The sequence below is a fragment of the Euleptes europaea genome, chromosome 2, assembly GCF_029931775.1.
Source record: "Euleptes europaea isolate rEulEur1 chromosome 2, rEulEur1.hap1, whole genome shotgun sequence".
In the NCBI taxonomy this organism is placed as follows: Eukaryota; Metazoa; Chordata; class Lepidosauria; order Squamata; family Sphaerodactylidae; genus Euleptes; species Euleptes europaea.
Window position 1 is genome coordinate 133,372,601 of NC_079313.1, and position 288,358 is coordinate 133,660,958.

At 47.0% G+C, this 288,358-nt stretch overlaps 1 protein-coding gene and 1 non-coding gene across 2 annotated transcripts; both read right to left on the reverse strand.

Moving 5' to 3' along the window:
• Window positions 1–35,637: 35,637 nt before the first annotated feature.
• MYT1 (myelin transcription factor 1) lies at window positions 35,638–145,769 on the reverse strand. The gene is made up of 22 exons (XM_056845151.1): window positions 145,671–145,769; window positions 131,991–132,045; window positions 126,524–126,554; window positions 121,336–121,398; window positions 119,387–119,637; window positions 112,187–113,053; window positions 108,818–108,952; window positions 104,740–104,830; window positions 100,352–100,465; window positions 96,946–97,160; window positions 93,274–93,398; window positions 91,268–91,537; window positions 88,810–88,964; window positions 77,464–77,526; window positions 77,209–77,277; window positions 70,366–70,428; window positions 62,582–62,665; window positions 51,538–51,759; window positions 43,578–43,669; window positions 42,836–42,939; window positions 41,722–41,865; window positions 35,638–35,789 (listed from the first exon to the last, which is right to left on the reverse strand). The coding sequence occupies exons 2-22, from the start codon at window positions 132,043–132,045 to the stop codon at window positions 35,649–35,651; spliced, it is 3,354 nt and encodes a 1,117-aa protein (XP_056701129.1). The 5' UTR covers window positions 145,671–145,769; the 3' UTR covers window positions 35,638–35,648.
• Window positions 145,770–192,448: 46,679 nt separating this feature from the next.
• On the reverse strand, window positions 192,449–192,520 carry TRNAV-GAC (transfer RNA valine (anticodon GAC)). The gene has a single exon. It is a non-coding gene; the product is annotated as a tRNA-Val (tRNA).
• Window positions 192,521–288,358: the final 95,838 nt, after the last annotated feature.

Genomic DNA, 288,358 nt, shown 5'->3' on the forward strand with positions numbered 1-288,358 from the left:
CTGGGTCACTTCCGGGTGTTCCACAGAAATGATGTAGCAACTTCAATGACATACTTTTAAATTTTTCAGAGCAGCAGCAGGCAAAGACAGCCGTGAGCAGGAGACCTCCCACCGTAGTGGGAGGCCTTGGCAGAGCTAATCCATCCTGCTGTGGACAGGACGGCACTCCCCTTGAACAAGCAAGCTCGCAATCTGGGAGCGAATCAAGAATTTTCTCTTACCTAAGGTTAATTATACAAAACAATGTACCTAAAACACCTGAGATGATGTTACTAAGTATGATACCAGATTCTATTTTAACTCAAAGAACATTTTTGATCTTTGCCACCACTGCTGCAAGATTAATATATGCAGCTAAATGGAAGACAACGGAAATTCCAGACAAAAAAGACTGGATACAAAAACTGTTAGAATTGATGGAAATGGCAAAACTTACTGCATTGATAAACCAAAAAGATAATGTACAATTTATGGGTGAATGGGAGGCATGGAGGGTTTACTGTGAAAATGAATTTCAAATGGGGACGTTTAAAGGTTATTCATTGATCTAATCCAGTTTTTACTATTATAAATGATGCTTAATAATTAATAGTTATAATTACTATATTATGGTTAATCTGTAACAATGAAATCTATGCTTTGAAAACGTATACAATCACAATTGAACTGATGACAAATGAGAAATTATATTTAATTATATAAAATAATATTAGGATTAGAATTTTTATACAAAAGAGTATATCAATTTATAATAAGATGGAGAGGGTGAAGGGGAAGTTTTAATTTTGATTTGAAGATAAAGTGTATTTTCAACAATATTACATTTTCGTTTTTTTTCTTTGTTGATGATTTTTATTAATTGTTGAAATGTTTGAATATGAACATGATATTATGGGAAATAATAAAATTGGGTGTTTTTTTTAAAAAGAATTTTCTCTTACCATCGATATTCGGTTGGGAGAGGGGACTAGGAGCGCTTTCTACCAACAGAAGCTGGTTGGCCAGCTGCGGGCGTTGTTAGAGGAAGCAGACCGGGTCACAGCTACACATGCTTTAGTAACATCCAGGCTGGACTACTGTACCATGTTTTACGTGGGGCTGCCCTTGAAGATGGTGTGGAAGCTTCAGCTGGTTCAGAACGTGGCAAGCAGAACACTAACAGAGGCTTGCTGCAGTCAGAACATCAACCTGTTCTATATCAGCTATGCTGCCCCCCGGTTTGTTCCCTGACCCAATACAAAGTGCTAGTTCTGTCCCAGTCCTGACTAGTATTCATTTTGACTAGTAGCCATGGATAGCCCTCTCCTCCAGGAACATGTCCACTCCTCTCTTAAAGCCTTCCAAGTTGGCAGCCATCACCACCTCCTGGGGCAGGGAGTTCCACCATTTAACTGGGTTGGTTATATATTACTGTCGCAGGCTGCTTGGGGCATAACCTTTCATGTGGAAAAGTAGAATATTAGCGCTTTGCAACAAATACAATAGTACTGTCAGATAGGGTTTCTGACAGCTCCGTCCCCAAACAAGATGGTTTCCCCGCGAACAAGATGGAGTTCTCCGTGCACTCCTTCCCCCCCCCCACCGTTTTGCACACGAGCTCCGGCCAGGAATTTACAATTGTATTGGGACCCTTCCGTGTAAATCTCCGATCTGATATTGGGTCCCGCGCACAAAGCCAAGAGCCCGGCCATCTCCTCCACTGATTGCTCACAATTGTTTCTGTTTCAGTTTTACTTAAGTCGTTACCGGCAGGAAACGACTACATTGTCTCTTTGTTCTTGTAACCCTATTGTATAAGCCCTATATATGTGTCCATACTCCCCCAGTCATGTATTCCAGCCTTGCTCGTCTCTCTACTGAAATCTCTTGACTTTCGGAATAAATCCTTGAATCGCTGCTCTGTCTGGATTTGAGTTCTATTGCCTGAAACGCCGTGCATTTGCTGAAGCCTGACAAGTACGTAATCCTGATTTTGCAAATAGGCCCACAACATCTGAAAATATCTACGAGGCAGACGGTGACGGAAAGAGAAGCCAAATGCACATTTCACAAAGGAAACCCAAAGGGATATATCCCATAGATTTGATCTTCTAATAGTGTAGTTCCCCCCACCCAGTACAAGGGTTATAGATCAAATCACGCCTGAACAATCCCTAGAAGCTAAAATGACTCAACTGAGGCTGTCATACTTTGGTCACATTATGAGAAGACAAGAGTCACTGGAAAAGACAATCATGCTAGGAAAAGCGGAAGGTAGCAGGAAAAGAGGAAGACCCAACAAAGATGGATTGACTCATTAAAGGAAGCCACGGCCCTCAGTTTGCAAGATCTAAGCAAGGCTGTTAAGGATAGGACGTTTTGGAGGACATTGATTCATAGGGTCGCCATGAGTCAGAAGAGGCTTGACGGCACTTAACACACACACACAGAGCGATGCCCTCTGAACAATTAAAGAACAGATTAATTTGGCCCTCAGACTGACAGTAAAAAAAACAACAAACTTATTGAGTATACACAAACCTTAGCTGTCATTGAAGTAGCTCCGGAGAATCTAGGCCTAAAATCAACTGAAGTTTGCAGTTCTGACTACAGAAAACAATCTTGGGGGGTCAGGACCCCCAAAGCGGGTTGCTACTGTCCTGCAGGTGGCTCACAAGGCCAGGAGGGAGAAGGAACCTGGTGAACTTGGAGAGAACCCTCGCTGGCAAATTTGGGATTGCCTTTGCATAGCAGCCATGAAATACAGATTTGCTCTGTAATGATAGAAGAAGAGTTGGTTTTTATATGCCAACTTTCTCTCCCACTTAAGGAAGAATCAAACCGGCTTTCAATCACCTTCCCTTCCCCTCCCCACAACAGGCACCTTGTGAGGTAGGTGGGGCTGAGAGAGTGTGACTGGCCCAAGGTCACCCAGCTGGCTTTGTGTGTAGGAGTGGGGAATCAAACCGAGTTCTCCATATCAGAGTCCACTGCTCCAAATCATCTCTCTCAACCACCACAACATGCTGATAGAAGTTAATAATCATGAAAAATGGAAAATAGTACAGGTACTTGTTCAGTGTTAACTGATGTGTTTCCTGCCTCCTTATGGAGAAAACAATATAGCACAGAATAACTTTGCAAGTGAGTTCTAAAAACGACAAAAAGCATTTAGAAGAGGGACCCATTTCAAAAAGGTTGAGAACCGCAGACTGATCTAACACAAGAGCGCCAAAGGGTCAGTGTGTGTATGCGCACGGTTTCGTCTGGAGTTCACTGTCACTCACAGGGTCACCAATCTGACATGTGAACTAACCTTGGGCAATGCCAGAACTTTTAAAGACTCATTTACAAATGGCAAGAATTTAATCTGTAATGTCAAAGCTCTTCTACACAGACTATTTGCATACCATTCAAGGGTGTGTGTGTGGGGGAATAGCACAATGTGATTTTTCATTTACATTTGCTCTGCTCTTCTGGCAAGAGGTGCAAAAAGCCGCCGATTTGGCATTTGCTGCAAGCATGGAATGTTCTGCCGCAGCGTTATTGCATGTGTTCAGCAGAAAAAAAGAGAGACTCTCCCTCTCTCATAATACCAGAATGCGGGGTCATCTGCTGAAGCTGAAGGGTGAGAGATTCAAAACAGATAAAAGGAAGTATTTCTTCACACAACACATTGTCAAATTGTGGAGTACCCTGCCCCAGGATGTGGTGACGGCTGCCAACTTGGAAGGCTTTAAGAGGGGAGTGGACATGATCATGGAGGAGTAGGTGTATTCATGGCTACTAGTCAAAATGAATACTTGTCATGATGCATCCCTATTCTCTCTTGGATCAGAGGAGCAGGCCTACAATATGAGGTGCTGTGGAACACAGCAGGATAATGCTGCTGCAGTCGTGTTGCTTGTGGGCTTCCTGGAGGCACCCGGTTGGCCACTGTGTGAACAGACTGTTGGACTTGATGGGCCTGGGTCTGATCCAGCAGGGCGTTTATTATGTTCTTATCGACTAGCAAGGGGATAATGACTTCGGGCTCTCCCTTCTACCCTAGATTGGCCTTCTCACAAATCAAATTGTTGATTAACCGGCTCTCTCAGCAGACAGCTGCAGAGACAGACAAGAAGACACCCAAGCCTGCAATTCATAAGCCTTGTAGATCTTCACAGACATGTTTGTGGCAGACCGGATGCCACCGCTTTCTACCCTCTCCCCCAAACACATCTTTTCCATGAAGCCTTGGGTCAAATCCTTAGTCCTCTTTCCCTCCAAAAGCAACAGGGGCCAGTAAAGATATAAGAGCCAAATGAGACGTCAAAATTCAGAGCAGAGAGCCCATTCGCACAACTGAAAGTATGCAGCTTTACATTCCTGACTGTTGAAATGCTGATTGTGTATGTGTGTGTGTGTGTGTGTTAAGTGCCGTCAAGTCGCCTCCGACTCATGGCAACCCTATGAATCCGAAGTGTCCTCCAAAATGTCCTATCTTTGACATGCTTGCTCAGATCTTTCCAACTGAGGGCTATGGCTTCCTTTATTAAGTCCATCCATCTCTTGTTGGGTCTTCCTCTTTTCCTGCTGCCTTCAACTTTTCCTAGCATGACTTTCTTTTCCAGTGACTCTTGCTTTCTCATAATATGACCAAAGTAAGACAACCTCAGTTTAGCCATTTTCGCTTCTAGGGACAGTTCAGGCTTGATTTAATCTAGAACCCACCGATTTGTTTTTTTTGGCAGTCCACGGTATCCGTTAACACTCTCCTCCAATACCACATTTCAAAGGAATCTCGAACATACGAGGCCTCACAATAAGTAATAAATACACACAGGAATACCCTGCATGGTTGTTTTAGTGCACTGGCATAAATCTGTACATGGCTTACCCCCAGTACTGGCTCACCTCTATCATTTCCTTTCCCAAGAAGCCCCTTTAGTTCCGTAAAAATCTTTGGCTGCCATTCCTGTCAACATCCTGGTTATGCCCTTGAAGACAACCCGGAAACTAAAACTGGTCCAGAATGTAGCGACCCAACTATGTCATGGACTAGCTGCCGGGAACATATGCTACCCATTTGGAAATAGCTACACTGGCTGCCAGACTGTTTCTGAGTTCAATTCAAGAAGAAGAAGAATTGTTTTTTATATCCCGACTTTCTCTACCACTTAAGAAAGAATCAAACCGGCTTACAATCATCTTCCCTTCCGCTCCCCACAAGAGACACCCTGTGAGGTAGGTGGGGCTGAGAGAGAGTGACTAGGCCAAGGTCACCCAGCCGGCTTCATGTGTTGGAGTGGGGAAACCAATCCAGTTCACCAGATTAGCCTCTGCTGCTCATGTGGGGGAGTGGGGAATCTAAGGGTGAAAACGCACGGTCGCTTTATCCTCCTTTAATCCCTGTTTTAGCCAGGATCGAACGCACATTAGGAGAAACGCATGCGTTGGATCCTGGCTGAATCCTGGCTGAAACAGGGATTAAAGGAGGATAAAACGACCATGCGTTTTCGCCCAAACTCAGTTCTCCAGATCAGAGTCCACCACTCCAAACCACCGTTCTTAACCACTACGCCACGCTGGTTTAAAGCCCTTCACGACCTCGGAGCCACATATTTGAAGGACCATCTCCTTCCATATGTCCCTTGTGCATCAACCATGGTCGTGAGGCAGCCATCTGTTGGCTAGCTCACCAATTCGGGTGGCCCATCAGGCATCAACCAGACCAGGGATGTCGAACTCAACTGTTAACGCGGGCCGGATATGACATAAGTGCCATTTGTTCAGGCCGGGCCATGCCTTCGCCAGGCCAGATAGAGAGTGGGGTGTGTGTGGCTGCATCGGCTAACCAGATAAGAGGGGCTGGATCCGGCTCTGTGGAACGTGCTCCCACTTCCTGGAGATCTTTCAGAGGCGCTTCAAGGCCTGCCCGTTTGACCTTTGAGGAAGTCAGAATTGGCTTGCATCTTTTTAAGGGAGGGAAGGGGAGAGATTTGGGGTTTGCTATTTTATTTTGGGTTTTAACTGGAAGGCCATTTATGCTTCATAATTAGCAGCGCATTCCAGGCTGAATTGCCCCGCATATTTTTTTTTGAGTTTTTCACGCTGAACCGTCATTCAGGAAGTGACTGTGAAGCCGGCACATACCTTCTTCGCATTTCTTAAGAGCCCCTTTAACGTGACCTTTTGTGTTTGCTCTGCCCCGCCACGAAGCATCCCCTCAAGAAACCATGCAAAATCACAGCCGCGCGTTAGCTATGCAAACAGCGGTGCTAATGGCTACGCAAAAAGGAACGAAGCAGCAGGCGAGTGGGTGGTGGTGGTGGAATTTCTCCTTTTGCATCGGGACCGTGAATAGGCATTTTAAAGGTCGCATTTAAAAAAAAGAGCTTTGAGCGAGCATCAAAACTGACCCTGCATAAATGGCCGATGTTTTTTAGCTATTATAAGCCACCTTGAACCACAAGCAAGGGCGAGGGATAAATGTTTTAATAAATAAATAAAATAAATATTCTAGCATCCCAGCTACCCCTCCGGTAGACCTTAAATGTGTCAATTTTTTTGGAGCCCTATTTGATGCCATGCTGAGCCACATTTGGCTCTGGAGCCATAGACTGCACATCCTGCTTTAACCAAATTTGCTGACATTCATTTGTTTCCCTTCCCTCGCCCTCTCCTCCTTCAGTTCTCTCCCTTTTGCTATTATAATTTAAACTGTTCGCTCTTTGGGCCAGAAACCTCCCTGGTTTCTGGTTCCCATCTTGCTTATAATTTGAGAGGGCTAACAATGCAAGACATCATTCTGGCATCAGCTTTCGAGGATGGAGGTCCGGTGTTGCTCCTGTTATTCTAAAAAGCGCCAAGTACGCTGACGGGGCAGCGAAAATTAACCTAAAGCCCTTCCATTCCCTAGTATGGCCTGGAGAAATCGCTTTGAAACAACAATGGAAACAGATTCTGGCAATTCATGCATAAACTACCAGATTCCAGAAAATATTCTGGGCACGGAGAACTGAAAACAAACAAAGCCCCTAACTATCCTGAACTGGTATCTGAAGAAGAGAGCTGTGACTCACGACAGCTCGCACCCTGCCAGAAATGTTGTTAGCCTTTAAGGTGCTACTGGACCCTTGCTCTTTTCTACTACCTTGAGCACCACTGAAACATAAATGTATCCACATAAACACATGACACTGCCTTATACTGAATCCGACTCTTGTTCCATCAAAATCAATATCTCTCCAGGGTCTCAGGCAGGGGTCTTTCACATCATCTACTTGCCTAATCCCTTTAACTGGAGATGCCAGGGATTGAACCTGGGAATTTCTGCATGTCAAGTAGAGGCTCTACCACTGAGCCACAGCCCCTCTCCATGGCTCTCCAGGGTCTCAGGCAGGGGTCTTTCACATCACCAACCTGCCTAGTCCCTTAACTGGAGATGCCGGGGATTGAACCTGGGACCTTCTGCATGCCAAGCAGATGCTCTACCACTGAGCCAAAGCCCCTCTCCGTGGCTCTCCAGGGTCTCAGGCAGAGGTCTTTCACATCACCTACCTTCCTAGTCCCTTTAACTGGAGATGCCGGGGACTGAACCTGGGACCTTCTGCATGCCAAGCAGATGCTCTACCACTGAGCCACGGCCCCTCCTTTCCAGATTTCTTCTATACCTCCTTAATACGACTTAAACCATATTCTTTTTTGTAAAAATAGCACCAGCTTCAACCACTACAATTTGTCGTGTTTCTGTCCCTACCCCATTCTGTACAACGTGTCAGGAGCCGAAGCTCTCGCGTCAAAGAGCTCTGGATGCAAAGCCGGCTGCCCTCCGACCTGGCCTGGCCGCAATCCAGTTACAGGGTTATTAACATGCCTCTCGCGTGTTCTGTCCAGCCGCTACAAGAGGTAATTGGTTTGCGGCCAGTTCGGGGCACGCTTCCTGAAAACAGGGTCTCCTGCCTGACAGCGCCCGAACACAGAAGGCGGTGTGGCACAAGGGAAGAGAGAGAAAGCGGTGGCGGGAATGAAAAGTTCTCTCCCGCCGCACGGAGAAGTTCTCGTTTTGCAGCCAAGGCCTGCTGCATCCACCCTCGTTCAAAGCAGCGTTACAGAAAACGGCCAAAGATTTGTGCGGCCCGTTTCTGTTTTCCACCCCAGCTACTACAATGGAAGCCTCTGGCATCTTTCCTGTGCCTCGCGCAGACGCACGGAGCCAAAAACGGCGCTGGAAGGACCGCAAGCCAAGATGCTCAGTGGTCCCATAATGAACTAGGGTTGCTGAGTTTAACATGCGCTGCCAGATGCCCGCAGGAGGAGATCGGAAACAAGGAAACACTCCTTGGGCTTAAAGACTGGGTCAAGATGGAGAAAAAATGCTCAGATTAAAGAAAACAGCACTGTTCCGCAAGATGCGAAAGGAAAGAGAGAAGGTTGGCAAGAGAAGAGGAGAACGGGCCAAATCTCCATAAGAAGAAGAGTTGGTTTTTATATGCCGACTTTCTCTGCCACTTAAGGCAGAATCAAACCGGCTTATAATCTCCTTCCCTTCCCCACAACAGGCACCCTGTGAGGTAGGTGGGGCTAAGAATGCTCTTAATAGAACTGTGACTTGGCCAAGGTCACCCAGCTGGCTTCATGTGTAGGAGTGGGGAAACCAACCTGGTTCACCAGATTAGCCTCCCCACTCATGTGGAGGAGTGGGGAATGAAACCCGGTTCTCCAGAACAGACTCTACCGCTCCAAACCGTCACTCTTAACCACATAAGCTGTTCTAGGGACGGCTAACAAACCGGCGCTAGGCCTTCTGAAACAATTTCACCTGGCCTTCCACGGTCCGCTAAATTATAATCAAGAAATGCCAAAAGGTTTTACCTACAGACTAATTTGTTAACAAAAAGGAAAAATGCTTTCGAGTTTTTGTTGAGGTTCTCATAGGAGCCTATGAAGCTACCGTTCGCTGAATCAAACCACCTGTCTGTCTAACTCAGCATTATCTACCCCGGTGGGAAGCAGCTCTCCCGTTTCTCAAGGAGAAAAAAAAGGACTTTGTCACCATCTGCCACTTGAGATCCTTAAACTGCGGACTGCATCTGATTGCACGGAAAGCCACTGAACCACCGGCCCTCCCAACATTACACCTCTCTTTCAGATGATGAAGAAGAGTTGGTTTTTATACGCCGACCTTCTCTACCACTTAAGGAAGAATTAGACAGGCTTACAATCACCATCCCCTCCCCACAACAGACACTCTTTGAGGTAGGTGGGGCAGAGAGAGCTGTGACTAGCCCAAGGTCACCCAGCTGGCTTCATGCGGAGGAGTGGGGAAACCAACCCAGTTCACCAGATTAGCCTCCGCCGCTCATGTGGAGGAGTGGGGAATCTAACCCGGTTCTCCAGATCAGAGTCCACCGCTCTTAACCACCACACCATGCAAACAAAACTTTCTTATAACAGACAGAAGGAAGGAAGGAACAGAGAGGATTGCCATGGACAAACAAAGAGCCCACTGCTCCAAACCACCGCTCTAAACCACTACACCGTGCTGGCTCTCTAAGTGTGTGTATGGCACCACCTCTCTTATGAAGTCTGATCATTTGGGAAGTGGTCTGCTAGGTAACAATACACACTTCTGGCTCCAGTTTGCTGTCTAGAGAATACAGAAGTTGGTAGTCCCCGATCTATATTATATACAGTATGGGCGGGGGAGTCCCTACTGTAAGAACAATGGGAGTTATTACCAACATGGGGAACTTCCCAAAAAAACAGGGGAAGGCCATACAGGGCTTTTTGTGTGGTAGCACCTGCTAAAATTACTAAGCTGAGGCTATCATACTTCAGTCAAATCAAGAGAACACAAGACTCACTGGAAAAGACAATCATGCTAGGGAAATGTGGAAGGCAGCAGGAAAAGAGGAAGACCCAACATGAGGTGGATTGACTCCATCAAGGAAGCCACGGCCCTCAGTTTGCAAGACCCAAATAAGGCTATGAAGGATTTGGAGGCACAAACACCTTACTTATAGCAATCCCTCCCTACATTCGTTCACCCAGTCTAATTCCAAGAGCCAAATTAAGATGTTTTTCATTTCCCCCAGGATTTTAGTCATGCTTAATTTTTTACTATCATGCGTATTTTATCTGCTGGAATTTCAAACTATGGATTTGTGTTTTAAAGAAATTGTTTTAGTGTATTTTTTTACAATATTGTAAACCACCCTGCAAATAAGGGTAGGATATACATATTTTAAAATTCAAAAATACAGGTGGGGCACTCAGCCAGAGAGGCTTTATTCCTTTATAATGGATGTGAAGAAGAGTTGACTTTTATACGCCGACTTTCTCTGCCACTTAAAGAAGAATCAAACCAGCTTCCAATCACCTTCCCTTCCCCACAACAGTCACCCCTGTGAGGTAGGTGGGGCTGAGAGAGCTCTAAGAGAGGTCACCCAGCTGGCTTCATGTGTAGGAGTGGGGAAACCAACCCGGTTCACCAGATTAGCCTCCGCCGCTCATGTGGAGGAGTGGGGGATCAAACCCGGTTCTCCAGATCAGAGTCCACCACTCCAAACCACCACACCATGCAAACAAAACTTTCTTATAACAGACAGAAGGAAGGAAGGAGCAGAGAGGATTGCCATGGCCAAACAGAGAAAGGGGGAAAGGCTATAGAACGGGGGTCCCCAACCTTTTTGAGTCTCCAGGCACATTTGGAATTCAGGCAGGGCGTTGTGGTTAAATAAATAATAAACTAAAACCTTGTTTCGCAGAACAGCCAACAGGATGCCTCAGAAAACCAATAAGAAGGGCACGGAGGCTCAAGCTTACTGCTACCTCCTCCCGCTCTCCAGTACAGGCATTCTAAGGTATACTACCTCAGAACATGGAGGCTCCATTTCCTCACAGTGGCTACTAGCCACTGATGGGCCTTTCTTCATTAATCTGTTTAATTCCCTCTTAAAGATAGCTAAAAAAGTTGTGGCTGTCGCTACATCCGGTGGCAGGAAATCCCACAAGTTATTTACTCAGAGTGAAAAAGAACTTCATTTTGTCTATCCTGTGATTAAAAATAATATATTCAATGTTAAGGATCTTCCTTATGGGCAGGAGAAAATATTCGGTATGGAAGGAAGGAGTCCAGTACATGCAACAATTGAAAGTGTGTGTGTGTGTTTAGTAAATTATTACTGTTGAAATCAACAGAGCAGAAAGGAGAGTTGGGGGACCCCATTACCCACAAAAAGCAGGGAGGTCACTGCCCCCCCCGGGGTGTGTGATCTTAATAGGGATGCCAGCCTCCAGGTAGGGCCTGGGTAGGGTTGCCAACCTCCCTAAAATGCCCTGTCTCTTGTTGCCACCCAACTCACCTCTGAAGGTGGGGGCAGAGAGCAGGGCTTCAGAGGCAGATGTTAACTGGCAGGCTGAATAGTACGGAAGGAGATGGTCCACCAGTAGGGTTGCCAACCTCCAGGTACTAAGCAAAACAAAAATGAAGGCACCTCCGTGCCTATACCAAATAGGTTTGGAAATTAGCACGGGAAAGTGGTACACAAATGCATATAAACAGGTTGCAAAAAACACATATGTAATGAAGATGGAAAGAACAGACTGGTGTACAACATGAAAGCTTAGCAACTAAGTGGTTGGTTATATACAAATATACAGATAAGTATGAAACAATCTATTGGTATATATCTGGAGGCAGAAAAGTCCTCTTCTGAGTTTCAAAAATAATTCAGCAAGATTGATATCTTGCTGAATTATTTTTGAAACTCAGAAGAGGACTTTTCTGCCTCCAGATATACACCAATAGATTGGTTATATACAAATATACAGGTAAGTATGAAACAATCACTTAGTTGCTAAGCTTTCATGTTGTACACCAGTCTGTTCTTTCCATCTTCATTACATATGTGTTTTTTGCAACCTGTTTATATGCATTTGTGTACCACTTTCCCGTGCTAATTTCCAAACCTCCAGGTACTAGCTGGAGATCTCCTGCTATTACAACTGGTCTCCAGCTGATAAAGATCAGTCCCCCTGGAGAAAAATGGCTGCTTTGGCAGTCGGACTCTATGGCATTGAAGTCCCTCCCTCCTCAGCCCCTGCCCTCCTCAGGCTCCATCCCCAAAAACCTCCCACCGGTGGCGAAGAGGGACCTGGCAACCCTCGGCCTGGGGATCTCCTGGTATTGCAGCTCGTCTCCAGACTACAGAGACCAGTTTTCCTGGAGAAAATGGATGCTTTGGAGGGTGAACTCCCTGGCATTGTACCCCACTGAGGTCCCTGTCCTCCCCAGGCTCCATCCCCAAATCTCCAGGAGTTTCCCAACCTAGAGCTGGCAATTCTATGCCCCCCACCCCCCACCAGTGGCCACAGAGAACCTGGCAACCCTAGATCATAGAGTTGGAAGGGACCACCAGGGTCATCTAGTCTAACCCCCAGCACAATGCAGGAAATTCACAACTACCTCCCCCCCCGACACCCCCAGTGACCCCTGCTCCATGCCCAAAAGATGGCCAAGATCATGATCATAGAATCAGCAATGCTGACAAATGGCCATCTAGCCTCTGCTTAAAAACCTCCAGGGAAGGAGAGCTCACCACCTCCCGAGGAAGCCTGTCCCACTGAGGAACAGCTCTAACTGTTAGAAAGTTCTTCCTAATGTCTAGACGGAAACTCTTGATTTAATTTTGATTTAAGTATATGGACAAGGACCAAGAATGTAATGTAAGTATGTCATGTATTTTCCCCTATGTATTTCCCCTTTTCTTTGTGCTTCTGTACCCCTTATAACAAAAACCAATTAAAAATTATTATTTTTTTATTTAAGATCCCAGAGATCTTAACTGGTTTAAAAAACAACACCGTTTTTGTGATCACAGAAAAAGAGTGCCAGTGTTTCAACCTGCCGGGGGTGGGACCATTGCATCATTCTGAGTGGGTTGTTAAGGGGGTGCAAAAAGTAGATCTGATATTTGCAAGGGGCCAGGAGGGATTCCATGGCTGGGAGGGGGAAGAGTGAAGTTTTGCACTCGTTGCTTTGTGTGTGTGTGTTTGTGTGTGAAAGTCTGGTCTCATGGCAGGAGAGGTGAGAAATGTTGCAGGTTGCCAACCTCCAGGCGACGGCTGGAGACCTTCTAGGGTTACAACTGATCTCCGAATGGCAGAGATCAGCTCCCCCTGGAGAAAATGGCTGCTTTGCAAGGGGGGGGGCCTCTATGGCTTTATGCCCTGCCCCAAATCCTGCCCTTCCCCAGGCTCCACCCCCCCCACAAATCTCCAGGAATTTCCCAACCCAGAGTTGGCAACCCTCTTCATTGCCTGGAGACTGGAAAATGGGAGAGCAATTGCACGGGGGGGGGCCTATTATCATTGATGGGGCAGAGGAGAAGCGAATGAAGTTTTGCACCCACCTTCCCAAAATGCACACAGGCATTGGGGGGGGGGGATTGCCCCCCTTTCTGGTGACTCCCCCCTCCCACTGCCAAAATAACTGGCAACGAGGAAGGCAGTGAAGGAGACTTGGGGGTCCCCTTTCCAGAGGGGAGGCTCCCCTGAATGGGTTATCAGCCCCCCCGGGGCAAAAAGGCAGGGGGGGGGGAAAGCAAAATACAGCTATGCTTATGGAGGGGCTATTATGACGCGGGGGGCGGGGCTTGGAGAGGCGGGGATTCCCCTCCAGAATTGACAGGGGAGACTGGAAGGGGGGGGGTCGAGAGGGGCAGCCCCTTGCAACTCTACCTGTCCTCCTCCTCCTCTTCTTCCTCCTTCTTCTTCCTCCTCCTCCTCTTCTTCCTCCTTCTTCCTCCTCCTCCTTCCCCCCCCCTCCGCGACCCACAGCTGTAAACACTCACCCAGCTGGAGAAACACCCCCCTTCCGGGCAGCGCCACTGCGCACGCGCGGCGCAGGCCAAGCGCACGACGCGCAGGGGACGTGTGTGCGCGTGCGCGAGGCACGGAGAGGGGCGTACCATCACGGCAGAAGGGAGGGGGGAGCCGACAGAGGCCGGCGGGGGCGGAAGGTACCATTGGCAGGGGGAGAGGGAAGGAAGGAAAGACCGGAGAGGTCACGGCAAAGGAAAATAGGGCTTTGTTGAAATTATCGTTCTATAACCAATAAGGTTCATCCCCCCTTTTTTTGTTTGTTGTTATTTATTCTACAAAGTTCATTACTTTTTTTTTGGGGGGGGGAGGGCTAGTCCTTATGGAGACCCACATTGAAATTGATTGCGGTCCCTCTTGAGACGTTACCCATCAGGGTATTTTGGTGTCATCCTCATTTGATCCTTCTGGTCATATTTTTTTTGCTGGATTGGTTATTGTAATATTTACTTGTATCTTGTTCAAGGTGCAACAAGATACAAAGTAAATCTTTGTAGATATTATATGTCACTTACCTGCACTCATTTCACTTTTATAAATTTTGCATGATTGCTAATTGCTATTTCGTGCTGTTTTGGGTTGCTCCAATTATCCTTGCAGCACTGGGCCTTTGTTTGTCTCCGAACCTCCAGGTGGTGGCTGGGGATCTCCTGCTGTTACAACGGATCTCCACCCGATAGAGATCAGTTCCCCTGGAGAAAACGGCCGCTTTGGCAATTGGGCTCTATGGCATTGAAATCCCTCCCCCTCCCCAAACCACGCCCTCATCAGCCTCTGCCCCCCCCCCAATCTCCGGGTATTTCCCAACCTGGAGGTGGCAACCCTATTCATAGTGCCATGGAAATTTGCAGGGTGACCTAAGCCCTGTTGCACTCTCTCAGCCTAACCTACCTCGCAGGGTTGTTGAGGAGATAAAACGGAGGAGAGGAGAATAATGTAAGCTGCCTTGGGTCCCCACTGGGGAGAAAGGGAGGGTAGAAATAAATAAATATCAAGTATTTCACCTTCGGTCCCGATGGCAATTTGCACAGATTCGGGGTGTGTGTGTGTGTGTGTGTAGGTGGGTGGCATAACAGACAGGCCTCTGCTCTCGAGGAGCTTACAATCTTCGTCTAGACAGTGGGGCACAAAACAATAAAATAACTCTGCTGGAAAAGCCCCACATTAGTTCTGGTGTCTGCCCATTTTCTTCAGCACCTCTAACTCCTGAAGCACAGCCCTATGAGAAGTGGGATGCATATATGGCATCTTTCAATAGCTTCCCCCCCCCCCTCCCAGGTAGCTTTCTTTCTTTCTTTCTTTCTTTCTTTCTTTCTTTCTTTCTTTCTTTCTTTCTTTCTTTCTTTCTTTCTTTCTTTCTTTCTTTCTTTCTTTCTTTCTTTCTTTCTTTCTTTCTTTCTTTCTTTCTTTCTTTCTTTCTTTCTTTCTTCCTTCCTTCCTTCCTTCCTTCCTTCCTTCCCTTTCCTTTCCTTTCCTTTCCTTTCCTTTCCTTTCCTTTCCTTTCCTTTCCTTTCCTTTCCTTTCCTTTCCTTTCCTTTCCTTTCCTTTCCTTCTTTCCAAAGCTGCAGACAGAAACAGCATCTGACAGGCAGGAAATGCGGAAGCCCCCCCCCATTCCGAGCTTCAAGCACACCTGTTGCATTTCTGCCTGGCATGCAGCCGTCCAGCACAGAGGCTCTTCCACTCCCAGACCGCTTCATTCCCAGCAATGCAGTCGCTCGACCTGCGGCCAGGCGAGAAGCAACCTGTTCCGTGGCCAAGGAACCGTTCCGTTTGTGGTTCCTGTCGAGGCCTGACTTTCTCAGGCCACCAGGGGTCGCTCTTGCCCAGGTGATTGTGTGTTAAGTTTCCCATTTGCTGTTGCTGATGGTTTTGGTCCAGGGGAGGAGAAAAGGCAACAGGTGATTTTTCGTTGGTTCTTGTAGGTTATCCGGGCTGTGTAACCGTGGTCTTGGAATTTTCTTTCCTGACGTTTCACCAGCAACGTCAGGAAAGGTGATTTTTCGTTTGGTGGGAAAGCAGCTGAGCGAGCCTGTGTTGCCAGTTGTGGATTGGGAAATTCCTCGAGAACAGGGCAGGATTTGCGGGGGGGGGGGGAAGAGCAGGGTCTAAAATGATGCATGCTATAGAGAGAGTGGACAGGGAGAAGCTTTTCTTCCTCATAATACTACAGCGCGGGGTCATCTGCTGAAGCTGCAGGGTGAGAGATTCAGAACAGATAAAAGGAAGTATTTCTTCACACAACCCCAGGTTCAATTGTGGAACTCCCTGCCCCAGGATGTGGTGACGGCTGCCAACTTGGAAGGCTTTAAGAGGGGAGTGGACATGTTCATGGAGGAGAGGGCTATCCTTGGCTACTAGCCAAAATGGATACTCGTCATGGTGCATACCTATTCTCTCCAGGATCAGAGGAGCATGCCTGTTATGTTAGGCACTGTGGAGCACAGGCAGGACGCTGCTGCTGCAGTTGTCTTGTTTGTGGGCTTCCTGGAGGCACCTGGTTGGCCACTGTGTGAACAGACTGCTGGACTTGATGGACCTTGGTCTGATGCATGGCATTTCTTATGTTCACATGTTCAAGGTAAGGTTCCCAAACCTCCAGCAGGGACAAAGGATCCCCTGATTTGGGGGCCCTCCCCCTGGCGCTGTTCAGCCAGTGGAGGGACTTAACAGCAGCACACGAGGCCTAGGCCTCCGTCACGGGCGATGCGGCGACATCCCTTCTGGTGCGCCCAAGAAGTGACATCAGCATGTCACTGGCACCCATATTGATGCTCTGATATTTGAACAAAACTCTATGGTAAAAAGGGCTTTTACCATAAAGTTTTTGCCTGAATACCAGAATGTCCCCACGGCGCTGGTGACATGATGACATTACGCACGGTGTGTGACAGAAGTGTTGGTGCCTCTCTGCCGATGTCATTGTGCTGCTGGTAAGCTTCCTTTCTACCCTTAGGGTTGCCAGGCCCCTCTTTGCCACCGGAGGGAGGTTTTTGGGGCGGAGCCTGAGGAGGGCGGGGTTTGGGGAGGGGAGGGACTTCAATGTCATAGAGTCCAATTGCCAGTGGAGAAAATGGCTACTTTGGAAGTTGGCCTCTATGGCACTATACCCTGCCTCCCCTCTCCAATCCCACCCTTCCCAGGCTTCACCCCCAGATCTCCAGGAACTTCCCAACCCAGAACTGGCAACCTTAAATGGTACAGTCCCACAGAGAAAGGGCCGTACCATATGCTCTGTCTCAGCCATCAGACCTGAGAGGAAAATTCATCATCCTGCTCCATTTTGGCAGCTGTTTCAGTAAGCAGCGATTAGTTTAAAATTATAATGCCTGGTGTTTGTCTTAGCAATTACAGGTTTATGCTGATGGGAGCGGGTTTATGGCGAATTTCATCACTGTGCGTTTTGGAGCACAAGAGGCTCTCTTAGAGCCTGTTTTCCATGAAATGATATTGGAAGGAGCCTCACAGCTCTTCCAAGCATATACTGTGCCATCTTAGACCGATTCAATTCCCTCCCCTGTGATAAAGGAAGCCGGTTCCATTGTGAAATTACGGCACCCCGATCTGCTGTTTGACATACACAACCTAAGCGTTCAATTATTCAGGGCGTACAGCCAGTCGGTTAAGGAAGGACAAGTTACATCTTGCACCTCCAGGGCTAGAGCTCAACACTGTAAACACGAGTAAACAAGGTCCTTATTGGTAATGCAAAATCTCTTACCAACATGAATGCAATTAGATTAGGGCTATGCCCACAGATGAGAGGAGAACTGAAAGGTTTCCCTCCAGGAGGGAAAGCCCTTTCTTGTGCCTTTCGTGGACACTTTTTGCAGCCGCTATTTCCCTGTAGTCCTGCTTGGGCACCACTTGTTTTTAAAGGTGAATTTCCTTCCAAGAGGGATTCCAGCCAATCAGGAACCACACAGTGACCCTAGCCAACCAGAGATCCTATTGCCTTTTAAAGGTGAATTTTCTTCCAGGGGGGATTGCAGCCAATCATTAATCACACAATGACCGTAGCCGACCAGGGATCCTATTGCATTTTAAAGGTGAATTTCCTTCCAGGAGGGATTCCATCCAATCAGGAAACACACGGTGACCCTAGCCAACCAGGGATCCTGTTGCAGAGATCCTATTGCTTCATTTAATGCATTTACAGACCTTCTTTCTGCCCGGGGCACTTAAACTATTTTACAATTTGAAATATCCCCTCCCCCCAAAAGCCCCAGCAGATACAAAACACACAACAATAAAACAACATAGCAGCTCAGTTCTCCAGAGCCATTGGTGGTCTCTTTGGCGGCAGAGGTCACATGAACACATGAAACTGCCTTATACTGAATCAGACCATTGGTCCATCAAATAAAGAATTGTCTACTCAGACTGGCAGCAGCTGTCCAGGGTCTCAGGCAGAGGTCTTTCACATCACCTACTTTCCTGGTCCCTTTAACTGGAGATGCTGGGGATTGAACGTGGGACCTTCTGCACACCAAGCAGATGCTCTACCACTGAGCCACAGCCCCTCCCCTTGGGCTCATAGACCTGGATTTCTCCTCGGGGCATCTGCTGGTGGTTTCTTTACAAGTTGATCACTGTGTGATCCGGGGATGCCAGATTTGGCTCCCTGACATCTCTGAGGACAAAGGGAAAACCCAGCACCCTATTGGTGCCCTCATTCTGCATGCCCTGTTGTTATTAGGGTTGCCAACTTCCAGGTGGGATCTGGAGATCTGCCAGAATTACAACTCATCTCCAGGCCACAAAGATCAGTTCCCCTGTAGGAAGTGTCTGAGTTTGAAAGTAGACTCAATGGCAAGGGTGTCACACATAAGGCCCGCAGGTCGGATCTGGCCTTTCGAGAACTCTTATCTGGCCTGTGAGCCAGCCGAGGCAGCCAACCCCTCCAGTCCCAATCTGGGCTGCCGAGGCATGGTCCGGCCCGACCAAATGACATTTATGTCATATCCGGCCCTCGTAACAAATGAGTTTGACACCCCTGCTCTATGGCATTATATAGTGTTGGGGTAGGGTTGCCAACCTCCAGGTACTAGATTTCCTGCTGTTACAACTGATCTCCAGCTGATAGAGATCAGTTCCCCTGGAGAAATTGGCTGCTTTGGCAATTGGGCTATGGCATTGAAGTCTATCCCCTCCCCAAACCCCCCCTCCTCAGACTCCACCCCAAAAACCAGTGGCAAAGAGGGACCTGGCAACCCTATGTAGAGGTCCCTCCCCTTTCTCAAACCCCACCCTGCTACTTTTGGTTCGGCCCTAAACGAGAGGGCTCTTTAAATAAAACCATTCAAAACAAAGGAAAAAAGAAAGGGGACACGAAGAAAATAATCACGCTCATAAATGTGTTGAGGCTTTTATTGATGCCCATAAAAACCAACAGGAAGCCCCCCCCCCAGCCTTAATTCCATCAAAATCTTTCGCAGAAGAGCATGAAAGAGAGTCTCTCTCAGGAATTGCCGCGATTGAATGAATCGCTCCACGCGGGCCGAGGTGGGGTTCGTCGAAGGGCTAAGGACATTTAAAAATTCCTAATGAGCAAACGGCGCTGAGCTTTGGGAACAATCGGCTCTGTTTTATATTTGTGCAACGCGCTCGGTAGAAAGATTTTTTTTTAAAACAACAACAACCAGAAAGACAGAAATGCAACACTTCGTACTTGACATCGGTGGTTTTGACTGTCAAAAACCCACAGATAAATATTCTAAAGCACTTGAGTAGTAAGAGTCCAGGATGCTGCAGAGTCCAGGATGCTGCATTGATAGTCAAGAGGCCTTTGGAAAATTGAATTCTTTGTCAAGGGCAACTTTAAAAAAAATATATATCCTTTTTTCACTTGACATTCATGAGATGTGGAGATAAGTAAAAAGAGGGGAATGGTAGGGGGAAGGGAGAATGGGTAGCATTTTCCAGCAATCACAGAGGCTGTTGCTATGGAGTATGAATGTGTTATTAGGGCACAGCTAAGGTTGCCAACTCTGGGTGGAGCAATTCCTGGAAATTTGGGGGTGGAGCCTAGAAAGTGTGCAGTTGAGGAGGGATCGCAGTGGGGTATAATGCCATAGAATCCACCCTCCAAAGTGGCCATTTTCTTCAGGGGAATTGATCTGGAGATCAGTTGTAATTCCAGGAGATCTCCAGGTTGGGAAATATCTGGAGACTTTGGGGGTAAACATAAGAACAGCCATGCTGGATCAGACCAAGGCCCATCAAGTCCAGCAGTCTGTTCACACAGCGGCCAACTAGGTGCCTCTAGGAAGCCCACAAGCAAGACGACTGCAGCAGCATTATCCTGCCTTGGTCTGGTAGAGTCTGAAGAGGGTGGGGTTTGGGGAGGGGAGGGACTTCAATGCTATAGAGTCCAATTGCCAAAGCAGTCATTTTCTCCAATGGAACTGATCTCTATCGCCTGGAGATCAGTTGTAATAGCAGGAGATCTCCAGCCACCACCTGGAGATTGGCAACCCTCTCTCCAGGGCCCACCTGTGGTAGCGAATGAGTTTGCCCTTAAGAAAGCTGAAGGTGTTTGAGGAAAGTGCATCTTCTCGTAGTGTAAGAACCTCTCCTTTGTATCCTGCCAATATATATATTTTGCCGTCAAGTCACATCTGACTTATGGCAACCCTGTAAGCCAGCGGGTGTCATCTCCCAGACTAGTTACATGGCAGCCCCAAGAGACACGTGCCGCCACCGTTCCAGATGTGTGCCAAGCCCAAAACGCAATGGGGAAGGCTCCTGCACCATCCAGTGAAACTGACAAGGAGGGACCACAGGCAGAGAAGCCTCTCAGGGAGTACCAGAGGGAATCCATTTTCTCTGACCCAGTCTCCAGCAAATTATCATTTCGCAAGAGATGACCAGGCACACACACAGTCCTTCCCCCCCACATATGCATGATTAATGGCCCATAGGAAGCCTCTGAGATATCAGCTCCAGAAGATCGCTCCTCCGGCATTGCGAAAGTGACTCGCCCGGACGCAACTGTTCGTGTCTTTGTATCCAGCCAGATAATCCCATCAGCGATCATCTCCAGACCCTCCCGGAATTGCACCAGCCAAAGGTTTTAGCTTACTTGTCTCAATTGCCCCCCTGACACACCTTAGCAACTGACCATTAAGGTTTCATTCACCTTTTGTGAATGAATGGGAACCACCCCCTGAGAGGGTATCGCTGGGGTCTCCTTAGTCCATACGCTACTTTAGGTCTTCCCCTTGCATACTTTCTGTCACTCTGTTGATCTGGGTAGCAAAGCCAGACCACCCAGCTCTCCAGCCTCGCTGGTTAAGCCACCGGAATCCTTCCCCCTTCCCCCTCCTTTAGCCGCATGGAACCTCGGAAATCCACTTCTGGACCAGGTGCAGAATTACCTGTCTTCAGAGGGCCTGCCACATTGGCAAATGTCTCTACTCTAACACCTTTGATTCCTAGACTCTGTGTGTCGTGTGATGTGTATGTGTAATTTTGTATGATGTGTCAACATATAATTTGAGTAAAATTCTTTTAAACCTAATTCCATTGCTTCTGCCTCATTTTCTGGTCATGGTACGGACTCTGGTATACAAAGGTTGCATCCCTCCTTAAGTTATGTCCAGTGCCGGTTATTGAATGCTAATTCCCCCATAAAATAATTCTTAACCGAGCATTTTGGCTAACAATCCCTGGTAGGGTTTTCAAGGCAAGAGACATTTCGAGGTGATTTTGCCATTGCTTGCCTCTGCCTGGACTTCCATGGTGGTCTCCCATCCAAATACTAACCAGGGCTGACTCTGCTTAGCTTCCGAGATCTGATGAGATCGGGCTAGCCTGAGCTATCCAGGCCAGGGCTCTAGTCAAATAGGTTTGGCAAGTTTTTGTAACCATACAGAAACCTGCCAAAACATTTTTACCAGAGGTAAGAATCAAGTGTACACTATATGAGCAGTGAGCTTCTCTTACAAACTCTGTGGAAATTAAAGGTTAAAATAAATCTTTACAGACAAAGTGTTGTTTCAGAGAGGGAAATAGAGGTGTATTTAAAACAATTTGAATGGGATGGAATTTTACAGGAACATAGAGAATTATTGGATTCTAATATAACTATGGAGGAATTAAAACAGTTATAGCTAAAAGTAAATTAAATAAATCTGCAGACGAAGATGGATTTACAGCATTTTATTATAAAACTTTTATAGATCAATTATCTCCACATTTATTAAGAGTTATGAATCATTGCTTGCAGAATGGATCCATCCCACATACCTGGAAACAAGCAAATATTAATACCAAAACCAAACTCGGATTTATTGGATGTCAAAAATTATAGACCAATCTCATTATTGAATAACGATTATAAACTTTTTGTAGCTATTTTAGCGAACAGACTGAAAATTGTATTGAACCAGGTTATAGACGAGGATCAGGCTGGTTTTCTTCCAGGTAGACTGATAAGTCAAAATGTCAGAGTAGTATTAGATCTTATAGAATATGCAGAATCTGTTACTACACCTATCGCAATGATATTTTTAGATGCAGAAAAAGCGTTTGATAATGTAAATTGGAGATTTATTAAAAAAGTATTAGAATATATGGGTTTTGGAAAAAAATTTCAATCTGCTATTGGAAATATTTATACTTATCAAATGGCTAGATTGTTGATTAACGGTAGTTTGACATCACAATTTGAAATTCAAAAGGTAACAAGACAAGGTTGTCCTCTCTCACCTTTATTGTTTATTCTAACGCTAGAAATCTTATTGAGGAAAATTAGAAATAATACAGATATGATAGGTTGTCAAATTGGGAGAAATCATTTTAAGGTTAAAGCTTATGCTGATGATTTAGTATGTTTTTTAACTAATCCGATTAGTCAAATAGGAGAATGTAACAAAACGGTTGAGGTTTATGGAAAACTTGCAGATTTTAAAATAAATAAAAATAAAACTAAAATATTGGTTAAGAATATGACATTATTGCAGCAGCAAGAACTATCACAATGTTCAGGCTTCTCTATTGAACATAAAATAAAATATTTGGGTATTTGGTTAACCTCAAATAATCTAAATTTATTTAAAAATAACTATATCAAGATTTGGCAGCAAATTATTACAGACTTGAAAAATTGGGGGAAAATTCCTCTATCGTTATGGGGTAGAATTTCGGTAATTAAAATGATGGTTTTACCCAAAATGCTTTTTTTATTTCAAAATCTACCAATTATAAAAGGGGTCAAAATATTTAAAACATGGAAAAGAGATATTTTAAATTTCCTATGGGGAAAGGAACGACACAGAATAGCATATAATAATTTAATTGAATTAAAGGAAACAGGAGGTTTAGGATTACCAGATTTAAGAATGTATTATGAGGCATCCTGTTTCGCTTGGTTAAAGACCTGGATTTTGTTAGAGAATATTAAATTATTAGAATTAGAAGGTTTTAACCTGCGTTTTGGATGGCATGCATACTTATGGTATGATAAGGAGAAAGTAAACAAAGATTTTAATATTCATATTATTAGAGTTGGATTACTCCAAGTTTGGAAAAAATATAGAAGGATTTTGGAAAATAAGATCCCGGGATGGATTAATCCAGTAGAAGCTTATATGAAGAGAGGGATACATTTAAATTTAGAAATGGATATAAATAGAGAAATTATTGAATATAAAGAGGGAGATTGGGCTTTAAGAAGTAGGGAAGAACTTAATATTAAGGATTGTTTTTTATATTATAAATTAAAATATATATTTAATAAAGATAATCATCTTGGATTTAATAAAAATAAATCCAAAGTGGAAAAAAGTATTAACAAAGGGAAATAAAGGATTGATAGGAAGAATGTATAAATTATTAATTGAAACTAATTTAGAACAAGAAAGAATTAAACCAGTAATGGTGAAATGGATGAGGGAGTTAGGATTTAATATTGATTTGGATATATGGGAAAATTTATGGAAGAGAGAATTTAAATTTACAATAACTAATTAAATCAGAGAAAATTTATATAAAATGTTTTATGGATGGTACATAACACCTGTGATGATATCCAAAATGAAAAAAAGGAGATATGGATTTATGTTGGAAATGTGGAATGGAAAGAGGTACTTTTATGCATGTATGGTGGATTTGTAAAAAAATTAAAAGTTTTTGGAAAAAAGTAATTAGGGAAACTAATAATTTGATTAATGGTAGAGTAAAAAGAAAACCTGCATTTTGTCTATTGGGAATTCCAATAAAAATATGTCTAGTAATGATAGGGTTATTTGTCAATATAGTTTTGCTGCTGCAAGAATTGTAATAGCTAAAGTTTGGAAGCAAGTGAATAAATCTTCAATTCGTGACTGGAGAGAGAAATTATGGATGTATATGAGGATGGCCAAACTAACCGAATTCCTACATGGAAAAGATATGGATGAATATAAAAAAACCTGGGCAAAGGCCGCCACATATTGGGATAAACTGGCAAAAATGGATTTTACTACTTTAATTAGTGAGTTATAGAAACTAGTTTTAATATTTTAATATTTTACTTTTAATAGATGTTTTTAAAACTGTTAAGACACTTCTTCGGAAGTCGGGTGATGGGTCCCTTTTGTAAGGTGGGTGGAGGGGTGAAGGGGTATCTTTCTGGTTTTTATAATTTTGTAATTACGACTATTAATTAACATATATAGGTACTCTTTTGTATTTTTATGTTAATTTTCTTTATTATTATTATTATTATTATTATATTATTTTTATTGTATTTGTTTTTGTTTTATGTGTTATGTTATAAAAATTAATAAAAAATTATTTAAAAAAAGAAATTAAAGGTTAAAGATTTCCCCCCCCCTCCCTGGATCCTTGGAGAAAGGGAAATAAACAGAAGATATGTATTTCAGGGGGGAAAAAATAGACACGTATTCACAACTAGGCTGTCATTCCTTCTCCCCAGGGTCTCTTGGGAACTGTCGTTCTGTAAGAATGATAGTGATTTGTAATGGCAAATTCTTATGCCAAACCACTTAACTGCAACTCCCAAGAGCCTTTGGGGAAAACCTGGTCAGTTAAAACTGGAACTAAACTCAACCCTTCATCTTTGCCAAAAGGCCAAGAAGTTTTCTTGTTAAACTCTGCTGGAAGGTTTGCTTAAGATCTTAGGGAGTTTTTCTGCAGACAAGATTGTTTTTAGAAGGTCTGGGAAGTGTAACAAGGCTCCAAATATCCAGGAATGGATAGAAAAAATGAATTATATGTTAAGAGTAGGGTTGCCAGGTCCCTCTTTGCCATTGGTGGGAGGTTTTTGGGGCGGAGCCTGAGGAGGGTGGGTTTTGGGGATGGGAGGGACTTCAATGCCATAGAGTCCAATTGCCAAAGCGGCCATTTTCTCCAGGGGAACTGATCTCTATTGGCTGGAGATCAGTTGTAATAGCAGGCGATCTCCAGCTAGTACCTGGAGGTTGGCAGCCCTAATGTGCAGTCATCCTAACTGCATAGAAATGAGAGACAAACAGGTTGTCCCCTGGATATATTGAGACCACCTCCTTGAGATTCATACTGCTGATGGATAGGATCACTGAATGGGGCTGACCCTGGCTACTTTCATAGTCTGAGTATTCATGTTCAACACTGGAGCTAGATGCACCCCAGTGCAGAAAAACCTCAAATCTTTGAAATGGGTCAAAGAAGAAGTTCCTAATATTACCAGAATTATGTTCCTTCCTCAGCCAGGGTTATTTAAACAGAATACATTGCATAATTTCCGGAAAGTAGGAAATCTAGGGAGGAAATCTGGATCTCTTCTGCTGCAAATTTTGGGATGTGGGTTGCAGAAAGAGTGCCAATAATTAAGAATGACCCCCAATTAAGAATTTGCTCCTGTGTTGTCTCGTCATGTAACAATTTATCTTACTGTTTAGCTGGGACGATGAGTCTTTCCAGTCGAGTCCTATACACATCTTCACTGTGCTTTTCACACATCTGAACCAAGAAACGTTGCAATGTATGTCTCCGCCCAAGTCCATCGTAAAGAGTCAATCCCTTTCGCGGACTCCCTTTTGTTCCTAATCGCACCTTAAATATGTCTCCGGCATCGGCGTCTGAAATGCTTGCGCCTATAAAGGTTCAACAAGCGTCTTTGAACCTTTCTTCTTCTTCTTTTCAACTGACAAATATAGCTACTCCTCTAGAATAACAGCTAGATTCGAGTCCACTAGCACCTTAGAGCATGATTTTCAGGGTATAAGCTTTCAAGAGTCAATGCTCCCTTTGTCAGATCTGCTGAAGGGAGCATTAAGAACATAAGAAAGAAGTTCTTTCTGCACCCCTTTCTGCTGGAACAGACCAAGGTCCATCAAGCCAAGGTCCATCTTATGCACTTGTCCACTTTGAGACCTACATGAATTTCTTCTGGTCCTATGAGACTGTGTTTTTTCCTTGCACTTTATTGGTAAGCTATAAATATATATTTTTATTCTTTTATATGATGGCTCCATATTTCTATATATATTTTCCTCTCTATAGATATTTCCTTCCTGATCATTTTTAACACTATGATAATAAATAATAAATTTTTATGAGTATTGTATTTTTTGTGAAAATCATGTTTTATTAGTTGGATATTTGATTATTTCAATACACAGATACAGATAGCTGATGAAGCCATGAGCGAAACGTGATTTGGATCTAGACAACACGTCCTGACAGCTTCCCTCCATGGCTCCTGCCTGGGACTCCGCTTTCCAGCAATTTACAACACCTAAAGAAGTCTATATTTGAGTATAAAGATTTTCTTACCTGTTACTCAGGACACTCAGGAATTGACATTGACTTACCTGACTCCCAGGATATTTATACATTGAACTTTTTTTCTGCTGGTCTGCTATTGATATCTATATGTGTATTTGGTTATTACCTTGTTGTATATATTGTTCACTTTTGCACCTTCCTTCACCTTTATAAATTAGTACTTTAATATATATTGTGTGAGTGCTGTCTGGATTCTTTCCATTATCCATACAGCACTGAGCCTTTCTTTCTCCAACCTCCAGATACTAGCTGGAGATCTGCTATTGCAACTTGATCTCCAGCCGATAGTGATCAGTTCACCTGGAGAAAATGGCCACTTTGGCCACTGGACTCTATGGCGTTGAAGTCCCTCCCCTCCCCAAACCCTGTCCTCTTCAGGCTTCGCCCCCTAAACCTCTCGCTGGTGGCGAAGAGGGACCTGGCAACCCTACTCTCAGCCCCACCTACCTCACAAGGTGACTGTTGTGGGGGAGAGGAAGGGATTGTGATTGTAAGTGGCTTTGAGACTCCTTAAGTTGGAGAAAAGCAGGGTATAGATGCCAAGTCTTCTTCTTCTGTTCTGCTACAGACCAAAATAGCTCGCCTCTGAAACCGTCTTCCAAAATAAGAATCCATAAATTCCTACCTCCGTTTGGCAAAGGCTGTTGGGCTGACTAGTGAGCAGAAAACAATGTCACCTATGACAAGGTGTCTGCTACGTTAAGGACTGAATGCCGGAGGCAGATGTCTGTGACCGTTGCCCTCTGCGTGTGTCTTGAATGAGACAGCTCCTGCTCTAAACTGGCAGCAGGTCCCAGCAAGTATTCTGGTTTTCGTGTGATTTGGGGACCGTGTCCACAGCAGGGGTTCTTCCTCTGAAACCATCCCACCCCTGGGAGGAGTGTGCATGCAGAATTCCACTTTGAGGAAAGGTTGAAGGAGCTGGGTATGTTTAGCCTGGAGAGGAGAAGACTGAGAGGGGAGATGATAACCATCTTCAAGTACTTGAAGGGCTGTCACATAGAGGAGGGTGCCAAGCTGTTTTCTGTTGCCCCAGAAGGTCGGACCAGAACCAACGGGTTGAAATTAAATCAAAAGAGTTTCCATCTAGACATTAGGAAGAATTTTCAAACAGTTAGAGCGGTTCCTCAGCTGAACAGGCTTCCTCAGGAGGGGGTGAGCTCTCCTTCCCTGGAGGTTTTTAAGCAGAGGCTAGATGTCCATCTGTCAGCAATGCTGATTCTATGACCTTAGGCAGATCATGAGATGGAGGACATCTTGGCCATCTTCTGGGCATATAGTGAATTCCTGCATTGTGCAGGGGGTTGGACTAGATGACCCTGGCGGTCCCTTCTAACTATGATTCTATGATTCCATAATACACCAATGCTGCAAATCTAATCCTAATATGATAAATCACAGTCTAACAGTCTAAGGACTAGGGTTGCCAGGTCCCTCTTCACCACTGGCAGGAGGTTTTTGGGGCGGAGCCTGAAGAGGGCAGGGTTTAGGGAGGGAAGGGACTTCAATGCCATAGAGTCCAATGGCCAAAGCAGCCATTTTCTCCAGGTGTACTGATCTCTATTGGCTGGAGATCAGTTGTAATAGCAGGAGATCTCCAGCTAGTACGTGGAGGTTGGCAACCCTTTTTTTGACTGCTTTACCAGGTTGATACTAGCATGCACACTCTGAGAGACCAGTACAGCCCAGCGTAGAACAACTTACAGGTATTCTATCTAGAGGGATTTCTAATTTGAAATTTATTATACATCCCTTACGCATGCCTGGGCTGGTATAAAGTTATCTATCTATATATGGTGATACATTTGTATATTACTTGTGTGCGCATTATATGGGTTTTTATTTGACCACTGATGAAGGCCTGTAGGCCAAAATGCGTATGGTGTGTGCTTAACTCTATCAACCTTATGACTTGCCATTGTGTCTTGTTTTATCATTTTTAATGTGTTTAACCATGATATAAAGGTAAAGGTAGTCAGTCCCCAGTGCAAGCACCGGGTCATTCCTGACCCAAGGGGTGACGTCACATCCCAATGTTTACTAGGCAGACAATTATTCTTTGTGTAATAGATGCAAATATGCAATTCATCTTTATGGCATATTTGCATCTATTACACAAAGAATAATTGTACACCTGAATGGTTGACATTGAGTGAATCTTATGTATTTTAGTAGTAGGATAAGTATTTGTTGTATAGCGCTTGTTGTAATTTGTCCTAATCACTAATAATAATTTTGTAATTTTGTACTTTGACTGTGCTGATTTCCAAACCTACTTAGGTACAAGCATAGTGATGCCTTTATTTGTTTAATTTGTTAGTACCTGGAGATTGGCAAGCCTAATAAGGACCTCCATTCTATTGGGGCAAAGAAGTGTCCAGAGGGCCTCTTTTTTGACCAGGGAAAATATGCAAGGGGAGTTAATGCTTCTTCCTTTATGCTACGGCCCTAATCTATATCAGGCACCCTTTAATAAATAATAATTAAGTACCAACAAGTAACAGCTGAGGCATGGCAACACTCATGGGATCACTGAAGGCAAGAGATAGAAATTGGTTTTGCCATCGCCTGCCTCTGCATGGTGAACCTGGACATCCTTGGCGATCTCCCATCCAAGTACGAACCAGGGACAACCCTACTTCGTGTCCAAACTCTGATGAGCTCAGGCAGATCTGGGCTATTCAGGCTGTCACAGGCCCCCTTTAGGGCTGTTCTTTTGGGCCAAATTATATGTCTGAAGTTTAGGGTTGCCAACCTCCAGGTGGTGGCTGGAGATCTCCCACAATTGCAGGCAACAGAGATCAGTTCACCTGAAGAAAGTGGCTGCTTTGGAAAGTGGACTCTATGGCATTATACTCCAGTGAAGTTCCTCCCCTCCCTCAAACCCTCGCCTCTTCTTGATCCACCCACCAAATCTCCAGGTATTTCCCAATACCTAATCATGAAATCCCAATGTCACTTGTAGTTTAAGTGGGGCTGCCAGGTCCCTATTCACCACCGGCGGGAGATTTTTGGGGCAGAGCCTGAGGAGGCTGGGGTTTGGGGAGGGGAGGGACTTCAATGCCATAGAGTCCAATTGCCAAAGCGGCCATTTTCTCCAGGAGAACTGATCTCTATCGGCTGGAAATCAGTTGTAATAGCAGGAGATCTCCAGCTAGTACCTGGAGGTTGGGGAGAAAAACGGCACCTCTGTACTCGTACCAAAAGGTTTAGAAAAACAGTACAGGAAACTGTATATACACAAAGTGCAAATATTTATAAGCTACTGAGGTGAAACATAGACCATATACATGACATATATACAACACAATTATATACAATATGTACAGTTCACACAAAAAATGTAGAGAAATTTCCAAAGGTCTCAACTGAGTACCAAAAATATACAGAGGAAGCTCCAAAGGTCTCAACTGAGTACCAAATGAATGCTAATATTGCAATCCTTGTGTAAAGTTCATATAGAGCCACAATCATCGATGGATACGGCCGTTTCAGATCCACAGCAGTGGAAATCTTTCTTCAGTCCTTCTAAAAATTAATATATTACCATCAGTATATAAATATATAAAGATTATGACTATTAAAAATGAGTCAATACAATATACTTACAATACAAAAGTGCTGTTACATATTCATCATTCCTTCCCACACAGGGTAAGTATAAGCAATTACAATCAGACGTCAGTAAAGTACATCACATAGTGCAGCTAGTAAACTAGAACAGAGTCTTAATCAGATACATAGGAAAACCCAGGTGTTGCTGATGATGCATCCCCGAAGTGGGTTAGAATTCTTAAATATACATTGTCACTTTAAGAATTCTAACCCACTTCGGGGATGCATCATCAGCAACACCTGGGTTTTCCTATGTATCTGATTAAGACTCTGTTCTAGTTTACTAGCTGCACTCTAGTTCTAGTTTACTAGCTGCACTATGTGATGTACTTTACTGACGTCTGATTGTAATTGCTTATACTTACCCTGTGTGGGAAGGAATGATGAATATGTAACAGCACTTTTGTATTGTAAGTATATTGTATTGACTCATTTTTTAATAGTCATAATCTTTATATATTTATATACTGATGGTAATATATTAATTTTTAGAAGGACTGAAGAAAGATTTCCACTGCTGTGGATCTGAAACGGCCGTATCCATCAATGATTGTGGCTCTATATGAACTTTACACAAGGATTACAATATTAGCATTCATTTGGTACTCAGTTGAGACCTTTGGAACTTCCTCTATATATTTTTGGTACTCAGTTGAGACCTTTGGAAATTTCTCTACATTTTTTGTGTGTGAACTGTACATATTGTATATAATTGTGTTGTATATATGTCACGTATATGGTCTTAGTACCTGGAGGTTGGCAACCCTAGATATAGTGGAAAGAGTGGAGGGCTGGGACCCTAAGTGACCCGGGTTCAAATGTCCATTTCTACCAGGGTATCTTACTGGGTGACCTCGGGCCCATCACAAACTCTCAGCCTGGCCTACCTCAAAGGGTTGTTACAGAGCAAATTAGAGGAGGGGAAAACAATTTTCTAAGCCGCCTTGAGTCCCAGTTATGGGTAGAAAAGCAGGGAATACATAAATACCAAATTCAACCGTGGAAAAACATAACATTGAAGCCTTATATGTGGACAGTATCTCCTAAGGAGAAAACCTCTTTTACACAGAAGAACGTGGGATCCTTTTTTTTTGCCAATGTGATTCTTTATTATTTAAATATGAACAGTATTCCTTACATAAACAATTACTCAGTCATCACATAACCGACACACAAACATGACAAAATAAATATACAACAAGAGCACAGATCAATTTTTTTATGTTTAATTTAAATATTAAATAAATAATAAATTACAGGTTTAATTTTTTTAACCGTTATCAGTGCCTGAAACAATAGGAACGCCAAGAAGACAAAAGAAAAAAAGAAAGAAAATAAACTAACAAACAAGGAAAAGGAAACTCTCTCTCTCTCTCTTTCTCCATTATGTCCCCACCCGAAATAAAATCAAAACAAAAAACTTTTTTTTAAAAAAGCGCTTCAGTTATAAAATATCTTTAAAAAAATTCCCACTGTTAAAAGCATAAATAACAAAAATATATAAAAAATAACTTGGTTGCATCAAAATTTCAAGCAAAAGTTAGATTTTTTTAAAACTTTCTTTCTTATTAGAGGGAATATTTTTGCTTTAGTGATCAAAAAGTTGTATTTCCTTCAGGGATTTTTTCCCCTTTAAAAACTGCTTTTCTTTTTCATGATGTGATGTCCAGCTTCAACAGAAGAACAAATTTAATAAATTAAAAGATTAAATAAATAGTCAAAAATTAAGCATAAGATGTTGTGAGTATAAATTACCTCTCTCCCCACCCCCAAAGTAGGGTGTATACAGCTGTACCTTAAAAAGAGGATTCACCATGATTTTTCTCCTCTGGCATAAACCTGCCCTACCCCAATCTTGCAGTGCTTTTGACAGCTATACCAATTAATGAATCAAATTCTAATTATCTGTCTCGCACCTTCCCACATGCTTCAAGTGGGCTTAAAAAAAAACTTTTAAAAACACGGTTTGCAAGTTTGTTCATTGCCTTCTTTTTTTTTAAAGTTTCAAAAAAATTGACAGGATACTCCGGGGAAGGAAGGCGGGATCATGACGTCACAGGCTTCAGCCAATCAGTACTATGCCTAGCTGACTTCTGCTGACCACTGGAAGAACCAGTTTTCTCCTGAGCTCATTCCTGGGGAGGAGATTGTATAGATGAACAACACGCATTTCTACAGTGGTTCCACCACTTAAGGTATATATATTTGGATGCACCCTTAAATAATTTTACAGGATAATTCATCTAACTACTTCTCTCCCGTCCTTTTTTTTTTCTTATAAGGAAGTGCAATTTCTCTACTCTTAAATACTAAATTAGTTGCAGTCATCACCAAATTGGACTCTATTTACACACTGAAAGCAGTACTTCAGATATTTTCCCCCTTTTGCTTTGCTTTCTTTTTGCACTTTCCATGGTTTGTATATATAAGCCAGGTCAAAGAGCTCAAATAGCGAAACAATCTAGAGCACAAGTCAGTTTACTCAGATGAGTAGCTACCATGGGGAGCTACGACAAGGTTTTGCATTTGAGTAAAGTCACTCGTGCTGAACCTACTATCTCCTCAATCTACTCCATTGGTTGGTGGAGCATTCTGGTTGACTTCAAAGGTCTTTAGTTTATAGCCTAAGCATAGGCAGGATTAGGCTCTTAAGGCATTTTCACTCATGAGACTTTAAAGAGGTTCTTTCTTCAGTCAGATGTGATAATGCAAACAGATAACTGACTTTGGGCAGAATGCTCATTTGCATTACAAACAACCCTCTTCCTTTTTTTTTTTGCTGTTCCAACATTCAGATGTGCACAGAAAAAGTGTGAGGGGGGGATCAGGTGTTTAGATGTTTGTGTGTGTTTTTTTGGGGGGGAAGCCTCATATATTCAAATGCTCTCAGAAACCCTACATTTCAGACCAGGCTAAGCCTTGGCCAGGATTAGGGTTGCCAACTTTTGGATGGGAAATCTCTGGATATTTGGGGCCGAGCCTTGAGGAGGGTGGGGTTTGGGGAGAGAAGGGACCGCAGTGGGATACGATGCCAGAGACAGTCCACCCTCTAAAGAAGCTATTTTCTCCAGGAGAACTGATCTCTGTAGTCTGGAGATCAACTGTAATTCTGGCAGATCTCCAGACCCCACCTGGAGGTTGGCAACCCTCGCCATGAACCTGTAGGCCAGGCATACCATTTCGAACATACACAGCAAGCTTTTCTCAATGAAGCTCCTTTGGAGCATACCAGGAGGCCCTCCGGATGCTGTCTCCACAGAACCATTAGGTTTTGCTGTTCCATTTCATTGAAGACAGGATTTCATTTTTAAAAAGAAAATTATTAGTGGAAAAGTCTAACCAGCATCAGTCCGAACTGGCTGGAAAACAGAGTTAGAATCGATTGGGCATTGAATTGTGGAAATCAAATTATTGCCGTAAGGGAGGGAGATTTCAGCACCATCAAAAAAACAACAACTCCCTTTCAGATGAGCGAAGAGGATATTTAATACTTTACTGGGTCAAATTTATCTAATGCATCTTCTGGCTTTTGAAGATGTTGGGACCACTGTTTGTGAGAAGGAAATGCAGGAAGAGACAGGGACGGTTGCTGGGGAGATGAAGATGCCTTCCTGACCTGTCACGGGCATGTTTTCATGTGGCGTGGATTGGGCCATGAGGCAAAATGCGGACTGTGTGAGCTGCTGAGGGAAGTTCCTCATGCACCACCCCCTACCCACAATTACAGCGTGGTGCAGTGGTTAGGAGCAGTGGTTTGGAGCGGTGGACTCTGATCTGGAGATCCAGGTTTGATTCCCCTCTCCTCCACATGAGCGGCGGAGGCTAATCTGGTGAACTGGATTGGTTTCCCCACTCCTACAGACGAAGCCAGCTGGGTGACCTCGGGCTAGTCCCAGCTCTGTTCGAGCTCTCTCAGCCCCACCTATCTCACAGGGTATCTGTTGTGGAGAGGGGAAGGGAAGGTGATTTAAGCCGGTTTGAGCCTCCCTTAAGTGGTAAAGAAAGTCGGCATATAAAAACCAACTCTTCCTCTTCTCCACTCTAGCACAGCGCCACTGCGCCGGAGAAGCTAAAAACAATATTTATTTTCTTTACTCAGGGGAGATTCCTGAGGATGAGGATCCTGTACTCAGCCAATACTTATGTCCTCCCGCTAACTCTTACCTCCTTTCGGCAAAATGACATGTGGGAGAATGCGGTGCTGAAATATTCATTTTACAAGAAACATTCGCTTTACTGTAAGTGCACAGTGGACTACGTGGTACCGACAGGGTAATCAAACCAAACCCCTCCTAGTGGTTCTTTGGAAGATCTGTTCCTTCTATAGAATGAGGATCCACTTCATCTCGTGAAACTTATTTAAAAAAAAAAAAAACCTTGCAGGGGTGGAAAGCTGAGAACCAAGAAACGTTGCAATGTATGTCTCCGCCCAAGTCCATCGTAAAGAGTCAATCCCTTTCGCGGACTCCCTTTTGTTCCTAATCGCACCTTAAATATGTCTCCGGCATCGGCGTCTGAAATGCTTGCGCCGCCACTCAACGAGGACCACAACGACAAAAACAGAACCAGAACAGTCAGCAAAAGGACTTTCCAAAAAACTCGTGTACACTGGACCATGATACACTGAAGAATTCTTCCGTACGAAATGTCCCGACATCGGTCTGTTCATTAATAGCTATTCTCGTGTGTGTGTTTTATTTATTTTTTCAAGACGGACAAAGGAATACTGTAGTTGCAAGCTCCGAAAAAGCTTCCCTGAGAACCTTTTTTGTAGTTTTTTTTTTTGTTTTGTTTTCCATTGCGCTTTCCTCTGGAGATCTAGAGCTGCTCTTTTGGAAAAATAAAGAATTATACTACTCTATAATACTTGGGAGAGTTCTCGTGTCCGGCAGCTGTGGGAATCCTGACCCGATTCAGATGGACGGGGACCATGGCTCCGGCAGCTTCTCATGAACGTAATTCACACAGGATCTGGGGCCACGGCGCCCAGTTTTCGAGTCCGCTGTGGCACAGACACAAGCCCCGTTCCGTCAATACTCTAAACCTTGGACTAACTCTAACATGGAGCTTTCTTTGTTAGCCAAGGCGCCTAGCAGCTCGGGAAGATTCTTTACCTCCACCTGCTGCCAAGGTCATCTTTGACCCCCATCGCCGTGGGGTTAAAAACAACGACGACGACAACTAAAACAGAACAAAGCTCTCATTGGGTGAACAAAAACATTTGAAGTTCAGTTCTGCTTCTTGTGAATGGCCTCTCGGGTTATGTTTTGGTCCTTTTATTCATTCATTCAACAAGTTTCTCAACTTGTAAACCTGAATATGCAGAATGAAGGTCCTCTGTATTTTTCCAGTTATTTTAACATCTTTTCAATGTTTCTTTTTTTTGTTTTGTTTTAAGTTTTGTCCTACTGTAATTAGACCTGAATTCCTTTAATGGCCTGTTTGATGCTTTCCAAGAGGTCCTTGTTCTCTGGATTCTGATAGCACTCCTGATTGGTGTACATGTCAGTAAGGGTGTTGACGTAAGCGTCAAAGTTCTGCTCACTGATTGGCTCCTGCATCCAACGAGAAAGAAAACGAAAATGCAAGAATTAAGCACAAGCATGCATCTTAATTTTAAGCAAAGAGAGAGTTCTGATGTCTAGTCAAGGGGTCCCCCAACCTTTGGGGCACCTTTCGAATTCTGACACTGCATGGTGGGCACGGCCGCAAAATGTCTGTCGCAAAATGTCTGTCGCAGGAGGCGGAGCCAGCCACAAAAATGGCTGCTGCAGGTTACCTTCAAGCACACAGTGAAGGTGCTTGTGCTTTACGTAAGAACATAAGAAAGGCCCTGCTGGATCAGACCAAGGCCCAGCAAGTCCAGCAGTCTGTTCACACAGTGGCCAACCCGGTGCCTCTAGGAAGCCCACAAACAAGATGACAGCAGCAGCATTATCCTGCCTGTGTTTCACGGCACCTCATAAAACAGGCATGCTCCCCTGATCCTGGAGAGAATAGGGATGCATCATGACTAGTATCCATTTTTACTAGTAGCCATGAATAGCCCTCTCCTCCGAGAACATGTTCACTATCCTCTTAAAGCCTTCCATGTTACTGGCCATTACCACATCCTGGGGCAGGGAGTTCCACAGTTTAACTATGCATTGTGTGAAGAAATACTTCCTTTCATCTGCTTTGAATCTCTCACCCTCCAGCTTCAGCAAATGACCCTGCTTTCTGGTATTATGGGAAAGAGAGAAAAGCTTCTCCCTGTCCACTCTCTCCAAACCATGCATGATTTTATAGACCTCTATCATGTCTCCCCTCAATTGCCTTCTTTCCAAGCTAAACAGCTGTAAGCGTTTTAACCGCTCCTCATAGGGCAGTTGCTGTATAAGCGACTGCTTTGGTGGCAGCTGCTGCCAAAACAATGTTTTTAAGAATTAGCATGGCCTATCAAATCTCCAATGGCCAATTAGAAGCCTTGCTGGGCAAAAGGCCCACCCACTTTCTAGAAACATTTGGCAGGTGCCAGGAAATGTGTTGGCGGGCACCATGGCACCCAGGCTCACCTATGCATGAATTGTGATAACCCTACACTCCAACTGAATTGCTGTAATAGCTTTGCAGCTGCGGGCTTGCAGGCTATCTATGACCCAAAGATCCTGTCCACATTGGCCTGGGAGAGCCGACTGAAATGGTCTAATATCAGACCTGAAGACGGGGGAGGGGCCTCTAGTTCATTTACTGTATAAAGGTTGGCAGGGAGGTCGTGGTGGAGTCACAAGACGTCATCTGCAAAAAAGACTTGAAGAAGACTCTCAGCTGTGGGCCAAATTTACAATTAAATTTGGTTGTCCCTTTGATGGGGACATAAGTGACCGAATTATCAACAATTGAGCTGGGCAAGAGCTTGTGGACACAATAGAGGCTGCATAGTAGTCTTTTTTTTTTTTGCAGCCATAAGCTTTCATAAGTGTCATAGAACCACAGAGTTGGAAGGGGCCATAGAGGCCATCTAGTCCAACCCCCTGCTCAATGCAGGACCAGCCTAGAGCATCCCTGGCAAGTGTTTGTCCAGCCTCTGCTTCAAGACTGCCAGTGAGGGGGAGCTCACCACCTCCCTAGGAAGCTGATTCCACTGTCGAACAACTCTTACTGTAAAAAACATTTCCCTAATATCCAGCCGATACCCCTCCGCCTGAAATTTAAACCCATTCTTGCGAGTGCTATCCTCTGCTGTCAACAGGAACAGCTCCCTGCCCTCCTCTAAGTGACAGCCCTTCAAATACTTAAAGAGAGGAATCGTGTCCCCCCTCAACCTCCTCTTCTCCAGACCAAACATTCCCAACTCCCTCAGCCTTTCCTAAAGATGCTCCTATAAGATGCTCTTGGGGCTTCGTTGTGAGTTTGTTGCCAAACTCGCTCTAGCCGTCGAAGCTCCCGTTTCTTGCCCCGGAGCTCCGCAGTGTACCATAGAGCCCAATTCCGATGGGGGCGAAGAGGGCGTCAGGAAGCAATCTCATCGATGGCTTCGGACAGACAGCTTTGCCAGTCCTCCACCAGCGCATCGAGAGAATCGCTAGGGGGTATAGGACCCAAAAGAGCACTCTGGAATCCAATTGGATCCATGAGTCTCCATAGGCAAGCATAAATCAGCTCGTCACCCAAACAGGGCAGAGACAGGAAGTCAATCCGGGCCTTCAGGACATTATCATTATCATTAAAGGTAGTTCCCTGTGCAAGCACCAGGTCATTACGGACCCATGGGGTAACGTCACATCCCGACGTTTACTAGGCAGTCTATGTTTACGGGGTGGTTTGCCAGTGCCTTCCCCAATCATCTTCCCTTTACCCCCAGCAAGCTGGGTACTCGTTTTACCACCCTCGGAAGGATGGAAGGCTGAATCAACCTTGAGCCGGCGACCTGAAACCAACTTCCGTCGAGATCGAACTCAGGTCGTGCGCAGAGCTTGGACTGCAGTACTGCTGCTTACCCCTCTGCGCCACGGGGCTCTTATCATTATCATTTCACAGCAACACTGGCGACACGCTGGTTACTGTCAGATCTTGTTATGTTACATATAATATCCTCCCTTTATGGTTGCGATTGTTCGGCTGACAGCTATTCAGAACAGGATCGAAGCTACCTGCTTTTGAACGGGAGCGGTAAGATCTTCCCGACTTGAAATCCAATCCTGTTCTAATGCTGCCTTTGACTAAAAAGGCAGCCCGTCCCCTTGATAAAGCTTTTCTTCCCCCCTTGCTTGGGCTGTGAGGTGTAATGAAAGACAAAAGGAAACACCAAAGGAGAGATCAGTGGGAAAAGGCAACAAAAAATGAAAGAGGGAGTGTACCGCTTCAGAGCCAGGCAGGATTGCCAGCCTCCAGGGTGAACCTGCTAGATTTTAGTCCAGTAGCACCTCAGAAATAGGGTTGCCAGGTCCCTCCTCTCCTCTGGCGGGAGGTTTTTGGGGAGGAGCTGGGGTGGGGATTGGGCGTGCTCATGGAGAGCCAGCATGATCACATCAATTTTGGTTTACTTACACCCAGAAGCACTGCATCGCAACAAGCCGCTTTACCACTCAAATGGGTTTGAGTGGTAAAGCGGGACGTCATGATGCGGCGCTTCCAGGCGTAAACCAGAAGTGGCGTAACCACGGTGGTGCGGCCGTGGGCGCGATCCCTGCTCCTGAGCCGGTGGATGGATTGGCGGGCAATTGCCCACTGATCCAAGCGACCTGGGAACTCTACTTAAGAGACCACAAAGATTTTCGGGGTATGAGCTTCTGAGAGTCAAAGATTCCTTTAGTAGAAAAGGGCAAGAGTCTAGTAGCACCCTAACGACTAACAAAAATATTTTCTGGTAGCGTATGAGCTTTCGTGAGCTGTGGCTGTGGCTCACGAAAGCTCATACCCTACCAGAAAATTTTTTTGTTAGTCTTTAAGGTGCTACTGGACTCTTGCCCTTTTCTACTACTGCAGACAGACTAACACGGCTACCCACTGTGAAAGGTTCCTTTGTCAGTGAGCCTGGAGAACTCCCGGAATTAAAACTGATCTGTAGACTACAGAGGTCAATTCCCTTGCAGAAAATGGTAGCTTCAGAGGGCAAACGTTATGGTAAGCCGTAGATTCTAAGTGAAACCCTTCTTCAAATTCTCCCTTCCATAGGCACCCCCCCCCAAATCTCCATAAATTTGGTTGCCAACCTCCCGGGGAGGCGGGGCTGGAATTACAACTGATCTCAAGACCACAGAGATCAGTTCCCCGGGAGAAAACGGCAGCCTTGGAGGGTGTTATACCCTGCTGAGCTCCCTCCCCTTCATAAACTTTACCCTCTGCAAGCTCCCCCCCTCAAATCTCCCGGAATTTCCCCATGGTAGACCTGGATGGCCCAGGCTAGCCTGATCTCGTCAGATCTCAGAAGCTAAGCAGGGTCTGCCCTGGTTAATATTTGGATGGGAGACCACCAAGGAATACTAGGGTTGCTGTGCAGAGGAAGGCGCTGGCAAACCACCTCTGTTAGTCTCTTGCCATGAAAACCCCCAAAAAGGGTCGCCATGAGTCGGCTGCGACTTGACGGCACTTTACACACACACAGACAGCTAGAAACAAGACGGCAAGTTTCACTAGGCTTCCTTGTTACATGCAACAATCAATGTAAAGCTGGATGTCTATTTCACAGAATCATAGAGTTGGAAGGGGCCATGCAGGTCATCTAGTCCAACCCCCTGCTCAACGCAGGATCAGCCTAGACCATCCCTGACAAGTGTTTGTCCAGCCTCTACTTGAAGACTGCCAGTGAGGGGGAGCTCACCACCTCCCTAGGAAGCTGATTCCACTGTCGAACAACTCTTACTCTAAATTTCTCCCCTAATATCCAGCTGGTACCTTTCCGCCTGCAATTTCAACCCATTATTGCGAGTCTTATCCTCTGCTGCCAACAGGAACAGCTCCCTGCCCTCCTCTAAGCGACATCCCTCCAGATACTTCAAGAGAGCAATCCTGTCCCCCCTCAACTTCCTCTTCTCCAGACTAAACATTCCCAACTCCCTCAGCCTTTCCTTGTAGGGCTTGATCTCCTCGCATATATATGTTTGATGTGTGTTTCCAACTGGAGGTGGGGGATGTCCTGGCCCCTTAATAGAGAACTTAATGTACAGAAATGGGCAGTTGAAATTTTTTCATGGCCTGAAGGTAAATAACATCCTTACTGCAGATCAAACTGATATTAAAGGGACAGCTAGAAGGATCTGTTTAACAACTGGCAACCTCCTTGCCCCCTCTTCAAATGGTACGTCCCTTAAGGAGTCCCTTCCATCACACATACATGGGGTTTGCATATCCCACTAAATAGAAAAGGCAATCCAGATAGGGTTGCCAGGTTCCTCTTCGCCACCCCCGGGAGGTTTTGGGGACAAGAGCCTGAGGAGGGCGGGGTTTGGGGAGGGGAGACGAAGAAGAAGAAAAAGAAGAAGTGTTGGTTTTTATATGCTGACTTTCTCTACCACTTCAGGAAGAATCAAACCGGCTTACAGTCACCTTCCCTTCCCCTCCCCACAACAGACACCCTGTGAGGTAGGTGGGGCTGAGAGAGGTCGCTACGCAGAGGCAGGCAATGGCAACCCACCTCTGTTCATCTCTTGCCTTGAAAACCCTACGGGGTCACCATAAGTCAGCTGGGGCTTAACAGCACTTTCCACCACCGTGCTGACTTCTGTCCTTTTTAGGACCATACATTGCAGGGCAGAGTTAAGGCTATTTTACTGACCAATGAACACAGGTATGTTTGATTTTGCGCTGCCTTTCTTTTAGAAGAAGAAGAAGAGTTGGTTTTTATATGCCAACTTTCTCTACCACTTAGGGAAGAATCAAACCGGCTTACAATCTCCTTCCCTTCCCCTCCCCACAACAGACACCCTGTGAGGTGGGGCTGAGAGAGCTCTGAGAAAGCTGTGACTAGCCCAAGGTCACCCAGCTGGCTTCCTGTGTAGGAGCGGGGAAACAAATCCAGTTCACCAGATCAGCCTCTGCCGCTCATGTGGAGGAGTGGGGAATCAAACCTGGCTCTCCAGATCAGACTCCACTCCTCCAAACCACCGCTCTTAACCACCACACCATGCTGGCTCTCAAGTGTCCAAATGCCAAGTGTCCAAACTTCAGGCATTGACATAGAAAAGTGCTCCCTCCCCCCATTGAGATGTGATGAAAAGTAGTAAGAATTCATGGAGTCAGATCCATTCCACTGATGGTAGCCCTTTCCTCCAATGTATGAAGTCATCTGCTGACACAAGAGGCTCAAATATCTTCCAGGATGCTTGAAAAGGGGCTCGAAAAGGAGCCTTGGAAAATACTGTAGGTATCTCTTGCAACAGCGAAAGGCTTCGGACATTAGTGGTGGAACAGATCTTCAAAATCCAGCCCAGGGCTCTTTAACTATTTCTCTTCCCTTCCTTAGTTATGTGAAAAATGTCTCATGAAAATGAGATCCTCATTCCTCACCATGTGTGGAAGGCGGATATTGGCGAGACTTTGGATCAGAGTCTGGCTCAGCCCTGAGAGCTCAAGGAAGAGGGCTTCGTTCTGCTCCTCTATCATTTTGTTCTCCTCCTCAATGTTCTTGAGGTTCTTCTCCATGCTTGAGATCTGTAGAGGGAAATAAAGTGGATCAGAAAGGAAATGGTGGGGCACTCCATGAGCCTCCCAAGGCAAAACGAAACAAATCCAGTTCACCAGATTAGCCTCCGCCGCTCATGTGGAGGAGTGGGGAATCAAACCCGGTTCTCCAGGTCAGACTCCACCGCTCCAAACCACTGCTCTTAACCACTACACCACGCGGGCTCAAGTGGATCTGCTCACTGTCTGTGAACCCCGACGGGCAGGAAATGGCGGCTTGTTCGTGTCAGCTTGCAGAGCGCAGAGGAACTGATGTAGCTCAGAATGTAGGAGATGCAACCACACACTGTCCAACTGAGGGAGGGTCCTGATCTATTTCAATGACTTTATTCATTTACCTAGACGTTTATACCCCATTGTTCTGCCCTGTAGCACCATTTGCCCTCTGCGAGAAACATTAGGCTGAGAGAACTTGAATGATCCAAGGTTAGGGTTGCCAACCTCCAGGTACTAGCTGGAAATCTCCTGCTATTACCACTGATCTCCAGCCGATAGAGATCCGTTAACCTGGAGAAAATGGCCCCTGTGGCTATTGAACTCTATGACAAAACCTAAAAACAAGACCTGGCAATCCTATCCAAGGTCATCCAGCAAATGTCCATGACAGCCGTCTCACAGACGTGACTCTAGAGCAGGGGTCCCCAACCTTTTTGAGCCTTCCGACACAGCGTTTTGGGTGCAGCAGCAAAATGGCTGCTACAAAATGGTTGCTGCAAGAGGCGGAGTCAGCCGCAGCTGACCTTCATTTACACATTGAAGATCTTTGTGGTGTGGGGGCAGCTGCTGCCAAAGCAGAATTAAAAATCTGAACAGCAAGTCAATTCTCCCGGAAGCCAGGCTGGGCAAAAGCTCCACCTGGCCCCACCCGCTTTCTAAAAACACTAGGTGGACCCCTGCTCAAGAGCCCAAGAGGGCAGTTCTGCCACCCCATAGCACACACCTGCGACTGTAGCTTCACCATGGCCGCTTCCATCTCGGTGTTGGACTCATTGAGCTCACTGATTTCTTTGTTTAGCTGCTTAATTTCTTCATCGTTCTCTAGAACTGCAAGAGGAAAACCGAGCAGCGTATCAGACACTTCCCTCCTCCGATACACTGTCAGAACCAGAACAGATGGAGCTATTCATCAGACTGGACCGAGCAGCTGGTCTTTAACGTTGCAGGCTTTCACGCTCCAACAGTGTCATGCATAAACTTCTCAGATTAAAGAGAGCCAATTTGAAACGGATCTTGCTACATGTCCAGGCTGAAGCATTTGCAAATGGACCGCCTGTTTATTCGAACAAGGGATGCGGGGAGAATGATGGAGTTAATTGAATCACAGAAATATCAAGATCAAGCTCTTCATGAAAAGGCTGGGTGAACAGAGACGTCTTGGCCTGGCTTCTAAAAGAGAGCAACGAAGGTGCCAGGTGGGCCTCAAGGAGAAGGGCATTTCACAGGCGAGGTGCCGTCACTGAAAAGGCCCTGTCTCACGTTGCCACCCGCCTCACTCTGAAGGCAGGGGAAAAGAGAGGCAGATATTACCTGGCAGGCTGGATCTTAACCAGAATACGGTCTCGGTCCAACGATAATCTTAATAGTGTAGACAATCATGGTAATATGCACATTGTGCTATGTTAGATTGTTTTTTTTAGATCAAAGCTACAAAACTAGCCGAGTGAAAAATCTGATTCTCTTACCATCGCTGGTCTTGAATTTAGTGTTGAGAATTTCATCCCCTGAGATTTTCCCCTTTTTTCCAGCAAAAGTAGCTCTTGGACACCCAGAGAGGCTAAAAACCCAAGAAATATAAGTTTTCAATAGACCTTCTAGAATTAACTTAAACCAGGCACTTACTAGGGCTGAGCAGAAATTGTCCCCCACCCCCGTTTCCCAGAACTTCTCATGTCAACATTCACTTCTTCATTTGCGTACCGTCTCTGTGAAAAAGGTGGACTATAAAGGAAGTAAATAAAGAAAACATAGTCTTCTCTTCCCTCTCCCTCTCAATTGCTTTTATTTGCCCACCAGCAACATCATCACATAGACAAATCTTATCGGTTGAGCTGATCCGCATGATTTATTTTGTAAGCTGTCATTGCGTCAGATATAGGACTGTGTGACACCGTTATATTCACTGTGTAAGTAAGTAAGTTTATTGATATGGTCTGTTTGCCCAGCCAAAAGTTATGCATAAAATTAACTGACTTAATAAAATTGCAAAATTACTATAAATTACAAAATTAGATAAAAGTCTAATGCTATTTAAAATGTAAGATTTTAACACAAATCACAAGAATTAACTTAGCATCTTAATATTTCTAAAAATATAGCAAAGTTAAGTAACTTTTATCATTCTATTTTTCCGAGTTTTGATTGCGATGGCACAGAATTTGCCGGTTGGGAGCGATAAGTGTGGAGTATCACCCATCAGGAGCCTCTTAGTCAGGAATTCTACTGGCTTATCAGGGAATTCACTGTGTGATTCCTGACTGAGTGGGATGATCCATGTGACCAATTCACATAGGACTTGCAGTGTGTGTGTGTGTGTGTGTGTGTGTGTGTGTGTGTGTACACATGCTGTCAAGTCACAGCTGTCTTATGGCAACCCCGTAGGGTTTTCAAGGCAAGACACGTTCAGAGGTGGTTTGCCATTGCCTTCCTCCGCGTGGGCTGAGAGAGTTCTGAGAGAACTGTGACTGGCCCAAGGTCACCCAGGAGGCTTCATGTGGAGGAGTGGGGAATCAAACCTGGTTCTTCAGATTAGAGCCCACCGCTCTTAACCACTACACCATGCTGACATAAATTACGGGTGGAAAAGTACCAGCTGGACATTAGGAAAAAAATTTTTTTACAGTAATAGTGTGGACTCAGTTGCCTGGGGAGGTGGTGAGCTCCCTCTCTCTGGCAGTCTTCAAGCAGCAGCTGGACGAACACTTGTCAGGGATGCTCTAGGCTGATCCTGCATTGAGCAGGGGGTTGGACTAGATGGCATGTAGGGCCCCTTCCAGCTCCATGATTCTATGATGCTATGAATTCAGGATGAAGCAGGAGAAGCAATAGTGCAAAACAAAATCAATATGATGGCCAGAACAGATGGGATCAAGACGACAGATCTCTATTCAACTATAAAAATAAATTATATGCATGCATAAGAACATAAGAACACAAGAAAGGCACTGCTGGATCAGACTAAGGTCCATCAAGTCCAGCAGTGGCCAATCAGGTGCTTCTAGGAAGCCCACAAATAAGACGACTGCGGCAGCATTATCCTGCCTGCGTTCCACAGCACCTAATATAATAGGCCTGCTCCTCTGATCCTGGAGGGAATAGGTATGCATCATGACTGGTATCTATTTTTAATAGTAGCCATGAATACCCCTTCAAATCCCTATCCCGAACCTGAACTCGAATCAGGGTTGTGAGCAAGCGCAATTTACTTTTCACAGCTCGACAGAGAGGCATGATGTTCCATCACATCTGTTTTTACCTGAAGTTTTTGTTCTGGCTGGCTACTTTGCTGAAGAGACACCTTTTAAATTCAAAATGATCAAAACTGGTAGCAAATATTTTTCCACCAGATATTTTTTCCCCCTTAAAATATTTCATAGACCTTTCTCTTCCTCCCTCCATTTTAGTGTTTGAAAGCATTTTTGTAAGTTTTCAAAACAACGAAATGACAGTGCTTTGGAAAATGTTTTCTTTGTTTGGGAGAATAAAGAACAATTTATCTAACTTTTAATTTTATTTCTCTTTTCTTTTCCAGTGGGGGGAAATTACCAAAAGAAAACAGCTATTTTATTTTCATCGTAAACTCATTTCCCAGTGACAGTATTTCCCCCCCAAGCTGACTCTATAAGCAGTATATTTTTAATGCGCCTATCAGGAATTCATTGTCATTTGAACAAGCTTGTGTTTGAATAGTTGTTCTTTTTCTCCTCTTTTTTTTTTAAAAGACAGTTGCATATGAGAGAAGAAATTCCCTTGCAGGTTGGGCCTATAAAAGATTCAACTATAAAATGAGGATTTTAATCAAAGAGCACACTTTATGTCCCATAAACCTGACGAGATCTTGAACCTGAAACCTACATTTCTGGCAGATAACCCATTGTATTCTTCAGAACTATATCAAAGTGTTACACAAGATCCTTCCTGCTCGCTGTTCAACCACAGCTAGGCTGAGTTCAGTCCTTTTTGCAGGTTTTATTCCTGGCTAATATGCAAGCAAGATGCCAAGTCTGGAAGGGCAAGAGGAGAAAAAGGCGGTGCTTTTGACCGGTCTGTGCAGGTGATGCGGGGATTTGGCCACACCCCCTGAAAGAAGGGTACCACTTCATAAAAGAGGAAGCCAGTTGGATGGTTTGCCAACTCCAGGTTGGGAAAGTCCCGGAGATTCGTGGGTAGAGGCTTCCTAGAGGCACCTGGTTGGCCACTGTGTGAACAGATTGCTGGACTAGATGGACCTTGGTCTGATCCGGCAGGGCCTTTCTTATGTTCTTATGTTCCAAACGACAATTTAAAGCAAGTGTTTGTGACCTCCGGCTTTAGAGCCATCTGTGGCCCAGTACAAAACTATAAGTAAAAGGAAGCACCTCTATGCTAAACTGTAATGGCAGGAAAACAAAATAATATAGAAAGACCACAACGTATGGTGAACTAATGATGTATAATAACACCAATTATATGTACATATGGAACATCTCAAAATCTCAAGTAAGTGTTCTCAGTTAAGAACTCACAGGTAAGTATACAAAGTCAAGATACAACAATCACAAAGAGCTGTGAATGAATGTCATAACATAAATAATATCAAGTTCTCTTGTAGTGAACACGTGTTATGAAGACCCAGCAAAGGCAAAAGACGGTCTTCTAGAAGAAATCTTCCATTTGTTGTGTGACTTCATCAGTCTCTTTTGCCTCATAACATGTACGTGCTAAATAATGCCATGTAGGTCACAGCTTACACATATAATGTGTTCTGTTACAGGTCCTTGACAATGTTCCAGAGCCTGATACTCATCAGTCATCAGACTTGATATTATTTATGGTATGACATTCATTCATAGCTCTTTGTGATTGTTGTTTCTTGACTTTGTATACTTACCTGTGAGTTCTTATCTGAGAACACTTATTTGAGATTTTGAGATGTTCCATGTGTACATATAACTGGTGTTATTATACATCATTAGTTCACCATACATTGTGGTCTTTCTATGTTATTTTGTTTTCCTGTCAGTACAAAACTAGTCAAGGAGATCAGGCCTTGGAGAGTACTTGGATGGGAGACCACCAAGGAAGTCCACGGCTGCTACGTAAAAGTAGACAATGGCAAACCACAGCTGCTCATCTTTTGCCATGAAGCCACTTTGGGTTTTCCGTAAGTTGGCAGCACCTTCCACCACCAAGGGTCCATCCTTTACTAAACCTTGAACTGTCTTTCTATGACCTGGATGGCCCAGGCTAGCTTTGTGTTTGAGTGAGGCTGGATAGAACCACTGTGCTCTTGTGCTCCTGACTATGTGAAGCTACCAGATAAGCACCAAATGGTGACGTGTTATGTCTTAGCCTGGAATTAGGATAAAAGTTCATTCCCCAGTACAATTGGGGCTCAGTCTTTTATGCTTGTTAAGGCAGCTGGGCCGCAGCTGTAATAAAACTGTTTTCTTGACTAACGGTCTCGGGTCTCTCTCCTCCATGAACCTCTGTTTTCCCGCAACATTCCTTGGTGCCGTGACTCAGATTCGAGGAGGGGAGATGGGTTTTTGAGCCCCTCTGGCCCACCCGGCTTGGGGTGTGTGGTTAGGGTGCCTTTGAGTCCTTTCTGGCGCCACGACCCGTTTTGGTCGAGAGAGTTACGCACAGACACCCTGGCCTCAGTCTCGGGTGGGGTGCTGTCTGAACCCAACGGGATCGCAAGAATCAGTCCTGCATCTCTGGAGAGAATCACAGAAGTCAGGTGAGAGTCAGAAGGGGCTCTAGTTCAGTTCTGGTACCCTCTGCTAACAGAGGAAGGGGAGATTGATCACCTCCCAGGTCTTGCCCGAGTAGGTCATCAGGTTTGACCGAAACCGCAGGGACCTCAGGTCTGTCAGGGGAAGGAGGGAGGCGAGTGAGTGTGATTGGATTGTTGTGTGATTTTGTGTTTGAGTGAGGGGTGTGCTTGTGTGTGAGACTGTTGGAACACATTTGCACACATCTGTATACATTTGGGAGGCTCATGGGTGGAAGGGTTTCCCGTAGTGACACCACACTCCAGTGGGTGTTACGCAGTTTTCCAAAAGTCTATCAGAATGTGACTCGAAGACCCTCTGTATATTCTGTGGACTGGGTTACATACAGGGTCGGCTGGTCCGAAGGTAGTGGGTTATTTCAATTGATTGTTTATAGTCACAAACTGCTGGGGGAGGGGAATAACAATAACTGTTTTGTGTGTCTTGCATTGTGCAATAGTGGTGTAAATCAATTGGTAAATGTCAGAATCGTTGAGCTTGTTATTTACTGGGGAATGGCTCCTCCGTCCAGACCAGTTCCCGTATATTGATGGGTGGAGTTCCCGTATATTGATGGATGGCCCAGGCTAGCCTGATCTTTTCAAATCTCAGAAACTACGCAGGCTAGTTCTTGGATGGGAGACCCTGGTTAGTTCTTGGATGGGAGACCACCAAGGAAGTTCAGGGTTGCTACACAGAGGCAAGAAATGTCAAGCCACCTCTGTTTCTTGCTTTGAAAACTCTACAGGGTCACCATAAGTCTTGACAGCACCTGTCATACCAACACCAGGAGGGATACTAGAATAATAATAATAATAAGAGTTGGGTTTTATACCCTGCTTTTCTCTACCTTTAAGGAATCTCAAAGCGGCCTACAATCACCTTCCCCTCCCCACAACAGGCACCTTGTGAGGTAGGTGGGGCTTCCTGTGGAGGAGTGGGAAATCGAACCCGGTTCTCCAGGTTAGAATCCACTGCTCTTAACCACTACACCACGCTGTGAAGGGAACGGCAGGCAAAGATTTTATGGGACTGAAGTGCTTCTCTGAGATGCTTCATGGAAAGGGAAAGAACAGAGGGGAACAGCTGCCGATAATCCAAATGCAGACTATGCACACATTTATGCCAGTGCACTACAACAATTGAGCATGGTTCTCCTGTGTGTATTCATGACTTATTGCGAATCCTCGTGGGGCCCGCTTCCTAATAAAAGACTCGCAACAGCCATTGTTTGTGTTGTGGAAACTTTATGGATAATTAATCAGGATGTCAATTATCAGCAATGTTAAGCAGTATAGTTTCAGCCATGTAAATAGACTTTCTTATATTGGTTCTTTGTCGATCTCTTGCTCTGAATTTTGATGGCGTTTTTGGCTCTTGAAGAACTAAAGGACTCTGACCCCTGGTTTAAAGGCGGGGAGGAGCAGAGGTCTGGGTGGGGAAGGGGGCGGTACACAGATGTATGTAGGGACAAGTGGGCACGTGTATGTGCAAACTTTGACCCCCCCTTGCAACTGAGTGCACAGGCCTTACCCGTGTTTATATTCTGTGTGTCTTTATAGTATGTTTTATTTGTTTTAAACATTTTAAAACCGTTTCAAAGATTTTACATATACAGGTTGAGCATCCCTAATCCAAAAATACAGAATCCTCCAAAATCTGAAACTTTTTGAGCGCCGACATGATGCCACAAGTGGAAAATTCCACACCTGACCTCACATAGTGCAATGTACACAAACGTTTTGTTACTACATTCTCCTGTGAATGTAGCGAATCGGTGAAGTTAAAATGCACGTCCTTCTCCCAAGTGCGTGATCAACCCTCCCCTTTTCGCTATATTTTTTGGGTTATCCTGTACCTGTTTTGTTGTGATCTAAATAGGAAGAAAGTAGATTCTTTTGAAATGTGGTGTTGGAGAAGAGTGTTACAGATACCATGGACGGCCAAAAAAACAAATCAGTGGGTTCTAGAGCAAATCAAGCCTGAACTGACCCTAGAAGCTAAAATGACTAAACTGAGGCTGTCGTACTTTATGGTCACATTATGAGAAGACAAGAGTCACTGGAAAAGACAGTCATGCTAGGAAAAGCTGAAGGCAGCAGGAAAAGAGGAAGACCCAACAAGAGATGGATCGACTGTATAAAAGAAGCCACAGCCCTCCTCTGCCTTCCCCCAGCAGCAGCCATTTCAGCCCACCTCACAGCCTGCAGTCCCACAGTCAGAGGAGAAGCAGCTGTGATTCCTTCTGGCACTTCCAACCGCAGCTGCCTCCACCCGCAAAGGTGATCCCCTATGCGTCAGCTGGAAGTGCGAGGCATTGGTGCTGGAAGGAGCCACCGCTTTGCCTCTGATTGTGGGGATCCGGGCTGCGGGCTGCAGGCTGCTGTGAGGTGGGCTGAAACCGCAGCTGGTGCTGGGGGGGGGGGCAGAGGAGGGTGTGGAGAAAGGGGTGAGGGGGAGAGAGAGGTGCAGGGCCTTGCTGACAGATGGCCATCTAGCCTCTGCTTAAAAATCTCCAAAGAAGGAGAGCCCACCACTTCCTGAGGAAGCCTGTGCCATCAAGAAACCGCTGTTTCTGTCAGGAAGTTCTTCCTAATGTTTATCTGGAACCTCTTTTGATTTAATTTCAACCCATTGGATACCATGAACGAGTTCTGTGTGCATTAGATAGCCAGGCTTCCTCTGGAATTAGCACTTCTGTTAGCACAAGGGCTCACTGAAAACCAGTGATCTTACATCAATGTTAGTGCTAGCACAAGAGGAATCTAGTGAGCATGAAATGCATTCATAGGATCCAAGTCAATGGTTATATCCTTGCAGTTGGGGACATTTGTCTGGAATACTCCCAGTCACTGGGATTGAACCCAAAAACTTTATAAGCATAGGGGGTATGTCCATGTTTGGAGAAACACATGTTGTCAAAGGTTGGGCCACCAGACTTGCTCCAGCTCTCCCTCCATGAGAAGTGACTTGTTCCTACCTGTGTCATGTGTACAGAGCATCTGTGAACACAAGGGTGCTATGCTTGGTGAAGCCGAAGTCTACCTAGGTTCAGCTACCCATCAACACATGTTAGATGCACAAGCGGCCCTTCTCGAAGTGCAGATTCAGATACGAAAACCAGCACGGGAAATAAGATCTGAACCGGCCTTTACTGGGTGATCTCCAGAGCATAACTGCTCAGTAACTCTTATGAGGGCAGACAGGCAGGGCATAAATTTTGTAAACAAATAAATGAACAAATTGTATGTGTGTTTGTGTGTGTGTGTCACGTGAGCGTGCTTCCTTGGGATACTTCTGTTACTCTTTTACACAAACCGAGGACTGCGCTAGAAGGTCTAGAACAGAAGTATCAAACATACGGCCCGAGGGCCGGATTCGGCCCCTTGAGAGCTCTTATCCAGCCTGCGGGCCAGCTGAGGCAGCCACCCCCCACCCACTCTCGATCTGGGGTGGCGAGGCATGGCCCTGCCCGACCAAGTGACATTTATGTCATATCTGGCCCTCGTAACAAATGAGTTCGACACCCCTGGTCTAGAATATTTTAGCCTGGTCCCATGGGCTCCAGGTTGTTGGGTAAGCAGCAAGATAGTTTTACTACGTGGCTCTCACCATGGTTGGTGATCTCACCAAGATTACACCTTGGTTGGTGGTGCTGTGGGTTGCGTACCTTCTGTGAGTGAGGAAGCTTCCATTTGCATGACCTGAGCCATCACAACCTGGGGTCGGACAGGTGGGCCCCTCATTCTTTAGCGACTTCCACGAAAAGGATGAGCCGTTAAGAGACCCTTCTTTCTGCCTCCGGGCCGCTAGGGGACATCCCGAGGCACTGCGATGAGAGGCGTATTTGCCGCTGATGTGTCCCAGCCCGACACAACCAGGGACAGGGCACCTAGAGACACACAAAAAGGCGATTAGGAACAAGAGAGTCCCTGAATTCTGAAAGTCCAGAGCTGATTCAAATGCAACTGTGGTAGAACATGGGCAACGCTGGCGCATGATGAAATGGTCGCCCTCAGATCTCACATGAAGCTTTCGGATTAAGCCCAAGCCGAAAGGCAACCTGAAAAATACATGATTGTGCTATATTCATCCCTGGATACCTTCTCCCTCTCCTTCCCCTCCTTCTGTCCTCCCCTTACAATTGTCAAGTTTTAAGTTGGAAGCTACTTAGGAAAGGGACCTGTCTTTTATTTTTGCTCTTCTGGAAAACTGGTATACACATTAATCATGCTATAAGTAAAGAAATGAATAATGTGATGAGTTCATTTTAATTTTTTAAAAAACCGAACACTGCCTTTCTATGCAAAAGCTCAAAGCGGTTTACCATCTCTCTCTGTGTCTCTCTCTTTCTCTCCATCTTAGGGTTGCTGGGACTGTGTGTCTTCTGCTGGTGCTCAATGGAGTGTTGGGGAGAAATGGGGGGAGGCATCGTGATGCTGCAGCATCACTTCCAGCTAGGAACCTGGAAGTGATGTTGCTGCGTTGTGTGACGCTCTAGGAATGACCCCGATCTCTATGATTTTTAGTCCCAGAGATCAGAGGGAAATCCTAAAGCATCATGCAATGTGGTTACCCCATTTCTGCATTCCTAGCTGGAAATGACATCACGGTATCACAAGACACCATTTTGCCAGTTCCCGCCTCCCAAATGCTGCTGCTGATCTTGGAGCTGGCAACCCTAGTCTGTCTGTCTGTCCGTCCACGCATCCATCCATCTTTACGTTCTTATAGATGGCTTTAAAAGGGCCAGGTTAAACAGATTCATGGAGAAGATGTCCATCCAAGGCTACTGTTCAAAGTTGCTAAAGGGAACCCACATCCAGAGTCAGCAAACTTTTCAATACCTGTGCTATGAGTTATCATCAAGAGACCATGGTCACTACGCCCAGTTTGTTGGCCTTCCAGGAACCCTAGTTGCCCACTGCGCAAAATAAGCTGGACTAGATGGACCACTGGTCCAATCCACCTCCCATTCTTATGTTCATCCTGGATATATTACTTTATCTCTAATTTGGATACATTATACAGTGAGGCGGGACACACTTATCTATTTAGAAGAAGAAGAGTTGGTTTTTATATGGCAACTTTCTCGGCCTTTTAAGGAGAATCAAACCAATTTACAATCTCCTTCCCTTTCTCTCCCCACAACAGACACCTTGTGAGGTAGGTGAGGCTGAGAGAGCTCTAAGAGAACTGTGACGAGCCCAAGGTCACCAAACAGGCTTCATGTGAAGGAGTGGGGAATCAAACCCAGTTCTCCAGATCAGAGTCCACTGCTCTTAGCCATTATACCACACTGGCTCTGTACTTGCTACCTATACTTGCTACCTCCACGTATACACACAAGATAAAATTGGCACTGTAAGTAAGTGTGGACTAAAAGAGCAGTATACCATAAAATCAGCTCCAGAGGATGACTCTAATCTGAAGAGCTGAAATGCCTGACATTATAAAAAGTTCTCAAAAGATCCTACTAACCCCAGAAGGGAGGGGGCTCGTTAGAGTGATGCGACTTCATCAGAAAAGATGATTAATATATGAGGCTTCTGAAAGGGAAAAACTGATATTTGAGTCCTCCTCTGCCTGTTCTGAAAACCTAAGGGAGAGAACTGACTCTGTTCCACCAACGGCCCAAACAACCAGAAGTAGCTGGGATACACAAAACACCAATGCTCCAATTAACCGGGGGGGGATTTCATAGGGTTGCCAACCTCCAGGTATTAGCTGGAGGTCTCCTGCTATTACAACTGATCTCCAGTCGATAGAGATCAGTTCCCCTGGAGAAAATGGCCACTTTGGCAATTGAAGTCCCTCCCCTCCCCAAACCCCTCCCTCCTCAGGCTCTGCTCCCAAAACCTCCCGCCGGTGGCAAAGAAGAGGGACCTGGCAAATCTACCATTTCAGGAGAGGGCAGAAATGAAAGGCAAAAGTATGTGTTAAGATTACAGTCCTACTTTATATTGGACAGACACAAATGTATGTTCAGAGTATTTGCTATGAATTTTAGCAACCCTATCGAGAGAGGTGGATGGAAGGCAGCATGGTACAGCCCGATCTCGTCAGATCTTGGAAGCTAAGCAGGGTCATCCCTGGTTAGTATTTGGATGGGAGACCACCAAGGAATACCAGGGTTGCTATGCAGAGGAAACCACCTCTGTTAGTCTCTTGCCATGAAAACCCCGTAAGGGGTCGCCATAAGTCGGCTGCGACTTGACGGCACTTTACACACACACATCAAGAGAGGTAAGACAATAACACCATCCATCCTGCCTTGTCTTTCAGGAGTAAACGGATTAATGACTTTCATATGTGAAAGTGTTTATTCCTTCTAATAAGAGGCACTCCTGGGTGCCGAATCAGTGTGTTGTCCAGAAATCTAGGTATTCCTGAAGAATAAGCAAAGTCAGCAGGAAATCTGGGGATGGTGGGTAGGGAATAGAGCCAGCTTGGCATAGTAGTGCAGTACTAGACTTCCGGGAGACCACTTAGAGCTCAAAGGTACCTCCAGGGTCATCTAGTCCAACCCCCTGCATGATGCAGGAAATTCACAACTACCTCCCACCTACACTCCCAGTGATCCCTACTCCATGCCAAGAAGATGGAAAAAAAACCCACAACCCTCCAGGATCCCTGGACAAACTGGCTTGGGCTTGCTTCCTGACCAGCCTGGTCTGCCTCAAAGGGTTGTTGTTGTGAGAGAATGGAGGAGGGCAGAATGATGTTCTAAGCAGGTTTCAGTCCCAGCCAGGGGAGAAATGTGGGATATAAAGAAATAAAGGCAAAGGCAAAACTCAGTGAGGCCTCTGATTCTTCTTAAATATAGGCTACCCAAACTAACCTGTGTTACAACTAGGTTTGCCAGGTCCTTCTTTGCCACCGGCGGGAGGTTTTTGGGGCAGAGCCTGAGGTGCCCGGGGTTTGGGGAGGGGAGGGACTTCAATGCCGTAGAGTCCAATTGCCAAAGTGGCCATTTTCTCCAGGGGAACTGGTCTCTATTGGCTGGAGATCAGTTGAAATAGCGGGAGATCTCCAGCTATTACCTGGAGGTTGGCAACCCTAGTTACAACTCTGACCTTGAAAGCCGTATTTTGTCAGGGCAATCAATGTTTTCCCCGCTGCTGTTTGCATTTGTTTGAACATACGTCAATTATAAATGCCTGTAGAAGTTTGTTACTAGTTGTAGCTCCGGAAAAAAAAGGAGTAGATATTAAACAGCAGAACCAGCCTTTTATGAAAGGCAGCAATTAGGAATGTCAAACACAACCGGCAAATCACCGCCTGCCTGAAATCCACATCCTATGTTTCATTGTTATCATCATTATTTTTATTTTATCCCATAAAAAAAGAACAACGGAGGAGCTGACAGCCGAGGGCCGCGCTGCCGTTATGTTGTCCCCCCTCCGAGATAATTTGAAAAACGCTGATTCTGTTTTTAATCATTTGCAAATGCGGCACAATTCACTTATTATATCGCTGCCAGCGGGACGCTCGCTAAATTCATAACGGCGTCGCTGTTTATATGATCGCGAGCAAATTACGGAAACCTCAGGAGGAAAAGAGGGAGACCGGGGGAGGAAAGGAAAAAGGAAAGGCGGCGATTAGTATGCAGCATTTATGGCCCAGCCGTTACATATTTTACACTGTTAATTTAACTTTCATTACACTTTTATTGTCAAAAATAAACCAGTGCCTTATTGTGCCGAACAGCTGGCTTGGGACGTGTCATTTGCGTGTGTACGTGAACACGTTTTTTTTTTTTTAAATTTTTTTAGTATTGCTATTTAATCGAAGTGGTAGCAACGGCCGGCCGGTCAATCGAAGAGCCGCCCTCCCAGGCTGTCTTCTTTTTAAAGGTTACAGAGCTTCCCGGAAGGAAGCGATCATTTATTATTGAGATGAACCGGCATGGCTGCAGCAGAAAGCAGGGCCTTCGATGCAGACCGTGTGAGACCAGAACAACAAGGCACCAGGGAGGATATCAGTTCCTTCTCGGTGGTGGCGGCGCACAAATCTCGGACTGCGGCCAAGTGGCTTTCTGGCACACGCAGATGGAGCGGCGGAATTACTATCGAGCCTCTTCAAAGGAAACCTGCGGGGACCTTCCTGAGAGTGTACCTTGTTAGAGAAGACAAAATAGACCGGAGAAATTTGGCAACGGAGGGGAACGCGGGCTTCCTGGATCATTCTTCTGCCGTCTGTCTCAGAGTGTTTCTCCCACCATGAGCGTAGCCTATTTGAAAGGTGGTGGTCTTGTAGGGTTGCCAGCTCTGGGTTGGGAAATACCTGGAGATTTTGGGGGAGGAACCTGAGGTGGGCGGGGTTTGGGGAGGGGAGTAAGGTGGCCGACCTCCAGGTACTAGCTGGAGATCTCCTGCTATTACAACTGATCTCCAGCCGATAGAGATCAGTTCCCCTGGAGAAAATGGCCACTTTGGCAATTGGACTCTATGGCATTGAAGTCCCTTCCCCCCTAAACCCCGGGCTCCTCAGGCTCAGCCCCAAAAATCTCCCACTGGTGGTGAAGAAGGACCTGGCAGCCCTAGAAGGGAGGGACTTCAGTGCCATAGAATCCAATTACCAAAGTGGCCATTTTCTTCAGGTGAACTGATCTCTATTGGCTGGAGATCAGTTGTAATAGCCGGGGATCTCCAGCTACTACCTGGAGGCTGGCAACCCTATTTTGTTGGGGTATTTGTGTGCTTTCTGCTTAGGGTTGCCAGACCCCCACCCGGGGGTGGGGGATCCTTTGCTTTGGACCCCCTCCCCCCCGACGTCGTTCCATCGGCTGGCAAGGGTTTTACCAGGCACAAATTGAGGCCTAGGCCTTGACACCCTTGGCATTTTGCTGTTACTTCTGAAAGTGATCTAATCATGTCACTAAGGACTTGGAAGACACTACAGTATTTGGGCAAAACTCTTATGGTAAAAACATCTTCGACCATAGAGCCTTTGCCCAAATACTACAGTATCTCCCACGTTGTTGATGCTGTGATGACATCACTTCCAGAAGTGACATCAACGTGCTGACTACTCTGAAAATGGAAAGACTTGGTACATAAGAGATGCCCATTAGCCAATATTTTAGCAGTCCAGCAAGGATGCACAAAAGCCACTAAAGTTAAGATTCTGCCAAGATCCACCAATGATATAACAAGTTTTGCTAGATTATTTGTTTAGTATATTTTTTTTAATCTGGCCCTTCCTCTCCTTTTTTCCATTTTATTCTCACAACAACCCTGTGAGGTAGAAGAAAATGTGACTGGCTCAAGGTAAAATCATAAGAACATAAGAAAGGCCATGCTGGATCAGACCAAGGTCCATCAAGTCTAGCGGTCTGTTCACACAATGGCCAATCAGGTGCCTCTAGGAAGCCCACAAACAAGATGACTGGGGCAATATTATCCTGCCTGTGTTCCACAACACCTAACATAACAGGCATGCTCGTCTGATCCTGGAGAGAAGTGTGCGTCATGACTAGTATCCACTTTGACTAGTAGCCATGAATAGCCCTCTCCTCCATAAACATGTCCGCTCCCTTCTTGAAGCCTTCCAAGTTGGCAGAATCACAAGAATCACAGAATCTTAAGAGTTGGAAGGGGCCAGACAGGCCATCTAGTCCAACCCCCTGCTCAATGCAGGATCAGCCTCAAGTATCCCTGTGTTTCTCCAGCTGCTGCTTGAAGACTTCCAGTGAGGGGGAGCTCACCACTTTCCTAGGCAGCCGATTCCACTGCTGAACAACTCTGACTGTAAAATTGTTTTTCCTAATATCCAGCTGGTACCTTTCTGCCCATAATTTAAACCCATGAGGGGTCACCTTAAGTAGGCTTGATGGCATAAGGGAGTTCTATACCCTAACCACTACACTATGCTCATTACAACCCTAACTCTTAGGGTTGCCAACTCTGGGTTGGGAAAATCCTGGGGAGATGGAAGTGGAGTCTGGGATGATGGGATTTTAAAGAGGAGGGACCTCAGTGGGGTAGAATTCCATGGAGTCCACCCTCCAAAGCAGCCATTTTCTCCAGGAGAACTGATCTCTGTAGTCTGGAGATCAGTTGTAAGATCTCCAGTTCCCACCTGGAAGTTGGCAACCCTACTAACTCCCCAGATTCCACCTTAGCTCTACAGCAAGTTACCAGATTCCTTCCTGCCTTTGTCCTTGACCAAGTAGATCCCCCCTCCAGCTCCATCTTGAACCCACCAAGTTCTGCTTTGGTTCTGCTCCCAGCCTCACCCATGACTTTTTTTAAAATAAAAAATGAGCAACTCTAAGAACACGCGCCTGCCCTAGAAGTAGGGTCGCCAACCTCCAGGTGGTGGCTGGAGATCTCCCGCGATTACAAGTGAGCTCCAGGCAACAAAGATCAGTCCCCCTGGAGAAAATGGCTGCAATTGGACTCTTTGGCGTTGAAGTCCATCCCCTCTCCAAACCCTGCCTTCCTCAGGCTCCACCCCCCAAATCTCCAGGTATTTCCCAACCCGCAGCTGGAAACCCTACCTAGAAGCCAAGCAGGGTCGGCCCTGGTTAGCATTTGAATGGGAGACTTCCAAGGAAGCCTAGGGTTGCTACGCAGAGGTGGGCAATGGAAAACCACCTCAGCACGTCTCTCGCCTTGAAAACCCTACAGGGTCGCCATAAATCTGCTGTGACTTGACGGCACAAAAAAAGAAAAGAAAAAAAGAGCATGTGGACACATCTACAAGAAGAAGAAGAGTTGGTTTTTATATGCCGATTTTCTCTACCACTTAAGGGAGATTCAAACCAGCTTACAATGGCCTTCCCTTCCCCTTCCCACAACAGACCCCCTGTGAGGTAGGTGGGGCTGAGAGAGCTCTAACAAAGCTGTGACTAGCCCAAGGTCACCCAGCTGGCTTAGTGTGTAGGAGTGGGGTAACCAACCCAATTCACCAGATTAGCCTCCGCCGCTAATGTGGAGGAGTGGGGAATCAAACCCGGTTCTCCAGATCAGAGTCCACTGCTCCAAACCACTTAACCACTACACCATGCTGGATCAATCCTGCTTTAATTTTCCTGAAACGAAAGGCGAAGGAAGCCAGCCCAGAGGAAGCCAGCCCAGAGAAAGGAATGGCACAGCCCTGGCAGTTGTGCTAATGGGCCATAAACTGCACAACACACCCCTTAACGTTGGCACCATGACAGGTTTCTATTCCCACTTTGTGCCAAGCGCCACCGGACAGCAGCAGGATATTACGGAATGGTGCCGTCCAACTCTCCTCACCCCGCCGAGCAATTGAGAACACTAAAGTCAAAAGCGAAGATTTTTTCTTTTCGTCCTTTTCCCCCTGCAAATTTTTAATCTCGGGTTGCTCAATTTTTAATAAACTCTGCTTACTCCTGCTAATTGCGCTACGGCTCATTTAGCACAAATGCTCTCCTTCCTGTGGATGGGAGACAAAAAAAAAAAACCACGCAGCAGATGGCTCCAAATGTCATCTGGTTCTTACAAAGACCCTTGGATCGCTCACGGCGTCGCTGTTTACAGCAGACGCCAGGGTGTGCAGAATTTTCACACCCTCGCCTGGCTGTTTTCGTCGCTCGAGAGGCAAGGTTGCAAAATCCGGGGAAAAGCAGCATGAAAGGAAGAAGAGGGGAGGGAAAATGATGAGCCAGAGTGAAAAGAACACAAATCTCAGGGAGAAGTGTCATGGCCAGGGGCCATCTGGTCTATACCCTTGCAAGCAAGGCTGGTTCAAGGTTTGCTCTGAGCCTTATTGTGAACCAGACCCTTGGGGAGGGGCCGTGGCTCCCTGGTAGAACATCTGCTTGGCGTGCAGAAGGTCCCAGGTTCAATCTCTGGCATCTCCAGTTAAAGGGACCAGGCAAGTAGATGATGTGAACGACCTCTGCCTGAGACCCTGGAGAGCTGCTGCCGGTCTGAGTAGACAATATTGACTTTGATGGACCAGGAGTCAGATTCAGTATAAGGCTGCTTCATGTGTTCATCAAAGTCAGTATTGTCTACTCGGACTTGAAGTGGCTCCTCAGAGTCTTAGGAGAGAGAGGTCTTCCACATCACCTTTTTAACTTGTTCCTTTTAACTGGAGATGCTGGGGATTGAACCTGGGGCCTTCTGCATGCCAAGCAGAGGCTCTTCCACCGAGCCTCTATATAAATACATAAATATTTCCAACCCTTCCCTACAGCTTATTCTAGGGTTGCCAACCTCCAGGTACTAGCTGGAGATCACCTGCTATTACAACTGTTCTCCAGCCGATAGAGATCAGTTCACCTGGAGAAAATGGCCGCTTTGACAATTGTGTTGCCAGTTTAGAAATCCTCCATCTTCTGACCGAGGGATGTTAAAAGAGGGGACCCTGCTGCTGTCCAGTAGTGTCTGGTTCTGGCCTAATACAGTGAGATGCTGTCAAAAGTTAGGCTGTTTAGAAAATAGAATCATAGAGTTGAAAGGGGGCCTGAGGCTGTCGTACTTTGGTCACATTATGAGAAGACAAGAGTCACTGGAAAAGACAGTCATGCCAGAAAAAGTTGAAGGCAGCAGGAAAAGAGGAAGACCCAACAAGAGATGGATCAACTCTATAAAGGAAGCCATGGCCCTCAGTTTGAAAAACCTGAGCAAGGCTGTTAAAGATAGGGCGGTTTGGAGGGTCGCCATGAGTCAGAAGTGACACTGACTTGACAGCACTTAACACACACACACAGGTGAAAATTAGTGCTCTGAGATGAATTTCTCTCCTGAAAAGTGCTGCATGACTCAAAAGGTTTGGGAAACTCTGGCCTAGAGCATCCCTGACAAGTGCTTGTCCAGCCTCTGCTTAAAGACTGCCAGTGAGGGGGAGCTCACCACCTCCCTAGGTAGCTGATTCCACTGTTGAATTTCCCTCCCTAATATCCAGGAAGAAAGTAGATTTCTTTGAAATGTGGTATTGGAGGAGAGTGTTATGGATACCGTGGACTGCCAAAAAAAAACAAAAAACAAATCAGTGGGTTCTAGTTGAAACCAACCCTGAACTGACCCTAAAATTATTTTGGTCGCATTATGAGAAGACAAGAGTCACTAGAAAAGACAGTCATGCTAGGAAAAGTTGAGGGCAGCAGGAAAAGAGGAAGACCCAACAAGAGATGGATGGACTCAATAAAGGAAGCCACAATTTGCAAGATCAATTTGCAAGATCTGAGCAAGGCTGTCAAAGACAGGACATTTTGGAGGACACTGATTCATAGGGTCGCCATGAGTTGGAAGCGACTTGACAGCACTTAACACACACAATATCCAGTTGACTGCCAGGCCTCTAGGGAAGAGGAAAGGTAGAGTACCCGAGACTGTAGTCGTTTATCATAAAGTATCCGTGGAAATTAAGGCTGTCAATCAAATAAAGATGTTTTAATCAATGTACTGTCTGACATTTAGCTGATTAATTAGTCAATTAAATTTAAGTGCATCTGCATATCGCAAAACCTCAACAAAGGGGCCCTTTGACAATTCTGAAGGAAGGGGGCAGCTTCTTTTGAGCGTGAGACCGTTTAAAATGTAATTCTCCAAAGATACCTATCTTTGGGCCCTGAAAGTAATTTAGTACTGGGGATGTTCTATCGGCCCCCTGACCAAAGGGCTCAGGGTGATCTAGAGATGGAGAATGAAATCAGGGAAGCAAGTAAAGGTGATGAAGTAGTAATGATGGGAGACTTTAACTACCCTCATCTTGACTGGATAAATGCATGCTCCAGTCAAGCTAAAGAGATAAAATTTTTAGACATCCTCAATGACCGTGCCCTCAAACAGTTGGTTACAGACCCAACCAGAAGGGAGGCGACCCTGGACTTAATACTCTATGGTGCTGCTAGCAACTTAGTGCGGGATGTGGATGTAGTTGAGCAAGTTTGCAATAGTGACCACAATGGCATCAAATTTAATTGATATGTATGTGGGAAAGTGCCTGGGAAATCTCACACAATTACCTTTGATTTTAAAAGAGGGAACTTCTCTAAAATGAGAAACCTGGTAAAGAGGAAGTTGAAAAGAACACTTAGGAGGGTTAAATCTCTGGGAAAGGCTTGGGGGTTACTCAAGTCCACATTACTAGAGGCTCAGGTAGAGGCTCAGGTATACCGCCGGTCAGGAAAGGTGGTAATAAGTCCAAGAGGTCACCACCATGGCTAACGGGTAAGGTGAAGGTTAGAGGGGGGGAAAGGCTTCCTTCAGAAACTGGAAGGATTGACCAAACGATGCAAACAAAAGCAAACACAAACTTGCACAAAGGAAATGCAAGCAAGCAATCAGAGATGCAAAAAAGGATTTTAAGGGACATATAGCTAAACACATCAAGACCAACCATAAGAAATTCTTTAAGTACATTAAGAGTAGGAAACCAGCTAGGGAAGTGGTTGGACCATTAAGGGAGGATAAAGTTTCCTCAGAGCTCTTTCTGAACACAAGAAAGGCTTTTCAAAACCGAGGCTTGGATTCCCCCCCCCTTTCAGATTGCTCTGCTTTTTGTTGTTGTTGTTCTTAAAATGCTTTTTAATGCGGCAGTTGGGTTTGGGGGGGATTTTCTCTCACAGTAAAACTCCCATGCATAAATGACCATTAAAATGCTACTGGACTCTTGGTCCTTTCTACTGGAAATTGTTTGTTTGTCTTGTAACTACAGACCAACACAGCTGCCCACATACACGTATGCCATACATTAGTTTAGACAACCTGCTCAGAAATATTTGGCCAACTTACTTCATCAGCTCTGGGTCCTCTTTGTCATCCTTTGTGGGGGTGATCTTGATGCCACTTTTCTTGGCACGAGGGCAGCCTGACAAACTGTGGTCAGAAGAAAAAGAAGGACACAATGGGAATCATCTTATTAGCAGATCTGGCAGCATCTGCTTCTGAACTCCATTTCCTTTCCTGTGAGTTGGTTGCACAGGTTACCCTTAGCCTCAAAAACCTGGAGGTAGGAAACAGTCTTACATGAATGTATAGAAGGATAACATTCCCTTGTCCCAAAGATCATAGAATCATAGAGTTGGAAGAGGCCAAACAGGCCATCTAGTCCAACCCCCTGCTCAATGCAGGATCAGCCTAGAGCATCCCTGATGAGTGCTTGTCCAGCCTCTGCTTGAAGACTGCCAGTGAGGCGGAGCTCACCACCTCCCTAGATAGCTGATTCCACTGTCGAACAACTCTTACTGTAAAAAATGTTTTCCTAATATCCAGCCGGTACCCCTCCGCCTGTAATTTAAACCCATGATTGCGAGTCCTATCCTCTGCTGCCAACAGGAACAGCTCCCCGCCCTCCTCTAAGTGACAGCCCTTCAAATACTTAAAGAGAGCAATCGTGTCCCCACTCAACCTCCTCTTCTCCAGACTAAACATTCCCAACTCCCTCAGCCTTTCCTCACAGGTCTTGGACTCCAGACACTGAGAGAGTTGGGAATGTTTAGTCTGGAGAAGAGGAGGTTGAGTGGGGACACGATTGCTCTCTTTAAGTATTTGAAGGGCTGTCACTTAGAGGAGGAGATGTGTATGTGTGTTAGCATTAAGTGCCGTCAAGTCATTTTCAACTTACGGCGACCCCATGAATTAAGACCTCTAAAACGTCCACCATCTATATTAGTCAAACCACACAGGGTGGAATAAAGTTTGAAGGATGACGCTGAAGGGAAAGGTAAAAGAAATAAAGGCCATTCCAATAATTGTGCCCTGACCTGGATGGCCCAGTCTAGCCTGATCTCGGCAGATCTTGGAAATTAAGCAGGGTCAGCCCTGCTTAGTACTTGGATGGGAGGCCACCAAGGAAGTCCAGGGTTGCTTTGTAGAGGCAGGCAATGGCCCCGGCAAAAATTGTCTGGGGGACTTTCTCCCAAAATACTGGCTTGCGCTTCTTTGGCACCATTATCACAGTATTGGCTACAAATATTGTGTGTGTGTGTGTGTGTGTACCATTTGAGGGGAGGGGCCGTGACTCAGTGGCAGAGCATCTGCTTGGCATGAAGAAGGTCCCAGGTTCAATCCCCGACATCTCCAGTTAAAGGGTCTAGGCAGGTAGGTGATGTGAAAGACCTCTGCCTGAGACCCTGGACAACCGCTGTCAGTCTGAGTAGACAATACTGACTTTGATGGAATGAGGGTCTGATTCAGTATAAGGCAGCTTCCATGTGTTGAAGTCACAGCTGACTTATGGTAATATTGTAGGGTTTTCAAGGCAAGAGATGCTTGGAGGTGGTTTGCCATTGCCTGCCTCTGCGAGGGCAGAGAGAGTTCAGAGAGAACTGCGACTGGCCCAAGGTCACCCAGCAGGCTTCATGCGGAGGAGTGGGGAATCGAACCCAGTTCTCCAGATTAGAGTCCGCTGCTCGTAACCACCACACATTACAAATATTAGACACCAACAGTCCTTACTTTTCTGTCGCCCTGCCCAACACAGTGCTTGCAAGACCTTTCTCCTGTTGTATCCGTGATATGCAGAAATCTAAAAAAAAAAATTCCTTGATGTCCACTAATCTTGGGGTTGCCAGCTCTGGGTTGGGAAATACCTGGAGATTTCGGGGGTGGAGCTTGAGAAGGCAGGGTTTGGAGAGGGGAGGGACTTCAATGTCATAGAGTCCAATTGCCAAAGCAGCCATTTTCTCCAGTTGAACTGATCTCTATCGGAGGGAGATCAGCTGAAATAGCAGGAGATCTCCAGCTACTACCTGGAGGTTGGCAACCCTACTTTTTAGGCCACCTCCCAAGTCCACATCTGAGGGGGAAATTGTCATCCCTGCTTTACACCCTTTACAACTTACACTATGTTCGTCTTCTGCCCAAGGTTCCTCCCCTCAATGGAACACCCGATTTCCCAACAGTTAAAAGGAGCACTTTTGCCCCTCTATTTCCCCATCTGTATTTTGATTTTAATCATATGGTTTCCACACAAAGGCGGAAAGTGGTGGTGAAAACTAAGAAGAAGAAAAAGAATTGTGGGGAGGGGAAGCCAGTTCCTTTTGAGGGAGAGACGGAGAGCAATTAAGAGCGGCTAGATAAGAAGATACTCGCAGGCAGACGGCCGCCGTTAATGGAGCTGTTCAAACGGGAGACCGCGATTTCCCCCATTAATGTTGGGAAAAGATAATAGGAGTCATAAATAGGTGGATGTTATTAACAGGAATTTGGTGTCAGCTAAAATCTGACCCTTTTTGTCTTTCATTCTGCTGAGGAAAGAGCTTCTAATCTGATTCTGGGAACTTTTGGAAAGAAAGAAATCAGATTAAAGGGATGGAAGGAGAGCATACTTGTTGCTCATACTTGCAAACACTTAGCGATTTCTCCATTGTACCATGACGACGAAGTGGAAATCCCTGTGGAGTTTGGAATGAAATTAAACTACAAGACTGAGAAACTTTGTTTCTCTATGTTTTAGCAAATGGCCTCTCCTATCCCAAGGGCCCAAGGCGGGCGGTGTGGAGGAAAGACAGATAATTTTATATTAGCTCTGTTAGGGAATAGTCATAGAATCATAGAGTTGGAAGGGACCATCAGGGCCATCAAGTCCAACCCCCTGCACAATGCAGGAAATTCACAACTACCTCCCCCCCTCCACACCCCTAGTGATCAGAAGATGCCCAAGATGCCCTCCCTCTCATCATCTGCCTAAGGTCACAGAATCAGCATTGCTGACAGATGGCCATCTCTTCTTAAAAACTCCAGGGAAGGAGAGCTTACCACCTCCCGAGGAAGCCTGTTCCACCGAGGAACCGCTCTAACTGTTAGAAAATTCTTCCTAATGTCTAGACGGAAACTCTTTTGATTTAATTTCAACCCGTTGGTTCTGGTCCGACCTTCTTGAGCAACAGAAAACAACTCGGCACCCTCCTCTATATGACAGCCCTTCAAGTACTTGAACATGGTTCTCATATCCCCTCTCAGTCTTCTCTTCAGGTTAAACATACCCAGCTCCTTCAACCTTTCCTCATAGGACTTGGTCTCCAGACCCTTGATTGGGTCTGAGAAGGAGTCTCGGAAATTTCAGTTTCTAGGGTTAAAACTCTGTTATGAATGTATGAACCTGCCTTCTACAGACCATTAGTCCAGCAAAGTCAGTTTTGTCTACTCTGGCTGGCAGCCCCTCTCCTGGGTCTCAGGTGGAGGTCTTCCACATCACAAGTTGCTAAGAGCAGCAGAGTGGGGGAAAGGACTAGTCTGGAGAAGAGGAAGTGGGGACATGATTGCTCTCTTGAAGTATTTGAAGGGCGGTCACTTGGAGGAAAAGACCCTGTGGCGCAGAGTGGTAAGCTGCAGTACTGCAGTCCAAGCTCTGCTCACGACCTGAGTTTGATCCTGATGGGAGTCAGTTGCAGGTAGCCGGCTCAAGGCTGACTCAGCCTTCTATCCTTCCGAGGTTGGTAAAATCAATACCCAGCTTGCTGGGAGTAAAGGGAAGATGACTGGGGAAGGCACTGGCAAACCACCCCGAAAACAAAGTCTGCCTAGTAAACGTCAGGATGTGTCGTCACCCCATGGGTCAGGAATGACCCGGTGCTTGCACAGGGGACCTTTACCTTACACTTAGTGGAGGGAAGGGAGCTGTTCCTGTTGGCAGCAGAGGAGAGGACTCGCAATAATGGGTTTAAATTGCAGGCGGAGAGGTATCAGCTGCATATTAGGGAACATTTTTTTACAGTAAGAGTTGTTTCTTCAGTGGAATCAGCTACATAGGGAGGTGGTGAGCTCCCCCTCACTGGCTCAAGCAGAGGCTGGACAAGCACTTGTCAGGGATGCCCTAGGGCACAGTTTTCTAAACTTTTTGGCCATCTATGCTTGGTAATTAGCAGTACGCTCCAGGCTGAAGTGAGCCGCATTTTTTTTGAGTTTTTCACGCTGAACCGTCATTCAGGAAGTGACTGTGAAGCTGGCGCATACCTGCTTCGCATTTCTTAAGAGCCTTTCTAATGCGACCTTTTGTACTTGGTCCGCCCCCGCACCGCAGCATTTACTGAAGGAACCATGAAAAAATCCCAGCCGCGGCTTAGCTATGCAAATGACCATTGCCAATGGTTATGCAAATGAAGGAGCGAAGGAGCAGGCGAGTGGGGGGGGGATTTCTCCTTTTGCATCAGGACAGTGAATAGACATTTTAAAGGTCGCATTAATAAAAAGAGCTTTGAGGGAGCATCAAAATTGACCCTGCATAAATGGCCTATGAGTCATGGAGCACTTTTCAGGAGAGAAATTCGTCACAGAGCACTAATTTTCACCTTGCACCTATATGCTAAACTGAATGACAGTAGCATTTTTCTTTCCAGTCTCTTCATGGAGCACTAGGAGATGTTTCGCGGAGCACCAAGTGTTCCTTTGAGCACAGTTTGGGAACCTCTGCTCTAGGCTGATCCTGCATTAAGAAGGGGGTTGGATTAGAGGGCCTGTATGGCCCCTTCCAACCTATAGGGGCATTTTCCAACCTATAGGGGCATTTTTCACGGTAGATTTTGCTTCTCTTTAGCCACGGACCAAAAAAAATAACGATTTAAATGTTTTTTTCATGTCCGCGATTTATCCCCGTCAATCTCGATGTAGTTTTGGTTTTTCATGGGAACAAAGCACGCTGTATTTGACAACGGTTTGGTCTGTCCCTTTTGCAGGAGGCCTCCCCTTCCAACAAGCTCATTGTTTATGCCTACCCCCAACTCCGCCCAGCAGATTACCTCGTGCGGTTCACCAGCCCCAGCGCAAAAAACAAGCATCAGTCCCTTTGGTCTCCTCTATTTTTCTTCCACCCTCGCTCTGTTCTGCTTTTGGAACAGTCAGATTCCAAATTGGGGGAAGGGGGCAAGGCAGCGCTTTCCTCAAAGCTTCCCTCTATTTTCTATAGGTGTGAAACCCATTGCCCTTTAGTGACAGACAGGATTGGGGTGGGGGGCAGGAATTGCATCCATGTGCCCAGAGAAGTGTTTAGCTGAAAGTGGGAATGGAGCAGCTCCAACCTGTGCCACTTCAAGAGGTGTGCCTTGGATTTGCCGCTCTCTAGATGCACATTTTCCCCATCCTAATTCTCAAAACTCTTCTTGGGGGCTTATTGTTGAGTTTTGAGAATTTGGATAGGAAAAGGGTGCATCTAGAGAGCGGCAAATCCTTGGAAAAACCTCCCGTGCATAAATGGCCACTGTAAACCTCTTGCATTAAAGCAATTTCCCAGAGTATGTTCCCCCCAGAAGGCCCCTGGCTTGCGCGCTGGCCCTGATCTGACCCCAGTGCATCATGAGAGAGAGGAGAGCTCCTGGCTTGCGCGCCAGCCCCGATCCGGCCCCAGTGCATCGTGAGAGAGAGGAGGGCTCCTGGCTTGTGTGCCGGCCCCAATCCAGCCAGTGTGCATGGCAGGGGGGAGAAGAAAGAAGGCCCCTGGCTTGAGTGCCGGCCCTGATCCGGCCCCAGTGCATTGTGAGAGAGAGGAGGGCTCCTGGCTTGCGCGCCGGCCCCGATCCAGCCAGCATGCATGGCGGGGGGGGGAGAGGAAAGAAGGCCCCTGGCTTGAGCGCCGGCCCTGATCCGGCCCCAGTGCATCATGAGAGAGAGGAGGGTTCCCGGCTTGCGCGCCGGCCCCGATCCAGCCAGTGTGCATGGCGGGGGGGGGGGAGAGGAAAGATGGCCCCTGGCTTGCACGCCGGCCCTGATCCAGCCCCAGTGCATCGAGAGAGAGGAGGAAGACCCAGAGCAGACTGGCTGCCCCTCTTCAGAAGAATGATGGGAGGGAGTTTTGCCTTGGGTTTTCTGCTCTCAGGATGCACATTTTTCCCATCCAAATTCTCAAAAATCCCCCCTCCCTTGAACATCTCCCCCATGGGTCCAGCTGCCCTAGACCGAGCTGCCACCACCACCATCCCCAGCGGTGTGAGGCGCACATGGCATGGCCCCACCGGTCTCTCCCTGGAGCCATCTGTCCGACGTCCCCCTGGGTTTGGAGGTGTGGGTCCAGCTCCAAGGCCCATCCCGGGCGAGGGGCGGGGAAGGAGTGCCGCCTGCCCGCCCGCCAGCCTCCAGGACGGAGGGAGAGAAGTGCCAGGACTCTAGACAGGCAGGCAGGCAGGCAGGCAGCAAAAGGGGCGGTATTCATGTCCAAGCGCGAAACTCCCCCAGCCAATCGCCATTCTTGGGGGAGGAGAAATTAGCCAGCATGGGCAGGGACAATTGTTCCAAACCAAGGAACAAAGGCAGTTTTTTTCATGGAGCTCCAAGCCAAAAAACTGCGCCGCAACAGGAAAGAACGGCGCAAAAGTGGTTTGACTTGCCCCGGTTATAACACGGCTTTTATTGCTCAATCCCAAAAAAATCAGAGCAGCCATGAATAACCAAAAATTTGCAGCGATGCAAACCAGCTGTGAAACCGCTGCAAAGCTCCGTGAAAAATCCCCCTATGACTATATCTGGGGTCTCCGCCCGCTTCGGATGACTCCAAGTTGGATGCTGGCTAGAAACAGGGAGAGCTTTCTGTATGTATCCAATTTTAACCCTATAAATGCATATAAGTGCCATCAGTAAGGTGCTTTAAAGGCAAGTGAGAAGCAGAGATGGTTTATTTATTCAGTTGGCTTGCATGCCGCCCATTCCTGATTTTTGGTTGGGCTCGGAGCGGCTCGCATCATATTAAATGTAATTGAAACCCAATTAAAAACCATAGAAACACTTAAAGATTCCCAAGGCGCCCTAAAACCATATCACAGAACCCTGGTGGAGATCTCCACAGAGGGAAGGAACAAAATTATCAAGAGGGTGGGATGGGTACTACAAAATAAGAAGGAAAAGAAGGGAAGACAAGGGGGGGAGGGAAGGGGGAGGGATGCCAGCAAGATGGTTTCCCATCCAAGTATTGACCCTGCTTTGCTTCTGAAACATGCCAAGATTGGGCTATACCACACCATTCCACATCCCCAATTTTAACCCTTTTTTGCCATCAAGTCACAGCTGACATGGCAACCCCATAGGGTTTTCAAGGCAAGAGATGTTTGGAGGTGATTTGCCATTGCCTACCTCCGCATCATGCCACTGGTGTTCTTTGAAGGTCGCCCATCCAAATACTAACCTGGGCTGACCCTACTTCGCTTCAGAGATCTGATGAGATCAGGCTAGCCTGGGGCTATCGTGGTCAGGGCAATTTTAACCCTAGCAGAAGAGATTTCCCAGGCTCTCCTCTCTGACCCTAGAGGTTTTTCACATTACCTACTACTAAGGTTGCAAGGTCCCTCTTTGCCACTGGCGGGAGGGCGGAGCCTGAGGAGGGCAAGGTTTGGGGAGGAGAGGGACTTCAAGGCCATAGAGTCCAGTTGCCAATGGGCCATTTTCTCCAGGTTAACTGATCTCTATTAAGTTGTATTAGCATGAGATCTCCAGCTACTACCTGGAGGTTGGCAACTCTACCTATTACCTGATGCCAGGGATCGAACCTGGGACTTTTGGCCTGCAAAGCTTTCCATGTTCTCGCTTCAGTTTCTCCCCAAGAAAGCTTCTGCCTGTTTCCTCTTATTCCCCTCCCCACTTGTCCGACTTACCTCCTATGCGATGCATAATTTCCTGTTATGTGGCCGGAGCCATCACAGCCGGGAGTTGGGCACCTGAGACAAAACGAGAGGGAGAGGAGGAGGTGAGGCCCTGGTTTTCAACACGGTTTTAACGTTTACACAAAGCTGCTTCAAGGGAGACCCGACTGACGTCAATGTGGCTTTGCTCCTCTTCCGACTTCAGATTCCTTTCCTCCTAGCAACATGAGGACAAATCAGACTACAATTTCATCATCATTTGCTTCACTGTTGGTTAGGGTTGCCAGGTCCCTCTTCGCCATAGGTGGGAGGTTTTGGGGGTGGAGCCTGAGGAGGGTGGGGTTTGGGGAGGGGAGGGACTTCAATGCCACAGAGTCCAATTGCCAAAGCGGCCATCTTCTCCAGGGGAACTGATCTCTATTGATAGGGTTGCCAGGTCACTCTTTGCCACTGGTGGGAGGTTTTTGGGGTGGACCCTATGAGGGTGGGGTTTGGGGAGGGGAGGGACTTCAATGCCATAGAATCCAATGGCCAAAGTGGCTATTTTCTCCAGGTGATCTGATCTCTATCGGCTGGAGATCAGCTGTAATAGCAGGAGATCTCCAGCTAGTACCTGGAGGTTGGCAACCCTATCTATCGGCTGGAGATCAGTTGTAGTAGCGGGAGATCTCCAGCTAGTACCTGGAGGTTGAGGAATCAAAACTTAGTACTTGTATGAAGGTCAATCAAGCACATAAGCAGCATATGCAAATAATTGTATTCGGAATACAATTATTTGCATATGCTGCTTATGTGCTTGATTGAGCTTCATACAAGTACTAAGTTTTGATTCCTCTACTTCTGTTTGTACTTGTAGCCAAGTTTTGATTACTAAGTACCTGGAGGTTGGCAACCCTACTGTAGGTCTTTGAGGACTATTTCCCCTTGAAGTAATATCATTGTAATTTGTCTCTGAGGATATTTCAGCCCTCACACAAATTTCCCTGTTATAATCAGCGAATCATTCAGGACAGCAGAAGAAAATAACAAGCCAGCCAAAAGAAGGACTATATTGCTATTTATTTCTCCTTGGTTATGTTAGGTTTAGGGTTGCCAGCCTCCAATTCGGTTCTAGAGTTCTCCTGGAATTACAACCGTTTTCTGGAGTACATACATCAGTTCCCCTGGAGAAAATGGCTGCTTTGGGAGGGTGGACCTTACGGGATTATGCCCCGCTGACATCGCTCCTGTCCCCAAATTCCACCCTCCTCAGGCAAAAGCATTTTCTTATTGGAGCCTGGACTCCCGGTGGCATGCTACTGAAAACGAGACGCCGTGCGAGTCCAAAGTCCTAGAGGAAGATGCTTTTGCTTCCATGAGAGTGTACATTTAAACCAAGCCCCGTAGAATGGAAACGAGAGCAGCGATGAATGAAAAATATGGGCCAGAAATGGGCCGCGACGGAAAAGTCAACAGTTTCCTATCGTCAGAATGAATTGAATTCCAGGCCGAATATAAGTGGACGGCTTTTACTGAATTGTACAAAACACGCGGAAGGAAATGCCGACGGGATGCTTCCCTCCTCTTTCGGGCAACAACCAGAAGGTCATGCTTTGAAATGAGAAATACGAAACCTGTTTTCTTTCTAAACGTCTTGCCTGAGTAGCCAAGATTGCCTTTGCCCATTTTCTCCTCTGCGGTAATACATATTTCTTCAGAAAAAGTACACCCTGCCATAAAAATTACGAGTGTTTGCTCGTACATGTTCGTACTGCACAGATGCTAGCAGGACACCTCATGATGAAATTCCATCTTTAGCCTCTCTCCCTTAAGGGTTGACACCAGCTGGGCAGCTGGCGATGCAACCTGGCCTCTCAAAGTAGCTATGGAGGCCTGCTCTCGATCCCTAGATTTGCCAGGTCCCTCTTCACCTCCGGCGGGAGGTTTTTGGGGCAGAGTCTGAGAAGGGCAGGATTTGGGGAGGGGAGAGACTTCAGTGCCAGAGTCCAATGGCTAAAGCGGCCATTTTCTCCAGGTGAACCTATGGCTAGAAATCAGTTGTAATAGCAGGAGAGCTCCAGCTAGTGCCTGGAGATTGGCAACCCTATCGATCCCGCACAGATGTACAAGGACTTCATGGCATCCTGTGTAGATAGATGTCAACCAGGGCCACCATGACCCTGGTCGGGGCGGGGGTCCCCTGTCCCCCAGCTCCTGATGCGGGGGGAATTTTGAAAAACCAACCAACGTCACAAGTGTGATGACGTCACTTTTAGGGGAAACCAGGAAGTGGTGGTGGTAGCTCTAGGAATGACCGGAATTCCTAGAGCTACCACTGTTCCTAGAGCTATCTAGATTCCTAGAGCTACCACTGTTGCTTCCGGGTTTTTTCTGGAAGTGTCCTCGACTGCTTGGGACACTGCTCTCCCACCATATCTCCACCCAAATTTTCCCATTCAGCCCGGCAACCCTAATGTGAACCCACTCTGCAGTCACTGTTGGTTACTGATCAGTCAGCGGGTCAGTTCAAGTTTCTGGTCATCACTAGGGTTGCCAAGTGCCAGCTGATGGTGGGCAAATCCCCGCCAATCCACTTGGCTGCCCATCGACCAGCTGAGGGTCGGCGGGCAACGTGTGCCCGCACACCTGCCCACCGCACCACGTCCCTTCCGGTTTATACCCAGAAGTGCCGCATCGCAAGGGGCCTTTTACCACTCAAACTGGGAGTTTGAATGGTAAAAGTTCCCTTGCGATGCAGCACTTCCGGGTGCAAACCGTAAGGGACGCAATTGCGTCGGTGCGGCCACGTGAGTGCACAATCTTTGCCTCACCTCTGCCTCAAAAACCTCCTGCCGGAGGAGAGGGGGGACCTGGCAACCCTAGTTATCACCTATAAAGTCTTTACTGGCCATGGACTTTACTGGCCATACTTGCAGAGCCGCCTCTCCCACTACGCTCTGTTGTGACAGCTTTGCTCACCTGAGAAAAAAAACTTCTGAAGGCGCCACTCTGCAAATGGGTAAAGCTGGCATCCTGCTCATTTATGGGCATTCTCTGAGGTAGCTCCCACCTTGTGGAACAGCCTGCCTAGGGAGGTCAGGAAAGCCCACACACTCCTATCATTATGTAAAATGTGCAAAACAAATGTTTAGGAGGGATTTTTTTTAAAAAAATAAAGGGAATTGATGTGTAATGGAACAAGCGGCCTGAACAGTCCAGACTAACCAAGCCTGTTAAGAGCTTGGAAGCTAAGCAGGGTCAGCCCTGGTTAGTACTTGGATGGGAGACCACCAAGGAAGTCCAGGTCTCTACACAGAGGCAGGCCATGACAAACCACCTCTGTTCATCTCCTGCCTTGAAAACCCTATGGGGTTGGCATAAGCCAGCTGCAGCTTGACAACATATGATGATGATTGTTGTTGTTCTGCTGCTGTTGTTCCCTTTTACAAGAGAGTAGGATTGTAGACTATTGCAATTCTTATTGCGTGTATCACTTTGATTTTGCTGCATTGTCCTCTATCTTTTGTAACTCACTTTCTGCATTATGGCATGGCATACCTTAGACAGGCTTCTTTTTGTTGGTTTGCATTATTTTCCATACTTTTATAAAGGGAACAGGATGGTAGTCTATGCCACCGTGTATGGCATACATTATCTGCTTACTGTACATATTGTCCTGCTCTTACTGCATTGTTTTCTACTATTGGTAATACAATTTTCCCCCCTGTAATGTTTGACCTATGTCTAACACATCTTTGCATAGTTGCTAAGGCCGTTTATGCTTGGCAAATAGCAGCACGTTCCAGGCTGAAGTGCCCCGCATATGTTTTTGCATTATTATTAAAATATTATTAGATGTCTCATGCTATTTGATTGCTTTGATATGCACCTTGTAATCGACCTTGAGAAAGGTAGGCTATAAATAAATAAATATTTGTTGACTAGATGTCTTGTGCTGGCTGACTGAATTTTTTTTGGGGGTGGCATTTTTGTATATGCAGTGTGCAGACAAAAGGCCTCAAGATCATGGCCTGAAATATCTTTTGCGCACTTCTCCCCTTTCTTGTAACATCTAGCCTGAGGAAGACTTCTGGAGATCTCATGTTTTATGTTGAGTTTTTCTTTGGGTCAACCGCTCTTACCTTGGATCCTCAATATGGTCAGAAAGAAATGGTGCTTGTTTACAAGAACCTGCGGTTAAGATTAGGGCTGCCAACCTCCAGGTGGGCTTCTTAGAATTATCCCTGATCTCCAGACTACAGAGATCAGTTCCCCTACATGGCTAGGGTTGCCAGGTCCCCCTGCTCCTCCGGCGGAAGGTTTTTGGAGTGGGCTGGGGCAACAATCCCGCACGTGTGGCCACTTCCAGGTTTACCTTGGAAGCACCACATTTCGAGAAGATGTTTTAGTGCTTCCGGAGGTAAACCTGGAAGTGCCATAATCGTGTATCTCGCAGCCACGCACGCATGCGATCCCTGCTCCAAGCTGGCCGATGCAACCTGGCAACCCTATCCATGGCATTATGACCCACTGAGAACCCTCCCCAGACTCCATCTTCAGCATGCTTCACCCCCAAATCTCCAGAAATTTCCCAACCCAGAGTTGGCAACCCTAATTAAGTTGGCAATCCTATGAAGATTTGGCACAGTCCTCCTTCACTCTGCTTTGTAGAGAGGAAGAGCTCATTCTCTTTGTGGTAAAAGGCAAATATGCATTTCTTTAGTTCTGTGATCATATTCACCTGAAAGAGCCAGCATGGTGTGGTGGTTAAGAGCAACGGACTCTAATCTGGAGAACCGGGTTCGATTCCCCACTCCTCCACATGAAGCTTGCTGGGTGACCTTGGGCCAGAAACTGTTCTCTCAGAATTCTCTCAGTCCACATGGAGGCAGGCAATGGCAAACCATCTCCGAACATCTCTTGCCTTGAAAACCCTACGGCATGGGTTCTCAGCAAGAGGGGAATTCTCCCCCCTTGGGGGGAAGATTTTAGGATTTGGGGCAGGGGGAATTGGGACCACTATTCAGCAAAGTGTGAAGATTATGTACAATCTGTAAAATTGTAGGGTTTTTCTTTTTTTTTTAGTTAGACTATCTTGGCAAGGGGGGGATTATATTCTGAACAATGGTGAAAGGGGGGGAATGGAGCAAAAAAGGTTGAGAACCACTGCCCTATGGGATCACCATACGTCAGCTGTGAATTGAAGGCACTTTCTCCCACCATTCACCTTAACCTAGGTCTCTGTGCCGATTCACACAACTGCTTTTCAGACTGATTTTCTGTCCATGGTGACTTTCCCCCCTTGGATTGACTAGTCTTTCGCCCGCTCCACTAAAAATCCTGATGCTAATTTAGTATGCCCTAGTAAGGGTTTTTTATGGACTGTTTGTGAAGGCTCAACAGATTATGATGTAGACCTGTGGCCAAAAAAAAAAATGGGATGGTTGCTTCAATCAAGAGACTGTACCAGCCCAGAATAACAACCAAAAAAAGAAGTTATCATGGATGGGAAATAAAACCCAGATAAGTCATGTCCCCCACTGAGAAGAAGAGTTGTGTACTGAAGTTCTGTTAAATGGAATCAATTGTTCATTTGAATGTGAAAATTGGACTGACAGAAGAGTGTAACCAAATTGCTGATGCTGCCGGCTTACTGAGTTACTTCAATTTGTGCTTGGACAAATAATGCATTCTCCCTCTTTTTGTCAAAACCCTCCCCCCTCCCCTATTAAAGTCTTCCTTCTTCCAACTCAGCTCTGCCTCAAAAGATGGCATGCCGCTTGAATGCAGTCAGCTTGAATGCAGTCGGATGGCAACTTGGCATAATACGTAAAGGACGGTTTGAAAGTTCGTTAATTTATGGTTAACGTGAAAAGGGGGTGGGGGAATCCCATGTAGACTGGCCGTCTTTTGGATGGGAGAATCGGAGCACGCTCACACAATGTACTCGCAGCAATGTTCATTTATTACTTATTTAGGATACTTTCTTCAGACAAAAGGAGGAGGCGGGAGCTCCTTCCTTGAGAATGAACACATTCTCCAACCCAGATTCCCCACAGCTGGTTGGTTATCAACCCGTCAAACAGATCTTTATATATATATACTGGCAATGTTGCAATCCAAAATCCTGAAGATCACCAAAAGAGAAGTCAGAGGAGGGGGAGGGGAAAAATAGCACAGTTCTGTGACAGCCAATGAAAATCTGCCTGGGCCAAATGGAATCTATGAGGAAGCTCTAAGGCAATTACAGAAGGTAGTCATCTTGGTCTGCAGTAGAACAGCTAGATTCGAGTCCAGCAGCACCTTAGAAACACAGAATCATAGAGTTGGAAGGGACCACCACGGTCATCTAGTCCAACCCCCCTGCACAATGCAGGAAATTCACTACTACCTCCCTCCAACACCCCCAGTGACTCCCTACTCCATGCCCAGAAGATGGCCAAGATGCCCTCTCTCTCATGATCTGCCTAAGGTCATAGAATCAGCATTGCCGACAGATGGCCATCTAGCCTCTGCTTAAAAACTTCCAAGTTATCTGGAAGATGGTATCTGACAAAGGGAATTTTGACACTCGAACGTTTATACCCCCAAAATCTTGTTGGTCATTAAGATGCTGCTGGACTTGAATCCAGTTGATCCAAAGACAAAGTTTCCTACCGTCAACAAAATTCTCTTCAATCTTTTCCCCCGCTCCAAGACTACCCATTTGGCACACCAGTCGTGCAAGGAATTGACGTTTGGCGCACAGGCAGGTTCCCGGAATGGCTTTTCGAAAAGGAAAAAAAGGGCAGAAGGGGGGAAGTACAGGGAGGCAGAAGCGAGAGCGAGTAGCGAGAAGGAGAGAGGGAGAGAGATTCGAGTGTAGCACAAACATACTTGAGGTCAGCAGAGTGGGCAGCCATGAGATTTCTGAGGCTCTTGTCAGCAAGAGGGCAACCAGAAAGGCTGAAAAAGAAGAGATGGAATATTTGGGTAAGCTGAAAAAAGAAAAAAAAAGAAAAGGTAAGGGAGGTCAAAGAAAGGGGAAGAGGGAGTAGAACCAAAGTATCCACACCATTTTTTTTTTTAAAAATGATTTTTTTAAAAGAGATTGTCAGAGCCTGGAAGAGTAGGGTAGGTAAGGTGACTAACCTGCGGTGAGAAGCATAGTTCCCAGTGATGTGTCCGCTGCCATCACAGCCTGGGGTAGGGCAACTGAACAAAAATAATTACGGGGAAAAAAAGGTGAGTGGCAAAAAAAATAAAGAACCCAGTAAGATTCATGCATATGTGAAAATATTTTGGAAAATATATAAAAAAGGAGAAGAAAGTCCTTCTTCGGTAAAACTGGGGAAAAATTACTAACGAGCTCATTGGGATTTTTGTTTATGTTTGTTTATGTTGTCAGCAAGACCCCTTTTGTGGAGGTGGGATGGTTTCCCCAAGATTAGGCATCTAGTTATATATATGTCTGTCTGTGTCCGTCTATCAATCTGAAGAAGTGAGCTGTGATTCATGAAAGGTCATACCCTGCGCTCATACTATCTATCTATCTATCTATCTATCTATCTATCTATCTATCTATCTATCTATCTATCTATCTATCTATCTATCTATCTACCTACCTACCTACCTACCTACCTACCTACCTACCTACCTACCTACCTGTCTCCCTGGATAGCCCCAGGCTAGCCTGATCTCGTTAGATCTCAGAAGCTAAGCAGGGTTGACCCTGGTTAGTATTTGGATGGGAAACCTCCAAGGAACACCAGGGGCATGACCACCTCCCAATGCCTCTTGCCTAGGAGTGTGCAAGAACAAAATTGGTAAAATTCTGGTTTGGGTTTATTGGGCCCAATTTTGGGGGGGAAACCCGAAATAAGCCGAATTCCCATACCGGTAAATATGGGAATTCGGTTTATTTTTGGGTTTCCTGAAAAAATTCAGCCCTGGGGGATTTTTTTTTTTTTTAGGTAGAGCCCCCAAACTTGCAGGGTAGCTTGCAGGGACTCTCCTTGCAAGAACCCCCATGTTTTGTGAAGATTGGGTTGGGAGGTCCGAAGTTATGGGGTTTGGAAGACGTTGCCCCCTCCTGCCTCCATACAGAAGCACTGGAAGGTAAGATCTCAGTTCGCTAATCAGCTACTGCTTTCGCTACATAGATGCAATCCTGCAGAAGTTGGCTAATGGAAAATTCCCATAATAGAAAACAAAAGGGATTTTTTGCGAAGCTCCTGTGGGAGCATTTTTGGGGGTAGAGGTCCCAAATTTTCAGGGTAGCTTTCAGGGACTCTCCTTGCACGAACCCCAAAGTTTTGTGAAGATTGGGTAAGGGGGTCCAGTGTTATGGGCTCTGGAGAAGCTGTCCCTCCCTCCTCCGTAGACAAGCATTAGCTGATTAGCGAATCTTCACCAAACTTGGGAGTTCTTGCAAGGAGAGTCCCTGCAAGCTACCCTGCAGGTTTGGGGGCTCTACCTCAAAAAATGCCATCCAGGAGTTTCACAAAGTCTGGGGTGAACCTGAAAAAGCTGAATACCCGTTTTTTGGGGGAATAGCCAATTCGGCTTTGGCTTTCCCCTATCACCAAACTTGGGGGTTCTTGCAACGAGAGTCCCTGCAAGCTACCCTGCATTTTTGGGGGCTCTATTTCAAAAAATGCCCCCCAGGAGTTTCACAAAGCCCTGGGGAGAACCCGAAAAAGTGGTTTTTTTTGGGAATGGCCAATTCGGCTTTGGCTTTCATCTATCTGTCTGTCTGTCTGTCTGTCTGTCTGTCTATCTATCTATCTATCTATCTATCTATCTATCTATCATCCCTGAACTGAACGGCCAAGACTACCCCGATCTCGTCAGATCTCGAAAGCTAAGGATGGTCGGCCCTGGTTAGTACTTGGGTGGGAGACCACCAAGGAAGTTCTGCCAGTTGATGGCACATTCCACCACCACCCTCTATCTGTCTGTCTTTTTGGTTGTCTGCATGGACTTGCAACTCTCAATATGGGCTCAGTTCAGACAGAACACGAACCTTTTGGCCCTGTTCAGACATTACAGCCTGTGTGTACCAGGAGGTCGGGAACTCCATACAGATCCTCCCAATTTTGTGTGGTGGCTGTATTGTCTGAAAGGGGCAACATGGAGGCCCTCAGGTTTGGCGCATACGAACCAGACCCCTCAAAAATTAGGGTTTTATGCAGCATGTACAGAGGCCGTGTGCGTGTGCACAAATCAGCACATTGCTACTTTCAGACAACATGGCAACCACATGTATTGGTAGGACTGCACGTAGCATGTATTCCCAATACTCATGGCTGGCAGGCTGATACATGATCACTCATAGCCAGGTTTGCCTTGACAAATGCAGGTTTCTCATTGTTTTGGCTTCGGCCAGACAATTCTGTAGCAAAGGAGCATTGCCAAATAACAAGCCAGGATGAGGCCAGGATGTTTGCATTTTTACATCACATGAAACCACAGTTAAGACTAACCGTGGTTAATAAACCAACTTCAAGCCACAGTTTCCAATCCTGGTATGATAGACCCTAAGTAACCACGTTTAGTGGAATGGTCTGCATTCAGACAATCACACTAACTCTAGGTTGCTTAATTCAACAAGGGTTTGGTAATTAGGTTTGAACCAATCCATAGTGTCATGGTCGGTTCCAGGTTTGGTTCCCCCCAGAAACACCCTCTCCTCCTCTGACCAGCACCTGGACCCCCCACTCATACATTCCTTCCAGCCCACCCACATCCCCACCTGCCTATGTTCCCCCTCCCCCATGTGTGTGAGTCTTCTTACTGACCATATGCCCTTTTCTCTATGGTGCTGGTTGGCACATGCAGATAAGCACACCACCACTGTGCCTACCAGAAGTGCCACCATTCCTTCCATATGGTTGGGGGCTCTGCAGCGGTGGGCCTTGCCAGAAACCCTGGGCCCTGGCAGCTGCCCCATCTCAGGGGATGCTGACGCCGGCCCTGCACAGTATGCCATCTAAGCCAGATGCCAGCATGGTGTACTGGTTAAGAGTGGTGGACTCTAATCTGGAGAACCGGGTTTGATTCCCCACTTCTCCCCATGAGTGGGGGACTCTAATCTGATGAATCTGGTTGGTTTCCCCACTCCTCCACATGAAGCCAGCTGGGTGTTCTTGGGCTAGTCACAGTTCTCTCTGAACTCTCTCAGCCCCACCTACCTCACAAGGTGTCTGTTGTGGGGAGAGGAAGGGAAGGGGATTGTAAGCTGGTTTGATTCTTCTTAAAAAGTAGAGAAAATTGGCATATAAAGACCAACTCTTCTTCTTCTTACTGCCCTGCCCCCTCTAAAATAATTGTGCATTGATGTTACTTCTTTATCTGAAGATGGAAAGTAGGGGCTCGGAGTTGCCAGCCCCTAGATGTCTGATGGGGTTGGAACCCTGCATTTCCCTTCTGAAAATTAGGGTTGCCAGGTCCCCCCTCTCCTCCAGCGGGAGGTTTTTGGGCAGAGGTAGGGAAAGATTGTGCATGGCCAAGCTCGTGTCACTTCTGCTTTATAACCGGAAGTGCTGCATAGCGAAGGGGCCTTTATCACTCAAACTGAGAGTCTGAGTGGTAAAAGTCCCACTGTGATGCAGCACTTCTGGGTGTAAACGCATCACAAATAGCAGTTTGAGTGGTAAACTAGGAGTTTGAGTGGTAAATGGCCCATTGCGATGCTGCGCTTCAGGTTGTAAATTGGAAGTGACGTGGCACAATGGGCAGGCGCACGTGCACATATAGCCCGCCGACCCTCAGGTGGTCGGCGGGCAGCCAGGTTGATTGGCGGGGGTTTGTCCGCCACCACCTGGAACTTGGCAACCCTACTGAAAATGCAGGAGTGTTGCATGGATACTTGCATCAGTGTGTGATTGTGAATCATGGAGGTGGCAGAGAGGTTAGCCCTCCCTAATGGGCTGACTGGATAGCAGCTTGCATTCTCTCTCTCTCTGGTAATTTATGCATGGGTACTTTCACTCACGTTCACCCCCCATCTGTCTCTGTTGTTCCTTGGAGTTGTGCATGAGTTTTCCCTCCATTAGAGATAACCTTGCTGCCAGCCCTCACAAATCCCAGGACTTCCCGTTCCTCTGTTAACACGATTCTTCCCTCTCCTTCCATCTCAGCCCAGGTGAAATCCCCATGCATAAGGCAAAGTCAGGGAAACACAAGCTTGGTTTCTCTCACAGGCAATTACAAAGCATTATGTAAAGAGGCGGGGATTCAAATACTTCCTGCTTCTTCAGATTTCTTTCTGAGCAGAAGAAAGGCTTTTTAAAAACGAGGCATGGATTTCTCCCCCCCTTTCAGATTTCTCCTTTTTTTGTTCCTAAAATTCTTTTTTATGCGGCAATTGGGTTTTTTTTTTTGGAGGGGGGGATTTACCCTCACAGTAAACACTACAATGTAAGCCAAAGGAGCATTTAAAGGGGCTGGGACTTGGTTTATGCTTGGAGGCTGATGGTGCATAGATTCCCAGCAGGAAAGTGTGGGTCCAGCGAGCAACGAACCTTGGGTAATACTCCCATGCATAAATGACCTCTCTCTCTCTCTCTCCACACACACACCATTGTTCTCCTGCTTTATAAATCTGTAGGAGGAGCTGAGAGGACAGTTAGCTGCATTAGGAGAGGCAGTGGGTTAAAAATGGGGAGACAGAGCTGAATGAATGAATGAGAAAAAGGGTCCCTCCCCTTCCTTTCTTCTGAGGAGGATCGTAAGGGAAAACTGGAGTTTGGGGATGAATTTTACAAGGGAGGAGAAGAAGAAAGGAAAATTAGTTTCTGGGATGGAAATGCATTTTAGGGATGTGAAATTATCGGAGGGGGAAATCTGGGAGGGAAATAGATCTGTGAAGAGAGAAGAAAATTTCAACAGGCAGAGAAGGAGAAAAGGGTGCTTGGTGCGCGGTCAGATCTTGGTGCAGGGTAGCCAACTCTTGGCTGGGAAATTCCTGAATATTTGGGTGTGCAGCCAAGAGAGGGTGAGGTTTGGGTAGCAGAGGGACTCCAAAGAGGTATAATGCCATAGAGTCTATCCTCCAGAGGAAACAAGGCTTGCCAACTCTGGACTGGGAAAGTCCCGGAGATTTGGGGGTGGAGCCTGGAGAGGGTTGGTTTTGGGGGAGTGGCGATGGGCCTTATCAGGAGATAATGCCATAGAATCCACCCTCCAAAAGGGCCATTTGTTTTCTCCAGGGGATCTGATCTGTAACACTGGAGATCAGGTGTACTTCCAGGAGATCTCCAGCTTTCACATGGAGGTTGGTAACCCTAAGGGGAACAGATCTTTGTAGTCTAGAGATCAGCTATAATTGTGGGAGATATCCAGGCCCCACCTGGAGGCTGGCAACCCAAACTCAGCATAAAGCTTTTGGAAGCCACCTAGCACCATCTGGCCCAGCATCAGGTTTTCAACAGTGGCCAGCCAAATTCCTTTGAAGAAGCCTTGGTTTCTGTATGCCGATTTCCCCCCTACCCTTTAAGGAGAATCAAACTGGCTTACAATCTCCTTCCTACAAACTACAATTTTGGCCACTGCCCATTAACACGCAGCTGGTTGACAGGCAGAAGCAGACTGGCCAAATGCAGGGGGGAGTGATAATCACTGCCGCGTGATGACATAACTTCTTACACTTTAGGGTCACACCGGAAATGATGTTACTGCATGGTGGCAGCAATTACTGCCCCTTCCAGGATGCACCCTCTTCCTCCCATCTCCTGCTGGTTGCCAGGCTGTGCCTATCAACCCTACTTTAATGGGTAGGGTTGCTAGGTCCCTCTTCGCCACTGGCGGGAGATTTTTGGGGTGGAGCCTGAGGAGAGCGGGGTTTGGGGAGGGGAGGGACTTCAATGCCATAGAGTTCAATTGCCAAAGTGGCCATTTTTCTCCAGGTGATCTGATCTCTATCGGCTGGAGATCAGTTGAATTAGCAGGAGATCTCCTGCTACTACCTGGCAGTTAACAACCCTATAAATGGGAGACTGTCCTTGCAGTGTAGGGTTGCCAGGTCCCTCTTCGCCATCGGTGGGAGGTTTTTGGGGTGGAGCCTGAGGAGGGCAGAGTTTGGGGAGGGGCTTCAATGCCATAGAGTCCAATTGCCAAAGTGGCCATTTGCTCCAGGGGAACTGATCTCCATCAGCTGGCTTCCTAGAGGCACCTGGTTGGCCACTGTGTGAACAGACTGCTGGACTTGATGGGCCTTTGTCTGATCCAGCATGACTTTTCTTATGAACTTATGTTCTTATTTGCCAAAGATGTAGGTGCCTTGAATCTTCTTTATCATTTATGTTTTCAAAAACTGCCAGTGAGCTCCTTGAGAATTGGAATATATAAATGTGCATCCATTCATGGAGCAGGAATCCAAGATGGTGGACCAATTACATAGCCATACAAGGATACAGGCAGAACAACCATGGGGGGGGGGAAGCGTTGTCCTTCTTTCTTCTGCTTTTAGGCCTTCTGGGGCCTTCTGAGTGACCAGTGCGGGAAACAGGATGTTAGACTACATAGATCATTGGTTCGATGTCATGTCCGTTTGAGGGAAGGAATAAGGGATCGAGGGAGGAAGGAGTTGTAGAAGAGTGTAAAAAATGAGGTGCAACAAAACAACCACCCATTTCTAGAGCCTCTTTGAGCGGGTCAGATCATAAGCTCCACCCCCAGTTCATAAAAGAGATAAAGCCAAGGCCAGAACAATAGGGTTGCCAACAATTCCTGGAGATCTGGGAGTGGAGCCTGGGCAGGGCACTGTTCGGGAAGGGAAGGAACCTCAGCGGATTATAATGCCATACAGTCCACCCTCCAAAGCTGCCATTTTTCCAGAGGAATTGATCTCTGTCTTCTGGTGGTCAGCTGCAATTCCGGGAGTTCTCCAGGCCCCACCTGGAGGCTGGCAACCCTATAAAGAGCCAAAGAGCAATGGGAAGAAGCGGCAGGCAGGCGGGAAGAGCCAGAGTGAGGCCGAGAAGCATAGCAGACACAGGATCCCATCGTAGATGCCCCCCCTCCCTATGGATTAAGGATTTGCTCATAATTGAGGATTGCTGCTGATTTCTTTGGATTTGGTAAGGCCTAGCTGCCGCAAGGCCTGTTTAAGAAGCCAACCTGACAACTGACAAGGCTTTCCATGAGGCAAGTTACCTTTTTGTATGCACTTTTGGGTACAGGATATTCATGGCCTTACATGGTCTGGGACCATGGTATCTGCGGGACCGTCTCTCCTGGTACACCCCCCAGAGAGCGTTATGCTCTACCAACAACAACTTAGAATAATAGAATTTAGAGTTGGAAGGCACCACCAGGGTCATCTAGTCCAACCCCCTGCACAATGCCGGAAAGTCACAACTGCCTCCCCCTCCCGCATCCTTAGTAACCCCTACTCCACGCCCAGAAGATGGCCAAGATGCCCTCCCCCTCATCATCTCCTTAAGGTCATAGAATCAGCATTGCTGACAGATGGCCATCTAGCCTCTGCTTAAAAACCTCCAGGGAAGGAGAGCTCACCACCTCCCGAGGAAGCCTGTTCCACTGAGGAACCGCTCTAACTGCTAGAAAGTTTTTCCTACTGTCTAGATCACTGGTTCCCAACCAGGGGTCCGTGGACCCCCAGGGGTCCGCGAGAACTAAATTAAGGTCCACGAAACAAAGTTATAAACCCATAATAAATTAATATTTTCAATTAAAAGTTCTCTATTATAAAAATATATATATTCAAATATTATTCTAAGTTTAATGTTTAACTAACAGTTATGATTAAAGTTTATTTTCAAATTCTCAGAATTTTAATTTTGAACCTTGGGGTCCCTGCACCGAACAAAAAAGTCCTAGTGGTCCCTGGTCAAAAAAAGGTTGGGAACCACTGGTCTAGATGGAAACCCTTTTGATTTAATTTCAACCCGTTGGTTCTGGTCCGACCTTCTGGGGCAACAGAAAACAACTCGGCACCCTCCTCTATATGGCAGCCCTTCAAGTACTTGAAGATGGTTATCATCTCCCCTCTCAGTCTTCCGTTTGCTCACCAGTTTGTTGGAGAAACTTGTACATATCCCACCAGTACACAGAACTTTCCCCAGTGGGGGAAACTGTGGCTCCCTGAGGCTGGTGAAACCACATTGGGGGTAGGCTTAAGCCCCCTGACCCCTTATGCTGCAGTTCCAATCCAAATAGGGCCCCAAACACGCCTGGTAATTACGTCCTGGGTGTGGAACTCCCAGACAACGAAGCCTGCTGAGGAGAAATCAACATGGTGTCCGCAAAGGGAAGTCCTGCCTCACCATCCTTTTAGAGTTCTTTGAAAAGGTTAACACGCATGTGGATAAGGGTGATTTGGTAGGCAGTATATACTTGGTAGGAGTCCCGTGGCGCAGAGTAGTAAGCTGCAGTACTGCAGTCCAACCTCTGCCCACAACCTGAGTTCGATCCCGACGGAAGTTGGTTTCAGGTAGCCGGCTCAAGGTTGACTCAGCCTTCCATCCTTCCGAGGTCGGTAAAATGAGGACCCGGCTTGCTGGGGGTAAAGTGCAGATGACTGGGGAAGGCACTGGTGAACCACCCCGTAAACAAAGTCTGCCTAGTAAATGTCGGGATGTGACGTCACCCCATGGGTCAGGAATGACCCGGTGCCTGCATAGGGGACCTTTACCATTTTTTATACTTGGACTTCCAAAAGATTTTGATAAAGGACCTCACCAAAGACTTCTGAAGAAGCTGAACAATCATATCCTCTTCTTGATCAAAAGTTGGTTACACAACAGGAAGTACAGAACAGGAATAAATGGACAGTTCTTACAATGGAGGGAAGTGAGCAGTGGGGTCATCCAAGGATCGGTATTGGGGCCGGAGCTATTTAATTTGTTCATAAGTTATATGGAACTGGGGGTGAGCACTGTAGTGGCCAAATTGGATGGTGAGAATCCAGGCTGGTTGTGAACAGCTCCATCCCTGCGGGACGTTCTCCTTTCTGGACATCCCCACTCACAAGGATAATGAGAATAAAGGGAAAGAGGGTATTCTGCAGGGGGGGGGGGGTTTGGTTTGTTTTTGTAACAGGAACCACGAAACAATAACAGAGGCTCTTTCATTTCATTTCAGTATAGCAGGACGAGGCAATATCAAGGGAAGGCCTCACCTTCTTTGCCCTGTTCTTATGAAGGCCTCGGCCTCTATGCCCTGCTGTTGGTCCTCTAGGGTAACTGGTTGGCCTCTGTGTGAGGCAGGATGCTGGACTAGATGGACCACTGGTCTGATCCAGCAGGGTTCTTCTGATATTCTTATGAAGGCCTCAGCCTCTATGCCCTGTGTTGGCCCTCCAGAGGAACTGGTTGGCCACTGCAGGACTAGATGGACCACTGGTCTGATCCAGCAGGGTTCTTCTGATATTCTTATGAAGGCCTCAGCCTCTATGCCCTGTGTTGGCCCTCCAGAGGAACTGGTTGGCCTCTGTGTGAGACAGGATGCTGGACTGGATGGACCACTGGTCTGATCCAGCAGGGCTCTTCTGATGTTCTTATGAAGGCCTCGGCCTCTATGCCCTATGTTGGCCCTCCTGAGGAACTGGTTGGCCACTGTGTGAGGCAGGATGCTGGACTGGATGGACCACTGGTCTGATCCAGTAGGGCTCTTCTGATGTTCTTATGAAGGCCTCGGCCTCTATGCCCTGTGTTGGCCCTCCTGAGGAACTGGTTGGCCACTGTGTGGGGCAGGATGCTGGACTGGATGGACCACTGGTCTGATCCAGTAGGGCTCTTCTGATGTTCTTATGAAGGCCTCGGCCTCTATGCCCTATGTTGGCCCTCCTGAGGAACTGGTTGGCCACTGTGTGAGGCAGGATGATGTTATGTTCTTATGTTATTGCTCTTGCTACCATTTGTAGTCTCAGCTGAAGAGGGCATAAGATTCCCAGGTATTTTTCTGATCGATGGGCACAAGTCTCCCTCAGACTGCCTCACAATTACCCCAGAATTATCTGAACAATTTGGACAGTACCCAGTGACTTATGAGGGCAAGTGGGAGGAGCTAAAATTGAGGGGAGTCAGGGGGTGGGGCTTGTGGATTTCATTAAGGGACGTCCTACCTCGGTCGCTTTAATTTGGGAACTGTTCCATTGTATCACAGAATTGAATCTTGTATTACAATTCCTTCAGAGATGGACCCTGAACTTCATGGAGACAGACTCCATATTTTGAAATGTCAGGTTGGATTTCTAGTTTAGATTCTGAGTGACTCCATCAATTTGGGAATGGCTTGCAGTTTACATTGTGTACGCGTGCGCACACGTGCATGTATGAGAAAGACAGAGAGTGCATCAATCTTTTCATGTGGGATTTCACATTTCAATAACAAGTTTGACCAACCGCACTCTCTCCTCCAATACTTTAAAAAGCCACATCTCCAGTTTCTCTCTTATCAAGTGGAAAACGTTATTAGGAAATACACACAGAAATAGGTGGGGGTTTTTTCAAGATTTTTTCAAAGCGTTCCAATATTTTAACTACACAGCTATGGTTAATTTTGGAGACGAAATGCCAATTCCATTTGGAAAACCGATTTCTTGGAATCTGAATGTGAAATTCTGAATCACTCTCGCATGCAAAAAAAACCCTCTTTCTGCTCCCAGCCCATTTATCCAACCCCCACAGCCCCACAGCACTGGAACAAGAGTGATATTGCTGGTTATAGGATGTTTTGAAGAAAGTGGAACATTTCAAAAAGAAAGCTCACAGAAAAACAGCATCAGTCATTGTAAACAAGGAAGCAGTATGCTTGGCAAAAGGTTCTTTCTTTCGACACGGCATTCGAAAGGCTAGCCAGAGTTTGAAAGGAAATAAGTAGAGGAAAATTATGCTTTTAAAATGAATCCTAAGGTTCTGGGGAGTGCTTCTCCCCCCTGCTCTTTTAATCACAGCACAGTTACAGGAGACCATATGGAGTGGCATTTCATCTCGACAATCTGGAAGAGTAGAAGCATGAGGTTTCTCTTGAAAGCATTTGATTTCAAGTGTTTGGCTTCAATAAGACCCTTGCGGTTGAAACATCAATGAACGAGGATTCCCCCCCCCCCCGGCTAAGGAATCCCCCCCGTACCGAGCCCCATGGTGCAGAGTGTTAAGCTGCAGTACTGCAGTCCAAGCTCTGCTCAATACCTGAGTTCGATCCCGACGGAAGTCGGTTTCAGGTAGCCAGCTCAAGGTTGACTCAGCCTTCCATCCTTCCGAGGTTGGTAAAATGAGTACCCAGCTTGCTAGGGGTAAAGTGTAGATGACTGGGGAAGGCAATGGCAAACCACCCCATCAACAAAGTCTGCCTAGTAAACGTCGGGATGTGATGTCACCCCATGGGTCAGGAATGACCCGGTGCTTGCACAGGGGATCTTTACCATTTTTTAAAGGATTCCCCACTTCCCACCTCCACCCTTTGAGCAAAATCCCTCCTCACTTTCTGTCTCGGGCTACAAGGTTGACTCTCTCAAGGTGCAAGACTTACGTTAGCAGCTCTTTCTTGATCTCCTTGGAAAGGAACTTCAGCTTGAAGTTGGTTAAGGTGATTTCCCCAGGGTATTTCCTCTCTTCAAAATTTTCTTCAGGTACTTCCTGGTCGTCTGCTTCCGAAGAAGCGAAAGATCGGACGGCAGGCTCCGACTGCAAGAAACCAGCCAAAGTAGTGTCGGGATGACTCTCTCCTGGGTTCAGTTGGGCCCCGGCACTCTTCAAGGGGTCAGTGCTAGAGAGGAATCAAACTGGCCTTCCTACTAGACACCCAGGGTTGCCAGGTCCCTCTTTGCCAGTGGCAGGAGGTTTTTGGGGCAAAGCCCGTGGAAGGCGGGGTTTGGGGAGGGGAGGAACTTCAATGCCGTAGACTCCAATTGCCAGAGTGGCCATTTTCTCCAGGGGAACTGATCTCTGTCGGTTGGAGATCAGTTGTAGTAGCAGGAGATCTCCAGCTAGTACCTGGAGGTTGGCAACCCAGTAGACACCGGCTCCCCAAGGTGTTCCCATTTGCCCGCTTATGGTGGGAGACCTCCAGCTAGGGTTGCCAGGTTCCTCTTTGCCACTGGTGGGAGGTTTTGGGGGTGGAGCCTGAGGAGGGCTGGGTTTGGGGAAAGGAGGGACTCCAATGCCATAGAGTCCTATTGCCAGAGTGGACATTTTCTCCAGGTGAGCTGATCTCTGTCGGCTGGAGGTCAGCTGTAATAGCAGGAGATTTCCAGCTACTACCAGGAGGCTGGCAACCCTACCTCCAGCCAATTGACGCTCTTGCCCACTGATACTGAGGTGATTGGCGGGTAGCAACTGGGGCCAAAGGGTGAGGAGATATCATATGGGAGTGGGGGATACTGTATCACAGGGGTCCCCCATATGATGCTTGTGGGCACCACAGCACATGCTAACACATTTCTTCAGTGGTTACCGTTTTTTTAAAGTGGTTGGGGCCAGGTGGGGCTTTTGCCCACCAAGGCTTCTGATTGGTCATTGGAGATTTGATTGGCTGTGCAGATTTTTAATTGTGTTGCTTTGGCAGAAGCTGCCACCATAGGGCAAGGATCTTCGCTAGGGTTCCCGGTAATGACAGGCAATCTCTCAGGGATTCCTGCCATTGCCCCCCAACACTCAGCTGTTTGGTGGGGGGAAGAAGCCCGGCTGAAACGGAGGGGAGAGGTCGGTGTCCGCGCATGATGACGTCAGCATGACAACAGGGGGACGTTCTATCACTCTCCCCAAAACTCTATGGAAAGTAGAGTTTTGGGGGCAAGTACTAGAGCATCCCCCTGGTGCAATGCTGACACTTCCCCATTGCACCGGAAGTGACATCACCATGCATGGACGCAGATTGCCGTCCTTTGTACCCACCTCCCAACATCTCCTGCTGGTTGTCAGGAGGAACCCAACAACCCTAATCTTTGTCATGTGATTGAAGGTAAGCTGGGGCAGCCATTTTCTGTCTGGCTTTGCCTCCTGCAGCATCCAATTCGTGGCAGCCATTTTGTGGCTGCACCCACTATGCTGTATCAGAATCTAAAAGGTGCTTGCAGGGTTTAAAATTTGGGGACCCCTGCCGTAACATATGGTTTCCTGCTGGGCACCAAACCACTGGTCTTGTGCCCATCTCTGCTATGTCAGCCTAGAGCACTCTTTGGCTCACCCACATTCAAGGTACCTGCAGACCTAGACAATCAGAATGAAAAGCCCAGAGGATACGGTGCACTTTTGACGCTATGGCTATTTATGCTTGGTTACTTAGCCTCACGATCCCCGTAGGACTGCTTCGGGGCTTCGTTTGGATTATTCACAATTTCCCAAACCTTCAGAAGTCACTTCGCAACTGCTGCGCACTTGTCCAGCGTTATATGGGACCCATTTTTATCATGTATTTAAATTTTTGCCTCGATCCCAAAGCAAAGCTGATCGAAGCAATTTCTGTGAATAGTCTTAACTTTGGGTTTCTCTTTCCCTGGCAATTCTCACTTGTCCCTCATCCAACCCCTCCCAGAGAAGCCATTTTGGTCAGTTTCGGCAGCAACTGTAAAGATTTCCCAAAGGAACCTGCTGTTAATCCCCGCCCTCCTGCCCCCCACAGCCTCAAAGGCTTCCTTTCTGGTCTCTCTGGTCAGTTTCAGCAGCAAGTGTAAAGATCTTGGGAAGGAAGCCAGCTGTCACCCCCCCTTCATTTCTGTTAACTATTTTAGCTATTTTTACTAAAATAGCACTTTAAAGCAAAAAAAAAATCTTAGGAGCAAAAAGCCCCCATGCATACAGTGTTGAGAATGCGGATCAGAAAACTGTGCATCTGCAGAGCAGCAAATCCAGCACAAATTTCCCCTGCATAAATGGCTTCTGCCTACAGTCTATAGACAGATCGACGAAGTGCTGCTATAATCTGAGTTAATAAAACTGAACCTCAGATTTGCACGGGTTGCCTTCGCCCTCCCCCCATAACTGCTCACCTCTTCCGGCTCCTCTTCCCGCTGCCGGTTTGGTTTGGTGTAGTCGATGGGGCCATCCCACTCGTCCTGCCGGGACGCGTGGCTGGACTGGGGTGAGGTCATGGTGCTGCTTGTGGCACTGGTGCTGTTTTGGCGTTGGGAGACATCTGGGGATTTGATGCTGGGGCTACTGCTGCAGCTGCTGCTGCTGGGGAAGGCGCACTCGCGTTTGCGGTGCTTGTTCATGCTTAAGTCCAAAGTCCCATTTTCGTCCACCTCGATGTCCATTGACTGAAATGAACAAAGCAACAGCTTTGACCGCTTGCATGATGTCACAGCGTTCGGTTCCCTGCCTTGATGGAGTGACCAGTTCTCCTGGCAGTGCCAGGGGGCACTCTCATCTCTCTCCCTGTGTGGCGTGCTGGATTGCACAGCTTATTTTATTTTTGCTTTTTTATTTACTTTGTTTAAAGTGCGCCTTTCTCTCTAAGACTCAAAAATATACATTACAAAATATACATTACAAAATATAAAAACTCAATTCAAACAAACAAAAAAGATCTACTAGTAGGGTTGCCTACTATTGGGGTAGCCAGGTTGTCATCGGCCAGCTCGGAGAGGGGATCACATATGTGCATGGCTGCGTGTGACACAATTACGTCATTTCCAGATTTACCCTGGAAGCGCCGCATTGCAATGGGACGCTTTAGCACTCAAACCCCCAAAACACTAGCATTTGGGGGCGGGGGTTGAGTGCTAAAGTGATGCGGAGCTTCCAGGGTTAACCTGGAAGTGATGTAATCGTATTGCGTGCCACCGCAAGCACAGGATTGTCACCCCAGCCCTGCCCCAAAAACCTCCTGCGGGAGGAGTTGGGGGACTTGGCAACCCTACCTACTAGGGATGTTGTTGCCCCTGTCAGGACTGGGCATCCCCTGCCCCAAGCACCCATGGCCCACCGCTGCTCCAAATGGCAGCGGGGGGAAATAGGGAAACAAAAATACCGGTGGTGTGGGTTTGATGATGTCACTTCCGGGGAAAGCCCAGAAGTGATGGTAGGTAGCTCTAGGAATTGCTACAGACTCTATAGTTCTGCCATAGGGTTTCCAGAGATTCCAAAAGCTACTTACAGTCTCTTCTAAGGATGTGTATGGCCATTCTGTCTTTCACACTTGTTGATGTATACACATCCTTAGAAGCCTGACATTATATACAAGGTGTGAGATGTGAGCCATGTTCTAATGTAAATGGAATAAATATTTTTACACAAAGCCACATAAAACAAAAGGGCTTTTATATACTTGTCTCCTTGTATTATGAGATTGAATATGCTAGGATATGTACTATATTATAATTTTATGTATGACCATTGAGGAAGGCCTATATGAGGCCGAAATGCGTCTGGTCCTAGTTTTGTCCTAGATGGTCATTGTATGGATATACATCAACTGTGTATGTGTTATATGTATTTATCTATTGGGAATAGTTAGCCTATACTAAAGGTCCTGTGCTTTTAACTATACTGTGCACCATATTAAAACTTATATCTAGACATTAGGAAGAATTTTCTAACAGCTGGAGCGGTTCCTCAGTGGAACAGGCTTCCTCCGGAGGTGGTGAGCTCTCCTTCCCTGGAGGTTTTTAAGCAGAGGCTAGATGGCCATCTGTCAGCAATGCTGATTCTATAACCTTAAGCAGATGATGAGAGGGAGGGCACCTTGGCCATCTTCTGGGCATGTAGTGGGGGTCACTGGGGTGTGTGGGGGGAGGGCAGTTGTAAATTTCCTGCATTGTGCATGGGGTTGGACTAGATGACCCTGGTGGTCCCTTCCAACTCTATGATTCTGTGATTCTATATATTTGCTGTTATTTTAATTTTATGGGATTGCCATAAGTCAGCTGCGAATTGATGGGACTTTATACACACACCCGATCATTAACTCTCTTTCAGCTTTCATAGGAATCACCAAACTGGGCCACCTCCCTCCCCCGCAAATCTCAAATAGGGTGACGGAGCTCATCCTGACCTTGCTGGGGAGATCTTGTTGCTTGGTGCTGAGATTTTCAGGCATTTCCCAGCAGCGGGTGGAGAGGTTCAAGATGGCGGTGGCCGCCATGTGCGCGGCCTCGGCGTCGTGGGAGTAGTCGAAGCCTGTGGACGAAGACGAAGTGCTCTTCACGTAACTGCTCGAGGGACTGTGGCCGGGGGAAGAGGCCTTTGGAAAAGGTTTGGCTGCAAAAAGGGAGGAACACAGGGGGGGTGACGCATGGTGGCAGCAAAAGGACACTCTTACTAAAGTTAAGCTGTGGCAGCCCTTTTGTGGCAGCCCTTTTGTTGCTGCCCCCACCATGCTGTGTCAGAATCCCAAACGGGCCCACAATCTCAAAAAGGCTGGGGACCCTTGCTTTAATACATGCAAGGCTGAAGTGCAAAGAAAAACCATTGATATTAGGAATGATCCCATTTTTATTCAGCTGTGATTAGGCTTACCAGGTCCCCCCTCTCCTCCGGCTGGAGGTTTTTGGGGTGGAGGTGAGGTGGGATCGCGTGCGCGCACGGCCGCACCAATGTGATTGCGTTACTTCCGGTTTACACCTGGAAGTGCCGCATTGCAAGGGGCCTTTACCACTGGGAGTTTGAGCGGTAAAAGGTTGGCCGCGATGTGGCACTTCCGGGAGTAAAATGCATCGAAAGGGGCCGTTTACCACTCAAACCCCCAGTTTGAGTGGTAAAAGGCCCCTTGCAATGCATTTACACCCGGAAGTGCCTCATTGCAAGGGGCCTTTTACCACTCAAACTGGGGGTTTGAGTGGTCAATGGCCCCTTGTGATGCAGTGCTTCCGGGTGTAAACTGGAAGTGACATGGCACCGCGGGCAGGCGTGCCTGAGCGCATTGCCCGCCGACCCTCAGCTGGTCGGTAGGCAGCCAGGTGGATTGGCGGGGGTTAGCCCGCTACCACCTGGCACTTGCCAACCCTCGTTGTGATCTATGTTCTTCTATAAGCTCTTATTACCCCATTGATTTCACATTCTCCTGATTGTTCTCACAACTATCATTTAATCTATCTGCTGTCTGGTAAAGAGAAGGCTGTTACTCTATCTGTAGTTTATTATTTAACGGCCGCTTTGAAGAAATGATGAAAGTTATAAGCAAGTTATGCCTAAATGCTTATTTGCATACAGGTGCTCCTTTTGCACTGGAATGGGATCTGCGTTTTAGGAATGATCCCTGTGAAATAGTCACTACGCACCACAAACTGGCCACCGACACCTTTATTACTTTGGACCAAAGGAACTGATCCTTTTGGCACACTTGCCCAATACAAAGGCTTGGTTAACCCAAACTAGATATTCCATTTGGCCAGCGTTGGGTCAGGGCAGGGCTGCCAGGCCTCCTGCTAAAGCAGAAGACCACCAGCTGACGACCCCCTGAGCCCCACCGCCGCTTGGTAGGCTGGAGGAGGGGAAAATGTCGGGGGAGGGGGAAATCACCATTGCTCAATGTCAAGACATCATTTCTGAATCCAGAATCGACGACATGGCGTTCAAGATTCCACTGGCGTCCCTTCTGGGAAAGCCCTGGAAATTATGTTGTGTAGTCGAGGGATGGTTCCCTCAAAGCCTTTGTCCTCCCACTCTCCCGCTGGACGCCAGCAACTCTAGCTCTGGGGAACCTCTGATTTTTGCATAGCCAAATATGACATGAGGGGACTGAGTTCCCAGACACACCAGGGCCCAATTTGGCTTGGGACCACCGTGCAGAGAGCCAGCGTGGTGTAGTAGTAAAAATCGGTGGTTTGGAGCAGTGGACTCTGATCTGGAGAACCGGGTTTGATTCCCCACTCCTCCATAGGAGCGGTGGAGGCTAATCTGGCGAACTGGATTTGTTTCCCCTCTCCTCCACATGAAGCTATTTGGGTGACCTTGGGCTAGTCACAGTTCTCTCCAAACTCTCTCAGCCCCACCTGCCTCACAAGGTGTCTGTTGTGGGGAGAGGAAGGCAATTGTAAGCCGGTTTGATTCTTCCTTAAGTGGTAGAGAAAGTTGGCATATAAAGACAAACTTTTCTTCTTCTTCTAAGCTGCTTTGAGACTCCTTAAAGGTAGAGAAAAGGGGGTATAAAAACCTCCTCCTCCTCCTCCTCCTCCTCCTGCTGCACGGCAATTGTTCTGCTGGATCAGTCCTACCAGCCAAGCTTCCTGAGCTGCCAAATGCCTCTGGGAGGTCCCCTAGATGAGCACGAGTCTTCTCCCATTGTTCCCCATGATCTCCCATTAACATGTCTGTCGCGTCCTCTCTGGTGCTGCTGCACCTTCAAGAGGGGCTTCCCCTGTCTGGGCCCCGCCTGTCCTGGCCGACGCCCTCACAGGTAGGATTTCCTCAGCCTCAGACCACTCAGAAGAGGAGGACGAACCTTCCTCCCCTGAGCCGGCCAGCTTGTTAGCTCTCAGGAAGTGATGAGAGTAATAGTCAGCCAGCCCCCTCATCCCTCTGCTTTATACATCCCCCGATGGATGGCTCCACCCTACCCGTGTCCCAATCAGAGGCTACAAAAGCCTCTCCCTGTGTCCCCTCCTCTCCTTGGTTGGAGAGTCTCCCCGGAGGGCGGGGACCTCGTCCTTGCCCCGCCCTCGCTCTTCCCTCCCCTCTGGGTTTGTCCTGTCCGGGGTTAGTCTTCCCCCTCTCGGGTGCCGTCTCCCAGCTTCCGTTCCCTTTCCCGCCTCCCTCACTGCTTCCCCGCGATGGCTGGGGGCTGTAGCCTGATTTGCCCCGCTGCCGCCCTGGGGTCTCAGTGCCTCGGAGGTGTACCTCCGTCCCCCTTTCCCCGCCCCTCAGCTGATGAGTGGGCCTTCCGACGGCTCCATGGGGCCCTGACCCTCCTGTCAGCCTGGGGGTTGTAGGGGCGGAGGGGTGTTGTAGGGGTGTGGGGGTTGTTGGGGTGTGTGGGGCGGAGAATCCGGCTGCCAGTCGCCTGTAGGGACCCCAGGCTTCCTCTCAGGTGAGTGGAGCTCTGGGGGTCGGTCTTCCCCTTCCCGGTGGTTGCCTCTTCTGCTGGGGTTGGGTGGGACGTCCCGGGAGCCCGGACGGGAGGGCGACCCTGGACAATGTCTAATCTTTTTCCAAAGCCAGCCAGATGAGTATTAGAGCTGCCAAGCCTCCTGCTATGGCGGGAGGCCTTCTACCAGTAGCATTAGTTGCCTAGCGTTGCCAGCCTCCAGGTGGTGGCCGGAGATCTCCTGAAATTAGAGCCCAGGTGGGGCTGAGAGAGTGTGACTAGCCCAAGGTCACCCAGCTGACTTTACGTGGAAGAGTGGGGAAACCACCCTGGTTCACCAGATTAGCCTCACGCTGCTCATGTGGAGGAGTGGGGAATCAAACCCAGTTTTCCAGATCAGAGTCCACCGCTCCAAATCACCGTTCTTAACCACTACACCACGCTGGCTTACAATCCCCTTCCCTTCCTCTCCCCACAGCAGACAACTTGTGAGGTAGGTGAGGCTGAGAGAGTTCTGAGAGAACTGTGACTGGCCCCAGATCACCCAGCAGGCTTCATGTGGAGGAGTGGGGAAACCAACCCGGTTCACCAGATTAGACTCTGCAGCTCTGCTTAGACTCTCACTACACCACGCTGGCTCTCAAGAAGCAACACACAACGCAAGACATTCTAAAGCACCATCCACAACCAGCCCCAACTTACATTTAAAGGCTTTAGGTGAGGTTTCGCTAGTCTGAATCTTTGGGGCAAGCATGCGTTTGCCAAAAACCTGAGCATCAAAACTTGCATAATCGAAGGTGACCTTGGAGTACTTCTCCAGCTCCTTGGCCAAGTTGGCCCTTGGCGTGGTGGGAACCATATTCGGCCTGTAGCTCCCGTACTGAGGCACCTCCAGTTGCTTCACAAAGCACATAGGCCTAGGGAGATGGAGGAAATAAGAAAAAACATCAACAACACTTTCCTAAAACATTTCCATTCTAGATTGGTGGTAATTCTGGGAGAACTCTAGGCCCTACCTTGAGGTTAGTAACTCTACTTGAACCCTGGTCTCCTCAGAGGAGTAGGAGACCAAGTCTTATGAGACCAAGGCTTATGAGGGAAGATTGAAGGAGCTGGGTATGTTTAGCCTGAAAGTCGAATGAAATCAAAAGAGTTTCCTTCTAGCCGTTTCGGCAATATTTGGGTTTTGGTTTTACCGAATACCAAAACCTGGGAATAAAGCTGAAGCCGGATAGCTGATCACTCGAATCAGCCAAATAGGTATCTGGCTTTTTTCGGCTTTTGCTTTTCCCCAGGCTTTTCCCTATGGGATTTTTTTTTAAAAATGAGCTCTGTGGGAGGCATTTTTGGAGGTAGAGTTCCCAAATTTTGGGGTAGCTTCAAGGGACTCTCCTTGCATGAACCCCAAAGTTTGGTAAAGTTTGGGATAGGGGTCCAATTTTATGGTGTCACAAAGGGGTCGACCCCCTCCATAGAGAAGCATTGTCAACTTTACCATGCTTCTCTATGGAGGAGGGGTGCAAGCCCAAAATAAAGCCAAAATACCCCTTCACTGGTAGGGGTATTCGGCTTATTCCAGGTTTACTGAAAAAAATTGGGCCCAATAAACCCGAACCTGAAATTTACCGAATTTTTTTTCCCCGCACAACCCTACTCTTTTTCTTCAGGCACGCACATTGTCTAATTCCAGCTCACTTCCAGTATTAGAACCGTGCCGAGAGAAAGTCTGGGCCAATTCAAGGTAGGGAAGGAAGGTGGAAATGGAGGAAGGGTTGCCAAATTTGGATTGGGAATTAGTTGAGCATATCCTTTTGTACTGTCCCTTGTATCATAAACAACGTCTAGAATTAATCAATCCTCACATTACGCCTTTAAAAAATTTAACACATGATGGCATCAAATTTTTATTAGAGGCCAAGAGACCTGCTGTCACCGAACATGTGGCAGAGTTTCTGATGATTGTCATCAAAAATAAAAATAAGAGGGTAAAGAATAAATTAACAGCTTAAAACCAACCGAGGTAATTTGTAGGCACTGGGCAACATCAACTGGAAGGGTGCCGGTGTTCGCTGTAGTTCATATCCGCTGGCTGGATGAGTGTATTGTTATGGTTTTTAGATTGAAGTGTTTTAACTTGATGGCTGAGTTTTGGTCAGTGGTTGTTTGTGAATCCTTGCGGGGGCCTGTATTTATGTTCCCTTGTTGCTATTTTACTATGCCAATAAAGGTGTCTGAATCTGAATTTTCTGGAGATTTGGGGGCAGTAGCTGGGGAAGGTGGCATTTGGGGAGGGGAAGGAACTCAGCAAGGATGAGATGCCACAGAGTCCACACCTCTGAAGCTGATCCATGGATTGATGTAGGGTTATGTAGGGTTGCCTACTCCAGGTTAGGATATTCCTGAAGATCTGAGGGGTGGAGCTTGGGAAGGACCTCCACAGGGTGTAGTGTCCAAGAGTTAGTGCTACTAGATCCCTCTTTGCCACCGGCGGGAGATTTTTGGGGCAGAGCCTGAGGAAGGTGGTGTTTGGGGGTGAGGGGCTTCAATGCCATAGAGTCCAATTGCCAAAGTGGCCATTTTCTCCAGGTGAACTGATCTCTATCAGCTGGAGATCAATTGTAATAGCAGGAGATCTCCAGCTAGTACCTGGAGGTTTTCAATTCTACATAGAGTCCGCCTTCGAAAGCAGCCATTTCCTCCAGGGGAACTGATCTCTATAGTCTGGAGATCAGTTGTAATCCCAGGAGATCTCCAGGCCCAACGTTGAGGTTGGCACCCCTACTGTAATGTCCTTCCAGGTGACATTACCTGGAAGTGATATCACAGCATCAGCACCATAACCCTGCCCACACACACACTATTTCTCCAGGTGCTCACTTGATTGAGCGTGGATGAATGTGGCTATGGGTGGAGCCTCACTGGCAACTAAGCCTCACTGGCTTAGTGTAATTCGAAATCTTTGTACTCCCTGTTGACAGCACATTGTCCTTGCATGTACCGAAGGGGTTTGATTTCATAAATGCACGCCCCCCCCAAATGCATTGGAGGCAGCTTTCTAGTGTGTAAAAAGTAAAGGTAGTCCCCTGTGCAAGCACTGGGTCATTACTGACCCATGGGGGGGACGTCACATCCCGTCGTTTATTAGGCAGACAGCACATTGTCCTTGCATGTACCGAAGGGGTTTGATTTCATGAATGCACCCCCCCCCAAATGCATTGGAGGCAGCTTTCTAGTGTGTAAAAAGTAAAGGTGCAAGCACTGGGTCATTACTGACCCATGGGGGGACGTCACATCCCGACGTTTATTAGGCAGACTGTGTTTACGGGGTGGTTTGCCACTGCCTTCCCCCCGTCATCTACACTTTACCCCCAGCTAGCTGGGTACTCATTTTACTGATCTCGGAAGGATGGAAGGCTGAGTCAACCTCAATCCAGCTACCTGAAACCGACTTCCGTCGGGATCGAATTCAGGTTATGAGCAGAGCTTGGACTGCAGTACTGCAGCTTACCCCTCTGTGCATGGGGCTCCTTTCTAGTGTGTGTGTGGGGGGCAATCTGCTGTCATCTGACACACTGGGGGAATGGAGAGGCAGCATATTAAACCATCTGATCACTAGTAATTTGGTTGCAAAGGCCAAGTCCCGAAAGCCACGCAGCGTGAGACACTGGTGGCCCTAAGGATGTGTTAACGTATTACTGGAAGTGGAAAACTGGATAGCGGCCCTGCCGTCCCTCCCCCTGCCTATAATGTTAATATAATGGCTGTAATTCTCTGGTTGTTTGCACTGCCGCGTAATCAGTATGGAAGCCGCCGGCTGCGCTGTTAAAAACCCTTTTGGCCTGTTGGCTCGGCATTAATTGGTGCTACAAAAGCCAGCCGTCGTCCTGCGTGACCCGCCTGAGAGCATCAATTAAATTCCAACCACCGGGAAAGACATTTGACAGTAAAGGAAAGCATCAGCGGGGGAAAGAGACGCCAGAACCGGCAGTCGCGGTGGCAAAATGCTCCCCCCGCAGAGATGTGAGAATGATTGTTGGGGGATAGGGGAACAACCGGGCGGGGGAGAGGACCGTGCCACTGGGGAGCTGTTTTGGCAGGTCCCAATTACCTGAGTATCCGATCAGAATTTGAGCTATTCTTTGAAGGGTCGCCAGTTGTCGGCGGCTGTTTCTCGTGAGATTTGGCTAGTTTCTCAGCTGCGGCGATGGGGCATCCAGATAAACTGTGGGAGGGTAGGAGCAGCGAATAAAGTGAGAGGAGAAGAAAGGAAAGACAGAAAAATTAGCACACCGATAATCAATATTTATATAACACCTCTGAGTGTTTAAAGTACTGTACAGACATCATTGTGATCCTTACCACACCCCTGCAGTGTGGGTCAGTATTATTATCTTGGTATTGCACTTAGATCCTGACCTAGATGGTCCAGGCTAGCCCAGATCTTGGAAGCTAAGCATGGTTGGACATGGTTAGTACTTGGATGGGAGACCTCCAAGGAAGTCCAGGGTTGCTAAGCAGAGGCAGGCAACAGCAAACCATCTGCCCTACCTGGATGGTCCAGGCTAGACTGATCTCGTCAGATCTCAAAAGCTAAGCAGGGTCATCCCTGGGTGGTAGGTGGATGGGAGACCATCAAAGAAGCCCAGGGTTGCTACGGAGAGGCAGGCAATGGCAAACCACCTCTGTCTCTCTCTTGCCTTGAAATGCCTAGATGGTCCAGGCCAGCCCAGTCTTGTCAGATCTTGGAAGCTAAGTAGGGTTGGACATGGTTAATACTTGGATGGGAGACCATCAAGGAAGTCCAGGGTTGCACTTGGCTGCCTGGTCTGTTCATGGCAGAGGTGAGATGCATCTGGACATATCTCATCGCCACTTCCCTACACCAGCTGTCCTTGAAACCCAGAGCTTCCTGATTGCTGTTGTCCAGCATTTTAATGGTAGCCACAAAACCTTTTATTTTGGGCAGGCAATAAACGCTTCCAGGATCCAGGACAAAAATGGTCAGTTATGACCACAGTATCTATCTATCTACCCATGAACCTTAACACACGAAGCTGCCTTATACTGAAACAGACCCTTGGTCCATCAAAGTCATTATTGTCCACTCAGACTGGCAGCGGCTCTCCAGGGTCTCGGGCGGAGGTCTTTCACGTCACATACTACCTGGTCCTTTAACGGGAGATACCAAGGGCTGAATCTTCTGCATGCCAAGCAGATACTCTACCATTGAGCCATGACTGCTTCCCAAGATCGATCCATCGATCTATCTAATCTATGGACATAAGTCTGACATCAGAAACTACAACATTCAGAAACCAATGGGGGAACATTTTAACCTTCCAGGACACTCAGTTGCTGATTTAAGAGTAGCAGTTCTCTTACAAAGGGATTTAAAAAGGAGATTAGAAAGCGAGACTGCTTAATTATAACTAATAATGAAACTCAAGACTATGCATTCTCCTGGATTGAATAGCGATCTGGCATTCCTGTCTCATTACCAATGCTAATTTCTCCACGCCTTCTACTGAAGGTAAAAACAATCCCCCAGGTTGCATCTGGGAACATCTGGCAGGTCAGCAGACCTTACGGTACAGACATTCAGGCTACTTATGATCAATCTTTATGTTCTGCAGAGACAGTGAGATAATACATAGCAGCTGGAGTTCTGAGAATCTAGATCGGGGGACCCCTGCAGGCATCTTTGGAATGCTGATTCAGTATGGTGGGTGTAGACACAAAATGGCTGTCACAGGAGGCGGAGCCAACCACAAAATGTCTGCCTCAGCTTACCTTCAGTCACCCAGTGAAGATCCTAGTTGCTGTAGTGCCACAGCAACACACAGCCAATCAAGCCTCCAATGCCCAATCAGAAGTGTTTCTAGGCAAAAGCATCACCTGGTCCCGCCCACTTTCTATCAAGACCTGGTAGGTGTCTGGAATGGTGTCCACAGGAGACATGGGCCCATGGGAACCATGCTGGGGACACCTAATCTAGGTTCTTGACATGATCCCAACATAGAGTTTCCAACTTCCAGGTGGTGGCTCAAGATCTGCTATTATAACTGATCTCCAGGTAGAAAAGAGCAGGAGTCCAGTAGCGCCTTAAAGACTAACATAATTCTGGCCAGGAGAACTGAAGGTGAAAACATTCCCCCAGGTGGCATCGAAGTCCCTCCCCTCCCCAAACCCTGCCCTCCTCACACTCCACCCCCAAATTTGGCCCCACCCCCAAACTTCCCAACCTGGAGCTGGCAACCCTATCCCACCATGGTGCTGGTTCTCAAGCCCAGATCTAGTTCAGAAGCACTTTCCAGGGAGGTCCCTGTCTCTTGCATATTTAATCAGCGCCCCACGAAGCTCAAGACTATGCATTCTCTGGGACTTAATAGAGATCTGGGATTCATGTCTCATTACCAATGTTGATTTCTCTATGCCTACTACCCCTCTGCATATCACACACCTAATCCAATCACACCTGCTAATGTCATTGACTTGCTTTTTAGATTTACATTGCCATTGTTTGTCTAATTCACTCTCCAAATGTATGTTCTTCCTTTTTATATGCCAATAAAGGCATATATGCTAGGAAAAGTTGAGGGCAGCAGGAAAAGAGGAAGACCCAACAAGAGATGGATTGACTCAATAAAGGAAGCCACAGCCTTCAATTTGCAAGATCTGAGCAAGGCTGTCAAAGATAGGACATTTTGGAGGACTTTCATTCATAGGGTCGCCATGAGTCGGAAGCAACTTGATGGCACTTAACACACACACACACACACACACACACTTAAGGATAGATGGACTCACATTCTAGCTGTATCTGAAGAAGTGAGCTGTGGCTCACGAAAGCTCATACCCTGCCAGAAATATTGTTAGTTTTTAAGGTGCTACTGGACTCCTAGGAAAAGTTGAGGGCAGCAGGAAAAGAGGAAGACCCAACAAGAGATGGATTGACTCAATAAAGGAAGCCACGGCCTTCAATTTGCAGGATCTGAGCAGGGCTGTCAAAGATAGGACATTTTGGAGGACTTTCATTCATAGGGTCGCCATGAGTCGGAAGCGACTTGATGGCACTTAACACACACACTGGACTCCTACTATTTTCTACTCTTGAATTACACCGGCATGGTGAACAGTGTGGGGCCACCATCAGGTTGCTGACATTGAGAAATCCAGCATGACTGCACATCAGCTGTGGCGGGGAACTTAATTTTTCCCTTTCCGTGACTTGCGAGCTAGCATTTAAAGCCAAATTGGTCTTCTCAATTAACTGAGCAAATCTATCTGATTTTTCTTCCGGCTTCTGGTCTGAGTCTACGAAGGAAGGCCGGATCAATTTCTTTTCATGGTTTCAACACAAACAATGAATAAGAAATTAAGCAAATTTGCTAACCTTGTGCCAGCCAAAGTATTTATAATGTTTATAGCTTGACCTACCTAGATCCAGGAAATTTACTTTGAAATCTGACCCTGTGAGCCTCAATACCCATTTTTTTAAAGCTATTGATATTTCTGGGTTATCGTAATCATTGTTATTTTTATTGTGTAAAAGAAAGTTGCTGTATAGAAAATATGAGAAAATGGAGCCAGCCCCAATGGGCTTTCAGCTTACTAAAGCTCATGGCTCTGTCCACACCCAAGCTTTAGGCATGGAAACAGGAAGGAAATAATAAATAATAATAATGTGATGGTGGTAGCAGCGGAAAATGCCATAGAGTTGCAGCTGACTTATGGAGACCCCATAGGGTTTTCAAGGCAAGAGATGCTCAGAGGTGGTTTGCCATTGCCTGCCTCTGCGTAGCAGAGGTTGAGGGATTCAAACCAGATAAAAGGAAGTATTTCTTCACACAATGCATAGTTAAATTGTGGAACTCCCTGCCATAGGATGTGGTGATGGCTGCCAACTTGGAAGGCTTTAAGAGCGGAGTGGACATGTTCATGGAGGAGAGAACTATCCATGGCTACTAGTCAAAATGGATACTAGTCATGGTGCATACCTACTCTCTCCAGGATCAGAGGAGCAGGCCTACTGTATTAAGTGCTGTAGAACACAGGCAGGACAATGCTGCCTCAGTCATCTTGTTTCTGGGCTTCCTGGAGGCACCTAGTTGGCCACCGCATGAACAGATGGCTGGACTTGATGGACCTTGGTCTGATCCAGCATGGCCTTTCACATGTTCTTATGCTAACCCTGGGACTTCCTCACTGGTCTCCCATGCAAGTGCTAACCAGGGTCAACCCTGCTTAGCTTCCAAGATCTCATGAGACCTGGTAAGCCTGGGCTGCCATTATACAAGCACTATGTATGGACACAGGAATGAACTAATAAGTTACAGCAATTTAAGACTAGGAAATAATAGAGATTGCAGGTAACAATAGAAATTTGATGCAAGGGAAGCCCGAGACCTCAGTCAGTACTTGTTTCCTGAATGGATTTTAAATTGGTCCCCCCAAGTTGAGTCCCTGCAAAACACGAATAGGATGAAAATCACATACCTTCGATGTGTATTGCGGTTGCTGTTCACATGGCCCTGTCCAGTACATCCGGGTGTTGGGCATTTTAATACATTCTCGTGCATGGCCAAGACTTCAGAACAAGAAGAATATGAAGGAGAATGATGAGATTTTTATAAAAAATCACATGGTTCAAAGAACCATCAAATGAGAATAGACAAGGTGAGGTCCCAGAAGGAATCATGGAAGAGGAGAACAATTTGGAAATCCACAAGCTCCCCCTTCAGAATTCTATAAAATAAACAGAAGCCTAGCGGCGCCTTAAAGACTACCAAGAATTCATTCTAGCATAAGGTTTTGTGGATAAGCGTCTGCTTTGTCATGGGCGCTAAATAGGGTTGCCAACCTCCAGGTAGCAGCTGGAGATCTCCCACTATTACAGCTTATCTCCAGCCAATAGAGATCAGTTCCCCTGGAGAAAATGGCCGCTTTGGCCATTGGACTCTATGGCATTGAAGTCCGTCCCCTCCCCAAACCCCGCCCTCCTCAGGCTCCACCCCAGAAACCTCCTGCTTTTCCCAACCTGGGGCTGGCAACCCTAACGCTAGACCATAGAAGCTTATACTTAATTAAAATCTTGCTAGTCTTTAAGGCACCACTGGACTGCTTATTTTTACCACAACAAACTAATCCAGCTACCCCTCCAGAATTCTTTAAGTTCTCAGGGGCTCAAGCTGCCCAATTCCTCTGTTCTCCTCTGTTTTTCCCCTCCTTTAATTGACTCTCAACTGTTCTCAGCGTGGTGTAGTGGTTAAGAGCGGTGGTTTAGAGCGGTGGACTCTGATCTGGAGGACCGGGTTTGATTCCCCACTCCTCCACATGAGCGGTGGAGGCTAATCTGGTGAACGGGGTTGGTTTCCCCACTCCTCCACATGAAGCCAGCTGGATGACCTTGGGCTAGTCACAGCTCTCTTAGAGCTCTCTCAGCCCCACCTACCTCCCAGGGTGTCTGCTGTGGGGAGGGGAAGGGAAGGTGATTGTAAGCCGGTTTGATTCTTCCTTAAGTGGTGGAGAAAGACAGCACATAAAAACGAACTCTTCTTCTTTGCTTATTTTATGTTTTCGCAAGGGAGGGACCCATGGAGACTTATGGGGGGAATTTCCCCTCCCGCACTATTTCCTCCTTCCCTTCCCTGAAAGCTCCCAAGGTCACCCAGTGAATTTCCATGGCAGAGTGGGAAGGTGAACCTGAGTGTCCCAGATCCAAACTCGAATCGCTACACCCAGGTCTGGGTGAGACATGCAAACCAGGTAGTAGCAAGTTGTCCACTTTTTGATGCCATGACTGACCCCCAATGAGTCCTCCTTCAAAGGCCAAAACAGCCCTGGAAGGGCCTCCCCCTACACACACCTGTTACTGACAGAACCTGAGGCTTTAACTGGCAATATTGTTGTAGTTGCCCAGCAACTGACGCAGAGTGCATTTGTTTCTTAAAGTCATAGGAGCCACTTTTATTATTTTGCAGTTTTTCTAATCCCCAGTGTATTGTCTTTTTAGGTTTCTGATTTTTCTGCAAACCTAGGGCTTTTCTCCAATTTGTAGAAAGATTTGTCTTGTCCGTTCATGGCTCTAGTCTCTAGATTTAAGTAACCATGGACTTGGCTACATTGAGAATTAGATATATTGTCAGAATTTGATTTTAAAAAAGAAAGAAAGAAATACAAGGCAGGAATCCCTCACTTCAAATACTGACAGTACAATCCTGAGCAGAGTTACACCCTTCTAAGCCCATTGATTTCATTGAACGGTTTAACTTTGCCTTGTGTTGCACCGTGTGACAAGCTTCTGTATCCATAGCTAGTAAAGGGACAAGATTAATAGATAGTCTCCTTATACCAAGTTGTATGACTTGGTCAATCTAGCTCAATAACATTGTCTATTCATACTGGAAGGAGTTTTCTAAGATTCCAGGCAGAATGAAATCCACTGAGCAGAGTTAGCAGGATTTGAAACAAGAACCTTCAGCTTGGAAAGGACTGAGCCACAGGCCCATTTAGCAGTTGGGTTAATACTTGAAGCTCAGCAGATTTGTCTCTGAGTATTATCGGGATGGAGAACTACCTATGTAAACCATTCAAAGCCCTTTGCGAGAAGAGAATGACTCAGAAGTTAATTAAAAAGGATGTATTTTTTCTTTGCTGTTTCATTACCATTCTCCTGCCTAACTCTTTCAGGTACTTTTAAGTGATTGGTATTTTATTTGCTTTTATCCATAGCCTCTGATTTTATTTTCCTTTTTTAAAAAACCAAACAAACCCGATATTAATCTTCAGGATTACTCCCTCCTGCTGTGATGACCTTATAAGTACAGGAAATAATTTGTTTTGCAATTCTTTGGAAATACATGGATTGCTTTTTTTTTCTTTTCATTTTCATTTTAAAAAAATTTATGCATGCAAAAAAATAACTGATGTTCCCTTGACTCATTTCTCCCCTCTAGGTCTGTAACCTTTGAAATGACCGATAAGGTAGATTTTCTTCCCCAATTATCATAACCAGAAAGAGTGCTTCTTCTGAAGCAATTATAAAGGAACCGTATATTTAAAGTGTCAAAAATAACACATATTTACCCATGGGAAGGAAAGTATGAGCAACTTTTAATGTCATTTTATACTTAATGTTCTGTTTTAGGTATCCATAAAAGGAAGAAGAATGGGCGACTGATAACTCAGACTCCTTTGCGGGGGAGGGGGTTGCTGTACCCCTCCCGCCGCTGAGTCTTTGACTCTTAAGATGAACATCTCTCAATCTCTTTTCAATGAGATAATTCATATTAGGAAAAATAATAACTTCATGGAAATCATTAAGTGATGGATTCATTGATGGTGAGGTTAAATAATTGGCAAGTTAATCTAGAAGTAATTTCTTTTGTGCCTTTTACAAATAAAAATTAACAAGGAACCGGCCAAGTTGATCAGAAAGGCCTTGGGAATGAAGTCTAACAAAAGTTGACCATTCTGAAGTTCCACTGGTCAGAATGGGAGATGGTATGGGCCAACCTAGATGTTAGAGCAGGGGTCCCCAGTAGGGTTGCCAACCAGGTACTAGCTGGAGATCTCCTGCTGTTACAACTGATCTCCAGTCGATAGAGATCAGTTCCCCTGGAGAAAATGGCTGCTTTGACAATTGGACTATATGGCATTGAAGTCCCTCCCCTCCCCAAACCCCGCCCTCCTCAGGCTCCGCCCCAACAACCTCCTACCGAGGGACCTGGCAACCCTAGTCCCTAGCCTTTTTGAGCCTGAGGGCATCTCTGGCATTCTGGCCCAGCATGGTGGGTGCAGCCACAAAATGGCTGCCGGTCACAGAAAGTGGAGCCAGCTAACAAATGGCTGCCAGACCTTACCTTCAGACATACATTAAAGATCTTTTTCCTATGGTGGCAGCTGCTACCAAAGCAACATTTTAAAAAACTGCACAGCCAATCAAAACTCCAGTGCCCAATGAAGAATAAGAGTTGGTTTCTATATCCCGCTTTTCTCTACCTTTAAGGAGTCTCAAAGCGGCATACAATCACCTTCCCTTCCCCTCCCCACAACAGGCACCGGATCCAAGTCAGGTTTGACTCACACCAGGTTTGGCTCACTTTCCTTGCAGTCATACAGCAGCTGCGGGGAAAGACATTTTTAAAACTTGCAGGGGCCTGATTCAGTTCGGGACCATGGCACAGTCGAAGGAGAGACTCCCGCTTCCCTCTCCATTTCCATTTCCCTGAGCCAAAATGGACACAGGCGGGAGTTAGTTCCCCCTTTTAAGAGCTGCACATACACTAAATTGTGCTCATGAAGCTCTGAAGTGACATGAATAATCCCCTCAAGTCTTTTTCAGCTCAGTAAAATGTCACAGGAGAAGGTAGGAAGCCCTCCTCCCCAGCCCCGAGCCGAATTGGCCCCTGCAGGTTTTAAGAATGCCCAAGTAAACAACATCAACAAAAATGGTATCATGCACTTTGGACCCAAATCATCCATTTACACAGGGGACAGTAGCCAGAACAGAATTAGTAGGACCAGTTGTGTTGTGTTGTGTTGTGTTGCGTGGACAGCTCTATGACATACTCACTCTCTGGAGGGATCCTGTCTTTGTGCGGGCAGCCAGACAGACTGCGGTGGTGAGGATACAGCCCCGTGACGTGACCTGTGCCATCGCAGCCGGGAGTTGGGCATTTGATCTCACGTTTCTCGGGTCTCGAAGGATCTGCGAAATTGATGAAGAGAAAGGATGCAAAATTATGAGAATGTTGTATGCGTGACCTCCCAGGGAAATGTCTCCATTCTTTGTGTTTCCCTGGCAATTCCTTGCATGCTGTAAGTAGCAATGTGTGGTGCTGAAATGTAATCCCTGGGTTGTTGCTCCACACTTATGAAATGTGGCACAATTTGCATTGTTTGTACACGTATAATGGCAGATCCAGGCAGCATCACCATCACTTAGTTATTTGCCATTCTTTTCTTATTCTGGTCCTGTTTATTTCTCTAGGAGTTGGTTTACTGTGATTTTCCAATACTTCTGTGCAGAATTGTTGTACGAGATCTGTGTTGCATGAATGGCCTTTGTAATTATTTTACCATGTTCTCCAGGTGATATGTGTTTTGGTACGTGTTGAAAGCATAGAACTGCTTGCGACAGCTGGCTTTTTAAAAAATGTTGGAAATTGATGCTATTACACCATTATGAATAGGTGCATTTCTGTTTGCATCATTAAGCAGTATTCCTAGTGTCGTGCTATAATAGCGCTAATCAGATCCAAACGTGGAAAAATACAAAGGTACCTTTCTGCAGATGTCAATAAACAGAGAGAGAAGCAGATTCATGAACATTATACAACAGAACCCCACCTGTGTGAACAGAAAAATCCAGGAAGTAAATGATTTCACGTGCAACCAATTTGGGGATCTGGCACTGTAATTTTGCATGATGTTAATGTCAGAACACTCTGACCTGAATGGCCCAGGCTAGCCTGATCTTGATCTCAGAAGCTAAGCAGGGTCAGCCCTGGTAAGTCCTGATCTTGTCAGATCTCAGAAGCTAAACGGGGTCGGCCCTGGTTAGTCCTTGGATGGGAGACCACCGAGGAAGTCCAGGGTTGCTGTGTGGTAGAAGGCAAAGGCCAACCACCTCTGATCATCTCTTGACTTGAAAACCCGACAGGATCGCCATAAAGTGGCTGCGACTCGACAGCACTTTTTACCACCAATGCCAGAACAGAACACTTTGATTTCAGAGAATGGCCCCAATGTGGAAGCACTAGGCTTGCCAGGTCCCTGTTTGTCACCGGCAGGAGGTTTTTGGGGCAGAGCCTGAGGAGGGTTTGGGGAGGGGCGGGGCTTCAATGCCATAGAGTCCCATTGCCAAAGCGGCCATTTTCTCCAGGCGAACTGATCTCTATCAGCTGGAGATCTGTTGTAATAGAGTTTTCATAGAGTTTTATCTGAGATTGCCAGAGCGTCCGTGTCACTTTCAAGTTTACCCAAAAGTGACGTGTGTGTGTGTGCGCGCACGTGCCCTCCGTGCTCACTGGCCATCAGCTGGCCAGCAGGCAGCCCGGTAGATCAGCGGGATTTTACCCGCCACCACCAGGCACTTGGCAACCCTAAGCATACCCTGCACACTCTGCAGCTCCATTTGTCAAGTTGCAACACTCTAGATCTAACTAATTTACATGCAGAGAAATATTCCAATTGCTTTAAAACCTCAAAGGACAAATAGTCGGAAGCGACTTGGCAACACTTAACACATACACACATGGATGTAAGAACACGAAATTCCATGAAAGATCAGACCAACCTATGTGTCTAGTACAGCCCTCTGCAGTAAACAATAGTGAATGGCCGGATTCCTCTTGGAAGCAAAACATGGCTCATACAGCCATCCCCGGGTGTTCATCAAACCCAAACCTTTTCTAGTCTGCCTCTGGATCTGGAAGGTCCAGTTTTCAGCTAACATGCCTTATAGTATGATAGATCTTGCTTCCATTCATGAGTTTAACCCTACCCTATTGCCATGATAATTACTGCTAACACAATGCTCATGATTCAGTGCAAGTGGCCATTTTGTGGCTATGAATACTATAGGCTCATTAGCATGGTGTGAAGAAATGCTTCTCTTTGTTGTCTGTTGCCAAACTATTTTCCGGGAATGGCCCCATTGAAATGTCTTCACGTTCACTTCCTCCACATTGGACCTGTATTTAGGTGGTGGTGGTGGTGGTGGAGGAGGAGGAAGAAGAAGAAGAAGAAGAGTTGGTTTTTATATGCCGAATTTCTCTACCACTTAAGGGAGACTCAAACCGGCTTACAATCACCTTTCCCTTCCCTCCCCACAACAGACGCCCTGAGAGGTAGGTGAGGCTGAGAGAGCTCTAACAGAGCTGTAACTTGCCCAAGGTCACCCAGCTGGCTTCATGTGGAGATCGCCACTCATGTGGAGAAATCCAGTTCTCCAGATCAGAGTCCACTGCTCCAAACCACCACTCTTAACCACTACACCATGCTGGCTCTCCAGGTTCTGAGCATTCTGTGTCTGCTTCTCTGTCACTCAAAGGGTCACATGCTGAGTTCTGATCGTGGAAACCAATAATATGTGGTCATGTACAGTTGCAGAATACAATCCCAGCCACACCACCAATGCAGAGGCAACCATGAACAACAGCATCCACTGGGGCAGGACACAGTGGTGTCCCAAGAGTGTGTCTGCCTTATGCTCCTGGGGTAAAGAGGTATGGCTAAGAGGTGGTAGTGGGAAGTGCTGTCAAGTTTGAGTTGACTTATGGCAACCCTGTCTGATTTTCAAGGCAAGAGACTAACAGAGGTGGTTTGCCATTGCCTGCCTCTGTGTAGCAACCCTGAACTTCCTTGGTGGCCTCCCATCCAAGTACTGACCAGGGCTGACGCTACTTAGCTTCAGAAATCTGATGAGACTGGGCTAGCCTGGGTCATCCAGGTCAGGGCTGGCTCAGAGTTGGGTTGCCCTTATTCCAACATGTCATGGTTCTTACGGTTCTACTGGATCCACTCAGGCCCGTACGAATCTTCATCAGAAGAGTTGGTTTTTATACCCTGATTTTCTCTACTGTTAAGGGGTCTCAAAGCAGCTTACAATCCCCTTCCCTTCCTCTCTCCACAACAGACACCTTGTGAGGCAGGTGGGGCTGAGAGAGTTCAGAGCGAACTGTGACTGGCCCAAGGTCACCCAGATGGCTTCATGTGGAGGAGTGGGGAAACCAACCTGGTTCACCAGATTGGAGTCCGCTGCTCATGTGGAGGAGTGGGGAATCAAACCCGGGTCTCCAGATTAGAGTCCGCCGCTCTTAACCACTACACCATGCTGGCTGGAAAGTACTGGGCAAGAGGTGAGCCCAGAATCTCAACCGATCAGCAGACCATCCTCATGATCAGTGGGGATGGGAGACAGGCAACAGCAGGTCCTCACCTTTGCTGTAGTAGCTCTTTCTGATGGAGTCCAGGGCTTTGCCGTGCTTCTCCTCCACATGGAAATGTTTGACATGCTCCCCCGCCAGCTGGCCGGGCTCCCTTACGACTTTCACTTGCTCCGCTTTCAGGGCAATGGCCTGTTCCAAGAGGCCCAGGTTCCCCCGGGTCATCATGTCGTACATTTCCGACTCGTCCGTCACAGTGGATTTCTGGGAGTGGGAGTCATCGTCCTTGTCGTCGTCGGACCTCACCTCCACGATGACAGAGTACTCGGGCTTGGGGCTGACCAGCTGCCCTTCACAGTGGGTTTTGGGGGAGTCCTGAGACGCGCGACGGGCTTCTTCACAGATCGCTTCGGCCATCCTTTCCTCCTCCTCTTCCTCCTCTTCCTCCTCTTCCTCCTCCTCCTCTTCTTCCTCCTCCTCCTCTTCCTCCTCCTCCTCATTGTCCTCCTCCTCCTCCTCTTCTTCCTTCCCCAATTTGCAGGATTCTTCGCCGCTCGCCTCGTCGTCCCGATGCTCCAGGCACACGTCACTGCTCTGTTCGCTGGTGACCTCAATGACTTCCTCCGCGTCCTCCGTCTGGATGATGATCTCCTTCTCGCATTCCTCCTCAACCGCCTCCTCCTCTTCCTCTTCCTCCTCCGCCACTCCTTCGTGGACTAAGTGCATGACATCCTCGCCGGCTTTGGAGACCGGCCCTTCGCTTTCAGCCCCTTGGGTGGCCAAAGATCCTTCCGCTATTTGGCCTAGGTTTAAAAGAGAGTTGGCAATTATTTCTTGATAGCTGTTGTAGCTAGCCTTGAGCAGGCCGGGGGTAACCGATTCTGTACTTTGCCCAGGATGTGGACTTTGGGAGTTTTGCCCTGTAAAGGGGAAAGAAAGAGAGAAAAGGGGGGTGGGGGAGAGAGAACATGACATTAACTTGCAAATAGCTGATTAAGAAAGGTTTAATTGAAAGAGTTAAATGGTGGAACTCCCTGCCACAGGATGGGGTGAGGGCTGCCAACTTGGAAGGCTTTAAGAGGGGAGTGGACATGTTCATGGAGGAGAGAGCTATTCATGGCTACTAGTTGAAATGGATGCTAGTCATGATGCATACCTATTCTCTCCAGGATCAGAGGAGCAGGCCTACAGAACACAGGCAGGACAATGCTGCTGCATTCGTCCTGTTTGTGGGCTTCCTAGAGGCACCTGGTTGGCCACTGCGTGAACGGATTACTTGATGGACCTTGGTCTGATCCAGCATGGTCTTTCTTATGTTTTTATGGAGGAGTATGTGCTGGTCTATGACTGTAACAACAATAAACTAAACTAAACTTATGGAGGAGAGCGCTATTCATGGCTACTAGTCAAAATGGATACTAGTCATAATGCATACCTATCATCTCCAGGATCAGAGGAGCATGCCTATTTTACGAGGTGCTGTGGAACACAGATCAGAGGACCATGCCTATTATATTAGGTGCTGTGGAACACAGGCAGGATGGTGCTGCTGCAGTTGTCTTGTTTGTGGGCTTCCTAGAGGCACCTGGTTGGCCACTGTGTGAACAGACTGCTGGAGTTGATGGGCCTTGGTCTAATCCAGCATGGCTTTTCTTACTTTTTTATGATAAGGTGGATGATGGCAAGGCAGGAGATCAGTTGTAATAGCAGGAGATCTCCAGCTAGTACCTGGAGGTTACAGTGATACAATACACCTGTGCCAGAATTAATGTAGTTAAAGAGATTGGCGGCACGAAGGCTCAATGATACAGTAACACATTGGTATATTCATATAAATTATAATAAAGCCATTACTTCATGCAAACAATGAAAATAAACTGCTGCAAGCATAAATCTCAAATTCCATACAGCAAATTCAGTGAAGCAACATAAAGTCCTCGGTAACAAAGAACCTCAAAGTGGACGGGAGACGCCCGTCCCCAGTGTAAATATAGATACAAGGTAGTCCGAAAATCAAAGCAAAGGCCAATAAAGGCAAGGAGAACGTGTGGCTCGTCGTTGATGCACGTTTCAAAACTTTCTTCAGCTCCAATAAACAATGCGCTTAGGAATTTCCAATAGTCGCATTCTCTAGGTAGGCTGGACTAATTTCTGGATAGCATAATATATATATCCATGTTCTTTCTATAATATGTAATATTGTGATATCTGTATGTTATTCGTGCTTTTTCCACAGCTGACAGTCGATTGGACAACCGGCTACCCTTCACTATGGATATAGAAGCCTATGGTTGCTTTGAAAATGCTTAGAAAACATTGTTTATTGGAGCTGAAGAAAGTTTTGAAACGTGCATCAATGACGAGCCACACGTTCTCCTTGCCTTTATTGGCCTCTTGGACTTTGCTTTGATTTTCGGACTACCTTGTATCTATATTTACATTGGGGACAGGCGTCTCCTGCCCACTTTGAGGTTCTTTGTTACCGAGGACTTTATGTTGCTTCACTGAATTTGCTGTATGGAATTTGAGATTTATGCTTGCAGCAGTTTATTTTCATTGTTTGCCTGAAGTAATGCCTTTATTATAATTTATATGAATATACCAATGTGTTACTGTATCATGGAGCCTTCGTGCCGCCAGTACCTGGAGGTTGGCAACCCTACCTATTATATTAGGTGCTGTGGAACACAGGCAGGATGCTGCTGCAGTCGTCTTGCTTGGGGGCTTCCTAGAGGCACCTGGTTGGCCACTATGTGAACAGACTGCTGAACTTGATGGACCTTGGTCTAATCCAGCATGGCTCTTCATATGTTCTTATGTTCTTAAATCTGGGTGTTGCTCTTCCTTTCCTGGCATGGCCAAATTTATGGCATGCAGCGAGGGAAGGTAAACAAGCCGTTTCCCATCTTCAAACTGCTCCCTCTGATGAGATGAACATCAGCAGCTGACATTTATTTTCCCCAAGATGCCGCCAGAAGTCATCAACTCGACATTTGTGTGCTTTGTTTTGCGCCTCCCTGGGCCAATATTTATGTGTAGAAAATACCTCGCAGAAGGTTGATGCCAGCCGAGGCGTACATCATTACCCACATTTGCATAGGAGCAGTGATGAGTCTGGGGTCCCCAAGCCAAGAACCTGTCTTGCGTTAGGCCAGTAATGTAACTAGGGTTGGATCAAACAGGTGCCTGCCCCAGGTGTAACATGGGCATCAAAGACTGTTCCGTAAGACCCACAGGGAGGGGCCATGCCTCAGTGGTCGAACGCATGATTTGTATGCAGGCTGTCCTGGGTTCAATCCCTGGCATCACATGAAGCCATCTTCTACCAAGTGATACCGTTGGTCTCCGTATGTGCCATCAAGTTGCGACCGACTTATGGCAACCCCAGCAAGGGGCTTTCAAGGCAAGTGAGAAGCAGAGGCGGTTTGCCATTGCATTCCTCTGCAGAGTCATCCTTGGTGGTCTCCCATCCAAGTACCAACCCTGCTTAGCTTCCAACATCTGATGAGATTGCTTTATACCATACCAATATAGAGCAATATTGGCCTACCAAGGCCAATATTGTCTTTCAGATTGGAAGTGGCTCTCCAGGGACTCAGACCTTTTGTCTATCAGATGGTTTTAACTGGAGGAGCTGTGGCTCAGCAGTAAAGCATCTGCTTGGTATGCAGAAGGTCTCAGGTTCAATCCCCCGCATCTCCAGTGAAAAAGACCAGGCAGTAGGTGATGTGAAAGACCTCAGCCTGAGACCCTGGAGAGCAGCTTCCAGTCTGAGCTGGAAGCGACAATGGCACCTGATACACACACAAGTGGATATAAGAACACTAAGAACATAAGAAAGGCCCTGCTGGATCAGACCAAGGCCCATCAAGTCCAGCAGTCTGTTCACACAGTGGCCAACCAGGTGCCTCTAGGAAGCCACAAACAAGATGACTGCAGCAGCAGCATCCTGCCTGTGTTCCACAGCACCTAATATAATAGGCATGCTCCTCTGATACTAGAGAGAATAGGTATGCAGCATGTCTAGTATCCATTTTAACTAATAGCCATGAATACCCTTTTCCTCCATGAATATGTCCACTCCCCTCTTAAAGCCTTCCAAGTTGGCAGCCATCACCACATCCTGGGGCAGGGAGTTCCACAATTTAACTATGCGTTGTGTGAAAAAATACTTCCTTTTATCTGTTTTGAATCTGTCACCCTCCAACTTCAACAGATGACCTCGCATTCTAGTATTATGGGAGAGGGAGAAAAACGTCTCCCTGTCCACTCTCTCCAAACCATGCATAATTTTATGCATAACTTCCGGGTTTGATTCCCTACTCCTCCACATGAGTGGCGGAGGCTAATCTTGGAAGTCGGAGTGGACAATGCTGACCTTGATGGACCAAGGAACTGGTTCATGAGTGTTCATGTGAGATGCTGGGGAATGAACTTGGGACCTTCTGGACACAAAGCAGATGTTCTACCTTTGAGCCATGGTCCCTCCCAATTAGAAGAAGAAGAGTTGGCTTTTATATGCCAACTTTCTCTACCACTTAAGGCAAAATCAAACCGGTTTACAATCACCTTCCCCTCCCCACAACAGACACCCTGTGAGGTAGGTGGGGCTGAGAGAGCTCTAAGAGAGCTGTGACTAGACCAAGGTCACCCAGCTGGCTTCATGTGGAGGATTGGGGAAACAAATCCAGTTCACCAGATTAGCCTCCACCGCTCATGTGGAGGAGTGGGGAATCAAACCCGGTTCCCCAGATCAGACTCCACTGCTCCAAACCACCACTCTTAACTACTACACCATGCTGGCTCTCAGATATTAACACATATCAGGCCTGGCCTACCTATACGGGTGGTAGAATGGGTTGTAGCATTGCAGGGGACAGGGTCTCATTCTTGAGACTTACCTCATGGGGGGGGGGAACTTCCCTGCAAATAAAAAGATAAGCATGGCAGGGGACAGGTGCTCGTCTAGCTTTCTGCATCCTGTGCAGTGGCAATCTTGTTCGGTCAGAAATGGCTACACTGGGAATTGTGAAAAAGGATAGTGGGCTCCACAGGGACAGGGTCAATCCTGAAATTGCAAGACATGAACCTGCCTTATACTCCCTCAGACCCTTGGTCCTTCAAAATCAGTATTGTCTAGTCAGACCGGCCGCGGCTCTCCAGGGTCTCAGGCAGAGGTCTTTCACATCACCTACTTGCCTAGTCCCTTTAGCTGGAGATGCCGGGGATTGAACCTGGGACCTTCTGCATGCTAAGCATATGCTCTACCACTGAGCCATAGCCCCTCCCCTTCTTGAGAGCCAGCACGGTGTAGTGTTTAAGAGCAGTGGTTTTGAGCGGTGGACTCTGATTTGGTGAACCGGATTCGTTTCCCCACTCCTACACAGGAAGCTAGTTGGGTGACCTTGGGTTAGTCACTGAGCCATAGCCCCTCCCCCAGTTAGGTTGAGTTGCAAGCCAACTCATGAACGTCCGAGGTATGGATGAGGCTCACAGTATAAAGGGAGTCGGTTACCTTTTCAGAAGTACCTGTGATAGCAATAGAATCGGTATCAATTCTGTGAACAGTGCTTTGCCGCACATTTGGTCAGATTGTTAGGAACCACAAACTGCCTGTTGGCCATGCCTGTCTTAAAGCATAATGAGGGATGCTTTTAACCACAGGTGCAGAGTTCTACATTAAACTGTTGACAGAATCCACACGGATGGATTTTCTTTCTTTCTTTCTTTCTTTCTTTCTTTCTTTCTTTCTTTCTTTCTTTCTTTCTTTCTTTCTTTCTTTCTTTCTTTCTTTCTTTCTTTCTTTCTCACTTTCTCTCTCTCTTTCTCTCTTTCTCTCTTTCTTTCTCTGTCTCTCTCTCTCTCTTTCTTTCTTTCTTTCTTTCTTTCTTTCTCACTTTCTCTTTCTTTCTTTCTTTCTTTCTTTCTTTCTTTCTTTCTTTCTTTCTTTCTCTCTCTCTCTCTCTCTCTCTCTCTCTCTCTCTCTCTCTCTCTCTCTCTCTCTCTCTCTCTCTTCCTTCCTTCCTTCCTTCCTTCCTTCCTTCCTTCCTTCCTTCCTTCCTTCCTTCCTTCCTTCCTTCCTTCCTGCCCTGCCCTGCCCTGCCCTGCCCTGCCCTGCCCTGCCCTGCCCTGCCCTTCTCCATGATGGGAACCCAAAGCATCTCACTTTATTCTCCTGTCCTCCTTCATCCTCACAACAATCCTGTGAGGTAGGTTAGGCTGAGAATATGTGACTGGCCCAAAGTCACGCAGCAAGCTTCCACAGCAGAGTGGGGACCTCGGTCTCCCAGATCTGTCTGACGCTGTAACAGCTACACTTCACTGTATCTTTAACCACTACACCACACTGCCCTACTGCTGTATGTGACATTTCTTGCATCCTCTCTTCCAGTGATCCTTTTATATATTAAATCTAGTTCTTTCTTCAAGGGCTGTAAGTCTTTCTGATCACACTTGGAAGGATGGTGGTGGTGTTCCAAGATAACTTTAACACTAGCAACATTTGGATCGAAATTTTCCATGTTTTCCAGAGGGAAAACAAACCAAGAAAACTGAAAATCACTAGAGGGCAGGGACAGGGAAACTGAAACCGCAAGAAAATCCTTGTTCATTCATTCATATTTTTGGAGGAAAAGGTGGTATGTATATTCAAGTTACCTTGGTTTTCCCCCAAAACAAACTTCTGAAAAAAGAAAGCTGAATATTTTCCTACAGATTCAAAACACTGAGATGCTGGGCTGTGAAAAATTAGCTCCCACAGCTGGGGTGTTACGCCTTCCCCCAAATTGTCTTTCTGCCCCAAAATGGCCCTAGGGAGCAGCTATTTTTCCCATTGTGGCAAACATCTAGAGCAGGGGGGTCAAACTCAATTGTTATGAGGGCCAGATATGACATAAATGTCACTTGGTCGGGCTGGGCCATGCCTCGTCCTCCCAGATCAGGATGCGGGGTGGGGGTGACTGCCTTGGCTGCCTCATGGGCCGGATAAGAGCTATCAAGGGGCCGGATACAGCCCACGGGCCTTATGTTTGACACCCATTATCTAGAGAGACGAGCTCTTACTGACCACCAGATACACTCAAAATCATCTGTCTTGTTAAAGGAGAAGCTCATTTCTCGTTATTCTGCGGGACATAACCCAGAGGATCGGTCAATACATTATCTAATGGTGCCCCGACTCCAGATGGCTAATGCTCCCTGCCTTGTTTCCATCTACAAAATAAATCTTGGTTGCTGGTAACGTGATAAAACACCTTCTGCCGGCGGAGGGCTGCTGCAGCATTCCTCCTGCTCTGCCGTCTCGGCCTCTTCTTCTTCCAAGGAGCACTCTGAATCGTCTGTCACCGACTCTTCCTTTGCCTCCGCCTCTTCGCTCACGTCGCTGTCCACACTGTAGCCTTCATCGAGGGCTAGTTTAAGCGGGTGGGACTTCCTCTTGGACGCCAGGTGTTCGGCCTCTGCATCTTGAAGCTTTCTCTTCTTTGCCAGCGGACAACTTTGCAAACTAGAAGACGGAGGGCAGTGAGAGAGAGGAAAGAGGTCACTGACAGGGGATGGGTACAGGGAGGGTTGCCAACTCCAGGCTGGAGATTTGGGGGTTGAGCCTGGAGAGCAAGGAGCTCACAGGGACGTGATGACATAGAGTCCACCCTCCAAAGCTGCCATTTTCTCCAGGGGAATAGATGTCTGCAGTCTGGAGAGCAGTTTTTTTAATTTAAAAATTTATTGTAGCATTGAAAAGCAAAACAATACAGCCCAAACATCAACCAGTACATATAGAACATATAAAACATATAATATTTCTAAGCAAGCAGTCATTTTATGAATCTTTACCATCTGAATGTAAATGTTTAAGTATATTTTCCATTCTGGAAATTGTAGGATTCCATATTTCTTCTAAATCCTCTATGCTTTTATCATTTCAATAATGAGTCAATTTAATCAAAATATAGGTCTCTTTTACTTTATCAAACCAACTAATTAAATCCGGTGATTTTTGTCCCCCTTTCCAACCTCTAGCAAAATTTACTCTTGGTATTGTTAATATGTGGAGAAATATATTATCATGTTTTTTATGCATGGGAGATAAACAATTTAATAAAATTGTTTCTGGTTTCATAGGCATATCTATTTCCAGACCTTTGGATATAATGGAAATCAGTTTAGTTTCAGGAGAACTCCAGCCCCCACCTGGAGGTTGGCACAGTGTTTGTCAGGTCCAAACTACCTGTTACATTGGGGACCTGTAATCAGATTTCAAAAAATGATTTATTATAGAAAAGAAGTCATGATTTGGATGGAAGACGAGGCCCTTTCTGCCTTTCCATTTCCCCAAGAGAAGTTCCTCCCACCAGAACCACTATTAGCCTCATCAGGGAGCCAAAAAGAAACTTCTATTCCTTTAAAGTTTTCTATTCCACACCTTCTCCCTCAAAAGGCCTGCAAGGCAGCTCGCCAAAATCAGTGGACATACAACAGTGAAATACGTTTAAATATGACTGCACAGCAATTTATGTGACTTTATTTCTTCACTCAACACATTGTTAAATTGTGGAACTCCCTGCCCCAGGATATGGTGGTGGCTGCCAACTTGGAAGGCTTGAAGAGGAAAGATGAACACATTTATCGTGATAGAAGCATTGGTGGGTCAGAGCCCACCTCTTCCACCAACCAAGTGGTACCCTGGTTCACAAAAGCTTCTACTTTTGGAGTCCACCCCTCCAAAACAGTAATTTTTTCGAGAGGAACTGATCTCTGTAGTCTGTAGATGAGCAGTAATTCTGGGGATCCCCAGATCCCATTTGGAGGCTAGCATCCCTACTTGTGGAATCAAGGCAGCTACATTTGACTATGCTGACAGGTGAAGAAGAAGAAGAAGAAGAGGTTGGTTTTTATATGCCGACTTTCTCTACCACTTAAGGGAGAATCAAACCAGCTTACAATCACCTTCCCCTTCCCTCCCCACACCAGACATCCTGTGAGGTGGGTGGGGTTGAGAGAGCGGTGACTTGCCCAAGGTCACCCAGCTGGCTTCGTGTGCAGGAGTGCGGAAAACAAATCCAGTTCACCAGATTAGCCTCCGCCGCTCATGTGGAAGAGTGGGGAATCAAACCCAGTTCTCCAGATCAGAGTCCACCGCTCCAAACCACCACTCTTAGCCACTACACCACACTGGCTCTCTGTGGAAAGTAACCCAGCTTACCTCCTGTGCCGTGCATACTTTCCCCGAATGTGTCCCGAACCATTACATCCTGGAGTGGGGCAGCTTAGGGGAGAGACAACCAAGACGTTAATCACCAGCATGATTTCAAGGAGCAAAAACTCTTTCGGCGATAAAACTTTGGAGAAGTTTATAGAAAGAAAAAAAGAACCCATCCGGTGTGCATTTTGAACCAAAGCAACCACCAAGAAACCCCTTCCAAGAAAAGATAATTTCCTTTAAACAGTTTGTCTCTTTCCTTTGAATTCCAGCAGAGGAGGACAGTGTGACAGCTCTGCAGTTTGCTAAAAATTAATGAAATGACTCACCCCATTTAATTAAATGAATGGTTCATTATAGTTTTATGAGTATGTTTAATTAAAGATTTGCATGTGTAAGAGCAAGCCTTTTAAAGCCAGACAACTCCCGCACTCACCTCCTATTGATGGGGTTTTTATTTATTTATTACTGCCCCCCCACACAATTAAATGTCCATTCTCCACCCCCCCCCCATGCAACTCTATAGAGGCTTTTAGACAGAGATGAATCCAAATGAACGTTCACGTATATGTCTAGCACTGCTTTCAACTACTCTGGATGGATTCATGTTTTTCCCCTCCTCACAAATGAGATACCATATCCGGGTTTCTTGAAGCTTCTGTTAATATCCACCTGCATTATTTCAAACCTTTCTTGGTAACCATGAGGGCTAGAATCCTGATTCCAGACTGGAAATGTGTGCCATAGAGTAAGCCATCCTACTGCTGCAAATAAAAGATTTACTCACTTTGGGTGCAGGCATCTTTGGTACCCGCAGTGTTATCAGTAAGTCTACCAAGCCCCCAATGGGGGGCAGAGTCCCCACCCCCAGGTCCCTTGGCCTGCTGCAATTCTGAGCAGTGGTAGGAAAGAAAGAACTTCTCATTTTACCATAGGGTTTCCAATGATTCCTAGAGCTACTCTTTGTCATTTCCAGGTAGCTCCTTGTCCCAAACCCCAAAGTTGGATTGCCAACCTCCAGGTACTAGCTGGACATCTCCTGCTATTACAACTGATCTCCAGCTGATAGAGATCAGTTCCCCTGGAGAAAATGACCACTTTGGCAATTGGACTCTATGGCATTGAAGTCCCTCCCCTCTGCAAACCCCGCCCTCCTCAGTCTCTGCCCCCAAAACCTCCTGCCGGTGGCGAAGAGGGACCTGGCAACCCTACCCCAAAGCTGTCTCTCATCAGTGGTAGCCAGTCAGCAAGCATCAGTGCCATCTGTGGAACTACATGCTCCATGATTCTTTTTGAGCCAGAAGGACCCCGAAAACTTTCTACCCCATTACAGGTCCCCATAAACCTATGCAAAGAACCCCCAGAGGTTTAGAATGAAAACTATGGGCGGGGAGGGGGGAAGCTGAACTGGCTGGGTTTGGGTATATGGTAGGGTTGCCAGCTCCGGATTGGGAAATACCTGGAGATTTTGGGGGCGGAGCCTGAGGAGGGCAGGGTTTGGGGAGGGGAGGGACTTCAATGCCATAGAGTCCAATTGCCAAAGCGGCCATTTTCTCCAGGAGAACTGATCTCTATCAGCTGGAGATTAGTTGTAATAGCAGTAGAGATTGTAGCTCAGTGTTAATTTCTTATGTTCAATGTTCAGTTTTTCTCATGTTCGATGGTGTAGAACAGATAAAAGGAAGTATTTCTTTACACAATGCATAGTTAAATTGTGGAACTCCCTGCCTCAGGATGTGGTGATGGCATAGGGTTGCCAGGTTCCTCTTCTCCACCGGTGGGAGGTTTTTGGGGCACAGCCTGAGGAGGGCAGGGTTTGGGGAGGGGAGGGACTTCAATGCAATAGAGTCCAATGGCCAAAGTGACCATTTTCTCCAGCAGAACTGATCTCTATTGGCCGGAGGTCAGTTGTAATTACAGGAGATCTCCAGCGACTATCTGGAGGTTGGCAACCCTATGATGGCTGCCAACTTGGAAGGCTTTAAGAGGGGAGTGGATATTCACGGCTAGTAGTAAAAATGGATACCAATTATGATGCATACCTAGGGTTGCCAATTGCCAGGTGGTGGCGGGCAAACCCCCACCAATCCACCAGGCTGCCTGCTGATCAGGTGAGGGTCGGCGGGCAATCCGTGCAACCGGCGACACGTCATTCCGGTTCACATCCGGAAGTGCTGCATTACAAAGGGCTGGTTTCCACTCAAACTCCCAGTTTGAGTGGTAAAGGCCTGTTGCGATGCAGCACTTCCGGGTGTAAAATGCATCACAAGGGGCCGTTTTACACTCAAACTGGGCCCTTTGCAATGCAGTGCTTCTGGGTGTAAACTGGAAGTGATGAAGCACTTCTGGGCGCATGCGACCCCACCTCCACTCTAAAAACCTCCAGCCGAAGAAGAAGAGGGACCTGGTAAGCCTATGCATACCTATTCTCTTCCCAATTCTTCCTAATGTCTAAATCAAAAGAGTTGCCGTCTAGACATTAGGAAGAATTTTCTAACAGTTAGAGCCGTTCCTCAGTGGAACAGGCTTCCTCGGGAGGTGGTGAGCTCTCCTTCCCTGGAGGTTTTTAAGAAGAGATTAGATGGCCATCTGTCAGCAATGCTGATTCTATGACCTTAAGCAGATGAAGAGAGGAAGGGCATCTTGGCCATCTTCTGGTCACTGGGGGTGTGGGGGTAGGAAGTTGTGAATTTCCTGCATTGTGCAGGGGGTTGGACTTGATGACCCTGGTGGTCCCTTCCAGCGCTATGATTCTATTATTCTCTCCAGGAACAGAGGAGCATGCCTGTTATCTTAGGTGCTGTGGAACCCAGGCAGGATGCTGCTGTTGCAGTCGTCTTTTTTGGGGTCTTCCTAGAGGCACCTGGTTGGCCACTGTGTGAACCGACTGCTGGACCTGATGGGCCTTGGTCTGATCCAGCAGGACTTTTCTTAAGTTCTTATATGTGTTCTTATATACTTTCTTTATCCCTCGGGCTCCTTTCCCTTCCTCTCACGCAGGCGCCGCTCAGCCTTCAATTAGTCGATTAATCGTCCAGTTAATCAGGCAATTAGAGGGCAGCTGCAGCGGGTGGCGGGGTTCAGCCCTCTGCGCTGCCCCCCTCCCGCAAGATATCACCGGCTTCAATTACCACCTCCGCTCATGTGTTCAGCGATAAAAAAACCCGGAGAGGAGCTGTAGGCCTGCCGCTCTCTCAAACGGCATCTTGAGAGGAACAGCGGGCCACAGGAGCAGAAACACCCTAGGAAGCCAGGTCACATCGGGTCCAATTACTCTTTGATGCAGGAGGCTTGCTAATCAAAGGGGAACGGAAAGGCGTCCTCTGTCATTTGCGCTGTGCCACGGCGCACTCCTCGCTGGCTCCTCGGTGCGCGGCAGGCTCCTAATCCGTGCTCGCCGGCTTCGCAAGCCTATAATTTAGGCAGCTCTCGAGTTCAGAGCTGTGTGATGTCCTTCGAGGGTTTCCTCGATCTCTCTCTCGGTGCTCCCGTGGCGGGGGGAGGCCTTAAAGAGCGCCGCGCGCCTGCGGGTCAATTAGGGTTGCCAATCTCCAGGTACTAGCTGGAGATCTCCCGTTATTACAACTGATCTCCAGCCGACAAAGATCAGTTCCCCTGGAGAAAATGGCCGCTTTGGCCATTGGACTCTATGGCATTGAAGTCCCTCCCCAAACCCTGCCCTCCTCAGACTCCGCCCCAAAAACCTCCCGTCGGTTGCGAAGAGGGGCCTGGCAATCCTAACATAGGTGGCTGACCGCTTCCATGACTACCCTATGAATGAATGCCCTCCAGAAGGTCCTATAGTTAACAGCCGTGCTCAAGTCTTGCAACCTGAGGGCCGTGGCTTCCTTGATTGAGTCAACCCATCTCATGTTGGGTCTTCCTCTTTTCCTGCTGCCTTCAATTTTCCCTAGCATTATCGTCTTTGACTTTTGTCTTCTTGTAATATGACCAAAGCACAATAGCCTCAGTTTGGTCAGTTTAGCTTCTAGGGAAAGTTGAGGCTTAATTTTCTCTAGAAATAAGTTCTCCTAGGATCCAAGAGTGAGGTTCAAATCCCCACTTTGCCAGGAAACCTTTCTGGGTGACCATGTGCTATCATACACTCTCAGCCTAGCCTACCTCACAGGGTTGTTGCGGGGATAAAAATAAGGAGTAGAGAATGGTGTAAGCCATTTTTTAATGTTATCGAGCTTTTAATGGGGGACCCTGATTGCTTTCCCTGGGCTCGCAGTGGACCTGTATGCCAATCAATTAGGCATGAAATTGATTTTATTGTCAGAAATTCCTGGGTTTAAATTGGAATCTGGATTTTATTTATATATCCGTTGTTTTACTGTATTATGTTTTTAATGGATGAGAGCTGCTCTGAGGTCAGGTTTGGCCAGGATAGAGAGTGGGGTATGTCTAAAGAAATAAAGTGGGGTATAAATAAAATAAATAAATAACATCCAGACATGATGATGATTATGCATGAAAGAAGTAGAAAAAGTTGGTTTTTTATATGCCGACTTACTCTACCACTTAAGGAAAAATCGAACTGGCTTACAATCACCTTCCCTTCCCTTCCCTTCCCTTCCCCACAACACACACCCTGTGACAATATTGGGGGAGAGGGTGGAGCCATCTGATGCAACGCAGGGGATGGGAAGAATTTGAGAGGGGGATACAGATTTCTGCGGCAGCCCTGAGTTGCATTTGACATACTGGTATGTTTTCAACCGAGGCAGAGCCAACTCGACAAAGAGATGCAACTTGAAGAAGAGTTGGTTTTTATATGCTGACCGAGTTTCTCTACCATTTAAGGAAGAATCAAACCAGCATACAATCACCTTCCCTTCCCTTCCCCACAACAGGCACCCTGTGAGGTAGGTGGGGCTGAGTGAGCTGTGACTTGCCCAAGGTCACCCAGCTGGCTTCATGTGCAGGAGTGGGGAAACCAACCCAGTTCACCAAATTAGCCTCTGCCACTCATGTGGAGGAGTGAGGAATCAAACCCGGTTCTCCAGATCAGGCTCCACCGCTCCAAACCACCGCTCTTAACCACTACACCATGCTGGCTCTCGCACCTTTCTTCAGACACAGTCATTCTAAATGGTAATTATTCCTGTGTTTGGCTGAGGTGTGTCGAGCGTAGAACGCACATGTTTGACTCAGACCAGAGGGCTTGAGAAGAAGAAAAAGTCCTTACCTTACCTCCTGGCCAATGAGTTCTGTCGGCACTGGGGGGCACAACGAAAGAGAAAAGAAAACAGAAACAAGACAAGGCAATGAATAAAACGAAATCTCTCAATTCCCGCTATTTCTCAGGAAGAAACTTCACATTATATTGTCGAAGGCTTTCACGGCCAGAGTTCATTGGTTCTTGTAGGTTATCCGGGCTGTGTAACCGTGGTCTTGGTATTTTCTTTCCTGACGTTTCACCAGCAGCTGTGGCAGGCATCTTCAGAGGAGTAACACTGAAGGACAGTGTCTCTCAATGTCAAGTGTGTAGGAAGAGTAATATATAGTCAGAAAGGGGTTGGGTTGAGCTGAATCATTGTCCTGCAAAAAGTATCAAAGGTAATGTGCTAATCATTGTCCTGTAAGTATCCAGATAATGTGCTAATGAGGGTGTGGTATGTTAATATGGAACCATTGTATCCTGAAGTGATCTGATAATGTGTGTAATCCAAAGCTAATCTGCATGGCTATTGTGGACTGTAGTCTTTGTTAGTCTGGAGGTTTTCAGGACAGGAAGCCAAGCCTTATTCATTCTTAAACGCTCTTCTTTTCTGTTAAAGTTGTGCTGATGTTTATGAATTTCAATGGCTTCTCTGTGCAATCTGACAAAATAGTTGGTAGAATTGTCCAGTCTTTCAGTGTCTTGGAATAAGACCCTGTGTCCTGTTTGTGTCAGTCCATGTTCAGCCACTGCTGATTTCTCAGGTTGGCCAAGTCTGCAGTATCTTTCATGTTCTTTTATCCTTGTTTGTATGCTGCGTTTTGTGGTCCCGATGTAAACTTGTCCACAGCTGTAAGGTATACAATATACTCCTACAGAGGTGATTCAGCTCAAACCCAACCCCTTTCTGACTATATATTACTCTTCCTACACACTTGACACTGAGAGACACTGTCCTTCAGTGTTACTCCTCTGAAGATGCCTGCCACAACTGCTGGCGAAACGTCAGGAAAGAAAATACCAAGACCATGGTTACACAGCCCGGATAACCTACAAGAACCAAACTTCACATTATTTATTTATTTTATTTCATTTATTTTTGTATTTCTAGTCCGCCCTCCCCCGGCAAAGCCGGGCTCAGGGTGGGTTACATCACCAAAATTTCCAATATAACAATAACAATAAAATATATAAAACCACAGAACAACCTGATTAATTTAAAAGATGGTCGCCGTATATAAGTGCATACTGCAGCAGGTAAGGCCAACCATAGTATATAATCGGTTTGGCTATCCACCCTCAAATAGGTCATAAACTGAGGGTGGGGAGTAGGGAGGCCAGCGCAGATCTTACTTAATCTCACCTGCGGCCGTCCTCAACCATAGGCCTGGCTGAAGAGCTCTGTCTTACAGGCCCTGCGGAACTCCTTCAGGTCCCACAGGGCCCTGATGTTATTCAGCAGAGCATTCCACCAGGCCGGGGCCAGGACCGAAAAGGCCCTGGCCCTGGTCGAGGACAGCCGCACATTTCTCGGGCCGGGGACCACCAACAGATTATTGTCAGCAGAGCGCAATGCTCTTCGGGGGGTATACCAGGAGAGGTGGTCCCGAAGATACGAGGGTCCCAGACCGTGTAAGGCTTTAAAGGTTAAAATCAGCACCTTAAATCTGATCCGATACTCCAGCTGGAGCTAGTGCAGTTGTCGGCGCACTGGCTGTATATGGTCTCGGGGCGAGGCCCCAGTGAGGAGCCTCGCTGCCGCATTCTGTACCAGCTGGAGCCTTCGGGTCAGTCTCAAGGGCAGCCCTATGTAGAGCGAGTTACAGTAGTCTAGGCTAGAGGTGACCATCGCATGGATAACCGTAGCTAGATCTGGGCGGGAGAGGTAAGGCACCAGCTGCTGGGCTTGGTGGAGATGGTAAAATGCCGCCTTGACCATGGCTGTGACTTCAGCCTCCATAGTTAAGGAGGCATCGAAGATCACACCCAGGCTCCTGACGGCAGGCGCAGGTGTTAGTACTACACCGTCAAGAGCAGGGAGCCGGCACCCATCCCCAAGTCACCCCGACCGAGCAACAGAACCTCCGTCTTCGCTGGATTCAACTTTATGAGAGACGCAGAGCTGCCGGTGAAAATGGCAACCGATCCTTCCCTTCTCCCCCAGTGTCGCTTACTTCTTGTCATGACACCATCAGGTTCCACACACTAATTGCCCCTGACAGCAGGAGGAACATGGGATGATATTGGGGGAGAGGGTGAGCCATCCGACACAATGCAGGGGATGGGAAGAATCTGAGAGCGGGATACAGATTTCTGCGGCAGCCCTGAGTTACATTTGACATACTGGTATGTCTTCAACCGAGGCTGAGCCAGCACTACAAAGAGAGGCAACCTGAAGAAGAAGGAGAGTTGGTTTTTATATGCCGACTTTCTCTCCCACTTAAGGAAGAATCAAACCAGCTTACAATCACCTTCTCTTCCCCTCCCTACAATAGACAACCTGCGAGGTAGGTGAGGCTGAGAGTGTGTGACTAGCCCAAGGTCACCCAAGTGGCTTCGTGTGTAGGAGTGGGGAAACCAACCCGGTCCACCCGATTAGCCTCCGCCGCTCATGTGGAGGAGTGGGGAATCAAACCCGGTTCTCCAGATCAGAGTCCACCACTCCAAACCACCACTCTTAACCACTGCACCACGCTGGCCAGGCATCAAAATTTGAAGGTGGGGTCAGGTGGGAACTACCTGTCCCATCCTCCACCAGCCAGCCAGTCCCACTGCCTGCTTCCCCCATCCAGGAGCAAGAAAGACAATCCTCCCTCCACTCTTTCAAAGTACTGTGGCAAGCCACATGCCGGTCTGTGCCCGAGAGTTCGGCCATTATTTTTCTGAACGTTCGACCATTATTTTCAATCTTCTGTGAAGAAGAGTTGGTTTTTATATGCCGACTTTCTCTACCATTTAAGGGAGAATCAAAATATTTACAGTCACCTGCCCTTCCCCTCCCCAAACAGACACCTTGTGAGGTAGGTGAGGCTGAGAGAGCTCTAAGAGAGCTGTAGCTCTAGGAATTGCTAGAAACTTGGTGGTACTTTTACCATTGAGTTTCTAGCAATTCCTGGAGCTACTTGCCGTCACTTCCGGGGGAAACCCGGAAGTGACGTCCTCACGGCAGCTATCCCCCCCAACATGTCCTCTTCCCCAATCTTCCCACTAGTTGCCTGGAAACCCTGGTAAATAGCCCAGCCCAGCCCACAAGAAGGACTTCAAGCACCAAGCCACCTTCCAGTTACAATGAACTGCGCTGGCAGGGTATTCCAGGACCGAAAAGTAAAATAATGGATTCAGAAATATAGATTTCCTGTGATGGGCAAATGCATTTCATATTATCAGATTTCCAAGTGTGCTGAGCAAGCCCATTTTTCAGCGTTCCACCCCCACCGCGCCAAGACCAGAATTTTAGCACTTTCTGATCATCAAGCATATTTCTTTGAGCTGAGCAAGCTAAAATCTCTGGGCGTGATCCAGCCTGAAGTTCAGCACTTTAAAATGTCCATTGATTTTGACGGGAGGGGGTTGGCCATGTGTTTTCTGCTGAAATTAACATGCTTAACTTTTAACAGGATCAAGCCTCTGCTCCCTATCTGTAGTCAACTGATCTCTATCGGCTGGAGATCAGCTGTAATAGCAGGAGATCTCCAGATAGTACCTGGAGGTTGGCAACCCTAGCAATTGGACTCTATAGCATTGAAGTCCTTCCCCTCCCCAAACTGCGGCCTCCTCAGGACCCGCCCCCAAACCTCCCACCGGTGGCGAAGAGGGACCTGGCAACCCTAGCTGCCAGCTTTGTTCTGGCAACCCTAGGGTACAGAAATCCCCACAGAGCTTAATGGAGTTCTTTAACTCCCACCCTTCCAGTCCACAGTTTGGCACATGTGTTGTGATGAGCGCAGGCATTCCTTACAAGTGGGAAGCCTGGCAGCACTCCCATCGTGAGATGGAGCGGCCCCGCTATTTCCCAGGGCTGGGTTCAGGGGCGAATAATGTTCCGAGCATAAGAGTCGGCTTTGCCAGGACCCTGGGGTGAGGAGGCCTCCCATAGTAACTAATAGCCGGGTGTGTCACAGTGGGAGCGGAGTTAGAAATAAACGTCTTCATTAGGCCTATGGGAAGTCCTTCCCTTGCACATGACTCCGTGTGTGCACGATTGTGAGCTTAGAAAGGAGGGGAGTTAGAACCCCAGCTTCTCCATCAGGCCCGTGGGAAGTCCCCTCTCATTCGCAACACTTTTTTTTCTTCATGTATGGTCCTATGACCAGATTGTCTTATATGAAGAACTGTAATGCTGTATGCTGGTTTTGTAATATTATATAGAGATTAAGGTAGTATTGCCTATCTGTGTTGGATTTTTGTTTAGACTTTGGTTGTTAACACAGAGGTGTCAGATTTTTGCTAACCTCCTGGTAGTGGCTGGAGATCTCCTGCTATTACAATGGATCTTCAGCCAATAGAGATCAGTTCCCCTGGAGAAAATGGCCACTTTGGCAATTGGACTCTATGGCATCAAAGTCCCTCCCCTCCCCCAAACCCCGCCCTCCTCAGGCTTCACCCCAAAAACCTCCCATTGGAGGCAAAGAGGGACCTGGCAACCCTCATGGTAGTGGAGATGGAACGTGCCAACTGTTTATTAGCTTTGCCATTTTAAAGGTTTCCCCCCACCTTTAGGCGTTTGATGCAAATGAGCAACCAACTCTTATCCCTTAAAAAGAGAAATTTTTCGAAGAATTCTGCTATTTCACTTAGTTTTTTAAAATCTGAAATTTGAACGTCACCCCACCACACACACACCCTGAAATATTTTTGAGGACTGAAGATCGAGTGGATTACACCCTCCCAGAAAACCTCCAAATACACACCCAACCACGAACATTTCACTCGGAAGTGAAAAAATCAAACACGAACATCACAATTCGGGCTTCACATTCTGAGATCTGGTGTACGAGCTTCCTACAACGGGCTTCCTTCCTTCCAACAGGTTAAAGACGTGCAGACACTTTGCTTTCAAAGTGAAAATGAAATCGCAATCACGCTTTGAATTAACAACTCGGTTGTCCTGAAATCCCATCACAGGACTGTCTCGTTCGCTTCGGCAACAAGCGCAGCCCGTTTGACTCTCTCAGATGTCTGACTTCAAAGCCTGCAGGCCGAGCACACATGTTAAAAATGATCTGAAGCGATTGAGATTTCTGTGAAGCTAAGTGCGTGAGCCTGCTTTATAAAGGCAGAAAAGGGGGGGGGGGATCAGAATGCAGGTTAGAAATGCCTGTTGCTGGGTTTGAGTGTCCGTGTGCGTCACTCTACCGAGATATCTCACTCGAAAAGCTGGGAAGGGGGTACATAGTTTTAAAAACCTGTGAAAGATCAAGATTCTCGGCCACCCAGAGCGGCGTTCGGCTGCCGGCGCACACAATTCCACCCGGAGACATAACAAAGTGCTCACCTCTGATTGCCTTTGATCGCGTGCGTGCTCGCTTATCGTCATTCTCTAAGCTCATCTGGAATCAGACAACAGCAGAATTAACATTTTATTTAATGAAAACAATTTGCAATCAAAGCTTAATGCGCCCCTGGAAACCACGAGCTGGATGGCACAGAGGAAGCGGGAAAAGATCCGAGACGCAAGCTGCCTGAGAAATCGGGGAGATGTTTGGCTCGGAAACAAGACCACCATTTTGGTTTCCAGGTGTAATTCACCAGATGAGTTAGATAGTGGGTTGTGTGAATAGGTCCTTCCATGGCCAGCTTTGTGACACGGTGAGGTGGTAGCCAGAGGTGGCAGATTGGGGGGGCGGGCAACAGCCTCAACCACCATTTCACCTCATCTCATTTCACCATTCCCACCCTTTTCAATTGGTCACCCCCACCAGAACTCACACAGATTTGGGAAGCTCTGTTGGGTATATGGAACTTAAGAGGGTTCAAGAAGCCCTACTGCACATGTGTGGCTTGCAAGAGTTCAGGAAGCCCTGTAGAGCATGTGTTGCTTGCAATAATTCGGAAAGCTCTACTGGGCATATGTAATTTACGAGTGTTCGAGAAGCCCTATTGCACATGCGAGAGTTCGGGAAGCCCCATTGGACATTTGTGGCTTGCAAGAGTTTGGGAAGCCCTACTGCACATGGGTGGCTTGTGATTGTTTGGGAAGCCCTTTTGGGCATGTGTGGCTTGTGAGAGTTCAGGAAGCCCTATTGAACATGTGAAACTTCCGAGGGTTCAAGAAGCCCTATTGCATGTGTGGGTTGCGAGAGCTCAGGAACACTATTAGGCATATGCGACTCACTTCTGTGTATGAAAAGATGCTAAGGCAACTAGGAGGGAAGTAGAGTTGACCGCTCTGGGTCCTGTGTGGGAATGGGGATGGTGAGCGACAGCAGAGGGCAAGCAGGTGGTGAAAGGCAGAGAATGTGTAGGTGTATCCAATCATGTAGCTCATTGGCATATGTGCAGCCTATCAGTGCATGTATGTTTCCCTAGAGCAGCAAACAGTGGCTGCCTGAGCCTGTTGGAAGTTGGGGAAATTATATGGGGAAGGGACGCTTAAGTCCCCTCTCTCTGTGTGCTGTGGTCCTGATCCGAATCTGGTCTCCCTGTGCTCTTGGAAATTAAGTTCCAAACGCAGAACTCCCAGTGTACATCTGGTACACAGAACCTGTGGTGGACGTTTCGGGGAGGAGCATGACAATGCAGTTGAGTCACACAAAACTGTCATGCAGAAACACAGTATGAATCCGTCTAGATCATAGAATCAGAGTTGGAAGGGGCCATAGAGGCCATCTAGTCCAACCCCCTGTTCAATGCAGGATCAGCCTAGAGCATCCCTGACAAGTGCTTGTCCAGCCTCTGCTTAAAGACTGCCAGCAAGGGGGAGCTCACCACCTCCCTAGGGAGCTGATTCCACTGTCGAACCACTCTTACTGTAAAAAACTTTTTCCTAATATCCAGCCGGTACCTTTCCGCCTGCAATTTAAACCCATTATTACAAGTCCTATCCTCTGCTGCCAACAGGAACAGCTCCCTGCCCTCCTCTAAGTGACCGCCCTTCAAATACTTTGAGAGATTAATCATGCCCCCTCTCAACTTCATCTTCTCCAGACTGAACATTCCCGACTCCCTCAGCCTTTCCTTGTAGGGCTTGGTCTCCAGGCCCCTGATCATCCTCGTCGCTCTTTTCTGCACCCGCTCCATTCTGTCCACATCCTTTTTGAAGTGGGGCCTCCAGAACTGCACACAATACTCCAGGCGCAGCCTGACCAATGCTGTGTACAGCGGAACTATGACATCTTGCGATGTGGATGCTATGCCTCTGTTGATGCACCCCAAGATCGCATTAGCTTTTTTTGTGGCTGTGCCACACTGGCTGCTCACATTTAACTTACGGTCTACCCTGTAAATAAGGCCTACGCTAACTAGTAAGACCAAAATATTGTTGAAGGCTTTCACAGTCAGAGTTCGTTGGTTCTTGTGGGTTATCCGGGCTGTGTAACCATGGTCTTGGTATTTTCCTTCCTGACGCACAGCTGCTGGCAAAACGTTAGGAAAGAAAATACCAAGACCATAGTTACACAGCCTGGATAACCCACAAGAACTAGTAAGACCAAGTTCAGACAAAGGCCTTTCCCAGGACTCACACCTCTACGTGCAGATTATAGGCTCCACTACTGAGTTCTGCCCCTCCGGCCCTGAAACTGACTTCAGACAAAGTGAAATTTTACAGAGACAGGCAAACGCGTTTGAACATCCTCTCTCATTTTTGGACATCAAACATGATGCTCAGCAAGGAACAGCATCATGAATAAGTAATATTTGTAACTTCCAAGCGCTGGGAGTACATTTATTAATTGAGCCGCAGCATCACAAGGCAGTGCACATAGCAGAAGGGTGTGAGAGGGGCCTTGTCATAGAGCAGAACATGGTACAATGGTCAGGCACAGCCTGGAGTCAAGGGGTGGGAGCAGGGGGCATTGTCATCAGTGACAGTGCGACATCACTTCCGGGGGAAACCCGCAAGTGACATCACTCCTCTTTAGGAATCGCTGGAAATCCTATGGTAAAACCATAGAGTTTCAGCAATTCCTAGAGAGGACTGACATCACTCCTAGGTTTCCCCTGGAAGTGATGTCACACCATCGCTGACAGCTATTTTTTGTACATATTTTTTTCTCCGGCTGCCCACAGAACCGGTGGCAGGAAACAAGGGCAAGGGACGGCTGATTCTCCAGCCCTGGTGGAGAATGTGTTTAGTGATTGTCTTGTGCTTGGTCATCACCAACATGGAACCAAAATCATTGTCTTTCAGACGTTTTTTACTGTAAGAGTGGTTTGACAGTGGAATCAGCTACCTAGGGACATGTTGAGCTCCCCTTCGCTGGCAGTCTTTAAGCAGAGGCTGGACAAACAAAAACCTCCTCCTCCTCCTCTTCTTCTTCTTCCCTCTGCTGCCAACAGGAACAGCTCCCTGCCCTCCTCTAGGTGACAGCCCTTTTAAGAGAACAATCATGTCCCCCCACCAACCCCTTTTTCTCCAGACTAAACATGCCCAACTCCCTCATCCTTTCCTCGTAGGGCTTGGTCTTCAGGCCCCTGATCATCCTCGTCACTCTCCTCTGCACCTGCTCCATTCTGTCCACATCCTTTTTGAAGTGAGGCCTCCAGAGCTGTACTCCAGGTACAGCGGGACTATGACATCTTCCGATTTGGATGTTACGGGGAGGGGAAGGTGATTGTAGGCCGCTTTGAGACTCCTTAAAGGTAGAGAAAAAGCGGAGTATAAAAACCAGCTCTTCTTCCTGTTATGCAAGGCTGGAGCAGCAAAACTGGAACCACTGAATAGGGTTTAGATAGGATGGGGCCAATCTTTGAAATAACTAGGTCGGTCAGAGACTTCCTGAATTTCACCACTATGAATCTGAATAGGCCAGACCACAGACATGGCTACTGCCATCCTATCTGCTTGGTCCTTAGAAAACCCGGTCCTAGCTAATGGGACCAGCCAATCATTGTCTCCAGTTTGGTGGCACTTCAGCTGTGACTTCCATGAACCATTCCATGGCTACACCACTGGCGAATCAGTTGCCACATCTGGTGCCAGTGGAAATGAAGGCCTCGTGAGATAGTTAAATCATGGAACTCCCTGCCCCAGGATGTGGTGATGGCTGCCAACTTGGGAGGCTTTAAGAGGGGAGTGGACATGTTCATGGAGGAGAGGGCTATCCATGGCTACTAGTCCAAATGGATACTAGTCATGTTGCATACCTATTCTCGCTAGTATCAGAGGAGCAAGCCTATTGTATCAGGTGCTTTGGAACACAGGCAGGACAATGCTGCTGCAGTCGTCTTGTTTGTGGGCTTCCTGGAGGCACCTGGTTGGCCACTGTGTGAACAGACTGCTGGACTTGATGGGCCTTGGTCTGATCCAGCATGGCCTTTCTTATGTTCTTATGTGATTTGCATCATCATCAAAGTGACAAGAGCAATTCTCTCCATTGCCCCCACCCCCCCGGTTCAACGTTCCATGCAAAGCATTGACTGATGATCGTGTGCTGACAGCATCCCTTGTTTGATGAGCTGGCATAGAAAACGCTGGCGAGGAATTAAATGAAAGAGGAGGCGAGGGGGGGTAGTTACGAGGCTGAAGGCAGCATCTGGAACATGAGCCGCGCGGCACGGCACGCGCAGCTTCCCCTCTCGGCCGCTCCGCTGGCAAAGCATCTAATGAAAACAAAGCATGCTGCCACCCCATTGGCATCGAGTCATGAGTAAGTGCCAGTTGCCAGTCACGTGACCTGTTCTTCTTCATGGAAGGAGGGAAAAAGACGGCCCTTCTATGCTCTGAAGTGAAATGAGCGGGTTCCCTTTCCTCCGAGAACGCTCGGTTCTGTGAGTCTGCAGGATGGGCTGTGGGGTCCCTCTAAATGTTTCTCAGTACCATTATCAAGCAACAGTTGCTTGGAATCTTGGGGGAAGCCATGACTGTTACATTGGCATAAGATCCCCTATAAGACTTTAGTGTAGACCTGCACCTGGACGATACACTTGGCCCCAATACTCATCCGGCTCCTATCTTGTTCCCCTTTTCCCCCTTCCTCCCTTGAATTAAGAACATTAGAACATAGGAAAAGCCATGCTGGATCAGACCCAGGCCCATCAAGTCCAGCAGTCTGTTCACACAGTGGCCAACCTTGTGCCTCCAGGAAACCCACAAACATGACGACTGCAGCAGCATCGTCCTGCCTGTGTTCCAGAGCGCCTAATATAATAGGCATGCTTTTTTGATCCTGGAGAGAATAGGTGTGCATCATGGCTAGTGGCCATTTTGACCAGTAGCCATGGATACCCCTCTCCTCCATGAACATGTCTACTCCCCTCTTAAAGCCTTCCAAGTTGGTAGCCATCACCACATCCTGGGGCAGGGAGTCCCACAATTTAACTATGCATTGCGTGAAGAAATACTTCCTTTTATCAGTTTTGAATCTCTCACCCTCCAGCTTCAGCAGATGACCCTGCATTCCAGTATTATGAGAGAGGGAGAAAAGCTTCTCCCTGTCCACTCTCTCCAAACCATGCATAATTGTATAGACCTCTATCATGTCTCCCCTCAGCCGCCTTCTTTCCAAGCTAAACAGCACTAAGCGTTTTAACCGCTCCTCATAGGGCCGTTGCTCTAGTCCCCTAATCATTTTGCTTGCTCTTTTCTGCGCCTTCTCAAGCTCTGTAATATCCTTTTTTAGGTGTGGTGACCAGAACTGTACACAGTAGTCCAGAAATTATAGTAATTGCTTTGATCATCCTAAATATCACAACCAAGGAAGACTGATTCATGGCAGGAGTTTTTCCTGAGTTGTTATCCTCTTTTTTTTTTTTTAATGCTGAGAGTTGACAAAAGCACCCTGAAGTGCTGTCCGTGAACCGAATGCATCAAATGGAATTTCTATGCATATTATTTCCCCTCCCGGTAAGGCTGCCCTAACACACAATGATTTATGGTGGGGGGAGGGGAAGGAAATAAAAAAGAGGGGTAATTTATGCATCCTGTCAACCACCGGTCTTGCCGCGCGCTCGCCTTACGAGCCCGGCGTTTATTGCAACCTTCCCAATAACCCAAGAAGACAATTACTATAATTTCTATTTTTAAAGCCTTGATTCCCTCTGGACCAATGGCGCACGTTTTAAGTGCGGAGAGGAGCAGGTGTCAAAGGGACTTCATTACATTTACGAGCCTTTCAAATATGCCAGGGCCTGGCGTTCGCCAGAGTTAATGCCTTCCGATGCACGCTTCACAAGAGAATTAATATTTTTGATTGCAGGACGGCTGCTGGTTTGTGCTGCGAGGAAATTCCCCCCCTCCCCTGCTTGATTTTGTCAGGTTTCCCGGGGAAATTGGTGAACGTTCTGCTGGTTTTCGAGCACACTTGGGCAATTTGGATTTCATGCAAATAAATTATATATATATATACTTTTTTTAAAAAAGGAGGAGGGTAGAGAGAAAAGAAAACAGAGAACAGCGGAAGTTGCGAAAAATATAAAGGGGTCGCATGAGGGCTGCTAACTGCTTGTGACGGACATCAGCAACTGAGTCTCGCTTTTGTTTCGGTCCTATATCGCTTTTCTCCATTTGAAATTAAGCAACATTGGAAGGAAATGGCCAATTAAAAAAAAACACACGTCTTTGCCTATAACCAGTGGGGGGGGGGGGAGAGAGAGAGAAAAGAATAAAAAGCTGAAGAGGGGAAACCAGAGGCATTTGGCCAATAGTCACAAAGCTTTTGGGACGCTGCAGTCAGAATCTTCCAGGTCATGAGTTAACTGAGGACCAAGGACACTTAACTGTTGGAGCTCCATATCTGGAATTCCAGATGATCACTTTGGGTCTTCAAAGGAGGTCGTGGGGAGGCGGGGGAGATGTGGATTGGTGCTGGGGGAAGTCCCCCTCATGTTTCCTGATCTAAAATTAGCTCCCAGATGCTTCAGGCTTTGGTAGGGAAATAGACAATCACAATACGGGTATCGGTTGTTGTTTTTCTCCCATAAAGGTAAAGGTCTCCTGTGCAAGCACCGGGTCATTCCTGACCCATGGGGGGACGTCACATCCTGACGTTTACAAGGCAGACTTTGTTTATGGGGTGGTTTGCCAGTGCCTTCCCCAGTCATCTTCCCTTTACCCCCATTTTCAACTTTCCCAGAACCTGTTGTGATGTCACTTCCTTGTGACACTCTAGGATTTCCCCCTCGATTCTGTGGTAAAGACCATAAAGACTAGGGGAAATTCCCAGAGCATCACCATCAATGCCATCCCCCCATTTTTTCTCCCACTCCAGAAAGTATCAAGGGCGCTGACGGAGGAAATGGCAAGACTAAAACTGCACAGGGTACACACACGTTATCCTGGGTGCTGCGTGCCCAGCTAATTTATCTCGGGGGAACAAATTCGGCCCGAAGTTTCAGTGAAGTGCTGCCAGTCAGGTTAGGTCACGCTGGGCTAGAAGGACCAGTTCCCTGACAGCTCCTAAGGGACGGTCATCAGCATTTCTCCGACGATGACTCATTGAAAGGTAGTCTGACGAGTGGAGGCAGCGCTCATGTCTTGCATTGATGAGGTCTTGTGTCCCAGCTTCAAGGACAGGGGCTTCTTCTCATGCCGCAGGGGGCCCCTCCTCAAGGACATCCCACGGCTCAAGGCGATCCATCGCTCGGCTGTTCTATGACTCTCCTCTTCCATTACAAGAAACTTTTCCGCTTTGAGGAGGAGGAGGAGCCGCCCTCTGACGCAATTCCCCTTCCCGCGAGCCGCACTGCTCATGCAAATAGGCCAGTGATGTGAAGGGTGATTTGCACAAGTAGGTCAGCCGATAGATCACCTGAGCCGGCGTCCTCGCCTTGGAGAAGAGCAGATGCTGACTGCATTTGGCACACACACACTCACACCCCTCCCGTTCCGATACACAGAAGCAGGAGACTGATCTTCCCTGGTCACTGGCTCCTTCTGTGCATTTTAAAGGGACGTCCAGCTAATAACACACCCCATGCCCGCTCTTGTATGCAACTGATGCAGCATGCGTGGATCTGCGTGTGAGTAAAGTGCTGTCAAGTCACAGCCAGCTTCGGGTGACCCCAGCAAGGGGCTTTCGAGGCAAGTGAGGAGCAGAGGTAGTTTGTCATTACCTTCCTCTGCAGAGTCTTCCCTTTTCTCCAGGGGAACTGACCTCTATCGGCTGGAGATCAGTAGTAATAGCGGGAGATCGCCAGCCACCACCTGGAAGCTGACAATTCTATTCACAAATATTTTGCCATTTTTCAATCCCTCCTTGCTGCTTTGTCCAAAAGCCCCCCCCCCCCCCAATGTGGCACAGACGCGATATTCCCTGGCCTTGGACTTTGAGAAGATTTCTCATTGGCGCTGTTAATTTTTATTTTGCACCAGACGTTGCTGCTCATTCCTCCCAAGGCTTCAAATTAAAAATTACTGCTGTGTAATAAACAGCCTAATGAAGCTGGGATGTCAGTTTTCATTTGCAGGAACGAAAGGCAGCAAATGAAACATTTAACTACGTGAGGCGGAGAGAGCTTTTTCCGCACGTGAGTGAAGGAAGCCAGAAAGCCTGCATTGGGCCTGACAGGACAGCGGTTCCAGCATCTCCATTTGCGGGGTTGGAATCAAAGTTTGGTTTACACAGAACTATCAACTGTTATTTTGAGGGAGGGGGCGCGTTGGCTATAGGGTTTGCCAGGATGCAGCACCAAACCCCTGGAAAGAATTGGGGGCGGGGCCTGGGGTGCCAGTAGGGTCCCCAATAGGGTTGCCAGGTCCCTCTTCACCACCAATGGGAGGTTTTCGGGGCGGAGCCTGAGGAGGGCGGGGCTTGGGGAGGGGAGGGACTCCAATGCCATAGAGTCCAATGGCCAAAGCGGCCATTTTCTCTAAGTGATCTGATCTCTATCGGCTGGAGATCAGTTGTAATAGTGGGAGATCTCCAGCTCGTACCTGGAAGTTGGCAACCCTAGGTGCCAGTATCATGCCAACATCCTTACGTCACTGCCGGTAAAAACCGGAAGTGACCTAGGGCATGCTCTGGCACGGGGTCTCCAACCTTTTTGAATCTGAGAGAGCCTTTGGAATTGTGTCACAAAGCGGTGGGCCAAATCACAGAATGGCTGCCACAGGAGGCAGAGCCAACCACAAAATCTCAAGGAGATTATATATAACTCTAATGTACTATTAGAGTTATATATAACCTCACTCCCTAAGCTTTTGTGGTTCAACATTTTTAGGGATACCAGCCTCCAGGTGGGCCTGGGGATCCCCTGGAATTACAGCTCATTTCCAGACTACAGAGATCAGTTCCCCTGGAGAAAATGGCTGCTTTGGAGGGTGGAGTCTATGGCATTGTACCCCACTGAGGTCCCTGTCCTCCCCAGTCTTCATCCCCAAATCTCCAGGAGTTTCCCAACCTGGATCTGGCAACCCTACCCTCCCATCCCCTGCTTGTGGCTGGAGGGACCTGGCAATAGGGTTGCCAGGTCCCTCTTTGCCCCCGGCAGGAGGTTTTTGGGGCAGAGCTTGAGAAGGGTGGGGTTTGGGGAGGGGAGGGACTTCAATGCCATAGAGTCCAATGGCCAAAGCGGCCAATTTCTCTATCGGCTGGAGATCAGCTTTAATAGCAGGAGATCTCCAGCTAGTACCTGGAGGTTGGCAACCTTACCTTGCAACCCTTATGCAACCCTTAACATTTCAGGCAGAAGCTCTGTTTAACAGAATGCCTTTTAATCTGCACAGCCAATCAGAAGTCCTTCTGGGCAAACGCTCCACCTAGCCCCACCCACTTTCTAAAAGCACTTGGCGGGCACCAGGAAAGTCGTCAGCGGGCACCATGTTGCCCAGAGGCACCATGTTGGGGATCCCTTCTCTAGCCGTACTCCTGTTGGAAAAAATGAACCTGTAAGGGTTTTGTTGGGCGGTGGGGGGGCTCTTCAGGCTTCCTCGGGAGGTGGTGAGCTCTCCTCTGGAGGTTTTTTAAGCAGAAGCTAGATGGCCATCTGTCAGCAATGCTGAGTCTATGACCTTAGGCAGATGATGAGAGGGAGGGCATCTTGGCCATCTTCTGGGCATGGAGTAGGGTCGTTGGGGGGTGTGTGGTGGGGAGGTAGTTGTGAATTTCCTGCATTGTGCAGGGAGTTGGACTAGATGACCCTGGTGATCCCTTCCTGGTGTTTCTATGATCTCGGGACTGGATTTTTTTCCCCCACAAGAAAATGGCAGGGGAAGAAAGAGAAAAGTTTTCCTCTCTCCCTACAGTTTTCTCCTTGATCAGACAATCCCTGAAGCTGCATTTGCCAAAGAAAATCGTGTTATTGAAATGTAATTGAGTGCTCAGGCTGCTAAGGTCAGAACCGGAGAGGCCACCTGCCTAGAAAATTCCACCAGGTGCAGTTTCTCTCCTGAATGGAGCCCTGGGAAGAGAAAAGCCGCACCTGGCCAAATTCTCCCTGCTCAGCAAACTTCTCAAAACCACAGAGGGGACCTTTCAGGGTTTGGATCTGGCAAACTGAACAGAAGTCCTGTTCGCTTACGGCCGTGTAACTGGCAGCCGGTTTTCGGATCGCGGCTGGCTCAGCGGCATCGCCCTGGACTGGTTTCTCGCCCTCACAAGATGAGGCCTTGTTACCGGAGGGACACAGCCCTCCGTGTTTCAGCGGGGCCGAGATAAGGCCGGAAGGGTCCCTTCATAAAAGCCCCCCCAATCTCCTGGCAAAGGAACGGAGCCTGAACTTTTAACAGTTCCGCCGTGCCTCCTGTCGCCTTTCAAAAAGTTGCAGCTGGATCCCTGTGCGCTAAATACCCTCCTCTGTCGAGAACGCCGCCACAATGCCACACTTTCTTTTTGGAAACTTTGCTTTCCTCTCACTAGGACTTCTAATTAGGGCTGCCATGCAAAGAGATGAATGAAGGGATTCATTGAGCTCATCCAGAGGCTTTGCTTTTTCACCTGGTCCGTCAGGAGCCTCTTCCGACAAGTTCGTATCTTGGGGGTTTGCGTCTTTTGTTAGCTCTCAATTCCCAGCTTGTCTGGCTGATATTTATTGGGCCTCTTTTGACTGGGGAAATCACCCGTCCGGGATGTGAAAGGGTTATGACTCAGGGGAGGCTCCATGTTGTATTGCTGGAACCCAAAAAGGAGTCCAGAGGCCAAAGAGATCATTACATGGGAGACTGGAGTTTTAAACTAACTGCCTGTCTCTTGGAGGAGGAGGAGGAGGAGGAGGAGGAGGAGAAGAAGAAGAAGAAGAAGAAGAAGAAGAAGAAGAAGAAGAAGAAGAAGAAGAAGAAGAAGAAGAAGAAGAAGAAGAAGAGGAGGAGGAGGAGGAGTTTTTATAAGCCGACTTTCTCTACCACTTAAGGGAGACTCAAACCGGCTTACAATCACCTTCTCTTCCCCTCCCCACAACAGACACCCTGTGAGGTAGGTGGGGCTGAGAGAGCTCTAACAACTTACCCAAGGTCACCCAGCTGGCTTTGTGTGTAGGAATGGGGAAACAAATCCAGTTCGCCAGATTAGCCTCTGCCACTCATGTGGGGGAGTGGGGAATCAAACCCGGTTCTCCAGATCAGAGTCCACCGCTAAGCCGTAGTCAACAAAAATGAACCCTCCATACCTTTACTAGAGCTAAAATGTGTGTGTGTTAAGTGCCATCAAGTCACTCATGGGGACCCTATGAATCAAAGTCCTCCAAAATGTCCTATCCTTAACAGCCTTGCTCAGGTCTTGTAAACTGAGGGCCGTGGCTTCCTTTATAGAGTCAATCCATTTCTTGTTGGGTCTTCGTCTTTTCCTGCTGTCTTCAACTTTTCCCAGCATGATAGTCTTTTCCAGTGACTAAAATACTCATGTTATAACATTGGAAAGATAAAAGCTCACCTCTGGTAAATCAATGAATTGAGAGCCTCAGAACTCTATCAATATTTGAATGCATGATACAGAAGAATCATAGAATTGTAAGGGACCACCAGGATCATCTAGTCCAACCCTCTGCAAAATGCAGAAAATTCACAACTGCCCCCTCCCACACACTCCCAGTGACCCCTATTCCATGCATATAGATGGCAATTTGACTTATTTTTAGATATTTGGAAACCATTTATAGAAACTTAAGTGTAGATCTGCCCCCAGTGTTGTTATAGTTTCGCCTTCATGTATATCTTTTTTAAAAGTTTTTTTTCTTTGTTCTCCCACCCATTTTCTTGAAATAAAAAAGGGGGAAATATAGACAGGAGATGGTTGTATCTGCCCATGATCATACACATGTCCCTTAGGGCTGCCAACTCTGCCTTAGGGAATTCCTGGCGATTTCAGGGCAGTTTCTGGAAAGGGCGAAGTCTATTGTGGGGGTTGAGTGTGGATGTGATGCCTAGGGCGGCCAGGTCCCTCCTCACCACCGGCAGGAAGTTTCTGGGATGGAGCTTGAGGGGGGTGGGGTTTGGGGAGGGGAGGGACTTCAATGCCATTGCCAAAGGGACCATTTTCTCCAGGGGAACTGATCTCTATCGGCTGGGGATCAGTTGTTAATAGCCGGAGATCTCCAGCTAGCACATGGAGGTTACAAGCCAAAATCAGTATAGGACAAAAAAAATGCCACACAACAAACTGAATCAGATTATAAACAAAATATCACATATAGTTTGTCACAAATATTCAAAATACAAAGGATGTAAACAGTAACTACACGTAGAAAGGATCCAGTCAAACACATATAACTACATGAACAATTCCACAGGAATTGTGCCTAGGCTTGGAAAGTGACTTCCTTGAAGTGGATCAATGAACTGAAACTGACGTGGACTTTTGTTCGGCTGGGATCTTAACAGTTCACCAGCACCTACATGTGGAGTAGGGTTGCCAACTGCCAGGTAGTAGTAGGAGATCTCCTGCTAATTCAACTGATCTCCAGCCGACTGAGATCAGATCACCTGGAGAAAAATGGCCACTTTGGCAATTGAACTCTATGGCATTGAAGTCCCTCCCCTCCCCAAACCCCGCTCTCCTCAGGCTCCACCCCAAAAATCTCCCGCTGGTGGCGAAGAGGGGCCTGGTAACCCCAGTGTGGAATTGTAATGTGCTTCTGGTGACTGTATTGCGAGAAAATATTCTGATCCTGTGGAATTGCTGATGTAGTTATATGTGTTTGACTGAATTCTTCCTACATGCACTTACTGTTTACATCCTTTGTATTTTGAATAATTGTGATAAACTATATGTGATATTTTGTTTAAAATCTGATTCAGTTTGTTGTGTGGCATTTTTTTGTCCTATACTGATTTTGGCTTGTATTATCCTTTGGTATAGAGGTGTGATTTATTTCAGCAGTACCTGGAGGTTGGCAACCCCAGTGATGCCGCAGAGTCCATCTTCTGGGAGTGCCATCTGGACCCCCGATTATATCTGTGGTTGCCAATTACTGCTTGTTGGGAAATTCTTGGAGAGTGGCTGCTTTGGAGGGTGGAACCAATGCCATTATAACCTGCAAGCATAGTGTAGTGGTTAAGAGCTGTGGACTCTAATCTGGAGTACCAGGTTTGATTTCCCGCTCATCCACATGAGTGGCGGAGTCTAATTCGGAGAACCAGATTAGATTTCCTACATGCGGCCTTCTAGGTTCCCATAGGCTAGGGATGCCAACCCCCAGGTGGTGGCTGGAGATCTCCCGCTATTACAACTGTTCTCCAGGCAATAGAGATCAGTGTGGTGGAGCCTGGGAGGCTGGCGTTTGGGGAGGGGAGGGACCTCAGCAGCATACAATGCCATAGAGTCCACCCTCCAAAGCGGCCATTTTCTCCAGGTGAACTGATCTCTGTTGTCTGGAGATCCTAGTCGAAATCCCAGGAGGTCTCCAGCCACACCTGGAGGCTGGCCACCCTATACCCACTGGGGTCCCTCCCCCCACCCCAAACCATGCCCTCCTGAAGCTCCACCCCCAAACCTCCTTGAATTTCCCAACACACAGTTGGCCACCCTGATGAGAGGGGGACCTGAGGCCCTGATCCTGAAAACAGGGCGTTGCATCGCACCTGCCTTTGTCCTTGCAAGATGGCAGAGGGTACTTTTTCTCTCTAAGGGACCTGTCTTCTCACCTTGATGTGTCCGCCGTGGAGGCTTTTTGCTGTTTTGCAACTGCTGATCTTTTCTCCCCGCGTCCACCTTTGACTCAGCAGCTCACCTCGGAACTCATTTTCTAGAGGTTGAAGAGAAATAGGCGGGGTCAGGAATCAAGACAGGTCATGAAGGCTGGTGGCAACAGTCAGAAAGAGCCAAGTACGGTAATGCTTCTTGGGTGGGGTTGGGGTCAAGAAGATACCTGGGGCTGGAGTCCTTATCAGAGATCAGTTCACCTGGAGAAAATGGCCGCTTTGGGAATTGGACACTATGGCATTGAAGTCCCTCCCCTCTCCAAACTCCACCCTCCTCAGGCTCCGCCCCAAAAACCTCCCGCTGATGGCAAAGAGGGACCTGGCAACTCTAGACAGCGGTTCTGTCTATTGTCCAAGGAGTCTGGAATTTGATCCCACCCTACAGAGGCAACACTAAAGGTAAAGTGTGCCATCAAGGCGCAACCAACTCATGGCGACCACATCAAGTTCAACCTCATGGGATTTTCAAGGTAAGAGATGAGCTAGGGTTGCCAGGTCCCTCTTTGCCATTGACAGGAAGCTTTTGAGGCAAAGGCTGAGGAGGGTGGGGTTTGGGGAGTGGAGGGACTTCAATGCCATACAGTCCAATTGCCAACGCTGCCATTTTTCTCCAGGTGAACTGATCTCTATTGGCAGGAGATCAGTTGTAATAGCAGGAGATCTCCAGCCCCCGCCCCGGAGGCTGGCAACCCTACCCGGGTCCCACCTGGAGGCTGGCTTCCCTAGATCCGCCCCAGGGATGTACCCAGCAGAAACGTAATGTCGAGAGCACAGAATTCCCCCCTTTGGTCCCCTTTACTCCATCCCTTGATAAGGTTGCCAACTTCCAGGTGGTGGCTGGAGATCTCCCGCTATTTCAATTGATCTCCCGGTGACAGTGATCAGTTCCCCTGTTGAAAATGGCCACACTGGCAATTGGACTCTCTGGCATTGAAGTCCCTCCCCTCCCCAAACCCTGCCCTTTTCAGGCTCCACCCCCAATATCTCCAGGTATTTCCCAAGCTGGAGCTGGCAACCCGATCCCTTGATACGAATCTGTGTGATTGTTTCAACACTCCAGTTCAGAGATGAGCACCTAAAATGACGAAAGGCCTACAAAAAAATTCTGGGGGTGGGGTGGAGTTTGAAGAAATTGGGTATAATTAGTGATGTGTGCATATGTGGGGAGGAAGATGACAAATCCAAAATATTCAAAAGGACCTCCCCCCCCCCAAAAAAAAAAATAAGTGTGAGTGTGGGAAGAGGGAATTATTCACCCTTGTGAGTCAGGGTGAGAAGGCCAGTGATAACCAGGCCATTTGGCATCAACATGGCATGCCCACATGGGCATAAACTGGCTCCTGTTTGAGCAGGATCAACGAAGGCCGAGAGTTCACACAGGTATCTGCCATTGACGCAGCAGATGGAGTCTCCTAGAGTGTCCTCTTTTTCATAAACACCTATGAGGGGGAGGAAAGGGAACCTGACGTGGAGTGGGTAGGGTTGCCAAGGCCATCTTCGCCACTGGCGAGAGGTTTTTGGGACGGAGCCTGAAGAGGACAGGCGTTGGGGAGGGGAGGGACTTCAGTGCCATAGAGTCCAATTTGCCAAAGTAGTCATTTTCTCCAGGGGAACTGACCTCTATCGGCTGGAGATCAGTTCAAATAGCAGATCTCCAGCTAGCACCTGGAGGTTGGCAACCCTAGGAGTGGATCACATCCCACAAAGCTGAGTGAATAAAACAAATATATGCTGAAGTTTCACAAGGCCTGCAAGACAGAAATGTTCCGCCAGTCCTATGGCTGAGGGCAGTGACGGTTCCCATCTGTAGCTGGCCTCCTTCCCCATTTCCCCCTCCCTTTTCTCCTGATTGTCCTCTTCCTTTTTTTTCTAGGGTTGCCATCCTCCAGGTGGTGGCTGGAGATCTCCCGCTATTACAACGGATCTCCAGGGAACAGAGATCCGTTCCCCCGGAGAAAATGGCTGCTTTGGCAATTGGGCCCTCTGGCATTGAAGTCCCTCCCCTCCCCAAACCCCACCCTCCTCAGGCTCCACCCCCAAAATCTCCAGATATATCCCAACCTGGAGCTGGCAACCCTATTCTTTCTGCCTTTCCCCCTCCCTTTCCCCCTGATTGTCCCCTTCCCTCTTCCCCCCTTCTTTCCCATTTAGGGTTGCCAGATCCCTCTTTGGCACTGGCAGGAAATTTTAGGAGTGGAGCCTAAGGAAGGCAGGGTTTGGGGAGGGGAGGGACTTCAATGCCATAGAGTCCAATTGCCAAAGCAGCCATGTTCTCCAGGTGAACTGATCTCTACCAGCTGGAGATCAGTTGTAATAGGAGGAGATCTCCAGCTAGTACCTGGAGGTTGGTAATCCTAGTTTATACAGATCCTTTGGTACCATTAACAGCAGAGGTCTGATCCAGTTACCGCAAGTAAGGATAACAGAGAGAAGCTTTCCTCCCTCTCTCATAATAGTAGAACGCGGGGTCATCTGCTGAAGCTGCAGGGTGAGAGATTCAAAACTGATAAAAGGAAGTATTTCTTCACACATCACAGAGTTAAATTGTGGAACTCCCTGCCCCAGGAGGTGGTGATGGCTGCCAAATTGGAGGCCTTTAAAAGTGGAGTGGACATAGTCATGGAGGAGAGGGCTATCCATGGCTACTAGTCAAAATGGATACTAGTCATGATGCACACCTATTCTCTCTGGTATCAGAGGAGCATGCCTATTATATAAGGTGCTTTGGAACATAAGCAGGATAATGCTGCTGTAGTCATCTTGTTTGTGGGCTTCCTAGAGGCACCTGGTTGGCCACTGTGTGAACAGACTGCTGGACTTGATGGGCCTTGGTCAGATCCAGAATGGCCTTTCTTATGTTTTTATGATACTAGTCATGATGCATACCTATTATCTCCAGTATCAGAGGAGCATGCCTATTATATGAGGTGCTGTGGAATCCAGGCACACCAAACATTGTTTGCGTCCGGAGACATCGCCCCTCCATCTGTATATGCCCATATATGTATGTGACTTTATACATTTAGCGGCTCATTATTCACAGCCGAGTCATGTGATTGCATTGCCCCGTTGCGGCAATCTTTTTAATACCCTCCAGGCATTCATTTGTCTTCCCGGTGTTTAGAATTACAGCAAGACGTGCTCAATGTTAAGGGAGAGGTCGTAAACAAAGGCAGGCAAAGAGAATTCTTCCTGCTGCCCTTCACTGCCAGGTACTCAGTAGGGAAGGATCAGAGCTAGCTTGAGGACACAGACTAGTAAAATTTAGCTTCCCTGTTGAGTCAAAGTTGCAGAAGACTCCAGGCTTCTGCGCACTAGTGTTCATTTATACGTCTGTATGCTTTGCTCATTATCTCATTCACACAGGTGGCAGGTTCATAGAATCATAGAGTTGGAAGGGACCACTAGGGTCATGTAGTCCAACCCCCTGCACAATGCAGGAAATTCACAACTACCTCCCCCACCACACCCCCAGTGACCCCTACTCCATGCCCACAAGATGGCCAAGATGCCCTCCCTCTCACAATCTGCCTAAGGTCACAGAATCAGCATTGCTGACAGATGGCCATCTAGTTTCTGCTTAAAAACCTCCAGGGAAGGAGAGCTCACCGCCTCACAAGGAAGCCTGTTCCACCGAGGAACCGCTCTAACTGTTAGAAAACTCTTCCTAATATCTAGACGGAAACTCTTTTGATTTAATTTCAACTCGTTGGTTCTGGGTTCACGCATGCATGTACACTTGAACGTTTAGAAACAGTCAAGTATTAAGGTAGTTGGACCTTAATACTTGACAGCTAGTACAGACTTTGAGACTACTTTATGACTATGAGAGGTTGACAATTTTATGTATAGCTGAAACATCTCATTTAAGAGGGAAATACACACGGGGATTAGTTTCCCATTTGTATGGAAGCCTAAACCGGGTGAGGAAGTCTTGCAGTTTTATATATATTCATTGTTATCCTGCAAACACAATGTACCAACAGCCATAAAAAGTTTTAAAAAGATGTACATTTTTAGTCTGGAATTGTGATCGTTTTGACCACTGAAGAAAGTCATTTGGCTGAAACGAGTTTGGTCAAAGTCTAATTTGGTGATTTTATATTTGTGTTGTAGTTTTACATGACCCTGCTGTTTGGGTAGGTTATTGCAGGGCCTCATATATGTTATTGATTTAAGCCTGTAATAAATATATACATATTTTGTGTGGACATAACATTTATATTGTATAACGTTTGGCCTTGAATGTTGATTTTTTTGTGACCTTTGGGTACTTAATTCTGTAGAAAAAAAGGCAACCAAGGGAAGGGACATAATAGAGGTACAGGTTGAGTATCCCTTATACAGACTGCTTGGGACCAGAAGTGGTCCATATTTCAAATCTTTCCTTATATATCGGAATATTTTTGAATTTTTGCATATATGTAATGGGATATCTTGGGAATGAGACCCAAATTCATTTATGTTTTATATACACTTTATCCACATAACCTGAATGCAATTTTAAACAATATTTTAAAATACTTTTGTGTACACTGAACCATCAGAAAGCAAAGGTGTAACTATCTCACCAGAATACCTGCATCAGCTGTTGAAGAAGAAGAGTTGGTTTTTATATGCTGACTTTCTCTACCTCTTAAGGGAGAATCAATCCGGTTTACAATCACCTTCCCTTCCCCTCCCCACAACAGACACCCTGTGAGGAAGGTGGGGCTGAGAGAGCTTTAAGAGAGCTGTGACTTGGCCAAGGTCACCCAGCTGGCTTCATGTGTAGGAATGGGGAAACCAAACCGATTCACCAGATTAGCCTCCGCCGCTCATGTGGAGGAGTGGGGAATCGAACCCGGTTCTCCAGATCAGAGTCCACCACTCCAAACCATTGCTGTTAACCACTACACCACGCTGGCTCTCAAGAGCAACAACAAACTAACAATGGCAGGCTTTCAGTCTCTACCGACGATGCAGTGTACACTGTAGTTTATTTTTTAGGTGAGAGGAAATATTGACAGCATGTGGCATGGATCTGCCTGCATGCCAACTCCAAGGGTCCGGTTTTCGGATCAGTCCGGACATGGGACATCCAGATAAGGGATACTCTATCTGTATATACTCTACCAAAACACACACACACACCAGTGGGTTAAAGATCAAATCAAGCCTGAACTGACCCTAGAAGCTAAAATGACTCAACTGAGGCTGTCATACTTTGGTCTCATTATGAGAAGACAAGAGTCAGTGGAAAAGACAATCATGCTAGGAAAAGTTGAGGGCAGCCGGAAAAGAGGAAGACCCAACAAGAGATGGATTGACTCTATAAAGGAAGCCACGGCCCTCAGTTTGCATGACCTGAGCAAGGCTGTTAAGGAGAGGACGTTTTGGAGGACATTTATTCATAGGGTCGCCATGAGTCGGAAGAGACTTGATGACACTTAACACACACAATCACACCTGCATATAAAATGATCAGGGGAAACAGTAAATGGAGAAACTTTTTCTCTCTCTCCCATAATCAAAGGGCCGTAGAACTGCCAACTCTGGGATGGAAAATGCCTGGAGATTTGGGGGTGGAGCCTGAGAAGGGCAGAGTATGGGGAGGGGAGCTGTGACTAGCCCAAGGTCACCCAACTGGCTTCGTGCGTCAGCATGGGGAAACCCACCCGGCTCACCAGATTAGAGTCCATGCTCATACTCATGTGGAGGAGTGAGGAATCACACCTGGTTCTCTGGATCAGAGTCCACCGCTCCAAACCACCGCTTTTAACCATTATACCATGCTGGCTCTCAATGAAATTGGGTGGAAATTCCTCTACCTCATTTCCGCATGAATGGAAAACTTGGTGAACCAAGGTACAGACAATTCTACCCAATTCCCTTTCCTTACTGCACCCCTCCACAGCGTCTTTTGATCCACAGGCATCTGTGACCCTCAGCAGTTTCTGGTCGCAGAAGGCCTTTATAGGAAGTCATGGAAAGATCTTTCACTACTAGCCTGGCTGCTGATAGCACCCCACCGACAACACCTTAATGATGACGGTTTTCACAAAGTGACAAAATCCTATAAAATATATACTCCCCCCCCTCGCAAATATGAAAGGGATAGGGTTGCCAGGTCCCTCTTCGCCACCAGTGGGAGGTTTTTGGGGTGGTGCCTGAGGAGGGCGGGGTTTGGGGAGGGACTTCAGTGCCATAGAGTCCAATTGCCAAAAGCGGCCATTTTCTCCAGGTGAACTGATTTCTATCGGCTGGAGATCCGTTGTCATAGCAGGAGATCTCCAGTTAGTACCTGGCAGTTGGCAACCCTAGAAAAAGAAGAAGAAGGGAGTGATAATGGGAAAGAAAGCATCCGTTTCTCAGATGGCTCAATTTGCGGTGCGCAAGGAATGATGGGTTTGTTTGTTTGTTTGTTTGTTTGTTTGTTTGTTTTAACGGCTTCTTCCCCAGCAAGAGTGTGTGATTTTTCTCCCTTATAATCCAAAGCGGGCCTCATCTACGCCTTTTCGATATTACATCATATTTCCTGACGGAGTGCGCATCGTGCATCTCTATTACACAGCTGTTAAGCCTCAATTAATAGGTTTTAATGATTAGCCATTAGCGGTGCGGTATACAGTTTAACATTCTGTATTAGGGTTTAAATTAAATGCACGCTTCAAGAGCTAAATTTTCCAGGCATCGCTCACTGCATTGCTTAAGTAAATAATATTTGCATGGGATAGAAACTGTAGATGCGGGGCTTTTTTGTTGTTGTTCCTGAAGTAGAGGGGAAGAAAATTTAACAAAGGGCAATTAAGCATGGAAGCATTTGGTGCTGGAAAAATCACAAGGACAACCCAAGATGGGGGAAAGATTGTTTCTTTCTCTCCCTCTCTCTTACACACATACACACGTGTGTGTAGGGTCGCCAACCTCAAGGTACTAGCTGGATATCTCCTGCTATTACAACTGATCTCTGGCGATAGAGATATTACAACTGATCTCTGGCGATAGAGATCAGTTCCCCTGGAGAAAATGGCCACTTTGGCAATTGGACTCTATGGCATTGAAGTCTCAGCCCCACCTACAGCACAAGGTGTCTGTTGTGGGGAAGGGAAGGTAATTGTAAGCCGGTTTGAGACTCCTCAAAGTAGAGAAAATCAAGGTATAAAAACCAATTCCTCCTCCTTCTCTCCTTCTTCGTCTTCAACACATGAACACATGAAGCTGCCTTATACTGAATCAGACCCTTGGCCCATCAAAGTCAGTATTGTCTACTCAGACCACAGCGGCTCTCCAGGGTCTCAGGCAGAGGTCTTTCCCATCACCTACTTGCCTAGTCCCTTTAACTGGAGATGCCAGGGATTGAACCTGGGACCTTCTGCATGCCAAGCAGATGCTCTACCACTGAGCCACGGCCCCTCCTCCTTCTCTTCCTTCTTCTTCTTCCCTGTCTAAGTGATATGGTGGAAACAGGGAGGGTGATTTTCCAGGGATGGACAGAAATATGGTAATTGGAGCATGCCCTTCTGTCCCAGGGCCACACCATTTGCCCTAGCCCTTCGAGGCATCTAGACCACTGTTTTTGGCAATGTATTTCTCCTTCCTAAGTGGGAAAAGTAAGCATGTGAGCACCGAAAGCTGCTGAGTCAGGCGGGTTAGATCTTGTGCCTGCTCGACTCGAGGACGGACGTTCTCGGCTCAGCAGAAACAAGCCTCCAAGGTGTTTTCCGCAGACAGCTGAGCATAATCTGGTTCAAATCTGCTGGCACCAGGGTGAGCGAGAGAGAGCGCAAATGTCGAGAAGAGACAAGAGCAAGGTCTTCTGTCAGGGCACGTCAAGGGGAAAAAAAAGAAAAAAGAACAGCCCTGTTGGTCGAGGGGTCCGATGTTCTTTTCGCATCAGCCGTGGATTCCCGCTGGAAGATGGGACAGGCTGTCCCATGAAAACTAATCACAGGAATGTGCTAATTCAAGATGGATCTCTGGAGACAGCAAACGTCTTCCAGTAGGGTTGCCAACCTCCAGGTGGCACCTAGAGATCTCCCGCTATTACAATTGATTTCCAGAAGATCACAAAAAAAAACACACAAAATCACACAAGGTTGGAAGAGACCAGAAGGGCCATCCAGTCCAACCGCCTGACATGCAGGATCCCACAATCAAAGCGCTCCCGACAGATGGCCATCCAGCCTCTGCTTAAAGACCTCCAAAGACGTGGACTCCACCACCCTCCGAGGCAGTGCATTCCACCATCAAACCGCCCTCACCGTCAGAAAGTTCTTCCTAATGTTTAGGTGGAATTGCTTTTCTCTTAGTTTAAATCCATTACTTCGTGTGCTAGTCTCTGAAGCAACAGAGAACAAGCTAGTTCCCTCATTAACATGGCATCCCTTCCAATATTTAAACATGGCTATCATGTCTCCCCTCAACCTTCTCTTCTCCAGACTAAACAAACCCAAATCAAGAACAGTTGAAATAACCAGTTAACAAATTGACTTAATAAGCAGGTCATTTGATTAGCCATTAGTGCTATTTGTTTTTTATTCAACTCTGAATTCAGCACGAGTCCGTTCCTTTTTTTCTCTCTTGAATTCCAAACCTCCAGGTGCTGGCTGGAGATCTCCCGCGATTACGACTAATCTCCAGTGGATAGAGATCAGTTCCCCTGGAGAAAATGGCCACTTTGGCAATTGGACTCTATGGCATTGCCATCCCTCCCCTCCCCAAACCCTGCCTCCTCAAGCTCCGCCCCCAAAGCCTCTCGCTGGTGGCAAAGAGGGACCTGGCAACCCTAACAATGACCTTGTTAGGAGGCGGCATCCTGGCATTGACTGCAGCTTATCCTGGCTGGTCCTGCCTTGCTCCAACGCTGGCTTGGCCAATGGGTTTAGCAGCCTCACAGTAAACTTTGCAGAAAGACCCGAGCCCCTAGTGGCTGCAGTCAGAAGTGCATAAGAAAAAAATTAAATGCATTTCGTGAATACAGCATGATGCTGGCTTCAGGGGCCCTCCAGCGGATGCCCTCCACCAAACTTTGTCCCCCCAGTCCACCCCTCTTGGCAGCCCTGCAGACAGATAGACAGATAGACAGACAGATAGACAGAATGAATCTGGGAGACCCAGGTTTGAATCCCCACTCAGCCATGGAAGCTTGCTGGATGACTTTGGGGGCTTAGCCTAAGCTACCTCACAGGGTTGTTGTGAGGACAAAACAGAGGAAAGGAGAACAATGTCAGCTGCTTTGGGTCCCCAGTGGGGAGAAAGACAGGGTATAAATGAAGTAAATTAATAAATATCATACAGCCACCTACAATGAGGGGAAAAAGTATTTGATCCCCTTCTGAATTTGCCCGTTTGTTCTCTGACGAAGAAATGACCAGTCCATAATTTTAATGGTAGGTTTATTGTAGCTGTGAGAGACAGAATAACAACAGGAAAACCCCCAGAAACCCAGAAGACAAAAGTCAGAGATTGATGTGCATTATAATGAATGAAATAAGTATTTGATCCCTTTGCAAAATATGACTTAGTACTTGGTGGCAAAACCCTTGTTGGCAATTACAGAGGTCAGACGTTTCTTGTAGGTGGCCACCAGGTTTACACACATCTCAGGAGGTATTTTGTCCCACTCCTCTTTGCAGATCCTCTCCAAGTCAGTAAGATTTCGAGGCTGTTGTGTAGCTACTCAAACCTTCAGCTCCCTCCACAGATTTTCAATGGGATTAAAGTCTGGAGACTGGCTAGGCCACTCCAGGACCTTAATGTGCTTCTTCTTGAGCCACTCCTTTGTTGCCTTGGCCGTATGTTTTGGGTCATTGTCATGCTGGAATACCCATCCTCGACACATTTTCAATGCCCTGGCTGAGGGAAGGAGGTGCTCACCCAAGATTTGATGATACATGGTCCCGTCCATCGTCCCTTCGATGCGGTGAAGGTGTCCTGTCCCCTTAGCAGAAAAACACCCCGAAAGCATAATATGTCCCCCTCCATGTTTGACGGAGGAGATGGTGTTCTTGGGGTCATAGGCAGCATTCCCCCTCCTCCAAACACGGTGAGTTGAGTTGATGCCAAAGAGCTCGATTTTGGTCTCATCTGACCACAACACTTTCACCCAGTTCTCCTCTGGGTCATTCAGATGGGCATTGGCAAACTGCAAACGGACCTGTACATGTGCTGTCTTGAGCAAGGGGACCTTGCGGGCTCTGCAAGATCTCAGTCCTTCACGGCGTAGTGTGTTACCAACTGTTTTCATGGTGACTATGGTCCCAGCTGCCCTGAGATCATTGACAAGTTCCCCCCATGTAGTTCTGGGCTGCTTCATCACCGTTCTCATGATCATTGCAACTCCACGAGATGAGATCTTGCATGGAGCCCGAGGGGGGTTGACAGTTAGGGTTAGGGTTAGGGTTGTCACCTTCTCACCAAGCTGCTTGGCAATAGTCTTGTAGCCCAGTCCAGCCTTGTGCAGGTCTACAATCTTGTCCCTGACATCCTTGGACAGCTGTTTGGTCTTGGTCATGGTGGCTAGTTTGGAATCTGATGGATTGATTGCTTCTGTCGACAGCAGAACCCTAACCCTACCCCTACCCCTAACCTGGCTGGTTGATAGGGGATCAAATACTTATTTCATTCATTATAATGCACATCAATCTCTGACTTTTGTCTTCTGGGTTTCTGGGGGTTTTCCTGTTGTTATTCTGTCTCTCACAGCTACAATAAACCTACAGTTAAAATTATGGACTGGTCATTTCTTTGTCAGAGGGCAAACGGGCAAATTTAGCAGGGGATCAAATACTTTCCCCCCTCACTGTATATGCAAGGTTGCCAACCTCCAGGTATTAGCTGAAGATCTCCTGCTATTACAACTGATCTCCAGCCGATAAGAGATCAATTCACCTGGAGAAAATGGCCACTTTGGCAATTGGACTCTATGGCATTGCCATGCCTCCCCTCCCCAAATCCTGCCCTCCTCAGGCTCCGCCCGAAAAATCTCCAGGTATTTCCCAACCCGGAGCTGGCAACCCTACCTATTCAACAAGCAGCAAGGTGCCTTAGATGATGGTTAACAGCCGGGTGTAGAGTTATTTAAATAAATAAGGGAATAAAAACAAAGGCGGTCATTATTCAGAACGCCCGTTTGCGTGTTCCAATGGCAGGCAGAGGGCATTTCCTACAGCCAAGATGGGGCTCTTGGTCCTTGCCTGGGGTGTTTCAGCTGAGTCGTACAACCTTCCCCTTGTTCCTCCCCAAAGTTCAACCTGTCCTGCATCACCTCTGCAGCTGCCGCAGCACCTAATTGGTCCGCTTCGAGTTTGGGATGGGAAAGTAATTGCTACCACCGTGCAGTTTAAGGGTTGTTTTTCCAGTGCTGGGAAGGTTAAAAGAAATAATAATAGTAATAACGGCGTAAGAGCGCCTCAGCCGGAGCGACGGGCTTGCAACGTGCCATTTGCATTTTTAAGGAAATACTTCTTTGAGACAGCCAGGGTGAAAGGTCGGCATTTGCATATAAATGGAAAAGAAAGTGTATGATGCTGGAAGTTACATCTATATCATTTTCTCAGCGGTGCGCTGCTGTTTTGGAGATTAAGGGACACGCTTTGCATCTTGGCTTTTTATTGAAGACAGGAGGAGGTAGGGGAGTCAAATTGGGATGAAATAACAAGGGGAGAGAAGCAACAGCCCTGTGTTTCCTCCCTCCCTCCCTTCCCCATCGTACATAAATTTATCAGAGGGCCAATTCACACTTGACTTCTTAAAAACTTGGGGACGGAAAAATATTCGACTTTAAGTGGCAAAAGACAGGTACGGCAGCATTGATCATGAACGGCGCATGCACGTTTCAGCGGATGGCTTTCCCTGTATTTAATTCAGAAGCAGCGATTGAGAGAAGATCAGTCACTGTCCCTCCAGTTAAGAACATATGAGAGGCCATGTTGGATAAGCCCAAATGGTCCCTCTAGTCCAGTAGTTCCCAAACTTTTCAGGCCACCCCCCCCTTGGTTCCACAAATTCAAACCCAGTGCCCTCTACCCTACCCTATAAAAAGCATTATTCAAAATAGGGGTTTTCATGACTCACTAAAGAAGATAATAACAATAAAATTCAAAACAGTAACAATTAATTGCACATCTATTCAAAATCAAATTAAAACTTTTTAGCTGAAATTTATTCGACAAAACTGTGAACTTGATCCAGTGGTACCAGCTCTTCAAAGTCTGGGGGGAAATTATGATAGTTTCCACCAGATTTGCCAGCATGGTGCCAACGCTTGGTCTGTTGCAAATTAATGAACAACACAGTTGAAGGGAACCATCTCTAGCACCCCCCCAGCTGCCCCCTTGCCTCTTAGTGCCCCCCTAGGTAATCTCACCGCCCCCCAGGGGGTGGTACAGCCCACTTTGGGAATCACTGCTCTAGTCCAACATCCCGTTTCGTGCACTGGCCAAGAAGAAATCCCCAGAAGGCCTACAAGCAGGGCATGGAAGCCAAAGACTCCCTCTGTTTTTGTACCTCATATCCAGCGGTTTTCTGCCAATGAATGTTAAGGATTCCTTTCATTATCACAGCTAATAGCTATTGATGGACCTCCTTTCCATGAATTTGTTTAACCCCCCTATAAAACCAACTAAACATTTGGCAAACATTAGATCCTGGGGGAATGAATTCCACAAGTTAACATCCGATTGGCAAAGTAGGGCCTTTTTATTTCTGCACTTTTTAAATTATTTTTTTTCACGAATATCCTGGGAATTCATATAAAAGTAAATTAATTTTACAGCTTCTAAGCATTTCTCCCCACAGTACTGTTAACTAAGCTTGGTTTACACAAAAAGTCTTAAAACCTGTCAGATTCATTGAACCGAGGATGCAGTAAACAGAGAGTTAATCACAGAGTTGGAAGGGACCACCAAGGTCGTCTAGTCCAACCCCTGCACAATGCAGGAAATTTACAACTGGCATCCCCAGCACCCCCAGTGACCCCCTACTCCATGCCCAGAAGATGACCAAGATGCCCTCCCTCTCATGATCTGCCTAAGGTCATAGAATCAGCATTGCTGACAGATGGCCATGTAGCCTCTGCTTAAAAACCTCCAGGGAAGGAGAGCTTACCACCTCCTGAGAAAGCCTGTTCCACTGAGGAACCACTATAACTATTAGAAAATTCTTCCTAACGTCTAGGAAGAATTTTCTAAAAGCTAGAAAACAGTTCATTCATTCATTCATTCATTCTTTGAATGAATGAATGAATGAATACTCTCCTAAATGAAATGTCCTTGCAGGCTTTCCTAAAAGCTGGCTGGGATAGGGTTGTAACCCTCCAGGTGGGGCCTGGGGATATCTCAGAATTACAGCTGATCTCCAGGTTACAGAAACCAGTTCCCCTCGAGAAAATGGCAGCTTTAGAGGGCGGACTCCACGGCATCACATCCCTGCTGAGCATTCCCCTCAAGATCCCCCTCAAATTTCCAGGAATTCCCCAACCCAGAGCTGGCAATACTAGGCTGGGAAGATCTCCTCCTGACCTAATTCAGAGGTCCTTCTTGTTCTCACAGGTTGAGGCTACAAATAAACCAGTCCATTATCTGGCTTAATACAGACAGATCAGTTTGAATATATGGCATGATGAGCAAAGATAGTTGAGAAGAGCAGACAATCTCATTTGAATGTTAAAAAGCATTTGTGAGTATAAGAACATAAGGAGACTAACCCGTTGAATCAACCAATGGTCCATCTATTCCTGCATCCTTCTTCCAACACTGACCAGTCAGATGCACATTTGCAAATGGAGATCATCCACCAGAATGACCAAAGCTACCTCAATTCCAAAACCAAGCCTGAAGCCCAATTGAAACAGGTTGACAGCAGATGTGTTGACCAGAATTCACTTCTATTGCTCCACCTCCCCTTCCCCATTGGATCAACTTATGGAGGAGGAGGAGGAGGAAGAAGAAGAAGAAGAGTTGGTTTTTATATGCTGACTTTCTCTACCACTTAAGGTAGAATCAAACTGGCTTGCAATCCCCTTCCCTCCCCCTCCCCACAACAGACACCCTGTGAGGTAGGTGGGGCTGAGAGAGTTATGACTAGCCCAAGGTCACCCACCTAGTTTCGTGTGTAGGAGTGAGGAAAGAAATCCAGTTTACCAGATTAGCATCCGCCAGTCATGTGGAGGAGTGGGGAATCAAACCCGATTCTCCAGATCAGAGTCCACCATTCCAAACCACCACTCTTAACCACTACACCAGGCTGGCAGGTCAGAAACAGGCCTATAATTGGTCAGAACTTATTTAGCTAGGGAGGGCATCTTTAAAAATAAAGACCTAATGATAGCTTCTTTCAGAGGTTTCAGAAAGATTCGCTCTGTCCACGAAAATTTCACAAACTTAACAAGACCTTATCTTATCCCAGCATGACTACCCTTGAAGAAGAAGAGTTGGTTTTTATAACCCACTCTTCTCCACCTTTAAGGAGTCTCAAAGCAGCTTACAATCACAATCCCTTCCCCTTCCCCTCCCCACAACAAGCACCTTGTGAGGTAGGTGGGGCTGAGAAAGTTCGGAGAGAACAGTGACTGGCCCAAGGTCACCCAGAAGGTTTCGAGTGTAGGAGTGGGAAACAAACCCAGCTCACCAGATTAGACTCTGTCACTCATGAGGAAGAGTGGGGAATCAAACCTGTTCTCCAGATCAGAATCCGTTGCTCATGAAGAGGAGTGGGGAATCAACCTGATTCACCAGATTAGACTCTGCTGCTCATATGGAGGAGTGGGGAATCAAACCCGGTTCTCCAGATTAGAGTCTGTCACTCATGAGGAGGAGTGGGGAATCAAACCTGTTCTCCAGATTAGAATCCGTTGCTCATGAAGAGGAGTGGGGAATCAACCTGATTCACCAGATTAGACTCTGCTGCTCATGTGGAGGAGTGGGGAATCAAACCCGGTTCTCCAGATTAGAGTCTGTCACTCATGAGGAGGAGTGGGGAATCAAACCTGTTCTCCAGATTAGAATCCGTTGCTCATGAAGAGGAGTGGGGAATCAACCTGATTCACCAGATTAGCATCCACAGCTCCTGTGGAGGAGTGGGGAATCAAACCCGGTTCTCCTGATTAGACTCCATTGCTCTTAACCACTACGCCATGCTGGTATTTCAGGCATCTAATTTGTAACCGATGGCCCTTGAAACACCAAGGATCCTGTTTACATTCATCAGAGTGATGATCAATCAAAAATACAATGGCACAGAAATGACCGGACAGCGCTATTGACGCCTCATATGACGCGATCGACACTTCAATTAGTGTGTGACCGGATCAGGGAGATTTTTATCAACAAGGAAGCATGCAAAATGGACCCAGTGAATTTCTGAACTGTGATTCATTTGGGAGTCTTATTTGGGAGTCTCTAAATTCCAAATTACAGTGCTGGAGGAAGTTTAGCCGATACCATGCTAGCAGACTGCCACATCATAGGCCTTCGAGTGATGTTCTCGGCCTGATTTAGCATGACTCGAGCCATCTCTGAGCTCCCTTTAGCTCCCCCAACTCCCTGGGGAAACTAGGAGCTGGGTCTTTCACAGTAAGAGGAAGGGGGTATTATTGGGCAGCAGTTCTGTCTATTGTCCGAGGAGTCGCAAATTCGATGATAGGGTTGCCAACCTCCAGGTACTAGCTGGAGGTCTCCTGCTATTACAACTGATCTCCCACCGACAGAGATCAGTTCCCCTGGAGAAAATGGCCGCTTTGGCAATTGGACTCTATGGCACTGAAGTCCCTCCCCTCCCCAAACCCCGCCCTCCTCAGGCTCCGCCCCCAAAACCTCCTGCTGGTGGTGAAGAGGGACCTGGCAACCCTAGGTCCGACCCCCTCAGCATCTAGAGTCAACTGACTCACGGCAACCGCATCAAGTTCTACCTCATGGGGTTTTCGAGGCAAGAGATGAGCAGAGGCAGTTTGCCATTGCCAGTGATTCCTCTTATTCAGCATAGTGTTTCAAGCAAGCAGGGCACAGAGACCAAGGCCTTCCCCTGCTGCTGCCTCGCAGCACTGGCGTTCAGAGGCTGGTTGCCAGAACATAAGGCCCTACTGGATCAGACCAAGGCCCATCAAGTCCAGCAGTCTGTTCACACAGTGGCCAGCCAGGTGCCTCTAGGAAGCCCACAAACAAGACTACTGCAGCAGCATTATCCTGCCTGTGTCCCACAGCACCTAATATGACGGGCATGGTCCTCTGATCCTGGAGAGAATAGGGATGCATCATGACTGGTATCCATTTTTAGTGGAAGCCATGGATAGCCCTCTCCTCCATGAACATGTCCACTCCCCTCTTAAAGCCTTCCAAGCTGGCAGCCATCACCACATCCTGGGTAATGTGAAGAAATGCTTCCTTTTATCTGTTTTGAATCTCTCACCCTCCAGCTTCAGCAGATGACCCCAGATTCTGGTATTATGAGAGGGAGAAATGGAAAGGTTGCCAGGTCTCCCCTGGCTTCCAGCAGGGGAGTGGGGGTAGGGTTGACAGATCCAGGTTGGGAAACTCCTGGAGATTTGGGCGTGGAGCCTGGGGAGGATAGGAACCTCAGTCAGCTAAAATGCCATACCCTCCACCCGCCAAAGCATCCATTTTCTCCAGGGGAATGGATCTCTGCAGTCTGGAGATGAGCCGTAATCCTGTGGGATCCCCAGGTTCCTCTTGGAGGCTGGCATCCATAGTAGATGGATGCTCCCTTCAATCATCTTGGCTAGTAGCCATTGGTTGACCTCTCCTAGGTGAACCTGCCTGACCCTGGCATTTATCACTACCTCCCCTGGCATTTAATTCCACAGTTTAATTATTCATCGAGAAAAGAAATATTTCCATTTTTCTGCCCTGAACCTATTTCCTGACAATTGCATTGGCTTTCCCAAAAAGTTATTTCTGTCCACTTTCTCCACCCATGGTTGAAATGTGTGGAGGGCTTGCCAAAGCCAGGGCGCTGCCATCAAGAAGGCCCCATGTCTAAACAATCTGGATCAATCCAGAAGGAACCATTTTTAAAATGTCCGTAGCACCGATAGCATACAAAATTCTCCTCAGCAGTTACCTCGATGACATTCCCACACAGCCTTGCCTCAATTGACTTTATACCTCATAGGGTTGCCAACGCCAGCTTCGGAATTCCTGGAGAGTGGGGGGTGGTGATTGGGAAGAGCAGAGTTTGGGGAGAGGAGGGCATTCATTCGGGGATGCGATGCCAGAGAGTCCAAAGCTAGGGTTGCCAGCCTCCAGGTACTAGCTGGAGATCGCCTGCTATTACAACTGACCTCCCGCCAACAGAGATCAGTTCACCGGGAGAAAATGGTTGCTTTGGCCATTGGAATCTATGGCATTGAAGTCCCTCCCCAAATCCTCCCCTCCTCAGGCTCCACCCCAAAACTCTCCAGGTATTTCCCAACCCGGGGGTGGCAACCCTATCCAATGGAGCCATTTCCTCCAGGGGAACTGATCTCTGTAGCCTAGAGATCAGTTGTAATTCTGAGACAACTCCAGGCCCCACTTGGGGGTTACACCAATAATATTAGCTTGCTGTAATGAAAAGAAAGCTGATAGGAAGAAAATAGATTCCTTTGAAATGTGGTGTTGGAGGAAAGTGTTACAGATTCTGTGGACTGCCCAAAAAAAATAAAAAAAATCAGTGAGTTATAGATCAAATCAAGCCTGAACTGACCCTAGAAGCTAAAATAACTAAACTGAGGCTGTCGTATTTTGGTCACATTATGAGAAGACAAGAGTCACTGGAAAAGACAATCATGCTAGGAAACGTTGAAGGCCGCACGAAAAGAGGAAGACCCAACAAGAGATGGATTGACTCAATAAAGGAAGCCACAGCCATCAATTTGCAAGATCTGAGCAAGGCTGTCAAAGATAGGACATTTTGGAGGACTTTCATTCATAGGGTCGCCATGAGTCGGAAGCAACTTGAGGGCACTTAACACACACACACAATGAGATGTCAAAACCAAATAACAGCAGTATGGACTGAACGGGATTACTGGGAGTTATCAGTTGTACTCATTACCAGGAGAGTATTCTGGTGTGCTCTGGACTCTAATCTTATGTTGGATGCTTTCTTAAGCATTTGCATACTGAATTGGACTTATTTGACATGACTTTGGTAGCTCTATAATTTTGTGAGTATATGAACACCAGAAGAATTGCAGCACACTCTATTATGTATTAGAATATACTTTTGAGGAACTAAATGTAGTGCTTTTTGAATCCAACATAGCTTTGATTTATTTGTTAGCGCGTGCAGTCCATCCCACCTGGAGGTTGGCAACCTCATGCAACACCTTACATTTCTTTCTTAAATTCGTACAATGACAGCCAATATGGAATGGAATGAATAAGAGGAGCTCCTTCCCTGTTGCCAGCTTGTCATCGCAAATACCCTGTCTTTTCCGCCTCTTGTCATACAACCCCCCCCCCCCGCCACACACACACAAACTTCACGCAGGATATATATGTCACGTTGACTCAAAAAGACAGATGCAATAAGGCATAGCAAGGAGGTGAGACCGCTGTGGAATCATCAACCCCCTTGGGTGTTTTACCACTTCCAAGTGTCCTCTGACAAGGCTGGATTCTCGTTGCCTGCCCAAATGGGGAGGGGGCTGTGGCTCAATGGTAGAGCATCCGCTTGGCACTCAGAAGGTCCCAGGTTCGATCCCCGGCATCTCCAGCCCAAAAGAAGGTGGGTAATGTGAAGGACCTCAGCCTGAGACCCTGGGATCAATCCCTGCACATCTCCACTTAAAAGGATGAGGTAGGAGGTGATGTGAAAGATTTCCGCCTGAGGCCCTGGAGATCTGCTGCTGGTCTGGCCTTGATGGACCAAGGGTCTGATTCAGTAGTAGTAGAAGAAGAAAAGTTGTTTTTTATATGCTGATTTTCTCTATCTTTTAAGGAGAATCAAACCGGTTTACAATCGCCTTCCCTTCCTCTCCCCACAACAGACACCCCGTGAGGTAGGTGGGGCTGAGAGAGTTCTGAGAGCACTGTGACTGACCCAAGGTCACCCAGCTGGTTTCATGTGGAGGCGTGGGGAAACCCACCAGGTTCACCAGATTAGAGTCTGCCACTCCTAACCATGACACCACACAGGCAGCTTCATGGGTACACTTTGTAGGGCTGCCAACCTGCAGGTGCTAGCTGGAGATCTCCTGCTATTACAACTGATCTCCAGCCAACAGAAATCAGTTCACCTGGAGAAAATGGCTGCTTTGGGAATTGGACTCTATGGCATTGAAGCCCCTCCCCTCCCCAAATCCTGCCCTCCTCAGACTCCACCCCAAAAACCTCCCACCGGTGGCGAAGAGGGACTCAGCATCCCTAACACTTTGGGGGGGGGGGCAGTGGCTCAGTGGTAGAACATCTGCCATCTCTGGCTGTTGCAGGGCTCAGGAATGGGCTGTGAGCTCAGACTGACATTACTAGGGTTGCCAGGTCCCTCTCCACCACTGGCAGGAGGTTTTTAACCACTACACCAAGCTGGCTGGTATAATGGAAGGGATGTTACAAATGCTCTTTAAGCACCAAAAATGCAGGTAATAACATAGAGATAGGGTTGCCAGCTCTGGGATGGGAAATTCTTGTGGATCTAAGGATGGAGCCTGGAAGCTACCTCTGCAGGATATAAAACCCTTGACTCCTCCCTCCAAAGCAGGAATTTCTCCAGGGGAACTAAGCTCTGTAGTCCAGAAATCAATTTTAAATCCGGGAGAACTCCAGGCCTCATCTGGAGGTTGGCAACCCTATTTAGAGAATTAAATATGAACATAAGAAATAAAATAAAATAAAATAATAAGCGAATGACTCAATGTTTGCAGAAGCTGGCCGAGGCAGGTGCCTCATGCCAATTGAAGCCGCCAGAGGCGTTCTGCTAGCAAAGTTATGAAGCATTCAGGATGCCTTGAGCTTGCTGTAGGGAATCTCTCAGAAAGAGCTTCGCACATTCCATTTGGGGCTGAATCTGAAGAGTTCAAATGGTAGACAAGTTTTCACATTTCAGACAAACAAGCCAATAGCAGAATTTTTTAACTGTATGATAATGTTGTTTTAACCATTTAATAATGTTGTAAGCTCCTCTGAGCCCAGCTCGCTGGGACAGAGCAGCCTGAAAATCTTTATTATTATTATTATTGGTTCTTGTAGGTTATCCGGACTGTGTGACCGTGGTCTTGGTATTTTCTTTCCTGATGTTTCGCCAGCAGTTGTGGCAGGCATCTTCAGAGGAGTAACACTGAAGGACAGTGTCTCTCTTTGACAATATTATTATTATTCCTTCGACATTATTATTGTTATTGTTATTGTTATTAGTTTTTATATGCCGACTTTCTCTACATCTTAAGGAAAAATCAAACCGGCTTACAATCACTTTCCCTTCCCCTCCTCACAACAGACACTCAGCCTGATAGGTGACCTTGGGCCAGTCACAGTTCTCTCAGAACTCTCAGCCCACGCGGAGGCAGGCAATGGCAAACCACCTAAGAACGTCTCTTGCCTTGAAAACTCTATGGGGTCACCATAAGTCAGCTGGGCCTTGATGGCACACACAAGTCCTAATGAAGGAGAAGAGTTGGTTTTTTTTATATGCCAACTTTCTCTACCACTTAAGGAAGAATCAAAGTGGCTTACAACCACCTTCCCTTCCTCTCCCCACACCCTATGAGATAGGTGGAGCGGAGAGAGCTGTGACTAGCCCAAGGTCACCTAGTTGGCTTCATGTGTAGGAGTGGGGAAACAAATCCAGTTCACCAGATTAGAGTTTGCCACTCATGTGGAGGAGTGGGGAATCAAACCTGGTTCTCCAGATCAGAGTCCACCACTCCAAACCACCGCTCTTAACCACTGCACCAAGCTGGCTCTTTATTATTTGTTGTTGTTGTTGTTGTTGTGTGAGATACTTGGAAAGGGACAAAAATGGAAAGGGACAAAAATGTTCACAGATGGATTTCTGGATTTAAAAAACAACGATCCAGTTGTTTATGTATATCAGCATATAACAATGGAACTTTAAAAATAATCTTTTAACACACATTCATGCTTGCATTGATACCCACCCAAAGGGCTTTAAAAGTATTTCAAGTCAGCAGTTGTTTTAAAGGTCCACATCTGTATGCATCAATGCATGGCAAAGGGTCTTTTAATTCATATGCATCAGGTCGCAGCGACGGCCTTTCAGTACATGGGTGGTGCAGTTAGCAGCTATCAAGGCAACAGGAGGAGATATGAAAAGCTGCGGAGATGTGGAAAGTTTCTCAGGGACCCTTCCCGATGGTAGTTTTTGCATCAAAATATGAATCACTGGCAATGGCAAACTGCCTCTGCTCATCTCTTGCCTCGAAAACCCCATGAGGTAGAACTCGATGTAGTCGCCATGAGTCGGTTGCGCCTCGATGGCACTCTTCACCTTTAGTGTCGACTCTGTAGATGCTGAGTGGGTTGGATCAAATCCCAGACTCCTTGGGCAGTAGACAGAACTTCTGTCTAGAGTTGCCAGGTCCCTCTTCGCCACTGGTGGGAGGTTTTTGGGGCGGAGCCTAGGGAGGGTGAAGTTTGAGGAGGGGAGGGACTTCAATGCCATAGAGTCCAATTGCCAAAGTGGCCATTTTCTCCAGGGGAACTGATCTCTATCAGACAGAGATCAGTTGTAATAGCAGGAGATCTCCAGCTAGTACCTGGAGGTTGGTAACCCTATGTCACCAGGAGATCAGTTGTAACAGCAGGAGATCTCCTGCCACCACCTGGAGGTTGGTAACCCTATTTGTTCATGAACACTTGGCACAGCCTACTCTAAGATACTATAGTATTCCCCATTACCATGTATGGGTGTAAAAGCTGGACAATGAAGAAAACAGACAGGAAGAACATTGATTCATATGAAATATGGCATTGAAAGAAAGTTTTGTGGATACCATGGATTGCTGAAGAAACAAATAATTAGGTTCTCAATCAAATCAAGCATGAACTCTTCTTAGAAGCTAAAATGACTCAGCTGAGGCTATCATACTTTGGTCATTATGAAAAGACAAAAGCCACTGGAAAAGACAATAATACCAGGAAAAGTCGAAGGCAGCAGGAAAAGAGAAAGATGCAACAGGAGATGGACTGACTCAATCAACGAAGCCACTGCTGTCAGTTTGCAAGACATGAACAAGGCTGTTAATGACAGGACATTTTGGAGGACATTAATTCATAAGAACTTAAGAACGTAAGAAAAGCCCTGCTGGATCAAACCAAGGCCCATCAAGTCCAGCAGTCTGTTCACACAGTGGCCAACCAGGGGCCTCTAGGAAGCCCTCAAACAAGACGACTGCAGCCTGTGTTACAACACCATCTAATAGAACATCCTCTGATCCGGGAGAGAATAGGTATGCATCAGGACTAGTAGCCATGGATACACCTCTCCTCCATGAACATGTCCACTCCCCCCTTAAAGCCTTCCAAGTTGGCAGCCATCACCACGTCCTGGGGCAGGGAGTTCCACAATTTAACTATGTGTAAGTCAGAAGCGATCTGACGGCACATAACACACACCCGCTCTGCCATATTCCTTTTTGATGCGAGGTGACCAGAATAGTATTTCAATGTTCCAGTTGTGGGTAGGGTTGCCAGGTCCCTCTCCGCCACCGGCTGGAGGTTTTGGGGGGCAGAGCCTGAGGAGGGCAGAGTTTGGGGAAGGGAGGGACTTCAATGCCATAGAGTTCAATTGCCAAAGCAGCCATTTTCTCCAGGGGAACTGATCTCTATCGGCTGGAGATCAGTTGTAATAGCAGGAGATTGCCAACTAGTACCTGGAGGCTGGCGACCCTAGTTGTGGGACCTTTTATAGCATTATGATCCTTGTGATGTTGTACTTAATTTCTTTTCCTAATAACTCAGAACATGGAGTTTGGGACACTGAATTAGTTTGTGAAAGGCATGTAGGTGGAGAACCATCCCAATATTGTGACGAGAAAGCGTAGCAGGCTGCATGTGGGGAAATCAGAAGGGCCAGCAAACGGAGTGTAGTTATTCAGTATCAAAAGTCTTGCTTTTGAGGAATTTCTTTCCTTCCCCCCACTTTCTTCTGAAATCCAAAGCCCTCTTCTGGGGTCACCTGCAGATTAAGCCAATGGTACTTTAGGATTTAAGTGGCGTACATATGCAGCCACCTCCAGAGATCCCTCATGTGCTTTGTGATAACATTCTCCGTGGGAGCGTTGAAACGCTGCCTCAGAAATCTACGGCTGCCGAACACACCTGACTTTCTCCTTTAAGCCCTTAGGGGACTCTTAAGCAAACACGGCTCCAGGCTATAGCCGGAGCAGATGGTTCCCTCTCATCCCATTTTGCCGCTGGCCTCGGCCTCAAAGACGTACGGATGAAATCTCTGATAAGAGAAGTGCTTTCGCGGAAGTATTAGGAGCCATTTCCTATTATGTCCTTCCCTGTCCTGGATTGTAGCTAAGGGAGTAAGATAACACCAACCCACGAACTCGTCTTTCCCTTTTTAGTCTGAACCAGCAGAGCCAGGAGGGGGGATGGGACGACAACAGGACAAATAGGGTTGCCAACCTCCAGGTACTAGCTGGAGATCTCCTACTATTACAACTGATAGGTTGAAGGAGCTGGGTATGTTTAGCCTGAAGAGGAGAAGACTGAGAGGGGATATGATAACCATCTTCAAGTACTTGAAGGGCCGTCATATAGAGGAGGGTGCCAAGTTGTTTTCTGTTGCCCCAGAAGGTCAGACCAGAACCAGCGGGTTGAAATTAAATCAAAAGAGTTTCCATCTAGACCTTAGTAGCTGGAGATCTCCCGCTATTACTACTGATCTCCAGCCTACAGAGATCAGTTCCCCTGGAGAAATTGGCCGCTTTGGCAATTGGATTCTATGGCATTGAAGTCCCTCCCCAAACCCCGCCCTCCTCAGGCTCCACCCCCAAAACCTTTCGCCCGTGGTGAAGAAGGACCTGGCAACCCTAGGTGCAGGAGAAAATCCGGCTTGTTTGGTGATTTCCCACCCCAGTGGCACCTTCTGGCTCTCCCCCGCTGCTCTTCATTCACACTGCAATTTCGTCCTTGGAGTTCTTTCGTTAACATTTTACCCAGCAGGCTTAAACAAGATGCAAAGAATTTGCTCTATGGCAATCTCGTTTTCCCCCTTAAAATGATACAGCCTTGTTCAGAATGGACTATTGTTGTCTTCCCACCCTGCAAAGAACATGTTGAGCACGTGTTTCTTTCCTTGGGGGGTGGGGGTCAAAGGCTGTGTTGGATAGATCCACTGTGTTATTATCCCCACAAAAACAAATGTACAAATCAAGGTCCTTTTCCAGTTCCTTTATTTTTTCCCCCTATTTGCTTGTCAACAGCTACGGAGCAACCCTACCATTATTCATAGGGGGTGAGTCACAGCTACCACCTTGGTCAACTAGAGACTAAATTAGACACACACCCCCATTAAGGTTTGCCTGGCAAGGACTCAGACCTAGAGCCAGAGGCTACGATTGACCCGAGGTGGCCGTGGGTGGGGGAAGCAGAAACAGGATTTTTTAAAAATCCAGAGTTCGCAGAAGGCTAGGGTTGCCAGGTCCCTCTTTGCAACTGGCGGGAGGTTTTTGGGGGCGGACCCTGAGGAGGGAGGGGAGGGACTTCAATGACATAGAGTCCAATTGCCAAAGTGGCCATTTTCTGCAGGTGAACTGATCTCTGTCGGCAGGAGATCTCCAGCTAGTGCCTGGAGGTTGGCAACCCTACATATCCAGCCCTCATAACAATTGAGAGCCAGCATGGTGTAGTGGTTAAGAGTGGTGGTTTGGAGCGGTGGAGTCTGATCTGGAGAACCGGGTTTGATTCCCCACTCCTCCACATGAGCGCCGGAGGCTAATCTGGTGAACTTGATTGGTTTCCTCACTCCTACTCATGAAGCCAGCTGGGTGACCTTGGGCTTGTCACACTCTCTCAGCCCCACTTACCTCACAGAGTGTCTGTTGTGGGGAGGGGAAGGGAAGGTGATTGTAAACCCGTTTGATTCTTCCTTAAGTGGCAGAGAAAGTTGGCATATAAAAACCAACTCCTCCTCCTCCTCTTCTTCGTCTGAGTTCAACACCCCTGACCTAATGAGTTCACTAGTATTTAAGGTTGCTCTCTTTAACAGGGGCTGGAGATCAGTTGTAATAGCAGGAAATCTCCAGCTAGTAACTGGAGGATGGCAACCCTGCACAAGGGTTGTGTAGTTGACACCGAAAGAGAAGCTAAACTACTAGGGTTGCCAGCTCTGGGTTGGGAAATACCTGGAGATTTTGGTGTGGAGACCAAGGAGGGTGGGGTTTGGAGAGGGGAGGGACTCAATAGTCAAAGCAGCCAAAATAATCCCAGTGGGGTGGAACAAGACAACCTGCGCACTGAATGGTCTGTAGTGCGCACACATAAGTTGCATCCATTCCTAGGGTTGCCAGCCCCCAGGTACTAGCTGGAGATCTCCTGCTATTACAACTGATCTCCAGCTGATAGAGATCAGTTCCCCTGGAGAAAATGGCCACTTTGGCCACTGGACTCTATGGCATTGAAGCCCTCCCGCCGGTGGCGAAGAAGGACCTGGCAACCCTATTGCCCCCCACAACACACTTCTTCATAGTGTGGGGATTTGAATCCGCGTCTGCCTGGTTATACTCAGACTTGCTATCTATTTACACTGACACACTAACCCACAGCACCACATACGTTGTTCCTGCACATCTCATGGACCTTCCTTGGCTACACCGAGACTCACCTAGGGTTGCCAACCTCCAGATACTAGCTGTAGATCTCCTGCTATTACAACTGATCTCCGGCTGATAGAAATCAGTTCACCTGGAGAAAATGGTCACTTTGGCCACTGGACTCTATGGCATTGAAGTCCCTCCCCAAACCCTGCCCTCCTCAGGCTTCACCCCCAAAAACCTCCCACTGGTGGCGAAGAGGGCCCTGGCAACCCTATCCATTCCTTACTCAGAGGTCTGACTCCGAGGGCCAAACCAGTCTAGCAACTTACACTAAAATATTAACTATTTATTAAATATTAATCAAGCAACAGGTGTCTTTTCCATGCTGAGAACTGGTGTGAAAGGAGATGTGCATCTACAAATACTTGGGAGGGGGAGAGAATGAGCCACACACCTGGAGGCTGGGGTTGGTTATGGGTATGTCCACAGGAAAAACTAGTGTAAATGTGTCTAAGGCATGCCCTTTGCTGTGAAGTATGAATCAGCTCTCAATATTTACGACTCGCCATCTTTGAGTCAAAAAATCCAAAACCAGACAGAAAATCTTCGATGAATTCCATTCAAAATATGTTGGGATGAACTAGAGATCATTTCCAATAAATAAGAACATTTAAAAAAATAAAAAACCAAAGAATGATGTGTTCTTGCAATCTAGAACAATGAAGGCAGCAGGAAAAGAGGAAGACCCAACAAGAGATGGATTGACTCCATAAAGGAAGCCATGGCCCTCAGTTTGCAAGACCTGAGCAAGGCTGTTAAGGAGAGGATGTTTTGGAGGACACTGATTCATAGGGTTGCCCTGAGTCCGAAACGACTTGACGGCACTTAACACACACACGCTCACAGAACAATGCCACATTTTAAAACACTTGTTTCACAACCTATCATGTTGTGTTGTTCACATTTATTTACTTACTTCATTTACATCTTGCCTTTCCTCCTAATGGGATCCAAAGAAGGTCACATCATTTTATCTCCTTCATTTTATCCTCACAACTACCCTGTAAGGTAGGTTGGACTGAGAGCACGTGACAGGGCCAAGGTCACCCAGCAAGCTTCCATGGCATGAGTGGTGATTTGAACCTGGGTCTCCCAGGTCCTATTTATTTATTTACTTCATTTATATATCACCTTTCTTCCTGGACCCTTATATCATTCTCCTTATAATGAATCAGACTTTTGGTGTGACCTAAAACTAACAATATATCAATTGGTACCCATCCTCTGGCATACAATTATTTCCAACACTCACAATAATATTTTCATAAATATATTTGTATGTACATAAATATCCATTCAATAATATGGTTGCAGATCAAAGGTATATTTTACATATGTAATACAGGTTTTACAGATAAACACCTTCTAATATAGGGTTGCAAGGTCCCTCTTCGCCACTGGTGGGAAGTTTTTGGGGAGGAGCCTGAGGAGGGCAGGGTTTGGGGAAGGAAGGGACTTCAGTGGGGTATTATTAGGGTTGCCAGGTCCCTCTTCATCACCGGTGGGAAGTTTTTGGGGCAGAGCCTGAGGAGGGTGGGGTTTGGGGAGGGGAGGATATAGTAAGGTTAGAATGATGCAACTCATCGGACGTGACCCTTAAATATATGCTTTGGGCATGTCCAGTCATTTAGTTTTTTGGGGAAGAAGTAACTACTCAAATCAATTTTGAATTAGAGGATTTCTATGTACTTTTTTTGAGGATGTCAATGTACTTTTAAGCTATGTTCTGGATGGCCCCGGCTGGACTGATCTCGACAGATCTCATAAGCTAAACAGGGTCGTCCCTGGTTAGTGCTTGGATGGGAGACCACCAAGGAATACCAGTGTTGCTGTGCAGAGGAAGGCAATGGCAAACCACCTCTGTTAGTCTCTTGCTCTAAAAACCCTCCTAGGTCGCCATAAGTCGGCTGTGACTTGACAGCACTTTACACAGTCACATGTACTTTTAAACTATTTGCCCGTCTCTCGGATGCTAACTGATGGTCATCGAAAATGGACCCTCCGTGCCCTTACAGCTAAAAGACATACATTATGACATTGAGAGCCTGTGTGTTATAGTGGTTAAGAGCAGTGGTTTGGAGTGGTGGACTCTTATCTGGAGAACTGGGTTCGATTCCCCACTCCTCCACATGAGTGGCGGAGGCTAATCTGGAGAACTGGGATGGTTTCCCCAGTCCTACACGTGAAGCCAGCTGGGTGACCTTGGGCTAGTCACAGCTCTCTTAGAGCTCTCTCAGCCTCACCTACCTCACAGGGGGTCTGTTGTGGGGAGGGGAAGGGAAGGAGATTGTAAGCCGATTTGATTCTTCCTTAAGTGGTAGAGAAAGTCGGCATATAAAAAAAAACTCTTCTTCTTCTGGAAAGATAAAAGCCCACCTCTGGGAGATCAATGGATTGTGGAACTTTGAACTCTATCTATATTTGAATGCATGACATATAGATGACAATTGCATATGGGCTTAGGTATTTGGGAACCATTTATGGAAACTTATGTGCAGATCCAACACCACTGTTGTTATATTTTTGTCAACAACAACAGCAACAACACCTTTATTGGCATTTGTTTGCAATGAGTACAATGACTAGAGAACACAAAAACTAAGACTAAACAGAGTCAGGGTTTAAAATCTCAGAGCCTCAGAGCCAGTGGCAAGAACTTTGCCAACCTGTCTATTGTGGTAGGATTTTGTCTGGAAAGAAAGAGCTGCACCTTACACTTTCCATTCGACCATGAGTCAGTTAAGGAGTTTGGCCCGAACATCAACATAGAAAAAGCAATACAGAAAAATACGCTGTAATGATTCTATGCATCTCAGTCTGCAAGTCTGTTTGTTTATGGGGTTTTCTGAAACCTCCCAAGTATATGTTTTGCTTGAACACATGAACACATGAAGCTGCCTTCTACTGAATCAGACCCTTAGTCCATCAAAGTCAGTACTGTCTGCTCAGACCGGCAGTGGCTGTCCAGGGTCTCAGGCAGGGGTCTTTCACATCACCTACTTGCCTAGTCCATTTAACTAAAGATGCCGGGGATTGAGCCTGGGACCTTCTGCATGCCAAGCAGATGCTTTACCACTTCATGTCTTTGTGTATATCTTTATATATATGTCTTTATATAAATCTTTCTAAAAAGTTTTTTTCTTTGGGTTTTTTTTCTAAAATAAAACAATGTGTGTGTGTGTGTGGCGGGGGAGAATGGTGCAAGAAGCCAGGTGAGAATGGGGACAACTCCAAGCACGAGGCCTTACTCCCGATTTACAGAAGAAAACTTCTCTCTGATGCCGGTTTGCAACAAACCTGTCTTTTTCTCTCTCCCCACAAAGGAGCGTGGCAACATCGCTGTGGCATGTATAAAAACAATATAAAAACAAGATAAATGGCAATAGCAGACGAACGTTCCAAGCATTTGTTATCTGAGCAATAAACGTTAACTAAACAGATGTTGTGCCTGAGGAGCGCAGCCAGTTCAGCTGTGGCTCACACAACATTCCAGTTTTTTGCAAGTAAATGAGACCCTCCCGCCCAAATGAACGCCTGATGGGAATCCTGTCATCCAATGACCATGACTAGGGGTGTGCATATTGATATACTGAAATTTGTTAAAACCCCGAAAAATACCTTTTTGGTATATTTTGTGTGTGTGTGTGTGTGCGTTAAGTGCTGTCAAGTCGCTTTCCGACTCATGGCGACCCTATGAATCAATGTCCTCCAAAACATCCTATCTTTAACAGCCTTGCTCAGATCTGGCAAATTGAGGGCTGTGGCTTCCTTGATGGAGTCAATCCATCTCTTGTTAGGTCTTCCCCTTTTCCTGCAGCCTTCAACTTTTCCTAGCAGGAGATCTCCAGCTACTACCTGGAAGTTGGCAACCCTATCCATGGTTGTGTGTTGTGTGTAAAGTGCCATCAAGTTTCAGCTGCAACCCTGGAGGGTTTTCAAGGCAAGAGAAGTTCAGAGGTAACTTGCCATTGCCTTCCTTTGCATGCCCACCCTGGAATTCCTCGGTGGTCTCCCATCCAAATACTAACCAGGGCTAGGGTTGCCAACCTCCAGGTGGTGGCTGGAGATCATCCACTATTACAACTGATCTCCAGGCAATAGAGATCAGTTCCCCTGGAGAAAATGGCTGCTTTGGCAATTGGACTCTATGGTGTTGAAGTCCCTCCCCTTTCCAAACCCCTCCCTCCTCAGACTCCGTCCCCAAAATATCTAGGTATTTCCCAACCCGGAGCTGGTAACCCTAAGCAGGACCAACCCTGATTAGCTTCTGAGATCTGACAAAATCCAGTTAACCTGGGCTACCCCACGTTAGGGCGTGCAGAGGAAGGCAATGGCAAACCACCTCTATTTGTCTCTTGCCTTGAAAACCCATGGGCTTTCCGTAAGTCAACTGCGACTTGACGGTGGTTTTCACAACCACCACAGTAACCTAATTCATAGGGTTGCCAGCTCCGGGTTGGGAAATACCTGGAGATTTTTGGGGCGGAGCCAGAGGAGGGCGGGGTTTCGGGAGGGGAGGGACTTCCGTGCCACAGAGTCCAATTGGCAAAGCGGCCAGTTTCTCCAGGTGAACTGATCTCTATCGACTGGAGATCAGTTGTAATAGCAGGAGATCTCCAGCTAGTACCTGGAGGTTGGCAACCCTACTAATTCAAAAGGCTCTTCGCCTCGGGACGCAGACTTCCACACATCCCAGAGGCAATTTTCAAATCTTGTTGACAAGATTTGGTTATTGCCGCCATTACTGATAAGGATAATATTCTTAAAAAACAAACAAAACCCCCCGCACCAACAGATGTCTCGGGCCCTTCAACTTTTATTAATAAGACTACTGTAAGAATAGAAACGAGGTCACAAACGTCCAATACTTTGTTTCCAAAGTCTTCAGTTCCTTAAAAGAGTTCCGCTAATCCCTAACATGACAGATGCATGAGACCGTTTTGTTTGGGGGGCGGGGGGAGGATTAAAATCCCCTCTTTCTGATTTGCTCTTTCATTCAGCCTGATTAAAATAACATTGCATCTCTTTCTCTTTTTTTTATATATCATCTGATTACTTCAAAATTCGCAGAAACAAAGAACGAAGGAACTTTTATAAAATGGCCAGGAAAGGCCAGGATGACCGCAGAAAAGGCAAAAACCAATTTCCCAGTAACATAAAAAGGGAAGACAAAAGGGGGGAAAGAAGTGGCTACACAGGTTAGCAACAAAGGCAGCTGCTTAAAGAGATAAAAAAACCAATGGCCCTTTCCCCTTCAACAATATTTTTTTTCCATTTGAAAGTATTTATTAATCTATTCTCTCTGAAGGCGGGGGAAAAAAAGTTCAATGAAATGCAAAGATCAAAGATACTTTAATTCAGGTGAAAATGATTATTTTTTCTTGTTCTTCTGGGTTTGATTTTGAGGGGGGAGGAAGATAAAGTGGAAAAAAGAGCACCCACGTTTCATTATTCTCTTTAAAAAGGAATCTGTCAGCTGCTACGAATAGTCTGATCAGGCGACAGGCTGTGCTGATTCCCCCCCCCCACTGTAGCATTTATTAATGGGGGGGGGGAACCCAGGAGAGGCTGAGTCAATAGTTTTGACTTTCGGTTAATTTCGTGCCGCTCTGGTTAATTTCATTGGGGTTTGGGGTAAGAGATTGTTCTGGCGGATTCTGTTTCCCCCCCCCTTCTGATTTTCTCCAAGTTGCCAACCTCCAGGTACTAGCTGGAGATTTCCTGCTGTTACAACTGACCTCCAGCTGATAGAGATCAGTTCCCCTGGAGAAAATGGCTGCTTTGGAGGGTGGACTCTATGACTCTATGACATTATACCCTGCTGAGGTCCCTCCCCTCCCCAAACCCTGCTCTCTCCAGGTTCCACACTAGGGTTGCCAGGTGCCCCTCTGGCCACCAGTGGGGGATGGGCGGGTAGGGGTGCCAGCTCCAGGTTGGGAAGCTCCTGGAGATTTGGGGATAGATCCTGGGGAGGACAGGGACCTCAGTGGGGAGCAATGTCACAGAGCCCATCCTCCAAAGCATCCATTTTCTCCAGGGGTATGGATCTCTGTAGTCTGGAGATGAGCTTTAATGCCAGGGGATCGCCAGGTCCCACCTGGAGGCTTGCATCCCTACGTACATGCCAAGCTGAGGCGGGGCACCACCTCTGAGAAAGCCTGAATCCTGTTCACAAGTTGCAAGGAATGCATGTACATTTGGGTTTTCTTTCTACATGTGCTAATTCCCGTGTTACATTTGACACATGTACAGCTGAATGTGTGATGCCAACCCCACACTGAGCCAGGCACTAGTGCCCAGTTTCGTTTGTAGAGTGAATGCATGTTGGATCGTTCTTACAAACAGATGTGCACACGTACATACAGGATGTACATGAGTTCACTGTTACGTGTGAAAAGGGCTCCAGTCTCTGGCAGCTGAAGAAGAAGAGTTGGTTTTTATATGCCGACTTTCTCTACCACTTAAGGAAGAATCCAACCGGCTTACAGTCACCTTCCCTCCCCCTCGCCACAACAGACACCCTGTGAGGTAGGCGGGGCTGAGTGTGTGTGACTAGCCCAAGGTCACCCAGCTGGCTTCGTGTGTAGGAGTGGGGAAACAAATCCAGTTCACTAGATTAGCCTCTGCTGCTCATGTGGAGGAGTGGGGAATCAAACCCGGTTCTCCAGATCAGAATCCACCAGTTCAAACCACCACTCTTAACCACTACACTTCGCTGGAAGTGAGATTTATGGAGAAAGGCCTAACTGCACACATAAAGTTGCTTTCTACTGACTCAGACCCTTGGTCTGCCAGGGTCAATATGGTCTACTCAGACTGTCAGCAGCTGTTCAGGGTCACTGGCAGAGGTGTTTCCCATCACCTCCTACCTGATCCATTTAAGTCGAGATGCCAGGGATTGAACCTGGGACCTTCTGCATTCCAAAGTCGAAGCATGTGTGTGTTCTGCCACTGAGCCACAGCCCCTTTCTGCCCTCTCTTAATGACGTTAGATGATGGATAGGTTTGTTCAGGAGCAAGTGGTCCTGTGGGTTTGACTAGGGTTTAAAAACACAGTGCTTTAGGCTCCTTGAGATTTTCAGGAGGAGAAACTCTGTGGGGTTTATGTCTGTTTGTTTTTACAAATTCTCTGGTTTGGACCCAGATGGAATGAGAAGGTATGTGAAGGAAGTGAAAATTCAGCAGCTCAGTTCATAGGGTTGCCAAACTCCAGGTAGTAACTGGAGATTTCCCGGGATTACAACTGATCTCCAGCCAATAGAAATCAGTTCCCCTGGAGAAAATGCTGTTTTGGAAGATGGATTCTATGGGATTATACCCCACTGAAGTCCCTTCCTTCCCCAAACCCCTTCCTCCTCAGGCTTCGCCCCAAAAATCTCTAGGTATTTCCCAGCCTGGAGCTGGCAACCCTATCGATACAGGGTTGCCAACTGCCTGGAGAAAGAAAATGACCTTTCTGTTTAACAAAGGCCTAATGGGATGGTGTGTACCAAGTGAGGCTATTGATCTCCATGCCATAAAAAGCTTCATCTGCCCATTTCCACACATTACATTTGTTTCAAGGGGACAGGACATGTCTCTCCAGCTACAGTTGTCAACCTTCAGGTGGGGCCTGGCGGGGTCTCCAAGATTTACAACTGATCTTTAGGCTATGGAGCTCAGTTCCCCTGGAGCAAATGGCTGTTTGGGAGGGTCAACTGTATGGCATTATACCCCACTGTGGTCCCTGCCCAGGTTCCCCCCAAAGCTCCAGGAATTTCCCAACCCAGAGTTGGCAACTCTACCTCCAAGCTTGTTGGCAACCTTATAAGCTGGGGTAGAGCTCAAGGACCAAGACTTGTCAAATTTGTAAGAGATTCCCTTCACTTTCGCTACCCTGCTGTTCATACGCAAGATACAATGAGATGAAGAGTATCTCTCCCAAGGAAAGCCCAAGGGGATTAAAATTGGTTTTGACTGACAGAAGAAGGGAAACATGTCTTCCTAGTTCTGTTTCTTCCAAACAAATTTCCTGAGCCTCATGTTTCAGGGGCCGAGGAAACTGAAAGGAGGTGCATTACCACTGAGGAAGTCCAAGGAAGGGTGAAATTGCAGCCAAGTATTCAGCTCCAGCCAGGGGAATTATCCTGTCAAAAAAGGGACGTTCGTCTCCCTTAAGAGAGCTGAGCCGACGGAGCTAAGTTTAACTGAATTGGGCCATTGCTGGAAAGGTTCTAATAAAATTAAACTTGAACATCTTCTCTCTGACAAGAACCATCAAACAACACGGCTGGTTGCTCTATTTTGTACCCAAGTTTGTAATTTTAGAAAAAGGAAAGTGGGCCTTTTAACATAAGATGTGATAGAATTTTAAAATTCCTGGGTAGGATTTAATTTTTAGTATTTGTTAAGGAGAATTTCGAATTGTAAATTTGTTTATAGGTTACGTTTATCCTGCAGTTTGTGTTTGGTATATACCCTGTTTCTTGGCAGTTGCTACATGCAGTTGGTTATATACTGATCTTATTCCTTTTGTTTATTCCCTGTACCTGTTTTTGTGCTGGTCGTGGACCGTAATGAAGTTTTAACTAAGTAAGTAACTGCATTGATATTTAATGCATAGAGACCATTCAAAGCAAGTTTCGGACTTGGTCCTACTTAGAGTGCTGTCACTTTTAAAGAAAACAAAAACACACACACTGCAGAAGAGTCATTACATGGGGTTTTTGACATTTTAGCAGCCTTTTAGGGTTGGCAACTGCCAGGCGAAAAAAGCGTCCTGCCCCTTTAACAGCCTTAAATGGATGTGATTTACCAGGTGATGTTCTTGACTTCCCTGCCAGGAAAAGATTCAGCAGGCAATTTCCACACACTGAGCCATTTTTAAAGGGGCAAGACATTCTTCTCCTGGTCTGTGAGCAATCTTCCTTTTAAGTGATGCCTCCGACACAGTCTACTTCCTTATTTAAAACAAAATCTAAACTCATGTAGCTGAAATTACTTCATATTCTTCATACTCTTTATCACTAATGTAAGAGTAAAGTTGTAGATCTTCTTCAGCTGCCCAAATAGCCCAGAATAGCCTCAGCTTGTAAGCTCTCTGAAGCTAAGCAGGGCCTGCCCTGGTTAGTACTTGGCTGGAGAACCTGGAGTGCCACTGCTGGTCTGAGTAGAGAATACTGACTTTGATGGACCAAAGGTCTGATTCAGTAATAGGCAGCTTCATGTGTTCATGTGGGAGACCACCAAGGAGGTCCAAGGTTGCTATGCAGAGGTAGGCAATGACAAACCACCTGTTTGTCTCTGCCCTGACCTGGATGGCCCAGGCTAGCCCGATCTCATCAGATCTCAGAAGCTAAGCAGGGTCAGCCCTGGTTAGCACTTGGATGGGAGTCCACCAAGGAAGCCCAGGCCTGCTAGGCAGAGGCAGACAATGGCAAACCACCTCTGTCTCTTGCCTTGAAAACCCTATGGGCTTTCCATAAGTCAGCTGTGCTATAAGACGTTTAAGGAGGTTGACATTGCAGGCTGCCTGACCTGGATGGCCCAGGCTAGCCTGATCTCAGAAGCTAAGCAGGCTGAGCCCTGGTTAGTATTTGTATGGGAGACCACCAAGGAAAACTGAGGTTGCTATGAAGAGGCCAGCAATAGCAAACCAGCTGTGGTCATCTCCTGCCTTAAAACCTCCATGAAGGGCTGCCATCAGTCAGTTGTGATTTGAAGGCACTTAATTAATTAGTTCTCTCTCTCTGTGACGGGGATGGGAAGTATCATTCTTACAAGCTCACTAAACTACAATTCCCAGGGTGCTATGGGAGGATGCCATGAGAGATGGGCAGGGCATTCCTGAAGGGAGGGGTGAAGCTTGTTAGGAGCCGGTGTGACCTTGTGCCGGCATAGATGCCACCTTATCACAGAAGGAGGTGGCATCTATGCCAGCGCAGGGGCAAACACACCGGTGTCCAGATGCCACCGTCCCCGCCGCCAGCGCAGCCTCACCGGTAGGGCTTTCCCTTCTGGGAAAGCCTGAGCCAGTGTGTGTGTGTGTGGCGTTTCCGGGGCTTTCTCAGGGGTGGAACTGCCTTTAGGAAGCTTCCACAGTCCCTATTTTCAAGATGTTGAGGTATCTGAGCTATGGCCATTCCTGACTTCCTTGATTTTTTTCATAGGCCCCTCCATGGAACCCATCCAGGATAATAAGCCTGCAACCTTCTGAGAGATTATTTATCTTCCTTGGACCACAGATGGCTCAGCCAAGAACTTCTCTGGTGCTTTCCAGGCACATTAGAGAGGAGACAGTCTGGCTGGCCAACAGCTCTGTATGACTCAAAAATTTGCTAAGGTTGTCTATATCAGCTCCTGGCTAGCAAGGTGTAGTGGTTAAGAGCAGTGGTTTGGAGTGGCAGACTCTAATCTGGTGAACTGGATTTGTTTCCCCACTCCTACACATGAAGCCAGCTGGGTGACCTTGGGCTAGTCACAGCTCTCTGAGCCCCACCCACCTCACAGGGTGACAGTTGTGGGGAGGGGAAGGGAAGGTGATTGTAAGCCGGTTTGATTCTTCCTTAAGTGGTAGAGAAAGTCGGCATATAAAAAAACATTTCAATCCTCCTTGTGAGGCAGGTAAGGCTGAGAGTGAATGACTGTCCCATGGTCACCCAATGACAGCCGTGGGTTACTGGAGATTTGAACCCAGGTCTCACCAGTCTTGATCTGACACTGTGACCACACCTACACAATTTTGTATTTTGTATGAGAAGGGAAGTTGATGATGATCTTTTGTGTTTCACTACAGAAGCAACAATTTCGTTAAAGGCCAAAAAGTCTACCCCTGTCCTCTGCAGATGGAGATGCTCTACCAGTGCCCAGCCCAGGAATAGAATGGGAGGTGGAAATGGCCCTAGAGTAGGCTTGCCAACCTCCAGGTGGGGCCTGGAGATCTCCCACTATTACAACTGATCTCCAGATTGCAGAGATCAGTTCTCCTGGAGAAAATGGCTGCTTTGGAGGGTGGACTCTATGACATTATACTCTGCTGAGGTCCCTCCCCAAACCCTGCTTTCTCCAGGCTGCACACTAGGGTTGCCAGGTCCCCCCCTGGCCACCAGTGGGGGATGGGCGGGTAGGGTTGCCAGCTCCAGGATGGGAAGCTCCTGGAGATTTGGGGATGGAGCCTGGGGAGGATAAGGACCTCAGTGGGCTACAATGCCATAGAATCCAACCTCCAAAGCATCCATTTTCTCCAGGGGAATGGACTTCTGTAGTCTGGAGATGAACTGTAATTCCGGGGGAACCTCAAGGCTTAGTTGGAGGTTTTTCAGCAGAGGCTAGATGGCCATCTGTCAGCAATGCTGATTCTGTGAATGTAGGCAGATCATGAGAGGGACGGCAGGAAGGGTCACGTCAGTGCTTGGCTCTCATGGACCCTTCTTACATGCCCAGGGTAATGGTGATCACCACTTTGGGGTCAGGAAGCAATTTCCCTCCAGGCCAGATTGGCCAGGGATCCTGGAGGGTTTTATTTCCATCTTCTGGGCATGGAGTAGGGGGGTCACTGGAGGTTGGTGGGGTAGTTGTGAATTTCCTGCATTGTGCAGGGGTTGGACTAGATGACTCTAGTGGTCCCTTTCAACTCTATGATTTTAAGTCCCACCACGAGGCTGGCATCCCTACTCTACACCCAAATGTTCAGGATTTTCCCAAACCGGAGTTGGCAACCCTACCTGGGAGCAAGCCAAGCAGAGAGGTCCCGGTGGTGGTGGAAGAAGAAGAGTTGGTTTTTATATGCCAACTTTCTCTACTGGTTTACAATCACCTTCTCTTCCCCTCGCCACAACAGACACCCTGTGAAGTAGGTGGGGCTGAGAGAGTTCAGAGAGAACTGTGACTAGCCCAAGGTAACCCAGCTAGCTTCACGTGTAGGGGTGGGGAAAGCAACCCGGTTCACCAGATTAGCATCCGCCACTCATGTGGAGGAGTCGGGAATCAAACCGGGTTCTCCAGATCAGAGTCCACCACTCCAAACCACTGCTCTTAACCACTACACTACGCTGGCTCAACCAGTCTCTCAGCTCAGCAGTGCAAACAATGGGCATTAGCGCCCCCATTGCTCCCTCCTGAAAACTGACTGCGGTGTGGGAAAAGATGCCTGGGAAACTGACACCAATGACCACAGCCAAGGAAGAGCCTTAGCCAAGTGGCCCGTGGGGCTTTGATGAAGTAGCAAAACCTGGCTATGCTCGCTCTCGGCCACCAATTGCTCTCTGGGGCAGCAGCCCACCGGGAAAGTTCCTTGGAACTTGAATGCTCAGCTTGCCCCTGGTTCAGCCTCCCCCACACCTGAAATTCTCATTATACATCCCTGAGTAACAGGAAGCCATTTCCCCCTCTGCTGATTTCACAGTTTCTGGGAAATGGTTCTGTATACTGGGAATGAGTTCATCCGCTCCCCACATTTACAAGGCTGCAGAGGGCTGTTTTCCCCCTTTTTAGGTTGCTGTAATTTTCTAGCTCAAAATGCCAGTCAATCTGCCCGCTGGTTTATGATTCTGGATCACTGCGACCCAAGAGAGAGCTACGGTGACCAGCAACTGGGTAAAGACGTCTTAGGAGGGGCTGGAATAAAATCCTCCTCCTTCCCTTTAGCCACCTTGGATTTCAAGCCAGTCCAGCAGAACTATTTCTTAAGAACTATTATTTAGAATTAAGGAATCATAGAGTTGGATAGAGTCCATCTAGTCCAACCCCCTCTTCAAGAAGGAGGAGGAGGAGGAGGTGTCTGTTGTGGGGAAAGGAAGGGAAAAACACTGTTTTGAGTCTCCTTAAAAAGGTAGGAAAAGTTGGCATATAAAAACCAACTCTTCTTTAATTTTCCCCAAATAATTTTTTATCTTTTTTTGCTTCATACGGGAGAAGAAGAAGAATTGGTTTTTATATACCGACTTTCTCTACCACTCAAGTGAGACTCAAACCTTCCCTTCCCCTCCCCACAACAGGCAACCTGTGAGGTAAGTGGGGCTGAGAGAGCTCTAACAGAGCTGTGACTTCCCCAAGATCACCCAGCTGGCTTCATGTGTAGCAGTGGGGAAACAAATCCAGTTCACCACATCAGGCTCCGCCGCTCATGTGGAGGAGTGGGGAATCCAACCCAGTTCTCCAGATCAGAGTCCACCGCTCCAAACCACCGCTCTTAACCACTACACCACGCTGGCTCTCAGCTTGCAGGATCAGCCTCAAGCATCCCTGACAAGTGTTCAACCAGCCACTGCTTAAAGACTGCCAAAGAGGGGGAGCTCACCATCTCCCTGGCCAGCCGATTCCACTGCTGAACTACACTCACAGTAAAAAAATGTTTTCCTAATGTCCAGCCAGTACCTTGCCATCCGTAACGTATACCCATTAGTGCGAGTCCTATCCTCAGCTGCCAACATAAACAGCCCCCTGCCCTCCTCCTAGTGATAGCCCTTCAAATACTTAAAGAGAGCACTCATGATCCCCCCGCCAGCGTTGCCAACTCCAAGTAGGAAAATATCTGGAGATTTTGGGGGTGGAGGCTGAGGAGGGCAGGGTAGAGTTCACCTTCCAAAGCAGTCATTTTCTCTAGGTGAACTGATCTTTGTCGACAGGAGATCAGATGTAATAGCGGGAGATCTCCAGCCACCACCCAGAGGTTGGTAACCCTGCTCTTCAACTGCCTTCTCTCCTGACTGAAGATTCATAAGAACGGTCATGCTGGATCAGACCAAGGTCCATCAAGGCCCACAGTCTGTTCTCACAGTGGCCATCCAGGTGACGCTAGAAAGCCCACAAACAAGACGACTGCAGCAGCACCGTCCTGCCTGTGCTCCACAGCACCTAATATATTCAGCCTGCTCCTCTGATCCTGGAGAGAATAGGTATGCATCGTGACTAGTATTCATTTTGACTAGTAGCCATGGATAGCCCTATCTTCCATAACAACATGTGTAAGGTACTTCACCTAGGCAGAAACAACATAAGGCACAGGATGGGAGATAGTTGGCTTGACAACAGTACATGTGAAAGAGATCTGGGAGTCTAAGTGGACCACAAACTGAATATGAGTCAACAGTGTGATATGGCTGCTAAGAAGGCCAATGCAATTCTGGGCTGCATCAATAGGAGTATTGCGTCTAGATCAAGGGAAGTAATACTACCACTGTATTCTGCATTGGTTAGACCTCACTTGGAATAATGTGTCCAATTTTGGGCTCCACAATTTAAGAAGGATTTTGACAGGTTGAAGCGTGTCCAGAGGAGAGCGACCAGAATGGTCAAAGGTCTGGAATCCTTGCCCTAAGAGGAGAGACGTAAGGAGCTGGGTTTGTTTAGTCTGGAGAAGAGAAGGTTAAGGGGTGACATGATAGCCATGTTTAAATATTTGAAGGGGTGCCATGTTAATGAGGGAAATAGCTTGTTCTCTGTTGCTTTAGAGACTAGGAGTAATGGATTTAAACTAAGAGAAAAACAATTCCACCTAAACATTAGGAAGAACTTTCTGACAGTGAGGGCGGTTTGACTGTGGAATGCGCTGCCTCGGGGTGTGTGTGTGTGTGTGTGTGGAGTCCCTGTCTTTGGAGGTCTTTAAGCAGATGGCCATCTGTTGGGAGCGCTTTGATTGTGGGATCCTGCATGGCAGGGGGTTGGACTGGATGGCCCTTGTGGTCTCTTCCAACCTTGTGTGATTTTGTGAACATAAGAAAGGCCATGCTGGATCAGACCACGGCCCATCAAGTCCAGCAGTCTGTTCACACAGTGGCCAACCAGGGGCCTCTACAAAGCCCACAAACAAGACAACTGCAGCAGCATCCTGCCTGTGTTTCACAGCACCTAATATAATAGGCCTGCTCCTCTGATCCTGGAGAGAATAGGTATGCCTCATGAGTAGCATCCATTTCTACTAGTAGCCATGAATAGCCCTCTCTTCCATGAACATGTCCACTCCCCTCTTAAAGCCTTCCAAGTTGGCATCCATCACCACCTCCTGGGGCAGGGAGTTCCACAATTTAACTCTGCCTTGTGTGAAGAAATACTTCCTTTTATCTGTTTTGAATCTCTCACCCTCCAGCTTCAGCAGATGACCCCACGTTCCAGTATTATGAGAGAGGGAGAAAAGCTTCTCCCTTTTCTCCCAATCCCTCAGCCTTTCCTCATAGGGCTTGGTCTCCAGGCCCCCGATCATCCTCGCTGCTCTCCTCTGCACCCGCTCCATTCTGTCCACATCCTTTTTGCAATGAGGCCTCCAGAACTGCACACAATATTCCAGGTGCGGCCTGACCTGGAGTCAGACCCAGTGGCTGTAACAATAGTAATATATGGATTGGGCCCGGCAGCATGGACATATGCATATACTCAAAAATAAACTCCACTGAGGTCAATTGGATGCACTCTTGAGAGATGTGCTTCAGAGCTTCTTGGCATCACTTACAGAGACACAGTTATTCTCAACTAAATGTATGCAAGATTGTAACTAACATCACATTCAAGTTCACCTTGAGGGTTCACTCTCAATAGCCACCGTGGTGTAGTGGTGAAGAGTGGTGGTTTGGAGCAGAGGACTCTGATCTGGAGAACCAGGTTTAATTCCCCACTCCTCCACATGAGCGACGGAGGCTAATCTGGTGAATTGGATTGGTTTCCCCCACTCCTATGCATGTAGTACCTGGAGCCTGGCAACCCTAAGGTTGGACCTGGGGAATCTCCTGGAATCACAACTGATGTAGGAGTGGAGAAACAAGTTGCTTGCCTTTTAACCCCTTCCCTGCCATTCCGAGCTGTGAGCGCCTCCGGATCAAAGCATCGACCAGGCTTTCAAAATTGCCTGAACTAAAATGGCAGCGGCGGGGGCGCCGGGTAGTGATGCGGCCACTTGGCCAGAAGTCGTAGGCACAAAGCTGGCTACCTCTTTCCTCCCGGTGTGCACGTGTGAAACCTCCCCAACACCGCCCCGGGTCTTTGTTGAGAGTTTACTTCTGAATTTAGTGACTTAAGAAAAAAAAAATCCAGCCCATCTCTTGTTAAATCCCAACTTTGCATCTGTGCAGAAAAGGGAAACCGGAGCACGGCTGATGTTATCCCCTTCCAACAGCGTGGAAGCAATGCTGTCCACTCCCAAGTCATGCAGAGGGTCCCAGGTTCAATCCCTGGCATCTCCAGTTAAAGGGACTAAGCAATTAGGTGATGTGAAAGACCTCTGCCTGAGACCCTGGAGAACAGCTGCCAGTCTAAGACGACAATACTGACTTTGATGGACCAAGAGTCCAGTTCAGTAGAAGGCAGCTTCATGTGTTCATGCTCCTCCAACCTGTATGAAATTTCCACCCAGGTTCAATTCCCGTCATCTCCAGTTAAACGGACTAGGCAAGTAGGTGATCTGGAAGACCCCTTCCTGAGACCCTGAAGGACAGCTGCCGGTCTGAGTTGACAATACTGACTTGGATGGACCAAGGGTCCGACTCAGTAGAAGGCAGTTTCATGCGTTCATGGTCCCCCAACCTGTATGAAACTTCCACCCAGGTTCAATCCCCAGCATCTCCAGTTAAAGGGACTAGGTAAGTAGGTGATGTGAAAGGCCGCCCTGTCTGTGCTGAGGGAGACGGGACCCCGTCTCAAGCTCACTTCTTTTGGGCCATTTTTGCATGGTAATTAGCAGCGCGTTCCAGGCTGAATTTTGCACGCTGAACCGTCATTCCGGAAGTGACTGCGCAGCCGGCACAGACCTGCTTCGCATTACAAAAGAGCCCATTTAACATGACCTTTGGTGTTTGCCCGGAAGAATCCCCCTAAGGAACAATGCAAAACAACAGAAGTGCGTTAGCTATGCATATGCTAATAGTGATGCAAACAGGAACAAAAGAGCAGGCGAGTGCGGGAGCGGAACGGCTCCTTTTGCGCCGGGACCGTGAAAAGGCATTTTTGAAGTCGCTTTTAAAAAAAGAGCTTTGAGCGAGCATCCAAATTGACCATGCAAAAATGGGGGAGGCGGGACCCAGTCTCCTGCTCGCTTCTTTTGGGAAAAGGCCAGGGCAATAACACCGCATTAAAAATAACAATAACAAATGGCCTAAGGCCATTGATGCATGGGAGGTTCGGCCTTGGATTTGCCCCCTCTTTAGATGCACCTTTTCCCCATCCGAATCCCGAAAACTCTGCATGGGGGCTTATTGTTGAGTTCGGAGAATTTGGCAGGAGAAAACGCGCATCACCTAGATCCAAGGCAAAACTTCCCGTGCATAAATTGTCATATTTTGATGCGCAAAGTCGCCCGGATCAAGCGGGGCGGCTCCAATCCTCCGTCCTCCGAGAAGCTTCTTGCCGCTGGATTTGGGCGGCTCTTCGACGCGCTCCGGCCAAGCCGGCCTAATGGTTGTGGGCGGGGAAGGAAACGGAGGAAAAGGCGGAGGCGGACGCGGATCAGAGCCGGGTCGTTTGCACGCCAGGCCTTCCCCTTGCATAGGTATCATCTCCTTCTCCGTATACGCTCACGACATCTCCCCGGGGTCTTGGCGAGCCCCTCTAGCAGTTTGCGTCATTGCCCAGCTTTGCAAAGTTTTTGCACCCGCCAGCGGGCCAGCTTCGTCGGAAGGCAGCGACGTGGTTCAGCGCCCCACCCCTTTCCCCCTCCCTCCCCCTTGCTTGGCTCCCCCCCTCCCTGGACTGGCCATCAAGCCGCAGGCGCAGTCGCGCCCTGTTCCCCTCCCCCGGGTTGCCAACTGCCAGGTAGTTAAACTGAAGCAAAGTTGCACAAGTACTAATATAGACAAGCTACGATAAAGATAGTACGAGGCTCTCAAGTCTTTGCTAAGTTTCCTTTGATACGTGTTTGCACGTTCATTGTCTCACTTGTCAATACATGTTTTTGCAGTGACTTGAGAGCCTCGTACTATCTTTATCTTAACTGCCAGGTAGTAGCAGATCTCCTGCTAATTCAACTGATCTCCAGCCGATAGGGAAAAAAACGGCCACTTCGGCAATTGGACTCTATGGCATTGAAGTCCCTCCCCTCCCCAAGCCCCACCCTCCTCAGGCTCTGCCCCAAAAATCTCCCATCGGAGGCGAAGAAGGACCCGGCAACCCAACCTCCCCCGCCCTTGGTAGACAGTTGACTCCTCTCGAAGAAGAAGAGTTGGTTTTCATATGCCGACTTTCTCTACCACTTAAGGAAGAATCAAACCGGCTTGCCATCACCTTCCCTTCCCCTCCCCACAACAGACACCCTGTGAGGTAGGTGGGGCTGAGAGAGAGTGACTAGACCAAGGTCACCCAGCTGGCTTTGTGTGTAGGACTGAGGGAACAAATCCCATTCACCAGATTAGCCTCCGCTGCTTATGTGGAGGAATGGAGAATCAAACCCGGTTCTCCAGCATTGCACGTCCTCTTATGGAATCCTTGTGGGGGTAACAGCTCGGCCCAGCCCATTGATTCTCCAAGGATAGATAGCTCCCCCCCCCCCGCTAGTGCGTCCCAGCTGGAACTGGAAGCTGAACGCATGAACCCGAACACATGAAGCTGCCTTATACTGAATCAGACCCATAGAATCATAGAGTTGGAAGGGACCAACAGGGTCATCTAGTCCAACCCCCTGCACAATGCAGGAAATTCACAACTACCTCCCCCCCACACACCCAGTGACCCTTATTCCATGATCAGAAGATGGGAAAAAACCCTCCAGGATCACTGACCAATCTGGCCTGAAGGGAAATTGCTTCCTGATCCCAAAGTGGTGATCAGCATTACTCTGGGCATGTAAGACAGGGCCATGAGAGCCAAACACTGGCACAACCCTTCCTTCTGATGATCTGCCTAAGTTCACAGAATAGGTCTACCCTTGGTCCATCCAAGTCAGTATTGACTACTCAGACCAGCAGCAGCTCTCCAGGCCTCAGGCAGAGGTCTTTCACATCACCTACTTGCCTGGGTCTTTTAACTGGTGATGCTGGGGATTGAACCAGCATGACCTTCTGCATGCCAGGCAGATGCTCTACCAATGAGCCACAGCCTCTCCCCTAGTCACCTGGTCTGGCCTCCTGCTTTCTCCCATCTGCCTCTAATGTCAGCCTCCAGGTAGGACCTTGGGATCCCCCGGAATTACAGCTCACCTCCAGACTGCAGAGATCAGTTTTCCTGGAAACAATGGATGCTTTGGAGAGTGGGCTCTATGGCATCGAACCCAGGGTTGCCAATCTCCAGGTGGTGGCTGGAGATCGGCTATTACAGTTGATCTCCAGCCGACAAAGATAAGTTCACCTGGAGAAAATGGCCACTTTGGCAATTGGACTCTATGGCATTGAAGTCCCTCCCCTCCCCAAACCCCACCCTCCTCAGACTCTACCCCCAAAATATCAGGTATTCCTCAACCCGGAGCTGGAAACCCTAATTGTACCCCACTGAGGTCCCTGTCCTCCCCAGGCTCCACCCCAAATTGCCAGGAGTTTCCCAACCTGGAACTGGCAACCCTATCCCGCCCCCACCCCATGCTGGTGGCAACCCTACCATCCCCCAAAAAAATAAAAAAAATCCAGGAGCACAAAGCACACATCTTCAAAGCAAGATTAGAATCATAGACTTGGAAGGGACCACCAGGGTCATCTAGTCCAACCCCCTGCAAAATGCAAGAAATTCACAACTACATCCTCCCCACACCCCCAATGACCCCTACTCCATGCCCAGGGCTGATCCTGCTTTGCTTCTGATATCTGACAAGATCGGGTTAGCCTCTGCTATCCAGGTCAGTCACGAGGATCTTAGGAGCCAGTCTGGTATAGTGGTTAATAGTGGTGGACTCTAATCTGGAGAAGTGGGTTTGATTTCCCACTCCTCCACATGAGCGGTGGACTCTAACCTGATGAACCTGGTTGGTTCCCCCATCCCTCCAGATGAAGCCTGCTGGGTGACCTTGGGCTAGTCACAGGTCTCTTAGAGCTCTCTCAGCCCCACCTACCTCACAAGGTGTCTGTTGTGGGGAGGGGAAGAGAAAAAGATTGTAAGCCGGTTTGATTCTCTTTTTAAAAGTATAGAAAATCGGCATCTCAAAACCAACCCTCCTCCTCCTTCTAAAAGGAATGGCCTAACGCCCTTGGTGGGAAGGGGAGAATAGAAATAAACGCAAGTTCACACAACCTTTTTGAGGCTCATGCTAGCAGCCTGTATGTGAACTTCAGCATTTCTGGAGAGGCAAATTTCCATATGGGCGAGCCTTCCGTGGCTGGGGATAAATAAGCCTTTATTGTGGTAGTAGGTTTTTCAAATGGGCACTCATATATTTGTATTGTTTCACGCTTTCTATTTTTATGCGGCAATCTCATTTTTATAAGGCTGCTACCCACCCAGGGTTTATGTGGATAAAGTGAATTATCAATGCAATGAATAAAGATAAATTCTGAGGGTTTGTTGCTTTCTCCTTTTTAATGAGTTCCCCAGTTGAACACATGAAGCTATTTTGTCTCTGTAGGTGGCTTCTTGAACACACATGAAGCTGCATTCTACTGAATCAGACCCTTGGTCCATCAAATTCAGTATTGTCTACTCAGACCGGCAGTGGCTCTCCAGGGTCTCAGGCAGAGAGGTCTTTCACATCACCTACTTGCCTGGTCCCTTTTAACTGGAGATGCCAGGGATTGAAGCTGTGACCTTCTGCATGCCAAGCAGATGCTCTACCACTGAGCCACAGCCCCTCCCCATGTCCTTATGTTTAAGCAAACCATTGGTCCATCAAAGTCAGCATTGTCTACTCTTTTTTTAATGTTTAACTGGAGATGCCGGGGATTGAACCTGGGACCTTCTGCATGCCAAGCAGATGCTCTACAAACTGAGTCATGGCCCCTCCCCCAAATGAAGCTACCCTATACTGAATCACACCCTTGGTCTATCAAAGTCAGTACTGTCTACTCAGACCAGCAGCGGCTCTTCAGGTTCTCAGGCAGAGGTGTTTTAAATCACCTACTTGCCTAGCCCCTTTAACTGGAGATGCCAGGGATTGAACCTGGGCCCTTCTGCTTGTCAAGCAGATGCTCTACCGCTGAGCCACGCCCCCTCGCCTGTTCTGCAAACATACCCAGAGTAGCAAAACAAGAAGCTCACAGCCATTTCCCATGATGTGCAAAGGCAAACCTGGATTTGCCGTCACCAAGTAGCTGCAGTCCATCAATATTCCCCAATTTCTTTCTTTAGCATATCCATAAGCCACTTTTCTCCTGAAACACAGGACTCGAAATGGCTTACAAATGTGAAAGGCATAGAAAAATAATCTAAGATGAGTATAGTCACTTAATGATTCGAACACATCAAAATATATCCTGCTCACACCCATATTACTAGAAAATTCACAAACTGGAAGGAAAAATTCCTACTATACCAGAAAGAAGAGGAAGAAAAGAGTTGGTTTTTATATGCCAACTTTCTCTACCTCTTAAGGAAGAATCAAACTGGCTTACAATCACCTTCCCTTCCCCTCCCCACAACAGTCTCCCTGTGAGGTAGGTGGGGCTGAGAAAGTGTGACTCGGCCAAAGTCACCCAGCTGGCTTCATGTGTAGGAGTGGGGAAACAAATCTGGTTCACCAGAGCAGAGTCCACCGCTCCAAACCACCACTCTTAACCACTACACCATGCTGGCTCTCAAGAAGGGGAGGGGCCATGGCTCAGTGGTAGAGCAGCTGCTTAGCATGCAAAAGGTCCCAGGTTCAATCCCTGGCCTCTCTGGTTAAAGGGACTAGGCAGGTAGGTGATGTGAAAGACCTCAGCTTGAGACCCTGGAGAACCGCTGCCGGTCTGAGTAGACAATGCGGACTTTGATGGACCAAGGGTCTGATTCAGCAGAAGGCAGCTTCATGTGTATTCAAGAAGCCACCTACAGAGACAAAATAGCCGTCAGCTATGAAAGTGCAAATAATTAAGAACAGGGAAACAAAACACAGACAAGGAGAAAAACTGCAGATCAAAGTATTAAGCACCATCTCCCTTCCCCAGTCCCAGGCCTTTATATCATCTATAGGAAGGGGTAGAGTTGGGAACTTGTATGATACAAGCATTTGCATACTTATTCTAGTTGTATGCTTAAGTGTCCCCTGAAAACATTGTGGAGGGAGGGCAGGAAGGGTTGCATCAGTGCTTGGCTCTCGTGGCCCTTTCTTACATGCCCAGGGTAATGCCGATCACCACATTGGGGTCAGGAAGCCATTTTCCTCCAAACCAGATTAGCCAGGGATCCTGGAAGATTTCCCCCCACCCCATCTTCTGATCATGGAGCAGGGGTCACTGGGTGTGTGTGTGGGAGGTAGTTGTGAATTTCCTGCATTGTGCAGGGGTTTGGACTAGATGACCCTGGTGTTCCCTTCCAACTCTATGATTCTGTGATTCTATGTGCAAATAAAAATAAAATATGTTTTTTATGAGATGGCAGCTAGATTCGAGTCAGGCAGCACCTTAGAGACCAGCCAGATTTTCGGGATATGAGCTTTTGAGAGTCAAAGCTCCCTTGGTGCAGACCAACGTGGTTACGCTCTGAAACATTATTTAATGGAGGTCCTTTTCCTGTGCCTTTAATATCAGAGGAGGAGGAGAAGGTGAAGAAGAAGGAGAAGAAGATATGGTTTTTATATGCCAACTTTCTCTACCACTCAAGAATCAAGCCAGTTTACAATCTTCTTCCCTTCCTTTCCCCACAACAGACACTTTGTGAGGTGGGTGGGGCTGAGAGAGCTCTAAGAGAGCCGCGACCCTCCCCCAGGTCACCCAGATGGATTCATGTGCAGGAGTGGGGAAACCAACGCAGTTCACCAGATTAGCGCTCATGTGGGGGAGTGTGGAATCAAACCCGGTTCTCCAGATTAGAGTCCACCGCTCCAAACCACCGCTCTTAACCACTACACCACGCTGGCTCACATTAGCAGGTGATGAGGCTCATCTCCATGTCCTGAAAAACCTCCCCTGCTGTTTTTCGCAGATGAAGCTGCTATTAAAAGCACAGGTGCTCGATGAGCTATTTGCACAATCCAGTTCTACCGAAGCCCATTCTTCAGCACCATTTGGAGGTGGACAGCTCCCTTTGTTTTGCTGGACAGCTCCTGGCAGGGACCTCTGTTTCTTGGGAGAACTCTTCCCAATATTCCCAGCAGGGTAGGAGCTGCCTCTGTTGCCTCAACCCATCAGTCAGGCTGGGTCAGCGTCCCTCACTTACAGATTTCAGAAAGAAAAAGGGGGGGGGACCCAGAAAAGTTTCCAAAAATCGAGACTGCGTCGCCGGATTTTCAATGTTTGCGAAATTCTGTTTTCTGCGTTTGTTGGTGAAATGAGATCAGGGCGATTACTTTGGCATGTCGACATTTTTCTTTGCGTGAGCTACGAGGCAGTCAGTGGCAATCGCACGACTTTGCTGAGCTTCAAAGCGGTGATGTGGCGGAACACTCAAACAAGCGGTGCGGTCACATCCCTAGAGCATCCCCAGGTAGCTGGTATTCACCTGAACTAATGAAAGGGAAGCGGGTATTTTATCATAACAGAGAATCTAGTGGCATCGTAAAGAGGAACAAATTTATTGTGGCGCTCTCGAGAGTCTACTACGCCAGTGCCATGCTTACAAAAGTTGATGCCATGATAAATTTGCTAATCTTTAAGGTGCTACAGGTCTCTATTCACTGAAGCAGCATGTGTACTTCTGCAGCAAAGCTTATCTCTTTATTATATCTTTATCATGCCCTCTCTCTACTACAGCAATTACATTGACTACCAATCCACTCCTGAGCCCAATTCAAGGCACAGTTTCGTCCTTTCAATCTCTGCATAGTTTGGGACCAGGATATTCGAAGGGCCATCTTCTTCTGGGGCAGGGGCTGTGGCTAAACAGTAGAGCCTGTGCTTGACATGCAGAAGGTCCCAGGTTCAATCCTCGGCATCTCCAGTTGGCAGGAGGTGATGTGAAAGATCCTTGACCTGAGACCCTGGAAAGCTGCTGACAGTCTGAGTAGACCTTGATGGTCTGCTTCAGTATAAGGCAGCTATCTGTGTTCATGTGGCTTCTTACTCATAGTACATTATCGAACGCTTCCAGTTTAGCATACAAAAAGCTACAAGTGAACCGCTAGCCGATGGCAGGCTTTTTGCAAGTGGTATCTGATGAAGAGTTTTAACTCTCGAAAGCCAATGCCTTGGAAATATCATTAGCCTTTACTCATAAGTCGCCTTATACTGAAATAGACCATTGGTCCATCAAAGTCAATATTGTCCACACACAGCGGCAGCAGCTCTCCAGGGTCTCAGGCAGAGATCTTTCGCATCACCTACTTGCCTGGTTCCTTTAACTGGAGATACCAGGATTGAACATGGGACCTTCTGCATGCCAAGCAGATGCTCTACCATGGAGCCACAGCCCCTCCCCTTACTCAACATCTGCCTGAGATCCTTTTAAGTGGCAGTGCCAGGGATTGCGCCTTGGCCCTATGGCTTGTAAAGCCTCTCCTCTGCTACTGAGCCACAGCCCCTGTCCAAATTGTTAGCAGTAGCAGTGCTCTCCTGACATACTTCAAGCCTGACTCCTCATCCTCCAGGGAACATTAGAGAACTTTGCTTCCTGAATTCCAGCAAGCCAATTTATACCAGCTCCTTTAAGCCTGCTGAAGAAGTAGGCAATGCTCCTTTTCTAGTGTTTCCTTGAGATCATAAGTGAACATAAGAACATAAGGTCACGCTGGATCAGACCTCCCCCCCCCTTTACTGGCCAAGAAGAACCTAGAAACAGTGTTTCTGTCTCTTGCAAATTTCTTTCCTTCACAGGTCTGTTTCCGAGACTAATATTCTGGCCCTAGCATTCGAACCCTGGTCTTTCTTACCTGGCACTGTGTTGGTGTGATGCAGCACCTAAGCAAATGAGCTGTACATAAGAACATAAGAAAGGCCACACTGGATCAGACCAAGGCCCATCAAGTCCAGCCATCTGTTCACACAGAGGCCAACCAGGTGCCTCTAGGAAGCTACAAATGAGACGACTGCAGCAGTATTGTCCTGCCTGTGTTCCACTGCACTTAATATAATAGGCATGCTCCTCTGATCCTGGAGAGAATAGGGGTGCATCATGACTAGTATCCATTTTGACTAGTAACCATGGATAGCCCTCTCCTCCATAATCATGTCCACTCTCCTCTTAAAGCCCTCCAAGCTGGCAGCCATCACCACATCCTGGGGTAGGGAGTTCCACAATTTAACTCTGTGTTGTGTGAAGAAATATTTCCTTTTCTCTGTTTTGAATCTTTCACCCTCCAGCTTCAGCAGATGACCCCGTGTTCTGGTATTATGAGAGAGGGAGAAAAGCTTCTCCCTGTCCACTCTCTCCACACCATGCATAATTGTATAGACCTCTATCATGTCTCCCCTTAACCACCTTCTTTCCAAGCAGAACAGCCCTAAGCGTTTTAACCGCTCCTCATAGGGCAGTTGCTCCAGTCCCCTAATCATTTTGGTTGCTCTTTCCTGCACCTTCTCAAGCTCCTCTGATCCTGGAGAGAATAGGTATGCATTATAAGAACATAAGAAAAGCCCTGCTGGATCAGACCACAGCACCTAATATAATAGGCACAATGTGACCAAAGTATGACAGCCTCAGTTTAGTCATTTTAGCTTCTAGGGAGAGCTCAGAAAGTGCAGTGGTTATAGCAAAAGAACAGGAACAAGTCTCATGGCTCATCTCTAATCCTACTCGGGACCTCAAATGAATATCCAGCAATTGCGGGGAGCCCTGAAATATACCAGGGCATCATTGAATGTGTCTGAGGGACCAGATGTGATTCATGGAGGAAAGGGCTATTCCTGACTACTGGTCAAAAAGATATGAGTCATGATGCACACCTATTCTCTCTACAGTGTCAGAGGAGCAGGCCTATTAGGTGCTGTGGAAGACAGGAAGGATGGTGCTGCTGCAGTCGTCTTGCTTGTGGCTTCCTAGAGGCCCCTGGTTGGCCACTGTGTGAACAGATTGCTGGACTTGATGGGCCTTGGTCTGATCTAGCATGACCTTTCTTATGTTCTTATGATTCAAAAAGCCTTGGGATGGGAGTTTTCAAATTGTGTTCAGAGATTCCTTGATAGCTTGTTGAGCATTTCTGAATTAGAAGATCAGCCAGGATGGACTGGCTTCTCTCTTGCCTTGCAGACTTGAGTAGTATAGGGCTATTTCTTCTGCATCTTGCCTGGTCTCTGCTGGCAGTCCACTGTTCCCTGGTTAAAAGTTGCAGAAACAGACCAGAAAAACTCTCAGTTTGAAACTCACCCCAGATGTTTACTGAATAGATGGATACACTCGATGTTACACTGAAGACACGGCTGCCATTAAAAAATGGCAGCCATACACTGAGTTCCTCTCTATGTTGTGTTATGTGCTGTCATCTCTTCTGAAGGAAAGGAAGTTGCCAAAGAGACAGAAACACTGTTTCTAGGTTCTGCTTGGCCAGTAAAGGGGGGGAGGGAATAAAAAGCAGCCGCTTCCCAGAGGAATAAAAGATATTTCTTCTGCATGGCAGGAATTCACATGAGTGCTGTGCTGGCAATAGCCGCAATTGTGATTACTCTACAGAATGTTTTGGTCCGGTTTCTCCCCCGGAAGGGCTGCTGAACAGATAAAAGGTTACTAGAAAACCTTCACGGGAGATTAGATGATGGCTGGCAGCGACAGAAACCGTCAAAAGAACCGGGACGCACGGCTATGCTGGAAATATCTTACACTCGCCTACATGTGCCTTTGGAAACAGGCGAAAGCCGGCGCCTGGTTGTTTTTAAGCGTGTTCCCAAAGAGCCGCTTGAAAAAGGATGCCGGCTCCTTGGCCCGATCCGCGACCCAATTCAGTGGAAGTCCTCACATTCGTGCTGACCTCATCTCTCTTTTATCACATCGTGTGCTATTATTCATAATTAATCATGCCGAGGGCTGAGGCAAAGGTGCGTGATCATTGCTGGCTTTCTCTCCTTATGTTTACCGGAAACTCTACTCACACAGGCATGCTCATCCTTGATGCGATCATTTGCATGTGTGAATGGCCCATTGCCCATCTAACACTGCAGATGGAACGTCCATGTCAATAGAACTTACAGAAGAGAACAGCCTGATATGCCCCCCCCCCCTCATTTTTAGGCATCTTCAGCTGAAGGTCAACAGCCCACACAAGGGAGAGTTAGAAAGTTGATTCATAGAATCATAGAGTTGGAAGGGACCACCAGAGTCATCTAGTCCAACCCCCTGCATAATGCAGGAAGTTCACAACTCTCTCCCTCCCACACCCCCAGTGACCCCTACTCCATGCCCAGAAGATGGCCAAGATGCCCTCCCTCTCATCATCTGCTTAAGGTCATAGAATCAGCATTGCTGACAGATGGACAGCTAGCCTCTGCTTAAAAACCTCCAGGGAAGGAGAGCTTACCACCTCCCAAGGAAGCCTGTTCCACTGAGGGACCACTCGGTCAGAAAATTCTTCCTAATGTCTAGATGGAAACTCTTTTGATTTAATTTCAACCCGTTGGTTCTGGGGCAACAGAAAACAACTCGGCACCATCCTCTATGTGACAGCCCTTCAAGTACTTGAAGATGGTTATCATATCACCTCTCAGTCATTTCCTCTCTAGGCTAAACATACCCAGCTCCTTCAACCTTTCCTCATAGGACTTGGTCTCCAGACCACTCACCATCTTTGCTGCCCTCCTCTGGACATGTTCCACAGTTTCTGTTCAGTTCAGCTTAAAGGAATCTCTCACAGATAATGAGCGCATCCTGGATCTATGTATTTTGCCTTAACCTAGCCATAGATCCAGCACTTTTAAGATTTCCTGCTCTCACATCCATTAATAATAACTCCCAGCTTAAAGGAGTCTTCCATTAGAGGGTGAAATCGGCTTATATTCATGGGCTATGGCTTAAGCTGGACTTGTAAGACTGGGCCATCAACTCCGGCACTTATATTTATGAATAAGAAGCTCAAGGGCTATCATGCTTGAGAGGAAAGAAAAGAGGGAGAAAGTCCTGGTCCTGTCATCAACCCATTTCCCTCCTTTCTTTTCCCCATTCCACACCGTCTCCTCCAGAAAACAGGACCTGCTTTTCCAAGCCTGGCCCGGCCCAGTAAACAGAGCCCACAAACCTTAGGGAGAAGGCAAGGAAAATTTCCAGATCTCAATGCAGGAAGGACATTTAAGAGAGAAGGAGAGAATCTGACACTGTTCCTTTCTTCAACTGTCAAACAAAAAAGTCCCATATCCAACTTTTCCTTACATTTTTCCTACAAGTTGAATCTTGTTCCACTGCTGAGGGGGTAAGGAGGGAAGCATGTAGGTTTGCCAGGCCCCTCTTCGCCACCAGTGGGAGGTTTTTGGGGCACAGCTTGAGGAGGGCGGGGGTTTGGGGAGGGGAGAGATTTCAATGCCATAAAGTCCAGTTGCCAAAGGGGCCCTTTTCTCCAGGAGAACCGATCTCTATCGGCTGGAGATCAGTTGTAATAACAGGAGATCTCCAGCTAGTACCTGGAGGTTGGCAACCTTAGAAGCATGTGACCCTGCCTTGGAAGTAAAAAACTGAATGTTAATGGGATTGAGGGTGTCAGAAACATGTTAACAATTCCCTCCATTCCTTGAGATTCATTCTTCTCTCTTGGGGTCCTTGTAGGTGACAGCTAAGCTACTGACATGTATGGGAGAAAGTTAAGGCATATAGTCAGGAACGCCACTGGATTTTAAAGAAGTGGAATCTACCACTGCCATATGTTTGGATCAAGGGACAGGTGCTGCCCCTTCTCAGTGGTGCACCAGACAGGGGCCTAGAAAACTTGGTGGGAGCCAGAGAGAGCTGAGCTGGTCCTACCTGCACAGTTCTTCCCCTTCCTGCATAGCTCAGCTCTGGGTTCTATTGTCTGGTCATATGAACACTTATGAAGCTGCCTTATACTGAATCAGACCCTTGGTTCATCAAGGTCAGTCTTGTCTTCTCAGCCTGGCAGCGGCTCTCCAGGGTCTCAGGCTGAGGTCTTTCACATCACCTACTTGCCCAGTCCCTTTAAGTGGAGATGCCGGGGATTGAACCTGGGACATTCTGTATGCAGAGGCTCTTCTGCTGAGCCACAGCCCCATCCCAAACAGCAAGGCATTCTGGGACGAGGTGTCACTCTGCCCTTCCAGCTGCATAAGAGTTAAGGGGAGACATGATAGAGGTCTATAAAATTATGCATGGTGTGAAGAGAGTGGGCAGGGAGCTTTTCTCCCTCTCTCATAATATTAGAACTAGGGGTTATTTGCTGAAGCTGGAGGATGAGAGATTCAGAACAGATAAAAGGAAGTATTTCTTCACACAACGCATAGTTAAATTGTGGAACTCCCTGCCCCAGGATGTGGTGATGGCTGCCAACTTGGAAGGCTTTAAGAGGGGAGTGGACATGTTCATGGAGGAGAGGGGTATTCATGGCTACTAGCCAAAATGGATACTAATGCATACCAATACCAAATGCATACCAACATGGATACTAATGCATACCAATACCAAAATGCATACCAATTCTTTCCAGGATCAGAGGAGCAGGCCTATTATATTAGGGGCTGTGGAACACAGGCAGGACAATGCTGCTGCAGTTGTGTTGTTTGGGAGCTTCCTAGAGGCACAGTGGTTGGCCACTGTGTAAACAGACTGCTGGACTTGATGGGCCTTGGTCTGATCCAGCATGGCCTTTCTTATGTTTCCATCCTGGCTCCCACAGTGGATGACCAAATTCCCAGGAATGCTCACAGCTGGAACATGGAGGCAAAAGCCTCCCCATTCCGCAGCCCCTCCACCACAATAGCAGACATTCAGAGGTATATCCTTCCAAACCTGGAGGGCCCATTCAGCCAATCATGGCCAATAGCTATGTAATAAGGGAGGGGCTGTGACTCAGTGGTAGAGCATCTGCTTGGCAGGCAGAATGTCCCAGGTTCAATCACCAGCCTCTCCAGTTAAAGGGACTAGGCAAATAGGTGATGTGAAAGTCCTCTGCCTGAGACCCTGGAGAGCCGCTGCCAGTCAGAGTAGACAGTACTGACTTTGATGGACCAGGGTTTTGATTCAGTATAAGGCAACTTCATATGTTCATGTGTGCTCAATAACCTCCATGGCTAGCAGCCATGGAATAACTTAGTCACCTCCATTATTGTCTTTAATCCCCTGTTAAGCTAGGGGTGCCCTGCCATGGAAAGCCCAAACTAGCCCAATCTTGCCAGTTCTCAGAAGCTAAGCAGGGTCTGGTTAGTACTTAGATGGGAGACCAGCAAGGAAGTCCAGGGTTGCTACACAGAGGCTGCCAATGGAAAACCACCTCGGAATGTCTCTTGCCTTGAAAACTTTATGGGATCACCATAAGTTTCTTGTGACATGAAGGCACTTAGCACCACTTTCTACCATACATTGGCTTAGTGTGCCCAATGTTGAGCGTCCTTCAGTGAGCATGGCCGCCAGTTGGAAGGAGAGGCCTATGTGTGCACATCCCATAGAACACGGGGTCTGTGTGCATCCTGCCAGTGGCATTACATGCTCTGTGAACTTTCTACAACCAAGCTAGAGGCCATCCCTATATCTGTGGCCATGAGTTCCACATGTTAGTTACGCATAATGTGAAGACCTGCCTTTGTTTGCCTGCCATGAATCTACCACCCGTCAATATTCTCGATCTCCCGGGCCCTCTTTTTCAAATCTCTCCAACAGTGAAGTTAAAAAGTCCAGCGTCCAACTTTTCCTTACATTTTCCCTACAAGTATTTTTAATTATTTTATTTTTATATGAAGGGATACAGAAAAAGAAAAGGCGGGATGGGGAAAAGGAGTAAAAACATATTTCATCGTCCGGGCCCCAGCTTGGTCCAAACTTAACAGAAGAGAAAAAAACTATCACAACTTCTATCTCTCATCCAAAACATTAAAACATCTTAAAACTCACTAAAGCATATTATGCCCCCCGAATCTCGGCATATATTGAACTTGAGAAAATCGGATACCATAACTACAAGTTGAATCTTGTTCCACCACTGAGGGGGTGAGGAGGGAAGCAAGTGACCCTGCCTTTGAAGTCAAAACTGAATGTTAACGGGAAAGGCAAGGAAAAGGAGAGGAAACAATAAACCCTTCGCGGTTTCTCCCGAGATTATGCCGTCAGGCTCTTTATGTAGTGAGCTATTTATACTGGTCTAAATATAGGTCTAGAGTTGATTAGCAAATCTTTGGCAAAAGTAAAAAAAGCTTTCTCGGGTTCTCCTGGGGTGAACAAGCTAGCCTATTCTCCGAACTTTATCTTTTCTTCCCTGGCTGGGGGATCCTTTTCAAACATTCATCTCTCTTTCTCTGCTGCACGCACATCGTGTTATCCACATTCCTGGTAAGTTACCAGCATCCTGGAGAAGCTTATGGATCCCACCAAAAAGGAATGAAAAAAGGTCAACATATGTCCAGAAATGAAGAGGCTACTTTGCTAGCCTCTTTAGAGAGTGGTTAAGAGCAGTGGTTTGGAGCTGTGGACTCTGATCTGGAGAACTGGGTTTGATTCCCCACTCCTCCACATGAGCGGCGGAGGTTAGTCTGGTGAACAGGATTTGTTTCTCCACATGAAGCCAGCTGGGTGGCCTTGGGCTAGACACACTCTCTCAGCCTCACCTACTTCCCAGGGTGTCTGTTGTGGGGAGGGGAAGGGAAGGTGACTGTAAGCCGGTTGGATTCTTCCTTAAGTGGTAGAGAAAGTCGGCATATAAAAACCAACTCTTCCTCTTCTTCTAGCTGGACTGGAATTCTTAGAGTGTGTGTACATATAGAGAACTTTAACTACATGCAACCATCCAGTTTTCTCTTGCATGGCTCAGTTTAACAAAGCCACCTCAACAAACCATCTATCTAGCAGCTAAGCAATATGTACGTTATGACCCCCCCCCAGTCAACTGCATGCCACGGGGGTCCTACCAAACAAGCAAGCCCTCCCACTGCCATTGCTCCCAGTTTCTCCCGCTCCTGTCGCAGCCCGAGCAAGTCTGAAACTTTAATTCCGACAACCTACCCTTTTCTCTCTCTTCTCCTCCTCCTTCTTTTGTCTGCCATTAATTAAAGTGGACATATGGAAGCGGCTGATAATGAGAACAGATGAGAGCCAAGGAGAGGGTGCGACCATTTCGGGGAGAGGAGGAGAACCTCCCCCAAACTGGCCTTCCAAGAAGCCACGCGCAAAGAGGGGAGAGCAAGTGATAAATACAAAACCAAAGCCTGCCGTGCTGAAGCGGCTGAGTCGCGGAAGTGCCCCCTTCGTCTTCCCCCTGCCAAAGTGGGAAATGGCCGGCTTGAAAAATGGGGGGGGGGGGTTTTGGTTCGAATCAGCTGCTTCAGCCTCTCAGTCAAACAACATGAACTTAGTCAAATGTATTATATATTATATATAAATAATATCAGCCATCCTTCCCAGTTCAACAAAATAGCTTTCCTAGACAAACCGACAGAGAGCTTTGAAGTCAAACAAAGCCCTCCCCCTTGCTAGTTTCAGTGGAGCAATTCCCTCTTTTGTTTGTCAATAAAAATCCAGGGCTTGCTCTCCCTCCCACAAATGCTTCCATTAAATCCTGGTGCCCCTCAAACTCTTCGCGATTGAGATAGACACGTGTAGCAAAGTCACTGGGCAGGAAAAAAAAAGACAGAAGCGCTGTCTGTGAAACACTTTCTTCTAATTCAGGAAGGAAGGAAGGAAGGAAGGAAGGAAGGAAGGAAGGAAGGAAGGAAGGAAGGAAGGAAGGAAGGAAGGAAGGAAGGAAGGAAGGAAGGAAGGAAGGAAGGAAGGAAGGAAGGAAGGAAGGAAGGAAGGAAGGAAGGAAGGAAGGAAGGAAGGAAGGAAGGAAAAAATGCTGTCTGCTCAAGCAATCCTATGCAAGCAAAACAATAAAAGAGTTTTCTGAAAATAGAAAAAAAAGGGAGAAACAGCATCTTCCCTGTTGTTCTCGGCCATTGTATATTTCCTAAGGAACCTAAATTATGTGCAAAATGAACCTAGGCTAACAAAACCAGCAAGCACATGCCAAAGCTTTCCTTTTTGTAAAACATAAAGTAACTTATTTCTAAAACGCGGGATACTTTTCAAACACCCTCTCCCTGAAGCATGGAAGCTCCCTCCTTCACTGACTTTGCTTATTTTTTAACATGAACAGACAGAATAAGGAATCTACCTAAGAACTGTGAGTCCTATAATTGATATTTACGGAGGGTGGGGGGAAGAAAAGGGAAAAGGAAGGAAGGAGTGGGAAATAACGTCTGTTGGGAAATCAGTTTCTTTTCTTCCCTCGTCTTCCTTGGGATTCTGCCAGCCAGGTCCGAAATAAGAGGGGGGAAAGCACAGAGGAAGGGCTTAAACTTCCTCCCCAGAGCGCCGGCCTGAGTTTCAGCACCCTGGACGGCGACCTCCCAGCCCAGGCAAGTCCCAGGGCCGCTGGAATGAGACGCTCTGGGCGGTTGACCGCCCCCAACTCTTTCTCCCCCTCAACCCGTGTAGGGATCCAGTCCCGGCGATCCGAAGGGCCGCAGAATAAGCTTAATAATAATTTTTAAAAAAATGGCGAGAAACTTTCTTAGTTGGATCCGGCTATCGACCAAAAAAAAAAAAAAGTCTTACAATTTTTCTTTCCACCCCCCTTTTCTGTCCTCTTTCCCTCCCTGTCATCTTTCTACTCTTCCAGCCCAAAGCCTCGCACGTTTGCTAGGAGGAAAATAATAATAATAAAAGCAGCCATTGAGGCGATCCCGGAGCAGAAACGACGATAAATAAGCAAATAAATAAAGGGGAAAAAAAATACACGCAATCGCTCCAGCTCAACACAACCGCTGGCAAACAGAAAGACGCAGATAATATCTTTCTCTTTTTTTCCCCAAAGGACTCTCTTTTCCCCCTTCCTGGATGCTCCCGACGAATGCACTTTAAAAAAAAAAAAAACCACAATAATTTTGCAATAAAGCGCTAATAATAAAATTGCAATCGGACCCCCGCCCCCAGCCGCCTTTTGTCGGCAAAAAAACAATAAAAAAAAACCCACCCTCTCCGCGGCGCAGAATCAATAATCATAATAAAATAAAATAAAAAAAAACCCACGACGGAACGTAGACTTACCTTTGGCCGCAGCCTATTGTCTGTCCCTTTTCAAAATGACATCACGGAAGGCGAGCATGAAATTTACATGGGGGGGGGAGGCGGTTGAGTTGGAAGGTGGAGGGGAGGGGGGGCGAGAGAGAGAGAGAGAGAGAGAGAGAGAGAGAGAGAGAGAGAGAGAGAGAGAGAGAGAGAGAGAGAGAGAGCACTTGCTAAGAGCGCCCCCCCGCCCCCCCCAGCTTCCTTACCCCTGGAACATGCGTGGCGCTCTCGATCCAATCGCCAAGTCTCTTAGTGGGTGAACTCTTTTTTTCCTGCTTGCCAAAGCGGCGTCTCACTTAATGATCGCTCTCATTAATGGGAATGGTGGGGGGGGGGGAGAGAGAGAGAGGGGGGGAGGCGGAGGCGGGGGGGGGCACTCTCTCTTCTACTTCCCCCTCCCTTTGTAAATATCCTACCCATCAACCCTCTGGGCTTGCAATATATCTGTTTACTCTCCGAGGTGAAATAAATCTACAGTGGAGGGGGGGGGGACCATGGAGGTGCTGACTTTTTTTTTTGGAGGGGGGATGTTTATGGGAGGGATTTCCCCCCTTCGCCTTTTTCTTCCCTCTGCCTGTCCCTACCCGACAGAAGGAGGAGGATCCCCCCCCCCAAAAAAAAACCCTCAATCCGATCCATAATTAATAGGCAGGATGGGCTGATGGGTCGTTTGATGCAAAGGAGACAAAAGGACCCCTGGAAAGGTTATGGCTTAATCCCCCCCTCCGCATTCCCTGCCGTTGGTACAGTCCCATAATTTCTAATAGCAACAAGCAGGGAGTGACAGATGCCCTGGCTTAGCTGAGCTGCGGCGAAAGTACTTTACAATGTTTATGGGCGGTTAAGAAACATGACCGATCTTCATCAAGTGCGGGGCAGGGGGAAGGATTGCCAACAGCAAACTGGCAACAGGGCAGACCACCCCCCACATCTAAATATTCAAAGATCAAGCACTGGAGCTGGACAGATTATTGCACATGCCTGCCTAGGCAAACCCCACAATAACCCCATGGCAGACCTCCCATCAAACTCCAGGGAGACAGACCGCAATCTCCCCCCAAAAAAGTCCACAAAGTCTTCTGCAAACTTTATCAAAGTTGGAGAATAAAGTTTGCACTTTCCTACATGCCTTTCCAAGAAACAGAATCCATCTTTCCCTGGTACCTTTGACTCTGGATAGCTTCTACCCTGAAAATCCTGTTGGTCTCTAGAGGTGCTGCTGGACTAGAACCCAGCTCATCTGTCCATAAGAATTGCCCCTCCCCAAACACACACGGTGTGGTGAATTGGGGTTGCCATTTGAGATGGTGGAGCCAGAGACAAACACATCTGGCCCCACGGGCACAGTCCACACGGCTGTCCTTTTATGCATGGCTTATGAACTCTGTGCATGAGCAGGAAATCTGCTTACAAACAATGTATCATGTTTCATTTGTGCATGTTGGTTAGAGCATCTGCTCCAGGAACCAACAGTTTTTGGGCTGATCCAGACTAAAGACTCTCATTTCCCAGAAATCTAACAGCAGATGCATGAGGTGTGCATCTGGGTGTGCATAAAATATGAATCTGATGCCATTGTGGGTGACTTCATGAGTGGCCCAGCCTCTAGCCTCGATCTCCCCATTGTGTGCAAATCAAAGGCAATTCCATCCAAGTTCTGACTGTGTTAAGTGCCGTCAAGTCACTTCTGACTCATGGTGACCCTATGAATCAAAGTCTTCCAAAATGTCCTATCTTTGACAGCCTTGCTCAGATCTTGCAAATTGAGGGCTGCGGCTTCCTTTATTGTGTCAATCCACCTCTTGTTGGGTGTGAGGGTCTCTGTCTTTGTGTCTCTGCTTTCCATCACCTGCGGCATTATCAGTGAACTCGTAAAAGCAGTTCACACCTTCTGGTCTCAGGCGCCAGACCTGATGGCCCATGTATCTTCCCCCCCGCTGTTTTCCTGCCAGTACTCCCTCAGGCCGGTGCGGCCTTGGAAGTGTGATAGCCGCACCAGACTTCCTGGGATCCGTCTGATGTTTTGTATTATGCCAAGCTTGTAACTTCCCATAACAATAAGTGTGAACCCCAGTGCCCCAGTGCCCTGGAGTCAATATATTCTGTAAACCCGTATAGCCCCTCACTTGCAACTTTCTACCTGTGCCTGTCTCATCTCCTGAAGGCTTCAATAAATCTATTGTTTCTGTATCAACGTCTGAGCAACTGATTTGGAGAAGCAAACTCAGAGAGGGGGATCTCTCACATTAAGTTGCAAGTCTTTGCCTCTCGGACTGCAGCTGTACCGCTTTGGACAGAATGTCAGCCGACGAGGACACCACTCCTATCCCCGATGCCCCTCCAAGGCTCCTTATTCAGCCCCAGCTTTCTTTGTAAAGAAAAAGACGGGAGATTTAAGACTGTGTATTGACTTTCGCAGACTGAACGCAGTCACCCAGTCTAATGCTTACCCCCTCCCTCTTATTCCTGACCTTCTAGCACAATTAAAGGAGGGCCGAATCTTCACCAAACTGGACTTGGTAGAAGCCTACCACCGCATTCGCATCAAAGAAGGAGACGAACCCAAAACGGCCTTTTCCAGTTGTTTTGGGATGTTTGAGTACCTGGTCATGCCGTTCGGACTTTCGGGGGCTCCGAGTGTCTTTATGCAATTAATTAATGAAGTTTTGCATGATTTACTGTTTCGGGGGGTGGTGGTATTTCTCGATGACATTCTTATTTACTCTGAGACCATGGAAGAACATGTGCGCCTAGTGCGAGAAGTGCTCCAGCGGCTGCGGGAGCACAAACTGTATGCTAAGGTGTCCAAGTGTGAATTCCACCAACCTTCTATTACATTTCTGGGGTATGTGATTTCCCACCAAGGGTTGGAAATGGACCCCGCCAAGGTCCAGGCGGTGCGGGACTGGGAAACCCCCACTACCCGCCGCCAACTTCAACAGTTTTTGGGGTTTGCCAACTTTTACCGGAATTTCATTCCCAACTTTGCCCAAGTTGCGCTTCCCCTCACTGCCCTGTTGCGTACCAAGGACAGGGGGGCTAGCGCCGCACTCCCCTCAGCCCGTCTGCAATGGTCTCCCCAGTGCCAGCAAGCTTTTGAACGTTTAAAGCTACTTTTTTCATCCGAACCCGTTTTGGCTCACCCGGATTGCACCAAGCCCTTCGTGGTGCAGGTGGATGCCTCGGATGTAGCAATGGGCGGGGCCCTATTGCAGAGGGATGAGGGGGGACGGTTGAGGCCATGCGCCTACTTCTCCAAGAAGTTTTCCCAGTCCGAAATCAACTGGGCCATTTGGGAGAAGGAGGCAGCAGCGGTCAAACATGCCCTTACCATATGGAGACACTTCTTGGAGGGGGCCGAGCTGCCGTTCGAAGTGTGCACTGATCACAAGAATCTTGAGGCTCTCAAGGGAGCTAGAAAACTCAATGCCAAACAAATTAGGTGGGCCCAATTTTTTGCAAAATTCCGGTTCACCCTCAAACATGTCCCTGGCAAAGAAAATGCCCTAGCTGATGCTTTGTCACGACTTCCCCAGTATCGCAACGATTTCGATCGCCCCGTCGACTCCCTGTTCACTCCCGAACAGCGAGGGGAAGTCCCTGGCCTGGCCGTCACCACCCGATCCCAAGCCCGCCAACCGGAGACCCCCCCTACGCTCAAAGGTATCCCGGAAGTGTTCCAACAGCGACTCCGGGACGCCTCCTTGCAGGAGGAGGAGCACAATCTCCTCCCCCCTGGCTTGGAACGAACCAACACTTGGTGGGTGCAAGGGGGGAAACTATATGTCCCATCTTCCCTTCGCAAAGAAGTGTTGGGACTTGTACATGGGGCCAGGCTAGCGGGTCATTTTGGTTTCGTAAAAACGCTTCACCTGGTTCGAAGGCAATTCTGGTGGCCCGGTATGAGATCTGATGTGGAGTTGTATGTGCGCAGCTGCCCCACCTGCGCCACAGCCAAGAAACGGATGGGAAAACCCCCGGGGCTTCTCAAACCGCTTGAGAACCCCTCCCGTCCCTGGGAAGTCATCGCCATGGATTTTATCACCGACCTACCTCCAAGTCGGGGGAAAACGGTTCTCTGGGTTATCACAGACCTCTTTTCCAAACAGGTTCATTTCGTTCCATGTGCAGGTCTTCCTTCAGCCCAGGGCTTAGCTAAACTGTTCATCACGCACGTCCTCAGGCTACACTCGATCCCGAGGAAGGTCCTCTCCGACCGGGGGGTCCAGTTTGTTGCCAAATTCTGGCGGGCTTTCCTAAAGTTAATGGGAGTGGAGGAACAGGGCCTTTCTTCCGCCTATCACCCCCAAACGGATGGTCAAACAGAACGAGTAAATGCGGTAGTAGAATGTTATTTGCGCTGCTATGTAAATTTCCACCAGGATGACTGGGTTGACCTGCTGCCATTTGCCGAATATGCGTACAACAATGCGCCTCATTCCTCTACCGGCTTTAGCCCCTTCCAAGTTATATACGGGACGGATTTTGGCCCTTTCGGTTCTGCCCCCGTCTCGCCAGAGCTCCAGTCTACCCCTGATCTTCAGGAGTGGATTCAGGTGGTTAAATCCACCTGGCCATGGTTGCTCAAAAATCTGGAAAGGGCAAAAAGCAAGTACAAGGAACAAGCGGACAAACACCGGTCTCCGGGATGGGAACTCAAGGTGGGGGAGCAAGTCTATCTGTCCACCAAAAATCTCCGCTCTCTTCGCCCCTGCAAAAAACTGAGCGACCGTTATGTAGGACCTTTCCCCATTACCAGAGTAATCAACGAGGTTACCGTGGAACTGAGTCTCCCTAAGACACTCAAGGGGGTTCATCCAGTCTTCCATATAAGCCTCCTCAAACCTTATGTAGCAGCTCCCCAGTTCCACCCCCCTCCCGCTCATGAGATTCCTACCGTAGTAGGAGGGGATACCCATTTGGAAATATCCAAGGTTTTAGATTCCAAATGGAAGAAAGGGAAACTGTTTTACTTTGTTCGCTGGAAAAACCTTGGCTCCGCTCATGACGAATGGGTGGCCGCACCCCACATGGCAGCTCCTCGCTTGGTCCGAGAATTCCATCTCGCTTATCCCGATAAGCCTCGTCCTCCCGGAGGGGGGCCTTAAGGGGGGCAGAATGTGAGGGTCTCTGTCTTTGTGTCTCTGCTTTCCATCACCTGCGGCATTATCAGTGAACTCGTAAAAGCAGTTCACACCTTCTGGTCTCAGGCGCCAGACCTGATGGCCCATGTATCTTCCCCCCCGCTGTTTTCCTGCCAGTACTCCCTCAGGCCGGTGCGGCCTTGGAAGTGTGATAGCCGCACCAGACTTCCTGGGATCCGTCTGATGTTTTGTATTATGCCAAGCTTGTAACTTCCCATAACAATAAGTGTGAACCCCAGTGCCCCAGTGCCCTGGAGTCAATATATTCTGTAAACCCGTATAGCCCCTCACTTGCAACTTTCTACCTGTGCCTGTCTCATCTCCTGAAGGCTTCAATAAATCTATTGTTTCTGTATCAACGTCTGAGCAACTGATTTGGAGAAGCAAACTCAGAGAGGGGGATCTCTCACATTGGGTCTTCCTCTTTTCCTGCTGCCCTCAACTTTTCCTAGCATGACTGTCTTTTCTAGTGACTCATGTCTTCTCATAATGTGACCAAAATACGATAGCCTCCGTTTAGTCATTTTAGCTTCTAGGGTCAGTTCAGGGTGGACTTGATCTATAACCCACTGATTTGTTTTTTTGGCAGTCCAGGGTATCCGTAACAGTCTCCTCCAACACCATATTTAAAAGGAATCGATTTTCTTCCTATCAGCTTTCTTCAGTGTCCAACTTTCACACCCATACATAGTAATAGGGAATACGATGGCATAAATTAACTTAATCTTGGTGGCCAGTGACACATCCTTACACTTCAGAATCTTTTCTAGCTCCTTCATGGCTGCCCTTCCCAGTCTCAATCTCCTTCTGACTTCTTGGCTGCAGTCTCCCTTCGGGTTGATGATGGAGCCAAGGAATAGAAAGTCTTCAACAATTTCAGTTTCCTCATTGTCATCCTTAAAGTTGTATAATTCTCCTGTAAAAAGGTAAAGGTCCCCTGTGCAAGCACCGGGTCATTCCTGACCCATGGCGTGATGTCATATCCTGATGTTTACTAGGCAGACTTGTTTACAGGGTGGTTTGCCAGTGCCTTCTGCAGTCATCTTCCCTTTACCCCCTGCAAGCTGGGTACTCATTTTACCAACCTTGGAAGGATGGACGGCTGAGTAAACCTTGAGCCGGCTACCTGAAACCGACTTCCGTCAGGATCGAACTCAGGTCGTGAGCAGAGCTTGGACTGCAGTACTACAGCTTACCACCACTCAGCGCCATGGGGCTCTATAATTCTCCTGCAGTCATTACTTTTTACTAGACCCATTTAAAAGACAAAAGTATGGTAGGCAATGCAGCCTTGTGCTCATTGAGTTTCAAACTAGTTTAAGAAGGTGTTTATGTAGTGGATGTATGTTATATTGGGAAAGAGAACGGGTTGCTTCCTTGGTGGCATCCCATCCAAATACTAACCAGGGCCAGCCCCACTTAGCTTCCGAGATCTGACAAGGTTGGGCTAGCTTGGACCCCCCCCCCCAGGTCAGAGTGGGGGTGTTAACAATTACAATATTATTGGGTTGTTGTAGGACTGAACATGGTGTCTCTTATTGCTCCATGGAGCCCAACTACTCTGACAGGCAAGGTGCTCCAAGATTTCTGATTCAGAAGGGTCTCCTGAAATTCATTTTCCTGAAGGTAAGAACATAAGAAAGCCCATGCTGGATCAGACCAAGGCCCATCAAACCCAGCAGTCTGTTCACACAGAGGCCAACCAGGTGCCTCTAGTAAGCCGACAATGCTGCAGCATGGTCCTGCCTGTGTTCCACAGCACCTGATATAATAGGCCTGCTCCTCTGTTCCTGGAGAGAATAGGTATGCATCATGACCAGTGTCCAGATCACGCGAAGTGATGGTATCGTTTTACTCTGCTCTGGTTAGACCTCAACTAGAGTACTGTGTTCAGTTTTGGGCACCACAATTTAAGAAAGATGTAGACAAGCTGGAACGTGTCCAGAGAAGGGCAACAAAGATGGTGAGGGGTCTGGAGACCAAGTCCTATGAAGAAAGGTTGAAGGAGCTGGGTATGTTTAGCCTGAAGAGGAGAAGACTGAGAGGGGATATGATAACCATGTTCAAGTACTTGAAGGGCTGTCATATAGAGGAGGGTGCCGAGTTGTTTTCTGTTGCTCAAGAAGGTTGGACCAGAACCAACAGGTTGAAATTAAATCAAAAGAGTTTCCGTCTAGACATTAGGAAGAATTTTCTAACAATTAGAGCGGTTCCTCAGTAGAACAGGCTTCCTTGGGAGGTGGTAAGCTCACTTTCCCTGGAGGTTTTTAAGAAGAGGTTAGATGGCCATCTGTCAGCAATGCCGATTCTGTGACCTTAGGCAGATGATGAGAGGGAGGACATCTTGACCATCTTCTGGTCACTAGGGGTGTGGAGGGGGAGGTAGTTGTGAATTTCCTGCATTGTGCAGGGGGTAGGACTTGATGTCCCTGGTGGTCCATTCCAACTCTATGATTCTATGACTACTATTCATTTTTACTAGTAGCCATAAATAGCCCTATGCTCCATGAACGTGTCCACTCCCCTCTTAAAGCCTTCCAAATTGGCGGCCATCACCACATCCTGGGGCAGGGAGTTCCACAATTTAACAATGCGTTGTGTGAAGAAATACTTCCTTTTATCTGCTTTGAATCTCTCACCCTCCAGCTTCAGCAGATGACCCCAGCGTTCTGGTATCATGAGGGAGAAAAGCTTCTCCCTGTCAACTCTCTCCACACCATGCATCATTTTATAGACCTCTATCATGTCTCCCCTCAACTGCCTTCTTTCCAAGCTAAAGATGTCAAGGATTGGCCAGGGACCTTCAGTGGGGGCAACAGGCATTCTACCACTGAGCCATGCCTCTCCCTCTACTGCAACTGCTTTATGTACATGAAGTGTTTCTTCACCTGAGAAGCACTCACACGTAGAAGTACTGAATTGCTGCTTTTCAACCACTTTGCAGTAGAAAAGGGGGGGAAAGAAAATGAGTAAGAGTGACGTTCACCAACCAATGACAAACCGAGGATCGAGACTAAAGTGACTTCTCCAACGTGACCCAATTGTTTCATTGCTGTGTTGTGGCCAGTATAGTACAATTGCTACATAATGGAGTGGGTGAGCCAGAAGGTCCCTTGATCAAATCTTACCTCTGCCAGGAACCCTCTAGGTAGGCTTGAGGCAAGCATGTGTCCTTCAGCTCCAAATGGGCAACAGGGAGGTGTGAGTACTGATCCACATTACCAAGCTGCTGCTGCATAGATTATTATTCAAAGTATTGTGGAAAAGTATGATAAACATGTTGGCCATTTTCTTGGTGCACTCAAAGTGATGCCCAGGAGGCAACATCAGGGGAAGGCCTTGGTTTCTATGCCCTGTTGACAGCTCTCCATAATAACTGGTTGGCTACTGTGTGGGACAGGATGCTGGACTGGATGGACCACTGGTCTGATCCCGCAGGGCTCTTCTTGTGTTTTTATGAAGGCCTCGGCCTCTATGCCCTGTTGTCAGCTCTCCGTAACAACTGGTTGGCCACTGGGTAAGACAGGATGCTGGATTAGATGAACCACTGAGTTGATCTAGCAGAGCTCATCTTATGTCCTTATGAAGGCCTCAACTTCTATGCCCTGTTGTTGACCTTCAAGAGGAACTGGTTGGCCACTATGAGAGACAGGATGCTGGACTAGATGGACCCCTGGTCTGATCCAACAGGGCTCTTGCCTACATCTGCAGAGTCTTCCCTGGTAGTCTCCCATCCAAGTACCAACCCTGAAATCTGACAAGATCAGGCGATACCATGTTGCCTTCCCTCCCCAGTAACAGGGCTATGTACATAAGTACTGTTAAGTTGCAACCATCTTATGGCAAGTCCAGCAAGGGGCTTCCAAGGCAAGTGAAAGGCAGAGGTGATCCATTGCCTTCATCTGCAGAGTCTTCCTTGGAGGCCTCCCATCCAAGTACTGACTCTGCTAGCTTCTGAGATCTGACGAGATCGGGGTACACCATGCCGTCTTCTCGCTCAGTTTGAATCTAGGCGTATGTTATATAGCCTGTGGTCAATTGTGATATGTTTATTCTGCAGTTCAGGCTTGTTAAAAGAAATTCCAGAAGGTTTCCATGGAGCTTGTATGTGTGAATAGAAGTTCAAAGTCTGAAAAGAACATGTTGCCATCTGTGTGTGTATGTGTTAAGTGCCGTCAAGTCACTTCCGACTCATGGTGACCCTATGAGTCAATGTCCTCCAAAACGTCCTCTCCTTGACAGCCTTGCTCAGATTTTGCAAATTGAGGGCTGTGGCTTCCTTTATTGAGTCAACCAATCTCTTGTTGGGCCTTCCTCTTTTCCTGCTGCCCTCAACTTTTCTTAGCATGACTGTCTCGTATTTTGGTCACATTATGAGAAGACGACAGCCTCTAGTCATAGATTAATGGACCATAAGGACTCTCCAAGATGCCACCTTCTCCATGCTATTTACAAACAGTGTCATCTATGTAACACTACCAACTATCAGCAGCTCGCATTACTTCTATGTGACAAGCAGTATCACAATGAGAATAATAATTGTATGCCATTTAAGTGACAACATGGTGACCTTGTAGGGTTTTCAAGGCAAGAGAACAACAGAAATGGTTTGCAGTTGCCTGCCTCTGAGTAGCAACCCTGGACTTCCTCGGTGGTCTCCCATCCAAGGACTAATCAGGGCCGACACTGCTCAGCTTCCTAATATCTGATGAGATGAGGCTAACCTGGGCCATCCATTCAGGGCAGAGATGAACAGAGGTGCTTCGCCATTGCCTGCCTCTGCATAGCAACCCTGGACTTCCTCGGTGGTCTCCCATCCAAGGACTAATCAGGGCCGACCCTGCTTAGCTTCCAAGCTCTGGCAAGATCAGTCTAGTCAAGGCTATTCAGGCTACTAACATTGCAATACTGAGCTAATTAATCAGTTACATTAATAGATTATGCACCTTTGGGCCAGCAAAAAAAGGTGCTCCTGAATAATTTCTTGAGGATCAGTGTTGCCTAGTGGTTAGAGTGCTAGGCTAGGATCTGGGAGACCCATGGTTAACCTTGGTCCAGTCACAGGATCTCTTGCAGGCATATCTACCTCACAGGGTTGTTGTCATGGTAAAATGAGGAAGGGAGACCGATGTATGCTGCTCTGGAAAGTCCTTGGAGTAAAGGTGGAATTAAAATGTATAAGACAGATCAAACCATACAACCTGTTATTTTTAGTATAAATAAATATCAAACCGGCAGAGGCCATCCCAGAAGAGGAAATTCTTTTCTCTCTGGTCTCAAAAGATGATGCCTGCTATGAAACATGCATCCACCGTCTAAAGCAGAGTGTTTTCCTTTTTTTCATAAACAATTTAAAAAAAAGATTACACCAATCAAGAAATCTACGAAAACTCATAGGAATCACCAGCTAAGATGTTTTTAAGTGGGTGACTGCCCTGGTTATAAGCTTTCTCAAATGGAGACTCCAAATATCCCTTGATAAGATCTTTTATTGTCCAAGAACATTTGTATCTACTATTAAACCTATAAGTGCCATCCATGACTCCAGAATTTAATTAGTCACTCATCTGATTACCGGGGGTAAGCATGAGTTATTTCCTAGTGAGCAGAAGAGTTTGGGTTTTGCAAGTCATAATGGGACCAGTTGGGCTTTTCTTCCTTTTAGTTAGTTGATACAGAAAGGAATTTTATTTTTATTTCATTTAATTTATAACCCGCCTTTCTCCATTATGCGGATCTATAGCCATTTATCTCATTCTCCTCTATTGTATCCTCACAACAACCCTGATAGGTAGGTCAGTCTGAGAGTGTGCGACTGACCCAAGTTTACACATCACGATGCCATGGCAGAGCGGGGATTCCAACCGGGCTTTCCCAGATCCTAGTCCAACTCTCCAACCACTAAAGCACACTCATTTCTCAGCAGATAATTTGGCCACATCACGAGAAGACAAGAGTCACTTGGAAAGACAATAATGCTAGGAAAAGCTGAGGGTAGTAGGAAAACAGAAAGACCTAACATGAGATGGATTGACTCAATCAAGGAAGCCATGGCCCTCAGTTTGCAAGACCTGAGCAAGGCTGTTAATGACAAGATGTTTGGGAGGTCATTCATTCATAGTGTTGCCATAAATTGGAAGCAACATCATGGCACATAACCCACATAGGCTACTAACATTGGGTTTAATTTTAAAGTTCTAAGTTGTTTTAATATTGATATGCATTTATACGGCTATTGTACTTATTTGTTAGAAGCCGCCCTGAGCCTGACCGTGCCAGGGAGTAGAAATAAATAAAGGAAGGCAGGAAGGCTTTTCTCTACCTTTAAGAAGTCTCAAACCAGCTTACAATCACCTTCCTTTCCTCTCCCCACAACAGACACCTTGTGAGGCAGTTGGGGCTGAAAGAATTCGGACAGAACCATGACTAGCCCAAGGTCACCCAGCAGGCTTCATGTGGAGGAGTGGGAAAACCAACCCGGCTCACCAGATTAGAGTCCACAGCTCATGTGGAGGACTGGGGTATCAAACCCTGTGCTCCAGGTTAGAGTCCACTACTCTTAACCACTACACCACGCAGGCTAGCAAGGTTTGTAGGCTTATTTGCAAGACTTTCCAAGATACTCCCTTCCTTTGAGGCTGATGGAAAGGGACTGCTTTTGATTACATCCCATTGTTTCAAGTTGTCTTTAGACTCGGCACCCAATGAAGGTGTTCCAAAGGGCCTGGCTTGCTTGGGAAAGTTGCCCCACACCGCCCACTTCAACAGTGGCACCCCCTTTTCTTGCAAGCTCAGCTATTAACATAAAAGGACATGTTCAGCAGAGAGTGCTCCTTAAAAAAAAGAAATTTCTATCTCCCTTGACCATGCTGTGAAGACAGGGATATTTTACATCCTAAACCTCTGGCATTCAGAAATTCTATTAAAGCCTTATCATCAGGCAGCAGGCTCTGTGCTTTAACTGCGTGTCATTGTTCTGCATTCAAGATAGAATCAAAGGGAGGGAAAAAAGCAGGATCAACTTTATCCTGGGAACAATGCCGGATGGTCCCCATGACTGCTATTTAATTCAGATCCGTAATGCCCTGAGTTGCAAAACAAAAGCAAAATATTGTGGGAAATAAGAGGGGGAGAAAGCATGTGCGCGCGTGTCCGTATGCTAATTTAAGCACCTCTGAGTAACAAAAACACATAGCTTTGCCACACGTACACACACACTCACTCACATGGTTCTCTCAGGGCCTAACTCCAGGATATGCGATTAACAGTCTATTATTGCCCCTTTCAGCCTTAATCAGCAGATAATTAGATATGGTGAAGCAAGAGCCAAACTCAACCAAAGGCATGATGCTCAACTTCTCAGAACTTTCCCCGATGGCACGACTCGTTCCCAGAGCAAATGCTCTTTTCAAACCCAGCTGCAAAACACATTTCTCTCCAACATTATTCTAAGATTCTTTACATCAAATGAAGTGACTAGGGAGAAACATGCACTTCTGATCAACTGTAACAGTTGCTAGTATGTTAGTCAGAACATAAGAACATAAGAAAAGCCCTGCTGGATCAGACCCAGGCCCATCCAGTCCAGCAGTCTGTTCCCACAGTGGCCAACCAGGTGCCTCTAGGAAACTCACAAACAAGATGACTGCAGCAGCATTATCCTGCCTAATTAGAAGCGCTAAGTAAAGGTTAAAAATATTTAAAAACGTTAAAATAGTCACAATGGCATTTCCTAGGGTTGATCTCTGTAACCACATACCAAATATTTGGTATTTTGGCCTATTGGGCCTTCATCAGTGGTTAATTAAAACACCTGTTAAGCCTGCACACATTTACAGAAATAAATAAATACATATACAAACAGTTCAAACCCAACCAGGCATGTGTATAGGTTGTAAAATCTATTACCAGTTACAAAGATCAACCCTAGGAAAGGCCATTGTGCTATTTTAATGTTTTTAAATATTTTTAACCTTTACTTAGCGCTTCTAATAAATTATATTTTTAGTATTTATATACATAAATACTATATATATATATATCTTTCTACCCAACCTTGGGTACCCAGAGAATAGGTATGCATCATGACTAGTATCCATTATGACTAGTAGCCATAGATAACCCCGTCCTCCATAAGAACATAAGAAAGGTCTTACTGGATCAGACAGAGGCCCATCAAGTCCAGCAGTCTGTTCACCCAGTGGCCAACCAGGTGCCTCTAGGAAGCCCACAAACAAGACGACTGCAGCAGCATCCTGCCTGTGTTTCACAACACCTAATGTAATAGGCCTGCTCCTCTGATCCTGAAAAGAATAGGTGTGCATCATGACTAGTATCCATCATAGTAGCCATGAATACCCCTCTCCTCCATGAACATGTCCACTCCCCTCTTAAAGCCTTCCAAGTTGGCAGCCATCACCACATCCACAATTTAACTGTGTTCTACACACATGCAGCCTTTTTCAGCTTCCATTTTGAAAACTGGCACGATCCAGCCAAAGTTAAGCACGTGCTTAAAGCTCTTCCGCCAAAAATCAACAGTACTGAAAAGCACTTTGCTGGATACTAACCGACACTACGCTTGAAAGACTATAGCTTGAAGATGATATTTGCATCTTAGCAATACCCCAACTTTGTTACTTAGGATCAACGGTTTTATCAGTAAGGATGCTGCAGTTCAAAATAGAGTCTTGTCAACTCTTGATCAGTTTTAATTTTCAGATCAAAATGAATGTTTTGGTGGGGTGAGTGTGTTTTCTGAAAACCCCTTCATTGGTGCAAATGTTCATCTCCTCTCAATCCTTTTTGCCATCTCCGTTTCTCCTGGTCGCTGCTTAGGGATTGCCCTTCCTTTCCCCAACTCTTGTTTTGACTTCTTTTCTGGATTATTCACATGGCTGACCCCACCCAATCAGGGGTCACTCAACGAACAAGATCACTTCCCAACGCTATGCGACCAATCAATGTTTGTTTTGTGGCGACCAAGAGGAACTAAAAAACAGGGCAAGTCAAGGCATCATACCACAAACAAAGGAACCTTTCCCTCAAGGAATATCCTCCAAATTACCAAACAAGGGGATGGTTTCAGCAAAAGTTGGGGGGGGGGGAATTTTAACTCGGCTTTTCATACGTTTCCTACTTGTCGTCCTCTAGAAGGGTTTCCAGCTGTATCTCTTATTTGTTCCCACACTTTAAGTGCTGTAGAATTTTTAATGCCTTTTGCGAACAATCCTGGGGGGACCAGAGATAACTCTTCCCATAGAAGCAGAAGCTGAGGGAAACGGCGTTGTCCTCTGAAGGCCTAGAGGGTTGCGCTGGGATTTGAGCTGGGGACTTAGACCTTTCATATATATCGACTGCAGAAAGCACTGCTTAGGGCATAATTAAAGGCATAATTCATTTTTTTAAATGACAAAGCATCTGACTAAAACAAAATATGGATGTAGCACTAGAGAACAACCCGAGTTTTACACTTCTGGTGGAAAAATAAAAGTGGTAAATAAGCAACACGACAATATGATGAATGAGATTCCTACTTTGTTAAATGAAAGAAAGAAAATTCTTTATGGGCGGGAGAAAAGGAAGCATTTGAAGTCCTGCTCATTTCAATGGCAGATTGAACCGCTTCCTGGATTGTACACCTTCATACTGTATGTGGACACACACGAAGCTGCCTTATACTGAATCAGACCCTCGGTCCATCAAGGTCAGTATTGTCTAATCAGACTGGCAGCAGTTCTCGGGTCTCAGACAGAGGTCCTTCCATCACCTACCGCCTGGTCCTTTTAACTGGAGATGCTGGGAACTGAACCTGGGACCTTCTGCATACCAAAATTGATGCTCAACCACTGAGCCATAGCCCATCTCCAGGGCTTCAGGTAGAGGCTTTTCACATCACTTACTGCCTGGTCCTTTTAACTGAAGATGCCAGGAACTGAACCTGGGACCTTCTGGATGCCAACCAGATGCTTTACCACTGAGCCATGGCCCCTCCCCAATACGAACACATGAAGCTGCCTTATACTGTCTCCAGCTAGACATTAGGAAGAATTTTCTAACAGTTAGAGTAGTTCCTCAGTGGAACAGGCTTCCTCGGGAGGTGGTAAGCTCTCCTTCCCTGGAGGTTTTTAAGAAGAGGCTAGATAACCATCTGTCAGCAATGCTGATTCTATGACCTTAAGCAGATGATCAGAGGGAGGTCACCTTGGCCGTCTTCTGGGCACGGAGTATGGGTCACTATAGGTGAGGGAGGGAGATAGTTGTGAATTTTCTGCATTGTGCAGGGGGTTGGACTAGATGGCCCTGGAGGTCCCTTCCAACTCTATGATTCTATAACAAGAGACTAAATTGTGGAATTCGCTCCCAGAAGATGTCGCGATGGCTACAAGCATAGACAGCTTTAAAAGGGGATTAGGCAGGTTCATGGAGGACAGGTCTATCGGCGGCTACTAGCAATGGTGACAAAAGGGTAGTAAACCTCTGAATACCAATTCCAGGAGGCAACCTTAGGGAACAGTCTCAGCCTCTATGGCCTGATGTTGGCCCTCCAGAGTAACTGGTTGGCCAGTGTGTGAGACAGGATGCTGAACTGGATGGACCACTGGTCTGATCCAGTGGGGCTCTTCTTACATAAGAACCTAAGAAAGGCCATGCTGGATCAGACCAAGGTCCATCAAGTCCAGCAGTCTGTTCTCACAGTGGCCAACCAGGTGCCTCTTGCAGCCCACAAGCAAGACGACCGCAGCAGCACCATCCTGCCTGTGTTCCACAGCACCTCATATAATAGGTCTGCTCCTCTGATCCTGGAGAGAATAGTTATGTATCCTGACTAGAATTGACTAGTAGCCATGAATATCCCTCTCCTCCATGAACATGTCCACTCCCCTCTTAAAGCCTTCCAAGTTGGCAGCCGTCATCCTGGGGCAGGGAGTTCCCCAGTTTAATTCTGTGTGTGTGTATGTGTGCGCGCGTGCAGAAATACTTCCTTTTGTTTGTTTTGAATCTCTCACCCTCCGGCTTCAACAGATGACCCCGCGTTCTGGTATTATGAGAGAGGGAGAAAAGTTTCTCCCTGTCCACTGGTCTTCTGTTCTTAAGCCAGAATTCATAGGGAAGAATGGCCAGTTCAGCACTGTGGGGTGGACAGCTCCTCCCTGAACCACGTGGAAGCTCACCCAACACAATTCCCCCAAATCTGGAATTGAAAACAAGCAAGCAAACAAACAGATACTGATAGCAGCAAACTGACATCAGATCAGTTGAGTGCAAGTCCTTAAGGGGCCGGCTAGAACTGGGTTTTCTTTTCCAATGCTACAAGTTTCTATTCTAGAATTTCAGAAAGCACAGCCACTCTATTAGCTGAAAAGATGGGGAAGGGAAACCTTTAAAAAAGCATATTTCTTGGGGGCGGGGTGTTGATGCAATAATCATCCCATGGTTCATATTGTGAATATGACATTTATTAAGAAAGGTGACGTTGCATGCCTTGTGTTTTAATTGTGCAAATTTGCAGGGATTAAAAAACGACGCATACACATTTAAAGATGTGACTTTTAAAAAATAATCTTAAAAACAAAACAAATCAATATCAGGAAGGCTGATATTCACTACTAGGCCTGAAATAAGAAGCATTGTTTTTTAAAAAAACCCACTGAAATAAATGTTTTGGACTTTGTAACGATCCCTATAATTAAAAGAACAATTGCTTCCTGAAAGATGCCAGACGTACAACTGCAAAGCTGTTGAGATGCTGTTTAGAACCTCTTTTGTCATTTAGGCCTCCAACTTAATGTGTTGGAAATTGGGTACCAACTTCTCTGGTTACCAGCTGGGAGAGCAGCAAAAGAGGGGAGGGAAGGAGAGGGGGTGGAAATGGAAAAAGGGTGGGGGGGGAGATGGCCCTTATTTCTTTGTGGAAAAAGAAAAACCTCCCCTGTGCAGATGGGAAGACTTTGCCTTAATGCCTCAGACAACAATTAAGGATGCCAGACCAAGAAGAAATCGCCTCGCATTAATATTGTATATGGAACAGCTGAACGGCTGGGGTGTGTTCTGCCCCGCGCAGGCCCCCTAGCAGATGGGACAAGAGGAGAGAGGGAGGGAATGAGGGGAGGGGGGAGGAGAAACTCACCCTTAGCTCTGAGATTTAGCCAATCAGCCCCTTAGGAGTTAAAAAAGAAAAAGCTCTTTGTCCTCAAGAAAATTTACAGTTGGAAGTTGATCTTTTTAATCGGATGAAAAAGTTATGAAGTTCCTTGCTTTGCAAATTAGCCTCCCGTCCCCTCTCAACTTCTATGGTGCTACCCCCGACAGCATAGTTTCCCACCCACCCCCCAATCCAGCATGATAAACTTTATTTAATCAGCATAAATAGTTTGCCCCAAAAAGTTATTCTCCTGAACTTTAATCAACTTTGCATTTTGGGATTTAAGAGCCTTGCGTGAGATGGAAAGAAAGAGGGAGGAAAGGCAAAAAGGGTAAGAATTGGTATCTCCTCCCACCCCATGAATTCACAAAAATAACTTTTGCAAAGAGAACATAAACAAAGCGAGCGTAGCGTTTCAGCAACAGGAAACTAAAAAGAGAAACGCGTTTAGATTCCTGTCCCTAGTCCCTTTCACAATTTTTTAAAACTTGTTGCAGTTTAAACCATCCCAGTCTTATGCGTAATATACATTATTTGAAAACAATCCCCTCGGTTCCAGCCAGTCATAGACTGACAGGTACAGTTTGGACTTTTTAGATGGTATTTCAAAACCACTTTTCATGTCATGTCGTACAGAGAACAATAACACCCCCCCCCCTCAATAACACAAACAGAGGATCTGATTTCCCATTTCGTCTTGATCTCCCGGACTCACTGACAGCTTGTTGATCCATATGTACAAACAGATTAGCACCTCTCCCCCCCCCCCATACACACACAACTCCCAATGCAAGGCTCAGAGACACCAAAGCTAGTAAATCCCAGTTGTTTTTTTGGCAGCAACGGATCCACCAAGCTTCCCTCCATCCCCCCCCAAAAAAGCAAAGGGGGGGGGGAGAAAGTTAGAGACTTTTTGCATTTCCCTCTCCCCCCCCCCCCGGTTTTACACGCACCTAGGAAGGTCCCACACAGCTTCATCCTTGCTCCCGGTTTCCCCCTCGGACGCTATCCGCCTTCGGAGCCGATCGACCCGTTCAAGACACGTGCGCGCACCGAACACACGTTACTTCGTGCCAAGGGGAAAAGTTGCAGCTCCGAGCAAAAAACTTATGCCAGGAGAGGAAGGCGGCTCAGCCAATGGGAGCTCCCCGAGCTGCTAATTGCAAATCAAGGCAGCTGGGGAAGCAGCCAATCAGGGAGCAGGCCCGCAGCCCCGATTGAGGGGGGGGGGGGACAATAGAGCCCGGCTGAATGGGGATGAATGAGAAACAGAAGCCGGCCTCTCGGTCGCCTCGCCTCCCTGCAAAGTCTAAAAATATTGGTGGCCAGGAGAGAAAGGGGGTCCTTTCCCTATACCCATAAGGCTATCATTTAATTTTTTATAAGGAATAAATAAAAATTTCAAAACAAAAACAAATAAGTCATTTTATACTTACATGATTTCTAGTTAAGCAAATAGGCAATACTTTACTATAAATGTTTTAACCTTGAGTTAAGTAAATCTTAAAAGGATAACAGTAAGACAACTTGAATGATATTTTTACTTTATAATTATTTTCTGTTTAGACAAATAGTACTGTATTTGACTGATACGTTGGTTGTATTCGACTGAGCTTATCTTTCAATGGAAATTGTAATGTTGTTTTTATATACTTAACGATTTATCCTTTCCCTTTTTTTCCTTTTTGTATCCCTTAAATATACAAATAAAAATCTTAAAAAACAAACAAAAACAAAACAAAAAATAAGCGGAAAAAAGGCACAATTAAAACTTTTGTGAAATAAATGTATATATATATATATATATATATATATATATATATATATATATATATATATATATATATATATATATATATATATATATATTTAGTAATTGCGAGGGTCACCAACCTCCAGGTATTAGCAAGAGATCTCCTGCTATTGCAGCTGATCTCCAGCTGATAGGGATTAGTCCACCTGGCGAATATGGCCACTTTGGCAATTGGACTTTATGGCATTGAAGTCCCTCCCCTCCCCAAACCCCGCCCTCCTCAGGCTCCGCCCCAAAAACCTCCCGCGGGTGGCAAAGAGGGACCTGGCAACCCTCGTAATTACAGTGTACATATATTGTACATATCACTGGCAGTATACAGTAGATACTAAATGTAAATACAGGTTGTTAGAATTGAATTTTTTTTTAATTTTTATTTTAAATACATGGTGGATGTTTTTAAGTCGTTTGCTTGTACTGAACATTTTACACATTAACAGGTAATTCAAAAGCATATTTCATGCAGTCCACTAGATTAAGAGCAATCGTTCGAATTCACTAGGTGATTGTGCGAATCTGTCAATAACATTTTTAACATATTGTCTAATGTTTAAGGGGGGGGGACTTCATCAGGGGCCCACAGGGCCCACCTGCCATTGGGCAAGCTGACACCCTGGCCAGTCCGCCACTGGGCTGGTCTTTACGTAGCAGTGGCAGCAACCTCTGCCTCTGCAGAAGGCGACCTTTGGCAGTGCAGGATGCACCGAGCAAAAGGCTTCACGCCAGTGCGTTGATATTTAAACAACGCATAAAACGTCCAGTAGTGATGATCAGAGATGCTGCTGGTTTGCATCCCAAGCCATGTTCAAAGTGAGCCAGTGAGGTGTAGTGGTTAAAAGTGGTGGTTTGGAGGAGAGGACTCTGATGTGGAGAAACGGGTTTGATTCCCCCACTCCTCCACATGAAGCCTGCTGGGTGACCTTGGGCTAGTCACAGCTCTCTTAGAGCTCTCTAAGCCCCACCTGCCTCACTGCACAAGGTGTCTGTTGTGGGGAGGAGAAGGAAAGGTGATGGTAAGCCAGTTTGATTCTTCCTTAAGTGTTAGAGAAAGTTGTCTTGTCTGGGGGGGGGGGGTAGTAGCTGCACTGTTTCCCACCCTGCAGTCTCTTCCTCGTTGAGCAGCAGAGTGTTCAGTTACTTGAAGTGATGCATGTCCAGGTTGGCAAGTGTGTGAGACTGGAGATCAGGGCCCCAGGCGAACTGACCTCTGTGGTCTGGAAATCAGTTGTCATTTTGGGAGAAGTCCAGACCCCACCTGGAGTTTGACAACCCAAGATACAACTCCATGATTAGGAGCCCTTATGTCACATCCAGGTAGGCCTGTTCCTCCTGACCACCCTTGCTACAGTGCCTGCTGGGGTGGTAGAGTCAGACAGTGTTCTAGATAGCATCCAGCCATACATGGGGGCATAAGAAATCATTTGAGCTTTGAACATGGTTGGATTAATTCCTGCTATCCCTGGAACTGCCCTGACCTACAAGATCACCATAAGTCAGGTGCGACCTGATGGTACATTCTGCCACTGATCATCTCAAAACAACCTGTGATGAATAAGGTTAGACTGAGAGGGAGGGAGTAGGCAAAGATTACCTAGACAGCACATGGCTGAATGGAGATTGGCACCAATATCTCTCCACCAGGATACTGGACAGAATGCTGGACTGGATGGGGCACTGGTCTGATTCAGAAGTGCTCTTCTGATGTTCTTATGAAGATCTTGGCCTCTGTGCCCTGTTGTTGACTCTCCAGAAGAACTGGTTGGCCACTGTGTGAGACAGGATGCTGGACTAGATGGACCACTGGTCTGATCCAGCAAGGCTCTTCTGATGTTCTTATGAAGATCTTCACCTCTGTCACTGTTGTTGGCTCTCCAGAGGAACTGGGTGGCCACTGGAAGGCTTTAAGAGGGGAGTGGACATGTTCATGGAGGAGAGGGGTATTCATGACTACTAGTTAAAATGGATACTAGTCATGATGCATACCTATTCTCTCCAGGATCAGAGGGGCATGCCAAAGATATTAGGTGCTGTGGAGCACAAGCAGGGTGGTGCTGCTGCAGTTGTCTTGTCTGGGGGCTTCCTAGAGGCACCTGGTTGGCCCCTGTGTGAACAGACTGCTGGACTTGATGGGCCTGGGCCTGATCCAGCAGGGCTTTTCTTATATTCTTATGTGTGAGACAGAATGCTGGACCACTGGTCAGATTCTGATGTTCTTATGAAGATCTTTGCCTCTGTGCCCTGTTGTTGGCTCTCTAGAAAAACTGGTTGGCCACTGTGTGAGACAGGATGCTGGACTAGATGGACAACTGGTCTGATTCAGCAGGGCTCTTCTTATGTTCTCACAAAGGTCTTGGCCTCTGTGCCCTGTTACTGGCCCTCCAGAGGAACTGGGTGGCCACTATGTGAGACAGGATACTGGACTAGATGGACCACTGGTCTTATCCAGCAGGGCTCTTCTTGTTATGTTCACTGCTTGTACAAACCCAGTGTTCTCTCGTACACCACAGTGGTTCCCAGTCCATTCCCTCTGGTGGGCCATGGTTATATCATTTGAAGTCCACCTGTTTCTTTGTGTCTTTTGAATTTCCATCCCAGGAAGTCCAGAGCCACCACTGCTTCTGTCGTTCAGGTATTTATCCCCCTCCCCTTTCCTCAAAGGACATTAAATAAAAGCAGACTCAACCCCACGAATTTCTTCTGATGCCTGTCAATTTGAAAGCTCCCCCATGCATGAAAGACATGCGCTAAACGGCAGCGCTAAGTGACCTTACAGAGAAGTTGGCCGCTGCAGCAGTGGCAGGCTGGAGGAGAGGAGAGCTACTTAGCTTCCTTCCATTAAAGCCCCAGGAGGCTCAAGACAACAGATGAACAGAGGTTCCCAATAGGCCACAACATAATAGTTCCAATCGTTTTCCAAGCATGGCGCCTCCCCAATGCCCTCTGAAGAAGAAGAAGAGTTGGTTTTTATATGCTGACTTTCTCTACCACTTAAGGGAGATTCAAACCGGCTTACAATCGCCTTCCCCTACCCACAACAGACACCCTGTGAGATAGGTGGGGCTGAGAGAGCTCTAACAGAGCTGTGACTAGCCCAAGGCCACCCAGCTGGCTTCATGTGCAGGAGTGGGGTATTCAAGAAGCTCTGGTCTGGATCTTGGGGTACCTTTCGGTGGATGAAAGGGGTTTATTTTACTTAGTGGAAGAGTACTGTACTAAGAACATAACATAAGAAAGGCCCTGCTGGATCAGACCAAGGTCCATCAAGTCCAGCAGTCTGTTCACACAGTGGCCAAGCAGGTGCTTCTGGGAAGCCCACAAACAAGACAACTGCAGTAGCATTATCCTGCCTGTGTTCCAATGCACCTAATATAATAGGCATGCTCCTCCAATCCTGGAGAAAATAGGTACACATCATGACTTTTGTCCATTTTTGACTAGTAGCCATGAATACCCCTCTCCTCCATGAATATGTCCACTTCCCTCTTAAAGCCCTCCAAGTTGGCAGCCATCACCACATCCTGAGGCAGGGAGTTCCACAATTTAACTATGCACTGTGTGAAGAAATATTTCCTTTTATCTGTTCTACACCATTGAACATACCGGTAAGCACATTCAATGGTGTAGAAACGACCCAGTCTGGTGTATACTGACAGTGATTGGCAGCCATACTGACAATGATTGGCAGCTGTACAATAGTGTAGGCCCCGGTCCCTATCCCTTTACCAATACAGTTTTTTGTGTCTGCCCTAACACTTGCTTGTGCAAGTTTCTGTGGAAGCGTGCGAAGTGATGCTCGTGTTCCATGGGCATTTGGTAGGATTCAATCCTTTGGAGTTTTTGTTGAACTTTCCCATCTCTGCTAATGGAGATTCATCAAACAAGTTGAGAAGGTGCAGAAAAAAGCAACCAAAATGATTAGGGGACTAGAGCAACTGCCCTATGAGGAGCGGTTGAAACACTTAGGGCTGTTTTTCTTAGGAAGAAGGCGGTTAAGGGGAGATATGATAGAGGTCTTTAAAATTATGCATGGTATAGAGAGAGTGGAGAGGGAGAAGCTTTTCTCCCTGTCTCATAACACTAGAATGCGGGGTCATCTGCTGAAGCTGGAGGGTGAGAGATTCAAAACTGATAACAGGAAGTATTTCTTCACACAACACATAGTTAAATTGTGGAACTCCCTGCCCCAGGATGTGGTGATGGCTACCAACTTGGAAGGCTTTAATAGGGGAGTGGACATATTTATGGTGGAGAGGGGTATTCATGGCTACTAGTCAAAATGGCTACTAGTCAGGATGCGTACCTATTGTCTCCAGGGTCGGAGGAGCATTGCCATTATATTAGGTGCTTTGGAACACAGGCAGGATGCGACTGCAGTCGTCTTGTTTGTGGCTTCCTAGAGGCACCTGGCTGGCCACTGTGTGAACAGACTGATGGACTTGATGGGCCTTGGTCTGATCCAGCATGGCCTTTCTTATGTTCTTATGTTGATGATATTTTTTTTAAAAAAACACTCACTTCAAGGTTGAAAAAATAAAAACAGCAATGTGATTGGATTTGTAAAACTTCTTCTTCCAAACACATCTGATTTCAGACATTGGGAAGCTTTAAACAAAGCAGCCCAATACAGATCTCTCTACACAAAAAGCATGAATTGGCCTCTATTTCCTTGCTTTTTTATTTTTTTGCTGCCCTTTCTTCCAGACCCCCCCCCCCAACCAAAGAAAACCCACAGCCAAACCCTGCTGGGATAAACTGCTTTATACTCCCCTTTAGTTAATATCAGCTTTGTGTCTGGTGGTTATTACACATGCCACCTGTCCCTCAAATTGCAGATATTTGTCCGCTGATTTCCCATCCACCCCCCTCCCAAATTATCCAGGGCGTGTCTATGTGGTGGGGAGAGCCTCCTCACATTTTTCCTCTGGCCCCCGTCTGAGAAAATTCACGGACTTCTTCATGAGGGTCAGCTTTCCAGAGCCCACAATCGGGCTTTGTGTAACTGGATCCCCCTCTCCCAAGACGAGCTGAGCCAAATGGGATGATAAAGAAAGTGTCCGTCTCTCTTTTGCAAGGTTGGGGCTCCGGCTCACTGCTGCCAAAAGGAACCTTGGATTCAACCCCGGCTGCAGCGATGCCCCTTGCTTGGCCTAAAGAAATATCTCAGTAAAGTCTGTTGCCGCTTTCCTAGCTGAAGTATGCCATTCGGTTGCTGGCCCCCAGCCAAATCTGTAACTCCCCCACCTGGAGCCCGAGTGTTGCCATCTGTCTTTTGGGACAGGGAATGGCCCTTTGCTTTTTGGATTCCAGCCACAATAGATGCCCCTTCCGCTGCTCACAAAGCCAGGAAAGGGGGAACGCTCCTAAATTCGACAAAAGGGCTGGACCATTGCAGTACATAAAAAAGGGGGGAACTTAACCCTAAAAATAAATAAATTTATTACAGGTTAAACTCTAATAACACATATAACACATATATGGCCCTGCAAGAGACTGTGTGTGTGTGTTAAGTGCCGTCAAGTCACTTCTGACCTATGGCGACCTTATGAATCAATGTCCTCCAAAATGTCCTATCTGACAGCCTTGCTCATATCTTGCAAATTGAGGATTGTGGCTTCCTTCCATCTCATTGGGTCTTCCTCTTTTCCTGATGCCCTCAACTTTTCCTAGCATGACTTTTCCAGTGACTCTTGTCTTCTCATAATGTGACCAAAGTACGACAGCCTCAGTTTAGTCATTTTAGCTTCTAGAGTCAGTTCAGGCTTGATTTGATCTAGAACCCACTGATTTAGGTTTTTTGGCAGTCCAAGGTATCTGTAACACTCTCCTCCAACACCACATTTCAAAAGAATCTTCTTTCTTTCAATCAGCTTTCTTCAATGTTCAGCTTTCACACCCATACATAGAAATAGGGAATACGACTGCATGTATTAACTTACCGGTAATCTTGGTGGCCAGTGACACATCCTCTCACTTCAGAATCTTTTCTAGCTCCTTCATGGCGGCCCTTCCCAGTCTCAATCTCCTTCTGATTTCTTTTGGTCAATGACTACAAAATATCCATCAAATTACTTTAAATCTTTGTGAGTATATTTATTGGGTAGGCTTTTGCAAGAGCCTACCAAATAAATATACTAATATAACGCAATGAGACATAGAATCATACAATCAAACTCAGCCCATACGAGTTTCGGCCATACTGCCTTCTTCAGTGGTCTAAACAATCACTACTCTACACTACAAAATATCCATCAAATTCCAAAAAATCTTTGTGAGTGTATTTATTGGGTAGGCTTTTGCAAGAGCCATATATATATATATATGTTATATGTGTGATTAGATTTTAACCTGTAATAAATTTATATAGACATTGTGCACTGACACAACCTTTTAATTGTTCAACTTTTAATTGTGTAACTTTTGGCCTTGCATGTTTCTTTCTTTTTTCTTGACCTTTTGGGTACTTAATTCTGAACCATCACAGTGCCTGGAGCATTCTTTTCAATGCAACTTTACAGGGAATGTGCAAACCGGCCTTCTTTTCCGGTCATGATGATAGCAGTCCATCTGTCCCGGTGTGACAGGTGGGGGCAGCTGTGGACATTGGAGTGGGTCGTGCCCCGCTGAAGTGCCGGACAAGATGCTGGCAGATCCATCGCTGAATCGCCGACATGTTCCTCAGCCATAAAAAGTAGACCCTGATTTAGATCCAGGTTGGGGAATGGAGTGAAGAAGAAGAGTTGGTTTTTATACCCCAATTTTCTCTACCTTTTAAGGAGTCTCAAGCCAGCTTACAATCACCTTCCCTTCCCCTCCCCGCAACAGACACCCTATGAGGTAGGTGGGACTGAGAGAGTTCGGAGAGAACTGCGACTGGCCCAAGGTCACTCAGCCAGGGCCGGTGCCAGTCATTTTTGCACCCTAGGCAAGGCTAACTACTTGTGCTCCCCATTACTAACCAATTTTCAAAAACAGATGTCTTGTAAAAAAATAAAAGCACAAAAGTTTTTATGACGTTATAATTAATTATATCCCATAGCACTGTTGTGGTACTTATCTTAACATTAAATATATATATAAATTGTCAGTTACATTTTTTTCAAGAGACTAATCTGTTTAAAACTGTGCCCCTCAGGTCAGTTCTGCGCCCCTCTGAGGTCTGCGCCCTAGGCGATCGCCTAGTTTGCCTTATGGTAGCACCGGCCCTGCACCCAGCTGGCTTCATGTGGCGGAGTGGGGAAACCAACCTGGTTTGCCATACTAGAGTCCACCACTCATGTGAAGGAGTGGGGAATCAAACCAGTTCTACAGATTAGAGTCCATTGTTTTTAACCATTACACCATGCTGATAATCCTTTCCCTCCTAGGGAAAGGATTATCAGCATGGAATGACAATGAAGACAAAATGAGTATTGACTAGTAAGGTCATTTATGCATGGGAGTTTTACCTGAGGTTAGTTGCTGGCTGGACCCACACTTTCCTGTTGGGAATCTATGCACCAGCAGTCTCCAAGCTCAAATCCCCGCCCTTTGAGATTCTGCTTTATAACTGGCTTACCTTGTAGCGCTTACTGTGAGAGAAAATTTCCCTGAAACCCAATTGCTGCATAAAAAAGCATTTTAAGAACAAAAAACAAAAAACAGAGCAATCTTAAAAGGGGGGGGAATCCAAGCCTCAGTTTTAAAAAGCCTTTCTTCAGCTCAGAAAGAGCTGCCAGGAAGCAGGAAGCATTTGAATCCCCGCCTCTTTACACGCTGCTTTGTAACTGGTTGTGAGAGAAACCAAGCTTGTGTGTCCTGTGCTTTGCCTTATTTCACTCGGGCTGAGCTCAGGAGAGAGGGAAGAATCAGGTTAACAGAGGAATGGGAAGTCCCGGGATTTGTGAGGGCTGGCAGCAAGGTCATCTCTAATGGATGGAAAACTGATGCATAACTCCAAAGAACAACCGAGACAGACCAGGGGTAAATGTGACTGAAAGTACCCATGCATAAATGACCTAAGACTGACAGTGGCTCTCCAGGGACTCAGGCAGAGGTCTTTTACATCACCTACCACCCAATCTGTTTACTTGGAGAAGTTGGTGATTGAACCTAGGACCTCCTGCATGCAGAGCAGATGCTCTGCCACTGAGCCACAACCCCTCCCATCGTTTAAAAGGATGTTTCAGCTGTTAATCAGACCTTTCATGCTATTTTTTTCTAAAAATACATAAAAAAATCTCCAATAAAATGTAAATTTACAAAACACACACACACACACACAGCTTCCTCCCTGTGACAGGCATTTGAGACCTCTTCCTTGCTTTTGTGGCCATCTGTGAGATCCCTTTTGAAGGCTCCCTGTGCCAACGGAGGAACATTGGTAATCTACCAAAGGACTTATTGTTAGTGTGCTAGCTGGAGATCTCCTGCCATTACAACTAATCTCCACCCGAAATAGATCAGTTTCCCTGGAGAAAATGGCTGCTTTGGCAATTTTGCTCTAGGGCGTTGAAGTCCCCCCCTCCCCAAACCCTGCCCTCCTCAGTGTCCGCCCCCAAAATCTCCCACCAGTAGCAAAGAGGGACCTGGCCGACCCTACTCTATGGCATTGGTTCCTCCCCTTCCCAAACCCTGCCCTCCTCAGTCTCCACCCCAAAAACCTCCCGCCGGTAGCAAAGAAGGACCTGACAACCCTACTTATTGTGGCCCCAGGGTAATCGCAGGCATCTATTTGCACATTGTCTCAATCATTTTAATTATCAAATACTGAGCTGGAAAAACTAAGTCATTAATATGGCAATATATCAATGGAAGACATATCGATTAACACCATCACAGAGGCAAATACCTCACCCGTGATTGATGTGAAATGTTTTAGACTGGGTTTTTGTTCTTAAGAGAAATAACTCACGGCAATAAAAGCCCATGGTCAAACACCACCCATAATAAGTTTTCTAATTATTAGGGACAGAGCTGAAAATAAGGACATAAGGAGAGACCCGTATCCAACTACAGAGACATCTAGTCCAGATTTGTGTTCTCATGGACTGGCCAGAAAGTTGTCTTCAGGTGGTCAGAACAGGGCGTAAAAACATGAGAAACTTTTTTTGTAAAATGACTGAAAGGAGGCTGTCATACTTTAACCACATTGTGAGACTCACTGGAAAAGACAATCATGCTAGGAAAGGTTGAAGGCAGCTGGAAAAAAGGAAGAAGAAGAAGAAGAGTTGGTTTTTATATGCTGACTTTCTCTACCACTTAAGGCAGAATCAAACCGGCTTACAATCACCTTCCCTTCCCCTCCCCATGTTGGAAGATCCAACATGAGATGGATTGACTCAATCAAGGAGGCTATGGCCCACACTTTGCAAGACCTGAACAACGCTGTTCACAAGACGTTTGGGTGGATATTGATTCATATGGTCACCATAAGTTGGAACCAACTTGACAGGAGATAACCCAAGAACATAGCCCTGCTGCACTGGAACAATGGCTCATCCAGTCCAGCATCATCCTGCTTCCAGTAGTGGTTGTCCTGATGCCACATGGAGCCCCACAGGCAAGAGCCACTGGCCACAAACCCTTCCCAGCTGACTTCTCCCCATGATCTGACAATCAGAGCCCTCTGAAGGCCATAAGAACATAAGAAAAGCCATGCTGGATCAGACTAAGGTCCATCAAGTCCAGCAGTCTGTTCACACAGTGGCCAACCAGGTGCCTCTAGGAAGCCCACAAACAAGACGACTGCAGCAGCATTATCCTGCCTGTGTGTGTGCATCATCATGACTAGTATCCATTTTTACTAGCAGCCATGAATAGCCCTCTCCTCCAGGAACATGTCTACTCCCCTCTTAAAGCCTTCCAAGTTGGCAGCCATCACCACATCCTGGGGCAGGGAGTTCCACAATTTAATGATGCGTTGTGTGAAGAAATACTTCCTTTTATCTGTTTTGAATCTCTCACCCTCCAGCTTCAGCAGATGACCCCACATTCTAGTATTATGAGAGAGGGAGAAAAGCTTCTCCCTGTCCACTCTCTTCATACCATGCATCATTTTATAGACCTCTACCATTTGTTTGCCATGGCTGACAGCCTACAGTTGACCTATCCTCCAAAAATGTGTCCTAAACCACCCCTTTAAAATACATGTATGCTGCTGGTCATCCCCCTATCTGGTAGCAGTGAGTTCCACAAGTCAACTGGCCATTGCATGAAGGAATACTTCATTTCGTCTGTCTTGCCTCTACCACCAATCAGTTTCATGAGTTTCCTCTCTTCTTATTTTAGCCCCAGGACCTACTCTACTGCCTCCAATCTCCCATTTATTTAGCTGCCATGACTAATAGCTGGCGATGGGCCTACCCAATGAGCAATCCATAAAAATTATGAACAGGGGGTAACCTTACTTGAGATTGGTGTCCAGGATTGAAACCACAGGCTCTGGAGAGAGTGTTTTATGATTGCTGATCAAAGCAGTGCAATTAATTCATGGTTCTCAAAGCTTTTCCCCTTGTATCCAACAAGAAAACAGACCGAGGGATGGATCAATGCCAGGAGGGAACTTGATCAATTACCCTTTGATATCAAGGTGTTTTTTTTGGGGGGGGGGGAGGAAGCATAACCAGCTTATTGCTCCAAACAAGGTGGGGGTGTAATAGAGTCCTAGCTCCCTAAGAGATTAACAGTGCCATCCTATAGGGTTGCCAACCTCCAGGTACTGGCATGAGATCTTCTGCAATTACAACTGATCTCCAGCCGATTGAGATCAGTTCCCCTGGAGAAAATGGCCACCTTGGCCACTGGACTCTATGGCACTGAAGTCCCTCCCCTCCTCAACCCCCCCTCCTCAGGATCTGCCCCAAAAATGTCCAGGTATTTCCCAACCCAGAGCTGGCAACCCTATCCTCGACTTGAATCTACCTGGAGAAAATGACTGCTTTGAAGGGGAAACTCTATGGCATTCTACCCCACTGAGCTCCATCCCTTTCCCAAACCCTGCCCTCCTCAGGCCCCACCCCCAAATCTCCAGGAATTTCCCAACCCTGAGTTGACAACTCTAGGCACAGCTTCCAACAGCAAAATAATACTCCTGGTTTCTTCTCTCTCTTTTTTCCTAGCTCACTATTAGCGCTTCCGTTTAATTGCTTCCCCTTCTCACATTCCCCCCCCCCCAATTACTTTACGCTAAAAATATAGAGCCATAACAAGTCCAGGCTGTTGAGTTCGACCTGTTAGACTCTGTCAAACCTGTCAGAGGGTGGTGACAATAAACATCTCAGCTGCCTGTCAACTTTGCTGCAATAAAAAAAAAAAGTCCTGACCCTGAAAAAATCAAGTTCTGCCATAATGAATGCTTTGTCTCCAAATATTTGCATTTTAGCTGACAAGGTTCACTTTTCAGGGTATTTTTTTTTTTTTTTTTAAAATATATATATATATATATAGCCATAAACAATCTGACGGCTGAGAGCTCACAGAAGGGGAAATCTTTTTCTTAGCCACTTCTCATCTGGTTCTAAAATCTGTGAGAGCAGAAACCTTGGGGGATGCTTTTATGCTGTATTGTACAGTTTAACAGGTATAGCATAGGGTAGCTGGGTCAGGGTTGGGAAATTCCTGGAGATTTTGGGGTGGGGGGGAACCTGAGAAGGGTGGAGTTTTTGGAGGGGAAGGACCTCAGCGGGGTATATTGCCACAGAGTCCACCCTTCAAAGCAGCCATTTTCTCCAGGTAGGGTTGCCATCTTAGGGTTGCCAACCTCCAGGTACTAGCTGGAGATCTCCTGCTATTACAACTGATCTCCAGCCGAGAGAGATCAGTTCACCCGGAGAAAATGGACTCTATGCTATTGGACTCTATGGTATTGAACTCTGTGGTATTGAAGTCCCTCCTCTCCCCAAACCCCGCCCTCCTCAGGTTCCACCCCAAAAACCTCCCACTGGTGGCGAAGAGGGACCTGGCAACCCTATGCCAGCTCCAGGCTGGAAAATTTCTGGGATTTGGGGGTGGGCCTGGGGAGAACATAGGGTTGCCAGGTCCCTCTTTGCCACTGGCGGGAGGTTTTTGAGGTGGAGCCTGAGGAGGGTGGGGTTTGGGGAGGGGAGGGACTTCAATGCCATAGAGTCCAATTGCCAAAGCAGCCATTTTCTCCAGGTGAACCGATCTCTCTCGGCTGGAGATCAGTTGTAATAGCCGGAGATCTCCAGCTAGTACCTGGAGGTTGGCAACCCTAGGAGAACAGGGACCTCAGTGGGAAACAGTACTATAGATTCCACCCTCCAGAACATCCATTTTCTTCAGGGGAACTGATGTCTGCAGTCCAAAGGTGAGCTGTAATTTGAGGAGATCCCCAGGCTCCGTCTGAAGGCTGGGATCCAAGGGAACTGATCTCTGTAGCCTGGGGAGCAGATGTAATCCTGGGAGATCTCCAGCCACCAACTGGAGGTTGGATACCCTAGGTATAGCATGATCCACCCCTTCCCCCAAGCATTGTTGATTGGTTGTGGTGAGGATCCCCATGGGCACACTACGAAGTCCTTTTTGCCACTACATATAGTGGAAAACTCCCTGCTCTTAGAAAGGTAGCACAATAGGGAGAAAGTTTCTGCCCAGCTTGCTTGCACTGCTGCTTTTCTGGTTGCAGGGAAGGTTTTTTGTTTTAAATGAAGGGACCATTTCTCATGTAAGCAGCGTCTGGGCTATTCAGGGGGCTGTGTGTGAGGATGAATTGAGGCAGTGGGAAGCCCAGGTCCAGACTGCAATTGGAGGACTCGAAGGGCCTCCCACTCCCATGTTGTCCAGCCTGCCAGTTAAGATCCACCTCCCAAGCTCCGTTCTCTATGCCCCCTCCTTGAGAGGTGAGGGGGGTGGCAACCAGGGGCAGGGCTTTTTCAGTAGTGGCACTTGTGTTGCCAGCTCTGGGTTGGGAAATACCTGGAGATTTTGGGGGCGGAGCCTGAAGAGGGCGGGGTTCGAGAAAAGGATGGACTTCGGTGGGGTATAATGACACAGAGTCCACCTTCCAGAGCAGCCTTTTTCTCCAGGGGAACTGATCTCTGTCACCTGGAGATCAGCTGTAATTCCGGGAGAGCTCCAGCCACCACCTGGAGGTTGGCAACCCTAAGTGGCCCTTCACTTGTAGAATACCCTTCCCCTTGAGGCTCACTTGCTTTCTTTTATGTGCCAGGCCAAAACATTTCTGTTCAGCCAAGCTTTTAATTAAGGGCTTGATCTTTTAACACCATCCGAGCCTGGAAACGGTTATTTTAAACTGTCAGTTACGTGTTTTTGCGGTCTGTGTTTTTATGCTGGGGAGGGTTTTTAATGCAGGAATTTAATTAGTCTCATCTACTGCTCTGTTTCTGTTATTTGGTTACTGTTATCTGCCACAGACAGGTTCTGGGAGAGGCCGCATAAAAATGTTCAAAATAATATAAATAAAATTGTGTGTGTGGGGGGGGTCACATCATGCCATGATCCCCTCTGTAAAAAGGTCCCCACCAATAGAAAACCAGCACAGCAGGCAAAGAGAAAGAATAGAGCTTTCCTACTTGCAGGGAGGTTTTTTAATCTGAAGGAGCGTTCAAAATGGAGACCCACCACTTGTTATCTGCAGTCCATTCCACTACCTCAGCTTTCCACTACTTCATTCTCCTGAATTGTAAACCAGGCTTGAGCTTGTCTTCTATGACTAGGGAGAGCATAGGAACCTAAGAATCTAAGCAGAACCCTGATCGATCAGACCAGTAGTTTATCTACTCTAGTAGCATCCTCACATTGCAGCCAACCAGTTCCTCTGGAGGGCCAACAACTGGGCATAGAGGCCAAGGTCTTCATAAGAACATAAGACGAGCCCTACTGGATCAGACCAGTGGTCCAACTAGTCCAGCATCCCACCTCACCCAGTGGCCAACCAGTTCCTCTGGAGGGCCAATAACAGGGTGTAGAGGCTGAGGCCTTAACAAGAACATCAGAAGAGCCCTGCTGGATCAGACCAATGGTCTGTCTAGTCCAGCATCCTGTCTCACACAGTGGCCAACCAGTTCCTCTGGAGGTCCAACAACAGGGCATAGAGGCCGAGGCCTTCATAAGAACATCAGAAGAGCCCTGCTGGATCAGACCAGGGGTCCATCTAGTCCTGCAGTGGCCAACCAGTTCCTCTGGAGGGCCAACAACAGGGCATAGAGGCCGAGGCCTTCATAAGAACATCAGAAGAGCCCTGCTGGATCAGACCAGGGGTCCATCTAGTCCTGCAGTGGCCAACCAGTTCCTCTGGAGGGCCAACAACAGGGTGTAGAGGCTGATGCCTTCATAGGAACATCAGAAGAGCCCTGCTGGATCAGACCAGTGGTCCATCTAGTCCAGCATCCTGTCTCACACAGTGGCCAACCAGTTACTCTGCAGTAGGGTGTGGCCTGGAGATCTCCTGGAATTACAACTGATCTCCAGATGACAGACATCATTTCCCCTGTAGAAAATGGCTGGTTGGGAGGGTAGACTCTATGGCATTGTGGACCCTCCCATCCCCAATCCCTGCCCTCCTCAGGCTCCACTTACACATTTTCAGGAATTTCCAAGACAGACACCGACAACTAGCCAGTGGCTGGGGACCTGGCAACCCTGTCTACCACCCATCCGTTCCTTTGTTCAAGCAAGCCCTCTTTTTGGCTTGAGTCAATGGGCACGAATACAGAATCTAATTACTGGGGAAACCTGAAGGGGGACAGGCAGGGAACCATATTTCCAGAAGCGGTTTTAATCATACTTTTCACAGTTTCTGTCCCCTTCTTCTACTCTCTCCCACAAAGGGCAGCTTCATTGGGAGGCAAATTGTCACTATGCCTAGAAGAAACTCACAATGTTGGCCAGTGGGTGGATTTCACAGTTTTATCTCCAAAAGCTGTGCTTGCTGGCAAGACTGGATAAAAAAATAAAATAAATAAATAAATATATATATAAAACCCCTCCTTGGCCCATGTCCACAAATACTTGGGAAAATATCACGCTTTGTCGGGTGCCAGAAGAGGATGTTGTGATTGGAGTCAAAAAGATCTGCCTGCTCGCTCCTGTTTGAATTAGGATTAAGAGGTAATCGAAATAGCAGGGGAAGGGCATCCAAACCCAGCCGGGGCAGCGTAGAAGCAGAGTCAGGAAGCATTGTCGTCTTCAAACGAACAGGAAGAAAAACCACAACATTGGTTTAATGTAAGTCAGGATGACATTTTCTCCAGAAAGTTGCTTTGTTGGACACACAAAGTTGCCTTAAGACTGAATCAAGGTCCCTCTTGTCTACTCAAACTGGCAGTGGCTCTCCAGAGGACTTTCACATCACCTGCTACCTGGTCCTTTTTGAGAGCCAGCGTGATGTAGTGGTTAAGAGCGGTGGTTTGGAGCGGTGGAGTCTGATCTGGAGAACCGGGTTTGATTCCCCACTCCTCCAGGTGAGCGGTGGATGCTAATCTGGACAACTGGGTTTGTTTCCCCTCTCCTACACATGAAGCCAGCTGGGTGACCTTGGGACAGCTACACTCTCTCAGCCTCACCTACCTCACAGGGTGTCTGTTGTGGGGAGGGGAAAGGAAGGCGATTGTAAGCCGGTTTGAGTCTCCCTTAAGTGGTAGAGAAAGTCGGCATATAAAAACCAACTCTCCTCCTCCTCCTCCTCCTCCTCCTCTTCCTCCTTCTAATATTGCACTGAAACCTGCCCTGCTGAACTACAGAGAAGGCTTACGACCGGATTTCCCCGTCCCTGTCCCACTTCCCCTTCCCTCATACTGCTTTTCCCTTCATAAATTAAGGGATGCATTTATTACTTGAGGACTTTCCCATTCCTTCTGCCGCTTGCCTGGCATCCCCTGCCATACCACGAGCACTTCTTACCAGAGCATTAATTATCAGCTCACCCCAGAGACTGGTAATTATCTCTCCTGAGTACTCTTTGGGTTTCCCTGCAGGGTTCCCAGCGCTTCCCAGCATGGCTTAGATAACATCCCAAGGATGTTATATATATCAGGGGCATTGAACTCAATTGTTCTGAGGGGCGGATGTGACATAAATGTCCTTTGGTTGGGCCTGACCATGCCTCACCAGCTCAGATCGTGAGTGCGGGTGGGGTTGGGGTGGGGGCTGCCTTGGCTGGCTGGCTCATGAGCCAGATAAGAGCTCTCAAGGGGCTAGATCCGGCCCTTGGGCTTTATGTTTGACACCCCCGTTGTGGATGGTTTGCAAGTGGATTTTGCCGTTTCATACAGTAAAATCCAGCTGCAAAGCGCATTGAAAGTGGATTTGAAAGTGCATTATTTGTAGGGTTGCCAGGTGCCCGCTGGTGGAAGGCAATCCCCCGGCAATTTGCCCCTCTGCCATCTGACCACCTGAGGGTCGGCGGGCAAATGTGCATGCGCGCGTGTATACCGCGCGTCACTTCCGGTTTAGAACCGGAAATGCCGCATCGCAAGGGGCCTTATACCTCTTAGTTTGAGTGGTAAAGGGCCGCTTTACCACTCAAACGTAGAGGTATAAGCCCCCTTGCGAGGCGGCACTTCCGGTTCTAAACCGGAAGTGATGTGTGTGTGTCGGCACACACGTGCACACACACACACACACACACACACACACTTTCACACAATAGCCTCCTGCCAGAAGAGAAGAAGGACCTGGCAACCCTAATTATGTGGCATGTGTGAAAGCGCCCTGAGTCTTTTATTTCTTAGGGCTTTTATTGGGGTTTGAGCTGCGGGCATTTCTCTTGGGAGGGGGTGATTATGGGTGGTTTTTACTTCAGAATAGTCATCCTCCTTGAGCCTCAAAGGAAAGGTGGGCTATACATAGTTTAATAAATAAAATAAACTAATAGGGAAAGAAGCAATTGGCAAATCAAATCAAGCCAGGCTACAACCCTTCCTCCGAACATTCAGTTTTCTCAGTTGAGGGGGTCTGTATTTTGTTTGAAGGGACTTTTTATCTTCTTGCTATCAGATGTGCTACAGGCCTGATACAAGCGTGCAACTCAGTGAGAACTTGAGTTGCCAGCTGCCTGGAGGGAAAACGTGCTGTCCCTTTAATGAAGGCTTAATAGGATGTTGTTTACCAGCTGCCCATTTCCACTCTTGAAGCCTCTGTTAAAGGGACAGGGCATTTTTTTTCTCCTGAAAGCAATCCTTGGCACAACACGGAAGCAAACCAGAGTTAGGAATTAATACAGGATTGCCTAGACCAAAGCTTCTTAAACTGTGGGTCGAAACCCCATACGAATGTGGGGGTCGCGAAAAATTCGGCAACGGTAAAAGGTTGCTTTCTGATTTATTATCAGTAAATGTTTGATTTGTATACATTTTATATACATATATACCTGGGGTCACGTAAACATTTCTCAGGTGAAAAGGGGTCGCGAGTGGAAAAAAATTAAGAAGCCCTGGCCTAGACAACCAGAAGGGTTTTTGGGAAGAGGATTAAGGTGGATAGGCCCAGGTTGGTGGTCAGTCAGCCTCTTCTCTAAGTGGTGTGGGGTTACACCTAGTGGTGAACGTCCTGGTGTCAAACCCTCGGTAGCGCCATCCCTTAAAACCCTCAGCGGGACCGCTGTGGGTGGGCCTGTACATCCTGCCGCATCGGGGTCGGCTGATGTACCTGATGCAGCTCCCATGCTGTGCCAAGGCTGTGGTAGCTGTTGCCGATAAGTTGTGGCTGCATTATTTCCAAAATAAATAAAGTTCCAAAATAAATAAAGTTTAAAAAGTCAGAAAATAAGTTTAAAGTTCTAATAAAGTTATAATGTTTAGCTTAATGAGTGTTTGTAGTTCTTGACTGTAGTATTCTCCGTGGTTAGCCCTGGGTTGGCAAGCGAAAATGTTCTGTAGCTGCTTTGTTGAGACTGTATGTATTGTAGAAACTCATAGAGTCAAAGGTTCTAGCCCCTCTGATACCTGTTTTTCTGTTCCCAAGAGAGGCTTCTACACCGACCTATATGCATTAATATAATTCCTCATATTTGAATGTATAAACAATAGATTAATTGATCATCCTTAGCAACACTTTTGGAACACTTCACATATATTCACAATGATCTTGGAATAGGGGCAGCCATCAGCCATGGCGTGACATCACTTCTGGGGGGGGGAAGCGGAAGTGACATCAGTCCTCTCTAGGAATTGCTGAATACTATTGTTTTGCCACAGAGTTTCTGGTGATTTGTAGAGAGGTATGGCATCACTTCCAGGTCTTTCTCAATGACGTCATGCCATTGATCCAACGGCCTTTCAAACTTTTTATCCTGCAGTAAGCAGTAGTGGGGAAGGCACTCGCAAACCACCCCGTAAACAAAAGTCTGCCTAGGAAACGTCGGGATGTGACGTCACCCCATGGGTCAGGAATGACCCGGTGCTTGCACAGGGGACCTTTACCTTAAGTAGTAGTAGCAAATGAAAGGCATGATGGGGGATTTCCTGCCCATGCTGGGGGACTGGCAACCCTATCCCGACAACATCCCGGAGAGGTAGGTCAGTGTTATTATTCTTATATTCCAGATGGGGAAGTAAGGTTGAAAGAGAAAGAGGCTTGCAGTAGGACAACCTAATAAGATTATGGCAGAGATGAAATTTAAACCGGTAACCTTCCAGGATCACAGCTCATTTTCTTAGTGAAGGCTGAAAGTTATGAGCACATCTCTTCATTTTCGAAGCTATATTGGTTAATATAGTAATCATCTTTATTATTTCAGAAGCCTGTTCTAAAGGCACTGGGCCATAAAAATATATATAACATTAAAAAGAACATCGAATGAAAATAAAAGCAGAATCTTGCCCTCTAGCTTGCAACCTAAATGAACAGACGCGGGGCGGGGGGGGGGGGGGAGGAACAGTCGAAAGGGGTGCGGGAAAGCCAGCAAAGGAAGGGGTCTGGTGTGTGTTACTGCAGCAGGAAATGAAAAAAGAAAATATTAAAGGTGACCTTTCCTTCTAAGAACGAGTGGTCTTATTTTTTGCTTATTTCATTGAAATATGTTTACGGCTAGAGCCAGGGACACTGTTGTTTAGGGTTGCCAGGCCCCTCTTCCCCACCAGCGGGAGGTTTTGGGGTGGCGCCTGAGGAGGGCGGGGGTTTGGGAAGGGAGGGACTTCAATGCCATAGAGTCCAATTGCCAAAGCGGCCATTTTCGCCAGGTGAACTGATCTCTATCGGCAGGGGATCAGTTGTAATAGCAGGAGATCTCCAGCTAGTGCCTGGAGGTTGGCAACCCTAGACACCCTTGTTCCCGCCTCCTTGATTCCAAATGTGGCATGAGGCCCGATTGGCTGCCCTGGCTGAAGTCCAGCCAAGGGGAGGGTGTGATGGAGAGGCAAGCACTTGCTACGTGCCGCTGCCACCCACTCGCTTATAAGCGAGTTGGCTTTAGCCAGCTGCCTCAAAGGGCCGAGAAGTCATTCGTTTGGCTCACCTTCCACCTGGCTCTGAAACAGGGACACTGCCTGCCTCCCACATCTGCTGGTTCAGCTTACGTTCTGTTTGCCGCTCGTGAGCAAGGAGATGATTGATCATCCGTTGGCTGGGAGCCGGGGTGGAACTGCTCGAAAATGCTGGTAGCCCTTTTGGCAGCCTGTATTTAGCAACCCATGCTAAAAAAAAGTTAGGATCGCGTTTCGATGATGCAGGCCGGCCCTTATCAAACCGAGTTTATCCCATGTATTCTGGCATCTTCTGTCTCCGTTTGGCCACTGGCTGGCAAGACTAATGTGGAAACTAGGGTTTCCAACCTCCAGGTGGTGGCAGGAGATCTCCTGCTATTACAACTGAACTCCAGCTGACAGAGATCAGTTCCCCTGGAGAAAATGGCTGCTTTGGCAATTGGACTCTATGGCATCGAAGTCCCTCCCCTCCCCCAAACCACACCCTCCTCAGGCTCCACCCCCAAAATCTCCAGGTATTTCCCAACGCGGAGCTGGCAACCCTACTCTTACTCCCAGGACGTCACAGGAGATGATGCTACTCATCCCCATCCCTGTCTGGTTTCAGGGAAGGCCCATGAATAGGGTTGCCAGGTCCCTCTTTGTTACCGGCGAGAGGCTTTGGGGGCAGAGCTTGAGGAGGGTGGGATTTTGGGAGGGGAGGGACTTCAATGCCATAGAGTCCAATTGCCAAAGTGGCCATTTTCTCCAGGGGAACTGACCTCTATCAGCTGGAGATCAGTTGTAATAGCAGGAGATCTCCAGTTAGTACCTGGAGGTTGGCAACCCTACCCATGAACATTAGGGTAAGCTCTGTCTTATCTCGGCCCTGACATGGTCTCTTCTTTTCAGAAATTGGCTTCCTGGAAGAGTGCATGTTATTAGGAAAGGCCGAGAAGTAGTGTTGCCAACCTCCAAGTACTAGCTGGAGATCTGCTATTACAACTGATCTTCAGCCGATAGAGATCAGTCCCCTTGGAGAAAATGGCCACTATGGCCATTGGACTCTATGGCATTGAAGTCCCTCCCCTCCCTAAACCTCACCCTCCTCAGGCTCCGCCCCAAAAATCTCCAGGTATTTCCCAACCCGGAGCTGGCAACCCTACCGAGAAGCTAGGCCGGCTTCCTCAGCTGTCCCTTTCCCTGGGCTTTGCGTTTACAGGTTGTCTTTCCCCCTGCAATATGCCTTCGCCGCTGCTATCTGAGGCAATGAAATTTGTATTTTTGTGTTTAATTCCCACCCCCCCTTCCCACGCAGCACCTGCTGCGTCTCCCAATGGTAATTTGACACTTCTGTTGGGCCGTTTCCCCGCTGCACTTTGCACCCGTCGACGTAGTCATGCCACAATGACAGGAAATATCTTCGGCTTCCCTGTGGCTCACCTTCATGTAAAATCCCACCGCTCACCAAAAGCGACTCTGTTTCCCAATCTGCTTTTCTTTCAGAAACAAACAAAACGGAAACAGAGAATCTCTATTATTTCATAAACAACATGATTTGTAGCTGACGTGACCACCTTGCTTGGGCAAAATGCCCACAGAAGTTAAAGAATGCTAGTTTTGCAAAAGAAAGTGCCAAAAATTTCCCTGCAACTCCTTACATAGAGCCAGTGTGGTGTAGTGGTTTGGAGTGGTGGACTCTGATCTGGAGAACCCGGTTTGATTCCCCACTCCTCCACATGAGTGGCAGATGCTAATCTGGTGAACTGGATTTGTGTCCCCACTCCTATAAATGAAGCCAGCTAGGTGACCTTGGGCTAGTCACAGCTCTCTTAGAGCTTTCTCAGCCCCACCTACCTCACATGTTGTAGGGAGGGGAAGGAAAGGTAATTGTGAACAGGTTTGATTTTTCCTTAAGTGGTAGAGAAAGTCAGCATATAAAAACCAATTCTTCTTCTTCCCAGTGACATTGTTGCAGATGTCACTGTGTAGTTCCTGACTGGCTGGAATGGTCCGAGTTACTAATCCAGGATCTGGAAAGAAGCAGAACCTTCAAGGGGGAAATGGGAACCAAAGCGGCAGCAACTAGAGGAAACAAAGGCAATGAAGAGGGATTTAAAAAAAGTTAATATTCGTGTTACAAAGTAGCAGTGTGTGTGAACAAGATCTTGGGGTACGGGTGGACTGTAAGTTAAATATGAGCAGCCAGTGTGATGCAGCAGCAAAAGAGGCTAATGTGGTTTTGGGGGTGTATCAACAGGGGCATAACATCCAAATTGCAAGATGTTATAGGTCTGCTGTACACTGCATTGGTCAGGCCGCACTTGGAGTATTGTGTGCAGTTCTGGAGACCTCACTTCAAAAAGGATGTGGACAGAATGGAGCGGGTACAGAGGAGAGCGACGGGGATGATCAGGGGCCTGGAGACCAAGCCCCACAAGGAAAGGCTGAGGGAGTTGGGAATGTTTAGTCTGGAGGAGGTTGAGGGTGACACGATTGCTCTCTTTAAGTATCTGAAGGGCTGTCACTTAGAGGACGGCAGGGAGCTGTTCCTGTTGGCAGCAGAGGAGAGGACTCGCAATAATGGGTATAAATTACAGGAAGAAAGATACCGGCTGGACATGAAGGATTTTTTTTTTTTTACAGTAGGAGTAGTTCAACAGTGGAATCAGCTGTCTAGGGAGGTGGCTTGAAGAGTCACTAATTTAGGAGTGGGAGAGAAGCAGAACCATAGAGAACAAATGGTACCAAAGCAATAACTAGAGGAAATGGAGGCAGCAAACAGGAATGAAAAAAGTGAATATTTGTACAGTGAAAGTATTTTTCCAGGGAACGTTTCTATGCCCCCTAAAACCTCTGTTTTCACCTCGGCAATTGGAATGGATGAGTACTTAGTGCGCCTTAATTTTTTTTGACTGTTTGACAAAGCTTGGCTTAAGCTAGTCACTAGAGCTAAAGCTAACAGTTTTCACATAGGAGGCTTACAGCAGCTTTTCCTGATACTGCTCTAATGCCAACTTCAGACCTGTGCCCGTAACAAGGTGGATTCAGTTTCTCTTGCATATTCTATCTACTATTGCTAATGGGCAGTTTTTAATATCTTTGGTAAAGAACTGAATATTTACCACTATCAAAATGTATTAGAGCCCTTACTTTCGAAATTACCAGATGCAATTGTAAAGTCCCTCCCAGATCCAAAGTTCATACACATCCTCTTCAGTGAGCGTAGAATGTTTTATGGTGCTACTTAAGCCCTGAATACATATGAATGCATGAAGCTGCCTTTTACTGAATCTTACCATTGGTCCATTAAGGTCAGCATTGTCTACTCAGACTGGCAGCAGCTCTCCAGGGACTCAGGCAGAGGTCTTTCCCTTCTTGTTCAATACTAAACTTGTTCAATACTATAATATATATGATAAGCCTCACAGGGCTCAAATGATAGTATTGAATAAGTTTACTTTGGAGTAAGTTTACTTTGGTTTATATTCCTTTGTTTTGAGCCCTGAGAGGCTTGTTATACTAACTGAGGGATCCAGATGTAATTTGGCATGCTGTTAATGCTACTCACGAGATTATCCATGTACATTATTTCTTAGTAGTAAATAATAATAATTTCTTTGGGACTTATCCATATCACGTGATTTTTTTCAACTAGGTTCATAGACCAATAGATTTGATTAAGAGCCTCTGTGCTGCCAGCACTATTGAGTTGTTCTCATTGCCAGCACAGGTTTTCATCTTTAACCAGAACTTCCAGATACTAGCTGGAATCTCCTGCGGTTACAACTGATCTCCAGGTGACAGAAATCAGTTCCCCTGGAGAAAATAGCTATTTGGCAATTGGTCTCTATGGCATTGAATCCCTCCCCTTTGCAAACCCAGCCCTCCTCAGACTCCCCTCCCAAATCTCCAGGTATTTCCCAACTTGGAGCTGGCAACCCCACCAGTAATGTATATATTTTCTGGTGTGTAACATTTTTAAGGGGGTCATCTATTAGATAAAGTAATGACTACAGGAGAATTACACAACTTTAAGGTTGATGATGAGGACATTGAAATTGTTGAAGACTTTCTATTCCTTGGTTCCATCATCAACCAAAAGGGAGACTGCAGCCAAGAAATCAGAAGGAGATTGAGGCTGGGAAGGGCAGCCATGAAGGAGCTAGAAAAGATTCTTAAATGTAAGGATGTGTCACTGGCATCGAAGATCAGGTTAATTCATGCCATCATATTCCCTATTATTATGTATGGGTGTGAGAGCTGGACAATGAAGGAAGCTGATAGGAAGAAAGTAGATTCCTTTGAAATGTGGTGTTGGAGGAGAGTGTTACGGATACTCTGGACCGCAAAAAAAATAAAATCAGTGGGTTTTAGATCAAATCAAGTCTGAACTGACCCTAGAAGCGTAAATGACTAAACTGAGGCTGTCGTACTTTGGACATATTATGAGAAGACAAGAGTCACTGGAAAAGACAATTCTGCTAGATAAAGTTGAAGGCAGCAGGAAAAGAGGAAGACCCAACAAGAGATGGATTGACTCTATCGAGGAAGCCATGGCCCTCAGTTTGCAAGACCTGAGCAAGGCTGTTAAGGATAGGATACTTTGGAGGACATTGATTCATAGGGTCGCCATGAGTCAGAGATGACTTGATGGCACTTAACACACACACACACACACACACACACACACACACACACACACACACACATCTATTAGGGTTACAAGACCCAGGTTGGGAAACTCCTGGAGATTTGGAGATGGAACCTGGAGAGGACAGGGACCTCAGTTGGGTACAATGACATACAGTCCACCCTCCAAAGTCGCATTTTCATCAGGGGGACTGACCTCTGTAGTTTGGAGATGAGCTGTAATTCTGGGGGATCCCCAGTTCCCACATGGAGGCTGGTATCCCCTGTCATCTTACATTCAGGGTCATCTTCCTTTTGAGTAAATATGGTAAAGTAGATAGATAGACAGAATGAGGGACAAAAACACAGCATAAATCATCCGATAAACAATGCAACAGGTCTTAGGGTTGTAAAAGTGAGGGAAAACAATACAAAACGAACAAAGAAATCAAACGTGATATATCATAAACGAGGCAGACAATGGAATTTCAAAAGTAGGAGATGAAATAGTAAGCACAGGATAATACATACAATAAACATTTATTTATAATTATATATCTGTTTGATTTCTATCGTGCTCTTTCCCCCCAAAGCGAGGCTCAAGGTAGTTGAAAGCAACAACACATTCATATATAATTATAAAAAAACAATCATAACCTATATATATCAAAATTGTGTGTGTTAAGTGCCTTCAAGTCGCTTCCGACTCATGGTGACCCTATGAATGAAAGTCTTCCAAAATGTCCTATCTTTAACAGCCTTGCAAATTGAGGGCCATGGCTTTCTTGATAGAGTCCATCCATCTCTTGTTGGGTCTTCCTCTTTTCCTGCTGCCCTCAACTTTTCCTAGCATGACTGTCTTTTCCAGTGACTCTTCTCATAATTGTGACCAAAGTACAATAGCCTCACTTCAGTCATTTTAGCTTCCAGGGTCAGTTCAGGCTTGATTTGATCTATAACCCACTGATTTGTTTTTTGGCAGTCCATGGTATCCGTAACACTCTCCTCCGACACCACATTTCAGAGGAATCTACTTTCTTCCTATCTGCTTTCTTCATTGTCCAGCTTTCACACCCATGCATAGTAATGAGAGCCAGCATGGTGTAGTGGTTAAGAGCGGTGGTTTGGAGTGGTGGACTCTGATCTGGAGAACCAGGTTCGATTCCCCAATCCTCCACATGAGCGGTGGATGCTCATCTGGTGAACTGCAACCCAGTTTGGTTCTTCCTTAAGTGATAAAGGAAGTTGGCATATAAGAACCAACTCTCTCTCTCTCTCTCTCTCTCACACACACACACACACACACACACACACGCACACAGACACACACACACACGGAATAGGATGGCATCAATTAACTTGACCTTGGTTGCCAGTGACACATCCTTAAACTTAAGAATGTTTTCTAGCTCCTTCATGGCTGCCCTTCCCAGCCTCAATCTCCTTCTGATTTGTTGGCTGCAGTCTCTTTTTTGCTTGATGATGGAGCCAAGGAATAGAAAGTCTTCAACAATTTCAATTTCCTCATTGTCAACCTTAAAGTTGAGTAATTCTCCAGTAGTCATTACTTTTGTCGTCTTGATATTCAGCTGTAGTTAACACAGATGAACACTTGAAGCTGCCTTCTACTGATTGAGATCCTTGGTCCATCAAAGTCAGCATTGTCTACTCAGACTGGCAGCAGCTCTCCAGAGTCTCAGGCAAAGGATCTTTCACATCACCTACTTGCTTAGTCCCTTTAACTGAAGATGCAGGGGCTTAAACCTGGGACCTTCTGCATGCCAACAGATGCTCTACCACTGAGCTAGAGCCCCTCCCACAGTCCTGCTTTGGCACATAAAATAAAACATAGGATTTGATAAATGTGACAATGAACTGTATTCCAAGGAAGGACACAGCTGATGAGCCGTTTTTGACACGTGGCAGAGTTGGCTGGGTTGATCCATTTGTTTCAGGACATGTGTTCGCATTTACCCGTAATTCTTAGGTGGCTCTACGGAAAATGTCAGAAATATTTGTATCATGAAGCATGTTTTTGACATTTGCATCAATAAATGGTGAAGATGATCACACAAGAAGGAATTTGCAGTGCCATCCTAAGCAGAGTTACTCTTTTCGAAGGCCATTGAAATCAAGGATTTTACTTTGCTTAAGGTAGCACCATCAACACCATTTTAGGACGGCTTTAGGCACCCCTGTATATTGCATACATGTCCAGAGGTTATGTAAACACTCGTCTCTGCTACCACCAAGAGCAGCCAAGATCAGGAAAATTAACTCTGCAATAATTTAAGAAAACGTTATGTTTAGTGTTGCCAATCTCCAGGTACTATAGAACGAAGCCAGCAGTCCCTTAGCCAAAATCTATGTCCTTGTAGTTTGTATTATCACAAAACTTTTACAAAATTTTCACAAAATTTTCAATGATATTGTACATTTATATCATGTAATAATAATTCAACGTCATTCCAACCAAATGGAGGACTTTGTCCCCCGGCCAACGCAAGAGCAGGTTATTGAACAGCTAGCATTGGTTCCTGAGGAAGGCCTAAGGGGTCGAAACAGGGTGCTAACCGGACCTCTGTAAGAACCGCACCCCATCCTACAAGGGGAACCGTCGGAACCACAAAGCTACAGACGCTGAAAGCATTACCATCATGCGGGATTACTGCAACGAGTTTAATATTAATGACTGCACTCAAGCGATTTATTTGCCATGAATATAAACGGCTCAACAGATTTTGTAGCTTTGGTTGGAATGTTGAATTATTATTACATGATATAAATGTACAATATCATTGAAAATTTTGTGAAAATTTTGTAAAAATTTTGTGATAATACAAACTACAAGGACATAGATTTTGGCTAAGTGACTGCTGGCTTCGTTCTATACTATCATACAGCAGGGTAACTTTTGTGTACTAATCTCCAGGTACTAGCTGGAGATCTCCTCCTATTACAACTGATCCCCAGCCAATAGAGATGGGTTCACATGAAGAAAATGGCCGCTTTGGCAATTGGACCTTATAGCATTGAAGTCCCTGCCCTCCCCAAACCCTGCCCTCCTCAGGCTGTGCCCCAAAAATCTCCAGGTATTTCCCAACCCTGAGCTGGCAACCCTAGCTATGTTGCCCTAGAGATTGGGTGATTGTGGGGAAGGACAGCCAAGCATTCCCTGTAATGTGGAGTCCATTTGAAATGTATTAGTCCCAGTCAGAATCTTTTGACTTTCCTCAAGACATTGTTTTACCAGGTTGATAATTGAACACATTTTATATGGGAGACATATACAGCTCAGTATAACAACTTGAGACAATCTTACCAGATGTTTGTATAATTGATAATATATAATACAACCTATATACATGCCTGGTCTGATATATATTGTCTGTATATGTATATATATCTGGAAATGTGTGTATATTTTACATGGGTTTCTATTGAACACTGAGGAAGGCCAAACAGGCTGAAATGCGTCTGGCGTGTGGTTACAGATATCAGCCTCAGGAAATGCCATTGTGCGATTTTAACGTCTTTAAAATAATTTTTATCTTGACATAGCGCCTAAAATAAATTATATTTTCATTAGCCATATATTTTATTTATCCCACCCAACCCTGGGTACCCAGCTTCTGTTTTCTAGGTTGGGTTTCATTCCCCTCTTTTTTTCTTCTGTTTTCCCCAGAACTTCTTCAGATATTAAAAACAAACAAACGTTAAAACAGCACAATGGCATTTCCTAAGGCTGATATCTATAACCAGAGGCTGTCCTCTGGTTTCAGAGGCTAGCCATGTTAGTCTACTGTAGAACGGATAGATTTGCATTCAGAAGCATGGAGCAGCCTGTTCCTGAGGGGGTGTGACCTGGAGGGGAGCGGTGGCCGGGAGCGGCACGGCTGCGCTGCCTCCTTAGAGACTTCCCAGCCACCAAAAAGGAATTTTAATTCTCCTTAAAAGTAAAAAGGAGGGAAATCCCCCATTGCCTTCAACGGGGCCGCGCCATCAAAAAAGGTGGCACAGCAACGCAGTAGTGCAAGGGGGAGTTCCAGGGGTGAAAGGGGTTGGAAAGCTGCCCAGAGGCAGCTCCACCTCCAGGAATGCCCCGGGAATGCCCTTCCCACACCGGCGCAGGCTTTCCCTTATGGGAATTCCCTGCGGGTGTGGCTCCGCAGCTCCCACTTTATTCTGTGATAAGGTGGTATCTATGCCAGCGCGAGGTCACGCTGGCTCCTAAATAGGGTTGCCAGGTCCCTCTTCTCAACCGGCGGGATATTTGGGGGGCAGAGCCTGAGGAGGGCGGGGTTTGGGGAGGGGAGGGACTTCAATGCCATAGAGTTCAATTGCGAAAGCGGCCATTTTTCTCCACCTGATCTGATCTCTATCGGCTGGAGATAGTTGAATTAGCAGGAGATCTCCTGCTACAACCTGGCAGTTGGCAACCCTACTCCTAAAGTGCTTCACCCCGCCTTCAGGAATGAGACCAACGTGATTTTCAGGGTATAAGCTTTTGAGAGCTTTTAAGGGGAGGGGCTGTGGTTCAGTGGTAGAGCATCTGCTTGGCATGCAGAAGGTCCCAGGTTCAATCCCGGGCATCTCCAGTTAAAGGGACTAGGCAGGTATTCTCTCCAGGATCAGAGGAGCATGCCGAATATATTAGGTGCTGTGAAACACAGGCAGGATGGTGCTGATACAGCTGTCTTGTTTGTGGGCTTCCTTGAGGCACCTGGTTGGCCACTATGTGAACAGATTGCTGGACTTGATGGGCCTTGGTCTGATCCAGCAGGGCTTTCCCAATGTTCTTATGTTCTTAAGTAGGGGATGTGAAAGACCCCTGCCTGAGACCCTGGTGAGCCGCTACCAGTCTGAGTAGACAATACTGACTTTGATGGACCAAGGATCTGATTCAGTATAAGGCAGATTCATGTGTTCATGTATTCATATCTCAGTACATAGGATCTCAATAAACGTGTTCATGTTTTCATATCTCAATAAATAAATAGGAACAGATACTTCAAAAGGTACTTAGTGGGGGGGGGATTTGTGAGAATTGGTTTGAACAGACAAAGTGATAATGGAAACACACCACTCAATCCAGACCTTTCAAAGTGTTCTGTGCGTAAACAAAATTACGGCCCCAACATTGGCACCCGACCATAGCAACACTGATAAGAGCATAAAAACAACAGCTGTTAGAGAAATGAAACACGGGGTGGGGGGGGAATCCATTCTTTTAAAAATGCACTTGCAAGTCCTGTTTTTTTAAATATTCTCTATAAACACACTCTGCAAAGGGCACGGCGCCACAAAATAATCCGGAAGATGACAGGGTGCTTGTAAATGTGGAGAATCACGGCAACGCACCAGGGAAAAGGAATGGCAGAACTGTTCTCAGATCAAATGCTAGAAAATGAACAAGAGGGTCTCTCCTGAGGCAGAATGAAACAGTCACCTGGCCACAATGTAGATATATATTTCAATTCCCTGCTTCCTCTCAGAAGTGCATGGGGATGAACGCAATTCCATCTCTCCCGTTTATCCGCACAATAACCCTGCACAGCAGGCCAGGCTGAGAGCTGAGCAAAGTTATCCAAGACATTTGGTAGCAGAGGATGGGTTTGAACCCTGATCTCTAGGGCTGACAGGTCCTTCTTTGCCACCAGTGAGAGGTTTTTGGGGTGGAGCCTGAGGAGTGTGGGGTTTGGGGAGGGGAAGGACATCAATGCCATGGAGTCCAATTGCCAAAGTGGCCATTTTCTCCAGAGGAACTGATTTATATCAGCTGGAGATCAGTTGTAATAGCAGGAGATCTCCAGCTAGTACCTGGAGGTTGGCAACCGTACAGACACAGCCCACCACGTGACAGCATCACAATCCAGCTTTTCCCACCCTGATTAAATGGCTGCCACTTGTAGGGCCAACAATCCCGAAATCTCCAGGTATTTCCCAACCTAGAGCTGGCAACCCTAGCAGCGTTGCAGATGTCCAGGGCTTGCTGGCTTCAAGTTAGCACCTCTTCCCGGTAGGGTTGCCTGCCTCCAGGTAATACCTGAAGATCTCCTGCTATTACAACTGATCTCCAGCCGATAGCGATCAGTTCCCCTGGAGAAAATAGCCGCTTTGGCAATTGGACTCTATGGCAATTGGACTCTATCCCCTCCCCAAACCCCACCCTCCTCAGGCTCCGCCCCAAAAACCTCCCACTGGGGGCGAAGAGGGACCTGGCAACCCTACTGTCTGGTGTCCCAGCCAAAGCGGCTCCCATTCTTAGAGGCAAGACTTTGGAGTGTTAATAACCATATCCTTTTACAATAGCAAAGGTGGGCTGCATAAGGGATGGTTTGAGGAAAGAAAAGAATGGATGAGGCTTGTCTTCTTTGCTGCCTAATTGTTCCAGTAAGGCTCAGCTGCATGAAGGTAATAATGATGAATCACTCACTGTTTATGAGACAGCACTTCCAGAAACATGTTGTTTGGGAAAGGCTTTGTATCATTTATAGTAACCAGAGTCGCGAGCCTGTTCTGCGGGGTGTGTAAATTATGCAGGCAGAGCTAATTTGCATAGTTGGTTTTCACTTTGCATAATTTATTCAGCTGTTTGGCTCGTTTGCATAATTTATTCCGGTTGGCGTAGGCGTGGGGTGGAGCAAAGAGCTCAGCTGGGTTGCCTTTTCCCCACCTCTCTAGCTTCTAAGCTTGTAGGATAAGAGAGTATTTACAAACTTCTAAATATGTATTTGTCGTCACTCTGGCTAGAAACTTTGTTTATTTTTTTTTATTTTTTAAAGGAAAGCGGAAATTTCCCCCCTTTTTCTTCTGATAAATTAACACTGAGATAGCGAGGAAGCTGTATTATTTGCATTTTATAGGTCTTCTGCAGTCCTGTGAAATCAAAGCATACATTATGGTAACTATGAAGTTACCATCATGTGCCTAATGATTGTTTTACATGGGATGCCTAGAGGAAAAGTCCTTCCTAGGGTTGCCGGGTCCCTCTTCACTACCAGCGGGAGGTTTTTGGGGTGGAACCTGAGGAAGGCGGGGTTTGGGGAGGAGAGGGGCTTCAGTGCCATAGAGTCCAAATGCCAAAGCGGCCCTTCTCTCCAGGTGAACTGATCTCTATCGGCTGGAGATCAGTTGTAATAGCAGGAGATCTCCAGCTAGTACCTGGAGGTTGGCAACCCTATTTACATGGGATGCCAATAGGAAAATTCCTTCCTGACCAAAAAGTGGCGATTGGCAATACCCTGGGCATGTAAGAAAGGGCCATGAGAGCTGAGCGCCGACAATCAATCCATCATTCTCGGAATTGGATGTCCGATCCTGTTGATTGTATTTGACTTATGCTATGTAATCTGCTTTGATTCTCAGCGAGAAAGGCAGTGTATCCATAACCATAGTAATAATCAGGGTTGCCAAGTCCCTCTTTGCCACCAGCAGGAAGTTTTTGGGGCGGAGCCTGAGGAGGGCGGCGTGTGGGGTGAGGAGGGACTTCAATGCCATAGAGTCCAATGGCCAAAGGGGCCTTTTTCTCCAGGTGAACTGATCTCTGTTGGCTGGGGATCAGTTGAAATAGCAGGAGATCTTCAGCTATTACCTGGAGGTTGGCAACAACAAAAACAACAACAAAAACAACAACAACAACATTTTAAAAGGGGGTCAAACATGCCTGAAAGAAGTAAACAAATCCCCGCGGCTGCAAACAAATGCATTTTAATTGTCACCTTCTCTTTCCCGGGCCCTCCAATCTCATTTCCTCCCCTCCCTTGAAGTATAAGTCATGACATATAAATTATGTGCGTGCGCGGGCGAGCCGCGGACAGGCCTCTCGCGTCGAGCGATCGTCATATTTCAGGCCAGCTCTATTTAAATGAGTTTGGAATTGTATTTCTCCACAGCAGATGGCTCTGGAAATAATGAAGGCGAAGGCAACGCAAGCCTTCCTCTTCCCCCCCCCTGCTTCATGCATCATACCCCCCCTCCCCGGCACTGCTCTCTGTTGCCATGGCAGACCATGCGGCTGAAATGGATTCTGCTTATTAAATTTGCGAGCTCTTGTGTACTCGGATTGAATGGTGCTCAGTCATAACAAGGCCCGGCCTCCTCGCGACGCCGGGGTAGTTTTTATCTGAGGAAACCAGGCACTCCAACAAAGGCAGACGAGGCTCTCATTAAGCTATTAACAGGGACCTCGGAGAGTTCAGCCACGGGAGCTTTTCAGCGCCCAGAGCAAGGTGTTTTCCAGGAATGCTAATAAAAAGCCCCCGTTCCTGATCCGGGTAGGCTCGTAAATGGTTGTTTATCGGCTCGGGTAGGCGAGGGGGCGAAAAAACACCACCCCGGTGCGTTTGCGGCGTGTCAACATCTAGAAAAATTCAAATGGAAACCAATCCGGGGGCTCTGTGGGAATGCGTCGACTGCAGAGGCAGCCCACAGCATAGTATGGTCAGAGAAGGGTTGCCAATCTCCAGGTGGTGGCTGGAGATCTCATTGAACACATGAAACGTCCGTCTACTGAATCAGACCCTTGGCCCATCCAAGTCAGTATTGTCTACTCAGACCGGCAGCGGCTCTCCAGGGTCTCAGACAGGGGTGTTTCACATCACCTACTTGCCTAGTCCCTTTAACTGGAGATGCCGGGGATTGAACCTTTGACCTTCTGCATGCCAAGCAGATGCTCTACCACTGAGCCACAGCCCCTCCCCTTAAAAGCTCTCAAAAGCTTATACCCCTCTCCTGCTATTACAATGGATCTCCAGTCAATAGTAGGGTTGCCAGCCTCCAGGTAATAGCTGGAGATCTCTCGCTATTACAACTGATCTCCAGCAGACAGAGATCAGCTCCCCTGGAGAAAATGGCTACTTTGGCAATTGGACTTTTTGGCATTGAAGTCCTTCCCCTTCCCAAACCCCGCCCTCCTCAGGCTCCACTCCAAAAACCTCCTGCCGATAGCGAAAAGGAACCTGGCAACCCTAACCAATGGAGAGCAGTTCACCTCGAGAAAATGGCCACTTTGGCAATTGGACTCTACAGTATTGAAGTCCCTCTCCAATCTTCTTCTTCTTCTTCTTCTTCTTCTTCTTCTTCTTCTTCTTCTTCTTCTTCTTCTTCTTCTTCTTCTTCTTCTTCTTCTTCTTCTTCTTCTTCTTCTTCTTCTTCTGCATTAAATGAACAAAGAACAGAGTGACCCATAGATCCGGTTTTCTTCCCCCGAGCTATAATGACAGGCACTTTGTTATTTCCTTAATACAAGCTAACATTTAGAGATTGTTACTGCTTTGGTATTAGCTTCACTTGTTTATTTGATTTTGCCCCTGGGATACTTTGGCCACAATCCAACACAGAGTTTAGCTGGCTTCAGTTCCTTGAAATCAATAAGTTCAGTTCTGTGCTAGATGCTGGCCTTTGCTTCCTCTCCTAAAGGAATGTATTGTTTAACAGGTTAATTAGAATATCACTCACAAATATATTTCCATGTATAGTACACACTATTTTTTTACAAGGCTCTACAATTGTGTTTCAGCTCTCTAGACGTTCAGGTTTTGCAAAGTGAATCATAGTTTGCAAAACAACCTTGGCTGCTTGTTAGATCTGGGTAGGATGGAGAGGGTGGAGCCTGAGGAGGGCAGGGTTTGGAGATGGGAGGGACTTCAATGCCATAGAGTCCAATTGCCAAAGCAGCCATTTTCTCCAGGGAAACTGATCTCTGCCACCTGGAGATCAGTTGTAATAGCAGGAGATCTCTGGCTACCACCTGGAGGTTGGCAACCCTAGATCTGGGCCATCTAGGAATTTAGGATTAACAAGAATAATTATAATTGACTTGAAATAAGCTGAGGTCTTGTATTTAAGGAGACCAAATGATTCAGCAACTCTGGGCCTGAAATGTGTGTTTTCTTTCTTTTTAATTGGATTGCAGAGAAATGGAGCTGCCTTCCAAAAGTGCTTCGTTTGAAACTAGCAAATTCAGCTTATTTTCCAAACGTTACTTAGGACTTGTCAAAGAAGGTGAAATTGTCCAAACCACGACAGCATGCGGTGATCAGATTTCGAAACAGGGGAGTCATAGAGAGTAAGAGCTGGAAGGGACCTTGGAGACCACCTACTTGAACCCCCTGTCTCAGTACTGGACTCTGCAACTATCATGTCTTAGAATCATAGAGTTGGAAGGGACCACCAGGGTCATCTAGTCCAACTGCCTGCACAATGCAGGAATTTCACAACTACCTCCCCCCCTTACACCCCCAGTGACCCCTACTCCATGCCCAGAAGATGGCCAAGATGCCCTCCCTCTCATCATCTGCCTAAGGTCATAGAATCAGCATTGCTGACAGATGGCCATCTAACCTCTTAAAAACCTCCAGGGAAGGAGAGCTTATCACCTCCCGAGGAAGCCTGTTCCATGGAGTAACCACTCTAACTGTTAGAAAGTTCTAGTTAGAATAATGGAAACTCTTTTGATTTAATTTCAACCTGTTGGTTCTGGCCGACCTTCTGGGGCAACAGGAAACAACTCGGCACCATCCTCTATATGACAGCTGTTCAAGTACTTGAAGATGTTTATCATATCAGCTCTCATTCTTCTCTCCAGCTAAACATACCCAGCTCCTTCAACCTTTCCTCATAAACGTCTGAGAGATGGGTGTCTCACTTCTGCTGGATCAACTCAGTGGTCCATCTAGTCCAGCATCTCATCTCACACAGAGGCAGACAATGGCAAACCACGTGTGAACTTCTCTTGCCTTGAAAACCATAAGCTGACTCTGCTTAGCTTCCAAGATCTGATGAGATCAAGCTAGTTCAGACCAGCCAGGTCATGACGAACTCTGTTAGAATCTCTCAAAAGCAGATAGACAATTCCACACTAACAACAAGAGTACAGATTTCATAAAACCAGGATCAGATTCAGGACCGAGGAGAGCTCCAAAGGAATTCAGATGTTGTCCCCATCAAAAATCCAGGATTTTATCTGGATCTATTATCTGAAACACCAAGCAGGGCTTGATGACTGCCACAGTCCTCTTCTTCACAGAAAGTTGTAGATTTGTTTTGTTTTTTTGTAAAAAAAGAAGTGGGAACTTGGTGTCAAATTTTGCATTGTGACACTGTTGAACAGCTTTGGATTGTGACCTTTACTGTTTTTGCAAGAGACCATAAATACAAACTGCCTTGGGTGGTTGTTGGCCTGTTTCAAAATCTGAGATGCTCCTTCGAGGTTTGTAGTTTGGCGGCTCATCTTTCTCCACAGAAATTTATTTGGGATTTGCAGTTCAGATTTCAGTTTCTGGAGGCAGTATCAGAGAGCAGTCGTGTTGGTTTGCAGTTGAACAGCTAGATTCGAGTCAAGTAGCACCTGAGAGACTAATAAGATTTCCTGGGTGTAAGCTTTTGAGAGTCAAAGTTCCCTTTGTCAGATAAGAGCGAAGATTAGGGTTGCCAACCTCCAGATACTAGCTAGAGATCTGCTATTACAATTGATCTCCAGCCAATAGAGATCTGCTCACCTGGAGAAAATAGCCACTTCGGCAATTGGACTCTATGGCATTGAAGTCCCTCCCCTCCCCAAACCCCACCCTCCTCAGGATCCACCCCCAAAATCTCCTTCCAATGGCAAAGAGGGACCTGGCAACCCTAGCGAAGATCCATCAGCCCTTATGAACTAGATATAAAGGCTGATAGATGTTTATTTTCCATTGTATCTGGCAAGGGAGCTTTGACTCTTGAAAGCTTAGAGGGGAGTGGACATGTTCATGGAGGAGAGGGCAATCCAGGGCTACTAGACAAAGTGGATACTAGTCATGATGCATACCTATTCTCTCCAGGATCAGAAGAGAAGCCTGTTATCTTAGGTGCTGTGGAACTCAGGCAGGACAATGCTGCTGCAGTCGTCTTGTTTCCTGGAGGCACCTGGTTGGCCACTGTGTGAACAGACTGCTGGACTTGATGGGCCTTGGTCTGATCCAGCAGGGCCTTTCTTATGTTCTTAAACCCTGGAAAATCCTGTTGTTCTCCAAGGTCCTGCTGGACTCGGATCTAGCTTCTGGAGAGTCTTCCTGGACAGACGGTCATGGCTGTGGACCAGGTTTTGAGGACCCCCTAACAGAGATCTGTGAGTTGGGTGTGAAGGGGAGGTGTCATAGTTGCTATTGCATGTTGTGGCTATCACCACCTCCTTCCCCCATCCCCGACACCATGTGTCTCCTGCAGCTTGAGGCCTAGTTGGTTGGGTGTGTGTATGTGTGAGTGTGTGGGGGGGGAGCCAACGCCATGTGGTCTCAGCAACCAGTGGTTATGCCCCAGGCACCTGCCAATCTTGTGAGTTCGCAGCACCCAATGCCCGATGCAAATCCCGCAGCATGCCAGTATGTCCGGGTGGCGGCCGATTGTAGAGACGCCTATTTGTTATCCCCTGCCTTGGCATTGACGCTGCTCCGCTTTTGTCCTGTGCCTAAAAAGCGGGGCCTAGCTGTCAGGCCTGGAAGCGTTCCATGCCCTCCATAGCAGATTAGAATAACAAAGGGCTCTGCCACACTTCTGGGAGGAGATTCCCTCCACCCCCTTCGTAGGCTGCAGGCGTTATTAAATTAGTGGGCACGACTAATGGGCTTTAGACCCTCAAAAGGCCGGGCTTTTCTAAGTCCAGCTGTCACGGAAGGGAGTGTTAAAAATAAATAAATAACCAGCGGCCCAGGCCCGGAGGATTCGACTTTGTCCTACTCCCCCCCTTTTAAGAAATGTGTTTCAAAAGGAGGGCGGAGTCGGTCTGTGTAAAGTAGCGAGCAATTAACGTGAAACAAAAGGAAATGAATCCACGAGCCTAATTGTATAGGGTGCAAATCCAAATAAGAGGAATTGAAGAGAGGGAGAGGCGGGGAGGGGGGAAGAGAGAGAATAAGGGTGTTCGCAAGTGTTGGAGAAAGCCTTCAGTCTACGAGCCGAACGTGCATACGTTCCTTTGAGCCACATAAAGCCGCCAAGAAATAGTGGGAGTTTTGGGAATGTCCCCAAGTGAGTCATTCTTTGGACGTCTGTCGGCTTGGAGCGGCCCGTGGCATTTCTTCGTGGGGCCTTGTGCGCAAATGGCGAGCAGGGAAGGTGGGGGGAGGAAAGGGGGAGAAGGAACCGTACTGTTCTGTGGGGTTGTTCTGAGGGACGATCAGAACAATATGCTCTCGAGTTTTAAGCCCGGCGCACAGATTGGCTCCTTGAGCCCTCCCTCCTCCTACTCAATTAGATTTACTTAATTTTTTTATGACAGACAATGTGGTGCAGTGGTTAAAGCAGGGGTATCAAACATAAGGCCCGCAGGCTGTATTGGGCCCCTTCAGATCTCTTACGCGGCCTGCGAACCGGCCAAGGCAGCCTCTTCATCCAGTCCTGATCTAGGCTGGCAAGGCATGCCCCGGTCCAACCAAGTGACATTCATGTTATATCCGGTCCTTGTACCAAATGAGTTCAACACCCCTGGGTTAAAGTCTTGGACATGGTGTGGGAAGATCAGAGTTTGCAAACTTGTGTGTGCGTTAAGTGATGTCAAGTCACTTCCGAGTCATGGCCCTATGAATGAATGTCCTTCAGAATGTCCTCACGGAGGCAGGCAATGGCAAACCACCTCTGAACGTCAAAACATCATATCGTTAACAGCCTTGCTCAAGTCTTGCAGACTGAGGGTCGTGGTTTCCTTTATAGTGTCAACGCATCGCCTGTTGGGTCTTCCTCTTTTCCTGCTGCCCTCAACTTTTGCGAGCATTATTGTCTTTTCCAGTGATTCTTGTCTTCTTATAATCTGAGGGGCAAAATTAGATAATTCTATCACCGTGAGTTCCTTGGAAGAGAGGTGGGATATAAATCTGAGGGGGCAAAGTTAAGGAATTATTTAACTAACCCTTTTAATTTACTCTGTAACATTGGAAGAATAATAAATGATATAATTAATCTGTTTATTGATTGACTGATTTTTTTTCTTTTTCTCATACTCTTAATCTACTTGGTCCTGACCTGTATGTCCTGAGGTTGCTTGATCTTGTCAGATCTTGGAAGCTAAGCAGGGTCGGCCCCAGTTGGTATTTGTAAGGGAGACCACCAAGGAAGTCCAGAATTGCCAGGCAAGAGACATGCATTGGCAAACCACCTCTGTTCTTCTCTGGCTTTGAAAATCCTACAGGGTCACCCGAAGTTGGCTGTGAATTGACAGCTCTTTCCACCACCAATCTGTCTTCAGTCTAAGTGAAAAGGTGGATTAATAGTCATCATCATAAGAAGAAGGTTGGACCAGAAGCAATGGGTTAAAATTAAATCAAAAGAGTTTCTGTCTAGACATTAGAAAGAATTTTCTAACAGTTAGAGTGGTTCCACAGTGGAATAGGCTTCCTCAGGAGGTGGTAAGCTCTTCTTTCCTGGAGGTTTTTCAGCAGAGGCTAGATGGCCATCTGTCAGCAATGCTGATTCTATGACCTTAGGCAGTTGATGAGAAGGAGGGCACCTTGGCCATCTTCTGGGCATGGAGTAGGGGTCACTGGGTGTGTGTGTGTGTGGGGGGGTAGTTGTGAATTTCCTGCATTGTGCAGGGGGTTGGACTAATTGACCCTGGTGGTCCCTTCCAACTCTACGATTCTATGATTCTAAGTTGATGTAACACTATCCATTTCTCAGTGGCCTGGCAGACATTTTCCTCTCAATGCCTACCTGCCTCTCCTCATTTTTAAATGTTGTATTCCTTCAGACATAAGAATGTGAGAAGAGCTCAGATTAGGGTTGTGCATATTGATATACCCGAACTGAAAATAAACCCGAAATTAGTAATTGTAGTAATTTTCGGGTTTTGGGTTTACCGAACGCCGAAACCTGTAGATCTCCCTGAAGCTGAATAGGCAATTCCCGAAAAAGCCGAATAATGAACTTCTGAACCTGAAAACCAATGGACAGCTCAGCTCGCAAATGCCTGGAGGTCGGGGATGACCACTTTGCAGGCCCATAAAATTGGACCCCCCTGTCCCAAAGTTCACCAAACTTTGGTGACCATCTAAGGAGAGTCCCTTGCAGCCATACTGAAAATTTGGGGACTCTACCTCCAAAAATGCCCCAACAGGAGCTTCAAAAAAACATAATGGGCCCGAATATTTTGGTAAACCTGGAAATAAGCCAAACACCAATGTTTACTGGTATGGGTATTCTGCTTATTCTGGGTTTACTGGAAAAAATTGGACCCAATAAACCCGAAATTTACAGATTTTTTTTTTTTTTACAACCCTAGCTCAGATGGATTTGACCAATGTCCATCTAGTCTGGCATCCTTTTTCCATTGCAAAGCAACAAAATTGGCCATTTATTAACTTACAGGGAAAGTTTCTAGTTGGCCATTGTGTTGGAGGCTCACTGGTATTGGGGAGGGGCTGTGGCTCAGTGATAGAGCATCTGCTTGACATGCAGAAGGTCCTAGGTTCAATCCCCAGCATCTCCAGATGAAGGGACCAGGCAAGTAGGTGATGTGAAAGACCCCTGCCTGAGACCCTGGGGAGCCGCTGCCAGTCTGAGTAGACAATTCTGACTTTGATGGACCAAAAGTCTGATTCAATATAAGGCAGCTTCATGTGTTCATGTGATCTCTCTAGTATGGAGATCAGCTGTCATTCCAAGAGAACTCCAAGCCCCACCCATTTCACTATTCCACTGCCACTGTCAAGGTTTCACTCCTCTCTCCACTCTGCTTCCTGCCCCCTTTCCAACTTGGAGGGAGCTGGGGGGGGGTTCGTACAAAACCCCCGCTATTCCTTATTGGATCCATGGAGGTGCCTTGGAAACATCAAGGCCACACTACATCTTCAAGTGGATCTCAACTTGGGGAGAAAAAGATGAAAGCCCGCAAGTGTCTGCCTGAGATTTATCTTCTCACAGGCAAGGAGTGCCGCGTTTGCAAAGGGGAAGTCAGTAAACATATCTTGAAGGGAGGGTCATCTTATTTATTCAGCAATTGTATGCCAAGGCTATTGTGTATGCCGAGTGCTTTTTAAGCATCCCCCCGTGACAAAGAGATGCAATCTACCATTTCCCAAGGCTATGCTTTTGAGAAGAACACAGAACATCTGAAAAATGACTAAGGAAAAAAAAACACCACCCACAGATACATTGTCTTTTCCCAAAGCAAACAGAACAGGGCGGAATTATTCATTTGACTCAGTTCCTCATTAAATAGACATTCCTCTGATTCCTTCTCCATCATGATTTCTCACCACGTTCAACAGAATCAATCCAATTTATGTACCGGCTTCATTTATACCCGGTCATTGCTCCCTGGATGGAGGTCCACAGCCGTTAATGTCATTCTCCTCCATTTGACCCTCACAACAACCCTGTGAGGTAGGTAAGGCTGAAAGTATTGCCCAAGGCTAGCCAGTGAGTTTCTGTGGCAGAATGGGGATTCGAACCTGGGTCTTCTTGATCCTGGCCTCTCATTCTATCCACTATACCATCCTGTTTCACAGACAACAGAGATCTTGCACATACCAAAAATCATTGGGAACTCCCCCCCCCTTCAGAGCAAAAGAGAAATGCAAGGTCTATAAAATTATGTATGGTGTGGAGAGAGTGGACAGGGAGAAGCTTTTTCCCCTCTCTCATAATACCAGAATGTGGGGTCATCTGCTGATGCTGGCGGGTGAGAGATTCAAGACAGATTAAAATAAGTATTTCTTCACACAACGCATAGTGAAATTGTGGAATTCCCTGCCCCAGGATGTGGTGATGGCTTACAACTTGGAAGGCTTTAAGAGGGGAGTGGACATGTTCAGGGAGGAGAGGGCTATCCATGGCTACTAGTCAAAATAAATACTAGCTATATTGCATACCTATTCTCTCCAGGATCAGAGGAGCATGCCTATTATATGAGGTGCTTTGGAACATAGGCAGGATGGTGCTGCTGCAGCCGTCTTGTTTATGGGCTTCCTAGAGGCACCTGGTTGGCCACTGTGTGAACAGACTGCTGGACTTGATGGACCTTGTTCTGATCCAGCATGGCCTTTCTTATGTTCGTATGTTCTTACGTTTCTATGCAAAGGTGCATTAGAGGTGTAATTTTGCTCCCCCAGTGTATGTTTGTGCAGTCTGGCAGGCCACTGCCCTTAGGGAACCAACCACTATTTGAGAGATCCCATGAAATTTGATAGCCCTTCCTTAAGCTATGCTTTGAAGAAGAACAGAGAACATCAAAAAAGGACTCGATAGGGCATACCAAGGTTGACAGTAAGTACAACGGAAAAGAAGCTTAGGGTGGCAGTCGACCACAGGCCGAACATGAGCCAGCAGTGTGATGAGCTGCAAAAGAGAACCTCATAGAATCATAGAGTTGGAAGGGACCACCAGGGTCATCAAGTCCAACCCCCTGCACAATGCAGGAAATTCACAACTACCTCTCCCCACCACCTTAGTGACCAGAAGATGGCGAAGATGCCCTCCCTCTCATGAACTGCCCAAGGTCATAGAATCAGCATTGCTGACAGATGGCCATCTAGCCTCTGCTTAAAAACCTCCAGGGAAGGAGCGCTTACCACCTCCCGAGGAAGCCTGTTCCACTGAGGAACTGCTCTAACTGTTAGAAAATTCTTCCTAATGTCCAGACGGAAACTCTTTTGATTTAATTTCAACCCGTTGGTTCTGGTCCGGCCTTCTTGGGCAATCCAGGCAAGAAACGGCTTCAACGCTCTCTGTATTTGTTCAGTTTCAAGTACCTTAAAAAAAAAAAAGTGCCGTTTTGATAAACAATTTGAATGTCATTGGATAGGATTGGCTAGCGTGGTGTATTGGTTAAGAATGGTGGTTTGGAGCAGTGGACTCTGATCTGGAGAACAAGGTTTGATTCCCCACCCCTCCACATGAGCAACGGATGCTAATGTGGTGAACCAGGTTGGTTTCCCCACTCCTCCACATGAAGGCAGCTGGGGACCTTGGGCTAGTCACAGCTCTCTCAGCCCCACCTACCTCACATGGTGTCTGTTGTGGGGAGGGGAAGGGAAGGTGATTGTAAGCCAGTTTGATTCTTCCTTAAGTGGCGGAGAAAGTCGGCATCTAAAAACCAACTCTTCTTTTTCTTCTTCTAGTAAATACAGAAAGCAACATGAAAGTTGAGTTGATGTGGGCTTGGCACATTATTACTCCTGGTCTACTCACACTCTGTTTACTAATCTCATGATGCTCCGTCACTTTTATGGCATGAATGACATAACAATCGTGTACCCGTTGCCTGTTGAATGAGCACTGATGTTCCAGTTTCCTGTGAAGAAAAGACAAAAAATGTTAATGCCAAGCAGGAGAGGGTGAAGGTGACATTCTACTTCAGGTATTTCATGATGACAGCAACCGGAACCCATCACCCCCTTCTGATTTTCTCCAAATGTAGAAGGGCTTACACAGCCCATGTTCATGGAGGATAGGTAGGGTTACCAACCTCCAGGTACTCCAAAGTAGAAAATGCCTCCACTATAAGGTAAGTACAATCATGGCAAACATATATTTCTAACAATGTCTTTCTTATTCGCAGCTTGACAAAAGCTTGAAGTCACAGGTAAGGCTCAAGGTTGAAGAGGAAGATGGCTGTTTCTGTTCTTAATCTTCATCAGTTCCCCTTCGGGCACCTTTACATATACAAATTCTCATTATTTCCTTCCTTTAGATTAAATTAATTGTTAGAAATATATGTTTGCCATGATTGTACTTACCTTATAGTGGAGGCCTTTTCTACTTTGGATTGATGTTATTTATTGCTGTAAATACAATTTCTGTCTTGGATTGATGTTATATAGGGCGGAAATGCTTGGTCGCTTTAGCCTCCTTTATTCCCTGTTTCAGCCAGGATTTAGCCAGGATCGAACGCACGTTCGGCAAAACGCACTCGTTTGATCCTGGCTGAATCCTGGCTGAAACAGGGAATAAAGGAGGCTAAAGCAACCATGCGTTTTCGCCCATATTGTACTTTTCATCAGAATTTTGTATATTATAGATTAGTAGAGATATCTTTAAGTGTTGTTCTGTGTACTTTGGGGTTTAACTTTCCTTTGCACAGAAGTGTCTATTTATTGTAAGTAACCTCCAGGTACTGGCTGGAGATCTCCTGCTATTACAACTGATCTCCAGCCAATAGAGATCAGTTCACCTGGATAAAATGGCCGCTTTGGCAATTGGCTCTGCCCCAAAAACCTCCCACCAGTAGATCTCTGTAGTCTGGAGTTCACTCACAATTCTAGGAGATCTCCAGGCCCCACCTAGAGGTTGGCAAGTCCAGTATCTTTCTAGTACATTTTTATTCCAGCATTCTTCCAGTGAGATCATATGTGATCCTTCCTGAGTTTTACTGGCCCAAGGTCACCCTCTGAATTTCATGGCTATAGGGGCAGGATTGGGATTGAGGTCTCTCAGACTGTAGTCTCTCATCATAACCACTGGCTTTCCTGGGTCACCTCCCCCTAAATCCCACCCTACAAGAAGTTGGCAGAAAAAATCCAAAAATGGGCAACCCAAATGATGAGAAGATTTCCATGTAAGGAAAGACTTGTGATGCTGAGGTTTTTTTTAAAAAAAATAAATTGGGGAAGAGAAAGGATTTGCAATAAGACGTGATGAATCCAGATTACAACAGACATAATGAATCAAGAAAATCTTTTCTTTTTCAGAGTACTAGATCTCACAAGTCGTCCCATGAAAACGACTGGCAGTTATGTTCAGGACAAAAAGAAGGAAGGGGAAGAACTGTGGCTCAGTGGCAGAACATCTGCTTGGCATGCAGAAGGCCCCAGGTTCGATCCCCGGCATCTCTGATTTGAAGGATCAGGTAGTAGATGACGTGAGAGGCATCTATCTAAAACCCCGGAGAGCTGCTGCCAGTCTGAGTAGACAATGCTGACCTTGATAGACAAATTAGCTGACTCATGTGTTCAAAGTATTTCCATGCTGTAGATAGTGCACACTAAATTCATTGCCACAGGACATACTTAAGGTTACTAGCTCTTTCAATAACATCACCCTCTAGTAGGGATGCTAGCTCCTGGTTGGGAGATACCTGGAGACTTGGGGAGTGGAGCCTAGGGAGAACGGGGTTCGGGGAGGGGAGGATCCTCAACAGGGTATAATCCCATAAACTCCACCCTCCAAAGCAGCCACTTTCTCCAGGGGAACTGATCTTGGTCATCTGGAGATCAATTAGATTGGTGTTAATGTCAGATAATGCTGGTTTTTATGGGATTGAAATTATTTTATATAATATGTATTGATGTTGTATGAATTGTAAAGGATGTTAGCTGCTCTGAGCCCGGCCTTGGGCCAGGAAGAGTGGGATGTAAGTCTAAAGAATAAGTAAATAAATAAGTGTAATAGTGGGGGATCTCCAGGTGCTACCTGGATGTTGGCAACCGTAGCCTTTAGATGCAATTTCCATTCCTTTCCATTCCTTTACTTACTATTATTCTCGTCTGCCTTTCAGAAGAAGGAAGCTTCTGATTTGAAATAATGGCTTAAAATCAGTCTCACGGAGTGGGGAGGGAACGGGGGGGTTAAAGCAATGGAACCTCCATGTTCAGAGGCAAATCACAAGGGAAGCCTCTGCCTGTCTGTAGTGATGTAGTTGCAGGCTTCCTTCGGGCAGTTGATTGTTTATTGTTGGAGACAGAGTACTGCACTAAACAGGGTTCTGGTCTGATCTAGCATAAATTGTTGCAACATTCTTATGTCGGAGACTTTCCATTGTCCCTGATGAAAAGTTCTCAGCACTTCATCATGTCCCCTGGAAACTGACCACAATTTTGTCTCTCTCTCTGTGTTAAGTGCCGTCAAGTCGCTTCTGACTCATGGCAACCCTATGAATCGACGTCCTCCAAAACATCCTATCCTTAACAGCCTTGCTCAGGTCTTGCAAACTGAGGGCCGTGGCTTCCTTGATAGAGTCAATCCATCTCTTGTTGGGTCTTCCTCTTTTCCTGCTGCCTTCAAGTTTCCCTAGCAGGACTGTCTTTTCCAGTGACTCTTGCCTTCTCATAATGTGACCAAAGTATAACAGCCTCAGTTTAGTCATTTACGCTTCTAGGGTCAGTTCAGGCTTGATTTGATCTTTAACCCATTTTTTTTAGCAGTCTACAGTATCCGTAAGGCCGTTTATGCTTGGTAATTAGCAGCGTGTTCCAGGCTGAAGTGCCCCACATATTTTTTTTTATTTCTTCACGCTGAACCATCATTCCAGTTGCCACTGCAAAGCTGGTGCATACCTGCTTCGCATTTCTTAAGAGCCCCTTTAACGCGACCATTTGCATTTGCTCCGTCCCGCCTTGAAACATCCCCTCAAGGAAGCATGAAGAATCACAGCCGCCAGGTTAGCTATGCAAATGGCTATTGCTAATGGCTGTGCAAACGAAGGAATGAAGGAGCAGGTCGGATTTTTAAAAAAAGGAGCTTTGAGGGAGCATCAAAACCGACCCTGCTTAAATGGCCTAACACTCTCCTCCAACACCACATTTCAAAGGAATCTGTTTTCTTCCTGTCAGCTTTCTTCATTGTCCAGCTGTCTTGGGGTCCTATATTTGCACCCCCGGTAATGGGAGGAAACTGGGCAGCAAAGTAGTGAATATCATGAAGAATTGGTGCCAGTTATTACGGGCATTGGGGTGACCACCGCTGGCTTTAGAGGGTAGCCAATGTGAACTTACAGTAACCGTGGTAGGGCTTTGTTGGCCTTTGGATCGAGGGCATCGAGCATGCTGACAGGGCATTCTGGATTTTAGCAAGGGTCAGGGGAAAATGGCCTTTGGCTGTGCCCGCCGTGACCATGAGAGCTTGAAACTTGCCGTTTCGAAAAGGAACAGCTCAGATTCTGCCGCAATAATGTTTTTGGTGGACAGATTGAGTTTCGTGCCCTGTTCCTGCAACGATGCAGATTTCCCCACGCTGACATTAATTTCCTTCTACCGATTTGCCATACAGGGGGGTTGGGGAGATATTGTCCTGTATGGGTCAAAGTCAGAGCAGACACCCCCCACCCCCGGACTCTGAAGCTGACCTTGCCGTGAAGAGGAAAAGGCAGACGTTTGCAGAGAAAGGGGTGGGCGGGAGAGGTTTGTGCAGAAACTCCCGGACAAAAGCGGTACCCTCCCTTGCCGGCACAGAAGACAGGCGCGTGCTCTCAAGGACGGGAAAGCGAATGGCACACTGTGTGCTCCTCGGAGAGCTTTGGCAATAGCTTAGCTCTCTGAGCGAAGGGGAAGATGTGGAGCTGTGGGGGGGGGGCACCATAATAGCCCTTCTGAATAATCATTGTCTGGCCACCTGGACTCTGGGACCCAGCAGATTTCTCTCAGCAGATGCCGGAGCCAGCCAGGCTCCCTTTGCCCCTCCCCCTCCTCCTAGGCCCAGATTTTTTTGTTGGGGGGGGGGGGGAAGGCAGCGATGACTGTGGTGGTAAGGGATCTGCATAAGCATCTGTATGCAAATCACATGTTGTCTGGGTGAAAGGGAGAGGCATGAATGGAGCAAGAATTTGTTTGGACATGAACCGGGGACTTGCAAGATGGGCGCATTTTCTATTTTTTTCGGGTTGCCAACGTCCACTGGTGTAGAGAGCCAGTGTGGTGTAGTGGTTAAGAACAGTGGTATGAAGCAGTAGACTTTGATCTGGAGAACCAGGTTCGATTCCCCACTCCACATGAGAGCTGGAGGCTAATCTAGTGAACTGGATTGGTTTCCCCACTCCTACACACGAAGCCAGCTGGGTGACCTTGGGCTAGTCATAAGCTCTCAGCCCCACCTACATCACAGGGTGCCTGTTGTGGGGATGGGAAAGGAAGGTGATTGTAAGCCGGTTTGATTCTTCCTTAAGTGGTAGAGAAAATCGGTATATAAAACCAACATTCCCCATTTTAAGTTAAATTACCAAGCCCAAGCTTTGTCTGGCGGATCTTACATATTGCGGCACAGAATTTCGCTACTTGCTTCACCCTCTGGTTTGACCCATCCCGTAGGAGTCTCCTCAGCCTCCCTTCCTGGGAGATGTCGGTGATTGAACCTGGGACCTTCTGCATGCCAAGCAGGTGCTCTACCAGTGAGCCACAGCCCCTCCCCTAACAAACATGCAAGACATTTTCAGTGAATGTGTGAGGGATGGAAGGACAAGGTCATACCAGGAACAGCAACATAGAGGTGCAAGCCATTTCATTTATCTGTAAGGCAACACTTAGGGTTGCCAGGTCCCTCTTTGCTACTGGCGGGAGGTTTTAGGGGCGGAGCCTGAGGAGGGCGGTGTTTGGGGAGGGGGAACTTCAACGCCATAGAGTCCAATTGCCAAAGCGGCCATTTTCTCCAGGTGAGCGGATCTCTACCGGCTGGAGACCAGCTGTAATAGCAGGAGATCTCCAGCTACTACCTGGAGGTTGGCAACCCTACCAACACCAGAAAAAATAAGCTAAAAATATTTTAAGCGAATAAATTGGGCGTCTGAAGGAGTCCACAGCTCGGTGTCATGTTTGCTTACCTAAAACAGATTCCTTCCTTCCTGAATTTATATTTCTTAACGGAAATCATTAATTACAAAAATACTATCTCACATTTCCCCCTCCCCTTGGCCAGGCGTCTTGGCCCCTCCCCATCCAAATGCCATCAATAACATTTTGGAAGCACCATTTGTTTTCAGGATCATCCTTTCCAGTATGAATGGAAGTTATGCTTCAGGAGAAGGGATTGGCAGGAGCAGTGTCAAGAAGAAGAAGAAGAAGAAGAAGAAGAAGAAGAAGAAGAAGAAGAAGAAGAAGAGTTGGTTTTTATATGCCGACTTTCTCTACCACTTAAGGGAGAATCAAACCGGTTTATAATCTCCTTCCCTTCCCCTCCCTACAACAGACACCCTGTGAGGTAGGTGGGGCTGAGAGAGCTCTTAATAGAACTGTGACTAGCCCAAGGCCACCCAGCTGTCTTCGTGTGTAGGAGAGGGGAAACAAATCCGGTTCACCAGATTAGCCTCTGCCCCTCATGTGGAGGAGTGGGGAATCAAACCCGATTCTCCAGATCAGACTTCACCACTCCAAACCACCGCTCTTAACCACTACACCACACTGGCTCTCATCAAGTGGTCCCTTTCAAGGCATGCAAACTTAATAGGCGTTCTGCAGCAATTAAAAAAAAATTTTTTTTTAAGCCAAAAGAAAATTAAAGAGGACTGCTAATGTATCCTGTTTGTTACAAAGAACAAGCCATTTCGGGGCTGAGTTAATTGGGATGGAATGCAATCAAAGCAGCAAAATGTCTTCATTTGTACATAACAATTCTGGGACTCGGTAGGAGCTTGCATGCTTGTTGAACGTGACTTCTTGTTCCAAAGGCACCAGGGTTCTTAATACGGTTGCCAACCTCCAGGTACCAGCTGGAGATCTCCTTCTATTACAACTGATCTCCAGCCAATAGAGATCTGTTCACCAGGAGAAAATGGCCATTTTGGACTCTACCATAGAGTCTAATTGCCAAAGCGGCCAATTCCTCCAGGCGAACTGATCTCTATCAGCAGGAGATCAGTTGTAATAGCAGGAGGTCTCCAGCTAGTACCTGGAGGTTGGCAACCCTATTCTCTCTGCAGGTCTCAATATACCTGCGGGAGCATCTATATAGTAGTATTAGGCACACTTTCCTTGGCTAACACCTCATGGAAGGCCTTCCTTCCATCCCATGACACTGGTGAGCTTTTTCAAGCTTTTTTTTTTTTTTTAACAATATGGTAATAGTTACATTGCTGTAACTGAGCTTGTGGCTTAGCTGAAAAATCATGTGAACTAGATCCAATTACGACTGTGCATGGATTTTGATGATGGATTTTATAGGGTTGGCCACTGTGTGAGGCAGGATGCTGGACTGGATGGACCACTAGTCTGATCCAACAGGGCTCTTCTTATGTTCCTTTGAAGACTCTGGCCTCTATGCCCTGTTGTTGGCCCTACAGAGGAACTGGTTGGCTGCTTTGTGAGGCAGAATGCTGGACTGGATGGACCACTGGTCTGATCCAGCAGGGCTCTTCTGATGTTCTTTTGTTCTCTATGCCCTGTTGTTCACCCTCCAGATCATCTAGTTTGTCTCTGTGTAAGGCAGGATGCTGGACTAGATGGACCACTGGCCTGATCCAGCAGGGCTCTTCATATGCTGGGTTCACCTTTTCCTCACAACAGCTGTTTGTTGAGAGGGGATGACCAATCTAGAGTCTCCCAGTAAGTTTCACGGCAAGAAGAGGTATGACCCCGGGTTTCCCTAGTCAAACACTCTTACCACTATACCATACTGCCTCGCATGATCCAGGAGCATAGCTTAAAATGATCGTAGAACAGTCTTCAGCACTCTAAAAGGAAGCACTTGTGTTATCCCCCTGCAGGTTACTAAATCTTGGTCCTAAATGATGGCACGAGGAAAGGGAACGTAGGCTGGAGTTTATTGAAGCCACCTAAGTAGCCAAGGCATTGTTTTTAAAAAGAAAAGGTAGAGATCTTGATGCTCTCTGTGATTTTCTGCTCTGTGATTTTCTTCTGAGAGCCAGTGTGGTGTAGTGGTTAAGAGTGGTGGTTTGGAGTGGGGGACTCTGATCTGGAGGACCGGGTAGGTTTCCACCACTCCTCCACACAAAGCCAGCTGGGTGACCTTGGGCTAGTCATAGTTATCTCAGCCCCACATACCTCACAGGGTGTCTGTTATGGGGAGGGGAAGAGAAGGAGATTGGAAGCCGGTTTGATTCTCCTTAAAAGGTAGAGAAAGTTGGCATATAAAAACCAACTCTTCTTCTTCTTCTTCTTGTCCAACTGCAAACCTTAGAGATACAACATTTCACGTATCTCCTCTTAATCAGAGTAGCTGATTTCAAAACCAGACCCAGATGGCGATATGGAAGCTTGATTTCCAATTAGATTTACAACCCAATTTTTTTTTAAAAAGCCTCTGGAGACTCTCAGGTCTAAAGTGATGAGTTACTCTATTATGTTGGTGATCTCCCCTTATGACCTTGGCAGGTCTTCTCCCAGACAGGGGCGGCCACCCATCCTGAGAAGCCTGATCTTTCTTCTTTGAAAAACAGCCGGCCATAAACACAGGGGAAAGTGGGATTTTTCATCAGAAGTCACTGTTTGATCTGAACTTGAGGAACCTTTGCCTTGACGGATCTCCCGTTCACAGCCAACAACGGACTTTAGAGCACAGCCAGAAGTCAAAGGTCGCAGCCCTTCATTCATTGCCGTTTCTACCCGTTTCCTCTCCTTCTCTTTCTCTATTGACCTTTGTGCTTGCCGCTTCATGATCTGGCATCCTTTAAAAAGCCCCCTTTTTCAAAAGGACAGCCTTAATGAATGGGGACCTTCATGTGACAACAGTTTACAGTACGGAACATCTGCCGGTGACGGGGTGGGGTGGGTGGGGACTGTGACTTTCACACTCTGTTCTTAATTTTAAACTTTCCGAGGGTTTCTAGGCAAATTTTATTTCTAGTGCATTTTATTTCCTGGTAAGAGGAAATATTTCCTTCCCCCCCAATCGCTCCAGGGGTAGTTGAAAAATGGCCACAGCTGAAAATTATCTGGGGAAGGGGATCTTTAAATTTAAAGTAGAACTCACAATGCAAATCTGGTGAGACAGTGTCTATTTGGATCTCGAAGGCAAAGTTTGTGGCTAACGTCAAGACCCTTCGCACTGGGCAACTGATAGGGTTGCCAACCTCCAGGTACTAGCTGGAGATCTCCCTCCATTACAACTGACCTCCAGCAGATAGAGATCAGTTCACCTGGAGAAAATGGCAGCTTTGGCAATTGGTCTCTATGGCATTGAAGTCCCTCCCCTCCCCAAACCCCACCCTCCTTAGTCTCTGCCCAAAAAACCTCCCGCTGGTGGTGAAGAGGGACCTGGCAACCCTAGAAGTAGAGCATGTGCATCTCTGAAGCCAGTCACTCTTCTGGATGCGCGTTAAGCTGAATGATTGTTTAAAAATGGCACAAGCTCTGTGCGTCGGTGTGCTTAACTTCGCGCACTTAACAGGGAGGTCACATGCGCGCGCGAGTCGAATCAAGCACTGCGGTGCCCGGGGTTTGCGGAATACCAAATGCGTGCATTCAGCCAGGCCTCCCTAATGGACTTTCAGGAAGAGAGCTGTTATTTCCTTGTAAATGGTGTGCATTTTGATTCCCCCGCGCTCTCCCCCTCCTGCCTTCCCTACCCTCTTTTAAAATGCACACGATAAGTACAGGAGAGGGGTGGGGGGGGGGAGGAAAATTGCTGCAATCAGAAAGCCCGAACTATTAGCAGCATCTGGGCCTGTGTTTTTTCTAAAGAGTGGACACTTCCCCCCCCCCCCCGAAACAATTACCGCTAATAATGAGCTAGGAGAGGGTGGGCTTTAAAAGCCCTTCAGAACGGCAATTCAGATCCTGTCATCACTATTCACCCCCTTTCCTACCCCTTCTCAAGAGTTGAGGCAGCAGGACACATTCAGCAGCATCTGCGGCTTTCTTTCACCACGAGAGGGTTCTTTAGGGTTGCTAACCTCCAGGTAGTAGCAGGAGATCTATTCGTACCTCTCCAATATTTTTACTAACACCTGGTGGGTGCCAGGAAAGTTGTTGGTAGGCTCCGCAGCACCCATGGGTGCCAGGTTGGGGACTACTGACTCCCCGACTTGAAGACTACATAATCCATGATGCATTTGGTTGTGTGTGGGGGCGACCCGCAAGCACAAAAGCTACTGATTTTGCAAACTGAAGATGGCAAAGCCAATATGTATGTGCGTGATGTATGCCTGAAAATACCTGGGGATAGTTACCTAAATGAGTAATCATTAATTAGCATCCCTACTGAGAAAACCGAAGGCCTGAAGGATTATCCACAGCAATCCATCTTAGAAAGCCAACATGACAATCAAATCCTTCCCGAGATCTTCACACATCCCGAGAATCACGGACGACTCGGAGACCTTCCTGTTCCCAAGGCCTCGTTTTAGTCGATCATCTCCTGAGCATACATCCCGCTCGCACGAGTTTCCAACCTCTTAATTAGGGGAGAAGCCAAGCCCGTCTCGGAAGCACCGGAGCGCTGCGTATTATTTCAGGCTGGCCAGTATGAAAGTTCCTCTTGGCGTAATTAAACATGGCACGGAGAAGTCAAGCATTAAACACAGAGTCATTAAGAGAAAGAAAAGATCTGGTGATCCATGAGGAAAGGAGCTTGCGTGCGTAGTGCTGGGCGGGGTGGAGGAAGCGTTTTGGGCAGCAGAGTTCAAGAGGTTCGCTCCAAGTGAAAGGGTTCTTAAAGCAGCGAGGAGGAGGTAAAGCGGGTGAGTGTTAGGGTTGCCAACCTCCAGCCAGGTACTAGCTGGAGATCTCCCACTATTACAACTGAACTCCAGCCAATAGAGATCAGTTCACCCGTAGAAAATGGCCGCGTTGGCAATTGGACTCTATGGCAATGAAGGCCCTCCCCAAACTCTGCCGTGTAGCTTGGAGCCAGTGTGGTGTAGTGGTTTGGAGCGGCGGGCTCTGACCTGGAGAACTGGGTTAGATACCCCACTCCTCCACATGAGCGGCGGAGGCTAATCTGGTGAACTGGATGTGTTTCCCCACTCCTCCACACGAAGCCAGCTGGGTGACCTTAGGCAAGTTACAGCTCTTAAAGCTCGCTCACCCCCACCCACCTCACAGGCTGTCTGTTGTGGGGAGGGGAAGGGAAGGTGATTGTAAGTCGGTTTGAGTCTCCCTTAAGTGGTAGAGAAAGTTGGCATATAAAAACCAACTCTTCTTCTTCTTCTTCTTCTTCTTCTTCTCTGCCTTTCTTGCTGGGACTCAAGGCGGATTACACAGAGTGAGTCAATACAATTGACAGGGTGGGACATCCAATCGAGCAGTGCAGTAGGGTTTGGGTTGTAGAACCAATCAGAAATCTAAAAACAGAACTTGAAGCAAAGCATAAGAACATGACACATGAAATTATACAAAAATTACATAGTAGGATCCAGTGCTATGGCTGAGTCACATAACCTCCTCACCCTGGTAACTGTTGCACATACCCACAGGTACCACGTGTGGGTTCCTTCCATGGGTAGCCCATGCTAGCCCAATGTTGTCAGATCTTGGAAGCTAAACAGGGTCGAACCTGGTTAGTATTTGGATGGGAGACCACCAAGGAAGACCAGGGTTGCTGGTAAGGGCAGGCAATGGCAATCCACCTCTGTTCATCTGCCCTGATCTGGATGGCCCAGGCTAGCCCAAGCTGGTTACATCTCGGAATAGGGTTGCCAACCTCCAGGTGCTAGCTGGAGCTCTCCTGCTATTACCACGGATCTCCAGCCGATAGAGATCAGTTCCCCTGGAGAAAGTGGCCGCTTTGGCCATTGGACTCTATGGCATTGAAGTCCCTCCCCTCCCTAAACCGCGCCCTCCTCAGGCTCTGCCCCAAAAACCTCCTGTCGGTGGCAAAGAGGGACCTGGCAACCCTATCTCGGAAGCTGAGGGCCTTCGGAGACCACCAGGGAAGTCCAGGGTTGCTACGCAGAGGCAGGCCATGGCAACCACGGCTGCTTGTCTCTAGCCTTGAAAACCCTGCTTGAAGAAATGATGGGCACATAACACACATATAAGCCATTGTGATGAGTGGGGATGCATTTCGGTCCATTACAAGGAAGGTGTGAAAGGACCAAAGGTAGGGTTGCCAACCTCCAGGTACCAGCTGGAGATCTCCTGTTATTACAACGGATCTCCAGCCGATAGAGATCAGTTCACCACTTTAGTAATTGGACTCTATGGCATTGACGTCCCTCCCCTCCCCAAACCCCACCCTTCTCAGGCTCCCCCACAAAAAACTCCCGCCAGTGGCTAAGAGGGACCTGGCAACCCTAACCAAAGAGGAATGCCCAGCAGGGCTATGCTTGGCCCAGAAGCGGGTGGGCTTGCAGCTGAGGTTTCTTGTTTTTTTCTTCTTCCACCCAACCTCTGAACATACAATAAAGGCAGCTGTTTGGACCTGGGCCGTCTGCTATGGAAAAAAAGGGCAAGAGGGCAGAGAATAATTTATTTACTCGCCCACAATGCTCCGTTTGAGCAGACTTCTCAACCAAATGAAGGCGGAAGCTATTTTCGGGCCAGGGGATATTAGGGAGAGAAGAACTGGGCGGGATGGGGTGTGTGGAGCCTGTAAATGGATTAGAAATGTTTCCTGCCACAATCTGGTGTTTCATTGATGTGTTGAAGGAGAAAAGAAATGGGCAGAAAAATGTCTCTCTTATGACATTAACAATGTTCTGATTAAATGGATTAAAAACTTTTTCTTTCCTTCCTTCCTTCCTTCCTTCCTTCCTTCCTTCCTTCCTTCCTTCCTTCCTTCCTTCCTTCCTTCCTTCCTTCCTTCTTCTTTCTTTCTTTCTTTCTTTCTTTCTTTCTTTCTTTCTTTCTTTCTTTCTTTCTTTCTTTCTTTCTTTCTTCCTTTCTTCCTTTCTTCCTTTCTTCCTTTCTTCCTTTCTTCCTTTCCTTTCCTTTCCTTTCCTTCCGTGTACAACATGACACATTTTGCTCCATCTTTGCCATACAACTTATCTTTTCTCGCCTGTTCTTGTCCGGCCTCACGCCCCACCCGAAAGCTTCATTGTAAATGCACAAATATCCTAATCGCTCTTTTGAATTACGAGACTGCACGAGTGGAAAAGCAAATACAGGCCTGTGACTCAGAGCGAATGCTAACCAGGGTGTTTTTCTCCTTTTTAATTCCCTTTCCAAATGACCATTTTCTCCTTAGTCTGACACTGTCGGCTGAAGGGCAAACTTCCAATTTTAAGAGAGATGCCGTGATGACTTTTGATACTTCCATTAGAGACGAGCGCAGCAATCAACCGAGCTGCCGTTGCGACGTGGCGCCTTTTGAAAGATGAGAATCTTTTGCATAGGGAAAGCGAATGCCTCTGCAGGGGGCTCCTTTTTCTTAAATATAATCTCGTCATTATATTACAGAGAATGGATAGGGGCATATTATTGACTCGGTTTCATAATACAAGGACTCAAAGAATACTTCAGATAGGTCACTTCATGAAAGTTGGGGTTAGGTCCGATTGCCTAGTACCAATGAAATTTTTTTCCTTTCTCCCCCCTAAAACACGCCTTGGCTTGCTTACTTGAGCCAGCTGAAATGATCTGCAGTCTAGTGCCAATGGCATTTTTTGTTTCCTTTCAGTAGCGTGGTGTAGTGGTTAAGAGCGGTGGTTTGGAGTGGTGGAGTCTGATCTGGAGAATCGGGTTTGATTCCCCACTCCTCCATGTGAGTGGTGGAGGCTAATCTGGTGATCTACACACGAAGCCAGCTGGATGACCTTGGGCTAGTCACAGCTCTCTTAGAGCTCTCTCAGCCCCACCTACCTCCCAGGGTGTCTGTTGTGGAGAGGGGAAGGGAAGGTGATTGTAAGCTAGTTTGATTCTCCCTTAAGTGGCAGAGAAAGTCGGCATATAAAAACCAACTCCTCCTCCTCCCCATCCTCCTCCTCCTCCTCCTCCTCTTCTTCTTCTACATGCCTTGGCTTGCTTACTTGAGCCAGCAGAAATGATCTGCAGTCTACTGCCAATGGCATTTTTTTGTTTCCTTTCTCCCCTAGGAAACACCCCTCAGCTTGCTTACTTGAGCCAGCTGAAACGATCTGCAGTCTCTGGCTCCCTTCATATTATTCTCTGATCTGGTCCGGATTAATCTGTGAGTGAAAGGAGCTGATGCAAGGGGCAAAGGGGCTTCCTCACCACTTCCCAATCCTCTGATCCCTAGATACAGATCGAGAAATACCAGGAGCGCATCCATTGCTTTTCTATATGACAGCCAGGTGGCTGTGCAAAGTGAAGAGACAGCTTGTTGTGAAATTTCATTTTCAATGGAAATGTTAGGCGTGGACACCTAATTTTTCACTTCCAAACTTCCTGTTGTCCGTTCCACTTCTCTTTCCTGCTACTGACCTTTCTCAACACACAAGTAGCCGGAGTGACTTTGAAATGACTAGACTGTGCACATAAAGGTTATGTCCCCTGATCTCTCACCTCGTCACCAACTCAGTTCTTGATAATCCTTTTGCAACACGTGAACCGAAAAGGATCTTGGGGTCTTAGTAGACCAAGTACTGAACATGAGTCAGCAGTGTGATGCAGTAGCTAAAAAGGCAAATGCGATCTTGGGCTGTATCAACAGAACTATAGTGTCCAGATCACACGAAGTGATGGTGTCGCTTTACTCTGCTCTGGTTTGACCTCAGCTGGAGTACTGTGTTCAGTTTTGGGCACTGCAATTTAAAAGGATATAGACAAGCTGGAACGTGTCCAGAGAAGGGCAGCAAAGATGGTGAGGGGTCTGGAGACCAAGTCCTATTAGGAAAGGTTGAAGGACCTGGGTATGTTTAGCCTGAAGATGGGTGTCCCTTGTGCCTCATCGTGATTGGCTTGTTCACCCATGCTTGAACATCACAAGGCATATATCAAGTTATAGAATCATAGAATCATAAAGTTGGAAGAGACCACCAGGATCATCTAGTCCAACCCCCTGCACAATGCAGGAATTTCACAAATACCTCCCTCACACACCCCCAGTGGCCCCTACTCCATGCCCAGAAGATGGCCAAGATGCCCTCCCTCTCATGATCTGCCTCAGGTCATAGAATGAGCATTGCTGACAGATGGCCATCTAGCCTCTGCTTGAAAACCTCCAGGGAAGGAGAGCTCAGCACCTCCTGAGGAAGTCTGTTCCACTGAGGAACCGCTCTAACTGTTAGAAAATTCTTCCTAATGTCTACACGGAAACTCTTTTGATTTAATTTCAACCCATTGGTTCTGGTCCGACCTTCTGGGGCAACAGAAAACAACTCAGCACCCTCCTCTATATGACAGCCCTTCAGGTACTTGAAGATGGTTATCATATCCCCTCTCAGTCTTCTCCTCTTCCGGCTAAACATACCCAGCTCCTTCAACCTTTCCTCGTAGGACTTGGTCTCCAGACCCCTCACCATCTTTGCTGCCTTCCTCTGGACATGTTCAAGCTATTTAGCACTCATGGCTTAACCGCTGAGTGTCATACCCAAGAAACAAGGCAGCTTGAGTGACAGGAGAAAGGCAAAAAGACGGGGCAGCTGTCTTTACCGGATCAGGCCGCGGGTGTCCTGCCTTCTCCAGAGATTACTGCGTTCCTTTCTCCTGTCGATATCCTCCCCAGGGCCCGCAGACTTCACTTCCTGATAGAGAATCTTGTTTAATGTTGCCGGGCGCTGCCAAGCAGATGGCACATCCTTCCCCCAAAGGGAGCCAAAGGATGTTCCACGGCAAATTGATAACGCTCCTGGAGCGATTTCAGTTCCCTGTGGGAGGCCGACGCGGGGCCTTCGAAAGGACAGACGTTCCTCAACAGATTAGCAAGGGAAACGGAAACGGCTGCCAAGGATCTGCGGGGTTACAGATCTACGTGCTACATTGCCGTGCCAAAACCGAACCGTGGAAGTGGCGTGTATTTTTATTTTTTTGCGAGAGAGACCAGCTAATAAATGCAAATGCATTGTATTTGCATAATATATCGAGATTGCCGCTGCTCACAGAATGGGGATTTTGGAAATGGGGAAATGTGCACAGCTCTGCCTCAAGCGTCTTTTGGGGACAGAGACATACTTTGCAACGTGTTTCTTGGGGCTTGGGGAAAAGTTGCCAGCAAAGATGGCGAAATCAAACTTTGAGCTTCTATTTGCTTTGCTGGCCAGCGTGGTGTAGTGGTTAAGAGCGGCAGACTCTAATCTAGTGAACTGGGCTGGTTTCCCCACTCCTCCACATGAAGCCTGCTGAGTGACCTTGGGCTAGTCACAGTTCTCTCTGATCTCTCTCAGCCGTTATGCCATTAAAGGTCTATGATGATGATGATGAACTCTCTCAGCCCCACTGAGAGTTTTTGTTTACAAGGCATCCGCTGTAGCCATTTTTCAGTTCTGCTTCCCTACTTTTTAAAGATTTCCTCAAACATTCCAGCTGCTAATTCCAATCTCAGCAGAACGTGTTATTATGTTGTGTGTTTTCCTCGCAATTGCATGGCATACTGGTTTGGGTAGTTTTCATGGGCAGACATTCTCAGGCATGCTGATTTTACACACTGCATCATGGACTTCGTAGTCTCAAATGGGCAGAAACATGTCATTCTCATTTGCTCCTGATCTATTATTTTAAACAGCTTTTAGTGGAAAGGCGATGCTGGGATTCGACAAGATTAAAAGGTTATTTGTAGCAAAAGAGCATGACAATAAGGATAGTGAGGGAATACAGAATGTTGGTTGCTATGGTGCTGAAAACACTAAAAGCACTTCCTGAATACAGCCGATTCAATGAAAACACTGCAGACTTTAGTAAGTCAGCTTGCAATTCTGGAATGTTATTTGGCTTTGCGAAAAAAGGGCCAAGGACACAAAAAAGTGAGATGAATCCAATGGGGGCGAAACCCAGTTTTCTAAAAACCCAGTTTTAGAAAACGACACATTCCTCATCTATATTAGGGATGATTTTGAAGTTCTCCGCCCATCTTTCAAAAAAACATCCATTTTGAGTTTGCTTCTTTCTTGTGCTACCCGAACTGTGATTCTTCATTTTCGTGCCGTTTTCTCATTCCTTACACCACAGAGGAGGGGTTGTGGCTCAGTGGTAGAGCATCTGCTTGGCATGTAGAAGGTCCCAGGTTCAGTCCCCGGCATCTCCTGTTAAAGGGACTAGGCAAGTAGTGATGGGAAAGACCTCTCTGCCTGAGACCCTGGAGAGCTGCTGCCGGTCTGAGTAGACAATACGGACTTTGATGGACCAAGGGTCTGGTTCAGTAGCAGACAGCTTCATGTGTTCAATTTCCCTGTAAAATGTTGGGTTGCCAACTCCAGGTTGGGAAATGGGTGGCAGAGCCTACGAAGGGCAGGGTTTGGAAGGGGAAGGAGCTCAGAAGGGATGTGATGGAGTCCACCCTCCAAAGCAGCCATTTCCTTCAGGGAAACTGACCTCTGTGGTCTGGAGTTCTGTTGTAATTTCAGGAAATCTCAAGGACCCACCTGGAGGCTGGCAACCCTAAACTCCAGCCCTGAAGGTGTTGCCATGCAGCAGTCAATCAACTTTATATGTATATTATACATATAAATGACACAAAGAGGGGGACTCCCCCCCCCACGATAATACTGTAATCTACTTGCAGACTTTGTCGTAGTAATAAAATGCAAGTGGAGAGAACCACGGATGCCAACTAGGGTTGCCCCTTATCCACTTGTGGCGGGAGACCTCCTGCCCATGCAGCGGTGTTGCCTACGCTTGATCAATAGAGGGGTGGCAGTGAAATGGGGAGGAAAAGCAACATAAGTCAACATCATGGCTCTCTATGAGAAATTCTATTGTTTTACCATAGAAGAAGAGGAGGAGGAGGAGGAGGAGGAGGAGGAGGAGGAGGAGGAGGAGGAGAAGGAGAAGAAGAAGAAGAAGAATCACAGCTCTTAACCACTACACCACGCTGGGGGATTGGGGGGATTCCCAAAAATGTTGTGACAGTCAATGCTTTCCCTCAATATGCCCTGCTCACTAAAACGCCTAGGGTGTTGAGGGCAAAGGACTGGAAGCTCTAATGACAGAGAGCGACAGAGAGATTTTATTCTCATTTTTTTTAAGATTCTGGAGTTTACAGAAAAAGAATTAAACAATGGCAAAATGGAGCCTCTGCCAGTAACAAATAGTGACTCTTCTTCTTCTTCTTCACAAATTTTGTTTTCCACATGCCTGCCCTTACAAGAGCCACCAAGGTGGCTAACAATGAAAATGTACCAATTTAAAACACATATGAAAACAATGTAACAATTTAAAACATACCATTTACCACCCTTAAAATCAACCCCCCCAAAAAACATGCATCATCAAAACAATTAAAAAAACAGAGTTAAAATACATACAAAATATAAAAGGGGTAATTAATTAAAACATTGGCTAGGAAGGAGGGATCATGGAGGGAATCGAACTAATCTAACTACGGAAACTCTTGCCTGGAAGAGGAAACCCAGCACCCTCTTTTGAAAAAGAGGACATTTGGAATTTGCAACCTCATTCATATCCGTTCTAATTACTCGCTCAGCCACTCCTCGAAGTCTCCCGGCTCTCCTCAAGCGGCGGATTGATACCCTGCCTCCCCCCAGAGTATAGTTAAGCTCCCTGTGTCTGTCATTAATTCGAACGTGGCGCTGGATGCAACCCTAAGCGGATCTAATGAAAGGAGTCGCCCTCCTTCCTAGAGTGGCCCAGCCAATTATCAGCATGCCATATGGCCCAGGAGACAGGCCAGAGGGTCAGGGGTGGAGGGCGCTCCAAACTTCTGTCTTTCTTCAGCTTTTACCCGAGAAGGCAGCTAATCTTGTTGTTCGCCAGAGTCGCGCAAAAGGCCATGAATAAACTTTCCTCTGCAGCCCTTTCAAAGGGAAAAGGGTCACGGAGGTTCCAACCCCCCCTCCCTCCACGACCCACTTTGGGGATGTTTAACTGGCTCACTAGAGAATCTCTGCCATCTGCAGTGGGGGCCTTACAAGTGATCTTGAATGTGCTCAACGGCTTAATGCGGGCGACACTTTAATTTCATTAACATTTTAATTAGTTGGCATATTCAGAGTGGAACAGGGAGAAGAAAGAAGGAATTGAGTGGAGAGTACGCATGTTTGCGTAATAATGCTGGGATCCCAGCAGAAGAAGAAGAAGACGAAGAAGCAGAAGAAGCAGAAGCAGAAGAAGGAGATGGTTTTCATATGCCGACTTTCTCTACCACTTAAGGAAGAATCAAACTAGCTTACAACCACCTTCCCTTCCCCTCCCCACAACAGACACCCTGTGAGGTAGGTGGGGATGAGAGAGCTGTGACTTGCCCAAGGTCACCCATCTGTCTTCATGTGGAGGAGGGGGGAAACAAGCCCAGTTCTCCAGATCAGAGTCCACCACCACTCCAAACCACCACTCTTAACCACTGCAGCAGGCTGGCATGAAGAATTGTGTGTATGTGTCACTGGGAAATGATGCGCTAAGTTGCTCTTTTACATTTTTTTTATTATTATTCATTTATGTTCTTTATAGCCTGCCTTTCTCACAAGGACTCAAGACGGATTGCACAAAGTGAGTCAGTATAATCGACAAAATGGGACGTTCAGTAACCAATGGATTAGGAAAACTCTCTGCATGTGCACTGGGATTCCTCACTACACTCAAGATTCAAGTCCAGTAGCACTTCAGAGACCATTGAGATTTTCGGGGTATGATCTTTCGTGAGGCAAACCTCCCTTCATTAGATACAAGTAGGTATGGAGATCATCCCTCCCACCTTTTGACTGGGATATAAGGACTCAGGGATCTCCATTCTAAAGTGTATCTGATGAAGGCAGCTTTGTCTCTTGAAAGCTCATAACCCTAGAAATTTCATTTCACAGCTAGGGTTGCCAACCTCCAGGTACTGGCAATAAGAAAACAGTGCAGGCAATTATAGCAAAAACATATATTCAAAAGTGTATAACATGGAACAATACAACAACGTGCTAGTACAACAATTATCACAATTACAATCTCAAATATACAGTATGTACACAGCTATTCACAGTGTTGTTAAGTTGTTTTTTGGGTTGTAACCTCCAGGTACTAGCTTGTGATCGCTTGCTATTACAACTGATCTCCAGCCGACAGAGATCAGTTCCCCTGGAGAAAATGGCTGCTTAAGCAATTGGACTCTATGGCAGTGAAGTCCCTCCCCTCCCCAAACCCCGCCCTCCTCAGGCTCTGCCCCAAAAACCTCCTGCAGGTGGCAAAGAGGGAGCTGGCAACCCTACTGCCAGAGAATCTGTCAGCCTAAGAGGGAAGGAAGGAGAAGAGGGAAGCCAGAGGAGGTCTCCTCCCCCAGCAAGAGAGTTATGTTGGCAGCGAGGCGATTTATGCCTTTTCAAAAAGAAACGAAATTATCAAGCCAGTCAGGCAGTCCAGCCATCACAACATCCAAATATTAAATAAACGACTGAAATCAAGCGACGTTGCAAGGAATATGTATGTTGCTGCTAATGTCAGAGATTTGGTGGCTGTCAGGACGCAGGTTTCATTAGTGCTTGGCAACTCAGAGAGATGCTCAATAGATGTAGACAGCCGTGTGTAATTGACTGTCAACATTCCTCGATGTGTCTGTTTTGGGGTGTTTGTTAACCATGTGGTGAGGAGCTGTAGCTCAGGTAGGATTGCCAACCTCCAGGTACTGTGGTAAACCAAAGTTAGCGTGCTGTGGATACTTAGCAAACAGAAAACAGCAACAAACTGCAAACGAAACTTCTTGATGCTACAAAAGGCATATAAAGATACAACCAGTATCTAACATAGTAAAGGACAGTGTCCAAAGTTACATACCGGTATATGGCCACAATAAGAAGATAAAACAATCCTAGAACATTAGCTAGCTAAAGTTTCGTTTGCAGTTTGTTGCTGTTTTCTGTTTGCTAAACCTCCAGGTACTAGCTGGAGATCTTCTGCTATCACAAGTGATCTGCAGCTGATAGAGATCAGTTCACCTGGAGAAAATAGATGCTTTGGCAATTGGACTCTATGGCATTGAAGTCTGTCCCCTCCCCAAACGCTGCTCTCCTCAGGCTCCACCCAAAAAACCTCTTGCCGGTGGCGAAGAGGGACCTGGCAATCCTACGCTCAGGGGTAGAGTATCTGCTTGGCATTCAGAACGTCCCCACCACCTAGGGTTGCCAATCTAGTGTTTAGTTTACCATCAATGTTAATGGCTTATCATATCTGTAACTTTGTGATTTATGTTGGGGCAACAATGTATGCTCCCAAGTATATGATACGAATATAATATCATTCTCCTATCTTACATGTGCTATTGATGCATATTTTCTCTATTTAAAGGCTCCATACTGCTGGTTTAATTCTACAATCTCTGGGGGGTGGGGGGCTGGAGTTCTCCTGGAATTATAACTGACTACAGCAGGGGTCCCCCAGTGTAGTGCCCATGGGTGCCATGGCACCCATCAACACCTTTTCTGGCACCTGCCAGGGGTTTTTAGGAAGTGGGTGGGGACAGGTAGGGCTTTTGCCCAGCAAGTCTTCTGGTTGACTATAGGAAATTTGATTGGCTGTGCATAGGGTTGCCGGGTCCCTCTGTGCCACTGTTGGGAGGTTTTTGGGGAAGAGCCTGAGGAGGGCAGGGTTTGGGGAGGGGAGGGACTTCAATGCCATAGAGTCCAATTGCCAAAGTGGCCATTTTCTCCAGGTGAACTGATCTCTATTGGCTGGAGAACAGTTAGCAGGAGATCTCCAGCGCACTACAGAGGTCAGTTCCTCTAGAGTGAATGGCAGCGTCAGAGGTAGATTCTATGCCAACACCAACACCCCACTTAGCTTCCTCCCCTCCCCAAACTTTGCCTTCTTCAGGCTTGGTCCCAAATCTCCAGGATTTTCCCGAGCCAGAGAGGACAACCCTGCCAGCATCTCCGCTTCCTGGCAATGCAAAGACCTCCACTGGAGAACCGTGCCCAATCAGAATAGTCGGTTCTGACCTAGGCAAACCAATGGTCGGACTCAGTCAGTGTTTGGCATCTCCATCTGCCTTCATCCACGTGGGATCCATATGCAAATGC

Bases quoted from the DNA above. Each gene is read 5' to 3' on its own strand.
- MYT1 (XM_056845151.1), bottom strand. From the start codon at position 132,045: ATGAGCTTAGAGAATGACGATAAGCGAGCACGCACGCGATCAAAGGCA. The intron at 77,278-77,463 runs GTTAGTCACCTT...CTTCTTTTTCAG, and splicing joins AACTATGCTTCTCACCGCAG to CCTTTCTGGTTGCCCTCTTG. The intron at 41,866-42,835 runs GTGTGTGCTATG...TTCCCTCTACAG, and splicing joins TGGTGAAGCTACAGTCGCAG to ATCTCAAGCATGGAGAAGAA.